Below are 243,793 nucleotides of genomic sequence, written 5' to 3'. Positions count from 1 at the left end.
ACAATAAGTAAAGTCCACCACAGGCATGGCCCTCCCCACCAATGAGCAAATCCATTGCCAGGGTACTTTTCCACCCAGGTCATGCTCTCCTCCCACAGCTGCCGCTAGGAGCCTCAGGACTCACACCACAAGGTTCAAGAACAGTTATTACCCCTCAACCACCAGGCTTTTGAAACAGAGGGGATAACTTCACTCAACCTTACTGAACGGTTCCCATAACTTCTGGGCTCATTTTCAAGGACCCTTCATCTCATGTTTTTAATATTTATTTGTTATTATTATTTCTTTTTTTTTGTATTTGCAACATTTGTTGTATTTTGCACAGAGGTTGTCAGCTGTAGCCTTTATTCTATTATGGTCATTGAATTTATTGAGTTTGCCTACAAGAATATGAATCTCAGGGTTGTATATTGGTGATATAGATGTACTATGAATATAAATTTACTTTGAACGAGCTCTTTTTAAGAATGTCCATGGAAATAAAATAAATACAGCTGCAAGGAAAATGCTAAAAATATTCAGCAGATCGGTCAGCGTCCGTGGAAATAGGCTTGCGTTTGCGTCGAGACATCCTATCGAAATAGCTGCGGTCGCGTTTCTTCGCCGTGCTAGAGTGTACGTCGTGCGCCCCGTAGTCGGCGGTCGGCTGGATGGCAGCGATGGTGGTGGGACTGTTCCGCTGCATTTTTGGACCGAGGCTGCGCCGAGTTCACCGTGGCGCTGACGGCTCGGTAAGTGAGGTCCGAATTGTTCGCAGATTAAGATGAGGGATGTATGCGGCCGAACGATTAAAATGGATTTAAAATGGACCTGTGATACGGTCTGGACAGGCTCAGTGCCTAGACCCGGCCCCGGTTCATTAACCAAGCCCTGCTATTGGCCATTGGGGCTGATGAACGGGGAGTCACTCTCGCCAATTGGCTGTACCTTCCGTCAATCAAGGATGGCGCTTGTTGCATGAAGTGACTGACGGGAGACTGCGTAAGGAGGTGCAAAATGAAAGCTATCAGGGGCAAGAGGGATATTTGCACTGTGCACCTTTGAGTGCAAACGAGTAAGATGGATGGGGCAGCAGAGGATGTCACAGAGCATTTGCAACGGAGAACAATTAGGAATTTGCATTGTGCATGCAGTAAGAGAGTGAATCGCCAACATTGCAGTGATAGGAGGGAAAATGAGGGATATTGTTAACGTATGCATCAGGAGAATGAGTAGGCCATTGTCCCTTAAACCTGTACTGCAACTTGACTAGATTGTGATTGTCTGCTCGCCTCCACGTTCCCATGGTACCTTTTCTATTTGCAGTTTGTCTTTTGCATTTCAGTTGTTGGTCAGTCTTTAGAAACATAAAAAACCTGCAGCACAACACAGGCCCTTCGGCCCACAAAGCTGTGCCGAGCATGTCCCTACTTTAGAACTTCCTAGGCTTTACCCATAGCCCTCTATTTTCCTAAGCTCCATGTAGCCATCTAGGATTTTCTTAAAAGACCCTATCATTTCCACCCCCACCCCTGCCACTGGCAGCCCATTCCACACACTCTCTGTGAAAAAAAACTTACCCCTGACATCTCCTCTGTACCTACTTCCAAGCACCTTAAAACTATGCCCCCTTGTGCTAGCCATTTCAGCCCTGGGAAAAAGCATTTGACTATCCACAGGATCAATGCCTCATTATCATGTACACCTCTATCAGGTCACTTCTCATCCTTCGTGGCTGCAAGGAGAAAAGGCCAAGTTCACTCAACTTATTCTCATAAGGCATGCTCCTCAATCCAGGCAACATCCTTGTAAATCTCCTCTGCACCCTTTCTATAGTTTCCACATCCTTCCTGTAGTGAGGTGACCAGAATTGAGCACAGTACTCCAAGTGGGGTCTGACCAGGGTCCTATATAGCTGCAACATTACCTCTCAGATCTTAAATTGATGAAGGCCAATACACTGTATGCTTTCTTAACCACAGAGTCGAACTGTGTAGCAACTTTGAGTGTCCTGTGGACTCGGACCCCGAGACCCCTCTGATCCTCCACACTGCCATTAATGCTATACTGTATTCTGTGTGTAGTTTTTCCAATGAATCTATGGTATTTATTTGTTCTGTGAATGCCTGCAAAAAATTAATCTCAAGGAAGTATATGATGACATGTATTACTTTGTTAATACATTCACTTTGAACCTTTTCACTCTTATTTGACAAGTATCTCAACTTTAAAAACCTACTGTAACCTGGCTTCCCTTGTCATTTGAGGAAGAGATTTCCAGTCACAGAGGCAGGGAGTCTGCAGAAGAATTTGAACAGACTGGGCAAAGGAATCAGAGTCAGGTTTATTATCACTGACATGTTGTTTTGTGGCAGCAGTTCAGTGCAATACATAAAATAGACCATAAACTTGAGTTAAAAAAATAAAATGAATAGTGCAAAAGTGGAATAGTGAGGTCGTGTCCGTGGGTTTTTGGATCATTCAGAAATCTGATGGTGGTGAGGAAGAAGCTGTTCCTGAAACATTAAGTAGGGGTCTTCAGGCTCCTGTACCTTTTCCTGATGGTGGTAATGAGAAGAAGGCATCTCCCAATTAATGATGGTCCTTAATGATGGATGCTGCCTCGAGGTAGCAAGATGTCCTTGGTGAGGTGAGTTGTACCTGTGATGGAACTGGCTGAGTATACTACGCACTGCAGTCTCTTCTGAATCTCAGCACTGGAGCCTCTATACCAGGCGGTGACATGATCAGTCAAGAGTGCATTTCACAATACATCTGTAGATTTTGGTGATATATTGAATGCCCTCAAACTCCTAATGAAGTCTAGTCACTTTTATTTGTGCTTGCATTAATATGTTGGGCCCATGATAGGTCCTCTAATCTGCTTGAGGCTACTCACTCTTCCACTGTTGAGTCTTCAGTAAGGACTGGTATGTGTTCTACTGACTTCCGCTTCCTCAGTCTTGCTTACATCGAGTGCAAGGTTGTTGCAACCTCTGATCTATCTTTGCTCCTATATGCCTCCTTGTCTGAGTTGTGTCATTGGGGAGTTTCTGGTTGGTGGTTGAGCTGTGTCTAGCCGCACTGTCATGCATTTAGAGAGTCGAGGAGCTTGATGAGCACACATCCTTGTGTTCATTGAGAGTGAGGCGAAGATGAGTATCTACACAGACTGTGGTCTCCTGTTGAGAAAGTCAAGGATCCAGTTGTAGAGGAAGGTTCACATACCCAGGCTTTGAAGCTCATCGATTAGGACTGAGGGTATGATGGTGTTGAACACTGAGCCGTAGTCAGTAAACAGCAGCCTGATGTAGGTGTTGCTGTTGTCCACGTGATCCAAGACCAAGGCAGATGGAATACAGCAAGGGGAAGTGTAGGGTCATGGGGTTCTTAGAAATGGGGAGGTGCAAAGGGCCTAGGGTCCTGTGTGGTTAATTTGCAGATTAATTTGGTAGTAAGGAATGCAAATACAATGTTAATATTTAATTTTGAGATGACAATAATAAAATAAAGAATACACTTCTGAGCAACACACACAGACTGCTGGAAACAGTACAGTCAATGTTTTAGGCCGAGACCCTTCATCAGGAGCCCTGCTGCAGGGTCTCGACCCGAAACGTCGACTGTTCACTCTTTTCCATAGATGCTACCTGGCTTGCTGAGTTCCTCCAGCATTTTGTGTGTATTGCTTGGATTTCCAGACATTCCTTTGTTTTTGAATGCACTTCTGAGGCTTTATAAGGTGTTTGGCAGAACGCATTTGGAATATTGGAACGTTTCTATAGGTAGGAGCATCTAGGATGCGAGGACACAGCCTCAGAAATAGAGGGATGTCTCTTTAGAACAGAGATGAGGAGGAATTTCTTCAGCCAGAGAGGTGAATTTGTAAAATTTATTGCCTCAGGGAGCTGTGGAGGCCATGATAAGATTAGTTTGATTGGTAAGAGGGTTAAGAATTACAGGGAGAAGGTAGGAGAATGGAGATGAAAAGAAATCAGGCATGATCGAAAGGCGTAACAGATTGGAGAGGCTGTAAGGCTTAATTTTGCTCCTAAATGCAAGAGATTCTGTTGATGCTGGAAATCCAGAGCAACACGTGCAAAATGCTAGAGGAACTCAGTAGGTCAGGTAGCATTTATGGAGAAGAATAAACAGTCAGTGTTTTGAGTTAAGCCCCTTCTGTTCCTCTATCTTATGGCCTCTTCTGAGGGTGGGAGTTTTACCTTGTCTTTGTCCTGAACGGGTGACATTTTTCTTTATAATCTCTCCTAGTTTTAGATTCAGTCATGAAGGAACGTCCTCTGTACATTCAAGCTGTCCGATACCACTTGAGATCTTGTATGTTTTGGTCAATGCAGCTAGAGGGTCAGATGGAAGGAATGTAGGGGAAGTGAGGGAAATTGCATTGTGGAGGAACAGGAGAACCTGTGGTGGTGCAGGAACATTCCTCAGGTGCAGGAATGCTGGCATTGGTCGTGTGGTCGAGCTTTAGACATGAAAGTATGAGTTACAAGCAGAAGTACACCGTGTTACCTCAAGTGTGCGCTGCCATTTTTTTAAAGCTTAGATTAGTTTAGGATTAGCTTTGTTTGTCACAGGGACATCGAAACATGCAGTGAAATGTGTCGTTTGTGTCAAACCAAATCTATGAAGGTTGTGCTGGGATGGCCTGCGAGTGTCACCATGCCCACAGCTCACTCGCCCTGATGGTACATCTTTGGAATGTGGTCGGAAACCGGAGCACCCGCTCAACACCCAAGCATCACGTGTTGAGCGTACAAACTCCTTGCAGACAGCAGCGGGCATCGAATGCTGTTTGGTTTTACAGTTGGCGTGGTAAAGCGTTGTGCCACTGTGCCACCCTTGATGAGTCTGTGGCTGATCTGCTTCTATCTCAGCTGAGATTCCCAGAGAGAAACAAGTCCTTCTGCCCACTGACTCACTTTGAGGCAATCATACAAGATAAAACATTCCAGCACAATACAGGCCCTTCGGCCCATGATGTTGTACTGACCTTTTAACCTACTCCAAGTCAATGTAATGCTTCCCTTCTGCATAGCTCTCCATTTTACTTTCATCCATGTGCCTTTCTAAGAATCTTTTAACTTACTGCCCATTACGCTGCTGGCGTTCAGGGCAGCAATGAAGGTCCTCCATCACAGGGCTTCTTTCATCATGTCAATAGCTTCCTCTTGATTTTCACCACTGTCAGTCATGCAGGTCCTGGGTGGAGACTCAGGAATACCGTCGCACTCGGATGTTGAAGGATTCTTCGTTGCTGTTTCCATAACAATTTTGTTTTATGGGTCAGGGTTGTGAACCTCCAAACCTGGAGGGCTGGTGGGCCACTCTTAGTCCGTGCTCTGCCCTCAGACCTGTTTTGGCAAGGGTGACCCTACCAAGAGCCAAAGCATAAAGTGCTGATCCCAGCCAACATATGTCTTATGATCTAAGAAGTGGTTGACGCAGGTAGAATTGTATCCTTTAATTGAACACTTGGATAGGTATATGGAAGGGTGGGGCTTGAAAGGATATAGACCAAACGCAGGAAATTGGGACTAGCTGGTTGTCCACTGTGGTTGTCTTGGACTGGATGGGCCGAATGGCCTGTATCTTGCTGTATTGCTCTATCACTCTAAAACCAGCTGTCAGGGTCGTTGAGGCATGCAAGCCTCCAAACCACGACAATTGTGTGGTCCTCTAGGAGAAAGAGTCTCTTAAAAGTTGTTGATATATCTGGCTCTACCAACAGCCCATGCAGCACGTTCCATGCACCCACCACTCTGCGTGGGGGGGGGGGTGGGGGGTGGTAAAAAAAAACTACCTTTGACATCCTCCTGTACTTTCCTCCAATCACCTTAAATGTATGCCCTCTTATATTAGCTGCTTCTGCTCTTGGAAAAGGGTGCTGGCTGTCCGCTCTATCTGGCTGTCCGCTCTATCTCTAATCATCCTGTACACCTCTATCAAATCATCTTTTATCCTCCTTCTCTCCAAAGGGAATGCTCTAACTCAATCAACCTATCCTCATAAGACATGGTCTCTAATTTGGGTAAATCTCCTCTACACCCTGTCTGAATCTTCCCCATTCTCCTTATAATGAGGTGACCAGATCTAAACACAATACAGTGGATTCATGTTGATCTGACCATTGGTTAACTGGGACATCTGCTCATTTGGGGCAACTCTTGGAGAACAAAAACTAATGGAGATAGTAGCTGGGATTTCCTTCGCTTATTTGGGTTGCAGTGGTTTACAATTGGGACAGGAAACTGTTGCCTGACAGTTTCTAACATCAGTTGTGTGCACTTGTGTGACCGTTAGACTCTATACTGTGCTTAGAGCAAACAAGTTTTAAATAGCGTCTGTTATGTGTGTTTCTGTTATATTATCCATTTGCGCTGATGGGTGCTGGTTCAAGAAGTAGTGCATTTTGATAATTTTGTTTCTCCTGGCTTTAAAAATTTTGAGACCCTTGCCAAGATGACACAAAAAGATTTTACACTAGTCAAAATAAAAACTACTGGACCAAATTAAAAGCTGTCTGCTGAACACCACTCATCATCAGCAAGATAAACTGAGAGGAGAATGGGTATTATGTGAGAGACAGCAGGGAACGGGGAATGTCCCAGAAATGAAAGTGTGAAGCAAAGGATCCAGATGCTGAGGCCTTCATTCACTGTCTTTCCATTGTAGCTGGATGGGGTGTGCGTGTTAGTGGACCAATGTTAAAGAAACTGGTCAGAGAGGCTAGCTACGAAGCTACGTCATGAAGATTTTAAAGCAATAGATGGTTGTTTGTCTGGATGTAAATGTAGGCACCACATTAAATTCTAGTCTGGTCTGATATCTGGTAGGGGAGAGGGTGCTGCATATGTTCAAAGTAAGCAGCAGAGAGTTGTAAAATTAGCTCCATCATGGGTACTAGCCTCCATAGTATCTAAGACATTTTCAAGGAGAGGTACCTCAAAAGGTCGGCATCATTATTAAGGACCCTGCCACCCAGGACATGCCCTTTTCTAACTGTCACCATCAGGTAGGAGGTACAGAAGCCTGAAGGCACACACTCAGCAATTCAGGAACAGCTTCTTCCCCTCTGCCATCGGATTCCTCAATGGACATTGAACCCATGAACACTACCCTATCACCTTTAATTTTTTTTTGCACTATGTATTTAATTTAGCTATTTAATATATAATATATATACTTTAATTCCATCCAGGTCTTGGCGCGAAATGACCTTTTCCATAGATGCTGCCTGGCCTGCTGAGCTCCTTCCCCATTTTTTGTGTGTTGCTTTAATTAAGTTCTTTTTCTGTATCATTAAGTATTGCAATGTACTGCTGCTGCAAAGATGACAAATTTCATGACGTGCCGGTGATATTAAACCTGATTAAGATTCTGATTCTGAATTCAAGAACGCACATGGCAAGAAAGAGCTGATTCTATAGGTGCAGAAACATGGAAATCTACAAAATTCCCCGACTTGCTTCAAAAATCCTGTGTAGGTGATAGCTACAATGCCGATGAAACAGGCCTTTTTTAAATCAGGTGACGCTGAATGGTTCCCTTTACTGCAAACAAGCAACACTATCAGGTTCAAAGAAAGCAGTGGATCATATTACTCTGTGTTGCGTTCTTAAAAATGTTCAAGTTTATTGTCATCTGACTATATATATACACAACCAAACGAAACAACGTTCCACTGGATCACAGTGCCCCCACAAAACATATATCACACACTGCACATAAAACAAAATATTACCAGAATCAGAATAAGGTTTAAAATCACTGGCATGTGTCGTGAAATCTGTTGTTTTGTGGCAGCAGTACATTGCAATATAATAACAAAGCTATCAATTACAATAAGATACACACACAAAATGCTGGTGGAACGCAGCAGGCCAGGCAGCATCTACAGGAAAAAGTACAGTCGACGTTTCGGGCCGAGACCCTGACTAAGTCCTGACGAACCGTCTCGGCCCGAAACGTCGACTGTACTTCTTCCTGTAGATGCTGCCTGGCCTGTTGCTTTCCACCAGCATTTTGTGTGTGTTGCTTGAATTTCCAGCATCTGCAGGTTTCCTCGTGTTTGCGAATTACAGTAAGATATTGTAATTTATTAAATAAAAAGTGCAAAAAGAGATTTTTTAAAAAGTGAGGTAGTGCACATGGATTCATTGTCCATTCAGAAATCTGATAGAGAGAAAGAAGCTGTTCCGGAAATGTTGTGTTCCTTCAGGCACCTTCTCTCCGATGGTAGCAATGAGAAGAGGGTGGGTAAAGCATAAATAAGTTAACATTATAATTCAAGGTGAATGTAGTGTGCACTGTCAGTGTATAGTGCCAGGAACTGATGAAAAGAAATTGTTGGTTATTGGGGAAAAGTGTTCATTCTGAAATTTTTAAGAAATAGCTGATGAGTTGGACATGGAGCTACAACGGAAATGAAGATAAGTTCTTCTGCTTGTTGACAATTGTGCAGCACACCCTAATTTAAAAAGTTTTGAGTTTCTGCCCAGTGATACAACAAACAACACATATAAAATGCTGGAAGAACTCAGCAGGCCAGGCAGCGTTTATGGAAAAGTACAGTCGATGCTTCGGGCCGAGACCCTTCGGCAGGACTGGAGGGGAAAGCTGAGGAGCAGATTTAAAAGGTGAGGGAGGGGAGAGAGAAACACCAGGTGATGGGTGAAACCGGAAGGGGAAGGGATGAAGTAAAGAAGTGGAAAATTGATGGGTGAAAGAGATACAGGGCTGGAGAAGGGGGAGTTTGATAAAAGAGGACAGAAGAAAGAAAAGGGGAAGAGCATCACCATCCTCTTTCACCTCATCTCCTTGCCAGCCATTTGCCTCCCTCTGGAGTTGTATAGGGAGCGATCCCTGCAGAAAGGAAAGCAGAAAGGGGCGGGGGAAGATGTACTTGGCGGTGGAATTCCTTTGGAGATGGCAGAAGTTTTGAAGAATTCTGCGCTGGATGTGGAGGCTGGTGGGGTGGTAGAGTAGCCCTATCCCTGGTAGGGTGGCAAGAGGATGGGGTGAGGGCAGACGTGTGTGAAATGGAAGAGATGCGGCTGAGGGCAGTGTTGATGGTGGAGGAAGGGAAACCCTTTTCTCTGAAGAAGGAGGACATCTCCTTTGTTCTGGAATGAAAAGCCTCATCCTGAGAGCAGATGCAGCGGAGATGGAGGAATTGAGAGACGGGGGTGGTGTTTTTACAAGTAACAGGGTGGGAAGAAGTATAGGCCAGGTAGCTGTGAGAGTCCGTGGGTTAATCATACACATCAGTAGATAAGCTGTCTTCAGAGATTGAGACAGTGAGATCGAGAAAGGGGAGGGGAGTGTAGGAAATGGACCAGGTAAATTTGAGGGCAGGGTGGAAGTTGGAGGCAAAGTGGATGAAGTTGACGAGCTCCACATGGGTGCAGAAGCAGCACCAATGCAGTCATCGATGTAGCACAGGAGAAGTTGGGGAGTGATATCAGTGTAGGCTTGGAATATAGACTGTTTTATGTAGCCGCCAAAAAGCTGGTACCCATGGCGACACCGTTTGTTTAAAGGAAGTGGGGAGGAGCCAAAGGAGAAATTATTAAGAGTGAGGACAAGGTCCACTTGATGGAGGAGAGTGGTGGTTGAGGGGAACTGGTTGGGTCTGGTGTCCAGAAAAAAACAGAGAATCTATGTGTGGAGACAGGACGTGGCTGAGGTCGTGGATTGATTCTGTGTTAATAAATGAGAGGATGTGAAAGGTCGTGATTACAGGACAGTGCACCTTTAGTCATGAGCATGGCAGTATTGTAAAGGTGGAGGTGTTAGATATCATGGAACTCATAAATGTCGACAAATCCCCGGGGCCGGGTGAGATCTATCCCACAATACTAAAGGAAGCAAAGGAGGAGATAACTGGGGCCCTGATTGGTCATAGAATATAGTACAGCGCAGGCTGTTCAGCCTACGATATTGTGTTGACCTTTTAACCTACATCACGAGCAATCTTTTGGTTAGCTGCATCACAGTGTAGTCATAGCCATACAGTGTGGAGGCAGGGCCTTCAGTCCATAAAGTCTAACCCATGAACGCTCATTTACACCAACATCAGAGACACAAAGTTATACTGCCCTTCAGCACAATTCGTTCATGCCGACCGTCTAACTAACGAGATAGGTATCTGGAGCAACTCACAATCTGCGGGAGGAATGCAGGGATTCAACCTGAAACACAGGAAGTGTCATTCCTCCCATCGAAGCTGTTTGACCTGCTGAGTTCCTCCTGCAGATTGTGTGTTGCCCTTCGAACTAGTCCCATTTGCTCATGTTTGACCCATATCCCTCTGAGCCTCAATGTTGTATTGTACCAACCTCAACAACTTCCTCAGGCAGCTCGTACCGTATACACACCACTTACTGCGTGAAGGAGTTCCCCCCTGGGGGTTGCTTCTAAATCTCTCCCCTCTCACCTTAAGCCTGTGTTCACTGGTTCTTGATTCTTTATCCCTGGGAAGGGACAGCAGGGTAGTGTTAGCATTGTGGCGTCACAGTCCGATTCCAGAATCCTCTGTAAGAAAGTTTTGACGTTCTTCCTGTGTGTGTGTGTGTGCGTGTGTGTGCGTGCGCGCGCACGCATTTCCTCTGGGTGCTCTGCTTTCCTCTCACAGTCCAAAGACATACCGGTTAGTGGGTTAATTGGCCATTGTAAATTGTCCTGTAATTAGGCCAGGGTTAAATCAGTGGGTTGTTGAGTAGTGTGGCTCGTCAGCCGTAAGGGCTTGTCCCACGCTGTGTCTCTAAAAAAACTGTATGTATATAAAAAAGACCAAATGTGTATTGACCCTAACTGGCTGTCATTGTGGTTAGCACAACGCCATTGATCCGGGTTCAGTTCCTGCCCCTGTCCTTAAGGAGTCTATATGTTCTTCCCGTTACCGCGTGGGCTTCTTCCGGGTGCTCTGTTTCCTCCCACGGTCCAAAGACGTACTGACTGGTGGGTTAACTGGGCATTGTAAATTGTCCTGTGATTATGCTAGGGTTTAATTAGGGTTTAACTGGAAGTACCTATTCTGCACTTTATCTCAATAGATAAATAATTAAACCATTTTATACACTTTCATACGGACACCCCTGAGTCTCTGATGCTCCAATGAATAAAGTCGCAGCCTGCTCAACCTGTCCCTGTAACTTAGTCCCTCTAGTCCAGCCATCATCTGTTAATCGTTTCTGCACGCTTTCCAGCTTAATGGCAGCTTCCCTGGAGGAGGGTGACCAAAACTGAACACAATACTAGGGTGACCTTAGACAACTGTCATTCAGTGAGCACTTAAAGGGAGATTAGGCAGACTCCCACATGTGGCCAGCACTGGAGGTCAGGATTGAATTTGGCTTAGTACTGAAGGCAGCAGTACTAACAGCTTTACTTTGCTTTATTGTCACCAAACAATTGATACTAGAGCGTACAATCATCACGGCGATATTTGATTCTGCGCTTCGTGCTCCCTGAAGTACAAATCCAAGTAAATATAATAAAAAAAGTAAATTATAAATCATAATTAGAAAATAGAAAAGGGAAGGTAAGGTAGTGCAAGTCAGGTCTGGATATTTGGAAGGTATGGCCCAGATCCGGGTCAGGATCTGTTCAGCAGTCTTATCACAGTTGGAAAGAAGCTGTTCCCAAATCTGGCCGTACGAATCTTCAAGCTCCTGAACCTTCTTCCGGAGGGAAGAGGGACAAAAAGTATGTTGGCTGGGTGGGTCATGTCCTTGATTATCCTGGCAGCACTGCTCCGACAGCGTGCGGTGTCAAGTGAGTCCAAGGATGGAAGCTTGGTTTGTGTGATGTGCTGGGCTATGTTCACTATAGAAAATAGAATAGTACAGCACTTTACAGGCCCTTCGGCCCACAATGTTGTGCTGACCCTCAAACCCTGCCTCACATATAACCCCCACCTTAAATTCCTCCATATACTTGTCTAGTCGTCTCTTAAACTTTACTAGTGTGTCCGCCTCCACCACTGACTCAGGCAGTGCATTCCACGCACCAACCACTCTGAGTAAAAAACTTTCCTCTAATATCCCCCTTGAACTTCCCTCCCCTTAACTTAAAGCCATGTCCTCTTGTACTGAGCAGTGGTGCCCTGGGGAAGAGGCGCTGGCTGTCCACTCTGTCTATTCCTCTTAATATCTTGTACACCTCTATCATGTCTCCTCTCATCCTCCTCCTCTCCAAAGAGTAAAGCCCTAGCTCCCTTAATCTCTGATCATAATCCATACTCTCTAAACCAGGCAGCATCCTGGTAAATCTCCTCTGTACCCTTTCCAATGCTTCCACATCCTTCCTATAGTGAGGTGACCAGAACTGGACACAGTACTCCAAGTGTGGCCTAACTAGAGTTTTACAGAGCTGCATCATTACATCGCATCTCTTAAACTCTATCCCTCGACTTATGAAAGCTAGCACCCCATAAGCTTTCTTAACTACCCAATCTACTTATGAGGCAACTTTCAGGGATCTGTGGACATGTACCCCCAGATCCCTCTGCTCCTCCACACTACCAAGTATCCTGCCATTTACTTTGTACTTTACCTTGGAGTTTGTCCTTCCAAAGTGTACCACCTCACACTTCTCTGGGTTGAACTCCATCTGCCACTGCTCAGCCCACTTCTGCATCCTATCAATGTCTCTCTGCAATCTTCGATTATCCTCTACACTATCTACAACACCACCAACCTTTGTGTCGTCTGCAAACTTGCCAACCCACCCTTCTACCCCCACATCCGGGTCGTTAATAAAAATCACGAAAAGTAGAGGTCCCAGAACAGATCCTTGTGGGACACCACTAGTCACAACCCTCCAATCTGAATGTACTCCCTCCACCACAACCCTCTGCCTTCTGCAGGCAAGCCAATTCTGAATCCACCTGGCCAAACTTTCCTGGATCCCATGCCTTCTGACTTTCTGAATAAGCCTACCATGTGGGACGCTGTCAAATGCCTTACTAAATCCATGTAGATCACATCCACTGCACTACCCTCATCTATATGCCTGGTTACCTCCTCAAAGAACTCTATCAGGCTTGTTAGGCACGATCTGCCCTTCACAAAGCCATGCTGACTGTCCATGATCAGACCATGATTCTCTAAATGCCCATAGATCCTATCTCTAAGAATCTTTTCCAACAGCTGTCTCACCACAGACGTAAGGCTCACTGGTCTATAATTACCTGGACTATCCCTACTACCTTTTTTAAACAAGGAGACAACATTCGCCTCCCTTCAATCCTCCGGTACCATTCCCGTGGATGAGGACATAAAGATCCTAGCCAGAGGTTCAGCAATCTCTTCCCTCGCCTCGTGGAGCAGCCTGGGGAATATTCCGTCAGGCCCCAGGGACTTATCCGTCCTAATGTATTTTAACAACTCCAACACCTCCTCTCCCTTAATATCAACATGCTCCAGAACATCAACCTCACTCATATTGTCCTCACCGTCATCAAGTTCCCTCTCATTGGTGAATACTGGAGAGAAGTATTCATTGAGGACCTCACTCACCTCCACAGCCTCCAGGCACATCTTCCCACTTTTATCTCTAATTGGTCCTACCTTTACTCCTATCATCTTTTTGTTCTTCACATAATTGAAGAATGCCTTAGGGTTTTCCTTTACCCTACTCGCCAAGGCCTTCTCATGACCCCTTCTTGCTCTTCTCAGCCCCTTCTTAAGCTCTTTTCTTGCTACCCTATATTCCTCAATAGACCCATCTGATCCATGCTTCCTAAACCTCATGTATGCTGCCTTCTTCCACCTGACTAGATTTTCCACCTCACTTGTCACCCATGGTTCCTTCACCCTACCATTCTTTATCTTCCTCACCGGGACAAATTTATCTCTAACATCCTGCAAGATATCCCTAAACATTGCACATTTCCATAGTACATTTCCCTGCAAGAACATCATCCCAATTCACACCCGCAAGTTCTAGCCTTATAGCCTCATAATTTGCCCTTCCCTAATTAAAAATTTTCCTGTCCTCCCTGATTCTATCCTTTTCCATGATAATGTTAAAGGCCAGGGAGCGGTGATCACTGTCCCTCAGATGCTCACCCATTGACAGATCTGTGACCTGACCCGGTTTGTTACCTAATACTAGATCTAGTATGGCATTCCCCCTAGTCGGCCTGTCAACATACTGTGACAGGAATCCATCCTGGACACACTTAACAAACTCTGCCCCATCTAAACCCTTGGAACTAATCAAGTGCCAATCAATATTAGGGAAGTTAAAGTCACCTATGATAACAACCCTGTTATTTTTGCACCTTTCCAAAATCTCCCTCCCAATCTGCTCCTCGGTATCTCTGCTGCTACCAGGGGGCCTATAGAATACCCCCAGTAGAGTAATTGCTCCCTTCCTGTTCCTGACTTCCACCCATACTGACTCAAAAGAGGATCCTGCTACATTACCCACCCTTTCTGCAGCCTGACCAGTAATGCCACCCCTCCTCCCCTTTCCCCCCCTCCTTATCCCTTTTAAAGCACTGAAATCCAGGAATATTGAGAATCCATTCCTGCCCTGGTGCAAGTCTCCGTAATGGCCACTACATCATAATTCCATGTATGTATCCAAGCTCTCAGTTCATCACCTTTGTTCCTGATGCTTCTTGCATTGAAGTACACACACTTTAGCCCTTCTACCTTACTACCTTTATTCTGCTGCTCTTTCCTCAAAGCCTCTGTATATGTTAGATCTGGCCTTACACCATGCACTTCTTTCACTGCTGCATCCCCCTTGCAAATTAGTTTAAACCCTCCCGAACCATGCTCGCAAAGAAGCTAGAAGCTAGAAACTATCTTCTGCTGCTTCTTCCGGTCTTGGACAGGACAACTTTCATACTAGGTTGTGATGCACCCTAGAAGAATGCTTTCTAGCTGAGCCACTACCTCTGCTTCCTTTCCTTTGCCCCCTCTAACCCCATTCCTTGAGCTTAGTTTCAAATCATTGCCTGGGGCATTTGTCATTTCTCATCATGTGCCCTCTGTGATCCGAGAAAGCTGGTACTGCAGTGATTCAGGGAAAACTTCCCACAACTGCATTTAACTAGATTAACGTTGTCTCAGAAATAATTTGCATGTCCTGTAAGTATAATGACAAATGCAGGCTGCCAGGGGAAGAGAATCATTCCTGTACCTCTGTCTCACACATGTACATGACCATCAACTCTCCTTTGACCACACTAAGAGTAAATTATAGCGGCCAGTTCACCCACCTGCACATCGAGAGCTGTGGGAGGAAGCCAGGATTCCCGGGGAACTGTACGGACTGCACCCAGGGTCAGGATCGTAGTCGTTTTTATATTATTAATTAATCTGTATTCATTATTAATCATACAAAACTTTTTACATTTATGGTCAATGCATTTAGAAGTGTTAACACTCATTTGAAAACCATAACAAAGGTTTCCACTTATGTTGTCCCCCTGGGGTGATGCACCATTTCAATGTTTGAGGGACATCCCCACCCATCTCAGCTCCTCCATGTCCAGTAGCTGAAATAACTTCGACTGGTATCCTGACGTTACCTCATGGCCTGGTATGGAAACACCAATACCCAAGAATGAAAAAGCCTACAAAACGTGGTGGATACAGTCCAGTCTATCAAAGGAAAAGCCCTCCCCACCATTGAGCACGCTGTTGCAGAAAAGCAACATCCATCATCAAGGACTCTCACTATCCAGGCCATGCTCTCTTCTCATTGCTGCCATCGGGAAAGAGGTACAGGAGCCTTAGGTCCGACTCCACCATGTTCAGGAACAGTTATTACCCTACAACTATGATCCAGCATGGATAACTTCTACAGCTCATCGGCCCAGTCATAGCTCTCAGAATCTTCTGTGGACCTGAGACTGTCTGTCCCATTGTGGCTCCATTAGGTTGAACTGTTTCACGTGGCCATGAACAGAGCACTTGCCATTACCAGGTGGTGATGTATCCAGACAGAATGCTCTCTATGGTGCATTGATAAATACTGGTAAGAGTTGATGCGGACCTGCCGAATTTTGTTATCCTCCTGATAAAGTAGAGTTGTTGGCCCTGGTACTTACGTGACAAGAGCAGGCTGTTTTTTGGAATCTGAAGTTTTCAACTGCCCTCACCTCAGCAATGTTGATGTAAACAGCAACATATAATGATAATAGCATAAGACATAGGAGCAAAATCAGGCCATTCAGCCCATCTAGTCTGCTCCACTGTTCGATCATGGCTGATTAACACTTAGTGGCTACTTTATTAGATACACATGTACACATTGTTAATGCAAATATCTAATCAGCCAATCTAATGGCAGTAACTCAGTGCATAAAAGCATGCAGACATGGTCAAGAGGTTTATTTGCTGTCCAGACCCAACATCAGAATGGTGAAGAAATGTGATCTAAGTGACTTTGACTGAAGTAATTGTGGGTGCCAGACAGGGTGGTATGAGTATCTCATATTGCTCAAACTGCTGATTTCCTGGGGATTTTCATGCACAACAGAGTTCACAGAGAATGGTGTGAAAAATATTAAAAACAAAATCCAGTGAGCAACAGTTCTGTGGGTGAAAACACCTTGTTAATAAGAGGTCAGAGGAGTATGGCCAGAGTGGTGCAAACTGATAGGACAACGACAGTAACTCAAATAACCATGCATTACAACAGTGGGGTGTGGAAGAGCTTCTCTCAATGTCGAGCTCATCAAACCTTGAAGTGGATGGGCTACAGTAGCAGAAGACCACAAGCATACAGTCCGTGACCACTGTTGAGGTACAGGATGTACCTAACAAAGTGACCACTGAGTGTATATTCCCTTTCTCCTGCCTTCTCTCTGTAACCTTTGACACCCTTATTAATCATGAACCTATCTACATCCGTTTTGAGTATACCCGATGACCTGGCCTCCACTTCTGTTTGTGGTAATGAATTCCACATACTCACCTCACTTTGATTAAAGAAATTCCTCTTCATCTCTGTTCTAAAGGGATGTCCTTGTATTTTGAGGCTGTACCCTCTGGTCCTAGACTTTACCACTATAGAAAACATCCACTCCATCTAGGCCTTTCTCTGCTATCCAAGCCTTTTAACCTTCTGCACTTTTGGCTTTAATTTTATTCCTGATAACAAACTCTTTCCCACCACTATCCCTCCAACACTCTCTGCCAGAGTAGGTCACTCAAAATAACTTCCATTTAATCCTTTGCAATCATCTGCCTTCAATCGGAAAATGGAAGTACTCTGATGACTCACACTCAGCACTTTGGTGCTGGACTAGATGGCTTTCTACACTGCTAGTTGTTCTTCACATTGGAACTGCAACATTCTGTCTTTAAAATTCAGAAAGAAAACTGAACTCACTGGAAATCTAAAGCACAAACAGAAAATACTCCGAAGGCCAGTCCTCATCCGTAGGGAGGGAAACAGAATTTAAGGCGTCAGGTTAGAGTAGCGGTTAGCATAATGCTATTACAGTGCTCGTGACCGAGCTCTCTGTATGTTCTTCCAGGGTTTCCTTCGGGTGCTGCTGTATCTTCCCACATTCTAAAGACATTAGTGAGTTGTGGGCGTGCTACGTAGGAGCCGGCGGTATAGTCACACTTGCACGTCCCAGCATGTCCTTGTCTTGTGTTCGTTGTTGACTGAATGTTTCAATGTACGTGTGTTCAAAAGGTGAACCACCCAGGACATGCCTTTTTCATATTGCTACCGTGAGGGAGAAGGTGCAGGAGCCTGAAGACACACATCCAACATTTTAGGAACAGCTTCTTCCCCTCCCCTCCAAGGGGACCACAACCTTGTCGTGGTTTGGAGGCTTGTGTGCCTCAATGTCCCAGAGAACATTGTTGGCGGGAGTCAGGGATTTATGCTTTGGCTCTTGGGAGGGTCATCCATCCCAAATAGGTCAAAGGGTAGAGGCCAGACTAAGTGGTCCATTGGTCCTCCATGTACAGTGGTTCAACTCCCTGACTGGTAAAGCAAAACTGTTACAGAAACAGCAATGAAGAAGCCTTCCACATCTGAGTGCAATGGTATACCTGAGTCTCCACCCGGGACTCGTGTGACTGACTGTGGCGAAAACCGAGAGGAAGCTACTGACACAATGAAGGAAGCCCTGAACACTGCCACAATCAGGACCAGAACTGGTTTCTGGAACGTTTGGGCCATGTTCAATACTGGCAAGCTAGCACAAATAATTGCAGAAATGTGTTGTTGTGACCTATCTATACTGGGCATCAGAGAATCAGTTGGACAGGGTCTAGCAGACTAAAGGCAGCAACTAGTGAAACAGTTTAATACTCAGGAAGTGAAGATGGTCAGCGTCACGATGGTGTTGCAAAATATGGGGATCAACCAACTGCATCATCTGGCTGAAGCTGTACCAGAGCTGTGTTCTGTCCACACTCTTGTACGGGTCAGAATGCTGGTGCAGGTCAGAGAGTGACCTTAACAAGCTGTCGTCATTCCACACCATGAGCCTCTGGAAGATCCTCCGAATCTTCTGGCCAAGAAAGATACTCAATCACGCCTACTACTTCAGTGTCATCAAGAGGACATGGCCACAATCATCATGAGGAAACTGTGGAGATGGATTGAGCATGTGATGGGAAGAGAGTCCAACTCCATCATAAGGACACTGGACCCCTGAAGGGGAAAGGGGGGAGAAAATGCGGGAAACAAAAAGCTACTTGGCGCTGGATCTCGAGGCAACGTTTAGGACCCTGAACCATACCTGGGGCACAGTAGAGAAGATGACCAAGGGCAGAGATGGAGGACCTTTATTGCTGACCTCAAAGCCAGCAGCATAATGTGGACAATAAACTCATCCACGCTACTTCCCATCATTTGCTCTTTTTGCACTACTTAGTTTTTCTTTATACATTTCTTATTGTAATTTATAATTTTTTCTTATATATTGCAATGTACTGCTGCTGTAAAACAATAAATTTCATGATATTAAACCTGATTCTGATTCTGACAAATAAAGCCAATTATTAATCTTTCAAAATTTACTTTTGATATTTAAAAAAAACATTTGCCAGTGTGCGGATAGCATGTTGTTGGTGCTGTACTGAAAAGCAAACTGTGAAGATGTGAGACATGAACTGGCTGTGATAGATTGGGAAATTACTTCTAAATCTCTGCCAGTAAACTGGCAAGGCAAAGTTTTAAAGATACATAATGTTCTAATAATATATAATCCCCTAAAGCAAAAAAAAAGACAGCAGAAAAAAAATAACCACATTGGTCCCAGTGTGGTTATCGAAATAAGTTAAAGATAGTTTTAGATCAAAGGGGAAAAAAGTTGTAAAGTTGCTTTAAAAAAAAGCAAGTCTGATGATTGGGGAAATTTCAAAATTTGGCAAAGGAAAACTCAGTCATTGATAAGGAAAGGGAAACTTGAACACGAGGGTAGAATATAAGAAATTTTAAAATAGATTGCAAACGCCTCTGTTAGCAAATAGCAGAGACACAGAGACTGCAGGTGCTGGAAATCTGGAGCAACACACAAAAAGCTGGAGGAACTGTGTGTGTGTGTCAGGCAGCGTCTATGGAGGAAGTGGAGACATTTCCCTCCATAGATGCTGCCTGTCCCAATCATCAGTTTGCTAAGATTGAGAAGGAATCTGAGGGGTAACTATGTCATGCAGAGGGTAGTAAGTATATAGATCAGCTGCTTGAATGTTTGATGGCTTTAGACTTGTACTCGCTGGAGTTTAGGAGAATGCAAGTGGATATCATTGAACCATACCAAAGACTGAGTGGACTAGATAGAGTGGATGTGGAGAAGGTGTTTCCAATAGTGGGAGAGTCTAGGACGAGAAGGCACAGCCTCAGAATAGAAGAAATTCTTATTAGAACAAATGTGAGGAGGAATTTCTTCTATTCTGTGATTCTGTGAAATTTATTACCACCAGCAGCTATGGAGTCCAAGTTATTGGGTATATTTAAAGTGGAGGTTGATATGCTGTTGAATAGTAAGGGTGTCAAAGGTTACCGGGAGAAGAAAGGACAATGGGGTTGAGAGCGAAAATAGATCAGCCATGATGGTGGAAGCTTAATGGTCCAAAAGACCTAGTTCTCCTCCTATGTCTTATGATCTAAGAAGTGGTTGAGGCAGGTACAATTGTATCCTTTAATAAACACTTGGATTGGTATGTGAAAGGGTGGGCCTTGGAGGGATATGGACCAAATGCAGGAAATTGGGACTGACTGGTTGGGCACTGTGGTTGTCGTGGACTGGATGGGCTGAATGGCCTGTATCCTGCTGTATTGCTCTATCACTCTAAAACCAGTTGTCTTTACTTCAGTATGACTGAGTTTCTCAGACAAATGGAGGGTGAAATAGTTCAATCTAAAACCAGTGTATTTATGACTAAACAAGGGAGACTAACCGGGAAGAGGGAGGAGTCGGATAGGGTAGACTGGGAACACAGGCTATATGGTGGGACAGTTGAGGAACAGTGGAAGGGATTTTTCATGGTGCTCAAGAAAAGCAAGGGCAGTAAGGGTGGGGACAGATAGCCGTGGATAACTAAGGAAATAATGGAAGGCGTCAAAACTAAAAGCTTGTGCGTACAAAGTCGCCATGAGTGGTGGGAAACTGGAAGATTGGGAAAAGTTTAAAAAGCAACAAAGAACCACCAAGGGACCAATAAAGAAAGGGAAGGCAGATTATGAAAACAAACTAGCATAAAATATAAGAATGGATTGTAAAAGGTGTTATAATTATATAAAGCGGAAAAGGGTGGCCAAAACGAACATAGGTCCCTTGAAGGATGAGAAGGTGGATTTGATAATGGGTAATGAAATGGTAGAGGCTTTGAATGACTATTCTGTGTTGGTTTTCACGTTGGAGGACATGTCTAGCATGCTGAAGAGAGATGATACGGATGTGATGGGATGTGAGGACCTCGATACAGTAACTATCACTAAAGCGGTAGTGCTGAGCAAACTTGTGGGCCTAAAGGTAGACAAGTCCCCTGGTCCTGATGGAATGCATCCCAGGGTACTGAAAGAAATGGCAGAGGCTATAGTAGAGGTTTTGGTGATAATTTACCAAAATTCTCTGGACTCTGGGCAGGTCCCAGCAGAGAAGAGGTGAATGTCGTGCCACTGTTCAAAAAAGGAAATAGGCAAAAGGCAGGTAATTATAGGCCAGTTAGTTTAACATCTGTAGTTGGGAACTGCTTGAAGCTATCATTAAAGAAGAAATAGTGAGGCATCTGGAAAGAAATGGATCCATCAGACAGACACAGCATGGATTCAGTAAAGAATGGTCCTGTTTAACAAACTTACTGGAGTTCTTTGAGGATATAATAAGTGCAGTGGATAGAGGGGAATAGATGGGCGTTATTTACTTGGATTTCCAGAAGCTGTTTGATAAGGTGCCACATAAAAGACTTATTCATAAGATAAGGATACATAGAGTTGGGGGTGATGTATTAGCATTGATAGAATATTGGTTATCCAGTAGAAAGCAGAGAGTTGAGATATATGGGTGATACTCTGGTTGGCAGTCAGTGGTGAGCGGTGTGCCACAGGGTCGGTGCTGGGCCCAGAACTGTTCACGATGTACATTAACGGTCTGGAAGAAGGGACAGAGTGTAGTCTAAGTGCCCAATGAAGCAGTAGAGGCTACCACAGTAAATATATTTAAGATAAGGTTGGATAGATTTTTGCATAGTAGGGGAATTGAGGATTATGGGGAAAAGGCAGGTGGGTGGAGATGAGTCTATGGTCAGATCAGCCGTGATCCTATTGAATGGCGGAGCAGGCTCGACAGGCCAAATGGCCTACACTTGCTCTTACTTCCTATGTTCTTAGTAGCAAGGAACAGACTGGAATTCATTACTGAATAAGTGGTAACAGGGCGCATTCCCCGCAGAAAGAGGCCATTCATCCCATCCTGTCTCTACTGACTATTAAGTACCCATCTATACCGATCCCGTTCTCCGGAGTTTGGTCTATATAGCCTTCCATGCCTTGGTGATTCAATGCTTTCCAGATTAAAATCACCCACTAGGTGGGTGAAATAAACCTTCCTTAGATCCCCAATGAACCTCTTAGCCCCTATCATAAACCTCTGCACTTTGATCTTAGACACAAGCTGAAAATGAATCTCATGGTCGTGTATGGTGACATATACAGTACATACTTCAATAATAAATTCGAAGTTTGATCAAACGTATTTTCGAACCTGCTTGGAACTTTATAATAAAATCGGTCAGAGTCAATATGAAAATTAATCTGTTGGAATTTTAAATGTTGATTCCTTGCAGACTGAGGTAGGAAAAAAATAATTAGGAAATTGCAATGAAATTGAACAAATATTTTATGTCTGTCTTTGTGGAAGACCACAGCAATCGTCATAGATACAGCAGGGAAACAGATCCTTCAGCCCACTGAGTCCGTGCTGATCTTAAACCATTAATCCCACATTTAATTCCCTCAACATTCCCATCTCCTCCCACCAGATCCTACAACTCACCAACACGGAGGGAAGCATACAGTGGCCAATTGATCTCCCAATGTGGGTGGAAACTGGAGCGTCCAGGGGAAATCCACATGGTCACTGGAAGAAAGTGAAATCAATGCCGTGGCGACCTTTTAACCGACTCCAAGATCCATCTACCCCTTCCCCCCACCCTCCTTGATAGCCCTCCATTTCCTATCATCCATGTGCTTACCTAAGAGTTTTTTTAATGTCTTTAATGTATCTGCCTATCACCATCCCATGCAGTGTGTTCCACCCAGCCTCCACTGTCTGTGTAAAAAAAAAAGAAAAAAAAAAGTAGCTATGACATCCCCTTTATGTTCATCTAGTCACCTTATAATTAGCCATTTTGCCCCTAGGGAAGAAGTACCTGGCTATCCGGTCGAGCTATGCCTTTTATCATCTTGTGCACCTCTACCAAGTCACCTTTCATCCTTCTGATGAAAAGCCCTAGTTTGTTCAACCTGCCTTCATAAGGCAGCAACCTGGTATATCTCCTCTGCACCTTCTCTAAATTTTCCACGTCCTTCTCATAACGAGGCAACTGGAACTGAACACAATATTCCAGGTGCGACCTAACCAGGGTTTTATACAGATGCAAACAACACTTTGAAGTTCTTCATTTCACTCCCCTGTCTACTGAAGGTTGATACATGGTACACCTTCTTAACAACCCTATCAATTTGTGAGGGTCAGGTTTGAAGCAGGGTCTCTGGTACTGTGCACATATAAATTAGAACAGCACAAGAACAGGCCCTTCAACCCACAATGTTGTGCTGAACCAGTTAAATTAGTAAACAAATGTCCAACTAAGTTGATCTCTTCTGGCTTCAGAATGTCCATACCCTTCCATTTTCCTTACATTCACGTGCCTATCTAAATGTCTCATAAAACTCCCTGATGTATTTGCCCCTACCACCACCCCAGGCAGCCCGCTCCAGGCACCCGCCACTCTCTATACAAAAAAAGCTTACCCCTCACCTTAAATGCATTCAGTGTTTCAATCTTAGGAAAAGGTACTGCCTGTCTACTCTATCTGTGCCTCTCATAATCTTATAAATCTCTATCGGATCTCTGTTCAGCCTCTGCCACTCCAGAGAAAACAACCCAAGTTTGTCCACCCTCTCACTATAGCACGTTCTCTAATCCAGGCAACATCCTGGTAAGCCGCTTTTGCACTCTCTCCAAACCCCGACACGCATCCCATAGTGGGGTGACCATAACTGTATGCAGTACTCTAAATGTGGCCTAGCTAGTTTTATAAAGAGGCAACATAACTTCCTGACTTTTGAATTCAGTGCTTCAACTAATAAAGGCAAGCATGCCATATGCTTTCTGAATCACCCTGTCAATCTGTATAGCCACTTTCAGGGAGCTATGAGCTCGGACATGAACTTTGTTAAAAGTCTTTCCCTTAACAGTGTATTGTCTCTTTACATTTGGCCTACTAAGGTGCAACATTTCACATTTAGCAGGGTTAAATTCCATCTGCCATTTCTCCTCCCATATCTGTGACTGATCTATATTCCACTATATTCTTTGCCAGTCTTGTACACTATCCATAACACCACCATTCTTCGTATCATTTGCAAACTTACTAACGCACCCATTTACATTTTCGTCCAGGACATTTATATACATCACAAACAGCAGGGGTTCCATTACAATTCCCTACATTTACACTTCTGAGTATTTTCTGTTTGTGTTTTAGATTTCCAGTGAGTTCAGTTTTCTTTCTGAATTTTAAAGACAGACTGTTGCAGTTCCAATGTGAAGAACAACTAGCAGTGTAGAAAGCCATCTAGTCCAGCACCAAAGTGCTGAGTGTGAGTCATCAGAGTACTTCCATTTTCCGATTGAAGGCAGATGATTGCAAAGAATTAAGTGAAAGTTATGTGAATGACCTACTCTGGCAGAGAGTGTTGCAGGGATAGTGGTGGGAAAGAGTTTGTTATCAGGAATAAAATTAAAGCCAAAAGTGCAGAAGGTTGAAAGGCCTAGATGGAGTGGATGTTCTCTATAGTGGTAAAGTCTAGGACCAGAGGGCACAGCCTCAAAATACAAGGACATCCCTTTAGAACAGAGATGAAGAGGAATTTTTTTAACCAGAGTTAGGTGAATATGTGGAATTCATTACCACAGACGGAAGTGGAGGCCGGGTCATTGGGTATATTTAAAACAGAGGTTGATAGGTTTTTGATTACTGAAGGTGTCAAAGGTTACAGAGAAAGGGGTCAAAAGGGAATATACTCTCAGTGGTCACCTTGTTAGGTATGTCCTGTACCTCAACAGTGGTCACGGACTGTATGTTTGTGGTCTTCTGCTACTGTAGCCCATCCACTTCAAGGTTTGATGAGCTGGACATTGAGAGAAGCTCTTCCGCACACCACTGTTGTAATGCATGGTTATTTGAGTTACTGTCGCCGTCCTATCAGAATCAGGTTTATTATCGCTGGCATGTGACATGAAAATTGTTAACTTAGCAGCAGCAGTTCAATGCAATACGTAATATAGAAAACAAAACACACATAAAATATAATAATAATAAATCAATTACAGTATATGTATATTGAATAGATTAAAAATCATGCTTGAAACAGAAATACTATATATTTAAAAAAGTGAGTTAGTATCCAAGGGTTCAATGTCCATTTAGGAATTGGATGGCAGAGGGGAAGAAGCTGTTCCTGAATCGTTGAGTGTGTGCCTTTAGGCTTCTGTACCTGCTGCTTGATCGTAACAGTGAGGAAAGGGCATGCCCTGGGTGCTGGAGGTCCTTGATAATGGATGCTGCCTTTGTAAGTTAGTACCCAAGATGGAGCTGACTAAATTTACAGCCCTCTGCAGTTTATTTTGGTCCTGTGTAGCAGTCCCCTCCCCTGTACCAGTCTGTCGGAATGCTCTCCACGGTACATCTATAGAAGTTTTTGAGTGTATTTGTTGACATACCAAATCTCTTCAAAATCCTAATGAAGTATAGCTGCTGGTTTATAACTGCATTGATATGTTTGGGACCAGGTTAGATCCTCAGAGATCTAGAAACCAGGATCTTGAAACTGCTCACTCTCTCCACTTCTGATTCCTCGATGAGGATTGGTATGTGTTCCTTCGTCTTACCCTTCTTGAAGTCCACAATCAGCTCGTTTGTCTTACTGACGTTGAGTGCCAGGTTGTTGCTGCGACAGCACTCCACTAGCTGGCATATTTCACTCCTGTACGCCCTCTCGTCACCACCTAAAATTCTACCAACAATGGTTGTATTATCAGCAAATTTATAGGTGGTATTTGAACTCTGGACCACTCTGGCCATTCTCCTCTGACCTCTTATTAACAAGGTGTTTTCACCCACAGAACTGCTGCTCACTGGATTTTGTTTTTAATATTTTTCGCACCATTCTCTGTGAACTCTGGAGACTGTTTTTAATGAAAATCCCAGGAGACCAGCAGATTCTGAGAAACTCATACCACCCCATCTGGCACCAACAGTCATTTCACAGTCAAAGTCACTTAGATCGAATTTCTTCACATTTATGATGTGAATTTCTTCACATTTATACATTTCACCATTATGACGTTTGGTCTGGACAAGTAAACCTCTTGACATGTCTGCATGCTTTTATGCATTAAATTACTGCCACATGATTGGCTGATTAGTTATTTGCATTAACAGGGTGTACATGTTTGTCTAATAAAGTGGCCACTGCGTGTTAATCAGCCACGATCGAACAGTGGAGCAGACTAGATGGGCTGAATGGCCTGATTTGCTCCTATATCTTCTTGTTGAGGGCAGTTCAACAAAAAGTTAATCATTGACTTCAGAATAAGGGGGCCATGTATATGCTGCTGTTTACATCAACATTGCTGAGGTGAGGACAGTTGAGCAATATTCCAAGCAATAGCTTGTTCTTGTCAAGCTACGTAAGTACCGGGGCCAACACCTCTACTTTATCAGGAGGATAACAAAATTCGGCAGGTCCGCATCAACTCTTACCAGTATTTATCAATGCACCATAGAGAGCATTCTGTCTGGATACATCACCACCTGGTAATGGCAAGTGCTCTGTCCATGGCCACGTGAAACAGTTCAACCTAATGGAGCCACAATGGGACAGACAGTCTCAGGGCAACAGAAGATTCTGAGATCTATTACTGGACAGATGAGCTGTAGAGTCCTGGAAAGTGAGTCCAAAAGTTGTGGAATCAGTTCATCTGTTGAGGTGTGTGAAATTATCCACGCTGGTTCAGGACTTCATGGTTGTAGGATAATAATTGTTCCTGAACATGGAGGTGTGGGACCTAAAGCTCCTTTACCTCTTTCCCAATGGCAGCAATGAGAAGAGAGCATGGTCTGGATAGAGGGAGTCCTTGATGATGGATGTTGCTTTCCTGTGACAGCGTGCTCAATGGTGGGGAGGGCTTTTCCTTTGATAGACTGGACTGTAGCCACCACGTTTTGTAGGCCTTTTCATTCTTGGGCATTGGTGTTTCCATACCAGGCCACCAGTTGAAGCTCTTTCAGCTACAGGACATGGAGGAGCTGAGTTGGATGGGGAAGTTCCTCAAACATTGAAATGATGCATCACCCCAGGGGAACAACATTTGCTATGGTTTTAAAATAAGTGTTAACACTTCTGAATGCATTGACCATAAATGTAAAATCTATGATTTTTTTTCCTTTGTGTCTTCTATTAATAATGAATGAAGATTAGTTAATAAAATAAAAAATGACCACAATCCTGGACCCTGGGTGCAGTCCGTAAGGTTCCCCAGGAATTCCTCCCACATCTCTCGACGTGCAGGTGGGTGAACTGGCAGCTATAATTTACTCTTAGTGTGGTCAAAGGAGAGTTGATGGTCGTGTATATGTGTGAGGCAGAGAACGCGAGTTTCAGGGGTACAGGAATGATTCTCTTCCCCTGGCAGCCTGCATTTGTCATTATACTTACAGGACATGCAAATTATTTCTGAGATGATGTTAATCCAGTTAAATGCAGTTGTGGGAAGTTTTCCCTGAATCACTGCAGTACCAGCTTTCTCGGATCACAGAGGGCACATGATGAGAAATGACAAATGCCCCAGGCAATGATTTGAAACTAAGCTCAAGGAATGGGGTTAGAGGGGGCAAAGGAAAGGAGGCAGAGGTACTGGCTCAACTGTTAGTACTGCTGCCTTCTAGCTCCAATAACCCAGATTCAATCCTGATCTCCAGTGCTGGCCATGTGTGGGAGTCTGCCTAATCTCCCTTTAACTGCTCACTGAATGACAGTTGTCTAAGGTCACCCCAGAATTGTGTTCAGTTTTGGTCACCCTCCTCCAGGGAAGCTGCCATTAAGCTGGAAAGAGCGCAGAAAAGATTTACAGATGATGGCTGGACTAGAGGGACTGAGTTACAGAGAGAGGTTGAGCAGGCTGCCACTTTATTCAGTGGAGCATCAGAGACTCGGGTGTCCGTATGAAAGTGTATAAAATGGTTTATTTATTTATCTATTGAGATAAAGTGCTGAGTAGGTACTTCCAGGTAAACCCTAATTAAACTCTAGCATAATCACCGGACCATTTACAATGACGAACATTCCCATCTACTCCCACCAGTTCCTACCACTCACTATGAACTTGGACTTCAAGGTCCCTCTGGTCATTTTTTTTAAAAGTCTTCCCCTTAACATTGTATTGTCTCTTTGCTAAGGTGCAATACTTCACATTTAGCAGGGTTAAATTCTATCTGCCATTTCTCCTCCCATATTTGCAACTGACCTATATCCCACTATGTTCTTTGCCAGAGTTCTACACTATCCGTAACACCACCAATCTTCATAGCATCTGAAAACTTTCTAACCTACCCACTTATATTTTCATCCAGGACATTTGTGCACATCACAAACAGCAGAGATTCCATTACAATTCCCTACGGAGCATGATTAAGCACAGACCTCCACCTAGAATTAGTCCCTTTAAAGATTCAAAATACATTTCTAATCACAGTATGTATGCAGTATATAACCCTGATATTCATTGTCGACAACATTTACAGCTCCACCTTCATCAAACACTCTCGTCGCCTCATCAAAAAACTCAATCAAGTTAGTAAGACATGACTTGTCCCTCACAAAGCTATGCTGCTCTCCCTAATTAGGCCATGGTTTTCCAAATGCTCATAAATCCTAATGGAACAACATCTGGGATGTCACCTGTGGCTGGAGAGGACACGAAGATATTGATCAAGACCCCAGCAATCTCTTGCCTGCCTCATTAACGGGTATATCCCATCAGGCCTTGAGGTCTTCCCCCCCCCCCCCCCCCAGTGCTCTTTAAGAGACCCAAAGCTACCTCCTTCCTTGCATTGAAATGCCTTGCCATATGCATACGCTTGGCACTGATCTCCTTATCCTCCACATTCTTCGTGGTAAATGCTGATGTAAAGTACTTATTAAGAACCTCACCCACATCCTCTGCATCCAAGCAAGTGTTTCTCCCAGCCCCTTTATCTTTGAGTGGTCCTGTGCTCTCTCTAGTTATCCTCATGCACTTGATGTATCTTGGGATTCTCTTTAATCTTATTTGCTAAGGACTTTTCGTGGACCCTCCTGATGTTCTTTAGTTCTTTTCTGGCTTCTTTATAATCATCAAAAGCTCTATTTGACTCTAGTTTCCTAAGCTTTACATATTATTCCTTTTTCTTCTTGACTAAATTCATCACCTCTCTTAACATCCAAGCTTCTCTTACCTTGCCATCCTGTGCTTCCTTCTTACTGGAGCATAACGGTCTTGTGCTCTGTGCAGTTGGCCTTTACATATACTCCATATGTCAGATGTGGACTTGCCCAGAAATAGCTGTTCCCAATTAGCTATCCCTAGTTTGTCCATAATGCTCTTGTAATTTGCCCTGCTCCAATTTAATACTCTCTTGAAAGGTTCATATTTTTGTTATAGCTTAAGGTGTTGTTGTGGTCTCTGTTTCCTAACTGCTCCCCCAAAGGTTGCTCACCTGACCAGGCTTATTACCCAACACCAGGTCCAGTACAGCTCTCCTGTGAAGGACTATCTACATTTTGTTTTAAGAAACCCTCCTGGATGCATCTAACCAACTGCTCCATGTAAACCTTTGTACTCAGAAGGTTCCAGTTTATATTAGGGAAGTTGAAGTGCCCCATGACAATAACCCTATTATTCTTACATCATATATCATCTGTTTCTCAACATCCCCAAAGGAGGTCTGTGGTACAGTCCCATCAGAGTAATTGCACCTTTCCTATTTTTGAGTTCTACCCAAATAGACTCAGTGGAGAGGTTTCCATTATGTTTTTTCTGGGTGCAGCAGTGATATTGTCCGTGATTAGTAGTGCAACGCCCGCTCCCTCTTTTACCTCCCTCTATTTATCTTTTCTAAAACATCAAACCCTGGGACATTAAGCACCCATTCCTGTCTGTCTCTTAACCTAAGTCTCAGCCAGGATATTGTTCCCGGTCAGGATATTGATTCCCCTCTAGTTCAGGTGCAACTTGTCCCTTTTGTACAGGTCACCCATGCCCCGGAAGAGGTTTCAATCGTGCAATAAACTAACCCTGTTCCCTGCACCAGTTCCTCCGCCACTCATTCATCTGTACTATCATCCTATTCCTGTCCCGACTTGCACGTGACGCTGGAAGTGATCAAGTGATTGCTATCTTGGAGGACCTGTTCTTCAGAGTCTTTCCTAGCTCTCTATGCTTATTTGACAGGACCTGTTTCCTCTTTTTACTTACATCATTGGTGGCAATGTGCACCACGACGTCTGGCTGCTCACCACCCCCTTGAGAATATTCCACAGCCTCTCTGAGACATGTGAGAGGCAACGTACATTCCTGGCGTCTCTTTTGTGACCACAGTATCTTTTATCCATTCCCCTAACTATCGAGTTTCCTGTCACTATTGCTCTGCCTGACTTTCCCCTTCCCTACGGAGCCTCGGAGCTGGTCACAGTGCCACTGGCCTGGCTGCAGCTGCTGTGCCCCCTCCCTCAAGGAGAAACTGAAAGGTCTGAAGGTAGATAAGCCACCTGGACCGGATGGTGTCCACGCCAGATTTCTGAATGAGGTGGTTGACGAGATCGTGGCAGTATTAGTAATCTTTCAAGAATTACTAGATTCAGAATTGGTTCTGGAAGACTGGAAGATTGCAAATGTCACTCCACTTTTCAAGAAGAGATAGAAGCAGAAGAAAGGAAACCTTAGGCCAGTTTGTCTGACCTCAGAGGTTGGGAAGGTGTTGGAATCGGTTAATAAGGATGAGGTCTCAGGGTACTTGGAGGCACATAATAAAATAGACTGTAGTCAGCATAGTTTCCTCAAGGGAAAATCTTGTCAGACAAATCTGTTGGAATTCTTTGAAGAAATAACAAGCAGTATAGACAAAGGAGAATCAGTTAATGGTGTGTACTTGACAGGGTGCCACACATGAGGCTGCTTAACAAGCTCTGAGCCCGTGGTACTACAGGAGAGATTCTAAAATGTGTTCCACAGGGCCTGTGTTGGGGCGGATTCTTTTTATGTTCTATGTCAATGAGTTGATGTCTTTGTTCCAAACTTTGCAGGCGATAGGAAGATAGGCGGAGGGACAGGTAGTTTTTAGAAATTAGAGAGGCTACAGAAGGACTTAGATGAGGAGAATGGGCAAAGAAATGGCAGAGGGAATATGAATTGACTTTATTATGTCTCTGTCTAAATGTAAAATATACAATTTATAGTAATTTGTAATAAGTGGTATGTACAATAGGATAGTCAGTATCACATAGAAATACAGTTGTGTCAGCATGAGTTAATCAGTCTGATGGAAGCTGTCCCAGAACCTGTTGGTCCTGGCTTTTATGCTGCGCTACCATCGTTTCCCAGGTGGTAGCAGCTGGAACAGTTTGTGGTTGGGGTGACTCGGGTCCTCAGTGATTCTTCAGGCCCTTTTTACACACTTGTTGTAAATGTCTTGAATAGTGGAATGTTCACATTTACAGATGCGCTGGGCTGTCGGCACCACTCTCTGCAGGGTCTTGCAATTGAAGGAAGTACAGTTCCCATACCAGGCAGTGATGCAGCCAGTCAGGATGCTCTCAATTGTATCCCTTTAGAAAGTTCTTAAGATTTGGGGGCCCATACCAAACTTTTTCAACCGGCTGAGGTGAAAGAGACGCTGTTGTGCTTTTCTCACCACATAGCCAGTATGTACAGATCACGTGAGATCCTCTGTGATGTTTATGCTGAGGAACTTAAATGCTGGGAAGTGTATGGTCGTGCACTTTGGTAGAAGAAATGAAAGGGCTGACTATTTTCTAAATGGAGAGAAAAAACAAAAAACTGAGGCACAATAGGACTTGGGAGTCCTTGTGCACGATTCCTTAAAGGTTAATAAGCAGGTTGAGTATGTGGTGAGGAAGGCAAATACAATGTTAACATTCATTTCAAGAGGACTGGAATATAAACGCTCTGGTGAGGCCTCACTTGGAGTATTGTGAGCAGATTTGGGCCCTTAGAAAGGATGTGCTGAAACTGGAGAGGGTTCAAAGGAGGTTCACGAAAATGAATTCGGGATTGAATGACTTGTCAAATGAAGAGCATTTCATGGCTCTGGGCCTGCATTCACTGGAATTCAGAAAAATGAGGGGTAACCTCATTGAATCCTATCGAATTGTGAAAGGTCTTGATAGAGTGGTTGTGGAGAGGATGTTTCCTGTGGTGGGAGAGTCTAAGACCAGAGCACACAGCCTCAGAATAGAGGGTTGTCTTGTTAGAATGGAGATCAGGAGGAATTTCTTTCGCCAGAAAGCGATGAATGTGTGGAATTTTGTGTCACAGGCAGCTGTTGAGGCTAAGTCTTTATGTATATTGAAGGCAGAGGTTGATAGATTCTTGATTGGTCAGGAGATGAAGGGATACAGGGAGAAGGCAGGAGATTGGGGCTGAGAGGAAAATTGGGTCAGCAATGATGAAATTGTGGAATGGATGTGATGGGCCAAATGGCCTAATTCTGCTCCTATATCTTATGGTCTTAAGAGGTATCAGAAGGGTATTTAATTTGCTGAGGGGAATTGCCCATGGGGAACCCTGTATTGACTCCTTGGTATCTCCAGCTTCATTTCCAATTCTTTGACCTTGTCAGTCAGGAGCTGAAGTTGAGAACCCTTCATGCAGACTGGGAGGCTGAAATTCCACATCTTGCAGGAGAAACTGCTGTACCTATCATCCTGCCTACATTGAATTAAGGATTTACAGACAAAAAAAAGAGGCTTGCCTCTTCTTACCTGTGGATTCTACCTGAAGGTTTCACCCTTGAGTTTCACATTCACTTCGGTCACGACATGGCACCCTTAAGACTCTACTTGTTCAAGCGTCGCACTCTAACACTGGCCCACTCCAACATTCTCTGGTCTACTTAAACCTGACTTCTTTTTATTGGCCCTCGCAATAACCCAAGCAATCTTGTGTCTGCAGACCAGTGCCAACAGGCCCTTCTGATTTTGTAAAACTGGCATGTAATGTCCTCAAGGAAGTACCTCCAACTCTCTGTGATCTTCTGCGATGGCAGTGACCGAGAAGTGGTGGCTTTAGCATCTGTGCCATTCTGCACAAAAGCCTCCCAAAGCTTCCTGGAGAAATCTTTTAGATCTAGAGGGCCAGTGTGAATGATAATCTGAAGGGAATAAAATTGGGAGGGGAAATGTTCTGGGTTGTAAAGATGACAAATAACCAGGACCCGGTGATCTGCATCCTTGGATTTTAGTCTTCTGTGAGGATCGTCATCTTGTTGTGGTGGAGAGGCCTGTGAGTTCCTGAGAGTGGTGCCGCCTGACGTTTAATCAAGTGGGAAACTCCAGACAGAGCGATCCAACCAAGACCTCAGCTGTGGAACTGGCAGAAGATGATGTCACATCGCCAAGGCAGTGAAAGCGGAGGAAAGCTGTAGGTAGTAAAGAGTCCCCAATTGTCTTGCATTCCATGCTATTGGAACCTGACCCCGATCTCAAGGATGGTGTGGTGGCTGCCCGTGCGTCAGCCTCCTGACGCTAAATGAAGTCATGCATAGGTGTTTTCCATTAAGAGAATCCACTTTAATGTCCCAGTTATGTAGAGGCCAAGGGTGGCCTCTACAGTCACCCAAGGATCCGCTAACAGACACCCCCTTAGGAGCATGACCCATTTGACTTGAGTGATCACACTGCTATAGCAGATTTAGTGGATCTGCTGGACTCACTCGTTGTTATCTTCCAAAATTCCATATATCCCAGAACAGCTGCCACAAAATGTAACTAATGTAACCCCATCATTTAAAAAGGAGAAGGAAAGAGAAAATGGGGAAATGGATATAAGTTAGATTGACATCAGTAGCAGGGAAAATTCTGATGAGGAAGTGGGAATGGGGAACTTGGAAAATGAGACCAGGAATGAATGTGGATCTGTGAACAGGAAATCAAGTTTTAGAGATCTCTTGGAATTTTTTGAGGTTGTAACCACTAGGTTACTTGGAAGAATGTACAGGAGTCTTAGAGCTCGCACTACCGGGTTCAGGAACAGTAATTACTCTCTCAATCATCAGGCTGTTGAACCAGAGGCTATAACTTCACATGCCCCATCACTGAACTGTTCCTACAATCTATGGACTCTCTTTCAAGGATTCTTGATCTCATGTTGTCGATATTTATTGCTTATTTCTTTATTATTATTATTATTATTATTACTTTTTCTGTCTTTCTTTTTGTATTTGTGCAGTTTGTTGCCTTTTGCACACGGATTGTCCACCCTGTTAGGTGCGGACTTTCATTGATTCTAATATGTTTATTGGATTTATTGAGTATGCCTGCAAGAAAATGAATCTCGGGGTTGTACATGGTGACATATATGTACTTTGATAACTGGGGTGGCATGGTAGTGAAGTGGTTAGCACAATGCTTTACTGTACCGGCACCCGGGGTTTGTAAGGCGTTTGTATGTCCTCCCCAGGATCCTCTGGGTGCTCTGCTTTCCTCTGGTTAGCAGGTTAATTGGTCATTGTGAATTGTTCTGTGATTAGGCTAGGCATCCTGCGGGAATTGAACCCCCATCTTCCAGTTGCTGGCGGTGTAATGTGACACTAACTGTGCTGCCATCTGGGCTGGATGGGATTGCTCTGCTAAGAGGCAGCATCAAACTTATGAGCAGAACGACCTCTTTTCCATCGAAATATCTAACCAAGAACTCAGCGCACATGCTATTAAGTCAGAGGCTGTTGCATCTAGCTTTTGTCTACACTTGGATGCAGTTTTAGATTTTCTTTATTGAGTGTCAATGTTTTTACATATTTCAGTGATTGCGATGCCTAAATGTCCCTTTGAGTCAGGAGACCTGGTCTGGGAAAAGTCTAGGAACCGAGTCATAGAGTTCAAGGGTTACATCTGACCTGCCTAGTTCCTAGCAGAATACATTGCATAAGCTAATTCTAAGAGCCACCTGCTCTGTTTCACGTTGTGTGATGTCAGCTATAATGACTAAGCCATATTCAGTGGAAATTACACAATCTTCTAACTTTGATTCCGCATTTCTGTATGAACCCTGGTGTTCAATGGAATCAAGCTACAGCAGGGATGTGTCTCAGTAATCAGATGTCATTTCACTGTTATCGCCCAGTGGTTCAAAAGTTCAAAGTAAATTTATTGTCAAAGTACATATATGTCACCATGTACAACCCTGAGATTCATTTTTGTGTGGCTATCACAGTAAGTATATAAAAAAACATAATTGAACTAATGAAAAACTGCACACGGCAACGATGGGCAAGCAACCAATGTGCAAAAGCCAATAAATCGAAATCCAAAGTGCATTTCTTATCAAAGTATTGAGAAAACCAAAGAAAATGAAAATAATAAATACATAAATAAGAAACAAATACTGGGAACATGAGAACTTGAGTTGTTGAGTCCTTAAAAGTGTGGGTTTGGCAGTGGGGGTGGGGAGTTGGCAACCAACTTCATTTTAAGAGTTCTTGGAAGCCAGCTGGCTTGACGTGTAAAAGACGTTGGGAACTGATTCCGTAGCTGATTTCAAGGGAAGCTTCAGCAGGCACTTGGGAATGAAGTTGTGGCTGGAAGCAAATGTTTGTTGTCCAGGAGCTGGCTCAGGCAGATAATGCTGAGTGTCATGGCAAAGCAATGCCTGAACAAACTGCTATTTATCAACACTTTGCCAGGCACGTCCAGTTCAGCCTGTGCATTTGAGTAGGTTTATTATTGTCACATGAGATAAAGTGAAAAACTTGTCTTGCATACTGTTCATACAGACCAAATTATTACACGGGTGCATTGAGGTAAAACAGTAACAATGCAGAAAATATTAAAGATAGTGTTGGTATTTGAAGGTAACATGAGTGAATCTGCAGATGCTGGAAATAAATAAAAACACAAAATGCTGGCAGAACTCAGCAGGCCAGACAGCATCTATGGGAGGAGGTAGTGACGACGTTTCGGGCCGAAACCCTTCATCAGGTGTGAAGTAACATGGGATGGTCAAGGGGGGATAAGAAGTGGAGGGAGGGATGAAGTAGAGAGCTGGGAAGTGATAGGCTGAAGGGAAGGTGGAGAATTATGGGAAATAGAGAAAGAAAGGTAGGGCTGGGGGGAGATTATAGTGAGGGGGGAAAAAGAGAGAGAAGGAGAACCAGACTAAAATTATAGCTAGGGATGGGGTAAGGGGGGGGCAGGGGTATCAACGGAGGTCTGTGAGTTGAATGTTCATGCCGGCAGGTAGGAGGCTACCTAGGCGGGAGATAAGGTGTTGCTCCATCGACCTGCGTGTTGCCTCATCTTGACGGTAGAGGAGGCCATGGACAGACATGTCGGAGTGAGAGTGGTCTGTGGAATTGAAGTGTGTGGCCACAGGGAGATCCCGCCACTGCTGGAGGACTGAGCGCCGGTGTTCGGCGAAAGTCTCCCAGTCTGCGACGGGTCTCCCCAATGTATAAATGGCCACATCGGGAGCACCGGATACAGTATATCACCCCAGTTGGCTTGCAGGTGAAGTGGTGCCTCATCTGAAAGGACTGTCTGGGGCCTGGGATGGTGGTGAGGGAAGAAGTGTGGGGGCAGGTGTAGCACTTCTTCCGTTTGCAGGGATAAGTGCGTGGAGGGAGGTCGGTGGGGAGGGATGGGGGGAAATGAATGGACAAGGGAGTCGCGTAAGGAGCGATCCCTGCGGAAAGCCGAGAGTGGGGGGTGGAGGGGAAGATGTGTCTGGTGGTGGGATCCCGTAGGAGGAGTTACGGAGTATTATATGTTGGATCTGTAGGCTGGTAGGGTGATAGGTGAGGACCAGGGGGACTCTATCCCTGGTGGGCTGGCGGTGGGGATGGGGTGAGGGCAGAGGTGCGTGAAATACGGGAGATGCGATGGAGGGCCCTGACCCCCCCCCCCCCCACCCCATCCCTATCTATAATTTTAGTCTGGTTCTCTTTCTCTCTCTTTTTCCCCCCTCACTATAATCTCTGCCCAGCCCTACTTTTCTTTCTCTCTTATTTCCCATAATTCTCCACCTTCCCCCAGCCCATTTCCCTCCAGCCTATCACTTCCCAGCTCTCTACTTCATCCCTCCCCCCACTTCTTATCCCCTCTCCACCATCCCATGTTACTTCACTCCTGATGAAGGGTTTCGGCCCGAAACGTCGTCACTACCTCCTCCCATAGATGCTGTCTGGCCTGCTGAGTTCTGCCAGCATTTTGTGTTTTTATTTTGTTGGTATTTGCTTATGTTTATGAAAAGCTTGTCTTGCAGACTCTTCATACTGATCAAATCATTATACGGTGGGTGCATTGAGGTAGAGCAAGGTCATGCAGAAGTAAGTGTAAAAGCTACCAAAGAGTGTAATAGCATGCAAGATTAGAATGAGATAGACCGTGAGGGTAGGAGTCCATCTTTTTGTACAAGAGGTCTGTTCAGAAGTCTGGTAACAGTGGGATTGAAGCTGTCCTTCAGCCTGGTGGTATGAATTTCAGGCTTTTGTATTTTCTGTCTGATGAGAGAGGGGAGAAGAGAGAATGTCTGGGGTGGGTTGTATCTTTGATTATGCTGGTTGCTGTACTGCATTAACGAGAGGTATAGACAGAGTCCATAGAGGAAGGGGCTGGTTGCCGTGATATGCTGATTTCTGAGATGTTTAATGCCTTGCCTCTCAATCTGAGACTGATGAGACCAGTGGAGTTCTGGTCCACTGTCAACAGAATCAAACATTGTTGGGTTTTGGTCAGATCAGTCTGGGTCAGGTTGTTAGTGCTCCACTGTAGGTTGTGGCAGTAGTGCAGATATAAAGGGAAGTTGCCTCTGTTCTCAACTTGTAGATACACTGCAAATCCTTCATAGCAGACCTGAGACCAGTGGACATATTGGGCTGAGATCAGGTTTTGTGTCGATCCAGATGAGGGGTCTTGACCCAAATATCAACGGTCCATTTCTCCCCATAGATGCTGCCTGACCTGCCGAGCTCCTCCAGCATCTTCATGTGTTGCGTCATACTTCCAGTGCCCTGTGTCACACGGGGTTAGATTGTTTCAGTCTATATTTTCACAATTTAAATTTGCATCTTATTGTTAATGATTTAATCTGAAGCTCAGGTAAATGAGGGAAGATTTGATAGTGGTATATAAATTTATGCAAGGTATAGATACATAGATAGGATTCTCCCCTCCAGTTGGGTGATACCAGAACTAGAGGTCATACGTTAAAGGGTGAAGGGTGAAATATTTAAGGGGACCTGAGGGGGATCATCTTCACTCAGAAGGAGGTGAGAGCATGAAACAAGCTGTTAGTGGAAGTGATGGATGCTGGTTCGACTGTACCATTTAAGAGAAATTTGGACTTACCTGGATGGGATGGGTATGGAGGGCTGTGATCCAAGTGCAGGTCAGTGGACTAGGTGGAATGGTAGTTCAGCATGGACTAGATGGATGAAAGGGCCTGTTTTCGTGCTGTAGTGCTCGGAGACTTTATGACCCTAGCGCGTGACACAATGTCAGAGTAGAGTTGCTGCCTCCACCAGCCCGGGTTTCATTCTGTCCTCTGCGGCTCTCTCTGTGGAGGTTGCACGTTCCTCTTGTGACCCAATGTGGGCTTTTGGGCTGAAATGTGGCCTGAAACCCAGTGGGCTCTGCTCGACCTGCTGAGTTATTCCAGCAGATTGTGTGTTGCTCATTTTCAGCGCCAACAGTCTCTCCTGTCCCCTGTGACCATGTGGACTTCCCCCAGCTTTCTCCCTTGTCCCAAGAGGTGTAGATTGGTAGGTTAATTGGCTGCTCTAGAATTTAGTTCCTTTAATACCTTTAATTCTGTAGGAGTTTGTGTAATAGAGAGCATATTGAATGGCTTCATCACAGCCTGGTATGGAAACACCAATGCTCATGAATGAAAAATCCTACAACAAGTAGTTTATAGAGCCCAGTCCATCACAGGTAAAGCCCTCTCTACCACTGAGCACATCTACACGAAGTATTGCTGCAGGAAAACGGCATCCACCGCTCAGGACATACTCTCTTTTTGCTGTTGCCATCTGGAAGAAGATACAGGAGCCTCAGGACCCCCACCGCCAGGTTCAGGAAAAATTATTACCCCTCAATCATCAGTCTCTTGAACCAAAGGAGATAACTTCACTCATCTTCATCTGCCCCATCACTGAACTGTTCCCATAACCTATGGACTCGTTTTCAAGGACTTTTCATGTTCTTGATATTTATTGCTTATTTATTATTATTATTATTATTATTATTTATTATTTTCTTTCTTTTTGTATTTGCACAGTCTATTTTCTTTTGCACACTGGTTGAATGCCCAAGTTGGTGCAGTCTTTCATTGATTCTATTATGGATTTATTGAGAATGCCTACAAGGAACGGAATCAGGGTTGTATATGGTGACATATATTTTGTTGTTCCTTTTCGTGCATGCAAGGAGCTGGTCAGATTCGAACCTGGAACCACTCGCCTCAAAGTCCAGTGCTGATGCCACTACACCACCGGCCGGTGACATTATATATACTCTGATAATAAACGTACTTTGAACTTTGTAGATTGCCTCTAGTATGTAGGTGAGTGGCAGAATCTAGAGAGAATAGATGGAAATGTGAGAGAGAATATAAAATGGGTTTAACACACAATCAGCACAAATAAGTGCTTGACGGTTGGCGTGGATTGGTGAGTGGAAGGGCCTGTTTCTGTGACGCACCATTTTGAAAAGATTTTGGAAACTAGCTTCACAAAATCACCTCATGCCCAGAGCTTGCAATTACAGTGTACTGTTGACTTGGCAACCTTGAATGGGTAACTTAATATTTCAGTTTGCATTTGAGTGAGTAGTATTGATATACTGTACAAAAACACAACAAATTCTGTAGATGCTGGAAGTCCAGAGCAACACACACACAAAATGCTGGAGGAACTCAGCAAGTCAGTGTTGATAAAATGTTGATATTATTGTTTTCCTAACAAGTTGTGGACACAATGGAGGCTTTTAATAATGCACCTTGGATTTGTTTTGTACTGCACCATTATGTTGAGGTTGAGAGTGGCCAAGAAAACTCTGCAACACCTCTACACCCTCACAAAGTTAAAGAAATTCAACAGGCCACCATCGACTCTTAACCAATTTTTATCGATGCATCATAGAAAGCATTCTGTCTAAGTGCATAGCGACTTGATATGGCAACCACTCTGCCCGTGACGACAAGAAACCGCAGTGAGTTGTGGACACAGCTCAGCACCTCACAGAAACCAGCCTTACCTCTGTGGACTCTGTCTACACTTCTGGCTGCATCAGTGAAGCACAGCCACCCCGATCATTTTCTCTTCGCTCCTCTCCCTTCAGGAAGAAGATAGAAAAGCCTGAAAGCACATAGCATGAGGCTCAAGGACAGCTTCCAACCCACTGTTATCAGACTCTTGGACAGATGGGCTCTTGGCCTTACAATCTACAGTTGAAGTCAGAGTTTACATACATCTTAGCCAAATACATTTAAACTCAGTTTTTCCACAATTCCTGACATTTAATCCTGTCTTAGGTCAGTTAGGATCACTACTTTATTTTAAGAATGTGAAATGTCAGACAGAATAATAGAGAAAATGATTCATTTCAGCTTTTATTTCTTTCATCACATTTCCAGTGGGTCAGAAGCTTACATACACTTTGTTAGTATTTGGTAGCTTTGCCTTTAAATTGTTTAACTTGGGTCAAACGTTTTGGGTAGCCTTCCACAAGCTTCTCACAATAAGTTACTGGAATTTTGTTCCATTCCTCCAGACGGAACTGATGTAACTGAGTCAGGTTTGTAGGCCTCCTTGCTCGCACACGCTTTTTCGGTTCTGCCCACAAATCTTCTATCGGATTGAGGTCAGGGCTTTGTGATGGCCACTCCAATACCTTGACTTTATTGTCCTTAAGCAATTTTGCCACAACTTTGGAGGTATGCTTAGGGTCATTGTCTATTTGGAAGACCCATTTGCAACCGAGCTTTAACTACCTGGCTGATGTCTTGAGATGTTGCTTCAATATAACGACATAATTTTCCTTCCTCATGATGTCATCTGTTTTGTGAAGTGCACCAGTCCCTCCTGCAGCAAAGCACCCCTACAACATGATGCTGCCACCCCCATGCTTCATGGTTGGGATGGTGTTCTTCAGCTTGCAAGCCTCACCCTTTTTCCTCCAAACATAGCGATGGTCATTATGGCCAAACAGTTCAATTCTGTTTCATCAGACCAGAGGACATTTCTCCAAAAGGTAAGATCTTTGTCCCCATGTGCACTTGCAAACTGTATTCTGGCTTTTTTATGCTGGTTTTGGAGCAGTGGCTTCTTCCTTGCTGAGCAGCCTTTCAGGTTATGTCAATATAGGACTTGTTTTACTGTGGGTATAGATACTTGTCTACCTGTTTCCTCCAGCATCTTCACAAGGTCCTTTGCTGTTGTTCTGGGATTGATTTGCACTTTTTGAGCCAAAGTACGTTCATCCTAGGAGACAGAATGCGTCTCCTTCCTGAGCGGTATGATGGCTACGTGGTCCTATGGTGTTTATACTTGCGGACTATTGTTTGTACAGCTGAGCATGGTACCTTCAGGCGTTTGGAAATTGCTCCCAAGGATGAACCAGACTTGTGGAGGTCCACAATTTTTTTTCTGAGGTCTTGGCTGATTTCTTTTGATTTTGTTTGTAAACTTCTGACTCACTGGAATTGTGATATAGTCAATTAAAAGTGAAATAATCTGTCTGTAAACAATTGTTGGAAACATTACTCGTGTCATGCACAAAGTAGATGTCCTCAAAGTCTTGCTGAAACTAGTTTGCTAATATGAAATCAGTGGAGTGAGTTTTAATGACTTCAACCTAAGTGTATGTAAACTTCTGACTTCAACTGTACCTCGCTATGATCTTGCATTTTATTGCACTGCACCTTTTTGGTAGCTTTTACACTTTATTCTGCATCGTTATTGTTTTACCTTGTTCCACTGTGTAATGAACTGTATGCAAGACAAGCTTTTCACTGTATCTCTGTACATGTGATAACAATGAACCAATACCAATGCTGTGCTGCACTTTCTCTGTCAATGCAAAACTATAATTTTTATTTTGATTAAAAACATGAGATTCTGCAGATGCTGAAAATCCAGAGCAACAAATGCAAAACGCTGGAAGAACCCACCTAGCATCTATAGAGAGGAATAAGCAGTTGACTTTGCAGGCTGAGAGCCTTCATTGGGACCTAATGGAGGTTTTCAGCCTGAAATGTCGACTGTTTATTCCCTACCTGCTGAGTTCCTCCAGCATTTTATGTGTGTTATTTTGCATTCTGATTCCTTTATTACTCCCTAAATGTACTTATAATCATTCTGAATAGCACACAATAAAATCTTCACTGCATCTTGTTGCTTGTGGTTTAACAAAACAATACAGATATCAGATTTATACAGCATGGAAGAAATAGGTGCTTTGGCCTGATTTGTCTATACCAGCCAACATGTTTTTCCACAGCAATCCCATTTCTCTGTGTTGACTGGTGCAATGTAGGCAGTTCCCCACTGGCTAACAGAAAGGGGCTGGATTTGGGTTTTTGTAGCTTCTTGATGATGTGGCTGATTGTGATGTGAAATTTATTCTCCATTAGGAGGGATTCTACTATCAACCGAAGATCCTGGAGAGGCATTCTGACAGCATCCTGGGATGGGTAAGCATGCAGTTTATACTTAAACTTGGCCCTTCTTGTAAACGTGGTACACTTGCGCTGATTTCCTTCAGAGTCGTACAGTGCTCCAGCAGAGAAACAGGCCCTTTAGCCCATCCAGTCTGTGCCGAACTTTTCAACCTACTCCCATCGATCAGCACCTGGACCATTGCCCTCTGTACCCATCCCGTCTATGCCTCTATCCAAACTTCTCTTAACCATTGCAATCAAACCCACATTCACCACTTCCACTGACAGCTCATTTCACACTTTCACCACCCTCTGAGGGAAGAAATTTCCCCTCAGCTTCCTCAGTTCACCTTTCACCCTTAACCGAGCACCTCTATGTCTAGACTCAGTGGAAAAAGCCTGCTTGCATTTACCCTGTCTGTTGAACCTTTCCCTATAATTCAGTACCTCATGTTCTGGCAATATCCTTGCGAATTTTTTCTGTACTCTTTCAATTTTATTAATATCTTTCCTGTAGGTAGGTGACCAGAACTGCACACAATACTCCAAATTGGTGTGGTCTTTCATTTGTTCTATTATGGTTATTATTCCATTGTGCAGGGTGGAAGGGTAGAGGTATGTCTCTAGCAATGGAAGTGCAAGACATTTGTTCTGTCTGCCAGCCTCCAGTTCACCCTTAGACAAGGTGTAGCACCTGCTTAGACCCTGATCAGGGTCACATGAGCCACAGGAGCAGTTGGTGCAGCTCATAAGTCCCGGGTATGTGGCCACTCTCGGCAGGCAGACAATCTCTGAAGAGTAGTGTTAATGGCTAATGTCACCCATCTTGTAAAGCCACGGCCCAGAAGAAGGCAATGACAAACCACTTCTGTGGAACAATTTGCCAAGAACAATCATGGTCATGGAAACATCATAATCACCCGAGTCGAACGACACAGCTCATAAGTCTCGGATGTATATGATGTCATATATGTACTTTGATAATAAATTTATATTTAACTTCAAAATTTTGCTTTACCAACATCTAAAACAACCACAACATAACATCCCAACCTTTAGTCGGTCAGTATGTTTATTGACTGGAAGCTCTAACGATATTTGAATTTGAACAAACATTTGAAACCCCCTTGATGTTTGGATGTGTTTATAAGTCCCCAGGCAGGGATATTCCTGGACCAACCAGTTTCATCTGATTTTGCAGGTTTACACAACTTAAATTCTGAGCAAAACCCATGTGACTGCTCTGACAGGGCAGAAGTCACCCTTGATCTATTTCGGATGATGTGAGCGTGCTCTGTGGGACCCTTATTCGGATTGCTCACTGTTATTTAAATAATGAAACCCCTTGCTATGTGAAGCTCATGGATTAATTAGTAACAGTAAATACAACAATGAATGCAAAACAAGAGCATGGTGCAAACATTGCAGTGTAGTCTGAAGTAGTGTGAAAAAGAACACTGAGGTAAAAATACTGGAGTAATCAAGAGAGGTAGAATTAAGAACAACGTAAGAAACAGGAGCAGACATCGGCTGTCTGGCCCGCCAAGCCTGCTCCAAAGTTCAGTAAGCTCTGGACTCGGCTCTACCTGTCTGCCTTTTCCCTGTATCCCTTAGTTCCCCTGCTACGCAAACATCTGTTTAACTGTGTCTTAAGTATATTTAGTTAGGCAGCCTTCGCTGCTTCTCTGGGCAGAGAAACCCACAGATTCACTACTCACTCTGTTCTCCGTTTCTCATCTCTGTCCTAAATCTATTCCTCTGGACCGTGTGGCTATGTCCCCTGCTTTCAGCAGGAAAAACACATTTCTAGCCTCTTTCTCACATATCCTTTTCACTGTTGTATATGTTTTGATCAGATTCCCCCGTCCATTCTCCTGAATTCCAGTGAATATTGTCCCAGGCAGTACTGTGACTTGATCCCTTGGAGTGGAGGAGACAGGAAGGTGACCTTGTAGAGCTGCATTAAATCACGAGGGATGAATGCGGACATTCTTTTTCCCAGAGTAGAGTAATCAAGAACCAGAGGGCACAGGTTTAAGGAGAGAGCGGAGAGATTGAATAGGAACCTGAGGGGCAACCTTCTTTTTACACAAAGGATGCCATGTAGTGGAACGAGCTGCTGGAGGAAGTGGTTGAGGCAACTTTTATAAGATTCGGGTGAATGCTGGGATATGATCAGGACATGGGCTAAACAGTGGTAAATGGGACAAGCTAATGAGAATGGACTGAAGGGTCTATTTCTGTGCTGCATTATAGAGCATGTCTCCTGAGGAAAGGTTGAGTGAGATAGGGCTTTTCTCTTTGCAGTGAAGGAGGATGACAGGTGACTTGCTAGAGGTGTTAGTTCACTGGTGGCTGATTAGGCCAATTTTGGATGACTGACTCCTTCAAAAATCAGAATCAGGTTTAATATCATTGGCATATGTCGTGAAATTTGTTTTGCGGAGCAGTTCAAAATAATAAAAATGATAAATTACAATAAGAAATATATGTGCATATACAATGGATTCTGTTTAAGTGGGGTAAAATTGTACAAAATTAAGGGAGGGAAGTTTAGGGGAGATATCAGGGGTAAGTTTTTTACACAGAGTGTTGTGAGTGCCTGGAATGACTTGCCAGGGATGGTGGTGGAGGCTAAAACATTAGGGGTATTTAAGAGCCTCTTGGACAGGCACATGGATGAAAGAAAAATGGAGGGTTATGGGGTAGTGTGGGTTTAGTACTTTTTTTTTAAGGATTATATGGGTCAGCACAACATGGAGGGTTGAAGGGCCTGTAGTGTTCTATGGTTCTATTCTATGGGTCATCGGTTAATCAGTCCAGCTGTTTATTTGGACATCTCTTAAATAACAAAAACTAAATTGAGAAAGTAGCTGGCTCTCTCTTTGTTTATTTGGGACACCATGCCACTAAATTGCGACAGGAGACTGTTGCTGAACAGTTTCTAACAAGTGTCTGTCAATGTGTGGTCATTAGAACACTGTGCATAGAGTGAACAGTTTTTAAATAGCGGCAATTGCATGTGTTTGTGTTCAAAAAGCAGTGATTTTTCTCACTGAGAGTTGGCGAGAAATAAGCAGGAAGACAATTCAGAACTCTGAATTTGCTCACTCTGTTTTCAAGCATTCAGGGTTAGAGAAGCCAGAAACAGCCGGGAGTGAAAATGAAATGATTTCACTACTTCAACCAGTTAGGAGTTACAAAGGTGTTGACAGTCGTCTTGAACGTTACAATAAAAATGAAGATTTGGAAGATGCAATCTTCGAAAACTTTGTATGAATGCAATCCGTTATCTACACTAGGCGTCTGTACTGATTTCGTTCACTTACAGTCAATCAAAAGAACATGGCAGATGAACTCCTATGTCGATAATATTGGGAACTAACACAGTTTTATAGACTTATTGGTAGTGTTCTAATTCGTTCTGATTTATCAGTTAAATTGATAAATTGTTACTCAGTTAAATGGTAGTTTGTCTTTTTTTTATATCTTTCAACTGTTTTCATAAAACTTTGGCTAATTGGGGCAGCTGCTTAATTAGGCCAAAATGTACTAGTCCTGATGTGTCCCAATTAACTGGATTCCACAGCACATATATAAAAAAATAAATTAAATAAGTAGTGCAAGAAGAAAGGAAAAAATAGTGAGGTAGTGTTCATGGGTTCATTGTCCGTTCAGAAGTCTGATGGCAAAGGGGAAAAGCTGTTCCTAAATGTCGAGTGTCTGTCTTCTGGCTCCAGTACCACCTCCTGTGAAGAGGGCCAGTCCTGGGTGATGGGGGTCCTTAAAGATGGATGATGCTTTTTTGAGGCATTGCCTTTTGAAGGAGTCCTGATGCTGGAGAGGCAAGTCTCCATGATGGAGTTTTTAACTTTTACAGCTCTTTTTGATCCTGTGCAGTGACCCCTCCATACCAGACAATGATGCAAACAGTTAGAATGCTCCCCACAGTACATCTGTAGAAATTTGCGGGTGTCTTTGGTGACATATCAATTCTTTTCAAACTCATAATGAAGTATAGCCACTGTTGTGCCTTCTTTGTAATTGCATCAGTATGTTGGGCCAAGGATAGACCCTCTGAGATGTTGACACCCAGGAACTTGAAACTGCTCACTCTTTCTACTGCTGATCCCTTGATGAGGACTGGTGTGTGTTCCCTCGACTTCCCCTTCCTGAAGTCTGTACCCCTCCTTGTCACTATCTGAAATCCTGCCAACAACAGTTGTGTAGTTGGTAAATTTTTCAATGATGTTTGAGTTGTACTAGCCACACAGTTGTGGCTGTAGAGAGAGAACAGTGGGTTAAGCACGCATCTTTGAATTGGGCGAGTGTTGATTGTCAGTGAGAAGGAGATGTTATTTGCGATCCATGCATACTGTGGTCTCCCAATGAGGAAGTCCGGATCTAGTTGCAGACGGAGGTACAGAGGCCAAGGTTTTCGAGCTTATTGATTAGAACTGAGGGTATGATTGTGTTGAATGCTGAACTGGAGTCAGTAAGCAGCAGCCTGACGTGGGTATTACTAATGTTGACAAGGCTGAGTGGAGAGGCAGTGAGATTGCATCTGCTGTGGACCTATTGTGGTGATAGGCAGATTGCAGCAGCTTCAGGTCCTTGCCTGGGCAGGAGATTGTTGATGTGACATGTGGGCTGAGCCTGGGGATTTTGAGGCTATATACTTCTTCTGTTGGGTGCTCCTCACGGCTTTTGATATCATCCCACGCATTCCTTCTCTGTTTCAAGCACTTATGGGTTGGGATTCCCAGGAGCTGGTGGGGATATTCCATTTCTTTGAGGAAGCTTTGAGCCTTTTCCTTTGATGCACTGCTAATCTTCACCTACTCTGATTTTAATTAAATGAATTTTAGTTCCCCTTTAATTGCCTTTAATTCCAAATTACTCAATTTAAATCTCTCCTGTGAGGGTGGGGCTTGCGTTTGGGTAATGCTTGGGTATTTCCATTATCAGAATCCAGCCCAGTAACTCCAGTACTTTATTATTTCCCCCCCCCCCCCCCCCACCGTAACATGTCATTTTGTATTCTCAGAGCTGGAATTTGGGGAACAATCCTGCTTTGCAAGAAAGTTCAAGATGAGTGAAAGACAGTGGATCTTTGCAGCTCATTATCAGCTGAGAAGGGACTCTCAGTCGGGTAGTGAGGGTAATTCACAGAGAACATACATAAAAATTTCCAAATATATTCCATTGGGATCAATTAACATTTTATTTAGTTGAGATGCCCAGCAAAATGGGCCTGATATTTATAATTTTTTAGTTACATTTGGGGCTGTCGGGTCACCCATTGTCCTCTCCCACTCGGGGATCGGGTGTGGAAGTGGGTCACACCCTGTCATCTCCCCCTCGGGGATCGGGTGTAGAAGTGGGTCACCCATTGTCATCTCCCCCTCGGGGATCGGGTGTGGAAGTGGGTCACACCCTGTCCTCTCCTCTCCCCCTCGGGGATCGGGTGTGGAAGTGGGTAACACCCTGTCCTCTCCCCCTCGGGGATCGGGTGTGGAAGTGGACACACTTCCTCTCCACCTGGTGGGACAGCCTGTAGATGCTTTGCTGGATTCTCATGAACTCTGTGGGTGACATGGTACTGTAGCGGTTAGCGCATCGCCTTGTAGCATGTGACCACCGATTGGGGTTCAAATCCTACCGCGGTAAGGAGTTTCCATGTTCTACTTGTTACTGGGTGGGTTTCCTCTGGGCACTCTGGTTTCCTCCCAAATTCTAAAGATATTTGTGTTAGTGTAATAAGTTGTCGGCGTGTTATGTTGTGCTGGAAGTGTGGTAACACTTGTGGGCTGACCTCAGCACAGTTCTCAGACTGTGTTGCTCATTGACATGAACTGACGCACGTCTCTGTTCCAATGTGCTAAAGACCAGTAAAGCTAACTTTATTGCAGTCTTGCCACTGTGGCCTCTGTCTCGCACTATGCCTCTTAGCCTTTGCACTCCATTGCTCTTCTCCATTTTCTTTTGTTGAGCCTTTCCTGTTAGACATCTCACCTGGGCAGTTCTGTTGCGACGGTTGTAGAAGCCCAGTTTAGGCCACGTGGCTTCCATTCTGCCCCTGTGCTGCAGGAGCTCCACAACTAGCAAAGGTGGTAAAACGTTCTGAGCTCATTGTTCTGTTTTCTGGCAGGCGTACGTCCTCTGGTCGGTCTCCTACTACACGTCTCCTTTGTTGCTGCTGTACTTCTACAGGAAAGGTAAGTGCTCTGACTGAAAGGCATGTCCTTGACTTGTTTTCCAGCTCGGTGTGGGCGTGGGAATGTCCCAGTAGACGTCTGGGGGAAATAATGCCCTCATACTCTATAAATAAGTGTTAGGTAAAGCTGTTCTTGAATCATGAACTGCAGTCAGTCAGTATTAGAATGCAGAACAGAGAAGATTACAGCACAGAACAGGCCCTTCGACCCACAGTGCTGTGCTGGCCTTTTCCCCTATTCCAGGATCAATCTAACCCTTCCCTTTTACGTGGTCCTCCATTTTCTGTCATCCATGTGCCTATGTAAGAGTTTCTTAAACGCCCCTAATGCATCTGTCTCTACCATTACCCCTGGTCCCATGCCTCAGCCACTCTGGCAGTATACTCTGTATATGTCTCTTATCATGTTGTACACCTCTATCAAGTCACTTCTCATCCGCCATCCACTCCAGAGTGAAAAACACTAGCTTGTTCAACCCATCTTCATAAGACATACTCTCTAGTCCAGGCAGCACCTTGGTAAATCTGCTCTGCACCCTCTCCGGTGTCCAGCTGGGTAATCCCACCAGTCACCTCCCTCTTCTGGGGGGACACAAGAGGCAGCTGCTGCTGGAATCTGGAGCAGAAAACAATCTGGAAGTCAGCGGGTTGAGCAGCATCTGTGGGAGGAAAGGTGTTGTAGCTGGGTTTCACCCTGAAGTGACAATGGTTACTCCTGTGGGTGGTACGTGGTGTGCTGAGTGCCCCCAGCAGATTGTTTGTTGCTCTAATCTGGTCCCTTTAACCCTACAACTTGCTCTCTCGGGACACACAGGAGACCAAAGGTGCTGCTAACTGAAGCAACACACAAGACTGGAGGAACTCAGCGGCTCAGGCTGCGTCTGTGGAGGGAAATGGACACTCGACGTTTTGGGCTGAGACCCTTCCTCTGGACAGAGTGAGAGAAAGAGAGAGAGGGAGAGTGAGAGAGAGAGAAAGAGAGGGAGAGGGCTGTGGGGGGAGACCGATGAAGCAAGGGTTGGGAAATGATAGGTGGAGGTGACCAAGGGCTCTTGAAACCTATCACCTACCATCTGGTGGTATTGCTACTTTGAACCTGAATCAGGCTTATTGCCACTGAGTGCAGGTCATGAAGTTTGTTGTTTTGTGGCAGCTCTACTGTGCAATGTATTTTTAAAAAATGACCATAAGTTACAACAAGAAGTATAAAAAAAAGTAGCAGAGAAAGAGAGCACAAAAGTGAGGTGGGGTTCATGGGTTTGTTTTCCATTTGGAAACCTGAAGGCACAGGGAAAAATGCTGGTCATAATGCATTGAGTGTGTGTCTTCAGGCTTCTGTACTTCCTGTACACCTTCTGCCCATATCCCTCTAGATAAGGGGTTCCCAAACTTTTTTATGCCATGGACCCCTACCATTAACCGAGGGGTCTGTGAACCCCAGCCTGAAACCGTTCCTCTCTAATACACATCTTTATTGTAGCTGCCTCAACCACTTTCTCTGGCAACTCTTTGCATATTCACACCACCCTCTCTGTTTAAAAGGTTCCTAGTTAACTTCCCCCTCTCACCTTAAACCTATCGGTAACGGGAAATGCCTGGCAACTGCACAGTTGTGCCTGTCAGTTCATCAACATTTTCTTAGGAGCTTGCAACTGTGCCAAATCAAATGTACCACATGCACACCAAATTTGCACACACCGACATGATAAACAGTCGCAGCCCAAAAGCTCAACTGTTTATTCCCCTCCATAGATGCTGCCTGACCTTTGTGTGCATTACTGAGGATTTCCAACATCTTCAGATTCTCTTATGTGCACTGTTTTACTCACTTTCACAGCCTGGTCTGAGTTTTTTTTTATTTGGCCTCTATCTCAGCTACTCCATTTTGTCTGTGTGTGTATATCTCTGAGTGTCTGTGGGTTTAAGGTTGTAAACACAGTTTAAACCGGTTTGTTGTCCTCTGCGCACAAGGTGCATTCCATCCCCTGCAGAGTTGCAATTCTGTTGAAAACAGAAAAACAAAGTGTGTATTGAAAACAAGTTAATTGGTACTTGCTAACCCAGCGGTCAGAGACGGCGTACCCAACGTTTCTGGATGACTGCCGCTGTATAAAATTGTGATATTGCCCCATGATCACTGCATGTGAGGAAACCACAGTACAGTGAGCTGAATGTACTCGGACCACATGGTCGTCACAAACCCAGTAAAGTATTCCCGAGTCCCTCCTAACTTGATCATCTCATTTAACACGCTGGAGGAACTCAGCGAGCCAGGCAGTGTCTATGGAGGGAAATGGACAGTCGACCCTTCACGTCAATTAAAGTTCAAGTTCCAACTCGAGTTTATTGTCATTTAACTCTATACATGCATATACTGTATGTAACTATATAATGTATATAGAAACTAGACAATGTTACAATAACTTATGAAGGTATGAATAAAATCTCCAGGTGAAGCACACTTAAGTAACAAACTAAAATGCATTTATATATTGTAAAATATGGAACAGATGAACCAGTGATTAACAGAGTAAAGGATGGGGGGAGGAGATAGTCCGTGTGAAAGTTGGAGGGAAGGGCTGGCAGGTGATGGGGGGGGGAATAGCACCATAAGCTGCGAGGTGATAGGTGGATTCAGTGGGGGGGGGTGAGTTGATGGACAGATGGGGGGGAATAGCACTATAAGCTGGGAGGTGATAGGTGGATTCAGTGAGGGGGGAGTTGAGTTGATAGACAGATGGAGGAGGGGAATAGCACCATAAGCTGGGAGGTGATAGGTGGATTCAGTGAGGGGGGGGGGGTTGAGTTGATAGACAGATGGAGGAGGGGAATAGCACCATAAGCTGTGAGGTGATAGGTGGATTCAGTGAGGGGGGAGTTGAGTTGATAGACAGATGGAGGAGGGGAATAGCACCATAAGCTGGGAGGTGATAGGTGGATTCAGTGAGGGGGGGGGTTGAGTTGATAGACAGATGGAGGAGGGGAATAGCACCATAAGCTGTGAGGTGATAGGTGGATTCAGTGAGGGGGGGGTTGAGTTGATAGATGGAGGAGGGGAATAGCACCATAAGCTGGGAGGTGATAGGTGGATTCAGTGAGGGGGGGGTTGAGTTGATAGATGGAGGAGGGGAATAGACCATAAGCTGTGAGGTGATAGGTGGATTCAGTGAGGGGGGGGGGTTGAGTTGATAGACAGATGGAGGAGGGGAATAGCACCATAAGCTGCGAGGTGATAGGTGGATTCAGTGAGGGGGGGGGGTTGAGTTGATAGACAGATGGAGGAGGGGAATAGCACCATAAGCTGGGAGGTGATGAGAAAAGGCAAAGGATGATGGAATCTGCCTGGAGACAAAGGTGGAGCATGGTTATTATTACATGTTTTCTTTGGAGCAAAAGAGGATGAAGAGTGACCTGACGGAGGTGTATAACATGGTAAGAGGCACAAATGGAGTCGGCATATAGCACCTTGTTTCCAGGGTAGAAATGGCTAATACGAGGGCCTAGTTTTAAAGTGATTTTATAGGGGAGGGGTATCAGAGGCAGGTCTTCACACACAGAGTGGTGGATGCGTGGAACACACTGCCAAAGGTGGGTGGAGACAGATACCTTAGGGACATTTAAGAAACTCTTAGATAGGCACAGGGACGAAGGAGAAATGGAGGGCTGTGTGGGAGGGAAGGGTTAAATTGATCTTGGAGTAGGTTAGAATGTTAGCACAACATTGTGGGCTGAAGGGCCTCTACTGTGCTGTGGTGTTCTATCTTCCATGCAATAAGGTGCAATGAAACATTTTGTTTTTCATACAAACTGTGCAGATAATTATTACAAAGCTGTAATGCCAGTTAGTACTCTGCAAAAGTCTTAGTCACATAGATATAGAGCTAGGGTGCCTGAGACCTTTGCACAGTACTGTAGTAGTTTTCTGTATTCACTGTACTACTGCTGCTGCAAAAAAAGAAACTTCATGACTTACATGAGTGACGAAGACCCTGATTCTGATATTGATCTGTTTTGTGTGCTGAGGGTGGGAAGGGGGAGGGAGAGGGGAAGGGAGCGGGAAGCACCAGAGAGACATTCAGTAACAATCAATACACCAATTGTTTGGAATCAAATGGCCTTGCCTGATGTCTCAGGGCTGGGTGTGTTTGCACCTGTGCCACCCCCTCTGCCCCTGGTACTCCTTCTTTGCCCCCTGTCCCACACCCCTCAAATGGTGCTCCACCCACACCATTCTCAACATCTTTTGCTCCCTCCAGATTTACAAACTTGCTCTCCACTCCACATTGACCAATACAGTACTGTGCAAAAGTCTTGGGCACCCTCACTATATTTACGTGCCTAAGAGTTTTGCACAGTCACGTACAGGCGAAAACGTAATGGGGAATAAATCATTACCATTTTGGAGGGAGCACCAGGTAGGGAGACCTTAAGGTGCAAGGTGGACTGTGATGTGGGGAGTGGAACCAGTGGGAGAAGGGTGTGGATGATGACCCGATGGAGAAAGTGGAAGAGGGGAAAAAATGGAGTGATGGGGCCAAATAAATCAAGAGAAGTGGAAAAAAAGAGTCCAAGGGGTGTGGTTACTGGAGGTTGGAGAATTCAGTGTTCATATTGCCAAGTTGTAGACTACCCAGGTGAAATGCGAAGCATTATTCCTCTAGTTTGCACTTAGCCTCAATAATTTCCCTGTTGCTGATGTCTTCATTGCTTTCTGGTTCTTGGATATAACTGCACCCGGCTGTTAACTTTATCTTCAGTCCATCTCACTCATGGTCAAGTTTATTGTCATTCAGCCGTATACAGCTAAAAGAAACAAAGTTTTTCTGGGGCCAAGGTGAAAAACACAGTATGTATATCATATACGACACGTAAAATAATATTCACAATAATGTTAACAAGTAACTTTGAAAAGCATTCTGTTGATGCACAAGTTGACATAAGGGGTTAAATATACATCAGTGTAATGCTACCTGTGCTGTCATACATAATGCGTGCTGGGTGCTAGCAGGGTGCTCAGAAGTCTCACAGCCTGGGGGAAGTAGCTGTTACCCAGCCTCACAGTCCTTGTTCTTCCACTGTGGTACCTTCTGCCTGATTGACAGTATTACTGCCCGTTGATGAAGGTCCTGCGTCTCCATACCATTACACACAGATATAGAACAATTCTTCATTGCTGTTTCCGTAACAGTTTTTTTTTGACCAGTCAGGGCTGCTAGCTCTGAGCTCAACCCTGAACATAGAAGACCGGTGGACCATTCTTAGTCTGGCATCTACCCTTCGACCTGTTTGGCAAGGGTGACCCTACCAAGAGCCAAAGCATAAAGCCCTGACTCCAGCCAACATAGCTCTCCGGGTCTTTGAGGTATGCAAGCCGCCTAACCCTATGGCAAGGTGGTGGTCCTCTTGCAGGCTTTCCTGTCGGTAGATTGTGCAATGGATGAGAGGGGTCCTTTGTAATGCTGAGGACTTTGTGAATGTCGCGCTCAACAAATCCATAGCTTGTTCCTCGAGCGAATGGCAGGAGTGAGGAGTTTGTTCCTCTCACTGTGGAAACGTAACTGCGAGGTCACTGAGCTACCTCACATTCCCTGCACTCTGTCCTTGCCACACGGAGTGTCCAGGGGTTCCTTTGTAATAGGCATTTTCAGCTCCTTCAGCAACGCTCTGTTATAGGCCGTGTTTGAAAACAACCCCTCCCATGTATTGGCTGATCATCGCACTGGATATGGAGCGCAAATCCTAACGGCTCACTTGTCTGAGCTATTCCCATTGTGTAAGTACTGTTTGGCTCATAATCAGAATCAGGTTTATTATCACTGACATACAGAATGTTGTGAAATGTATTGTTTTGCAACAGCAGTGCAATGCAATGCATAAAAATCTATAAATTACAATCATTTATCTGTATTAAATGTGTAGTGCAAAAGAGAGCAAAGATAGTGAAGTAGTATTTATGAGTTTGTTCGTTATCTGTTCAAAAATCTGTTGGTGGAGGGAAAGAAGCCATCCCTGAATCGTTGAATGTGACTTCAGACTCCTGTACCTCCTCCCTGATGGTAGCAATGAGAAGAGGGCATGTCCTGTTTTGTGAGGGTCCTTAGTGATTGATGCCACCGTTTTAGAGGCATCTAAGGTGTTTTTGATACTGGGAAGGCTCATGTCCATGACTGCGTTGGGAGAGTTTTCAACCATCCGCAGCTTTTTCCGATACTCTGCAATGCACCCTCCATTCCAGATGGTGATGCAGCCAGTTAGAATGCTCTCTACTCTCCTCAACACCCCCTAATAAAATCAGTTGTCACCCTCCCATTCCCTTCTAAAGATACTTGTTGATGATGTTGCCCTCTTGAAGCAGCACCTCGTGTAGGTGATACGGAAGGGACGTGCGTGATGTATTGGGCTGAGTCTGTGTGGAGGATTTTGGCCAACTGGGTTGGGTAAATACCTTTGCGAGACGATAGAATTGTGTGTCTGTATTGCTTAATGCCTTGATCAGCAGAAAATCCTGGTGTTGCCCTTCAGCCTCCTGCTGTAGACATAAGACTACGCGATGTTGCCCTCTGGCCTACAACTGAACAACACAAGGCTACGTGACTTAAGTGTTTTTCCCTCTAGCTGGCTTAGAACAATAGCAGATATGGAAATGTTGAACAAACCATACCCATTAGAATCAACCATAAAGAGGCTGCGTGTACTGATTGTAAGCGAAGTCGTTGCTCTCCGTGTCACGTAAATAAAGAGTCTCCTAATGAATACCTGGGTCTGAGTTATGTGGAAAAGAAAATTCCCGAACAGTCTGCTACTGACTGCAGCTTCTTACATTCCTGTGCTTTGGAGTTGCTGTACCAGACCATGATGTAAGCATTTTTAACAGAACATTAGTAGAAGTTTGTTTGTGTTACAGCCACTTGAATGTGTTTTTAATATTCTTTTTCAGGTTATATTGTTATGTCTAAGATCATTCCAGCTACTCCATATGCAAGTGCTTTCCTGCTCTTTCTCACGGGCGTGGCCTGTCTCCGAGGTAGGGGATTTGGGATGAGTTTCTTGCCTGTAAATCTCCTCCATCTTTTTCAGGTGCCCCAGCATTCACACTCTGCCTTTCAGTGTTACACATACGCACGCACACACACACACATATCTCCTGAGGACATTGCACTGCCATTTGTTCTCAGGAAGAGACCATTATGTCCATCGATCCTGTGCCAGCTCTTCCTCCTGATCGAGGAGAAGTGGGAAGGGAGAGGGGAATGCCATATGAATGCAAGAAACAGAAGCAGTTGTCCCGTCAATACTTCTCCATCATTGAATGTGACCCAGGACAATCCAGTCTTGCCCTGAGCACAACTCTCCAGTTCCCACTCTGTCTTCCTTGACCCCATTGCAATTCAAATTTCTGTTGGAAAATGTCTCGGGCTGAAATGCCACTAAAGCATCTCTGGGCCCACTGAGACCTATTCTCATCCACATTTTTAACTCCTTGTTCTGTGGCGTTTCCCCTGCCTGACAACCCTTCAACACCTCCAACTGGTCTCGTGTATCCTGAATATCCAGTCCCGGTGGCTGTGTCTTCAGCCGCACACGCCTAAGGTCTGTAAGGCCCTCCTTTAAACTTCTCCCTCTCTTCTTTAAGACCAAAGTGAAAGACATTTGTTCAGTAGGATCTTCTCTGGCGTCCATTCAACTCTGCTCTGAGATTTTATCTTTTGCTGTCCCGTTTCCTGTTGATCAGTGAATCTGGAGCGCTGGGGGACGTTTTTGTTTATTTTTTATTTAGAGGTGCAGCATGATACCAGGCTCTTCCTGCCAAGCAAGCTCTCACTGCTCAATTACACCCACATCACCAATTAACTTACTAGTTCGTACATCTTTGGAATGTGGGGGGAAACCACAGCAGCACGCAGTCACGGGGAGAACGTGCAAACTTCTTACAGACAGCGGTGGGAATTGAACCCGGGCTGCTGGCCTATATAGCATTACATTAACGTGCTGTCCGGTTGTTTTGCTGTGTTAGAGAGGCTTTATGCATGTGACTCACTGCACTGGCTGTTGTTTGCTGCTTGCTAGGTATGGGCAGATGGACCAATCCTGAGTACGTGCAGTTCATCACCATTCTGGCCGAAACTAAGAGAAACAACACAGAGGAGAACAAGGTAGGACTAAACGTCGATAATTCCCAACTGCTGCAACTCCACAGTACACTGCTTGAAACTGTCCTCACCTCTGCTGATTCTGTTTCTTTTTAGAACTCTGTTGTGAAATGATTACCATGACTTTGTACCAAGCCTGACTGGTCAATGGTTGCATGCAACCCTCTTCCCAGCTTCCTTCTTACAGATGGTATATCCTGCCATTCCATTTCTCTGAGGGTGTGTAAGGAATAGAAACACGGGTATCTCCTTGAGCGATGCTCCAACATTCAACAAGACAACTCAACAGCAAATTTTAAGGGGCATTTAGACAGACACATGACCAGACGAGGAGCAGGGTGGTTCAGACACGTGCAGGCAGATGTGCGGTTTACATTGGCGTCGTGGTCAGCACAGGCATGGTGGGCCAAGGTCCTGTTCCTCTGCTGCGCTGCGCTGTTTTACGGTTCTGTGTCCTGCTTCAGTGTTTCCACGTTCTCTGTCTCTTGCAGAGGAAGTTGGCCTCGTACAGCTTCGACTTCGATCACTGGCCGCTCGACTTCTCCTGGAGTGATGTAACGAGTCAGTAAGTGGACGGCCGAGTGTTTATACGTGGCATCCTTCGTGACCTCCAGTGCTTTCACGTGGCCTGCACCCAATGATGTCCTGCTTCAGATATTGGAGCGATGACGAGCAGGTAGCAGTTGAGAGAGACAGAGAAAGAGAGACGTCAGCCCAGTTTCTCTGCCTGCCATAGAATCATAGAGCATTACAGCGCAGAAACAGGCCTTTTGACTCGTCTGGTCTCTGTCTGACTGGTTTCAGCAACTTGTACCTGGGCCATTTCCCTCAAAAATGCTCATCCATATACCTATCCAAACTTCTCTTACTCCTAACACCTGCTGGCTGTTCATTCTACCCTCCGGCTGAGGAGCTCCTCCTCAGCACCTGAGAATGAGGGGAGGTTTGATAGAGGTACACAGTACATTGTGTACAGTAAATGCCATTCGGCTTTACAATTCAACCGCCAGGAGTAAGATATGTTAAAGTGCCGGGGTTAGGACTCAATGTATTTAAGTAAACTACTTAAGAACTTTTTAAAAGCTATTATTAATGCTTTTTGAGAGGGTGATTTTAGATGCATATCATATTTTTACTGAGTTAAGTATTGTATGTAATTAGTTTTGCTACAATAAGTGTATGGGACATTGGAAAAAATGTTGAATTTCCCCACGGGGATGAATAAAGTATCTATCTATCTATCTATCTACAGTTCGGGGTATTGATAGGGTGTGTGGCCAAGTGGATAAGGCGTCGGTCTAGTGATCTGAAGGTTGCTAGTTCGAGCCTTAGCTGAGGCAGCGTGTTGTGTCCTTGAGCAATCGTCACACATTGCTCTGTGATGATACTGGTGCCAAATTGTATGGGTCCTAATGCCCTTCCCTTGAACAACATCGGTGGCATGGAGAGGGGAGATTTGCAGCATGGGCAACTGCAGGACTTCCAAACAACCTTGCCCAGGCCTCAGTCATCATCGAAAATCGATGGACAGCCAAAGATAAGAATGATAGGATGAATGCAGGGTTTTTCGTTGGTTAAGACTACAACTAGAGATCATAGGAAAGGTGAAATATTTAAGGGGTGTCTGAGATGGATCTTCACTCAGAGGGTGGTGTGTGTGCGGATTGAACTGTAGTGGTTGTGGGTTCGATTGCAAAATGTAAGAGAAGTTTGGATAAGTACGTGGATGGGGGGTGTTTGGAAGACAGTGGTCCGGGTACAAGTAGAAGAAACTTGACAGAAGGTCAGGTCAGCATGGATTAGATGGGCCAAAGGGTCTGTTTCTGTGCTGAAATGGTCTATGACTTGAGACCTTGGTGGCCCTGCTGTCGCAGATTTAATGGACTGTTAGATAGTGTTCCTGTTAGTAACAAGACCCATGTTTAATTCATTATCTTTACATGTTACAGGGTTCTGCAGATCAAAAGACTGGTCATTACTGGCTGTCATTATTTCCACTCTCCCCTGCTCCATCTGCCTGTCACCTCTCCTCACCTGGATCCACCCATCACCTACCAAATCTTGTTACACCTCTTAACCCCGCACCTTTTTACACCGGCGATCTCCCCCATCTTTTTACATCGGCAATCTCCCCCCCCCCCCCACCCCATCCCCTTTTTTTTATACTGGTGATCTCTCCCTACCCCCCCCCCCCACCCATATTGGCAATTTCCCCATCTTTTTATAGTGGCAATCTGCCCTCCCCTTTTTATACCAGCAATCTCCCCTCTATCCTTCAGTGCAAATGAAGGGTCTCAAACTGAAATGTTGGCTGATCGTTTCCTTCCATAGATGCTGCCTGATTGACTGAGTACCTCTTGCTTCCTGTGTGTTGCTCCAGATTCCAGCATTTGCAGTATCCTGTGTCTCGATCATCTCTCTTAGGCAGGTTTATTGCGCAAAGTGGGCCTTGGGTGTAGGTCAGCCAGGATCTCAAGGGCCATTGGGTCTGATTGGCGTCTTCCTTTCTCTCTCGGTTCCTCTTTTCCCCTCACTGACAATGTCTCTTTGTTCCAGGAAGGGTGGGAACGTGAGGAAGGGCGGGGTTCCCCTCCTGAAGCCAGAACACAAGTACCGAGGGACGGTGGACAGCGTGATTGACAATGTCCTGGGCCTCCCCTGCCAGATTATCAGGTGAGCCTGTCCTTGACAATTGGAGCCCCTGTGTCCCCATACCTAACCACAGTACAACTTTGATGTTCAGCCAGATCGGGCAGCATCTGTGTATCACTGCACCCCCATGTTTCCTCGCGTCTCTCTATATCACTGTGGCTCCGCATTTCCCTTCTCCACGACACCCTGTGCCTCTGTTGGGAGAAAAAGGCAGTTACGACAGTCATGGGGGATTTTAATATGCAGGTTGACTGGGAAAATCATTTTGGTGCTGGGTCCCAAGAGAGGGAAATATATAAAATATCTATGAGATGGTTTTTTTAGAGAAGCTTGTAGTTGAGTCCAATAGGAGAAAGGCAGTTCTGGATTCAGTATTGTGTAATGAACCAGATTTAATTAGAGAGTTAAAGGTAAAGGAACCTTTAGGAGCCAGTGATCATAATAGGACAGAATTCACCCTGCAGTGTGAGAAGGGGAAGATAAAGTCAGATGTATCAATATTACAGTGGAGTAAAGCAAATTGCAGAGGCATGAGAGAGGAGCGAGCCAAAGTTGATTGGAAAGGGACACTAGCAGGGATGATGGCAGGACAACAATGTTTGGAGTTTCTGGGGTGCAGTTTTGAAGAACCACATTCTAAAGGAGGATGAGGAAACTGGGTGACAAGGGAAGTCAAAGACAGCATAAAAACAAAGGAGAGGATATAATATAGCTAACATACATTAGTGGTAAGTTAAAGGATTGGGAAGCTTTTAAAAACCAACAGTTGGTAAATAAAAAGCCATAAGGAGAAAAAAAATGAAATATGAAGGTAAGCTAGCCAATAATATCAAAGAGAATACCAGAAGTATTTTTTCTGATACCTAAATAATAATAGAGAGGCAAGAATGGATGTCGGAGCGCTGGAAAGTGATGCTGGAGAGATAGTAATAGGGACAAGGAAATGGCAGATGAACTTACCGTAGATTCCGGACTACAGAGCGCACCTGATTAAAAGCCGCTGGCTCTAATTTTAGAAATAAAATCAATTTTTTAATTGTAAAGGCCGCACCGGATTTTAGGCCACACCGCTACTTTTAAATATACATACGTATTGGTAACACAAATTACGTTGCATATACTTTTTTACTGAACAGCACGAACAACATTCCAATATCTCCTAGCGACTGGTAAAAATATATATACTGCGAGCCTTTAACTTAAAAGCAGAGTTTTCGCTCGGGTCTGACGCGCTTGCGTAACGCGATCAGGTCTAATCGGGTCTGACGCGCTTGCGTAACGCGATCGGGTCTAATCGGGTCTGACGCGCTTGCGTAACGCGATCGGGTCTAATCGGGTCTAACGCGCTCGGGTCTTGCTTTTCTTCGAGTATTTTCCATGTTGATGAGGGTGAGTACAAATGACTGATTTACAATAATTTAATTGTGAAAGTGCGCTTGATTTATCGTACAATTTCATTGGACCTCTGTGAACTACTCATCAATTTTATTGGTCTACTGTTACGAGGCAAAATGTTTACGAGGCGGCATGAAAAAAAACCATGTATTAGCCGCTCCGGATTAAAGGCCGCAGAGTTCAAAGCTGTTCAAAATGTGGGAAAAAAGTAGCGGCTTATAATCCGGAATCTACGGTAAGTATTTTGCATCATTTTCACTGTGGAAGATACTAGCAGTATGTCAGAAATTTGAGTGTGTCGGGGCAGAACAGAGTGTTGTTGCTATTACTAAGGATTAGGTGCTTGGGAAGCTGAAAGTTCTGAAGGTAGAAAAGTCACCTGGCCCAGATGGACTATAACTGAGGATTCAGAAAGAGGTAGCTGAAGAGATTGTAGAGGCATTAGTGATGATCTTTCAAGAATCACTAGATTTTGGGATGGTTCTGGAGGACTGAAAAATTGCAAATGTCACTCCACTCTTTAAAAAAGGAGGGAGGCCGAAGAAAGGACGTTATAGGCCAGTTAGCCTGACTTCAGTGGTTGGGAAGTTGTTGGAGTCCTTTACTAAGGATAGGTTTTCAGTGTACTTGGAGGAATGTGATAAAATAGGCCAAAGTCAGCATGGCTTCCTTTAGGGGAAATCATGCCTGAGAAATCTATTGGAATTCTTTGAGAAATTAAGCATGATAGACAAAGGAGAGTCAGTGGATGTTATTTACTTGGATTTTCAGAAGGGCTTTGACAAGAGTCAAAGGCTGCTTGACAAGAGTCTATGGTATTACAGGAAAAATAGAAGATTGGATGACTGGCATAGGAATAAAGGGGGCCTTTTCTGGTTGGCTGTCACTGACTAGTGGTTTTCAACGGTCGGTGTTGGGACTGGTTTTTTTCTTATTATATGTCAGTGATTTGGATGAGGGAATTTGTGGCTAAGTTTGCAGATGAGATCGTTGAGGATATAATGAGGGCAGTGGATAGAGGGGCGTTATTTACTTGGATTTCCAGAAGGTGTTCAACAAGATGTCAAATAATATACTTAACTAGAAGATAAGGAGGCTGAGAGTTGGGGGTGATGCATTAGCATGGATTGAGAATTGGTTAACTAATAGAAAGCAGAGAGTTTGAATACACGCATGTTACTCTGGTTGGCAGTCAGTGGTGAGCGGTGTGCCGCAGGGATCGGTGCTGGACCTGCAGCTGTTCACAATGTACATTAACGATCTGGAAGAGGGGACTGAGTATGGTATCTAAGTTTGCTGATGATACTAAATTGTGTGGAAAAGTAAATTGTGCAGAAGATAAGGAGAGTTTGCAGAGAGATATAGATAGGTTGAGTGGGCAAGGGTCTGGCAATGTTGGTAAATGCGAATTCATCCACTTTGGAAGGAAAAATGAAAGAGTAAATTATTATTTAAATGGTAAACAATTGCAGCATGGGCAGAGGAACCTGGGAGTGCTTGTGCATGAATCACAAAGGGTTGGTTGGCAGGTACAGCAGGCTATGAAGAAGGCAAATGGAATGTTGGCCTTCATTGCTAGAGGGATTGAATTTAAGAGCAGGGCGGTTATGCTGCAACTATACAGGGTACTGGTGAGGCCACGCCTGGAGTACTGTGTGTAGTTCTGGTCTCCTTACTTGAGGAAGGATACACTGGCTTTAGAGGCAGTGCAGAGGAGGTTCACCAGGTTGATTCCAGAGATGAGGGGGTTAGACTATGAGGAGAGATTGAGTTGCCTGGGACTATACTCACTGGAATTCAGAAGGATGAGAGGAGATCTTATGGAAGCATAAAATTATGAAAGGGATAGATAAGATAGATGTAGAAAGTTGTTTCCACTGGTAGGTGAGACTAGAACTAGGGGACATAGCCTCAAGATATGGGGGAGTAGATTTAGGATGAAGATAAGAAGGAGCCGCTTTTCCCAGCGAGTGGTGAATCTGTGGAGTTCTTTGCACAATGAAGCAGTGGAGGCTGCCTCAGTAAGTATATTTAAGACAAGGTTGGATAGAGTTTTCCATAATAGGGGAATAAAGGGTTATGGGGAAAAGTCCATGGTCAGATCAGCATGAGCTTATTGAATGGTGGAGCAGGCTCAATGGGCCAGATGGCCTCCTCCTGCTCTTATTTCCTATGTTCTTATGATACAAAGAGAGATGGAGGGATAGGTAGTGTTGAGGAAGCTTGGAGAATGCAAAAGGATTGAGCGAATGGGCAAAGAAGTGGCAGATGAATATAGTGTTGGGAAGTGTCTGGTCATTCTCTTCGGTTGAAGAGATAAAGGTGTGGACAATTTTCTAAATGAGGGGAAAATTCAGAAATCAGAGATGCAAAGGGATTTGGGAGTCCTTGTGGATTCCCTAAAGGTTAACTTGCAGGTTGAGTCTGTGGTAAGGAAGGCAAGCACAATGTTAGCATTCATTTTGACAGGATTAGAATATAAAAGGAAGGATGTGGTGCTGAGGCTTTGGTCAGACTGCACTTGAAGTATTGTGAGCAGTTTTGGGCAATTCTCTAAGTAAAAGCCCTTTTTATTGGGCATCTCTAGCGAAGTGGCTTGTTAACCCCTCGATAACAGCCACTGGACTCAGTGGTGAGAAAACCAAAGTTCAGAGGCTTCAAAAGTACATTTTAATGTCAGAGAAATGTACACAATATACATCCTGAAATGTTTTTTCTTTGCAACCATCCACGAAACAGAGGAGTGCCCCAAAAAATGAATGACAGCTAAATGTTAGAACACCAAAGTGCCCTATCCCAGCTCCCCTCCCTCTTGCGCCAAAGCGGCAGCAAGCAACAATCTCCCTTCTCCCCACCAGCAGAAATAAAGCATTGGCACTTGACCCCGGGCACTCAAGCGTGAGCAGAGTTACAGTAACGATACAGACTTGCAGTACCCCAAAGTCTACTCGTTCACCTGGTGTTCGACATACCACATGCTCTCCCCCTCTCTCCCTAATGAGGGAGGAGGTGACTCCATTTCACAGCGTGAAGGGAGGCATAACAAACAACTTGGTGGTTTATGATGTTAAAAGTTCATTACATTGCTTTTTTCAAGCTCTGTGCCCAAAGATCTCGAGTCTCTGGGCACATAGCCATAGATACTCTGACTCCCCTGACGACACACGGGTTTTCTGCCATGACACTGACCTTCGATCCGCCCGTCTCCAGAGCCCTGAGATCCTAGGCCTACAAAGCCAAGCTGAACTCTTAGGCCATGCCCTCGGTGTGCCGAGCAATGGCCGGTAATGAAACCCCAAGAGCGGGTCCTGAGACTCCAAGTCAGAGTCTGCAAAAGAACCCTGAAATGGGAAAATAAAGATATCAAAGATGGAAATAGAGCTGTTTCTGAAAAAGCAAGCAAAGGAGTTGCCGTTTAGCGCCATCATCACTTCGCTCCGCTGCCTTATCTCCACCTTTCTCAAACTCCATACGTCTAGGGTCGGAATGACTTGGGTCCCTCCAGACCAGGATGTTGGGATATGTTGACCACCCGAACCCTGATCTGTATGAATACTATTTAAGTACTGCCGCCATGCAATTAGCTGTCGGCAAGAAAGTAACATCGTACACTGCATACTGTTACAAAGAAAGTATATTTACAAATTTCAGCTTTATTGAACAGTTAGTAGGAAAAAGAAAAGGAAAAAGATAAAGGGGCCCGTTAGAGTTCACCCAGTCCAAATGCACACACAAGTTGGAGTTCACCTTGAAGTTGTCATCAGCTCATCTGCGTGAAAGCACACACCACCTTCCAAATGTCGCTCAAAATCCATCTCGAATAAATGGGCTGTCCACAGGAGTGTTGGTCCTTCATCTTTAAAGCCATTCATTTGCAAAAAGCACAGGGACGGCATCCTCAGCCATCTTCCCTACTGTTTTCTCAAAAAGACCTTGACACACACCAGTGTCCACCCAGTGTTCTCTAGAACTTGCTCCCAGTTCTACCACCCTAACTGGCTGACAGAACCTTCCTAAGTTGAACACCATAACCTCTTATCTTTAGCTGAAATACAAACATGCTAACAGCCGAACAGGCTCCTCTTACAGAGCTGCTGAAATGAAATACCTACAGCATAGCAGTGAAAATCCTAACCAGAGCATTACGCTCTCCCCTGCACCAAAAACAGTCATGTCCTCATGACTTTGAAATTTATCAGCCCATCATTAAAAACAGTTTTCATAGGAATTTCATGATATCAAGACCTCCAATCCATTTGTAATGACATATCTCACTAGGGGGATAGATGCTACTCTCTGTTACCTCAGTGTATCATAGGCCATCCTACCTGGGGGTTTCCTGACTCTTTGAGACTTCCTTATCTGATCTTTGGCTCCTGCAGCTCAACCAACCCTTTGTGACCCTTTACTGGAGGGGTGCCTCCCCCTGTCTGTCACTCCTGTCTTCCGGCAACTTAGGCTCCTCTGCTCCCAGCATCTTCTCAGTTAATCTCCTTTTCCATTCCTCGGACATTCCAGCCAATTTGGGGATTCCTGTCACTCTAGCTACACCTCCAGGACGTAACATGAGAGGTTTAGACTGGGTGTACCACACATTTCCTCGTTTCTGCTCATCATTCTGGTTAGGAGGAACTTGTATCTTCTCAAAAGCAGCTCTGAACACAGGGTGAATGGACAAGGTTTTCAAAAAGTTCTCTCCATTTCTCTCCTTGCATGCTCCCCCAAGCCTTCTCACAACAGCAGTATTTGTTCCCACAAGAATGGAAGCTTCACCAGCACTGGTGTGTCAGTAGTCTCAGTTACTCCAACATCTGCTTCTGAAAACTTCAAAGACCGGTAACCCCATCGTTTGGGTACTCATCAGTACCGAGCCCCCAAATCTCAAGGGCACTGAGTGGCATCAATGGTAAATGCATCAAATACCTGTTGTAAAAGGATCTATAAAGCAAAGTAACTTGAGAACTTGTGTCAAGTATGGCTCTAGCATAAGCACCTTCAATCTGTATGGATACATCAGAGCTTGTTCCCACTAAACATTCAGGAATAGTGTTTTGTATATAGTATTTCCATTGTTACACTGATAGGAATGTATCCTCTCTGAAACGTCAGCCCGTTCCTTTACTGGGTCCCTCTGTAGTTTTACTTCATTTGCTTTCTGTTTGGTTAACTGCTGATTTCCTTTCCAAAGATTTTCCTGCCTTTCACACTCCCACTTGAAGTGCCTATCTTTTCCACAATTATAACAGAAAATACTGGTCATTTCCCCGGTTAAAGGACCCCACTCAGCAGCAGCCCTCGGCTCGGTGCGTCCCACTAGCGGCTTCCTTTCGACCTTGTCGGCTCCCACCAAAAAGACCTTGACCCACAGCAGTGTCCATCACAAAAATCTCTCCGCACAGCTTTCTCTAGAACCTTCTCCCAATTCCACCACCCTGACTGGCTGACACAGTTGAATAACGTAGCCTCTTATCTTTAGCTCAAACACAAACTTGCTAAAAGCAGAACAGACTGTTCTTACAGAACTGCCAAAATAAAATAATACCTACAGCAATTCTAACCAGGGTGTTACATAAAAGATGTGCTGGCATTGGGGAGGGACAGAGGAGGTTCTGAAGAATGATGCTGGGAATAAAAGGGTGAGCATATGGGTTGTGCTTGATGACTCTGGGCCTATACTCGCTGCAGTTTAGTTGAATGAGGAGAGATCTCATTGAAACGTATCAAGTATTGATAGGCCTATAGTGCCTGTAAAATGTATTCACCTCTCTTGGAAGTTTTCATGCTTTATTTATGAATCACAGTGGATTTAATTTGGCTTTTTTGTCACTGATCCACTGAAAACACTTTTTCATGGCAAAGTGAAAAATTTCTACAAATTGTTCTAAATTTATTATAACTATCAAACACAAACCCTTCAAGTCAGTGTTTAGTAGATAGACCTTTGGCAGCAATTACAGTCTTGGGTCTGTGTGGATAGGTCTCTATCTGCTTTGCAGATCTGGATTCTGCAATTTTTCCCCATTCTTCTTTACAAAACTACTCATGCTCTGTCAGATTGCATGGGAATCATGAGTGAACAGCCCTTCTCAAGTCCAGCCACACATTTTCAATTGGATTGAGGTCTGCACACTTGGCCACTCCAGGACATGAACTTTGTTGTTCTTAAGCTGTGTAGCTTTGACTTTATGCTTTTGGGGTCATTGTCTTGCTGGAAAAGAAATCTTCTCCCAAGTCGCAGTTCCTCCAGGATTTCTCTGTATTTTGCTGCATTCATTTTACTCTCTACCTTCACAAGCCTTCCAGGGCCTGCTGCAGTGAAGTATTCCCACAGCATTTAGTCTGATGGCCAAAAGCTCAATTTTCATTTCATCAGACCATAGAGCCTTCTTCCAGCTGACTTCAGAGACTCCCACATGCCTTCTGGCAAACTCAAGGGGAGATTTCATGTGAGTTTTTTTTCCCCCCACAGTGTCTTTCTCTTTGCCACTCTCCCATAAAGCTGTGACTGGTGAAGCACCTGGGCAACAGTTGTATGTGTAGTTTCTCCCATCTCAGCCACTGAAGCTTGTAACTCCTCCAGAGGTGTCATTGGTTTCTTGGTGCCCTCCCTTACTCTGGCCCCTTCTTGCACGGTCACTCAGTTTTTGAGGACTGCCTGCTCTAAGCAGATTGACAGCTGTCCCATATTCTTTCCATTTCTTGATGATTGACTTAACTGTACTCCAAGGGATATTCAGTGACTTGGAAATGTTCTTGTGCTTTTCAATAACCTTTTCCTGGAATTGCTTGGAGTGTTCTTTTGTCTTCATGGTGCTGTTTTTACCAGGATTCTGACTCATCAGCAGTTGGACCTTCCAGATATAGGTGTATTTTTACTACAGTCAATTGAGATACCTTGGCTGCACCAGAGATGATTTGGTGTGTCATATTAAAGGGAGTGAATACTTATGTAAACAGTTATTTTGTGTTTTGTATTTGTAGTTAATTTAGATCACTTTGTAGAGATCTGTTTTCACTTTGACAACAAACTGTCTTTTTCTGTTGATCAGTGTCACAAAAGACAAATTAAATCTGCTATAACTGCCCTGCTGAAGGGCCTCGGCCTGAAATGTCAACTGTAATTTTTCCATAGATGCTGTCTGGCCTGCTGAGTTCCACCAGCATTTTGTGTGTGTTGCTTGGATTTTCAGCATCTGCAGATTTTCTCTTGTTCGTGATTAAATCCACTGTGATTCAATGTTGTTAAACAATAAAACATGAAAACTTTCAAGGGTGGTGAATACTTTTTATAGGCACCATACATAGAGTGGCTGTAGAGAGGATGTTTCCTCTAGTGGGGGAGTCTAGGACCAGAGGGCACAGCCTTGGAATAGGGGATGTCCATTTAGAAGAGAAATGAGGAGGAATTTCTTTAGCCACAGTGTGGTGAATCTGTGGAATTCGTTGTCACAGACAGCTGTGGAAGCCAAATCAATGGGTATATTTAAAGCAGAAGTTTCTTGATTAGACAGGGTGTCAAATGTTAACGGGGGAGAATGAGGTTGAGAGGGATAATAAATCAGCCATAATGGCTGAGTAGACTGGATAGGCCGAATGGCCTGTTGCTGCTCATATGTCTTATGGTCTAAGGTGTAACAGAGGAGACCACTGGTCCACAGAAAGAAGTAGAGTCGATGGTTAGAATGGTTCTCCCAGGGTAAAAATATCAAATATTAGAGGACAACTTCGGTTTACAGAACTTTTTTTTACATGTGCCTAAGACTTTTGCACAGTACTTTATATATTTCTGAGGGCACAGTTTTCCGCAGTTGACAACGTCTCTTATGGATCTGACACTGGCAGGCTGCCCCAAGCACATCCTTCGCTTGTTTGTTAACACAAATGCCGTATTGAATTGTGTGTTTCAACGTACATGTGATAAATAAATTCACCTGAATCTCAATCTCAATCCTGCTGTCTTAATCCTGAATTTCACCAAACCTTTAAAAGGAAGATAAACATAGGCACTGTTGGATTAGTGTCTAAATCAAGGGTTCCCAACCTTTTTATACCATTAAGCAAGGGGTCCGTGGACCCCTGGTCTAAATTGTCACTTTTTGCGTAGTTTAAATTTCTTTATGCTTGCTTATATCTATAATCAATCACCAGTTTGTAAATGTTCAGTGGATTTCTAGTAGTTTATTGTATAGTGGTTCTTTTTGTAGTTTCTTTGTCTGCAAGCCTGTGCCAGTGTAAGTCAGACTGTCCTTGTCTCATCAGCTGCTCTTGTCAACAGTTTTTTTTAACCTATCCTGTCTGAGCTGGCTTGTGGTATAAAGATAACGACCAGTCAAAGTCTTTGTTCTTCTGTGGTTCTCTTTGTTTTTTCTTTACTCTCTTCCTTGCAGTACAGTGAGTTAGTTACTGTTATTTCTTTGAAACCACCACCTTTTTCTTAACCCCTGCAGCTGGGCGGAGTCCTCTGTCCCGGGCCGGTGGAAGGCTGATGGGCCCCGTGGCTTCTGTTCTCGCCACAGGGCTTGAATGTCTTCAAGGCGAAGATCCTTCCTCTCCCCGGAATAAGTCCTTGGAGTTTCAATAGCTCTTGTTTTTTTATGGGTGGGGTTACTCATTTGCAGCTGGTTTTGGGACTGTCCATGGTGGAGTTATTCCTTTGTAATGAGTACTAATAATGCTGTGAGCTCAGTATTTACCCCTCATTCTTGACTTCCAAAGTACCGCCTGGACAATATCCTGTCCTGATGTAACAGCGGAGAAATTGGCCGTTAGAATTGTCTGAGTATGCACCACTATTCAGTGAGATGGCTGAGCTTGGATGTCCTTACGGCGTATGAGGCTTTTCTGCCCATCTAGGCTATGCCTTCCATCTCATCCTCTCTCCTTTATTTCCCCGTGAACCATTCTCTCTCATATACCCAGTAACACCCATTTGATTCTCCCCAGCACACGCTCACGAGGAGTATTTTACCACACTGTGTGCAATGTCTCTGCTTTCTTTTTTACAGTGGCTGCGATGAAGAGTAATCATAATCATGAAGCTTAGAAAACCAGAGGCTATGTGCTAGGGAAATTCTAGCCAGTCCCTAGAGTAGGTTACGTGGTCAGCTGAAGGGCCTAAATTTCCCTGGTCTAAACAAAGCTTCAATCAGCCAGGATCAGAAAGTCAAAAATAAAATGTTGGAAATTTCAATTTACAGCAGGAAATGCTGGAAGCACTGCAAGTCAGGCAAGATGAGAGAAGCAAACTTGATCTTTGTCTTCGATCTGAAATGTTAACCCTGTGTCTCTTCCCACAGAGGCTGCCTGACCCGTTCAGCACCTCCGACATTGTTTTTATTTCAGGCATCCAGACTGTTGCCCTGGTAACTGAGCAGCTGTTTGCTTTGCAGCTACTTGGTCGCTAAATCGTTTGGCCGTCGGATGCTGTACCCTGGTTCGGTGTCGCTGCTACAGAAAGCCATCATGCCCATGTTACTGCAGGGACAGGCTCGACTGATGGAAGAGGTAGGATTGATTCCTCCCAAGCTGTAGTTGAAACACAGGAATGGGATGGGTGCCGGTTAGATTCAGTATCAAAACCAAATTTATTGACACCGACATCAGTCATGAAACTTGTTGCTTTGTGGCAGCAGTGTCGTGCAGGTATAACAAATTGCGGTAAGATACAATAAAACTAAATGTTGCAAAGAGGGATAGTGAGGTAGTGCTCATGAGTTAAAGAGAGATTAGCTGGAATATCAAAACATACAGTGAAATGCATCATTTGTGTCAGATCTGCAAGGATTGTGCTGGGCAGACCACATGTCACACCCACAATTTAGTAACCCTAACGCCTTTTGGAACGTGGGAGGGAAGCGGAGCACCAGGAGGAAATCCACGTGGTTACTGGGAGAATGCACAATATCCTTACTGGCAGCAGTATGTGGGAGAAATCGGGCAGCAGCTGCCCTGTTTATGAGGGGGCGAGCGACCTGCTCGTGACATTTGTCTCCCCAGCTCGTGGCTGAGCTTGTCTTGTATTCATTTGCTTCTGCAGCACCAGGGTAAGCGAGCCAAGCTGATCTCCTGCGACGGGAACCAGATCGACACGGTGTTCTTGGACCGGAGGGCAGCAGGCACAGAGAATGGAAAGAAGCTGGTAAGGCAGATTCTGCCCCCCCCCCCCCCCCCGACACACAGAGCTGGTGTGAAGGGGGGGAGGTATGCAGCCAAATAAGCGAGGAAACCTTGCGTTCTTGGAAAGAGGGAGGAGTCCAGAGCAGCAGAGAAATTGGTGGGGTCGCAGGGAGAACATGGCAGCATCACACAGAGAGTGTGAGGTCAGATCGATCAGTAAGGGAGCAGCTCCAGCGCCATGCAGTTCCTTCGGATGACGCGGGTTTCTGGTGGCCACTAGGTACAATGTATACCTAGGACTTGGGAACAGGAGTGGAGTCTTCCATTCCATAGTGTCGATGTGATTGGTACCACAGCTCTGCCATCACGTCTGCCCGTGGTAACCTTTCACTGCATTGCTTGCTGGGCTTATTCTTTATCAGCTCTGAATTAGAATCCACAGACCCTCCTAACTTGTGACTGACTTCATCTTCCAAGATTAAATCCAGTGGAACCTCTTCTTTCACAGGGCTATTTACGAATTGTCACAAAACAAAATCTGCCTGTCAGTGTAAAATAATCCCCCATCTAAGCCCCTTGAACTAAGGAGCTGCTAGTTAACACAAGTTAAAATCCCCCACAACAATAACCGTTCAGTACTTACACCTGTCTGCCAAATTCAGAATCAGAATATGGTTTATTATCACACAAAATGCAGGCAGCATTCATAGAGAGGAAAAAACAGTCGAAAGGTCTGGGCCTGAAACATCGACTGCTTATTATTTTCCATAGACGCAGCCTGGCTTGCTGAGTTCTTCCAGCATTTTGTGTGTGTTTTTCTGGATTTCCAGCATCTGCAGAATCTCTTGACTTTATTATCATTTACGTAGGTCATGAAATTTATTGCTTTGTTCCAGTAGAATCATTATCAGAATCAGGTTTAATATCATCTTAAGACCATAAAATATAGCAGCAGATTTAGACCATTTGGCTCATCGTGACTGGTTAACCATTTAATCTTGGCTGATCCAGTTTTCCTCTCGCACCCAATCTCCTGCCTTCTCCCTGTATCCCTTCATGCCCTGACCACTCAAGAATCTATCAACCTCTTACTTAAATATACATAAGCAGTTGGTCTCCACGGTTGTCTGTGGCAAAGAATTCCACAGGTTCACCACCCTCTGGCTAAATAAATTCCTCCCCATTCCATTCTAAAAGGATGCCCCTCTATTCTGAGGCTGCGCCCTCTGGTCCGAGACTCTTCCCCATTGGAAACATTCTCTTCACATCTACTCTGACAAGGCCTTTCACCATTTGATAGGTTTCAGTGAGGTCACCCATCATTCTTCTGAATTCTAGTGAATATAAGCCTAGAGCCATGAAACTCTCTTCTTATGACAAGCCATTCAAACCTGGAATCATTTTTGTGAACCTCCTTCAAACCCTCTCCAGTTTCAGCTCATCCTTTCCAAGATAAAGCGCCCAAAACTGCTCACAATACTCCTGAGGCCTCATCTGTGCTTTATAAAGTCTCAGCATTATACCCTTACTTTTATATTCTAGTCCTCTTGAAATGAATGCTAACATTGCATTTGCCTTCCTCACCACAGACTCAACCTGCAAATTAACCTTTAGGGAATCATGCACGAGGAATGCCAGTTGTTTGCATATTTTCTCTCCATTTTGAAGATAGTCAGCCCTTTCATTTCTCCTACTAAAGAGCAAGAGCACGCACTTCCCGACACTGTGTATTAATCACCGGCATATGTCGTGAAATTTGTTGTAGTGAGGCAGCAGTACATTGCTACAGGTAATAATAAAAAAACTATAAATTACAGTAATATAAAGTTAAATAAGTAATGTAAAAAGAAAAAAAAGTAGTGATGTAGAGTTCAGGGGTTTAATGGCCGTTCAGAAATCTGATGACAGAGGGGAAGAAACTGTTCCAGAATCATTGACTGTGCGTTCAGGCTCTTGTACCTCCTCCCTATTTCTTGTACGGTACAAGACATAAAAAATTACTCTAAATTACAATATAAAAACAAGTAATGCATCTAAATTACAATATAACAATAAGTAATGCATCCTGTTCCTCTCTCTTCCATTCAGTGCTGGGGAGCCTGTGACTTAAACCAAGCAAAAACCCCATTTAAGAGGCACATGGATGGAAGAAAAATGGAGGGCTATGTAGGAGAAAAGGGTTAAATTGCTCCTTGAGTAGGTTAAAGGGTCAGCACATTGGGGCCAATGGGCCTGTACTGCATTGCTTGATGCTCTATGTTCTGTTGTGACAATATGGGGATCACTATAGTCTTTGAAGAGTAGGTCGATACAGTATAACTCCCCAGAGTGAGGTGAGGTACCCACAGATACCTATATCGGAATAGGCTTAGAATCTCCTTTTGAATTTAGAGCTTTGCAGATAGTGATCCCCATATTGTCACAACAGAACATAGAGCATCAAGCAATGCAGTACAGGCCCATTGGCCCCAAAGACAAGCTAACTTCCCTGTCTAATCTCTACGATGAGGTCCAGCTTCCAATATCCACTGCTTGAGAGGTGGGTATCCTACCAAAGGGAGGTGCTTTTAGCTAACAGAGTAGATTAAACACAGTTTATTTTATTTTTAGTGATTTATGTTTAAATTTAGAAAAACAGAGGATATCTGATTTATAAAAGATTTCTGAATTTCAAAAGGATTTTCGAATACAGGAAAAATTCTTATGAACTAAAAGAACATACTAATGTGTTGCAAATGAACAAATTGTCCATCGCAGAAACTGAAGGCTGAGGAGTGAATTTGCCGCCTTCTTTCTGTCATTCCTACCCTCCCTAATGTTTCCTAACACTTATACTGTTTTACCACTGGTTGAGGTTATTTACATGTGGCATTTTTCAGATACCTTTGCTGGGACAAAGTAATTCACATAGATTGTCTAAAAAGTTCTGGGGACAGTGATGCCAGACACCGAAAATTAATGCTGTGAGGGCTGACTTTCTGAATACACAAATATCCCAACTATTGATTGATCAGTTATACCTGTGACCATGTTTAATGTGACAAAATCAGTCTGGTCTGTAAGCTTCCTTGAACTCAGTCACAACGATGCAGATAACTTAGCCAGTGTTGTCTGTTTGATGCAGGCCAATGAACGTAACCCCATTGCCTTACATTAATTGAACATGGGGCTACAAAACCTCACTGTTTACTTGTTTGCAACAAGAAGCTGAGCAAGGAATATGGGCTAGAAATTTAACTACATCACAAACAGCTCTGGCCCTTTGGAAAGCTCATGCTGTTGTGCTAGAAAGCTGAGGTTAGTAATAAAACTCGCAAGCCCTGGAAAGTGGATGTCCATCACACTGTCCGAGACTTGTAGATAGGCACGTGAGCATAATAAAGCGATGGATATTATGTAGGCAGAAGCAATTAGGCATTTATAACCATATAACAATTACAGCACGGAAACAGGCCATCTCGGCCTTTCTAGTCCGTGCCTAATGCTTACTCTCACCTAATTTATTTACTAGTTTAATGAGTTTGGCACAATATAGTGGACTGAAGGTCTTTCCTTTGTGCTCTAATATTCTATGTTATATAAGTAAAAAGGGAAATGTGTAAGTATTTGAAAATTTGAAGTTACATTGGGAAAGCAGAAATGGGAGCCTCAGTATTCTTTCTGAGATCTGGCACTGGAGTAATAACCTCATTCGGACAAGGATTACTGGGTTTCTTTAACGGTCTCTGTTGAGGCTGCCCCTCGGTAACAAATGCGTTTCTTTCCAATGACAGGTAGTCTGCTGTGAGGGGAACGCTGGTTTCTATGAAGTCGGGTGTGTCAGCACTCCACTGGAAGGTAGGGCACGTTGCGCGATCAGTCCTGAGGAGAGCTGGCGGCACACATTGTACATTTCCTCGAATCTGTGGTTTTCTGTTTCACATGAAGTAGGTCGGACAGTAGCTTGTACATTATTGTGCTGAGTCTAGGCTTGAAAGCTTCATCCCCTGTCTCTGCACTGGTCCCCATCCCTTCTACACATAGTGAACCTAACCCTCTATCCGTGGTGTTTTAACTTACCAACCATGCCAACTGAAAACTAACTCCATCTACCCGCATGACTCCCTGTCTGTACACGTGCCTGTCTAAATGACTCTGAAACATACCTATTTTATCAGCTTGTTCCTGCTGGCGTGTTCTAGTCGCCTACCACTCTGCGTAAAAACTAACTTGCTTCACATTTGAACCTTTGAACTTTCTTCCCCTTGTTTTCAACCTATCCCCTAGCATTTGACATTTTCCCTTTGGCAGACAGATTGTCTCCCCTGTCTGTGCCTCACATAATTTGATATGCTTCTATCAAGTCTCTCCGCAGCCACTTAAACTCCAGGGAAACAAGACAAGTTTGTCCAAACTCCCCATAAAGCTCTTCCCCTCTTATTCTGAGCATCCAAGTGATCCTCTTCTGCACCCTCTCCAAAGCCTGGACAATTGCACAGCAACCTGAATCAGAATCAGGAGTAGGTTTAACATCACCAGCGTATGTTGTGAGATCTGTTGACTTTGTGGCAGCAGTACCTGCCATGCATAATAGTAGAGAGAAAACTGAATGTATAAAATGAAATAATTAAATAAGTAGTGCAGAAAAAAAAGTAGTGAGGTAGAGCTCATAGGTTCAATGTACATTCAGGAATAGGATGGAAGAGGGGAAGAAACTGTTCTTGAATCCTTGAGTGTGTGCTTTTAGGCTTCTGTACCTCCTCCTGATGGCTGCACTTCGCAGCCTTCACTCCAAATGTGACCTAACCAAGGTTTTATACAGCTGTAACTTTCATGTTCAGTGTTCTGACCAAGGAAGGCACGTCTTTACCACCCTGTCAATTTGTGCTGCCCCCTTCTGGGAGCTGTGGAGTTGCACCTTTAGACCAATGCTCCGAAGAGTCCTGCTATTTGGCCTTCCAAACATACAACAGCTCACATTTGTTCAGATTAAACTCCATCTGTTATCTCTCTGCTCACTTCTATATCCTGTTATACTGTATCCTGTGACAGCCTTCCGCACTACCCGCAACTTCAGCAGTATCTGTGTCATCTGCAAACTTACTGATGAGGTGAAATCTTGAATACAAGTTGCAAACAACGGAGGTGCTAGTGCTGCTCCTGGAGGAACCACTGGTCATAGATCTGACAAGGAAAGGAAACCCCTCTACTACTAACCCTTGTCTTGTGTGGCCAAGCCAATTTTGGGTCCAGTTACAGCTCCCAGCTAACTTAGTCTTCTCAACCAACCTACTCTGTAGGACATCGTGAATATTTTACCAAAATCTATATCGATGACATCCACTGACGTAACCACATCTTCATTATATCTTCAATAATCACGATGGAACCATTGAAATAGGACCTTGCCCTGCACAAAGCCAAGCTGGTATCCTTAGTAAGTCGATGCTTTTCCATACGCAAATAAATTGTATCTTGAAGTTCAAAGTTAAATTATTATCAAAGTACATATATTTCACCATGTACAACCCTGAGATTCGTTTTCTTGCAGGTATACTCATTAAATCCACAAAGCATAATAGAATCAATGAAGGACCACACCCAATGGGGTAGAGAACAAACTGTGCATATACAAAAGAAGAAAAAAATAATAATGATAAATAAATAAACAATAAATATTGAGAACATGAGATGAAGAGTCATTGAAAATGAGTCCATAGCTTTGGGACTCACCATTTGGTTCAATGGTGGGGCAAGTGAAGTTGAGTGAGGTTATCCCACCTGGTTCAAGAGCCTGATGGTTCAGGGGTAATAACTGCTCCTGAACCTGGTGGTTGTGGGTTGTACCTTTTTCCTGACAGTAGCAGTGAGAAGAAAACATGGCCTGGTTATTGGGGGTCCTTGATGATGGATGTTGCTTTCCTATAGATGTGTTTAGTGGTTGGGAGGGTTTTACCCACAATGGACTTGGTAAAGCCCTCCCCACCATTAGGCAAATCTACACGGAGCTCTTGCAGGGAAGCAAGATTCTATAAGAATCGTCTCCAGTAAGTTTTCTGGCACTGATGCAACAGGAGAAAATAGGACCTCAAATAGGCCTTTTGACCCCCTCAAGCCTACCCTATTTCTCAATATACCCCAGATCTCAACTCCTATGTGCCAGTTCCCACTAACCTGAATTCAGCTATCTTCTCTGTACCTCGTTATGATCTTTCACCATTTAGTCTCAGAATCAGGTTTAGTATCAGTGATGTTTCATGCCGAGACCCTTCAATATGGAGGTGGTGTTCATGAGTTCAGAAATTTGATGGCAGAAAGGAAGAGATGTTCCTAAAATGTTGAATGTGTGTTTCAGGCTCCTGTACCTCCTCTCTGATGGCAGTACTGTTTGCCTGCACTGCACTTTATTCTGTAGCTGTTACACTTTTTTCTGTATTGTTTTACCTTGTTCTACCTGAATGCATGTATAATAATCTATTGTCTGAATTTTTTATTTAATCTCGGTACACCTGACAGTAAGGAAACAATTCTAATTCCAGTGAAATACCCTTGGTGAGTTAACATCCACGATCCTCTGGAATAGAAAGTTCTGGAGTTCACTGCCCTATGCAGTCGATTTTGAATGACTACCCCTCTATCTCATAACTGTGTCCCCTTGTTCAAGATTCTCCCACGAGTGGAAACATCTTGATACTTGCTCTGTCCTTCTCCCTAAGGATCTCATATGTTTCCATAAGATCACTCATTTTCCTAAATTCCAAAGAATATAATTGTAATTTCACTCACTGTTTGTGATAGGACATGCCACTTATCCCAGAATGAGCTTATTAGAACATAAAGCAGAACAGTACAGGGCACTGTACAGGCCCTTTAGCCCATGATGTTGTGCTGACCTTTTAGTCTAATCTCAGATCAATCTAATCCTTCCTTCCTACAGAGCACCCTATTTTTCTATCGTCTCAAATCCAGTCTGTTCTTCCTCAATAAGGGACCTGCTAGTTATCGCCCTGCTACCTCGCTATCCCTAATTGCAGCCCACACTGCCCCCTAGTGCTGTATCATCAGAAAACATATGAAGGGTTTCGGCCCGAAACGTTGTTATTACCTCCTTCCATAGATGTTCCGGCCTGCTGAGTTCTGCCAGCATTTCGTGTTTTTTTTATACATTTCAAAGCACATTTATTATCAAAATAGACAGTTTACAACCTGAAGAACATAAGGAGTAGGAGTTGGCCATTTGGTCCGTCGAGCCTGCTCTGCCATTCAATAAGATCAGGATTGATCTGGGATGGACTCATCTCCATCTACCTGCCCTTTCCCCATAACCCTGTCCAACCTTGTCTTAAATATATTTACTGAGGTTGCCTCCAATGCTTCACTGGGCAGAGAATTCCATCAGGAATTCTACCGCCAGGACTTAAGAACTTTTTAAAAGCTATTATTAATGCTTTTTGAGATAGTGATTTAGATGCATATCATATTTTTTACTGAGTTAAGTATTGTATGTAATTAGTTTTGCTACAACAAGTGTATGGGACATTGGAAAAAAGTTGAATTTCCCCATGGGGATGAATAAAGTATCTATCTATCTATCTATCAGTTCACTACTCTAGGAAAAGCAGTTCTGAGATATATTACAAGCACAGGGTTTGTTTATCCACACTGTAAAGGAAAAATGACGGCGATCACGGAAAAGAGAGGCAGGGAGAGGGGCTGGTTGGGTAGCAGATTTAAAGAGCTGAATTAGTGATTGTGTCACTTGCATGCATCCTGTGCTCTGATTGATTGTGTGTGTGCGTGTGTGAGGGAGAGAGAGAGGGAAAGACTATCTGTTACTGACTTCCAGATGTTGTTGATCTTCACAGCTGGCTATTCGGTCCTCGGATGGAATCACCCCGGGTTTGCAGGCAGCACGGTGAGCGGGGGAACCGCAAGGAACTGTGATTAAAGAATTTAATAATGTCCCCCATTCCTTTCAAATCCTGACTCCTACACCTCCTCTTCTCCTACTCACCTCCCTCCCCAATCACCTTCTCTCTGTTCCCTTGCATTTTACTCTCCTCTACCTCACCCTCAACCTACTCCCTCCCCTCCCTCTCCCTTCCTCTGCCCTCCCTCTTCCCCTTTCTCTCTGCTCCCTCTATCTATCTGTCCTCTCCCTCCCTCTCACCTCCTTCCTGCCCTCTCCCTCTTGCTGTCTTTGCCCCTTCTCTTTCTTTAGCACCTGGCTGCCTCTTGCTTCCTGCTCCTTACACACTCTCCCTCTCATCTTTTTTTCTGTTTCCCTCCATTTACTTCCTCTCATTTGCTGCTGAAAACCCCTCCATCCTTGCCCCAGCACCCCCACCTCGTCTGCACCTCTCATTCTGTGACAACCAGTCACTGACAGTACCTCACTACCCTCAAACTTCATTCCATTTGGCAGTGTGCCAATTAATTTGTATTGGCTGTTTCACCCACACCCCCTGAAATTCTCTGCCGTTCCCACTCAGGAGGGGCAAATGCGAGTGGGGTTTTCTTCTGCTGTGTGATGGAGGTGCAGTTGTCATTAACTCCTGCCTTATTTGACACCCTAGGGCGTGCCTTTCCCCCAGAACGAGGCCAACGCCATGGATGTGGTGATACAATATGCAATCCATCGCCTCAACTTCCGCATCGAGGACATCATCCTGTACGCCTGGTCGATTGGTGGATTCACAGGTCCCAGCTGCTCCTCCTACTTCTCAGCTCCGCTGTGATCCCGTGACGGTTCTGCGGCACGGCGGGTAGAGCTGCTGGCTTCCAGCTCCGCCGGTCTGGGTTCAATCCTGACCTCGGGCGCTAAGCACTTTCTATATATGAGGAGTTTGCATGTTCTCCCTGTGACCGCATAGGCTCTTCCCACCCCACCCAGTGAATCTGAATCAGATTCAGGTTTAGTATCACTGGCGTATGTTGTGAAATTTGTTGTTTTGTGGCAGCCGTACATTGCTATTGATAATAGTAAAAAACTAAAAGTTACCAACAAGGATATATATACAGGGAAATTAAAGAAGTAGTGCAGAAGAAAGCAGAAAAAGTGAGCAACACACCAGATGCTGGAGGAACTCAGCAGGTCGGGCAGCAACTTTGGAAATGATAAAACAGTCAACATTTTGGGCCGAGACCATTCATCAGGACAAAAAACGTGAGATAGTGTAGATGAGTTCATTGTCCGTTCAGAGAACTAATGGTGGTGAGGAAGGAGCTGTTCCTGAAACACTGAGTGCATGTCTTCAGGCTCCTGTGCCTCCTCCATGCTGAGAGAAATGGGAAGAGTGGGAAGAATGGGAAAATGCTTTCTTTAATGATGGATGCAGACTTTCTGAGACATCACTCCATGAAGATGATGTTTCTGTTTCCTCCTGCATCCCAAAAACAAGGTCTTTTTACATACACTGGATCTGACTTCCTTTAAACACATCAGAAACTGCAGAAAAATAGTTCTACTGCTGTTAATCAGATAATGAGCTTCGGTGAATTGTCCCCAGTGTGATGGTGAGCTGCAGAATCTGGTGTGAAGGGAGGGAGGGAGAGTTGATGGCAATGAGGGGAGAATACACTGAGTTAGTATCGGAACAGTGTAAATGGTTGATTCATGGTTGTCAGGGACTTTTGCATTAAAGGGCGCAGGAATCTGATCTCTGTGAACTTAAAGGCGAAAAATGGGGGTCCCAGTGAGTTTAAGGGGAACCGGAATGGGGGTCCCAGTGAGTTTAATGGGAACCGGAATGGGTGTCCCAGTGAGTTTAAAGGGAACTGGAATGGGGGTCCCAGTGAGTTTAAAGGGAACCGGAATGGGGGTCCCAGTGAGTTTAAGGGGAACTGGAATGGGGGTCCCAGTGAGTTTAAAGGGAACCGGAATGGGTGTCCCAGTGAGTTTAAAGGGAACCGGAATGGGGGTCCCAGTGAGTTTAAGGGGAACTGGAATGGGGGTCCCAGTGAGTTTAAAGGGAACCGGAATGGGTGTCCCAGTGAGTTTAAAGGGAACCGGAATGGGGGTCCCAGTGAGTTTAAGGGGAACCGGAATGGGGGTCCCAGTGAGTTTAAAGGGAACCGGAATGGGGGTCCCAGTGAGTTTAAAGGGAACCGGAATGGGTGTCCCAGTGAGTTTAAAGGGAACCGGAATGGGGGTCCCAGTGAGTTTAAAAGGAACTGGAATGGGGGTCCCAGTGAGTTTAAAGGGAACCGGAATGGGTGTCCCAGTGAGTTTAAAGGGAACCGGAATGGGGGTCCCAGTGAGTTTAAGGGGAACCGGAATGGGGGTCCCAGTGAGTTTAAAGGGAACCGGAATGGGGGTCCCAGTGAGTTTAAAGGGAACCGGAATGGGGGTCCCAGTGAGTTTAAAGGGAAAAAATTATGGAGAAGGATAGAACTGGACCCAGGGTTGAGATTTTTGATCGGAGAAAGGCTAACTTTGAGGAGATGTGGAAGGATTTAGAAGGAGTGGATTGGGACAATTTGTTTTATGGGAAGGATGTAATAGAGAAATGGAGGTCATTTAAAGGTGAAATTTTGATGGTACAGAATCTTTATGTTCCTGTTAGGTTGAAAGGAAAGGTTAATAGTTTGAGAGAGCCATGGTTTTCAAGGGATATTGGAAACTTGGTTAGGAAAAAGAGAGATATCTACAATAAATATAGGCAGCGTGGAGAAAGTGAGGTGCTCGAGGAATATAAAGAATGTAAGAAGAATCTTAAGAAAGAAATTAGAAAAGCCAGAAGAAGATACGAGGTTGCTTTGGCAAGTAAGGTGAAAATAAATTCAAAGGGTTTCTACAGTTATATTAATAGCAAAAGGATAGTGAGGGATAAAATTGGTCCCTTAGAGAATCAGAGTGGACAGCTATGTGTGGAGCCGAAAGAGATGGGGGAGATTTTGAACAGTTTCTTTTCTTCGATATTCACTAAGGAGAAGGATATTGAATTGTGTAAGGTAAGGGAACCAAGTAGGGAAGTTATGGAAACTATGACGACTAAAGAAGAGGAAGTACTGGCACTTTTAAGGAATATAAAAGTGGATAAATCTCTGGGTCCTGACAGGATATTCCCTAAGATCTTGAGGGAAGTTAGTGTAGAAATAGCAAGGGCTCTGACAGAAATATTCCAAATGTCATTAGAAATGGGGATGGTGCCGGAGGATTGGCGTATTGCTCATGTGGGTCCATTGTTTAAAAAGGGTTCTAAGAGTAAACCTAGCAATTGTAGACCTGTCAGTTTGACGTTGGTGGTAGGTAAATTAATGGAAATTATCCTTAGAGATGGTATATATAATTATCTGGATAGACAGGGTCTGATTAGGAATAGTCGGCATGGATTTGTGCGTGGAAGGTCATGTTTGACAAATCTTATTGAATTTTTTGAAGAGGTTACTAGGAAAGTTGACGAGGGTAAAGCAGTGGATGTTGTCTATATGGACTTCAGTAAGGCCTTTGACAAGGTTCCACACGGAAGGTTAGTTAGGAAGGTTCAATTATTAGGTATTAATATTGAAGTAGTAAAATGGATTCAACAGTGGCTGGATGGGAGATGCCAGAGAGTAGTGGTGGATAAGTGTTTGTCAGGTTGGAGGCCGGTGACTAGTGGTGTGCCTCAGGGAACTGTACTGGGTCCAATGTTGTTTGTCATATACATTAATGATCTGGATGATGGGGTGGTAAATTGGATTAGTAAGTATGCAGATGATACTAAGGTAGGTGGCGTTGTGGATAATGAAGTAGGTTTTCAAAGCTTGCAGAGAGATTTAGGCCAGTTAGAAGAGTGGGCTGAACGATGGCAGATGGAGTTTAATGCTGCTAAGTGTGAGGTGCTACATTTTGGTAGGAATAATCCAAATAGGAAATACATGGTAAATGGTAGGGCATTGAAGAATGCAGTAGAACAGAGTGATCTAGGAATAATGGTGCATAGTTCCCGGAAAGTGGAATCTCATGTGGATAGGGTGGTGAAGAAAGCTTTTGGTATGCTGGCCTTTATAAATCAGAGCATTGAGTAAAGGAGTTGGGATGTAATGTTAAAATTGTACAAGGCATTGGTAAGGCCGAATTTGGAGTATTGTGTACAGTTCTGATCACCGAATTATAGGAAAGATGTCAACAAAATAGAGTACAGAGAAGGTTTACTGGAATGTTACCTGGGTTTCAGCACCTAAGTTACAAGGAAAGGTTGAACAAGTTAGGTCTTTATTCTTTGGAGCGTAGGTTGAGGGGGGACTTGATAGAGGTATTTAAATTTATGAGGGGGATAGATCGAGTTGACGTGGATAGACTTTTTCTATTGAGAGTAGGGGAGATTCAAACAAGAAAACATGAGTTGAGAGTTAGAGGGCAAAAGTTTAGGGGTAACACAAGGGGGAATTTCTTTACCCAGCGAGTGGTAGCTGTGTGGAACGAGCTTGCAGTAGAAGCGGTAGAGACGGGTTCGGTATTGTCATTTAAAGTAAAATTGGATAGGTATATGGACAGGAAAGGAATGGAGGGTTATGGGCTGAGTGCGGGTCACTGGGACTAGGTAAGAGTAAGCGTTCGGCACGGACTAGAAGGGCAGAGGGCCTGTTTCCGTGCTGTAATTGTTATATGGAACTGGAATGGGGGTCCCAGTGTGTTTAAAGGGAACTGAAACGGGGGTCCCAGTGAGTTTAAAGTGAACCAGAATGGGGGTCCTAGTGAGTTTAAAGGGAACCGGAATTGGGGTCCCAGTGAATTTAAAGGGAACCGGAATGGGGGTCCCAGTGAATTTAAAGGGAACCGGAATGGGGGTCCCAGTGAGTTTAAAGGGAACTGAAAAGGGGGTCCCAGTGAATTTAAAGGGAACTGAAAAGGGGGTCCCAGTGAGGGAACTGAAACGGGGGTCCCAGTGAGTTTAAAGTGAAACAGAATGGGGGTCCCAGTGAATTTAAAGGGAACTGAAAAGGGGGTCCCAGTGAGTTTAAAGTGAAACAGAATGGGGGGTTCCAGTGAGTTTAAAGGGAACCGGAATGGGGGTCCCAGTGAGTTTAAAGGGAACCGGAATGGGGGTCCCAGTGAGTTTAAAGGGAACTGGAATGGGGGTCCCAGTGAGTTTAAAGGGAACTGGAATGGGGGTCCCAGTGAGTTTAAAGGGAACCGGAATGGGGGTCCCAGTGAGTTTAATGGGAACTGGAATGGGGGTCCCAGTGAGTTTAAAGGGAACTGGAATGGGGGTCCCAGTGAGTTTAAAGTGAAACAGAATGGGGGGTTCCAGTGAGTTTAAAGGGAACCGGAATGGGGGTCCCAGTGAGTTTAAAGGGAACCGGAATGGGGGTCCCAGTGAGTTTAAAGGGAACTGGAATGGGGGTCCCAGTGAGTTTAAAGGGAACTGGAATGGGGGTCCCAGTGAGTTTAAAGGGAACCGGAATGGGGGTCCCAGTGAGTTTAATGGGAACTGGAATGGGGGTCCCAGTGAGTTTAAAGGGAACTGGAATGGGGGTCCCAGTGAGTTTAAAGGGAACCGGAATGGGGGTCCCAGTGAGTTTAATGGGAACCGGAATGGGTGTCCCAGTGAGTTTAAAGGGAACTGGAATGGGGGTCCCAGTGAGTTTAAAGGGAACCGGAATGGGGGTCCCAGTGAGTTTAAAGGGAACCGGAATGGGGGTCCCAGTGAGTTTAATGGGAACCGGAATGGGTGTCCCAGTGAGTTTAAAGGGAACTGGAATGGGGGTCCCAGTGAGTTTAATGGGAACTGGAATGGGGGCCCCAGTGAGTTTAAAGGGAACTGAAAAGGGGGTCCCAGTGAGGGAACTGAAACGGGGGTCCCAGTGAGTTTAAAGTGAAACAGAATGGGGGTCCCAGTGAATTTAAAGGGAACTGAAAAGGGGGTCCCAGTGAGTTTAAAGTGAAACAGAATGGGGGGTTCCAGTGAGTTTAAAGGGAACCGGAATGGGGGTCCCAGTGAGTTTAAAGGGAACCGGAATGGGGGTCCCAGTGAGTTTAATGGGAACTGGAATGGGGGTCCCAGTGAGTTTAAAGGGAACTAGAATGGGGGTCCCAGTGAGTTTAAAGGGAACTGGAATGGGGGTCCCAGTGAGTTTAAAGGGAACCGGAATGGGGGTCCCAGTGAGTTTAATGGGAACCGGAATGGGTGTCCCAGTGAGTTTAAAGGGAACTGGAATGGGGGTCCCAGTGAGTTTAAAGGGAACTGGAATGGGGGTCCCAGTGAGTTTAAAGGGAACCGGAATGGGGGTCCCAGTGAGTTTAAAGGGAACCGGAATGGGGGTCCCAGTGAGTTTAATGGGAACCGGAATGGGTGTCCCAGTGAGTTTAAAGGGAACCGGAATGGGGGTCCCAGTGAGTTTAAAGGGAACCGGAATGGGGGTCCCAGTGAGTTTAAAGGGAACCGGAATGGGGGTCCCAGTGAGTTTAAAGGGAACTGGAATGGGGGTCCCAGTGAGTTTAAAGGGAACTGGAATGGGGGTCCCAGTGAGTTTAATGGGAACTGGAATGGGAGCCCCAGTGAGTTTAAAGGGAACTGGAATGGGGTCCCGTTCCCGTTCAGTTTAAAGGGAGCTTGTGAATCTGGGCACAATATGTGGAAAGTGGGACTCCAGTTAGTTTAAGGTGAGCACAGAGAATCAAGCTCAAGTGAGTTTAACAGAAGCTTGGGAAGTGGAGTTTATTGTCAAGTGTGGTGAGCTGCAGTACATTGATAACTCTGCTTTACAGCAGCATTGGTGTAAACAACATCCAGAACAGCAATTATACATACTTTATACAAGAATGATGAATACAGGAATAATACCATAGAGTGGAAAACAAAGATTGTGCAAAAGCAGGACCCTCAGCTGGTCTGTAATGTAGACCAGACTTAGTGAGTTTAGTGAGAGTGAGGGAGATGGGACTCAGTGTCTAAAGGGAGCAGAGAACAGGGATCTGGTACATTAAAAGTGAGCATGGAAAAAGTGGTTACTTGGCCCCGTAGTGCAGCGGTCAGTGCAATCACTTGGCAACATCAGCGATCAGGGTTCGACTCCCACCACTGTCTGTAAGGAGTTTGTGTGTTCTCCCCGTGACCGTGTGGGTTTCCTCTGGGTGCTGTCGATTCCACTCACATTCCAAAGTTAGACGGATAGGGTTAGTAAGTTGTAGGTGTGCTATGTTGGTGACGCTTGCCGACTGCTCTCAACTGATTTGATGCAGAGCAACTCATTTCACTGTATGTTTTGATGTACATCGGACAGGTAAAGCTAATCTTTAATCTCTAGATGTTTAAAAGTAGCCCTGGAGAATTGGGAGTGGGTGTTGGAAGCAAAACCTGGTGGATTTGATAGTGAAGCATCGGGATTTCCGAACGAGGGGGTGGGGGGTTATCGGAAATTTACTCTACTGTGTAGGGTTGGAAGCAGTCAGGGCTGCGATGTGGGCTGGGGTTGCTGTTAAATCTGATGTTTTCTTTTCCAGCGACCTGGGCCACAATGAACTACCCAGAGATCCGTGCCCTCATCCTGGACGCATCCTTTGACGACCTTGTCCCCCTTGCCCTGAAGGTCATGCCAGAGAGCTGCCGTAAGTAACCTTTCAGCTCTCCTGCTCTCCTTTGGAAATGGAGAGAAATCACGCGGCAGCTATGGGGCGAAGCAGCAAGGTGTTGAAGAGGAAGGGGCAAGACAGGAAGAGGCCACTTGGCCAATAATAGATGTCAGCTCTGGGTTCATTGTCTTGTAAGGTGAACCTCTTCATTCAGACATGTTTTTAACAGGAGCCCTGCACAATTTAACAGTCTTAGAGCCCCATCACTTCAAAGTTTCAAAGTACATTTTCTACCAGTATACAACCTGAAATTCGTCCTCTTCACAGACATCCACGAATGAAGAAGCCCCATAGAATGATAGAAACATTGAGGCCCCAAAGCCCTCCTCTGAACCCGCTCCCTTCACACAAGCAGCAGCAAAAACATCGCCCCCCCATCTGAACTCCTACCCCCTCACCATGCAAGCAGAAGCACCAGAGTCCTTTGATCTAGAGTTATTCAAACTACAGTTCACCACCCAGCACCAACTCAGACAGACTCTCTCTTCCCCCACCCCTCCCCCCATCAAACTACAGTTTACCACCCAGCACTTCGGTATCTCAAACAGGCGTTCTCCCCCCCCCCCTCCCCAACCCCAACCCCACACTCACTCCACACCCACCCACCCACCCCTATCAAACTACAGTTCACCACCCAGCACTTCGGTACCTCAGACAAACTCTTTCTCCCCAACGATGAGAGTGGAGGCCAGCTTGTCACTGTTCTGAGTCCATCAGTTCTTGAGTATAATTAAATTTTCTTCCAGTTTCCCATTAATGCATCTACCAGTCTGGACCAATCTGTGCTGACCACCCCCTGAAGGAATTAGAATTGTAACTGGCTTATTGTTGCCACATATATGGAGGTACAGTGCACAGCTCGTCTTGCATGCTGTTCGTATGGACCAGGTCATTACACAGTACAAGGGAAAGCAATATCACAATACAGAATAAAGTGTAACAGCTACAGAGAAAGTGCAGTTCAGGTAGACAATAAGGTGCAAGATCACAGCGAGGTCGATTGTTAGGTCAAGAGTCCGTCTGTTGCATTGGGGAACAATTTAATAGTCTGATAATGGCGGCGTAGAACTGTCTTGGTGCCGCGTACTTTCAGGCTTTTCTGTTTTCTGCCTCGTGGAAGAGGGGAGAAGAGAGGGTGTCCAGGGTGGGTGGGTGGCTGCTTTCCTGAGGCGGCAAGGAGTATAGTCAGAATCTGTAGAGGGGAGGCTGCTTTCTGTGTTGTGCTGAGCTGTGTCCAAACTCACTGCTGTTCCTTGCGTCACTGGCAGAGTAGTTGCCATGCCAAGCTGTGATGAGTCCGGACAGGATGCTTTCTGTGGGAGAGCATGGCTTTTCTCCTCGCTCTGTCCAGGTCCTTTATTGTCGTAGACGGTACCTGTACCCTCGGCCCCTGCCCAGTCTGGACAGTCTCTCCCTGTGGAGCATGGGATGGTCAGTGGTTACGGGAACTCTGATCGGAGTGGTTCTGTCATGTTCACAGGGTCATTACTGAGCCATCAATCCAAGCCCTGGACTAACTGTCTGGAGGACTGGACCCAGGTACGGTGGAACGGCAGGCTGTCAGTCACAGGAAGCTCTGACAACCACTTGACCTAGGAGCAGAGGGCAACAGGCTCACTACTCGACCCAGGTGCGGAGGGCAACAGGTTTACTACTCGACCCAGGAGTGGAGGGCGACAGGCTCATGACTCAATCCAGGGGCAGAGGGCAACAGGCTCACGACTGGACCCAGGGGCAGAGGGCGGCAGGCTCATGACTGGACCCAGGGGCAGAGGGCAACAGGCTCACGACTGGACCCAGGAAGGAGGGCAACAGGCTCACGACTCGACCCAGGGGCAGAGGGCAGCAAGCTCACTGCTGGACCCAGGGGCAGAGGGCGGCAGGCTCACGACTGGACCCGGGGGCAGAGGGCGGCAGGCTCATGACTCAATCCAGGGGCAGAGGGCAACAGGCTCATGACTGGACCCAGGGGCAGAGGGCAACAGGCTCATGACTCGACCCAGGGGCAGAGGGCAGCAAGCTCACTGCTGGACCCGGGGGCAGAGGGCAGCAGGCTCATGACTGGACCCGGGGGCAGAGGGCAGCAAGCTCACTGCTGGACCCAGGGGCAGAGGGCAACAGGCTCATGACTCGACCCAGGGGCAGAGGGCAGCAAGCTCACTGCTGGACCCAGGGGCAGAGGGCGGCAGGCTCATGACTGGACCCGGAGGCAGAGGGCAGCAAGCTCACTGCTGGACCCAGGGGCAGAGGGCAACAGGCTCATGACTGGACCCGGGGACAGAGGGCAGCAAGCTCACTGCTGGACCCGGGGGCAGAGGGCAGCAGGCTCACGACTGGGCCCAGGAAGGAGGGTGGCAGGCTCATGACTTAACCCGGGAGCAGAGGGTGCTGGCTCACGACTTGACGGAGGAGCGGAGGAGAGCAGGGTCATGAAGAGACGGAAACAGTAGGTTAGACACAGGAATACCAACAGAGTCTCGGGGGGAACAACTGAACAGCAGGCGAGAGAATTCATTCTCTCTGACACAGTGAATCCACTGAGGCAGTGAACGAGAGTCCTCTTTAAATAATCATAGAATGCGGGAAACACACCAGTCACAATAAACTTGACAATAAAACCAAAAGCACCAGGGCTTAATGGCTGTAGTTAAGATAATGATTAGTAAATACAGGTGCTCAGTAACCCTAGAAGCTCAACGCTCTATGGCAAACCGGAGAGGCCACGGGGCTCGTGACGCTGACACTCTGCAACCTAAGTGTTTAGCCCATTTCCTCTTCTGTTATACGGTTTTTGAACAGTCCCTAGTACAATAAGATGGAGACCTGACCTAGCGATCTACCTCGTTATGATCTTGCACCTTATTGCCTATTTACACTGCACTTTACCTGTAAATTTTACACTTTATTCTGCATCCTGTTACTGTTTGCCCTCATATACCTTAAGGTAATGTTGTAATGGAGTGATCTGTGTTCCTCTTTCCTTTTCCCTGAGCTCCTGGTGGAGCTTAGGCCATCGATGACCTCCCATCTCCATTGTCCAAAGTCATTGGTATGGTTGGAGTTCATCAATATTTCTGTAATCCAGTTCATCCGCTGTACAGGGGATTGGCCAGCCTTGCCCATTTCCACCTCTCACAACGGACGTAGGGTTGGACTTGGAGAGGTGGACTGATCTGTATGTATCCTCAGATGGGTTTAAAGTTGGAAGGGAAAGATTTAAAAAAGACTCGATAAGCGACTTATTCACCTAGCGGGTAGTGTGTATGAACTGTCAGAAGAAATGACTGGGGCAGGCATAGTAAAAGCCTTTATTTGGATAGGTACGTGGCATGGAGAGGAAAGGTTTAGAGGAATAAAGGCCAAACACAGGCAAATGGGACCAGCTTGGTGGGGGGACTAGCTAGCTTGGTAAAGTAGCCAGTGACCTGGGTTCTTTTCCTGCTGCCGTCTGTAAGGTATTTGTATGTTCTCCCCATGTCCACGTGGGTCTCCTCTGGTTGTTCAATCCAGCAAGTCAAGTCAAGTCAAGTCACTTTTATTGTCATTTCGACCATAACTGCTGGTGCAGTGCATAGTAAAAATGAGACAATGTTTTTCAGGACCATGGTTTACATGACACAGTACTAAAAACTAGACCGAACTACGTAATAAAAAAACAACACAGAGAAAGCTGCACTAGACTACAGACCTACGCAGGACTGCATAAAGTGCACAAAAAAAGTGCAGCCATTAACGATAAATAATAAACAGGACAGTAGGGCAAGGTGTCAGTCCAGGCTTCGGGTATTGAGGAGTCTGATAGCTTGGGGGAAGAAACTGTTACGTAGTCTGGTCGTGAGAGCCCGAATGCTTCGGAGCCTTTTCCCAGACAGCAGGAGGGAGAAGAGTTTGTATGAGGGGTGCATGGGGTCCTTCATAATGCTGTTTGCTTTGCGGATGCAGCGTGTAGTGAAAATGTCTGTGATGGCTGGAAGAGAGACCCCGATGATCTTCTCAGCTGACCTCACTATCCGCTGCAGTGTCTTGCGATCCGGGATGGTGCAATTTCCGAACCAGGCAGTGATGCAGTTGCTCAGGATGCTGTCAATACAACCCCTGTAGAATGTGTTGAGGATGGGGGGGTGGGAGATGGACTTTCCTCAGCCTTCGCAAAAAGTAGAGATGCTGCTGGGCTTTCTTTGCTATGGAGCTATTGGTGAGGGACCAGGTGATATTCTCCGTCAGGTGAACCCCAAGAAATTTGGTGCTCTTTACGATCTCTACCGAGGAGCCGTCAATGTTCAGCAGGGAGTGGTCGCTCCGTGCCCTCCTGAAGTCAACAACCATCTCTTTTGTTTTGTTCACATTAAGAGACAGGTTGTTGGCTCTGCACCAGTCCGTTAGCCGCTGCACCTCCTCTCTGTAAGCTGACTCGTTCGTCATTCTTGCTGATGAGACCCACCGCGGTCGTGTCATCGGCGAACTTGATGATATGGTTCGAGCTGTGTGTTGCAGCACCGTCATGGGTCAGCAGAGTGAACAGCAGTGGACTGAGCACACAACCCTGGGGAGCCCCTGTGCTCAGTGTGATGGTGTTGGAGATGCTGTTCCCAATCTGGACTGACTGAGCAATGTGCAGGTTCAAGGTTAATTGGTCACATTGGCCAATAATATTAAAGAGGATACCAGAAGTGTAAAAGAGAGGTGAGAGCAGATATCGGACCGCTGGAAAATGATGCTAGAGAGGTAGTAATGGGGGGAACAAGGAAATGACGGACAAGCTAAATATGTATTTTGCATCAGTCTTCTCTGTGGAAGACACTGGCAATATGGGGAAGTTCCAGGTGTCAGGGGTCGTGAAGTGTGTGATTACCATTACTAGAGAGAAGGTTCTTGGGAAACTGAAAGGTCTGAAGGTAGATAGATTACTTGGACCAGATGGTGTACACCCAATGGTTCTGAAAAAGGTGGCTGAAGAGATTGTGGAGGAATTAGTAATGATCTTTCAAGAATCAGTAGATTCTGAAATGGTTCCATAAGACTGGAAAATTGGAAATGTCACTCCACTCTTAAGGAAGGGAGAAAGCAGATGAAAAGAAATTATACGTGAGTTATTCTGACCTCAGTGGTTGGGAAAATGTTGGAGTCGATTGTTAAGGATGTGGTTTCCGGGTACTTGGAGACAAATGATAAAATAGGTTGTAGTTAGCATGGTTTCTTCAAGGGGAAATCTTGTATGATAAATCTGTTGGAACTCTTTGAAGAAGTAACAAGCAGGATAGACAAAGGAGAATCAGTTGATGTTGTTGTCTTAGATTTTCCCAAGGCCTTTCACAAGGTACCACATATGAGGCTTAACAAGCTATGAGCCCATGGTATTACTGGATAGATTCTAGCATGGACAGAGGCAGACAGACAGACAGACATACTGTATTGATCCCGAGGGAAATTGGGTTTCGTTACAGTCACACCAACCAAGAATAGTGTAGAAATATAGCAATATAAAACCATAAATAATTAAATAATAATAGGTAAATTATGCCAAGTGGAAATAAGTCGAGGACCAGCCTATTGGCTCAGGGTGTCTGACACTCCGAGGGAGGAATTGTAAAGTTTGATGGCCACAGGCAGGAATGACTTCCTATGACTCTCAGTGTTGCATCTTGGTGGAATGAGTCTCTGGCTGAATGTACTCCTGTGCCTAACCAGTACATTATGGAGTGGATGGGAGACATTGTCCAAGATGGCATGCAACTTGGACAGCATACTCTTTTCAGACACCACCGTCAGAGAGTCCAGTTCCACCCCCACAACATCACTGGCCTTACAAATGAGCTTGTTGATTCTGTTGGTGTCTGCTACCGTCAGCCTGCTGCCCCAGCACACAACAATAAACATGATAGCACTGGCCACCACAGACTTGTATAACATCCTTAGCATCGTCCGGCAGATGTTAAAGGACCTCAGGAAATAAGAGACGGCTCTGACCCTTCTTGTATACAGTCTCAGTGTTCTTTGACCAGTCCAGTTTATTGTCAATTCGTATCCCCAGGTATTTGTAATCCTCCACCATGTCCACACTGACCCCTTGGATGGAAACAGGGGTCACCTGTTTCTGTAGTTGCTTGGCAGGAGGCAAAGAGTGGGAATAAAGGGAGCCTTTTCTGGTCGGCCACCGGTGGCTAGTGGTGTTCCACAGGAGTTTCTGTTGGGACTGATCCTTTTTACATAATATGTCAATGATTTGGATAATGGAATTGATGACTTTGTTGCAAAGTTTGCGGACGATATGAAGATAGGTGGAGGGGCAGGTAGTTTTGAGGAATTAGGCTACAGAAGGATTTAGATTAGGAGAATGGTCAAAGAAATGGCAAATGGAATACAGTGTTGGGAAGTGTATGGTTGTGCACTTTGGTAAAAGAAATAAAAGGATTGACTATTTTCTTAATGGAGAGAAAATACAAAAAAACTGAGGTGCAAAGGTTGGGTGTCCTTGTGCAGGATTCCCTAAAAACATTAATTTGCAGGTTGAGTATGTGGTGGTGAAGGTAAATACAATGTTGGCTTTCATTTCAAGGGGACTAGAATATAAAAATGAAGATGTAATGTTGAGACTTTATAAAGCACTGGTGAGGCCAAATTTGGAGTATTGTGAGCAGTTTTGGGCCCCTTATCTTAGAAAGGATGTGCTGAAACTGGAGAGGGTTCAAAGGAGGCTCACGAAAATGATTCCAGGATTAAATGGCTTGTCACATGAAAAGCGTTTGATGACTCTGGGCTTGTATTCACTAGAATTCAGAAGACTAATTGAAACTTGTCGAATGGTGAAAGGCCGTGATAGAGTGGATGTGGAGAAGATGTCTTCTTTGATAGGATAGTTTATTACCAGAGGACACAGCCTCAGAATAGAGGGTTATCCTTTTAGAATGGAGGTGAGGAGGAGTATCTTTAGCCAGGGAGTTGTGAATCTGTGGAATTTTTTGGCATAGGCAGTTGTGGAGGCCAAGTCTTTATGTATATTTAAGGCAGAGTTTGATAGATTCTTGATTGGTCAGTGCATGAAGGGATATGGGGAGAAGGCAGCAGATTGGGGCCGAGAAGAAAATTGGGTCAGCCATGATCAACTGACAGAACAGATACAGTGGGCCAAATGGCCTAATTCTGGTCCAAAAGCTTATAGTCTAATGATAGTGGTTTTTAACAGGCTGTTAGATAGTCATAGGAGTACACAGAGAATGGAGGGATATAAATCACACACAGGCAGAAGAGATTTTGGTTTAGTTTGTCACCATGTTTAGCACAGGCATCTTGAGTAGTGGTGATCTGTGTTGTATATTTTTTATACAAGAGTGGTGGATATCGGTTAATGTAGCTCGGGACAAACAGGCTGGCATGGAGGTGGTGGGCCAAAGGGCCTGTTTCTATGCTGTGTTGCCCTTGTCTCTCAGGCTGACTCTCTCTTCTTGCTTGCAGGAGGTCTCGTGACTCGAACAGTTCGCGATTACTTGAACCTCAACAATGCAGATCAACTGTGCAAGTGAGTTGGCCCCTGTGTAGGAATGGGCTCCCCCTCCCTGTCTCACTCCCCAAATCCATGCCTGCAAGAGGTGAAGTGCTTTCATAGCATTAGCCAGCGCTCCTCTCTGTGGGGTGTGTTTGGAGGAGATATCATGGCTGTGACCCTTGTGAGCCTGCGTTCAGCGTTTACAGTGACTTCAGTCACCTTTGGTGTTCTGCCTCCACCCTGTTGGGTCTGATCCCTGGAATTCCCTCTGTGAATTGTACAGGTCCCCACCTGTGGAATTCTAGCCATAGGCTTGCTGGTCCTGAACACTGGGGTTCCCTCCATGGATTTCCAGACTCCATATCTTGGAATCCCTTCTGTGAAGGAAGATGCTTAATGAGTTGTGGGTGAAAGTTATCAGGTGTGGACGCCATGCTCTCTTCTCGCTGCTGCCGTCGGGCAGGAAGTACAGAAGCCTCGGGTCCCACACCACCACGTTCAGGAACAGGTATTATCCAACAACCATCAGGTCCTGAACTGCCGTGGCTAACTTCACTCATCTCAACACTGAACTGATCACGCAATACAACCTTATGGACTCACTTTCAAGGGCTCTACACCTCATGTTCTCAGTATTATTTATTTATTTGTTTAGTTTTTTTATACATTAGCAGATTGCCTTCTTTTACCCTTTGGTTGCTCATCAGTCTTTGTGTGTAGACATTCATTGATTCTCTTGTAGTTCGTTGTTGTACTGTGAACGCCTGCAAGAAAATGAATCTTATAATCAGGAGAATATCTGCAGATACTGGCAGCCCGAAGCAACACAAAAAACACTGGGGGACCTCCGCAGATTAGGCAGTGTCTGTGGAAAAGAGTAAACAGTCGACGTTTCGGGCCGAGACCCTTCTTCAGAACTGCAGAGGGAGAGGAGAAAGCCGAGTAAGAAGTTGGGGGGAGGAGGAGAGGGAGTACAAGGTGGTAAGTGATAGGTGGGAGGAGGGAAGGAAGGAGCTGGGAAGCTGAGAGGTGAAAGACTTAAAGGACTGGAGAAGGGGCAATCCGATTGGAGAGGGTGGAAGACCATGGGAGAAAGGGAAGGAGGAGGGCCGTGGTAAAGAATACTTTGATAATAACTTTACTTGAACTTTGGAATATGGGGTTATGGTTGAAGTTAGCCCAGCCACGACCTACTTGTGACCTTTCTGCTTCTAATTCATGTAAAACTCTCCCATGTCTCACCAAAGTTTCCCCCTCATTAATTTAACTTCTGAAACGAGGAATCCCAGGGTAGAAGCTTGGGCCGTTTTCCCAGTGGAGCATCGGAGGCAGGCAAAGACGTGCTAGAAATTAATAAAGTTCTGGTAGGTCAGAGTTTTTCTCCCAGGGTAGAAATCTCAAGTACTAGAGGGCATGTCTTTAAGGTGAGAAGGGGAAAGTTACAAGATGAGCAGAGCAAGTTTTTTTTTTACCTGGAATGAGCTGCCATCGATGTGACAGTGATGTTTTAAGAGGCTTTTAGGCTGGTGCATGAACATACAGGGTGTTCAAAGTTCATTTCTTATCAGAGTATGTCAATGTTACCCAAGATTCATTTCCTTGCCGGCATTTACAGGATATAAAGAAATAGAACAGAATTTACAAGAAACGACACACAGACAGACAAAGGTTGACAAACACCAATGTGCAGAAGAAACCAAACTGTGAAAATACAAAAAAAAAGTTGATATGTGTTGTAATGAGTCTTTGAAAGTGAGTCCATTGGTTGTGAAATCAGTTCAGTGTGGAAGTGAGTGAAGTTATCCACAACAGTTCAGGAGCCTGATGGTGGTCAGGTAATAGCTGTTCCTGAACCTGGCGGTGCGGGACCTAGGGCTGCCTGATGTTAGTAGCAAGAAGAGGAAGATGGGGGTCTTGATGATGGATGCTGCTTTCTTGTGGCAGCGCTCCATGTGAAAGTGCTCAGTGGGGGGGGCAGAGTTTCCCTGTGATGGACGGGGCCGTTTGAAATGCCTTTTGTAGGCTTTTCTGCTCCTGCGCACTGATGATTCCACACCAGGCCGTGATGCCACCAGCTAGGATTCTCTCCACTGTGCTTCTGTAGGCGTTTGTCACGGTTTTTGGTGACAGAACTTTGGGAGTGGAGGAATCTGAATCACCTACAGGCAGATGGGGCTAGATTAATTCGGGAAGGTGTTCGAAGCAGATGTTGTGGGCTGATAGGTCTGTCCCTGGTTGATTATCAATCATTTCCCGTGCAGACTCGGAACTTCCCCCTCATCCCATGTGCTTTGTTCCTCGTTGCAGATACCAGGGTCCCGTGGTGCTGATCCGACGTACCAAGGATGAAATCATCACCACGTGAGTAGACCACGGGTTCAGGATTGCAAACAAAGTTCCTCAACTTCACAGAAGTCTAGAGATTTCAAGGATCACTGGATTCTGGAATGGTTCCGGAAGACTGAAAAATTACGAATGTCACTCCACTCCAAGAAGGGAGAGAGAGGCAGAATAAAGGAAACTATAGGCCCGTTAGTCTGACTTCAGTGGTTGGGAAGATGTTGGAGTGGATTATTAAGGATGAAGTCTCAGGATACTTGGAGGCACATGATAAAGTAGACTGTTGTCTGTATGGTTTCCTTATGCGAAAATCTTGCCTGACAAGTCATTTGGAATTCTGTAAAGAAATAACAAGCAGGATAGACAAAGGAGAATCAGTTGATGTTGTGTACTTGGATTTTCAGAAGGCCTTTGACAAGGTACCACACATGAGGTGCTTAACAAGCTATGAGCCCATATATTACAGGAGAGATTCTGTCATGGATAAAGCAGTAGCTGATTGGCAGGAGGCAAAGAGTGGGAATAAAGGGTGCCTTTTCCAATTGGCTGCCGGTGACTAGTAGTGTTCTACAGGGGTCGCTATTGGGACCGATTCTTTTTACATTATAAGTCAATGATTTGGATGATGGAATTGATGGCTTGTTGCAGAGTTTACAGATGATATGAAGATAGGTGTAGAGGCAGGCAGTTTTGAGGAGTTTTGAGGATTTAGACAGATTAGGAGAACAGGCAAAGAAATTGGCAGTTGGAATAGAGAGTTGGGAAGTGTATGGTCACGTACTTTGGTAGAAGAAATGAAACAGTTGACTATTTTCTAAATGGGGAAGAAATACAAAGCACTGAGACGCATAAGGACCTGGGAGTCCTTGTGCAGGATTCCCTAAAAGTTAATTTGTAGGCTGTGTCTGTGGTGAGGAAGGCAAATGCAGTTAGCATTCGTTTCGAGAGGAATGAAAGAGCAGCACGGTTACGAGGTCATATGACGTCATTCTTACCTTCGGTCATTAGGCTCTATATTGAGTGAATCTGTATATGAATGTTATTAACCCATGTTTATCAGAGCTCTGGTTAAGCTCTGTTTAGCAGCTTTTTTTTACCATACCCTGCTTTCGGGGACACCCTGTGCAATACTGTACAGTACTAGACAGTGTGAATGTGCACACATTAATGTATAGTTTACGGTGATTCCTGCACTACTGTCACCTGTAATGCTACAGTGACACTGTAATTACCTTTGGGATCAATGAAGTATTGATCTATCTATCCATCCTCTCAATTTGTCTGAATCTTGTGCAAACTCCAAGCTTCCTCAGCATTACCTGCCCCTCCACCTAAAAGCCATTAATTCTGTCATCCAGATCATTGGTGCGCGAATGGGGAGGTGGAGTGTGGATGGAGCCCTAGGGAAAGCCGCCTTGTGTTTTCGAGTTGTGCCTCTAACCGTTGTACTCTCTCCCCTGCTCCAACAGGATTCCAGATGATGTCATGTCCAACCGAGGCAACAATCTCCTGTTGAGGCTCCTCCAGTTTAGGTAATAGCCTGAATTCTGTCTTGCCTTACTCAATCGGTTCAGGAAAGCAGGAGCAGGCCACTCGACCCCTCCGGCCTGTCCCACCTCTCTGTACAATCCTGACAGATCTACACCAGGCCTCGTCTCCTCTTCCTGAGGAAGTGTTAGGGCTATCATTGAACATGGGTCTTCATGCTCCTGTACCTTCTCCCTGATGTTAGTCACGAGTAGGCATGTCCTGGGTGGTGAAGATCTTTAATGATGGATGCCTCCTTCTTGAGTCACTGCCTTCTCGATGATGGGGAGGTTGTGCCTCTGCAGGTTTCCCGATCCTGTGCGTTGGCCCGTCCATACCAGATGGTGATGTAATCAGTCAGAACGCTCCGTAGTACATCTGTAGAAAGTTGATAGAGCCTTTGATGATAAATCAAATCTACGTCTCGACCTGCTGTGTGTTCCTGACTTTGTAGCTTCTGGTACCACGTTAGAGTCGTACATAAAGGAAACAGGCCTTTGGTCCAACTGGATATGCTGACCGTTTGTCTATGTTTGGCCTATATCCCTCTAAGCTGGGGGTTCCCAACTTTTTTTATACTCTGTACCCCTACCATTAACTGAGGGGTCTGTTTATTCCAGACTGGGAATCCCTGCTCTAAGCCTTTCTTATCCATAGACTTATAGAACCTTTATTACATCAACTACAAATGCAGCAGGTGCAGTTAGTAAGTAGGCAGACATAACAATTGTCGGTGTTGTTGCAGTGTGGATGTTGTCAGAGTCATAGAGTAAACCAATATGGAAATAGGCCTTTTGGCCCAGCTCCTCCATGCTAGCTGTGATGCCCACCAAGCTGGTCTCATTTGTCCATGTATGGCCCACATCCCTCTAAATCAGAGCTTCCCAACGTGGGGTTCACAGATCATTCAGTCAATGGTAAGGCTCCCTGGCATAAAAAAGGTTGGAAACCCCTGCTCTATCCATGGACATGTCCAAATACATTTTAAGTGTTATTACTGTAACTGCTGGAACCACTTTCTCTGGCAGCTCATTCCATGTATCCACCACCCTCCACATGTAGAAGTTGTCCCCTCGGGTCCCTTTCGCATCTTTCACCTCTCACCTTCAACCTATGCCCTCGAGTTTTTAGTTTCCCTACCATGATTAAAAAAAGACTGTGTGTTCAGCCTATTTATGTCCTTCATGAATTTACACATCTCCATAAGGTCATCTCCCAGTCTCCTACATTTCAAAGAAGAAAATCATAGTCTGTCCTACTTCTCCCTATAGCACAGGCCCTGAAGCCTCCCTTCAGGCTGTCTCCCTTTGGCACAGCCTCAATTCAACCTTCTCTAAATCTAAATCTAATTAGAGAGAGGCAGAAAGAAAATGAATATGTTAAATCTGTGCAGTGATGGTCAGATCTACTGGTAAACTCGAGACCGAAGTTTAACGGCATCTTTCCTGGAGCGGGGTGACCAAAATTGAACACAAGAGACTCTGCAGATGTTGGAAGTCCAGAGCCACACGCACAAAATGCTGGAGGAACTCAGCAGGTCGGGCAGCATCCATGGAAATGAATAAACAGTTGACGTTTCAGGTCAAGACCCTTCATCAGGACTGGAAGGGAAGGGGGAAGAAGCCAGAATTAGAAGATGTGGGGAGGGGAAGGAGGTCAAGCTGGAAGGTGATAGGTGAAGCCAGGTGTGTGGGGGAGGGGAGATGAAGTAGGAAGCTGGGAAGTGATAGATAGAAAAGGCAAAGGGCTGAAGACAAAGAGAAGAGAGTGGATCATAGGAGAAAGGGAAGGAGGAGTGAACCAGGTGGAGGTGATAGGTGAGAAGAGAAGAGGTGAAAGGGGAGCCAGAATGGGAATGGAACAAGAGGGAAGGGGGAGGGGAGAAATTACAGAAATCAGTGTTCGCCCCATTAGACTGGAGGCTACTGAGATGGAATATGAGGTGTTGCTCCTCCAGCCTACAATAGGCTTCATTGTGGCAGGCCAAAACTGAACAGGATATTCTCAGTGCAATCTTAAACTAGCATTGTATACAACTGTTTCTCCTATAAGCAAAACAGTACACAGTACTCCAGGTGAGGTTCTCGGAGAAGCAGGTGTTAAACCTGATGGTGAAAATAATTAGCATCTTTGCTGTTTTCATTTTGCCAAGTCTACATCGGTAGTTGCAGTTGCAGATGGCCGCCACTAGATGGGGCTTCTGGCTCTGTGGACAACACTACAGTATTTGCTTTCACACAAAATGCTGGTGGAACGCAGCAGGCCAGGCAGGAACTATAGGACGAAGTACAGTTGACTGTACTTCTTCCTGTAGATGCTGCCTGGCCTGCTGCGTTCCACCAGCATTTTCTGTGTGTTGCTTGAATTTCCAGCATCTGTACATTTCCTCGTGTTTTGAAGATTTGCTTTCTCCTGGTCCTCATGAGGAGGTTCTGCAACCGCGTCTGTAAACCTGAATTTAGAACACTCTTGGTAATGAGGGGCACAGCAGGGAGGAAAATCTCTCTTCCTTACCTATTCTGGCCTGAATATGCTTTCAAAGAGGAGTTTATTGTCATCTGCAGATGCACGTATACACAGATACAATGAAAAACTTGCTTGCAGAAGCATCACAGGTACATAGCATCAGATTAGCAGTATTCCACAAGGAAAACACAACAATATTTTATACAAATCTATTTATTTATTTAGTGGTACAGCGCAGAACTGAGCCACACTAACCAGCAACTCACCAATTTAACCCTAGCCTAATCAAAGGATAATTTATAATTACCAATTAACTTACTAACTAGTACATCTTTGGACTGTGGAATACCCAGAGGAAATCCATGCACACATGGGAAGAAAGTGCAAACTTTCTCCCAGAGGTTGCCAGAACTGAGCTCTGACCTCTGACACCCAAGCTGTAATAGTGTTGTGCTAACCGCTACACTATTGTGGCGCAAGAAAGAACGCAATCAAACCAACAGAAGAAGAAAACTAAGTCCAAAGTACCACATGGTCATAGTGTTGCAATACCGAGGTGCTGGGTATGGATGTGCAGCTTTGTTCAAGAACCGAATGGTCATTGATGGGAAAGGGATTAATTTCCCTGGGCTTGTAATTGGAAAGGGTTGGGACCTTGCGTGGAGTTAGTAGGGTCTCCCAGGGTCAGTAAAGGAGGTAGAGATCACCTTGGATCAATAATGACGATCGTGAGTTCTCATGGGTTAATAAAATTGAGTTTATTCTCATGCGTACATGTGGAATGGTGCAGTGGAAATTATTTGCGGCAGAATCTCAGGCACAAAGCATTAGAGACATCTCGTTTACAAGAAAATGAGAGGCATATAAAATACCAAGACCAAGGAGATGGTGGTGGACTTTAGGAGATCTAGGCCTCATATGGAGCCAGTGATCATTAATGGAGAATGTGTGGAGCAGGTTAAGACCTACAAGTATCTGGGAGTACAGTTGGACGAGAAGCTAGACTGGACTGCCAACACAGATGCCTTGTGCAGGAAGGCACAGAGTCGACTGTACTTCCTTAGAAGGTTGGCGTCATTCAATGTCTGCAGTGAGATGCTGATGATGTTCTATAGGTCAGTTGTTGAGAGCGCCCTCTTCTTTGTGGTGGCGTGTTGGGGAGGAAGCATTAAGAAGAAGGACGCCTCACGTCTTAATAAGCTGATAAGGAAGGCGGGCTCTGTCGTGGGCAAAGTACTGGAGAGTTTAACATCGGTAGCTGAGCGAAGGGCGCTGAGTAGGCTACGGTCAATTATGGAAAACCCTGAACATCCTCTACATAGCACCATCCAGAGACAGAGAAGCAGTTTCAGCGACAGGTTACTGTCGATGCAATGCTCCTCAGACAGGATGAAGAGGTCAATACTCCCCAATGCCATTAGGCTTTACAATTCAACTGCCAGGACTTAAGAACTTTTTTTTTAAAGCTATTATTAATGCTTTTTGAGTTAGTGATTTAGATGCATATCATATTATTACTGAGTTAAGTATTGTATGTAATGAGTTTTTGCTACAACAAGTGTATGGGACATTGGAAAAAATGTTGAATTTCCCCATGGGGATGAATAAAGTATCTATCTATCTATCTATCTATCTATCTACAACACAAACACAGTTAGAACAAATACAAAGTGGTGAATCTGTGGAATTCTTTGCCACAGGCAGCTGTGGAGGCCAAGTCTTTATATTTAAGGCAGAGGTTGATAGATTCTTGATTGGTCAGGGCATGTGGGGTATGGGGAGAAGGCAAAGGAGACTGGGGCTGAGAGGGAAAATGGATCAGCCACGATGAAATGGTGAGGCAGACTCGATCGGCCAAATGTCCTAATTCTGCTCCTATAACTTATGGTCTTATGTTAAAGCAAAGTCATTCTTTGTGCAAGACCCTGGTGAGGTTGCATTTGGACTGTTGTGTTCAGGTTTGGTCACTGTTGTAGGATCGACGCCTCTAAGCTGGAAAGAGTGCAGAAAGAATTTGAGGATGTTGCTGGGACTCGGGGCCCGAGTTACAGGGGAAAATCGGACAGGCTCAGATTTACTCCTCGGAGCATAGAAGACTGAGGGTAATTTTATAGAAGTGTATAAAATCATGAGGGCCATAGATAGCGAGAATGCACACAATCTTTCTCCCTAGGGTTGTGAAATCAAGAATCAAGGCATAGGTTTAAGGTGAACAGGGGAGATCAAATAAGAACCCAAGAGGCAACTTTTGGCACTTATAGGATGGTGAGTATATAGAGTAAGACATAGGAGCAGAATTAGACCATTCAGCCCATTGAGTCTGCTCCACCATTCCACCAAGGCTGATTTATTTTCCCTCTCAACCCCATTCTCCTGCCTTCTCCCCGTAACCTTTGACACGCTTACTGATCAAGAACATATCAATCTCAGTCTAAGTATACCTAATAGCTTGGGCTCCACAGCTGCCTGTGGAAATGAATCCCACTGCTTCATCACCCTCTGGCTGAAGAAATTCCTCCCCGTCTCTGTTCTAAGGGGATGTCCTTGTATTCTGAGCCTGTGCCCTCTTACCCTAGACTCTCCCATGGTTGGAACCATCCTCTGCATGCCCACTCTCTCCTGGCCTTTCAATATTCTGTAGGTCTCCCCGAGTTGTTCTAAACTCTAGCGAGTACAATATTCAATATATTTGAATAATTTCACATATAATTTATATAATTCCATGTTACATGTTTTAATAACTTTAATACAAGCTGATAGGAAAGGTGGTCAAAGCAGGTACAACATCAACATTTAAAAGAGACTTGGACAAGTACGTGGATTGGAAAGGCTTAGAGCCGGGGTTCCCAACTTTTTTTATGCCATGGACCGATACCATTATGCAAGGGGTCTGTGGACCCCAGGTTGGGAGCCATTGGCTCAGAGGGATATGGATCAAATACAGGGAGATAGGACCAGTTTAGAAGGGCATTTTGGTCAGTGTGGAAGTATTGGGCCAAAGGGTTGACTCTATGGCCTCCAGAATGGTGTGGCTGGAGGAGTAACTCTGTCCCCAAAAGAATCGTGCAAACACCTTCAGGGCAGCAGCTCACCACCACCCTCTTCCGGGCATTTAGGGTTGGGCAATAAACGTTAGCCTTAACCTTGGTGCTCATGTTCAATAAAGTTACGTGGAAAAAGAAATTATCTTGATTTATTCACATTAAATGGGAGTGGGTTCAAGTTGTTACTGCCCTGGAGTTTGTTGGAGAGATTCCCAGTCAATGGATAGATTATGGCAGTGATTGCCTTGCTATAGAGACTGATACAAAGTGGGTGAGTAACCAAGTTGTCAGGTGATCTACGGTCCCATGATGATTCAAGGAGCAAAAGTACGACTGGTGGTTCAGTGGGTAACAGTCTTTTCAACAGACCCTTTGGCCCATTGTGTCTGTTCTGACCATGTTGCTAATCCAGTCTAATCCTCTGCATATGGACTGTATTCCTCCTGTCTGTCCAGGTCAGAATCATATTAATATCACTGGCGTATGTTGTTTATTGACAGTGAAATGTATTGTTTTGCTGCAACAACAGTGCAATACGTAATTTTAAAATCTATACATTACAATAAGAAATATATTAAAAAGTGAGCAAAAAAAAATAGTGAGGTAGTGTGCATGGGTTCATGGTCCATTCAGAAATTTGATGGCCCAGGTGAAGAAGTTGTTCCTGAGATGCTGAGTGTGAGTCTTCAGTGTTCTGTAACTCCTTCATGATGGTAGCAATGAGAAGAGGGCATGGCCTCAGTGATGAGGGTCCTTACTGACGGATGCCATCTTTTCTGAGGCATCGCCTTTTGAAGATGTTCTGGATACCGGGGAGTCTAGTGCCCATGATGGAGCTGGTTGTGTTTACAACTCTCTGCATCTGTTTCCTGTCCTGTGCCGTGACCCCTCTACGGTGATGCTCTCCATGCCACATCAGTAGAAGTGTGCAAGAGTCTTTGGTGTCATACCAATTCCCCTCAAACTGTCGCGCCTTCATACTTGCATCAGTATGTTGGGCCCAGGATAGATCCTCAGAGATGTTGACTACCTGGTGCCTGTGTAAATGCCCAGTAAGTGGGGCTGTTGTATCTTCCACCAGCAGTAGGATTTTACAATGCTTCTCCTGGCAACACGTTACAAGCACCCAATACACGATGCACTTTAAAAAGATTCTTGCCTCATACACTTTTAAACTTACCCTCTCCCTTCATCTGCGGTTCAGTATTTTACATTTCTACCCTGTGGAAAATACTCCTTGAAGCTCCAGCCCCGTCCATGTCTCTCATAATAATATTACAAGCCTCCAAAAGGGCGCTTCTCAGCCACCGACTGAAGAGAACAACACATGTTTGTCCAACCTCTCCCGATCGCTACTAATCGATAATCCAGGCAGCATCCGAGTGAAAGTTAATATCCCTCCAAAGCCTCCACGACCGTCCTGCAATGTGGTGACTGGTGGAACCTGAGAGATGAATTTCAGTAACTGTCACCGTTTTTTCTCTCTGACTGTCAGGTACCCGAAGGTGATGGGAGAGGAGGGAGTTCAGGTGGTGCGAGAGTGGCTGAGCACTACAAATGCCCTCCAAGAGAGTAAGTGGAGCTCACACATCTGTCTGCATGTTGTAGAGAAGGGTTGTGGGGGTGAGGGAAGAGTTTTATCGTTGAGGGGGTGAGGGAAGGGCGTTGTCGGTATGGGGTGAGGGAAGGGCGTTGTCGGTGTGGGGGTGAGGGAAGGGTTTTATCGTTGAGGGGGTGAGGGAAGGGTTTTATCGGTGTGGGGGTGAGGGAAGGTTTTTATCGTTGAGGGGGTGAGGGAAGGGTTCTATCGGTGTGGGGTGAGGAAGGGTTCTATCGGTGTGGGGTGAGGAAGGGTTCTATTGGTGTGGGGTGAGGGAAGGTTTTCATCGGTGTGGGGGTGAGGGAAGGGTTTTATCGGTGTGGGGTGAGGAAGGGTTCTATCGGTGTGGGGTGAGGGAAGGGTTTTATCGGGGTGAGGGAAGGTTTTTATCGGTGTAGGGGTGAGGGAAGGGTTTTATCAGTGTGGGGGTGAGGGAAGGTTTTTATCATTGAGGGGGTGAGGGAAGGGTTTTATCGGTGTGGGGTGAGGGAAGGTTTTTATCGTTGTGGGGGTGAGGGAAGGGTTTTATCGGTGTGAGGGTGAGGGAAGGTTTTATCGTTGAGGGGGTGAGGGAAGGGTTTTATCGGTGTGGGGGTGAGGGAAGGGTTTTATCGGTGTGGGGTGAGGGAAGGGTTTTATCGGTGTGGGGTGAGGGAAGGGTTCTATCGGTGTGGGGTGAGGGAAGGTTTTTATCGGTGTGGGGTGAGGGAAGGGTTCTATCGGTGTAGGGTGAGGGAAGGTTTTTATCGTTGAGGGGGTGAGGGAAGGGTTCTATCGGTGTGGGGTGAGGGAAGGTTTTTATCGTTGAGGGGGTGAGGGAAGGGTTTTATCGATGTGAGGGTGAGGGAAGGTTTTTATCGATGTGAGGGTGAGGGAAGGTTTTTATCGTTGAGGGGGTGAGGGAAGGGTTTTATCGATGTGAGGGTGAGGGAAGGTTTTTTTCGTTGAGGGGGTGAGGGAAGGGTTTTATCGGTGTGGGGGTGAGGGAAGGGTTTTATCGGTGTAGGTGTGAGGGAAGGTTTTTATTGTTGAGGGGATGAGGGAAGGGTTTTATCGGGGTGAGGGAAGGATTTTATCGATGTGAGGGTGAGGGTAGGTTTTTATCGTTGAGGGGGTGAGGGAAGGGTTTTATCGGGGTGAGGGAAGGTTTTTATCGTTGAGGGGGTGAGGGAAGGGTTTTATCGATGTGAGGGTGAGGGAAGGTTTTTATCGTTGAGGGGGTGAGGGAAGGGTTTTATCGATGTGAGGGAAGGTTTTTATCGTTGAGGGGGTGAGGGAAGGGTTTTATCGATGTGAGGGTGAGGGAAGGTTTTTATCGTTGAGGGGGTGAGGGAAGGGTTTTATTGTTGTGAGGGTGAGGGAAGGTTTTTATCGTTGAGGGGGTGAGGGAAGGGTTTTATCGATGTGAGGGTGAGGGAAGGTTTTTATCGTTGAGGGGGTGAGGGAAGGGTTTTATCGGTGTGAGGGTGAGGGAAGGTTTTTATTGTTGAGGGGCTGAGGGAAGGGTTTTATCAATGTGAGGGTGAGGGAAGGGTTTTATCGATGTGAGGGTGAGGGAAGGTTTTTATCGTTGAGGGGGTGAGGGAAGGGTTTTATCGATGTGAGGGTGAGGGAAGGGTTTTATCGGTGTAGGGTGAGGGAAGGTTTTTATCGTTGAGGGGTTGAGGGAAGGGTTTTATCAGTGAGGGATTGAGGGAAGGGTTTTATTGATGTGGGGTGAGGGAAGGGTTTTATCGTTGAGGGGGTGAGGGAAGGGTTTAATCGGTGTGAGGGTGAGGGAAGGTTTTTTTCGTTGAGGGGGTGAGGGAAGGGTTTTATCGGTGTGGGGGTGAGGGAAGGGTTTTATCGGTGTGGGGTGAGGGAAGGTTTTTATCGGTGTGGTGTGAGGGAAGGTTTTTATTGTTGAGGGGGTGAGGGAAGGGTTTTATCGGGGTGAGGGAAGGATTTTATCGATGTGAGGGTTAGGGTAGGTTTTTATCGTTGAGGGGGTGAGGGAAGGGTTTTATCGGGGTGAGGGAAGGTTTTTATCGTTGAGGGGGTGAGGGAAGGGTTTTATCGATGTGAGGGTTAGGGTAGGTTTTTATCGTTGAGGGGGTGAGGGAAGGGTTTTATCGGGGTGAGGGAAGGTTTTTATCGTTGAGGGGGTGAGGGAAGGGTTTTATCGATGTGAGGGTGAGGGAAGGTTTTTATCGTTGAGGGGGTGAGGGAAGGGTTTTATCGGTGTGAGGGTGAGGGAAGGTTTTTATCGTTGAGGGGGTGAGGGAAGGGTTTTATCGGTGTGAGGGTGAGGGAAGGTTTTTATCGTTGAGGGGTGAGGGAAGGGTTTTATCGATGTGAGGGTGAGGGAAGGTTTTTATCGTTGAGGGGGTGAGGGAAGGGTTTTATCGATGTGAGGGTGAGGGAAGGTTTTTATCGTTGAGGGGGTGAGGGAAGGGTTTTATCGATGTGAGGGTGAGGGAAGGTTTTTATCGTTGAGGGGGTGAGGGAAGGGTTTTATCTGTGTGAGGGTGAGGGAAGGTTTTTATCGTTGAGGGGGTGAGGGAAGGGTTTTATCGATGTGAGGGTGAGGGAAGGGTTTTATCGATGTGAGGGTGAGGGAAGGTTTTTATCGTTGAGGGGGTGAGGGAAGGGTTCTATCGGTGTAGGGTGAGGGATGGTTTTTATCGTTGAGGGGTTGAGGGAAGGGTTTTATCGATGTGGGGTGAGGGAAGGGTTTTATCGGTTTGGGGTGAGGGAAGGGTTTTATCGTTGAAGAGGTGAGGGAAGGGTTTTATCAGTGAGGGGTTGAGGGAAAGGTTTTATCGATGTGGGGTGAGGGAAGGGTTTTATCGGTGTGGGGGTGAGGGAAGGGTTTTATCGTTGAGGGGTGAGGGAAGGGTTTTATCAGTGAGGGGTTGAGGGAAAGGTTTTATCGATGTGGGGTGAGGGAAGGGTTTTATCGATGTGGGGGTGAGGGAAGGGTTTTATCGTTGAGGGGTGAGGGAAGGGTTTTATCGATGTGAGGGTGAGGGAAGGTTTTTATCGTTGAGGGGGTGAGGGAAGAGTTTTATCTGCATGGATGGAGGGCCATGTGCAAAGGAATGTTTAGATTGACCTTAGAGTGGGTTAAACGGGCGGCACAACATTGTAGGCGGAAGGGACAGTACTGTGCTGTAATGTTCCCTGTTTTAGAAGAAACACAACTGCAAAAGAAAGTAAATTCACCCTCCATACAGCTATGTCTTAAGTGATCTTGTGTTGCTGTTGTACAAGTTGGTAGTGAGGCTGCACTTGGAGTAATGTAATCACAAGCAAGAGAAACTCTGCAGATGCTGGAAATCCTGGCAACACACACAAACTGCTGGAGGAACTCAGCAGGCCAGGCAGCGTCTGTGGGAAAGAGTACAGATGATGTTTCGGGCCGAGGCCCTTCAGCAGAATGGAGAGAAAAATCAGAGGAGTAGATTTAAAAGGTGCAGGGAAGCACCAGGTGATGGATGAAACCGGGAGGGGGAGGTGTGAAGTAAAGAGCTGGGATGTTGATTGGTGGAAGTATGAGAGAGCACTTAAAGATGAGATGTTAGAGTGGGAGAGAGATACACCAGGTGATAGGTGAAACTGGGTGGGGGGGGGGGGGGGCTGTGAAGTAAAGAGCTGGCAACTCAATTGGTGAAAGAGAGCTCTCTATTCCCATCCCCTTTCCCCGCTCTCACCCTATCCCCTTGCCTGCCCGTCAGCTCTCTCTGGTGCTCCTTTCCCCTTTCTTTCTTCCATGGAATTCTATCCTCACCTACCAAACTCCCCGTTCTCCAGCCCTTTCACCAATCAACTTTGCAGCTCTTTACTTCACTCCTCCCCCTCCCGGTTTTACCTTTCACCTCGTGTTTCTCCTTCCCTTCCCTTCCCCAACCCCCACCTTCTAACTCTGACACCTCATCCCTTTTCTCTCCAGTCCTGACAAAGGGTCTTGGCCCAAGTCATCAACTGTACTCTTTTCCATAGATGCTGCCTGGCTTGCTGAGTTCCTCCAATGCTTCGTGTGTGTTACTCGGACAACTGTGTTCAGTTTCTGGCACTCTGTTGCAGGAAAGATGCCATTTAGCTGGGACGGGTGCAGAAGAGATTTATGAGGATGTTGCCAGGACTCGAGGGCCCAAGTTATAGGAAGAGTTTGGAGAGGCTAGGACAGTGCAGTATTTGATATTGAGTGATGAATTTACCACATGCTTATTTATGGCTGCAGAAATTACTCCTCTCCTTAGTTCTAAAGGGACATCCCTTTATTCTGAGGCTGTGCCCTCAGATCCTAGACTCCCTGACTAATGGAAACATAGACCACCCAATAGTCAGCGAGAATTGGAGGAGCAAATCTGCAGAGAGATAACAGACAACTGCCGGAGACAGAAAGTTGTGATTGTAGGGGATTTTAATTTTCCACACATTGATTGGGACTCCCATACTGTTAAAGGTCTAGATGGGTTGGAGTTTGTGAAATGTGTTCAGGAAAGTTTCCTAAATCAATATATAGATGTACCAACTAGGGAGGATGCAATATTAGATCTCCTATTAGGAAGTGAGTTAGGGCAGGTGATGGAAGTGTGTGTAGGGGAACACTTTGGTTCCAGTGATCATAACGTCATTAGTTTCAACTTGATCATGGATAAAGATAGATTGGGTCCTCGGTTTGAAGTTCTAAACTGGAAAAAGGCCAAATTTGAAGAAATGAGAAAGGATCTAAAAAGCGTAGATTGGGACAGGTTGTTCTCTGGCAAGGATGTGATTGGTAAGTGGGAGGCCTTCAAGGGAGAAATTTCGAGAGTGCAAAGTTTGTATGTTCCTGTCAGGGTTAAAGGCAAAATGAATAAGAATAAGGAACCTTGGTTCTTGAGGAATATTGGAACTCTGATGAAGAAGAAGAGAGAGATTTATAACAGGTATAGGCAACAGGGAGGAAATAAGATGCTTGAGGAGTATAAAATGAGTAAGAAAATACTTAAGAAAGAAATCAGGAAGGCTAAAAGAAGACATGAGGTTGTTTTGGCAGTCAGGGTGAAGGATAATCCTAAGAGCTTCTACAGGTATGTTAAGAGCAAAAGGATAGTAAGGGATAAAATTGGTCCTCTTGAAGATCAGAGTGGTTGGCTATGTATGGAACCAAAAGAAATGGGAGAGATATTAAATGGGTTTTTTTGCATCCGTATTTACTAAGGAAACTGGAATGGAGTCTATGGAAACAAGGCAAACAAGTAGGGAGGTCATGGAACTTATACAGATTAAAGAGGAGGAGGTGCTTGCTGTCTTGAGGCAAATCAGAGTACATAAATCCCCAGGACTTGACAGGGTATTCCCTCGGACCTTGAAGGAGACAGTGTTGAAATTGTAGGGGCCCTGGCAGAAATATTTAAAATGTCGATATCCACAGGTCAGGTGCCAGAGGATTGGAGGATTGCTCATGTAGTTCCGTGGTTTTAAAAAGGCTCAAAAAGTAAGCCGGGAAATTATAGGCCAGTAAGTTTGATATCAGTGGTAGGTAAATTATTGGAAAGAATACTAAGAGATAGGATCTACAAGTATTTGGATAGACAGGGACTTATTAGAAAAAGTCAGCATGGCTTTGTGCGTGGTAGGTCATGTTTAACCAATCTATTAGAGTTTTTCGAGGAAGTTACCAGGAAAGTGGATGAAGGGAAGGCAGTGGATGTTGTATACATGGACTTCAGTAAGGCCTTTGACAAGGTCCCACATGGGAGATAAGTTAGGAAGATTCAGTCGCTAGGTATACATGGAGAGGTAGTAAATTGGATTAGATATTGACTCAATGGAAAAAGCCAGAGAGTGGTAGTGGAGGATTGCTACTCTGAGTGGAGGCCTGTGACTAGTTGTGTGCCACAGGGATCAGTGCTGGGTCCATTGTTATTTGTCATCTATGTCAATGATCTGGATGATAATGTGGCAAATTGGATCAGAAAATTTGCTGATGATACAAAGATTGGAGGTGTAGTGGACAGTGAGGAAGGTTTTCAAAGCTTGCAGAGGGATTTGGACCAGTTGGAGGAATGGGCAGAAATATGGCAGATGGAGTTTAATGCGGACAAGTGTGAGGTATTGCACTTCAGAAGGTCAAACCAAGGTAGAACATACAAGGTAAATGGTAGGACACTGAGGAGTGCAGTAGAACAGAGGGATGTGGGAGTACAGATACATAATTCCCTAAAAGTGGTGTCACAAGTAGATAGGGTTGTAAAGAGAGCTTTTGGTACATTGGCCTTTATAAATCAAAGTATTGAGTATAAGAGTTGGAATGTAATGGTGAGGTTGTATAAGACATTGGTGAGACCGAATTTCGAGTATTGTGTACAGTTTTGGTCACCTAATTACAGGAATGATATTAATAAGGTTGAAAGAGTGCAGAGAAGGTTTACAAGGATGTTGCTGGGACTTGAAAAACTGAGTTACAGAGAAAGGTTGAATAAGTTAGGACTTTCTTCCCTGGAGCATAGGAGAATGAAGGGTGATTTGATAGGGGTGTATAAAATTATGATGGGTATAGATAGTGAATGCAAGCAGGCTTTTTCCACTGAGGCTAGGGGAGAAAAAAACCAGAGGTCATGGGTTAAGGGTGAAGGGGGAAAAGTTTAAAGGGAACATTAGGGGGGGGGGCTTCTTCACACAGAGAGTGGTGGGAGTGTGGAATGAGCTGCCAGATGAAGTGGTGAATGCGGGCTCACTTTTGACATTTAAGAAAAACTTGGACAGGTATATGGATGAGAGGGGTTTGGAGGGATATGGCCCAGGTGCAGGTCAGTGGGACTAGGCAGAAAAATGGTTCAGCACAGCAAAGAAGGGCCAAAAGGCCTGTTTCTGTGCTGTAATGTTCTATGGTTCAATCCTCCCCACCTTTTCTCTATCCCGGTCTTTAAGTAACCGGTAGGTTTCAATGAAAATTCCTCCTCATCCTTCAGAACTTCATCAAGTGCAGGCCTACAGACTTCACACACTCCTCACATGTTAAACCTTTCATTCATATTCAGATTAATTCAGGTGTATTTGTCACACATACACTGAAACATAGAGTGAAATGCATCGTCTATGTTAACAACCAGTGGAATGGGGGCAGCTCACAGGTCAACAGGAGTCGCTACACATTCTGCCGCCAATGTAGCATGCCTGTAATGTTCCACGGAGCAACACAACACCAATAACAAGACAGCAACAGCAAAACAACCCTGTTACCCATCCCTCCTCCCACCCACACACACACACAGTCAGGGCACCTCCGGGCCTCATTCCTTGGTCCCGGATTCTCAGACTCACGGACATTGGACTTCACCCCAGGACGCGCCATTCGCGGGTTTGGCCTTTGGGCCGCGATCTCTGGACTCGCGAGGACCTTTGGCATGGGCGTGGGATCCTGGGTACCTCCTGTGGGCTCCTCTCCAGGGGCCAGCATATACTTCCTTAGATACAGGGCCGGAAATTGCTCACGTTTTACACAATGCACATGTGTACAATGGCCTCATTCAGCAGTTTCGGACTGCAAACGCTCCCGGTACGTGGGGTGAGGGGAAGCGTACCTGCGGGAGAAACGCAGGATCTCGTATGCTGTGGAGGGTCAGTTATTGTCGCCACGTATGTGCTGGCTCTTAACGCTGAATTGTATGTGTTGGCAGCTGCGATCTACAGTCGGTATGAGTTAGACGACGACTGGTGCACGTCGGTTTTACAGTCCTACAGATCAGAGCATGGCGATGTATTCCCCTGGACTGTCGGTGAGCACCTATCGATTAGTTTTGATTTGACCTAACAATCTACCTCATTATGATCTTGTACTTTATTGATTTTTGACCATAAGACATCAAAGTAAAATTAGGATATTTGGCCTGTCGAGTTTGCCCCACTATTTGAATCCAGCTGATTTATATTCCCTCTCGGCCCTATTCTCTTGTATTCTCCCCGTAACTTTTGTTGCCCTTACCAATCACAAACCTATCAACTCTTGCTTTAAATATACCCAAAGAGTTGGCCTCCACAGTGTCTGTGGCAATGAATTGCACAGATATTCCTCCTCATCTGTTCTGAAGGGACATCGTTCTGTTCTGAGGCTGTGCCCTCTGATCTTAGACTCCCCTGCTATAGGAAATATCCTCTCTACACCCACTTTTTCTTGGCCTTTCAATATTCGCGAGGTTTCAATGTGATCTCCCTCCCCCCCGGTTCTTCTAAAAACGAGTATGGGTCCAGAGCATCAGACTCTCCCCATAAGTTAACCCTTTCATTTCTGGGATCATTCTCTTAAAGCTCTGGGAGAATGCCAGCACATCCTATCTCAGACAGGGGTCCCAAAACAATTGAGCTGCACTGCACTTCCTGTGTAGCTGTTACACTTTATTCTGCACTGTTACTCTTTCACCTTGAACTGCCTCACTGCACTGTGTCATTTTCTGATCTGTACGCAGGATAAGCTTCTCACTGTCTATTAGTAAATCAGACAATAATATACCACTGCCAGAGAAATGGAATCAGGCCCTTCACCCCATCCTGTCCATGCCAACTCCATTTGCCTGCCTTTGACCCTTCTCCAACCTTTCCTATCCAATATACCACACAGAGAATGCTAGGGGAAGCCTGTAAGTCAGGCAGCATCTATGGAAAGGAATAGGGAGAGCCGACGTTTCGGGCAGAGGCTCTTCATCAGCATTGGATCTCTGTCCCACCTTTCCAATCTGATTACCTGTCCAAATGATTATTTTAAGCATTGTAGTTAATTCTGCCTCTACCACCTCCTCTGGCAACTCGTTCTGTGTACTCAACTCCCAAAACTTTCCTCTAGAGCAACCTGGAAATCTTCCCCCCCCACTTTAAACCTGGGCCCTCTCATCCTCAGAGCCCCTGATTTAAGACGGATGTTTGACCTCGTAATCAGTCTTGTCCTGGCTCTTGCACTGGCCTTCGTCAGTAGCTGTAGCACTTTAATCTGTGTTCCGTTATTGCTTTTCCCTTGTACTGCCTCAATGGATTGATGTGATGTCTGGATGGCATTCAAAACTAAAGTGTGGGAAACGGGGGTCCCGGCGAGTTTAAAGGGAGAGTGGGAGACGGGGTCCCGGTGAGTTTAAAGGGAGAGTGGGAGACGGGGCCCCGGTGAGTTTAAAGGGAGAGTGGGAGACGGGGTCCCGGCGAGTTTAAATGGAGAGTGGGAGACGGGGCCCTGGCAAGTTTAAAGGGAGAGTGGGAGACGGGGCCCCGGCGAGTTTAAAGGGAGAGTGGGAGACGGGGCCCCGGCGAGTTTAAAGGGAGAGTGGGAGACGGGGTCCCGGTGAGTTTAAAGGGAGAGTGGGAGATGGGGCCCCGGCGAGTTTAAAGGGAGAGTGGGAGACGGGGTCCCGGCGAGTTTAAAGGCAGAGTGGGAGACGGGGTCCCGGCCAGTTTAAAGGGAGAGTGGGAGACGGGTTCCCGGTGAGTTTAAAGGGAGAGTGGGAGATGGGGCCCCGGCGAGTTTAAAGGGGGAGTGGGAGACGGGGCCCCGGTGAGTTTAAAGGAAGAGTGGGAGACGGGGCCCCGGTGAGTTTAAAGGAAGAGTGGGAGACGGGGTCCCGGTCAGTTTAAAGGGAGAGTGGGAGACGGGGTCCCGGCGAGTTTAAAGGGAGAGTGGGAAACGGGGTCCCGGTGAGTTTAAAGGGAGAGTGGGAAACAGAGTCCTGGCCAGTTTAAAGGGAGAGTGGGAGACGGGGCCCCAGTGAGTTTAAAGGGAGAGTGGGAGACGGGGTCCCGGCGAGTTTAAAGGGAGAGTGGGAGACGGGGTCCCGGCGAATTTAAAGGGAGAGTGGGAGACGGGGGTCCCGGCGAATTTAAAGGGAGAGTGGGAGACGGGGCCCCGTTGAGTTTAAAGGGAGAGTGGGAGACGGGGTCCCGGTCAGTTTAAAGGGAGAGTGGGAGACGGGGTCCTGGCCAGTTTAAAGGGGGAGTGGGAGACGGGGTCCCGGCCAGTTTAAAGGGAGAGTGGGAGACGGGGTCCCGGCCAGTTTAAAGGGAGAGTGGGAGACTGGTTCCCGGCGAGTTTAAAGGGAGAGTGGGAGACGGGGTCCCGGCGAGTTTAAAGGGAGAGTGGGAGACGGGGTCCTGGCCAGTTTAAAGGGAGAGTGGGAGACGGGGTCCCGGCGAGTTTAAAGGTAGAGTGGGAGACGGGGTCCCGGCGAGTTTAAAGGTAGAGTGGGAGACGGGGCCCTGGCCAGTTTAAAGGGAGAGTGGGAGACGGGGTCCTGGTGAGTTTAAAGGGAGAGTGGGAGACGGGGTCCCGGTGAGTTTAAAGGGAGAGTGGGAGACAGGGTCCCGGTGAGTTTAAAGGGAGAGTGGGAGACGGGGTCCCGGTGAGTTTAAAGGGAGAGTGGGAGACGGGGTCCCGGTGAGTTTAAAGGGAGAGTGGGAGACGGGGTCCCGGCGAGTTCAAAGGGAGAGTGGGAGACGGGGTCCCGGCGAGTTCAAAGGGAGAGTGGGAGACGGGGTCCCGGTGAGTTTAAAGGGAGAGTGGGAGACGGGGTCCCGGTGAGTTTAAAGGGAGAGTGGGAGACGGGGTCCCGGCGAGTTTAAAGGGAGAGTGGGAGACGGGGTCCTGGTGGGTTTCAAAGGAATGTGAGAAATGAGGAAATGAGTTGAAATAGTCTTTAGGAACTGGGGTCCCGATTGGAAGTAGCATTTCCATAGACCGTAAGACCATATGTTCCTCAGCTGTTACCTTCCAGAGTGGCTGGGAAAGAGGAAGTTATCGACCCAAAGTCAGTGCGTGTGAGCTGGAGGATGGTTCAGGATCTAATCGGACCTGGCTGTCAGTATGGGTGCTCACAATGTGTGGGAGAGTCTCAGTGGGAGTACATAGTTATCTGATGAAGCTGCTATGGGACTTGTCTGTTTTGGTCTCCTGTCCGCTGATGCCCTTTTTGTGTGTTTAGGGGACGACATGACTTCAGAAGGAAGAAGGCAGCTGGCGATATTTCTGGCAAGTCACTCCCTCCTGATCTGTTGCTCGTTATATGCTCTGTGTCGGCTGTGGGGAGGGGAGATAAGGGGGCGGCTGGTGAAGGTGACAACAAATGGAGGCCCATTCTGTAAGTCAGGAAGTTCATCACACACACGCGTGCACAAACAGTCTTGCTCACAGGTCAATGTGTTCATATACATTTTCACCCATGTTCACACTTGCTCTCTCGAGCACACTCGTGCTCTGTGCATACAGGAATGAGAGTGCAGAGACACATACACACTCACACTCACTCAGTGCACACTGTTATGTCTGTATGCATCCCCATAAACTCCTGTGGTCACATATATTTATTCTTGTACTCTCTTTGTCCATTTTCTCTTGCTTGCACGTTTGCTCACACACTCTCACACTCACTCTTGTGTGCACTCACACATGCACCAACATACAAACGCTCTCAGTCTGACGCTCACACACGTGCAAGAGTTGCTTAAGCTCTGCCATCTGTTATACATTTTTAATAATGTGATATAAATTCTGGATTGCCCTTTAAACCCCGTATTAGTTCCCTCACCGAACCCCTGGCATTGGAAACGTTCCATTTCCTTGATCCCTTTGGCAGCTCTAATGTGACCACAAGGCACAGCCATGGAGAGAGATGGGACAATCGAGGGTTCTCTGGAAATTGAGAAGGGGCTTGGTTGCTCAATAAAAGAAGAAAGCTTTGATTTGTGGATGGGGCCAAAACCAGAGTCTCTAAGCATCAGGCAGTCAGGGACAAATCCAGTCGGGAATTCTGGGGAAACTGCTATGACTCCAAGAACGGGCCTCACTGATGCAGAGTGTGTTGAAGGGAGGCGGAATGGAAACAGGAGGAGGAAGGGATGTGTGGGATGAAGGGAAGGGGTAAAGTGGAGGAGGATGAAGGGGAAGAGTAGAGGCAGGGAGAGGTGAAGGGGGAAAGGAGAGGTTAGAGAGGTTGGACGAAAAGAGAGGTTAGAGAAACTGGAAAGATAGAGGAGGGGGAAGGGGTAGTGGAGGGGAGAGGGAAAGAGGAGGAGGGGGAGTTGTGTCGATGAAGAGGGAGATATTTTAGGGAGTGACGTACTGTAGTTCTTAGATTGGTGTACAATCTTCTCCCAACTCCTAAGTCTCTGCTACCTCCTGCCCCACCCTTTTTGAAGTCAGGTAATTTGGGAGGTGCGGTGGGAATCTCCCTGGACTGCTGCACTGTGTCTAGTGGGCAGAGATGTGGGGTGGTAAGGAGGTGAGGGAGTGTGGATGAGGTAGCAGTGGAGCAGGCTGCTTTGCCTGGGATGGCAGTGAACTTCTCAAGGTGCTGCTGGAGCTGTGCTCATCCAGTGCATGTTATTCCTTCACCCTCCTGGCCTTTGCCTTGAGGATGCTGGGAATGGGCTTTGGGGTGGTGGGAGGTGAGTCACTCTCTCCTGGGCCCCCCCTTCCCACCCTCTCTCATGTTTGAGGCTGTGGTCCATAGGGAGTCTGGGATGGTCAATGTCAGCAGGAGGTTTCGACTCCATAAGACATTGGAGAAGAATTCAGCCCATTGACTCTGCTCCACCATTCAATTTTTCTTGGTTTCAACCGTATTCTCCCATCTTCTTTCCGTAACCCTTAACCCCACTTACCAATCATGAAACCATCAATTGTGCCTTAACCACACCCAATGACTTGGCCTCCACAGCCCTGAGTGTTAACAAATTCGACAGATTCACCACCTTCTGGCTGAAGAAGTTCTTCCTCACCAGTCTTGAAGGGATATCCCTGTGCCCTCTGACCCTAGGCTCGCCCTCTAATGGAAGCGATGTCTCCACTGTCTCTATCGGTATTGGGTGGATTTCAGTCAGATCTCCCCAACCTTCTTTCTGAACTCCACGAAGCAGTCAAACGCTCCTCATACATTGACCCATGGAGTCATCCAGATGGAAACAGGCTATTTGGCCCAATTTGTCCAAGCTGACCGTTGCCTAATGAGATAGTCCCGTCAGGCAGTTTTAGGCTCCCCTATCCATACTCATCTCAATGATTTTTAAGCATTTATTAATGTGCTTGCCTCATCTGCTATTCCTGACTGCTCACTCCAAATACACATTGTGTGAAGAAGCTGCCTTTTAAATGTCTCACCTCCGATCTTTAGCGCCTCAGGGACGAAGACTGTGTCTGTGTTCTTCCACGCTATGACCCTCATGATCTAGTCTACAGGGCACCCCTCAATCTCCTTTGATTCGGGGAATAAAGTCCTAGTCTATGCAGGCTCTTCCTGTTGCTCAAAGTTCAGTGTAAATTTATTATCAAAGTACATACTTGTCACCATGTTTATTTACTTTTTGTGCAGAATAGGCCCTTCTGGCCCTTCAAGAGGCACCACCCAGATATAACCCCTTCTCCCCCCACCCCCCAGCCTGATCATGGGACACTGTGGGAGGAAACCCGTGCGGTCACAGGGAGAATGTACAAACTCCATAAAGGCAGCGGCGGCAGTTGAACCCGGGTCGCTGGTACTGTAAAGCGTTGTGCTGACCAATACGGCGCCCTGTTTTCTTGCGGGCATACCCTGTAAATCCAAGGAACGTAGTAGAATCAGTGAACGACCGCAGCCAACAACCAACGTGCAAAAGACAACAAACTCTGCAAACACAAAAGAAAAATAATTAATAAATAAATAAGCAAGCAAGCAAGCAATAAATATTGAGAACGTGAGATGAAGAGTCCTTGAAAGTGAGTCCTCAGGTTGTGGGAACAGTTCAGTGATGGGGCAAGTGAAGTTATTTCCACTGGTGGTTGAGGGCCTCAAGTCCAGGCAGCACCCCAGTAAATCGTTAGGTTAAATCATTTAATATGCTGAGCCTTTCATCCCAGGAATCGTTCTTGTGACTGTAGCCGCTGGTGCTGAGATCTGCTTGTCTCCTTCCCTCTGCAGGCACACAAGTACATGAGGAATTTTGACGCCACGCACTGCACCCCATTACCAGCCTCTGAGTTCACGTTGCCCTGGTCTTTGTAGCAGGTGGTCGGCAATGGGCAACAGGCAGGTCTGAGGAGATCCCGAGGGAGCCAAGGAGACTTGTGGGATCCCCCTTTACCTGCTCACTCCCCCCACCCCAGGATGAAGAGAGATTGGGTGTTCCGTTGTCACAGAGCTGTCAACCGCTGGCGAGGGTGCAGTCTGTCCGTCTCCTCCGTATTCCTTCTTGTTCCTGTTGCGGATGGGAGGAGACCTCCTGGTTCTCACTCGAACGGCTTAGACTCGGCTGTGCATTGCTCAAGTCACTTGGAATGTGATCTGTGGAGTTCTCTCCCCCCCCCCCCCACCCCACCATTTCCACCCCCTTCCACTGCCTTTGGTGTCCTGTACCCTGTCTCTCTCTTCCCCTCCCCTCCTCCTGGTTTCCTTGTGCCTCTACCCCAGCAGTAACTGCAGAGAATGGGGTGGGGCTATTTGATGAGGTGTCATCCACTGCCAATTTCTTCCAAGCCCCTCCCTTTCCTCCTTTCCCCCCGCCCTTCACACTCACACTTGTGTGCACACACACTCACTCACACTCTTCTGCCTGGAAAGAAGAGAAGCAAGGCCAACAGGTTCTATCTTTACTGATACTCCCTGATCAGCTGTGCCTATTCCAGCAATCTATTTCAGATTTCCACCATCTGTAGTGTTTTTGGAGTTTTCATTTGGAACGGGGGCTCCCCCTTTTTGTTGCCTGCCCAGTAACCCTTCTTCCCACCCTCAATGCCAAAAAGCAAGACCTGCCCTTCTGTGGCCCCACGCTTCCAGCTGCCTTTTAGAGATAGACTCTTTGCCCATGGCCCAGTTGCTGCTGATGTGGTCTCTGTGTGTTAGGAAAGTCCTGAACTAATTAAAAGTCCATCTTTCCTCTTCACACCCCTGCACCCGTCCCAGTTCGGAAGAAACCGGGAAGAGATAGGTTGGGAAGGGGTGTTGGTAGGCTGATCACCCCCATCCCGGTCCGATTCCCCAACGATCAGAGTCTCACTATGCACTTTGTACTGACTGCTCCATCATTAGGGCTGCGGGAAGCAGTTTCCCACACCTCCGCGCTAGAGCTCTCCCACTGTTTCTTTGTTGGGAGTCAAACACAGTTCTTTCAGGAGCTCCCAAATTGGTGCAGAGTTGCCCAGAAACATGGCCTTGGTTTGTCAGTCTCAGCTGGGCAGCGTTCATGGGGATAGAAGGTGTTTTCAGCCCTGGGCAGAAGTGAAACTTGTTATTCCTGGTGAGGAGAAGGATTCTTCACATATCCACTACATGCTCCGATGGACCAGAATCTCATTCCTCCTCGTATACCTCTGTGGATCCTTGGTGCAGTGATGTCAGTCCCCTCTCTTGTCCCACCTCCCGGGTATCATGATGGGATGGGGGGGTGGTCTCCTTGCCCATCACCTCCCTCGTTCTACTCCTCCACACCAATCCAACTGGGCAAGGTGGCATGATGCTCCTCGAATGTCTCTCTCCCCTGCCCCAATTGCCAGTTGGGAATGAGGTTTGTTTGGGATCCAAAGCCAATCGTCCACCAAATTTTCCACCTTTCCCCAATGTTTTTTCTCTACCCCTCTCCCCCTCCCCCTCTCCCCCCCCACCTCCCTCCCTACCCAGACGTTGCTTGGAGATTCCAAGGCAAATCCTGGAGGAATGGGGATTCGCCCACTAGTGGATGTTTACAATCACTGCACTTATAGCTCTGTGGGACGGGGGTTGGGGTGGGGGTGTTTTCCTCTCTCTGGTCGAGAAACCTCCCCTTCCTGACATCGTGGACACCTTGCATTCTCTTGTCCCACAAGGAAAGAGGGGTGACACTGACCTCCTCCCTGTCCCCACCCTGCACATCCAAGCATCTACTTCCCTCTGGACGACTAGAGGCTATCTCACCTCCTCGGGATGGGACCAATAGAGAGGGCTTTTGAACTGCCTCCCCACCAGTTCAAGAGCCCTCTTGGGATCTTCCCTTGTAGTTGTCAAATGACCAGCCACTGTCGTGATGCGAAGCTTCTCAGTGACTTGCTGGTGGTGGAACTGTTCAGAGACAGTGGGCCAGCTTGTCCACCTCTCTGGTGATGAGCATGTTTGCACGTAAGTGTTGACTGGACAAGGTTGGGGCAGGGAGATAGTGGTGTCCAGTCCACCCCACTGGTGCAGAGCCTCACAGGGTTGGGTTCGGGACTTAATGACTCCTGTGTGCAGGCCCTGCTCGGTTCAGGACAGCGTTCTGATGCTGAAAACAGCCGGGACTGGAGAGCGACTGCCAGCCCGGCTCAGATGCCCCCATCTGCCCACTTTGAATGGAGGAGGGGGTGAGGGGAGAGATGAGGCACATTCCCACCATCCAGAAGCTGCCCGTAGCCCTGCAGCGGGCGGCAAATCCGTCCCGGATGCTCGCACGGGGTATCCGTAAATCGGGTGTTAACCCGGGGGGTGCCTGTATTGGAAATATAATTAGACTCTCCTCCTGCTCCTGCTCAAAGCTGCTCTGTCAGATAATGGCTGAGGTAACCTTTGATTGCACTTTTCCGCCTTGTTCCTGTAACCCTTGAATTCAGGTAGAAGGAGGCTTGTTTCTGGGAGAGGAGCGCAGGGGCTGAGAGTAATTTTCCAGTCAGCTTCCCGATGCCCTCTGCCATTTGGTCATATATGTGCCCTTGAGAATCTGGGCGTACGTCCCTTCCTCGACGAGCTGCAGTCCTTCAGGTGGGGGTCCACTCGCAGAGCTGCCGGTCGAGACTCGGGAGCGGTGAAATGTCCCCAGGCCCATGAGGGAGATGTGATTTACATAGTGAGCAGCAGGTGGGTAGGAGTGCTGCCTCTCGGTAACGGACACAGTGGTTCGATTCTGATCGCCTCCTCTGTCTGGGTGTGGAGTTCGCGTGCTCTCCTTTCTGACCGCGTAGATGATGTGTTAATTGCAATTCAGCATCTATGGAAGGGAATAGGGAGTCGACTTTAGACCCTTCATCAGGACTAGAAGGTGTGTGGAGGGGAATGAGTACAAGCTGGCACGTGCTAGGTGAGGCCAAGTGGATGGAGGAGGGGTATAGTGTGATAAGCTGGGAGGCGACAGATAGAAGGAGTAAAGGAATGCCGAGAGGTGATAGGTGAGAACAGTGAACCATGTCAGAAAGGGAAGGAGGAGGTGGAGTTTCCAGCATTTCGTGTGTTTTTCCTCGGATTTCCATCATTTGCAGAATCTTGTGTTCACATGTTATTTAGAAGATGAATTAACCCCCGTGGGTAGATGAGGGGTAGATTCTTGACTGTTAGTGGTTTAATTGAGTACTAGAGCAACTTAGTCCTGATGAAAGGTCTTGGCCCAAAACCTTAACTCTGTTCCCCACCTTTTCCATTGGTGCTGCCTGACCAGCTGAGCAGCTCCAGCGTTTTGCGTGTGCTGCACTGGAGCACTTTGACAGTAATGTGGGAAGAAACACCGGGGATCAGGATCTGGAAGCCCTGTTATCCCACAGGGCTTCCTCGGGCTGCAGTTTGGGAACACACTTCTGAATCAGCGATCCAACTCCAGTTAGGGTGCGCATGTCCTCCCCGGGTTATGGCAGGTCCCCGTGATCCGGACAGCTCACCGTCAGCGCAGCCACAAGCCGGCTGAAGATGTCAGCCTCCCAAAACCGCTACACCTGCATTCCAGAACACACACACGTCATTATTTCAGGTGCACAGCCTGGATGGAAACCATCTTCCCTCAAGTACAGTTTTCGTTTTGACTGTGACCCTGTGGCTTTGCTGTAATATCTACCGCTTTCTGTGGGGCAGAAGTCCGTCTTTTGAAGGGTTTGTTTGAGACTTTCGATCAATAGGTACATTTAAAGCCAGAGAAATGTATACAATATACGTTCTGAAATACTTTTTCTTCGCAAACATTTGCAAAGAATTTAATGATATTCTTGACCCTCTTCTCACCAAATGTACTTTTTTTTAAAAAGAATGGTCCCGGTGATTTTGTTATCAATACTGTAAATTATGCTATTTAATTTTTTGAAGCTGCTCACTGGGTGACTGGGTCTCTGCATGTTGGGGTGAGGGGGAGTTTACCTTCTGGGATTGTTTTATATCAAGTTCACAGTCTGTTCCGTCTCCTGGCAACGCTGAGGAAAAATATCGTGCAAGATCATTTCCTGCTCCCGTCCAACCGAGTGTATGTTAAAGTGTGCCACCGGACTTATCGTGTTGTTCTAGTGTTTGAGCTGGGGAAGGGAAGAAAATAAAAAGTAATCATAATTAAAGATATTTACTTGTTCCTTCCATGTAGGGCAAAGATCACAGTGATTAAAACTGGTGGTTTAGTGTGCGTGTTTGAATGATGTTCATTGTCACTATTATTCGTCACTATTATTTTACTTCTCTCTTCCCACCCAAATTCACCTCTTTGAACTGTAGTCTTGCAGCCAGGAAGGAATAAAGGTGCATTTTGTCCATGCTTTGAATGAACACAGGATATTCCAAGTAGTTTCCCAGCCAGCTGAGTACTTCCAGAAGGTTCAGCCAATGTTCGGAGAAGTGTTGTGGCCACGGTGTGATGTAATAATGATAAGATAATGCTCTGTACAGACAGCTGGATGATAAATATGGAAGAAGAACCCTACATAAAGATTCCATTATCTATGAATGTTTGCAGTGCACTGTTGACACCTTGGGATATGTGTCTTTCATTTGTGAATGGATTCTTTCCAATAACAGCTTTAGAAATATACTTGGTGTCTGCTTTATTAGGCATAAAAGTGGTCTTCCGCTGCTGTGCGCCATCCACTTCAAGGTTCAATGTGTTGTGCATTCAGAGATGCTCTTCTGCACACCGCTGTTGCAACATGTGGTTACTTGAGTTACTGTTGCCTTCCTCTCGGGTAGAACCAGTCTGATCATTCTCTGCTGAACTCTCGTTAACAAGACATTTTCGCCCACAAAACTGCCTCTCGCCGGATTTTTTGTTTCTTGTTTTGTTTTCACAGCATGTAAGCTCTGTTGTGCGTGAAGGAGATCAGTTTCTGACTCAGTCCACCCCATCTGACACCAACAAATATTCCACGGTCAAAGTCACTTAGACCGCATTTCTGCTCCATTCTGATGTATGGACTGATTAACAATCATACCTCCTGCCCGTGCCTGCTTGGTTTTATGTATTGAGTTGCTGTTATGTGATTGATGGTTAGATTTTTGAATTAATGACCAGGCGTACAATAAATTGGCCACTGAATCCCAAAACATACGCATTGCATCTTGTCTAGCCTTTTTAATTTATGACTTTGCACTTAAATAATTTCCGAGGAATACAAGCCGAGGTGGTCAAAGAATGGATGGGAATGCAACCCAAAGTTTGGTTGTTTATTAGTAAAAGACCCTTCTGGCCCGAGGAGTCTGCACTGCCCCGTGTGACCAACTAACCTATCAACCACCGTAGTTAGGGCACTACTGAAGCATAGTGGTTAGCATGAGGCATACAGAGTTCAATTCTGTAAGGAGTGTGTACATTTTCCCCATGACTGTGAGCTTCCTCCAAGTGTTCTGGATTCCTCCCACAGTCCAAAGACATACTGGTTAGCAGGTTAAATGATCATACAACATAGAAGTCTACAGCACATTACAGGCCCTTCGGCCCACAATGTTCGGACCATGTAACCTACATGGGGAGGGGGCAGGTCAGTTCTTCTGGCATGAGTGGGTGGAGGGAGGTTTAATGCTTTTGCTGCTGCTTGTGTTAAGGTGGGGGGGGGTATCGGCTTTGATGTTTCTATCATTCATTCTTTGGCGCTTGTTTTGTGGCTGTGAAGAGTATGAATTTCAGGTTGTCTACTATGTACATTCTCTGATATTAAATGAACCCTAAGCTAGTCCCATTTGCCTGTATTTGGCCCACATCCCTCTAAAGCATTCCTATGCATGTGGCCTGAAGAAATTTGTGGAATACAACCTGTTCCACCAGCTCACCAAGCACTCCCATTCCCCCTTTAATTCTCCTGGTGATCTAATCTCCGCAAGTTCCTACTAAACTCTCACCAGGAAAGTGACCGAGTTCATGAGCTGTTGGGTAATAATGCAGCTCTATAAAACTCTGGTCAGAACACACTTGGAATATTGTGCTCTGTTCTGGGCTCCTCATAGGAAGGATGTGGAGGTTTTCAAGAGGATGCAGAGGAGATATACCAAGATGAGCCTGGATGAGAGAGCATGTCTAATGAGGAAAGTTTGAGCAAGCTAGGACTCTTAAGAAGGAGAATGAGAGGTGACTTGATAGAGGTGTATAAGATAATAAAAGGCGTAGCTAGAGTGGAGGGTCAGTGCCTTTTCTCCAGCGCAGAAATGACACACAGTGCATAGTTTTACAGTCAAGTGTAGAAGGGATGGCAGAGGTGGGTTTTGCACACAGCAAGTGCCTGGAATGTATTGCCGGGGTGGTGGCAAAGGCACATACATTAAGGACATTTATGATACACCTAGGTAGGCAGTTGTCCAAAAGAAAAGTTGGGTCTACGTAGGAGCGAAGCACTAGATTGATCTTGGAGAAAATTAATCTGTCAGCACAACATCGTGGGCTGAAGGGCCTGTATTGTGCTGTGGCTTCCCTGTTCTATGATCTGACAAACGGGGTACTTTGTGGCAGCCAGTTTACCTGTAATGCATGTTATGTGGGAGGAAACCAGTGCACCCAAGGGGAAACTCACACAGTCAAAGGGCAGTGTACAAGCTCGACACTGACAGATAGCGCTGGAGGTTGGCGTTGGACCCAGATCTGTGTGGCTGATGTTCCACCAGCTGTGCTACTCGGCCCCTCTCCCCTGTACTGACCTTTTACCTCAACAATACAATTTTAAAGATTGGTTTTATTTGTCACATGTACTCTGAAACATGCAACGAAATGCATCCAAAATGTTGAAGGCACTTAGCAGGTCAGCCAGCACCTATGGGAAAAAAAGTACAGTTGACATTTCAGCCCGAGTTCCTCCAGCATTTTGTGTTTTGCTCGGATTTCCAGCACCTGCAGATCTTTTGTTTGTAACAAAATGCATCATTTGCATCAATGATCGACACAGTCGGAGGAAGTGCTGGATAATGTTGGCATGCTTCTGGCACCAACATAGCATCTCCACAAATTACTAATCTAACTCACCTGTGTGTGTTTGGCATGTGGAAGGAACAATGTACCGGGAGGAAACCCACACAGTCGTGGAGAAAATGTAGAAACTCTTTACAGTGGGATTGTTGGCAATGTAAAACGTTATGCTAAATGAAACCTTAGAGCCTGTTACACTACGCTGTGTCACCTACCTGCAATCTCCTCATACTGCTTGTTTTTCTTGATATTGAGAAAGGTGTCAACTGTTGCAAATGACTGAGCCTCCAGTGCAGAGAATTCCGATGATTCCCCACTTTCTGAGTGAAGAAATTGCTCCTCATCTTCGTTGCAAACAGCCTCCACTTCTTCTCAGACTGAACCTGAATCAGAGTCAGGTTTATTATCACTGACAGCTGTCGTGAAATTTGCTGTTTTAGGGCAGCAGTGCAAGATATAAAATTGACTATAAATTACAATAAAAATGCATAATCTTAAATGAATTGTGTAAAAAGAGGGCAAATCAGTGCGGTGGGATTTATGGGTTTATGCACCATTCAGAAATCTGATGGTGGAGGGGAAGAAGCTGTTCCTAAAACATTGAGTATGTGTCTTCAGACTACGCTCCTTTCACTCCTCATGCTGGTGGAAACATGCAGCCTGGTGGCCAATCAAGTAGACAAGGTGTTAAAGAAGACATAGAGCAAGCTTGCCTTCATTGCTCAGGGCATTGAGTATATAGCTGTTTAAAACTTTGCTGAGACCACACTTGGAGTGTCGTGCCGTTCTGCTCACCACAGTACAAGAAGGATGTGGAGGCTTTGGAGATGGTGCAGACTTTGTTCACTGAGATGCTGCCTGGATTTAAGGGTGTATGGTATAAATAGACATTGGACAAGCTTGAGCTGTTTTTTTCTGGAGCTGAGGAAAGACCTGATGGAAGTTTAGAAGATTATGAGAGGCATAGTTAGTGTAGACAGATTGAGATTCAGATTTATTTGTTTATTTAAATCTTACATCCATCCCACAATGTGTGTGAGTAAAAATCTTTGGTTATGACTCAGTTGCAATATGTACAGACATATGAATTTATAAGTCTAATGGCTTGTAGAAGGAAGCTGACCCTGGCTTTAGTGCTACAGTACCATTTGCCAGATGGAAGCAGTTTATGGTTGGGTGATTGGTGTCCCAGATGATCTTCCAGGCCTTCCTTCTGCACCTGCTGCTGTAAATGTTCCTCAATGGAGGGAAGGTCACATCCACAGATACGGTTGGCTGTCCGTACCACTCTCTGCAGGGTCCAGTGATCAAGGTTGATGCAGTTCCCGTCCCAGGTGGTGATACAACCAGTCAGGATGCTCTCAATGATCCCCCGTAGAAGGTCTTGAGGATCTGGGGCCTCATGCGGAACTTCTTCAGTCGCCTGAGGTGGAAGAGACGCTGTTGTGATTTTTTTTTGCCAAGCAGCCGGTGTGTACAGTCCAGATGAGATCTTCAGTGATGTGTATTCCGAGGAACTTGAAACTACTCAGCCTCTCAGCTGCAGTCCCATTGATGTTGATCAGGGTGAGCCTGTCTCCATTCCTCCTGTCATCCACAATCAGCTCTTTTGTTTTTTGGACACTGAGAGAGGTTGTTATCTTGGCACCCCTGTGTCAAGGTGTTAACTTCTCCTGTAGGCTGTCTCATCACCGCTAACACATATGCATTGAAAAGTGTCATTTGCGTTAACAAGCAATACTGGAGAATGTGCTGGGGGTAGCTTGCAAGTGTTGCCACACATTCTGGCACCATCACAGCATACCCACCATGTTCAGCAGAAAAACACAGGACACAACAAGCAACAATAGCAAAACAAGCCCCTTTCATCGCACCCATCCAGTCACACATACAGACACTCCTCCAACCCCAGGACAATTCTCTGGGCTTCCATCCTCCAATGGACTCACAGACATTGGGCCTCCAACTTCCCCAGCAGACTCAGAGACTCATAGATGCACGGGTCCAGCCGTCAGGCTCGGTCCCCCAGACTTCTGATTGACTTTCTGGCTTTGATCATCAGTATTGACCCCAAGGACTCGCCGATGACGGGATCCCAAACCCCATGCAGAATTTTTTCCCCCAGGGTAGAAATGTCAAGTGCTAAAAGATATGCATTTGGGGTGGATGGGAATTGAGATATGTGGAGCAGGTTTTTATCACGAAGGGTGGTGGGGTCCGGAACATAGTGGAAATGGAAGCAGATGTTTAAGAGACCATTAAACAGACACATGAATGTGCAGGTAATGGCGGGACATGGAGTGCGTGCAGGTAGAAGAGGTTTACTTTAATTTGGCATCATGCTCTGTGTGAACATGGTGGACTGAAGTGGACTGTTCTTGTGCTGTTCTGTGCTCTGTGTTCTGTGCCAATCCCTTTTAAAATGTTCAAAGAATGCTTGTAACATTCCACGTTGCAACCTAAGCTTCAGGAATGTGAAAGGCTCCTCCCAGAGTGAAAACAAGTTTATCAACTTAAAATACAAAAGTGAGATGAAATGTGAGGCTGGAAGTACTCTTAGCAAAAGAAAAACAGATGAGAATGAACAAACTCTGTAAATGAATTGTTGGCATATAACATCTTTATCAAGCAACAAGAAAGGAACATTATACATCACAAGAAATGTCTAATTTTTGGGCTCCTTTTGATTGGCCTCCATTTTGCTTCAGGCTTTCTGTGAAGTACCTGTGGACATTTTCTTCAATTGGAGTAATTCTGGGTCATGAGTGGACACATGCAGAAATATGAGGCCCTGCGAGCTGGCATAATCTTAGTGGACCGAATGGCTTCCATCACCATCAATCCAAACTGATCCTACGATCTATAGCACCACACACAAAATGATGGAGGAGCCCAACAGGCCAGGCAGCATTGATGGAAATGAGTTAACAGTTGGAACACTAGTCACAGACCTCCAGGCAGAGTATGTTCCACTTACAACCACCCTTGGCCCTTTGTGAGCAAGCCAATTCCGAATCCACACACAGCCAAGTTTCCCTGGATCCCATACCTCCTGACATTTTGCAGGAGCCTACCATGGGGAATCTTGTCATAAGCCTTACAAATCCACGTACACCACAGCCACCCCTCTATGTTTGTTTTCTCACTTCCTTGAGAAAGTCAATCAGACTCATGAGGCATAACCTGACCCTCTCAAAACCATGTTGTCTATCCTTAATGGGACTGCATTTCTCCAAATGCTCATAAACCCTGTCTCTAAGAGTCCTCTTCAGTAGTTTGCTATGGTAGCATAGCGTTCGTCACAGCACGTTACAGTACCTGCAACCCGGGTTCGATTCCGGCTGCTACCTGTAAGGAGTTTGTACGTTTTCCCCATGACTGTGTGGTTTCCTCCTACAGTACAAAGATGTACTAGTTGGCAGGTTAATTGGTAATTATAGATTGTTCTGTGATTGGGTAAGGGTTGTATCAGGGTTTGGCTGGGTGGCGTGACCCAAAGTGCTGGAAGGGCCTCTTCCACTCTGTATCTCAATGCATCAATAAATAAGCCCCAGTGATCTATAAGCCCCTGGATTAATCCTAATAACTTTCCTGAACAAATCTTCTGGTACTACTCCTGTGCCCAAGGAAGACACAAAGATATGAATGTGCCCCAATCTCTTCCCTCAGTTTCTGTGGGAACCTGTGCTATATCCCATCTGGCCCTATGACTTGTCTATCGTAATATTTTTCAAAAGCTACAGCACATCACTTTATTCATCTCAACATGTTCTCGGATGATCTCACTTTCATCAAGGTCCCATTCACTAGTGAATGCCGAAGCAAAGTATTCCTTATGGCCTCCCCTCCTTCTTCCAACTTCAGACATGTTTCCTCTTTTATCCCTGATTGTTCTTACCCTGCCTCTAGTCATTCTCATGTTCTTCGTGTATGTTTTGAATGCCTTGAGGAATTCCTAAATCCTACTCCCTAAGGCCTTCTCAAGTCTCCTTCCACTTCCAGTTCTCCCAAGTCCTTTCTTAAACTCCCTCTTGGCTACCTTATAACTCACAAGAGCCCTATTTGATCTTTGCTTTCTAACCCTTATGTTTCCTTCTTCCTCTTGACTAAATGTTCCACTTCTTGCCTTGTTGTCTATCTTTGATAATACACTCGGAGGCCAGTGTACACCTGCTTGTTAATGCAAATCTTTAATTAGCCAATCATGCATCAGCAGCAAAATGTATGAAAGCATGTAGACATAGTCAAGAGATTCAGTTGTTGTTCAGACCAATTATCAGAATGGGGAAGCAATATGATATAAGTGACTTTGACCATGGAATGGATGGTGCCAGACAGGGTGGTTTGAGTATCTCAGATTTGATCTCCAAATCAGTTTATGTTTTTAATGCTGCATCAGATCCAGAGTAACAATTGTTTCATTCTCCTTTACACTTTACACTTGTCCTTTACACTTCCGAAGAATGACAACAAAACAATCTGGAATCTTCAAATGTAGCAGCATATTGTACATTTGTTAAAAAAAAAAATCCTGAAGAAGATTGCAAGGGAAAAATAATCATTAATCAATTTATGATGAGTTGGCATATAAGGACATAAAATCAATCAAACGACTAATGTCATCACAATGAATGATGTGTGATTACGCTCTGATAGTTATGTATCTATTTCATGAAATATAATGAAATTTTCTATTGTAATATGCATTGTGTTCGAACCACACATTCCTGCTTGACAAATTGGAGAGAGGATATTGGAGGACAGTAATAATTGCATTGAGTCATTGAATTGATGCAATAACCTTTGCAAATAGTACAGTTATGTTATTTGTTTATATTTTATGTAATATTGAATAGTTATAAGAAAAAGTAATTAATAAGAAATGATTAATTTGGAGCTTTCCTAGAGAATTTGGCTTTGAGAAAGCAGCTTTATTTGCCTTCTCTCATCTTGGATATAAAAATTGAAATGTCTTGTTGCAGTGGTCAAATGGCACTTAGAATTTCCTTGTACAGTTTTGGTCATTCAAGATTGTTTAATGCCTTTGCAGTATACAAGTGCAAAGGAAAACAAAATAATTGTTAAACCAGTTCTCCAACAGCACAAAAAACCTGCAATAAGCATAAAGTACAGAATAATAAAGAGCAATAAATATAAATACATAAGATAGCTTATATACATTGATTTTATCTCCATAAAGTGTCTTTAGGTACAGGAGTTCTGTACATGAGGTGACTCTGACAGAAAATGATAAAGGAGTGGTAGTAGGGGTGTGGAGGTGTTGATCAGTCTTACTGCTTACTAAAGTAACTGTTTTTGAGTCTGGTGGTCCTAGCATGGATGCTGTGTTACCTCCTCCCTCGAGGGAGTGAGACAAACAGTCCATGACCAGAATGGGTGAGATCATTTATGATACTGCAACAAAATAAATCTGTGTTGTATATGGTGGAATATATGTAATTTGATAATAGTTACTTTGAACTTTTTTCCGGCACCTTTCTACATATTTAGTGGTGCTAGAAAGTTTGTGAACCCTATAGGATTTTCTCTATTTCTGCATAAGTATGACCTAAAATGTGATCAGATCTTCACACAAGTCTTTATTGAGAAAAATGATCCAATATTATATGTATTTGTTGGAAAAAAAGTATGTGAAGCACTGGGGTAATGCCTTCTAAAAAAGCTATTTGCAGTCAGGTATTCCAATCAATGAGACAAGATTGGAAGTGTGAGTTGTAGAGTTGCCCTGTCCTATTAAAAAAGACACGCAAAGCCAGGTACAGACAGAGCCTACTCTTCTCAAGAAAGATCTGTTTATGTGCACCATTCCTTGATCAAAACAACTTCCAGAGGACCTTGGAAGAAGAATTGCAGAGATGCATGAATCTGAAAAAGGCTAAATAAAGCATTTCTAAAGACCTGAGTGTTCATCGGGAATTTTCTACAGTTGGAGGAAACTCAGTACAATTGCTACTCTAGCAGTGGGCATCCTGCAAAGAGGAGAATGTGCAATTCTGAAGGAGGTGAAAAAGATCCCAAGGGTAACGGCAAAAAGCCTGCAGAAATCTCTAGAACTTGCTAAAGTCTCTGTTCATGTGTCCACTATAAGAAAAACACTGAACAAGAATGGTATTCATGGAAGGACACCACAGAGATAACCACTGGTCTCCAAAAAAACCATTGCTCCATGTCTCAAGCTTGCAAAATGTTCTACAATGCTTCTGGGACGATGTTCTGTGGACAGATGAGGCAGAAGTTGAACTTTTTGGCAGAAATGCACATTGCTATGTTTGGAGGGAAAAGGATACTGCACACCAACACCAAAACATCATCCTAAATGTGAAGCATGGTGGAAGGAGCATTGTAGTTTGGGATTGCTTTGCTGCCTCAGGGCCTCGACAGCTTGTACTAGTTGAGGGAACAATGAATTCAAAATTGTATCAAGACATTTTACAGGAGAACTTCAGGGTAGCAGTCCATCACCTGAAGCTTTAATAGAAGTTGGATAATGCAGCAAGACAATGATCTGAAACACAACAGCAAATCACAGGATGGTTTAAAAAGAAGAAAATTTCTGTTTCGGAATGGCTGAGTTGAAGTCCTGACCTTAATCCTATAGAAATGTTGTGGAAGGATCTGAAGCAAGCAGTTCATGCAAGGAAGTTGAAGCAGTTTTATAAGGAGGAATGACCTAAAATTCCTCCAAGCCAATGTGCAGGACTGATCAACAGTTACCGGAAGCATTTGGTTGAAGTTATTACTGTACGGGGGTGAAGGGGGGGGGGGGTCACACCAGTTACTTAAAACAACAGTTTGCACACTTTTTTCAACAAATACATGTAATATTGGATCATTTTTCGTGATAAATAAATGAGCAAGTATAATGCTTTTTTGTGTTATTTATTTAATTTGTTTTTCTTTTTCTAATTTTAGGACTTATGTGAAGATCTGATCACATTTTAGGTAATATTTATCCAGTAAAAGAGAAAATTCTACAGGGCATGCAAACTTCCTGGCACCACTTGATGGTGGGTTGGCGAGTGCAACACAGTGCAGTTTCTGTACTATGCAGCTTGCTAGGATGCTCTCTGCTGTTCATCTGCAGAAGGTTGTGAGTATTGATGTGCATAGCCGCTCTCTTCAGCGGCCTCAAGAAGTGGAGGCATTGGTGAGCTTTGAAGAATTTTGGTGAGTACAAGAGGATCTGGCAACATTAGAAAGAGTGTCGAAGAGTTTCACCAGGACATTGCATAAAATGGAGGACTGTAGTTATAAGAAGAGCCTGGATAGCCTGGGATGTAGGAGCCGGGGTGGGGGGGAGCTGTTGGTGGCCTTACAGTGATTGATAAAATTATAAGAGGCACAGGTAGGTTAGATCATCAGAGTCTTTTCCCTAGGGAGGGGGAGCACACAGGTTTATGGTGATGGGGAAAAATTTTAAGGGGGTCTGAGGGACAAAGATGATGGTGGATATATTGAATGAGGATATATTGCCAGAGGAGGTGGTAAAACCAGATACATTTACAGAGTTTAAAAGGCAGGTATATGGATAGGAATGGTTTAGTGGGTTATGGGGAAACATAGGCAAATGAAGGGACTTCTTTACTACCCCTCAACATTAGGCTTTTGAGCTGGGGGGATAATGAGATTGTATAGGCTGGGTATATTCACACTGGAAAGTAAAGTTGTCTTTAGAGAGGTTTTTAAAGCCATGAGGTGAACATCCAGAGTCTCTTGTTAGAATGGTGAGATGGGCTGAAGGGACTGCTTCTGTTCTATGACTTTCAGACTCTGAGTTCCTTAGTATGATCCTTCGACAAGGCTGGTTTGGAAAGCGCGTAGTAATGAGACAAAGAACCCTGAGGTAACTCACTGATCATTTGGAAGTCTCACACTCCCATTCTGGCGTAGCAATGGTGAATATCAGAAGACATCCGTTTTAGGTGAATAGAGGAAAGCTTAGGGGAGAGTATGTCAGAGATAAGTTTCTTACTCAGAGAGTGGAATGTACCTGGAAAACTCAGCCAGCCGTGGTGGTGGAGGTTCAAAGTTCAAAATACGTATACGTCACCATATATAGACTTGAGATTCATTTTCTTGTGGCATACAGACAGGCAGACATACTTTATTGATCCCGAGGGAAGCTGGGTTTTGTTACAGCCGCACCAACCAAGAATAGTGAAGAAATATGCCAATATAAAACCATAAATAATTAAATAAAAATAAGTTAATCATGCCAAGTGGAAATAAGTCCAGGACCAGCCTATTGGCTCAGGGTGTCTGACACTCCGAGGGAGGAGTTGTAAAGTTTGATGGCCACAGGCAGGAATGACTTCCTATGTCGCTCAGTGTTACATCTCGGTGGAATGAGTCTCTGGCTGAATGTACTCCTGTGCCTAACCAGTACATTATGGATTGGATGGGAGTCATTGTCCAAGATGGCATGCAACTTGGACAGCATCCTCTTTTCAGACACCACCACTACATGCCTGTCTTTTCAGACAGGCATACTCAATAAATCAAATAACCACAACAGAATCAATGAAAGACCACAGCAACCAGGTTCACAACCAGTGTGCAAAAGATAACTAACAAATACAAAAAGAAAGAAAATAAAAATAATAAATAACTAAGCAATAAAAATCAAGAACATGAGACAAAGAGTCCTTAAAAGTTTGTCGTCTACAGGTCATGGGAACAGCCCAATGACGGGCCAAGTGAAGTTGAGTGACGTTATCCCCCCTAGCTCAAAAGCTGAGGGGTAATAACTGTTCTGAAGTGGGTGGTGTGAGTTCTGAGCCTCCTGTACCTTCTTCCTGATGGCAGCAGTGAGAAGAGAGCATGGCCTGGGTGGTGGAGTTCCCTGATGATGGATGCTGCTTTTCTGCGAAAATACCCTGTGTAGATGTGTTCAATGGTGGGGAGGGCTTTACCCATGACGGACTGGGCTGAATCCTCTACATTTTTTTTGTAGGGATTTCCATTTAAGGACATCGGTGTTTCCATACTAGATAGTGATACAACCAGTTAATATACTCTCCACCACATCTATAGAAGTTTGTCAAAGGTTTAGATGTCCTGCTGAACCTTTACAAACTTCTGAGAAGTGCTGCCATTCTTTTTTGATAATTACACTTACGTGCAGGACCCAGGGCAGGTCCTCTGAGATGATAACCCCAAGGAATTTAATACAATAGGGAATAGGGACATCTGAGAGATTCTTAGATAGGCAAATATATAAAAGAAAAATGAAGGGTTATAGGCTCTGTGGGAGGAAAACTTTAGATTGATTGTGGAGTAGGTTTACATAGCGTAGTTTATATAGGTTTATGCACAACATCATGGGCCAAAGGGCCTGCACCGTTCTATGTTCTACTTGACATAGAACACTACAGTCCCATACAGGCCCTTTGGCCCATGATGTTGTGCTGACTCTAAGATCAATCTAACCCTTCCCTCCCTCATTGCCCTCCATTTCTCCACCATCCATGTGCCTATCCAAGAATGTTTTTTAAATGCTCCAATTCTTCTGCTTCTTACATCACCCCAGGCACCCACCTCTATGTAGAAAAACTCACATCTGGTATTGCCCCCCTTCAATCACCTTAAAATGTTGCCTCCTGGTGTTAGCCATTTCTGCCTTGGGACAAAGGTCTTTGGCTCTCCACTCAATCCATGCCTCTTGTCATCTTGCTTCAAGTTCAAAGTAAATTTATTATCTAGGTACATATATGTCACCACATACAATCCTGGGATTCGTTTTCGTGTGGGCATTTACTGTGAATACACAGAAACACAATAAAGTCAATGAAAGATCACACATGATAGATGAAGACACTTTATTGATCCCAAAGGAAATTACAGTGTCACAGCAAGTGCACAGATAAACAAATATTAGAAGTAAAAAAGAATAAAAACTTAAGTTACCTTAAAAATAAAATGTACCAGATTTCCAAGTTAAAGATTACAAGATTACAAGATTACAGTCCACACTGAAGGTGGTAGTGTAAGAATTACTGTAATATTATACAGTAATCGGTGCATATTCACAGACAAGAAGTGATGGTGGTATTGAAAAGGGTGCAAAGTGATGGTGGTATAGCAGGGTGTGGCAAACAGAGCTTAAAAACATTCTAACAGGACGGGTCATCACTTCCCCAGCTATAGGTTGACTCATTATAGAGCATAATGGCTTAGGGTAAGAATGACCTCATATAACGCTCTTTGGAGTAGTGCAGTTGTCTTGGTCTATGACTGAAAGTGCTCCTCTGTTCAGCCAAGGTGGTATGCAGAGTGTGAGAAACATTGTCCAGAATTGCCAGGAGGGTCCTTTGCTCTACCACAGCCTTCAGTGTGTCCAGTCTGACTCCTATAACAGAGCCAGCCTTTCTAATCAGTTTATTGAGCCTGTTGGCTTCACCTGTGTTGATGCCATTGCCCCAGCACACCACTGTATAGCAGATTGTACTGGTAACAACAGACTGGTAGAACGTATGAAGAAGAAGACTACATACACCAAAGGACCTCAGTCTCCTCAGGAAGGAGAGGCGACTCTGGCCCTTCTTGTTCACAGCCTCTGTGTTGGTGCTCCACTCAAGTCTGTCATCCATTGTATCCTCGATAATGCACCTGGAAGTGCCAACCTGCATTGAACAGAGCTTTTCCCCCAGAATTGAGGGCTCTATGGTATTAAATGCACTTGAGAAATCAAAAAATATGATCTTCACGGTGCTTCCCTGCTTGTCCAAATGGGATGAGGCTCTGTTCAGCAGGTAGATGACAGCATCGTCAACTCCAATATACTCCTGGTAGGCGAACTGCGGAGGATCGAGAGCTGATCAGGCCAGGATTCTGAGGTGAGATAGGACCAACTTCTCATGATTTGTGAGGTCAAAGCAACTGGACGGTAGTCATTCAAGACTTTTGATTGGCCCTTCTTGGGTACTGGGACCACACATGATGTTCTTCACACAGTTGGGGCCCTTTCCAGGCTGGACTCAGGTTGAAAATGTGCTGGAGAACTCCACACAGCCGCTCAGCCCACCCCTTCAGGACCTTGGGGGTTCACACCATCTGGTCCCGATGCTTTGCCATGTCTGAGTTTCCCCAGAGCCCTTCTCACCTGCTCATTAGTGAAGCTGAGACCATGATAACTGGAGAGTTGGTGGAAGATGGAGACTTGGGGAAATGAAGGTTGGGACAACATCATTTGGTATGTGGAGGTGTGGATGGTAGCAGGTGTAGACAGTGGTAGCCTGAGTTGTTCATCCACGTATTGAATTGGAGGGGGGAGGAGGGAAGAGGGGAGGCATTGGTGCTGAGGGAGCATTGGATGTCTCCGCCCATGGGCTGCTGTGCTGAAGGGGTGTGAACAGGAGGGCAATTGTCAAACCCATTGAAGAATTGGTTTAACTCATTAGCCCATTCTTGGCTGCATTCCAAGGCTCTACAGCTAGGTTGATTGAAGCCAGTGTTATTCTTCATTCCTCTCCACACTTCCCATGTGCTACACTGCCCAAGCTTGTCCTCCAGCTCTCTTCTGTATTCCTTTAAAGTCACCTTGATCTGAGTTAGAGGCATTGGCAGCAGCAGAGGCAGATGAAGCACAACCAAATGCGGTGAGTTCTTTCTCCTTGCATGGGGCTTTTTATTATTGTTTAAACCATAAAGGAGAGATAGGGTCTAGTAGAGTGGCCATCTTTGGAGTGGGGGGATAAGTCAGAGTGGGAATTTAGAGGCTTTGACTCAAGAGGCTAAGGCCAAAGAAACAGGTAAGAATGGAAGGTCTTTCCTTTCGTTATTGCTGATTTGGTCTTGGTTGCCCATTGTACACTGCAGGGTGGATGGTAGATATGGCTGTGTAGTGCTTTTCCTGTAGGATGTGGAAATTCATGGAACATGATGACCTGCAGGAAATGCAGCCAACTCCAGCTCCTGAAAGACGGCATTAAAGAACTGGAGCTGGGTAAACTAAGTGTCATCTGGGAGGGAGGCAAATTGGTCGATAAGACTTTTGAGCAGGTGGTTACACCCAGAGTGCAGAATTCAGGGAGTAGATGGGCCAACACTGAAAAAATAGAGAGTAAGAAATCAGTGCAGGGTCCCCCTGTGGCCATTCCCCTCAGCAACAGGTATACCCCTTTGGATACTGATGAAGGGGATGACCTATCTGGGCAAGGCGGCAGCAGCCAGACCAATAGCAGTGGTCGGCTCTGAGCCTCAAAAGGATAGGGTGAGGTCAGGTGGAACTATAGTCGTAGGGGCTCGATAGTTAGGGGGACAGATAGGTGACTCTGTGGCAGCAAAAGAGACAGCAGGATAGTGTGTTGCTCCCTGGGTGCTTGGGGCCAGGATGTGTCTGAGCAGTTGCAGAATATTCTTGAAGGGGAAGGGGAAGGTGAGCAGCCAAAGGTTGTGGTACATGTTGGTACCAATGATGTAGGCAGGAGAGGGGTTGAGGTCCTGCGCAGTAAGTTTAGGGAGTTCGGAAGGAGGCTGAAGAGCAGGACCTCCAAGGTGGCAGTCTCTGGATTACTCCTGGTGCCACGAGCTAGTGAAGGTCAGAACAGGAAGATAGTGAGATGAATGAGTGGCTGAGGAGATGGTGCAGGGGGCAGGGTTTCAAGTTCTAGGATCATTGGAACCTTTTCTGGGGAAGGGGTGACCTGTACAAGTGGGATGGGTTGCACCTGAGCTGGAGGTGAACCGATACCTGGAAGGGAGGATTGCTAATGCTATTGGGGAGCTTTTAAACTAGATTTGTAGAAGGAAAGGAACCGACACAAAGAGGCTGAGAATGGGGCAGTTGGCACAAAGTAGAGGGTTTGTGAGGAAGGATAGGCAGACAATAGAGCATCGATGCACAGACAGATTGTTTGAGAGGTGTCTATTTTAATGCAAGGAGTATCATAAACATGGTGGATGAACAAAGAGCATCGATCAATATGTGGAAAAATTATGTTGTGGCCATTACAGAGACTTGGATGCCTCAGGGGCAGGAATGGCTGCTGAGTGTGCCATGTGTTAGTTGTTTCAAAAAACACAGGGAGGGAGGCAAAAGAGGTGGAGTGTGGTATTGCTAATCAGGGATATTATCACAGCTGTAGAAAAGGAGGAAGTCATGAAGGGATTGTCTACTAAATCTGTGTGGGTGGAAGTCAGAAACAGGATGGGGGATAGTAACTCCACTGGGTGTTTTTTTATAGAACCCCTCCTCCCCAATAGTAACAGAGACATCGAGGAGCAGATGGGGAGGCTGAATCTGGAATGGTGCAATAATAATAGGGTTGTTGTGCTGGGTGATTTTAACTTTCCTAACATTGACTGGTATCTCCTTAGAGCAAAGGGTTTGGATGGGGTGGAGTTTGTTAGGTGTGTTCAGGAAGATTTCCTGACACAATATGTAGATAAGCCTACAAGAGGAGAGGCTGTACTTGATCTGGTATTGGGAAATGAACCTGGTCAAGTGTTAGATCTCTCAGTGGGAGAGCATTTGGGAGGTAGTGATCACAATTCTATCTCCTTTACCATAGTTCTGGAGAGAGACAGGAGTAGACAATTTTGGAGAATATTTAATGGGTTAGGGGAAAATTTGATGCTATTAGGCAGAAATTTAGGACCATAAATTGGGAGCAGATGTTTTCAGGGAAATGCACAGTAGAAATGTGGCAAATGTTCAGGGAATATTTGCATAGCATTTTGCATAGGTATGTCCCATGAGGCAGGTAAAAGACGGTAGGATAAAAAGGATGGTGCACAAGTGATGTACAAAATCTAGTTAAGAAGAAAAGAAAAGCTTACGAAAGGTTCAAGAAACTAGGTACTATCAGAGCTCTAGAAAATTACAAGCTTGCTAAGAGCTTAGGAATGAAATTAAGAGAGCTAGAAGGGGACAAGAGAAGGCTTTGCCATTCTACAAGTATGTGAAGAGCAAGAGGATGGGTCGTGTGAGAATAGGACCAATCAGGTGCGATCGTGGAAACATACATGGAGTTGGAGGAGGTAGCGGAGGTACTTAATGAATACTTTGCTTCACTATTCACCAGGGGAAAGGACCTTGGCCATTGTAGGGATGACTTACAGTGGACTGAAATGCAGGAGCATGTGGACAATAAGAAAGGGAATGTGCTGTAGATTTTGAAAAATAGTAAGTTAGATAAGTCACTGTGTCCAGACGAGATGTACCTCAGTCAACTGTGGGAGGTGAGGGAGGAGATTTCTGAGCCTCTGGTGATAATCTTTGCACCATCAATAGGGACAGGAGAAGTACCAGAGGATTGGAGGGTTGCAAATGCTGTTCAAGAAAGTAGAGATAACCCAGGAAATTATAGACCAGTGAGTCTTACTTCAGTGGTGGGCAAGTTGTAGAAGATCCTGAAAATCTTCTACATCTTATGAGCATTTGGAGAGTCATAATCTGATTAGGGCTTTGTCAAGGGAAGGTCGTGCCTTATGAGCCTGATTGAATTTTTTGAGGATGTAACAAAACACACTGATGAAGGTAGAGCAGTGGATGTAGTGTATATGGATTTCAGTAAGGTATTTGATAACGTTTCCCATGCAAGGCTCATTCAGAAAGTAAGGAGGCATGGGATCCAAGGAAATTTTGCTTTGTGCATCCAGAATTGGCTTGCCCACGGAAGGGAAAGTGTGATTGTAGATGGTTTGTACTTTGCATGGAGGTTGATGACCAGTGGTGTTCCATAGCAATCTGTTCTGGGACCCCACCTTGTTGTGATTTTTCTAAATGATCTGGATGAGGAGGTGTAAGGGTGGGTTAGTAAGTCTGTTGATGATGCAAAAGTAGGGGTGATGTGGATAGTTTGGAGCATTGTCAGAGGTTACAGTGGGACATTGATTGGATTCAGAACTGGGCTGAGAAGTAGCAGATGGAGTTCAAACCAGATAAGTGTGAAGTGGTTCATTTTGGTAGGTCCAATTTGAAGACAGAATATAATATTAATGGTAAGACTCTTGACAATGTGGAAGATCAGAGAGATCTTGGGGTCTGTGTCCATTGGACACTTGAAGCTGCTGCACAGGTTGTCAGTGTTGTTAAGAAGGTGTATAGAGTGTTGGCCTTCATCAACCATGGGACTGAGTTCAAGAGCCATGACATAATGTTACAGCTGTACAAGACCTTAGTTAGACCCTACTTGGAGTACTGTGTTCAGTTCTGGTCACCTCACTACAGGAGGGATGTGGATACTATAGAGAGAGTGCAGAGGCGATTTACAAGGATGTTGCCTGGATTGGAGAATATACCTTATGAGAATAGGTTGAGTGTCCTTGGCCTTTTCTCCATGGAGTGACAGAGGTTGAGAGGTGTATAAGATGATGAGAGGCATTGTTCACGTGGATAACCAGAGGCTTTTCCCCCAGGGCTGAAATGGCTAACATGAGCAGGCATAGTTTTAAGGTGCTTAGAAGTAGGTACAGAGTGGATGCCAGTTGTAAATTTTTCATAGAGAGTGGTGGGTGCATGGAATCCACTGCTGGAGTCAGTGGTGAAGTGGATACAATACGGTCCTTTAAGAGCCTCTTAGATAGGTACACAGAGCTTCGAAAAATTGAGGGCTATGTGGTAGGGAAATTCTAGGCAGTTTCTAGAGTAGGTTACATATTGTGGGCCAAAAGACCTGTAATGTGTTGTAGATTTCTATGCTCTAGCTTCTCTTTTAGCTCTCTCTGCACATGTTTCAATTCCTCCCAGACTCTTGATTTTGTGGTTGAGAAGAGCCTTCAAACTACTGGTGACTCATGGTTTGTTGTCAGGGGAACAAGCAAACAGTCCTTGATGGTATTACAGTGTTCGCACAGAAGTTGATGTAGCCAGTGATGCAGTCGGTAAGTCCATTAACGTCCTCCCCATATGGTTCACGAAGCACATTCCAGTCAGTAACCTCACAGCAGCCCTTCAAGGCCTGGATGGCCCCCGGAGACCATTGATGCACGAACAACCAACGTGCAACAAACATTAAAATGTGAAAATACAAAAAAAAGCAATAAATATCAAAAACATGAGATGCAGAAATGAGATCTTGTACACCTCTATCAAGTCACCCCTCATCCTCCTTCCCTCCAAAGGAAAAACACTACCTTGTTCAACCCATAAGACATGTTCTCTAAAACAGACAGCAGTTTGGTAAATCTCCTCTGTAACTTTTCTAAAGCTTCTCCGTCCTATTCATAATGAGGTGACCAGAACTGAACATAACATTCCAAGTGTGGTTTAACGGGGATTTATAGAGCTGAAACACTACGTTCTCACTCTGCACCTATCGCCTTCCTGCTTCTCACATAGACCCCCCTCACTTCCTACCTCTCACCTGTCACCCTCCAGCTCCTCGCTCCCCATCCTTTTATTCTGGCTTCTGCCCTCTTCCTTTCCAATCGTTATGACGACGCGAAACCTCGACTGTCCATTTCCCTCCGTAGGTGTTACCCGATCCGCCGAATGCCTTCAACACCTCCCTACTCGTGCAATGGGCTGCAAACGTGTCACAATGCCAGGACACACCGACACCAGTGGCGTTGCTACGACAGGGCAAAGTCACTAGCTCCTGACGGAATGTCACAAGATACCACCCCGCTGACTGAGGGCATTGGAATGCGCCATACCACCGGCAGGATTTCACAGAGGTATGCACACGTTATTAGTCCTCCGTGCACGTGGATAGGCGGACACCAGCTGAAATCAATTCGTTTTCAAAATTCAACGATAAACAGGTTCCCACCGTCCCAAAAGCTACATCTGGAATGGGGACCGGAAGCACCCGGATGAAGGGGGCAAAGTCAACATCTCTGGCCGGTTAATTAATTCGCCAGGCCAGTCACAACTTGGGACTTATCGCACAAAGGCGCTGGATCAGGCAGCATCCGTGTGGAGGGCGGAGACCCTTCATGTCAGGTCCGTCTCCGCAGTCTCTTATTCACGAGTTTCCCGGTCAGGGGCGGTTAATAAATTGTCCACCGACCGAGTTTGATGTACGAGTCCTGGATGGATTTGTTTAATGTAATTGTCTGGACTAACCTGAGGAGAAAATCATAAACACTAGAGATTCTGCAGGCGCTAGAAATCCAGAAAAAAAAACATACACACAATGCTGGAGGAACTCAGCAGATTAGGCAGCATCTCTGGAGAGGAATAAACATTTCTAACTGGACGTTGAGCCCATGAGCACGGCCTCACTTTTTCATTACTTCTGTTTCTGCACTGCTGTTTTAAATTAACTATTTAACACTTATACGCATTGTGATTCGTTTATGTTCTCCCATTTTTATCATGTGCTGCTGCTGCTAAGTTAACAAATTTCACGACATATGCCGGTGATATTAAATCACAAACGTGAAAATCTGCAGATGCCGGTGATAATAAACCTGATTCTGACTACTGATGAAAGGTCTCGGGCCGAAACGTCGGTTGTTTATTCCCCTTCTGTAGTTGCTGCCTGACCTGTTTTGTGCCTATTGCGCCGTGGAAAAAAATATCTACCAGAAACGTTAATAATGTTGTATTTTTCCACCTCTGATCGTGTCTCGGATTATTCTGCACAAACTCACAAGAAATAGCGCATTGGGGTTAAATTACTAAAGGTGGGCGGTTGACCGCTGATCAGATTCTTGACTCACAAACCAGCTTCTGCGATTGAATCCCTGTATTGACTGACGTTCCCCTTGAGCCAGTCAGAAGCCAGGGCTTCGGCGGCGACGGCACTGCGTCGGTGTCTCCACAGCCAATAGCGAGAGCGGGAGGGCGGGGTTGGCGTGAAATCCAGCCCCAGTTGGTGAAACGTGGGACATCACGCTGTTACACTGGCGGTCGTGATACGGGGGAAGAGTCCGGCAAACTGTGTGGTGACTCACCGCCGAGCCGGGAAGAAGTGAAAGGAGAGAAAAAATAACTGCCACTGATGCTCATGTCAATTCCAATCTTAAGAGGAATCGACATGACTCGCGTCCAAGGGCATTTTCTACATATAAATAGCCAGGGCTCTTGTATATAAAGATTTCATCTCGGGTAAGAAGAGAAAGAGCTAAACCGGTTTTAGCTGGTGTATGTGTGTTCCTTGGTAGCCTAAAAACTGTTCTCAAAACCCATCCACGAGAGTTCGTCGATCGGATTTTTTTTTTGTCTTTAGGGGTTTAGAGATTATTTCCCCGCTACATTTTCAGCTGGTCTGAAATTGGGGAGTCTTAAGGGTGTAACACAGAGACCGGTTGCTCTGCGTGAGATTTGGGCCGTTCACTTTCCATGGCGTTTCTCATGAAGAAAAAGAAGTTTAAGTTCCTGGTGACCCTGACCCTGGAAGAGCTCTCGGCCGTGCCGTTCGTTAATGGGATACTTTTCTGTAAGATTCGCCTCCTCCACGGTGGAACCTTCAGCGACCTATCCTCCAGGTAAGAGAGAGATTAAAAAAACTGCCCTTGTTATTTCTGCTCCTCAACTGGTGGAAAATGTCGATCCCTAACCGAAGATGTTGGAATAAGCGATCGTAGCGCCTGTCACGACTCTACAGTCGGTGTAGCAGAGGAAGGGGCAGATAACCTCCGCACGGTAAACTGGGGCGGCCCAGTGGCGCTGCGGGTTGAACTGCTGCCTCAGAGGCTCTGCGAGTCGGGTTCGAGTCTGATCTCAGTGCTTCTCTGTGTAGATGCAGAGTCATACGGCACAAAGACAGGCCATTCAGCCCGTTTTTGCTCCCCCCCCCCCCCCCGACGTAACTTGGGTTACTTGCAGGTGATTAGTGGGAAACGGGCTGGAGGAATTCAGCATCTCTGGAAATGAATAAGCTATCGACGTTTCGTGTCGAGACCCGAAAGCAAGGGGGAAGATGCTAGAATTAATGCAAGCAGGTTTTTTTTCCTCATTTAGGGGAAAGTGCTCTGTTCGATTGCAACATTTAAGAGCAGTTTGGATAAGTACATGGATGGGAGGACTATGGTCCAGGTGCGGGTCAACGGGCCTAGGCAGATAAATGGTTCAGTACAAGGCCTGTACCTGTGCTGTGATGCTTTGTGGCTTCACTGGGATTGTTATGTGAGCTGCCATTGATGGTTGATGGGCGGAACGTTGTAAGTAATACTCCTGGCAATGTGTTAATGACAAGACCGCCTGTCTGTTTTAGCGCATTGCAATACATGGGGATTGGGATCAAATTCCCGTCTTTGTTTGGGACACGTTTCCAAGGCAAGAGAAGCTGTATGGGATGGTACAAGTAAAGGAGGCTGGTGACTGAGAGGTTAAGTAGCGCTCCACACTCCTCCTCCACCCACAACCTCTCTTAAAACTTGGCCTTGAGATTGTCAATGAAAAACACCCTTCTTGTAAACATTATAAAAAGATCAAGGATTAACTTTATTGTCAGATACATTTACATGTACGTGTTAGGAACTTGCTGTGGTGTGTTGGCATGACATTCAACAAAAACAATATTTAACAATAACAAATTATATAAAAACAGAGTTAAAGTACAGATATGGAATAAAGTGTGCAGAAATACTTAAATGCTAGTCTGTATTTTACAATGCAAAGAGCATTATAAAAAGTTCTGATGAAGGTTCCTAGCCTGAAACACTGGCTGTTCTTTCATCTCCATGGATGCTGTCTGACCGACGTGTTCCTCCTGCAGTGTGTGTTGTGGGACTGGGTTACATTTTTGTATCAATGTGGTCTGGTAGCAGAATCAGATTCAGGTTTAATCTCACTGGCACATGTGAAATTTGTTGTTTTGCGGCAGCAGTACATTGCATACATAATTTTTAAAAATTATAAATTACAATTATATATGTATAGTAGTGCAAACAGAGGACAAAAGAAGTTGGATCGTGTCTCTAAGTTGGAGGGGGATTGATGCGTGGTCATGTCCGTGCTGGCCTCCACCAGAGCAATTTTAATTACAGACCCTCCACCCTGTCCTGGTAAACTTTGCTCTTTCTTTATCTACTACCTTCTTGAAGCTGCAGTGGGATCCGTTTCCACCACATCTCCAGGTAGCGAGTTCCAGATTCCAGCCACACTGTGTGATAAAGGTGTGTTTAACTGAAATAATCCTTCCATCCCTACAGTTGTTTGTCAGGCCGCCGGAGCCCCTCTGCACTATCGAGACTGCCTCGTGGCGCAGCGGCTCTCCGGTCCAGAGGCTCGGTTCATCCCGACCTCTGGCACGGTCTGCGTGTGGCCATGTGGCTTCCCCCGGGGGTGCTTTGGCTTCCTCACCCATTCCGAAGATATGCCGTGAGTGTGTTAATGGACATGATGTGTGTTAAGTCTCCCTAGTGTGTAGATGAGCGGTAGAATCTCGAGGTTGGGGGAGTTTGCTGGGAAAACGAAAACTGGAATAGTGTTGAATTAGTGTAAAGGTGGGTAACGGAGGGTCAGGATGGATTCAATGGGCTAAAGGGCCTCTTCCTATTCTGTATCACTTTATCATCCTAAATGGCATTGAGTTCAGAAACCTGTTTAATCTTCTCCAGTCCTTTTTTGTGTTGATTAACAACTACTCGGGGTGGTGATAGAGGCAGATACTTTGGATCCTTTTGGATAGGAACGTTGATGAAAGAAAATGAAGAGTTATGTGGGAGGCAAGTGTTAAGATCGATCTTGGATTAGGTTGAAAATGTGGGCACTACACCGTGTACCAAGGGGTCTGTACTGTGCTGTTCTGTGCTCCTGGCTGCACTTGAATGGGCTCCAAAGTCTCCCAGTCCACCTTCCCTGCTTTCGATTTAAGAATACTCAGAAGGTCAGTTTGCAGCAATGGAGAGAAGACAATGAGTTAATGTTTCAGATAAGGAATGCTCTCTGACCTCGTTATTCCGAAAGATTGAATGGTACAGGCCCTTTGGCCCATCTTGTGCTGAAATTATTAATGATTTATCTAGCCACACCACCACAGCAATCCTTGATATTGCTGATTTAACCCTGACTTAGTCACCGGACAATTAATAATAACCAATTAGCCTACCCACTACACCTTTGGACTGTGGGAGGGAAGTGGAGTACTCTGGGGGGCTTGGAGGAGGGTGACCCATGCATTCCATGGGGCGGACAGACAGAGACACAGAATGGTGTAGGAATGAAACTCCGAACTCTGGCATGCCCGGAGCTGTAATAGTGTCATGTTAACTGCTACGCTACCGTAACGTGATGCCTCATTACTCTCATCCTGTCTGGCTACACAATGTCTGTGTCCCTCCATTCACCCACGTTCATCACAATATCCGTGTCCCTCCATTCACCCACGTTCATCACAATGTCCGTGTCCCTCCATTCACCCACGTTCATCACAATGTCCGTGTCCCCCCATTCACCCACGTTCATCACAATGTCCATGTCCCTCCATTCACCCACGTTCATCACAATGTCCATGTCCCTCCATTCACCCATGTTCATGCACCTGCCTAAGACGCTCTTAACTGCCTCCACCAGCCCAAGCCGTGGATTCCAGGCACCCACCATCCTTGTGTGTAACAAAAAGATATCTCCTTTGAACATTGCCTCCTGCCTAATTCCCAGCATATTTTTAAAGATGAGCTTTATTTGTCACATGTACATTGAAACACGGAGTGAAATGCGTTACTTTGCATCAAGTCAAATTGTGAGGATTGTGCTGCGCAGCCTGTGAGCTTCACTATACTTCCATCACCAGCGTAACGTGCCCACAACTCACTAACCCTGCCCCATCTGTACCTCTTTGGAATGTGAGGAAACCTACGCTGTCAAAGTCAATGTACAGACTGCAACGGGAATCGAACCCCAATCTTACAGATGGCACAATACAACAGTGCCACAATGGCTACACTTCCGTGCTGTCCCCTGGATTTTCCTCCCGTTATTTCAGCATCTTTTTGATTCTGCTTAAAACCTACTGTGGGAAGAAAAACATATTCATACACCAGTACTGTATGGAAGCAGGCCATTGTGCCCATCCTGTCTGTACTGACCATCAACCTGCTCACTAATCATATTTTCTTCTCCCACCAATTTTTGTCACTCATCCACGCACAGGCAGTCAAGTCCATTCCAACCCATGAGTCCATGGCAGCTGTCACCACCCATTTACAATAACTCTGCTCTAATCCCATTTTATCTCCTATTCGGTCTCTGATTCTATCACTCAAAAAACGAGGGGTCATTTACCTCAGTCATCCACAGATCTTTGGGATTTGGGAGCACCCGGGGATGGGGGCTGGGGAGCGGGTGTTGGAAGCTCCTGCAGTCACAGTGGAAACATGCAAACTCCACGCTCGGACGGTGCCTGAGTTCAGGATCAAACCTGGGACGCTGGAGCAGTGAGGCAGTGGAGTAACTATCTGCTCCATTGGCCCATTCTTCATATTGAACAAATTTCCAAGAGGAGATGGTGTGTGGCTTTTGGAGGGGAACCTGCAGGGAGTGGTGCTAGAGTCACCAGTGTGAAAACTGTCCCTTTGGCTCAACTAATCCACCAAACGTGGCATACAGAACGCTCAGTCCCATTCCTAGCTGGACTAGTCCCATAAAGTCCCAATGCAGCAAGGAAACAGGACCTTCAACCCAACCCATCTTCCCTGCTTGTCCCTGTTGTTGCATTCATCTCTTAAGCTCTCCAAGCCCCTCCCCTCCACTTAACTATCCAAGTGTTGTAATTGTACCCGCCTCGACCACTTCCTCTGGCAGCTCATTTCAGATACTCATTACCCTCTGTGTAAAGTTGCCTCTCAAGTCTCCTTTAAATCTCTTCTCTCTTGTTTCTGTGCCCAGAAGTTGTAAACAACCCAGCTCTGGGGAAAGGACCATCCACCTTATCCTCATGATTTTTTAAACCTCTGTGAGGTCACCCTGTCATTCTCCTTCACTCTAAGAATAAAAGATCAGAGTGGCCAACCTCTCCCTGTAAGTCAAGCACCATCCTGTTACATCTGTTCTGCACTCTTAAATGTTTAACCACTTCTTCATTAGCAGGGTGACAAAACTCTACATGATGCACCAAGTGTGGCTTGTATAGCTGCAACATAATGTGTTCAGTGCCCTAAATGCCTTTTTCAACATCCTGTCCACCTGTGGTACCTTTCTCAATGAACTTGTATTCCCAAGTCCCTCTGTTCCACTACACTGCCCTACTTTTCATAGTATATGTCCTACTCTGGTTTGACTTCCCTAACCGTATAACCTCACACTTGCCTGTATTGAAATCCATTTGCTATTCCCACTTCCTCAACTGATCAAGATATTCGTGTAATATTACAATGAACATTCTTCACTATTAGCAACACCTAATTGTGGTCATCCGTAAACTTCCTGATCAAGCCTTGTGCAATCTCATCCAAATAACAGAAAACAAAGGACCCTGAGGCACACCAGTAGACACCGGGCACCAGTCTGAGAAACAAACTTAAACCGTCACCCTGTGCTCCGGGGAATAAAGACACAGAGTGGCCAGCCTGTCCTTCCAGGCACACTTTCAGTCCAGGTTGCATGCTCGCCAGCTTGACAATGTCTTTCCGATAACAGGGTGACCGGTACAGTACGCAGTCTTCCAAGTGTAGCCTCAAGGGCGGTTGGGAATGAGAAATAAATCTTGGCCTTGGGCGTAGTGCCTTAAAAAGATTAGAATTATTAGTCACACGTACATCGAAATATACAATACGAAGGTGTCGTCTGTGTCAAGTCAAATCAGTGAGGATTGTGCTGGGCAGCCTGCAAGAGTCGCCAAGCTTCTGGTGCCAACGTAAAATGCCCAAAACTCACTAACCCCGAATGTGTGCTGTACTTCTTCAGATTGTGGGAGGAAACCAGAGCACTCCAGGGAAACCCACACAGTCGTGGGGAGAACGTACAAAAACTCCTTATGGACAGCATTGGGAATTGAGCCCTGATCTTAGTAAAGTGTTACGCTGACCGCTACATTACAGTGTTGCCCACAACCCCATAGATTGTATGGAATGAGACAGTGGCCAGACTTCGTTATTTGTTGTTGATGGCCCAAAGAGTTTGGATATATAAAGGAAATGTATGGATGCCCGAGCAACAGACACAAAATGCTGGCGAGTCAGGCAGCGCCTGTGGAGGAGGATAAGCAGTTGATGGTTTGGGCCATGGTCCTAGATTTCCAGCACCTGCAGAAGAAAGGTCTCAGCCCAAAATGTCAACAATTTACTCCCTTCCTGAGATGCTGCCTGAGTTCCTGCAGCACTTTGTGTGTGTGTTGCTCACGCTTACACAATCTCTTGTGTGTATAAAAATGTCTGACAATCCTGCTCTTCGAATGCCTACATTCAAATTTCTGTATACTGCTGAAGAAAACAACGTTACTCTGGACCAAGGTACACAACACATTACACACAATATAACTCACACACAACACATAAAGTAATATTACCACAAATAATAAAATATTTTCCAGAAGATTGACCTTTAGCATAAGGAGCATTTACAACACAAGTTTCAAAAGTAAACAGTATAAAACTACTGGTGCTTCATACAAGGCTGGTGGCAGGGGTTCTACAGTCTCACAGCCTGGGGTAGAAGCTATTTTCCATCCTAACAGATGCAGGAAATCAGAATCGGCATGTGTGGTGAATTTTGTTGCCTTGGCGGCAGCAGTGCATATCAATCCATAATAATAGAACAAACCAGAGCAGCACTCCTCGTAATCTGGAGCAGCACACACAAAAATTGCTGGAAGAACTGAGCAGGTCAGGCAGCATCTATGGAAGTGAATAAACAGCTGACATTCCGGGCAAAGACCCTCCTTGTCCTAAAGCTATGGTACCTCCTGCCTGATGGGAGGGGGTCAAAGAGATTGCAGGCTGGAAGGGAGGTATCCTTGGTGCCTCACAGAGGGGGTGTTGTGTAGAATTTTGATAGGGTTAAAAGGAAGCAGTTAAATTTATTGACCTTTTTATAGACGTAATAAAAATCTGCCATTCAAAGAGGCCCTTTCTGGAGTAGGTTCAAAGTCTTGCGTACCACACCCTGTGTTGTTATCTCTTGTGCGTGAGCTCAGATACAATAACCGGAGAGACTTTGCCCTCTCACCACTCTTGCCTCCCCTACACTGGTGTCAAGCCTTGCTGAAGGTACACAAGTCGGCAATGTTAGTTGCTCCCTCTGGAGACTGTCACTCTGTACGGACTTTAGCCAGTGTGTGGCCCATTAGGGTCAGAGGGCCGTCTCAAACTGGATTCTCGCCAACTCCCTGTGTATGTGTGTGCCATCGAGCCATTTGGCATGATAACAAGCCCTTTAGCTCAACTGAGTAACAGGAAAAGGTTGATGGGTTTGGACTTTACTCCCAGGAACATAGGAGATTTGATAGGCCTGATTGAGGGGAAAAGCAAGAAGTCTTTTTCTGCTGAGGTTGGGTGAGACTAGAGCTAGAGGTCATGGATTAAGGAAGGAATATGAAATATTTAAGGGAAACCTGCGAAAGGACAACTTCACTCAGAGGGAGGACTGAGCTGCCAGTGGAAGTGTTGGACGCAGGCTCTGTTGCAACATTTAAAAGATGTTTGGGTGGATACATGGGTAAGAGTGGATGTGGTCGATGGATCTGGGTTGGCACGGACCAGAAGGGGCAAAGAGCCTGACCCTCTGCTGTAGTACTCTATGACTAGAACTGGTCCATGCCAATCCAGCTGCCCATGGTTACTCATATCTCTCTAAACCTTGCCCATCCAGCTCTCCATCCAAATGCCTTTTAGAGGGAAATGGACAGTCAGCTGTATCCAGATGAAGGCCCGTGTGTGTGGAGGGATTAATTTTTATTATTCATTCCAATTGAGATGCCAACCTGAGCTAGTGTGGCCCGTGTCCCTAGGCCTTTTCCTGTCCGTGTACATTTCCAAGTGCCTTTCAATGTACCTGCCTCAATCATATCGGGTGGCAGCTCATCCTCTTTGCTGACCGCTCTCTGGGTTCCTATTACAGCTCTGCACTCTTCCCTCACACTTAGGGCCTCCAGTGTTTTATTCGCCAGTCTTGTGGAAAGACCGTGCACATTCACCGTCTATGCCCCTCAATGACGACCAGTTTGTGCTCTCTGGGGAAAATGACAAAATGTTTATTCAATGGGTTAAAGTTCCCTGCTGATTTAAAAACTTTGAAATGCAGATAAAGGAGTTATCTAATCCGACTGGGTACCAGATGGGGAGAGGACAGTGTGAGATCTGTTCCCTCACCCAGGTCTCAGAGGGGGAGAGGACCAATGTTCTCTCTAATTTATAATGACTGGTGTGCCCAAAAATCTTTTTGTGCTGTGCAAATTTTGGCCCAGTGCCAAGAATGTGTGCGCACTGAATAATTCTTTCAATAAAAAAATACAAATAAGCCAGTTCTAAAATCTTCAGGGAAATCGTCACAAGCTCCATGTTGTCAACACCATCTGCATCAGAAGCTGGAAAAGGGAATGTGATTGTGTGTGATCACAGAATATACTTAACATGCTAGGTGGAGGGTGACAACCTTTAGTGCGCAGTTTAAATCCCTTTGTGCGTCAGTAGCGAAAGATGTGTGCGTGCTCACCGTAGAGGGAGCATTGGAGAGGACCGGGTGGGACAGTGGCCCCAGATGGGGAGAGGACAGAGTGTAAACCTGCTTCATTCTGGCCAAGCTGCTATTAAGCAGAGACACTTCATTGCTTCAGTTACTGGGACCATCCTGCACGTGGTGAAGAAATAAATGTGGCAGTGAGGAGTCCAGGTAAAAAAGCACCTCGGCCCAGAACATCAACTGTCCATTTCCCTGCAAAGTTCAAATTTATCATCAATGTGTGTGTATGTCACCCTCTGCCAGCCAGCTAGAGATTCGACTTCTTTCGGGCATTTACAGGAAAATATGAAAAGCAGTAGAATTTATGAGCAACTGCATAAACGCAGTGTGCAAGAGAAGGCAGACTGCAAATACAAATCTAACAAACCCAAGAGATTCTGTAGATGCTGGGAAATCCAGAACAACACGCACACAGAATGCTGGAGAGACTCATCAGGTCAGGCAGCACTGATGGAAATGAATAAACGGGCATTGTTTTGGGCCAAGACCCTCCTTCAGGATTTGGAAAGGAAGGGGCGAGAGGCCAGAATAAGAAGGTGAATGGAGAAGGTCAGGCCAGCAGGTGATTGGTGAGACCAGGTAAGGCGGGTGGGTGAGGATGAGGTGAGCAGTTGGGAGGGGATAGGTGGAGGAGGAAAAGGGATGAAGGAGGAAGAATCTGATAGGACAGGAGAGTGGACAATGGTGAAAAGGGAACGAGGAGGGAAACCAGAGGCAGGTGATGAGAAGCGATGGAGTGAGAGGAGAGCTAAAATGGCAAATGGAAGGGGCAGGGGTAGAAAAAACAGAATACAGAGAGTATGAGTTGTAAAAAGGCCTTGAAAGTGAGCCTGTAGGTTGTGAAATCAGTCCGGAGTGGTGGCGATTGAAGTTATCCACACTGGTTCAGGAGCAGCCTGATGGTTGTAGGTAATAACTGGTCCTGAATCCAGTGATGGTAGATGCTGCCTGGCCTGCTGAGTTCCTTAAGTCATTTGTGGGTGTTGAGGCGGGGAGTGAGGCTAATTGGCTGGGTTGACAAACACTGAGCTCATAGGAGAGGGATTGGAGGGTTGGTTTGAGATCACGAGGCAGTGTGTTGCTGTTAATTCCAGGCGATTAAGCTGCTTTGCCTGGGTTTTAATCCTCTCTCTCCTTGGCTTGCATTCTGTCTCCTGGCTAGGCCCGGTTGCTATTGGTTACCAGTTCCAATTCCCACTCTGTCCTTTGACTCCCCTGACCCTGGTGGTTAATGCTGCTTATTCAAGACAGTGTAAACTGAAATAGAGTGGGACTATGGGAATTCCCCCCGGAGAAACAGCAAAATTATTGGGGAAGTACAAGGGGTTCTGCCATCCTGTAGGTGTCACCCCGGGGCAGGTGCAACCAGGCAACCCACTGGCTGCCCAGAATGAGGAATTAAAAGTGAGGTTGTGATATTTTTGCATCTCTGACTGTATTTCACAGTGAACAAAGTAGCTCTTGTTTAAGTGGAGGCATTGTTCTTGTTCCTTGTTGTAAGGGAGTGATCTCCCAGCTGAGCCGATTAATGGGTTGGTGTTACATAGAGGGACGGAAAAAACTGAATTGCTGGAGGAACTCAGCTGCTCGGGCAGCTTCTGTGGTGGGGGCACGGGGCGGGGGGAATGGACACGATGTTAATTTGGGTCAAGACCCTTCATTTGGACTGAAAGAGGGAGGTGGATAAAGTCAATATTAAGAGGTGGGGAGGGGAGGGATGGAGGAAGAGTTGGGAGGTGATGTGTGGATCTAAGTTGAGGAGTGGTGATAGGCAGATAAGGGAGGGGGAATAGCAGCGGAGGCTGGGATGTGGCTGGTAGAGGGCTGTGGATGAGGGAATCTCATTGAGGGTGGAACATGGAAAGGAGGAGGAAGGGGGTTGCAGGCAAGATGTGGTAGGAAGACTGCGGGAGAAGGCAGTGAGGAGGAGGGTGAGGGGGAAGGTGAGACGGTGGGGTGGAGATGACGGTAAAAGTGGAGGGAGGGAGGAGTGTAGTGAAAGTTGTGGAGGCATAGGGGAAAGTTGGAGGTAGGGGAAGGAGGGACGGTGGGGTCGGACTTCCCATTCTGTCCAATTGGGTAGGGAGGAACTCAATAGGAGGAACGTGTGGGTGGTGGGCAGACGGAGTGGGAGGGGAAGGAGGGTAAGAAATGAGATGAAGGTGGACTCGAGTGGGTGTAGGGTGATCTTGAGGAAAGAGAAAAGGAGGGGGGGGCAGGTTACCAGAAGTTGGCAATGTCAATGCTCGCCCTATTGGATTGTGGAATATGAGGCACTGTCTCTCTGGTTTTTGGTGGCTCTTGGCAGTGGGAGAGTCCGAGGACAGACAGGTCATGTGGGAATGGGGAGAGGAATTACAATGGCCGAGATGTGGAGCTGTGGCTTGTTCTGTGCTTGGTCTCACTGATGTAGACGAGGACACATCAGGAGCTCCGGATGTATCTGTTGCTGATCATCTCTTGTTTCTCCTTCTCCCTGCAACTTTCCCTCCTCCTCCCCTTTCCTCCTGTCCTGCCCTTTTCCCTCACCCTTCCCTCTCACCCATCCCTAGGGAAGAGGTGCACCAGAACTGTGTCCGGTGGGGGAAGGAATCCCGCTTCATGTGCAAGATGACCGCCAGCCCGGTGACAGGGGTGCTGGAGCCCAGTATCTGCCGCCTTTCTATCCGCAAGGTCAGTACCCCCCTCAACGCGAGGGACAGCAGTTGGTGCCGGGCACTCGGCCCCTCCGTGCTGCTGCTGATCGTCGAGAACAAGCTTCTACCTCACTGCCATTTTCACACTTTTGTCTTTGAAGATCTCCGGCCTTTCGGCCTACTGAATCCATGCTGTCCAGCGAGCAACCTTTTATACTAGTTCCACACCAGTCCAATCCTGTGATGTTGTCGGTGTGGAGTTTGCACTTTCTCCTTCTGACCCTGTGTGCTTCTGTTCCCTCTCATATTCCAGAGAGATGCGAGTTGGTGGGCTAATTTGCCACTGTAATTTGCCCTCTGGAATGGTGGAGTGGAGATACATCTTTACCAAAGGACGTGTAGGGCGCTCCTTCCCTCTGCTAGCCTGCAGGTCACCCTTGTAGTACCTGCTTAGCCTCCCCCTCCCCCAGATCAGGGTCATCTGAAGCCAATGGAGCAGGTGGTGCCTGTCACAAATCCTGGTTCTGCGACCACTGACTCCAGGCAGACAATCGCTGGAGTATTGATAATGACTGGGGTCACCCGTCATTACACTGCCCAGAAGAAGGCAATGGCAAACCACTTCTGTAGAACAATTTGCCAAGAACAGTCATGGTCGTGAGCCCACAATCACCCACGTCAAGCGACACGGCACACAATGATGATGAAGTTGCCCTCGGTGGGTGAGAGGTAGAATCTGTGGGGAGTAGATGGAAGTCTGGTGAAGATAGGTTACAATTTCGTTGAGGGAATTGGATTACTCTATAAGCTTTCATCTACTTAATGGGCCAGAAGTAGCACCCTTCTGTTGTAATGGATATTCCCTGTCTCGTGTCTGGGGGGTGTTTTTGCCAAGCTCAGCTTTCTAACACAGCAGCTGACTCTTCCAGATGTCAAAGAGTTGTGTTTAAGTAAGTTAAACTTCCAACCGATATTCCTTGCTCAGCCCCTTGTATACAAGTGAACAGTATTCTTCGTTGGCCCATTATTTAATTAAGAAAGAACACTGAGGTCCACAGAATATTCACCTAATGTAAAATATCATGTGCATTATTAGGAATGGTCTAGAAGCATCAAGAAGAATGACAGAAAGATGGGGTGAATATAAATCAATTCCTCTGCCTTCTATGTCTGTGACAAGCGACTTGTTTGTCTGCAACTCATTAGTATATCGTTTTAGCTTATAGGAATTGTACCTGTGGTTTGGAAATCCTTTGTGTTTTAAGTATCGTGTGTAATTTGGGAATCAAAATCTGGTTTAATGTCACTGGCATGTGTTGTGAAATTTGTTAACTTAGAGGCAGCAGTTCAATGCAATACAGGATAAAATAAATCAATTACAGTAAGTGTGTGTATATATAGGAAGGGTCCTGCTGAAGGGTCTCGGCCCAAAAAGTCGACTGGACTCTTTTCTATAGCTGCTGCCCGGCCTGCCGAGTTCCTCCAGCATTTTGTGTGTGTTGCTGGGATTTTCAGCATCTGTAGATTTTCTCTTGTTTGTGCCTGGGTTGGTTTGCCTAAAGTCTCGCATGACTGCTTCGTTTACCAGTAGTTGACGCTTGGGGCCACTGGTTCCTTTACCAATTCCCCCTTGAGCAGGGCTCAGGAATTTACACACATGTTCCTTCGGCTTGGTGGCTGTGATGCCGGACAGGAGCTTCCACGCTGCTGCCAGACAGGGTATAGGCTGATAGTTTAATGTTGTTTCTCCTTTGCGAGGATCCTTCACTAAGAGTACTGTCCTTCCTTGAGTTAGCCAGTCAAGGTGAGAGCCTGCTTCAAGCAACTGGCTCATTTGAGCTACCAGCCGTGTATGTAATGCATATTATGTATGTGTATGTTAGTTTGTTCAGCCAATATGATCATGTCAGGCCCTGGTGATGTCCAGTTCTGCATATTTGCTACCCGTTGTGCCTTCTACAGTCAGAGTTCTGAATGGTTCATGAAACCATCAACACTATTTTGCTATTCCTATTTTTCACTGTTGATTCATATCTTGCGCTGTACAGCAATGAATTTCACAACATGTATTCTGACAGGATGAGCTGGCATTGGGGAGGGTCCGGAAGAGGTTGATGAGAACGATCTATGAATGAAAGGGTTAACGTATAAGGATTGTTTGTGCTCGCTGGAAGTTAGAATGAGTGGGAGGATCTCACTGAAGCCCGTCGAATATGGAGAGGCCTGGATAGAGTGGATGTGGAAGGGATGTTTCAGTACGGGGGGAGTCGAGGACCAGAGGGCGCAGCCTCAGAATAGAACAGGGTTTCCCAACCTGGCGTTTCCCCTTGCTTATTGGTCCATGGCATAAAAAAGGTTGGGAAACCCTCAAATAGAAGGGTGCCCCTTTGGTACAGATCTGAGGAGGAATTTCTTTAGCCAAATCATGCTGAATCTGTGGAATTCATTCTTGTGGAGGCCAAGTCATTGGGTACATTTATAGTGGTAGTTGATTGGTTCTTGATTAGTCAGGATGTCAAAGGTCCCGGGGAGAAGGCAGGAGAATGGCGTTGAGAGGGGAAATAGAACAGCCATGATCAAAGGGCAGAGTAGACTCGATGGGCCGAATGGTGCTGTACTGCTCCTGTGTCGTGTGGTCTTGAATAGATCTGGTTTTGATTCCATCTGTTGTCTGATTCAGAGCCGCTGGTGCTGTTGAGCCAGTGTCTTACTAACTGATGTGTCGAGCCTGTGCTGTCCCTGATCCAGGAGTTTAAGGAACATGGGTATTCCTGGTTCTTTGGGGCACTGTGTTGTGCCGACCTTTTAACCTTATCTAAGATCCCTCCTACATAGCCCTACAAATTCCTTTCATCCTCAATCCTGAATAAGAGACTCCTAAATACCTCTAATGTATCTGCCCCTATCACCACTCCTGGCAGGGTGTAGCACCTAGTCGCCACTCTCTGTGTAAAATAAAACCAACCAAACAGCCTGCCTCTGACATACACAGTGTGCTCTCCTTCAGACACCTTAAGATTATTTCCCACCCCCTGCTCCGTATTAGCCATTTCTGCCCTGGGGAAAGAAGTTTGCTGTGAGATGGTGTGGAGCAGATCTGACTCAGGGACAGCTTCTGTTCCATGGTTATCGGACTCCTGAACGGACCTCTCATCGAACAAAGATGGACTCCCGATCTCCCAGTCCACCTCGTCGTGGCCTTGCCCTTTATTTGTCTGCTTGCGCTGCACTTTCTCCATAACTGCAACACTTTGTTCTGTTTCTACGATGGCCTTGCTCGGAACGAACTGTACGGATGGTGCACAAGCAAGGCTTTCAGTGTATCTCAGTACGTGTGACAGTGTTAAACCAGTTACACTCTATGTCTAACAGTGGTTCCTCTGTCTCCACAGGAGCTTAAAGGAGGAAAAGCCTTCATTAAGGTAAGAGCCTGCTGGCGGTGGAGGGAAGCTTCTGCTTTTAAAAGAGAATGGCTTCATTTGCTCCGTTAATATCGAAACATGCAGTGAACCATGTCGTTGGCGTCGAATCCAGTCGGCTGGGGGGTGGGGCAGCCCGTGAGTGTTGCCAGCGTAGTTTGCCACAACTCACTAACCCTCACCTGTAGGCCGTTGGAACGTGGGAGGAAACCAGAGCACCCGGGGAGATCCTACAGACTCCGGAATTGACAGGAACGGAACCCCAGTCTCACTGTTTGCTGCTGTAAAATGTGTGCTAACCGCTACGCTAGCGTGCCGTCTGTTTGAGCCTTCTGGCTTGTTGGGACCTAGGTGGACCGTGTCAGAGAGAGGGGCTGTGTTGTTCTCAGGCTCCCAGGCCCCGTGACTCCAAATGATGTCCGAGTCCCTGGTAGATCAGGGAGAAGATCCCAACATGAGCAGAGCCTGGGATACTCTCGGGGGCCACTTCCAGATTGATTCGGATTCAGATCATTTTCTTGTCACGTACACCCGGGTGCAATGGATTTCCTTGTTCACGTGAAGCTCACGGAGGAGACGTGGTAACAATAATTGCAGCAAAAAGCGCAGAACTGCAGAACGGTGCAAAGGAGACACGAGACTGCCGATGCTGGGATCTGTGTCAACAGGCCATCTGCTGGGGGAGCTCGGAGCACCTGTGGGAGGGAAAGGAATTATTAACCTTTCAGGCAGGGTTTCGACCTGAAGCATCGGCAATTCCTTTCCTCCTGCAGACACTGCTCGATCCTCCGAGTTCCTCCCACAGGATGCCAGAATGGTGTGGAGGTTGGACTGCGGTCTGAAGTAGTGCAGAGTGCTGAAGTTCATGAAGAGTCTCGGTCCGAAAGGTCGACTCTTTATTCTGCTCCGTATATGCTGTCCAAGTTGCTGCATTCCTCCAGCACTTTGTATGGTTTGCTTATGATTTTCAGCGTCTTCAAAACCTCCCGTGTTTTGTGATCTCCCTTGTTAATCGTACTTTTCCACCTATCACCTCCCAGCTTCCTCCTTCACCCTCCTCCCCCTCCTATCACCTCCCTCACCTTCCTCACCCCACCTACCTACCAGCTTCCCCTTCACCCTCCTCCTCCTCCCACCTTCCTCCCTCCATACAGGTGATTGTGCACGTCACAATGAACCTGACTTTGACCGAGCTCCATTGCAACTTTTTTTGTGCTTTTTGCTGTATTTGTTGTGTTTCTAAACACGGTGTACACTGTTGATCCTGTGAGTTTCAAGTGAGCAGGGAATTACGTTGGTATTTGGTGTAGATGGAAATAACGTCAAGTCCATGAGGCAGAGGAGGAGAATCAAGCCACTCGATTCCTCCCCACCCCAGTCTCCTGCCTTCTCCCCACTAACCTTTGACAGCCTCACCAATCAAAAACCTCTCAGCCTCCACGTTAAATATACCCTAACCTTGCCCTCTACAACCGTCCGTGGCAATTCACTGACCCTCTGGTTAAAGAGATTCCTCCTCATCTCTGTTCTAAAGGGACATCCTTGAGTGTGCCCATCTGGTCCTAGACTTCCTCACTATTGGAAACATCATCTCCACATCCACTTTATCCAGGCCTTCCAATATTCAATAGGTTTCAATGAGATACCCCACCATTCTGGAAAAACTCCAGCGAGTACAGGCCCTGAGCCATCAAATACTCCTCGTACATTAAACCTTTCATCTCCTGTATCGTTCCTGTGAACCTCCTCCAGAGCCCCTCCAATGCCAGCACGTCCTTTCTTAGGTATGGGCTAAAGCTTCTCACAGTGTTCCAAATGCGTTCTGGCTGATGTTCCATAAAGCCCCTACTAATGAACGAGTTAACCGAGGGCCCCGCAGTGGGCCCTTGCCCTTTCTGTGCTGTTGTATTCTGGAGTGCAGTTTCAAACCTGTAAATCGGGGAGAGTGCAGCCCACTGGGCTCTGGGGGTGGGACTGGGTGAGGAGGGAGGGCCCTCGTTGTTCAGGGAATGGGTCATCTCAGGGCCATGTGTCGGCCCAGATTTCGGCTGGTCGTGCCCCTATTCCTAACCTCCCTCTTGTTCCTCTCCCCCTCCCCTCCTGTAGCTGGGCTTCGTAGACCTGAACCTGGCCGAGTTTGCCGGTGCCGGCTCCACTGCTCGCTGCTGCCTCCTGGAGGGCTACGACACCAAGAACACGCGGCAGGACAACTCCATCCTCAAGGTAAATGGGATAATCACCGGGATGGGGCACGTCTGGAAGAGGGAACCCCTTTCCCCGAGGATGAGTGTGGTTGGGATTAATGTTGAGAGCTTGTGGTGGAGTCGAGAGAGAATGCAGGAGGATCTCGAGTGGATTGTATTTGTCAGGCAGGGCTCCCTTTATTCAGAGCACAGAGATCTAAAGCAACACACACACAAAGGTCTGGAGGAGCTCAACAGGTCAGGCAGCATCTGCGGATTCAGATTTATCACGTGTGCATTGAAACATACAGCGAAATGCGTCATTTGTGTTAACGACAAACACAGCCCAGCGATGTGCTGGGGGCAGCCTGCGAGTGTCATCACACATTCAGCACCAGTGTCGCGTGCCCGCAGTGTTCAGCGGAACAACACCGGGGGAAAGAACAAAACGAAATAAGACAACGGAAGAACGATGCACGCACACACGCATACAAGCGTGCGCGCGCGTACACACACACACACACACACACTCCTCTCCATAGATGCTGCCTGACCTGCTGAGTTCTTCTCAGATTTTGTTTGCGTTGTTCCATTTGTTTGGCCTCCGCAGAATTTTCTGCATATTAAGGTGGAATTTAAAAAAAAAATACCTGTAAGTTGGAATTTTCACCTTGAGGCAGAGACTGTCGGAACCTGACGTTCCCAGGTCACAGGTAGCAGGGGCCCTGGAGGGCGAGTGAAATCCAAAGTCGAAGTGGAGTTTATTGTCATCTGCACAGGTACAAATATGTACAGGTGCAATGACAAACTTACCTTCAGCAGCATCACAGGCTCTCAGCATCGGAGACACGATCGCATTAAAAATCAATGTAAATTATATAAGAACAAACACAAATAGAACAACAAAAAGACAGTTTGTTGCAGTGCAAGGTGGTCGTGGTGTTGCTACACTGAGACAGTGATTAGGGTAGTGCAGGTTGGTTCAGGACATTTACAGAGACAGGTGCGGAAAAAGGCCTGAAGGATCACTGGGGACCTGAGTCAGCCCAACCACAAACTGTTCCAGCAGCTACCATCCGGGAAATGGTACCGCAGCATAAAAGCCAGGACCAACAGGCTCTGGGACAGTTTCTTCCACCAGGCCATCAGACTGATTAACTCATGCTGATCTGAGTGTACTCTGTATTACATTGACTGTTGTATTTATTATAAATTACTATGATTGCACATTTAGGCAGAGACATAAAGATTTTTATTGCTCATGTATGTGAAGGATGTAAGAAATAAAGTCAGTTCAATTCAGGAACCACTTGTTTGAAGGGTAGTGTCTGTTCTTGAATTGGGTGGAATGGGATTCGGCATTCTTTACCTCCTGCCCGCTGGCAGCTGCAAGAAGATGGTGGGGGTCTTTGATGTCATGGTTGCCTTCTTTAGACAGCACCTCCTGTAGAAGGTGGGGAGAGATGTACCTGTGATGTACTGGGCAGAGTCCACTGCTCAATGAAGCTTCTTGGGTTCCTGTACGTATAAATCGCCGCAGCAAACTATATGTAACTAGGCAGGATACACTATCATTATAAATTTCCTTGTATAAAAATGAGTTATATATTGTGTATCCCACCTTTGTCTCCTGTGAGATGCTGCAATTGCCTCAGAAAGAGGAAAACAATGTTAAAAAAAACAGATTTGGATGAGATCAAAACTCTACGTTGTCCCAACAAAAACTGTCGGTGTTAAGTGAGGTTACGTTAATTGACCCTTGTTGCTGTAACCCTTTGGTTTCAACTTGTGGTGCTTTGGAGCCATCATTGATGTTATCCAGGCTGTAAGATGGGAAAGGAGGTGATTCACTGTCCAAGGGTGAGAGGCTGCCACATGAGGAATACATAAACACCTATACTGTATTTGTGAAATTTTCTTTCGTCTTGGTTACATGTGAAATTTCTGATGAAAGGTTCTTGTTTCTGTTCCCCCCTCCCCACCATCGTCTTTCCCTGTCTGTATCTTTGGCATTTTTTTGTTGAACTACAATAGTGTTCCACTTGCTGATCTCCTCTTGGCCTTGTTTCTTAGCTCATTTTGCCTGCTCTTCTCTGCCTCTCGCAGGTCTCCATCAGTATGCAGTTGTTGTTGGGGGATCCATGCTTTAAAACGTGAGTACTGACCCTGTTCTGACGTTTGTGTGGTGGTCTCTCTCTCTCTCTTATTCGTTTGCCGCAGACTTCAGCTCTTGGTTTTGTTGCATTTCTGTGAATAGTGGAGGAAGCCTTTCAGTCCATTGAGTCTGTCCTGACACTCAGAACAATCCCATCTCTCCCCCCCCCCCCCAGTGGGGTTTAAGGAAACGGCTCACCCCTACTCTCTCAAAGGATGGGGGCAAAATCCTGACCTGACAGCTTGCAAAAACAAATAAAGCTGAGCCCACATTTGCCACTTCCCACCCTGCCCAGTTTTCCAGGGCAACTAGTAGAGGCCATTCAGCCCACTGACCCTCTCCCAGCATGGAATAACTTCCTGTCCTGACAAGGCTTCCTGACTTTTACCACCACTCAACGATGCCTGTGTGGAGTTTGCACGTTCTCTGCAGATGCTCCGGATTCCTCCCACGTCCCAACTATGTACAGGCTGGTAAGTTACTTGACGACTGTGATTTAACCCACACTGTAGGTTAACAGGAAAAAGAGAACCGATAGGGAGTCGGAGACGAAGAGATCACTGGACCCGGGAGCAACACACAAATTGTTGGCAAAACTGGGTCACAAGCACGAGCTATGCTGCAAATCCAGAGTAAAACACACAAAATGCCGAAGGAATCAGGCAGCATTTATGGAGAGGAATAAAGAGTTGACTTTTGGAGTCTGGACCTGTAATGTTTCTGCCCGAAACAATGACTCTGCATTCCTCTCCATTGATGACTCCAAAGCCCCCAGCCTCTGGCCACAGTTCTTGCTCTGCTGAGTGAGCTGTGTCTGTCAATGGTGAGGTGGCCCACGTCAATCCAGGGTGACAGGGTGAGCGACAGCGCCACCCACTGTCAGTGTCTGGAATGACACCCAGACCTCGGTCAGCTGTAAGGTTGTTCACACCCGAGTTTATTGTCAAATGCACAAGTGCGTGTCTGCACAGGTGCAAAGCATCAGATACACAGTATGCACAAAAAAAAAGTAACATATAAAGTGTAAATGAAACATGGAACAGAATAAAAATCTTCATTTATAAGTCTGTAAGCCATAGGAGCAGAATTAAGCCATTCGGAGATTATAGTGCAAAGTGGTCATAGTGTTTCTGTATTGAGGGAGTGATTAGGCTTGTGTAGGTTAGTTCAAGAGCTGGACAGTTGGAGCTGTGCTTGATCCCGGTGGTGGGGGGCTCCGGGCCTCTGTATGATGGTAGCTGCGAGAAGGTGCCATGGCTGGGATGCTGGGGGATCTTTGATGGATGTTGTCCTCGTGGGGCATCGTCTCCTGCAGATACTGTCAGTGGTGAGGAGGGATGTGCCAGAGGTGTACTGGGCTGATCTCTGCAGCTTCTTGCATTCCTGTGTGTCGTATATCAGGCAGTGATAAAAGGAGCCAGGGTACTTTTGACAGAGTGTCCTGTGACAAGCCGAACCTCCTACGATGCTGACATGCCTTCCTTGTGAGGGCATCTAGGTGCTGGGCCCCGAGTAGGTCGTCTGCTGTATTAACACACAGGAATTTAAACCTGCTGACTCTCTCTACAGCCATTGCCCCAGTGGAGACCGGTTCACATTCAGCCTTCATCCCCGTCCTGAAGTCGATGCTCAGTTCTTTTGCTTTACTGACGTTGAGCGAGTGTTTGTTGTCGTGGCATCACTCGCCAAGGTGACCTGTCGCAATCCTGTACGCTGACTCACTGCCTCAGAGTCCGAACCACTGTCTGTGAAACGTGCTGTTTTGCAGCAGCAGTACAGACAAAAATAAATCATAAATTACAAACTTCAAATAAAAATGTATGATGTGTTCGTGCACATTCAGAAATCTGACGGCAGAGGGGAAGAAGCTGTTTCTGGATTGCTGAGGCTTCAGGCTCCTGTACTACTCCCTGATGGTAGTAATGAGAGCAGGGCACGTGGTGAGGGTCCTTAGACAGGAATGCTGCTGTCTTGAGGCACTATCTCTTGAAGATGTCCTCAGTAACACGGAGGCTTGTGCCAGTGATGGAGCTGGCTGGGTTTACAACCCTCTGCAGACTTTTGTGATCCTGTGATTTGGAGCCTCCGCACAGACTGTGATGCAATCGGTCACAATGGTACATCTGTAGAAACTCTTAAATTTTTTTATTGAGATACAGTGGCCCTTCGTGCCATGCTGCCCAGCAACCTCCAATTTAACCCTAGCCTAACCAGAGGATAATCTCCAATGACCAGTTAACCTACCAACCGGTACATCTTTGAAATATGGCAGGAAACTGGAGCACCTAGAGGAAACCCATGAGGTCACGACGAGGACGTACAAACGCCTTCCAGGCAGCGGCAGGAATTGATATCGGGTCACTGGTACTGTAAAGCGTTGTGCTACCACGTCCCTGGTGACATAACGAATCTCTTCAAGTCCCTAATGAAGTGTAGCACCTTCTTTGTGATTGATAGTCCAACAACAGGGGCGTTGGTGAACTTGTGATTCACGTGATGCGCGTCAGCTCTTCGAGTGCCGGCAGTTTATTTTCCTGCTCATGGTAGATGAGGACTATTTGGGCCCATATCGGAGAAAGGATGTGCTGGCATTGGAGAGGGTTCAGTGGAAGTGGACAAGAATGGTTCTGGTGATGAAAGTGTTAATATATGAGCCGTGTTTGGCTGTAGGCCTGCACTCACTGGAGTTCAGAAGTATGGGGGCCGATCTCATAGAAAGCTATTGAATATTGAAAGGCTGAGATAGAATTGATGTGGAGACGATCTCTCCTCTTGTGGGAGAGTCTGCGACCAAAAGACACAGAATACAAGGACTCCTTTTAGAATGGAGATGAGGAGGAATTTCTTTGGCTGTATTTAAAGTAGATGTTGACCAGTTCTTAATTAGTAAGGGTGTCAAAGGGGGGGAAAAAGTTAGAAAAACTTTGGTTGCTTGTGGGTTTCCAGCATCTGCAGAATCTGGTGCACACAGTGAAATGCATTGTTTGGATCAAATCAAATCAGCGAGGGCTGTGCTGGGCAGCCTGCAAGTGCAGCCACGCCTCTGGCACCAACAGGGCTTGTCCACAACTCGCTGAGCCGAACGTCTTTGGAATCTGGGAGGAAACCGGAGCACTCGGGGCGGGGGGGGGGAGGGAGCTGTTCAGTCACGGGGTGAATATACTAACCCCTTACAGACAGTGGAGGGAATCGACCCCGATCGGTAATCACTGACACTGTAAAGTGATGAAAATTGGGTTGAGGAGGAAAATAAATCAGCCATGATTGAATGGCAGAGCAGACTTGATGGGCCGAACGGCCTGAATCTGCTCCTATGGTCTTATTATCTGCACTGCTGCTCAGAATGTGTTACTGTTGTCTCCAGACCACCGTCCAGTGCCAACCTGAGCACGGCCGTGGGGAGCGAGGGCGGTCTGGAAGCCGATTGCAAAGGCGATGCCGGGAAGGAGAGGGAGACTCTCCGAAGACCCAACACTCTGAGGCTGCCCAAGTGTCGCTCACTCATCATGGGGTCAGGTAAGGGAAGCCGGCAATGAGTGAATTCAGCTGACCCACTGACCCACCCAGCCCCAGAAAATCAGGAGCGGTGGGCAGAAGGTGAATGATCAGTCTCTCCAGGGTAGGGGCATGGGTATGGAGTGGGAAGAGAAAGATTTAAAGGGAACCTGAGAGGCAACCTTAGGGATATCGGGCAAACACAAGCAAATGGGACGAGTTCACATTGGCTTCTTGATCAGGATGGAACGAAGGGTCCATTTTTATGTTCTGTAACGCTATGAAACCTCCGGGACCAGGTGGGCAGTGGGTTGCACACTGTCCTCATCCCCACTGGGAATGGGTCTCTGTTTCTGTCTCCCTGAATTGCTCGAATCTTTCACCTCCACCGTTTATAGAATCAGCCCAACATCTCCATGCTAACCTTGCATATCCATCTACACTAATCTTGTTCACCTTAAAGTCACAGACTCGTATAACACAGAAACAGGCCCTTTGGCCCATCATGTCCATACTGACCACAGAGCCCAACATCCCTTTTATCTGTGTTGGCCCAAATCTGTCTAAACCCTCTATTCCATGTACTAATGTTATTGTACCTTGCTCAGACACGTCCTCTGTGGCAACTGTAGCACACGAGTAGCCTGTGTGTGAAATTTCCCCTCAACTCCGATTGTTAACTTTTCACCTGCCCTTATGTTTTTTTGTTCCCCTTCCCTGGGCTGTGTGCATTGACCCTTAAATCTGTGAGGGTCTCTGCCTCCACTGCCCCCTCAGGCAGTGCCCTCCAGATTCCCACCCTGCTCTAGTGGGGGGAAACATCCCCCTTTCAGATCGTCTTCCCCAGACACTGCCACCTTGTGGAGAGAGCTGTGACTTTCACCTTTTGTATGGTGGTGTAGCACCCTCTCCCTCTCACAAGAGGACAAGGAGTCAGAACAATCCCATTAGTCCCATCCCCCGACTTGTATCCCCATTTTCCTGTTAAATATCTCCCTCGTGTGACCCTCAAGCTGATCCTCCTGCCGCCCACTAACCTCTCTATCTGAAGGATGGTTTCCAGTGGCCAGCAGTCCACTCGGTCTTGATCTGGGACGTGGTGGGGGTGTTTTTTTTTACAAAAAAGGACCCGATGGCCCCGGGGCTTGTTGTGGTGCTGTAACTTCCACACAGACAGCGCCGGAGGTGGGGATCGAACCGGGAACTGTGGGGCGGCTACAGCACCTCTCCCCTTCCCTTCGTGACCCCTCTCAACCTCGCTGCTTATCCCGGCACTGCCCACCACCCCTCCCGCTCTCATTGTACCTTCTGTTCCCCGCTCCTCCTCGCCGGGCACCTGTGAAGATCTGGACAGTGCAGGTACACCTCCAGAGGAGAGTGTCTACAGCCGGCGGGCAAGGAGCTCCACCTCCAGCTTCGGCAGCCTCTACTCCAAAGTGTCCGGTGAGTGAATCCCAGAAAACGTTCCAGGGGAAGGTTGAATGTTAAAACTTTACTCCCTGGACCCTCGGGCAATGAGGGGAGGTTTACAAAATTGAGAGGTATAGGTGCAAGGTTTTTTCCACAGAGAACTAGAGGTTATAGGTTGAGGGTGAAAAGTGAAATATTTAAGGGGACATGAGGATGGGGGTTTCTTCAGTGGGCGGGCGGTGGGAGCGTGGAACGGGCTGCCAGCAGAAGTGGTGGATGCGGTTTCGAGGGACAATTTGTGCAAAGTTTGGATAAGTCAATGGATTGGAGAGGTATGGAGGATCGATGGGACTAGGCAGAGTCTGGGATGGGTTAGATGGGCTGAAGGGTCTGTTTCTGCGCTGCTGGGACGGGACGGATTGGGATAGGTCTCTGGCCGGATGCGGAAGCGGATGGTGACCCAGCCTTTGGGATTCTGGGTGGGATTGGCAGAGGAGGTGCTGGGTCAGTGGTGGTGACCAGGACTGGGGACCTTCATTAGGGAATGTGTGTGGATACATCCACACAGGAATTCAGGGAGACATAGGCCCTTCGGCCCACAATGCCAAATTAAGCTACAGTAGACACAGGAGATTCTGCAGAGACTAGAAATCCAGTGTAACACACACAAAATGCTGGAGGAACTCTGCAGGTCAGGCAGCATCTACAGAGAGGAACAAACAGTGGACGTTTTGAGGCCGGAGTCTTCATCAGGCCTGGCAAGGAAGGGAGTAAATACCAGAAAAGATGATGGCGGGGAGAGGAGGAGGAGTACAATCTGGAAGGTGATGGGTGAGAGAGAAGAAGGGGGTGGGTAGGAGATGAAGTGAGACGTGTGTCTGTGATGGCGAGCACATGATTGAGGAGTTGGAGAGCAGCTGAAATTTTTAAAAATATAAATAATTAAAATTTAAGAATCTCTAAAGTGTTCAATATTATATAAATCTAGGAAAGTTCATAAAATTCTATATTTGAACAGAATTCCAATTCAGTTTAAAATCTTAAAATCACTTAAAATGTGAAATGATTAATCTGTTTATTGTTAACGATTCTGTTTAAGTTTGTCATTCAATGTATACCACCAAACGAAATAGTGTTCCTCAGGACCAAGAAACCATACACAGTACATATAACAGTAGTAACAGAACATACAATAATAAAATATATCCTGTGCAAATCTGTTAGAATTTATCAAATCTGTGGAACTTTGCATACTGTGCTGATGTTCTGTTCCACCTGCTCATTCACCTCAGGTTATAGTTCCGAGCACTCACGTTGCCTGTCAGAGCCAACCCGAAGGAGGAAGTTCTCATCCAGTAGCAGTGGCCTGTCGTCAGGGCCCAGTAGCGCAGCCGAAATGGAGGCCACCACCAGGGAGGTGGTCTTCGAGAAGCCGCCTCGCCCAGTTCGACCCCCTGAACGGTTGTCGAGGTAAGAAAAGTGGTGGTAGAGTTGGCAGTGGAAAAAGTACTTAAAATTACACCGCACACACAAAATGCTGGTGGAACACAGCAGGCCAGGCAGCATCTACAGGAAGAAGTACAATCGACGTTTCGGGCCGAGACCCTTCGTCAGGATTGCTGCGTTCCAACAGCATTTTGTGTGTGTTACTTGAATTTCCAGCATCTGCAGATTTTCTCGTGTTTGCGTTTTTAAAATCACAGCGAGATTGTTTAAGTTTAAACTTAATTGTTATTCAACCATCCTCATTTATATAACTAAATGAAAGAACGTTCCTTTGGAGCCCAGGTACAAATCACAGTACGTACAGTCACACCTATGCTTACGACAGTAAATACAGTCACAAAAAATAAAGCCGTGGTCGGCTAATTGGACCATTGGTTAATCAGGGCAGATGCTTATTTCAGATAACTTCAGTGAACAAAATAATTAAGAAAGCAGCCAGGATTTTCTTCGTTTATTCGGAACTTTATGCTGCTTAATTGGGACAGGAGATTGTTGCCACACAGTTTCTATCTAGCGTCAATCGCGTGCACTTGTGTGGCCGTTGGACACCACACCACGCTTCAGTGAACGGTTTTTAAATAGAGTTACTTGTTTGTGTTTGTTTCTTTTTGTCACTGATAGTGAGAAGAGAGCAGGAAGACAATTCAGAACGGTTTAGCTCACTGAGGTTTCAAACGTTCAGAAGCAACCTGGACTTACATTAAAACTATTTCAGTAGGTTAGGAACTATGAAGAATTAAGGTATTGACAATTATCTTGAAAGTTACCTCTAGTCCCCACTGGGACATTCGCCTCTTACCTGTGAATCCAAGTAGCCATTTACATGTGACAGTAGCCACACCCTTCAATGGGTGAGAGGCGGCGGTCTCCTAGCCTGGCGAGCCTGTCCTTGCATGCAAAGTGGTCTGGGCGGATGAGACCTACGGTGAGACCCAACAGCCAGGAAGGTGTTCTGCAACCCTACATGGAGAACGAAGGGCACGGCGAGGCACAGAAGTAGTCATGGTCATACACTGCAATCAGGGAAGACCCCGGTCGTGATATCTACTCAACCCTCTGGACCTGGATTTCTGGGGTGGAGAGAGTGGGACTGCCCCACTAGAATGCTTTTCCACTTCTTACAAACTCTCCCACACAGGTTTCCTGTTGTCCGATTTGACAGACAACCATCAGAAGCATTGGGAGTGTTCTAAATTGTTAAATATTTCACTTAAGAGCATAATTTATTACTCAGTTAAATGTTAGTTCGTCTTTCTTTATATCCTTTTAAACTATTTCCATGAAACTTCAGCTAATTGGGACAGCCGCTTAATTGGGCCAAAATGTACTGGTCCCGATGTGTCCCAGTTAATTGGAGTCCACTGTATCCCTGGTGACATGGCCTGAAATACATGGCATGTGCTGGAGCCGTGTTTCTGCAAAAGGACAAATCCTCTTCTCACGCTGGCTCAGCCGCAGACAGCCCAGCTTCTCTTCCTGGAGAAGCAGCAGCACTGACGGGGGCTGGCCCAGTCGAGCAGGGATTACAGTGCACCCGCTGTGACTCTGATCTCTTCCGCACTTTCTCTGGCACTTCATCCCCTCGGTATGAGCACCCGGTCCGTGCAGCTCCCCCGCTTCATTCTCGACAGTGAACCAGTAAATACTGGATCAGCTCCATTTTGTCTCCCATCACAACCGGTCGACAGCAGATGCCATTTCATTGGCTCTTCACTCGACCCTGGAATATCTGGACAGGGAAGTTGTGTGTATCAGGACACTCTTGATTGTAGTGGGGCATTCAATACTATCACCCTCTCAAAACTAATCAATAATAAGACCTAGACCTCTATACCTCCTCTGTGCAACTGGTACTTATTTTCCTCACTTACAGACCTCTGTCAGTTTGGATTGGCAACACCATCGCCTCCACAATCTCCATCAGCACAGGGTCACCACAAGTTGTGTGCTCAGCCCACTGCTCTTACTCGCTTCGTACTCACATCTGAGCGGCTAAACACAGCTCCAGTGCCACATTTAACTTGTCTGATGACAACACTGTGAATGGCAGAATTTAAGGTGGTGACAAATCGGTACATAGGAGGGAGACTGAAAATCACAACAAGCTCCCACTCAGTGTCAGCAGGACCAAGGAGCTGATTATTGACTTCAGGAGGAGGAAACCAGAGGTCCACGAGCCAGTCCTCTTCAGGGGAGCAGAAGAGGGGAGGGCCAGCAACTTTAAATTCCTAGGTGTTATCATTTCAGAGGATGCGTCCTGGATCCAGCACATATGCGCCATCACGAAGAAAGCACTTTCTTAGAAGTTTGCAAGTACTTGGCATGCCATTTAAAACTTCAACAAACTTCCATTGAATTATACTGACTGGCTGCATTATGGCCTGGGATGCAAACAACTGGGCGAGTGGGCCAACCAGTGGCAGATGGAGTTTAATTCCAATGAATGTGAATCGTTGCATTTTGGTAACACAAGTCAGGACTAGTGGTGACCAGTGATGTTCCGCGGGCGATGGATTCACTGCTCTTTATATGTCGTGGTTTGGACGTTGGAATTGATGGCTTTGTGGCCAATGTGCTAACATAGTTGGAGGGGCAGGGAGTGTTGTGGAAGCAGGGAGACTGCAGAAGGACTTGGGCACATTAAGAGAGTGGGCAAAGAAGTGGCAGGTGGAATATCGTATAGGGACGTACAGTGTATGGTCGTGCACTTTGGTAGAAGGAATAAAGGTGTAGACTATTTTCTAAATGGGGGAAATTCTAAACAATCAGAGGGGCATAGGGACTTGGGAGTCCTTGTGAAGGATTCAGGATTCACTTAAAGGTGAACTTGCAGGTTAAATTTGAGGTAAGGAAGGCAAATGTAATGTTAACATTTGTTTCAAGAGGACTAAAATATAAAAGCCAGGATGTAATGCTGAGCCTAGACAAGTCATTGGTTAGACTGCACTCGGAGTATTATGAGCAGTTTTGGACCCCTTATCTTAAGAAAGGGTGTGCTCGCTTTGGAGAGGGTCCAGAAGAGGTTCATGAGAAAGATTTTGGGAATGAAAGTGTTAACATGAGGAATGTTTGATAGTTCTGGGCCTATGCTCACTAGAGTTTAATAGAACGATGGGAAATTTGATTGAAACTATGAAATATTGAAGGCGTAGATAGAGTGGAGATGGAGAAGATATTTTCAGTAGTGGGGAAATTTGGACCAGAGGACATAGTCTCAGAGTAGAAGGACATCCCTTTTGAATTGGGACGAGGAGGAATTTCTTTAGCCCACGGATAGTGAGTGAATCTGTGGCTGAGGAGGCCAAGTCGTTGGGTGTATTTAGAGCGGAGGTTGGTAGGTTTTGAGATTACTCAGGATGAGGGCAGTAGTACAGAGCTGGTGCATCACTATGTTACAACAGAAATAAATAAAAACACAATGCCAAAGAGAAATTGTGAGGTGGTGTTCATGGACTGATCAGAAATCTGATGACAGAGGGGAAGAAGCTATTCCTAAACATTTGAGTGTGGGTCTTCAGGCTCCTGTACCTTCTCCGTGGTGGTGGTATGAGAAGACGGTGTATCCCTGGTGATGGACGCCGCCATCTTTAAGATGTCCTGTATGTTTGTGGCTGTGACGCAGCTGGCAGAGTCTACAGTCCTTTTCATGATTGTGTGCGTTGGGGGTCTCCATTACCAGGCGGTGATATAACCAGTTAGAATGCTCCCCACAGTACATCAGCTGGAGTCCTTGGTGACATACCAAATCTCCTCAATCTCCTGATGAGCTCTAGCCGCCGTCTTGCCTTCTTTGTGATTGCATCAATATGTTGGGCCCAGGATAGATCTTCAGAGGAGTTGATGCCCAGGAACATGAAGCTGCTCACCCTTTCCCCTGCTGAGCCTGCAACGAGGACTGTACGTGTTCTCTTGACTTCCCTTTCCACAATCAATTCCCTGGTCTTGCTGACGTTGACTGCAAGGTTTTTTTTGTGTCACCACTCAACCAGCTGATCAATTTTGCTCCAGTATGCCTCCTCCTTGCCATCTGAGACGTCGTAACTTGAGGGAACTTCAGTTTAGTGCCTGCACGTAATTTGTGTCTCCCTGCCCCACAGGCGGAAGAACCAGGCCCTCGAGAGTTACCCGTCGTGGATCAGTGATACAAGGGTCAACGCGGACGACATCGTGGAGAAAATCGTGCAAACTCAGGACTTCACAGACACCAGCAACTCAGAGGGTAGGTAGCAGGAATCAACTTCCAATGGGTTGGGGGGCCCATTTTAATCAGCTGGTATGGTCATGTTGCTGGGACTTGAGGACCTGAGTTATAGGGAAAGTTCGAATAGGGAAAGGATTTTGATCTCTGTAGAGGACGAGACATCCTTTAGGACAGAGCTGAGGAGGAATTCCTTTAGGCAGAAGGGGATGTATCTGTGGAACTCATTGCCACAGACGGCTGAGGAGGCCATCATTGGGTATATTTCAAGTGTAGGTGGCTCGGTTCTTGATTAGTAAGGGTGTCAAAAGTTATGGAGAGAAGGAAGGAGAATGGGGTTGAGGGAACAGCAGTACAGTGCAGGTGTAACACTGAATTTCTTCCAGCGGGGCCATGAATGCTAGTGTTCCTGGGCAAGAGGCTATGTTTCTTTGGGGCAAGGGGATCATTGGAGCTGTATTCTCTGGGGTGACAGGGGTGGTGCTGTTGGGGAGGGGTTGGAGGATGTGAACCTAGAGTGGAATGTCCAGTTTGTAACAGGGAAGGGGAAATGTATCTCATTAATGTGCCAAGATACAGTCAAAGTTGAGTTTATCATCACATACACATCTGCACAGGTGCAATGAAAAACCAACTTGCAGGAGCATCACAGGAAGTACAGAACGTTCACAAGAAAAACACAATTTAAACGTTCAGGAGTCTTATAACAGTGGGGTAGGGGCTGTTATTGACCAGGCTGGAATGTGTTGTTAAATGTTTGTATCATCTGCCTGATGGGAGGTGGGAGAAGAGGGAACACATTGAGGGGGTTTGCATTTGTGAGCCAGCGAGAAGGCGAGGCCATTTTGTGCGATGGACTGGGCTGCGTTCACAACTCCACAGTTTCTCTTCATCTGGGTCAGAGCAGATTCTGTGTCAAAGGTGTGTTGTGTGTCTGGGGTGGTGGGGGAGAGAACAGTGTTGTGGGGTTGGTGATGGGGTGGGGCTGTAGTTTGCGATGTGCTGAGCTGGTGTGTCCTCACCCCCTCGCTGACCGCAGTCGGTGTTTTGCAGAGAGCGGACTACAGCTGTTTGTGGGCCGGGATGGATCTACCATATTTGGTGGCGTGCAGCTGAGTAACAGGTGAGATCTCTGCCCCATGCTTCCCTCCGCCACGCTCCCCGTCGCCCCGTCCACGTTTCCATCCAGTCCGTGGGACCCACATAATGTTACCTGTGACGGGGAGGGGAAAATCAGAGGACGAGAGGGGTCCCACCACCAGAACTTGCCAATTCTGTCTGCCCCATTCCATCACGCCCCACTTCCCGCCCTTCACCCCCTTTCCCATATCATCCAACTCCACCCATCCTGTCACCTTCTGTCCCCCTTGGTGTCCTGTCTGACCATACCCCCCAGCCCATTCCTCACCTGTCCCTCCTGTCTGCACCAAATGTGAAGCCAAATTAAACTAATACTTTTTCGCCTGCACGTCACTTTGAAGATGAAGTTTTCTTTATTTGTCATATGTACATCAGAACAATACAGTGAAATGCTCCCATAGTTCCTGCCTCTTTGGCCGTCCCTGTACGCCCTGACCTAACTCCCTCTAACTACAAAAAATGCGATGATTTTGAACAGAGTTGGGAAATGTCTGTCCCTGCTCTCATTCATCCCGTCTCACTGCTGCTCTCATTTCCCCCTCCCAGGCACTCTGTGAGTGACTACATGCCAGTCATAATCGGCAGTCGCTGAACTGGAGGACCGTCGTGGGATCGTGCTGTGCGCTTTTTCCCAGTTTCCGGGCAAGCATCGTGTGGGGGGTGGAAGCCGACCAGAAGGAGGGCAGGCTGGGGTTGTGGGTACAGCCGGTTCCTTGCCTCAACCAAGTGGGCCAACGGGAAGTTGGGTCTCCTGCTCCCCACCTGTACCTGCAGACCCCACCCAGCCATGATAGGCAGCTTTCTTCCGGCTCCTGCGCTCCCTGGGCTGGCCTAGGGGGTCAGGGGCCGTGGGTCAAGGGGGGAATCATGATTGACGCTAGGTACAGCAGATGCTGGAAATCTGCAGACCAAACATACACACACACTCACACACTGTGACACACTCACACTCTCTCTCACACACACACACAAAATCAGACTGTATCTGGAGGGGAGTAAGCAGTTGATGTTTCAAGCCGAGACCCTTGATGAGGATTGGAAAGAAAAGGGGCAAAAGCCAGAATAAAAAGCTGGTGGGTCTTTCTCATTAATTGCCCATCATCATCTCCCTCTGCTTCCTCTCTGATCAGATTCCTTCTTTAGCCCTTTACCTCTTCTACCTAGCAGCTCCCAGCTTCTTCACATCTCCCCTCCCCCCCCACTTATTTGAGCTTCTCACCCCCTCTTTTCCAGTCCAAATGATGGGTCTCGCCTCAAAATATTGACTGTTTATTCCCCTCCATCTATTTTGCCTGACTTACCGAGTTTGATATTTTTGTGTGTGTTGCTGAATGTCTGTGGGATTCTGGACAAGAGGCCAGATTTTTGGCCTATTAACCGGAGACACGGGTTCGGATCCCACCATGCCATTCGAGCTAACTCAGTTCAGGATCATTTATGTAAAATGTGTAATTCTCAAAACACTAATTTCTGTAACCATTACCGCAACTGGATTGCTGGTTTTAATAATTGTACTGGGTTCACTCACGAGGCCTGGCTAGGACCTCAGCCACAGTGGTTGAGAGCAAATTACCTCCTCCCTTGGTCTAGGGGTAAATGGGGATCAGAAATAAATGTGATAATAATGACCACTTCCCCTTCACCGAGGGACTTAAATATAAATAAGAATGATGTAGTTGGAGTGGGGGGGGTGGTGGTGGTGGTGAGTTGTCCCTTCAGCCCATCGCCCAAACTAGCTCTTTGGCAGAGCCATTGAAATAGTTCCCTTCCACTCCTTGGAGCTTTTTGTCCAATTCTTTAAGTCAGTGGACTGGAGACAAAAGGAAAACTGTATTCCAGCAGAAAGGACCTTACTCCCTCACCCCCCCCCCCTCCCCACCAGTCTCTGATCCAGCATTACGATTCAGCCAGGCATACTAACGTGGTCAGAGTGACGGTCCTTGTGGCTAACTTTAATTATGTTTGCAAGACTCTGCCAATGGTGTAACTTGTGGGGCTCCGCTTGGGTTAGCCTGGTGAACAAGCCAGTTTGCACCCTGCTTGCTCTGGAAGCCCGAGCAGAAAACGCAGGGCTTCCGATGGGAGTACAGGAAACTGCACGTGCTGGAACTCCACTGTGCTTGTTGCCATGGTGCTGAGCACTGTGGCCTGGAGCTCGGCGAGCATATCTGGGAGGAAAAAGGCTGACCATGCACAGAGCCCGGAGTGAAGTGCCTGTGAATTAATTGACAACTGTGTACATTGTGAGAAGGGTGGGGGGGGGGGGAGGTGGATGGAAAATGTGTATTTAACACAAGGATGCAGATCTTAATATATTTTGATATGCAATTCATTACGTGTGTGTGATTTGTGAACTCATTTTGCAGTGATGGAGGGGTGGGGATGGTGGCAAGCTGTTCGTTGGCCGAGGTGCCAAGGAAATGCAGAGGGTGTTTGGAAATTGACGCTTGCTGATAGAACCACAGCAAGTTCTATCAGTCTTTGTACCCCATGACTGGATCACCCCTGGAGTTGACCTCCAGTGCCCAAACTCTTTTCTCCACCCCCCACCACCTTGAGTCAGGGTCACATGGCACAGACAGACCGTTCAGCCCCACACATCCATGCACACCAGCTGGTACCGATCAGTACTCAATGGCCATACCTTGTCAGTAAGGAGCACCCAAGCAACACAAGGGAAACGGGTAAGCCTAGATACAAGATCTCACCCAGTTGAGGCCACCCAGCCACTGGAGCTAGGTGTCCATTGTACAGTATCGTTTGGGTTCTTCCCATCAAATAGGTGGATGTGCTGGGGGCAGCCTGCAACTGTTTCCCCACACATTCTAGCACCAATGCCCACAATGTTCAGCAGATGGCCCAGAGGAGGACAAATACCACCTTCGGTGAGATCTTGGCTGTTCCTGCACCTTGCCCGTGCTCCAGGCAGATCCCTGAAGGTCGGTTGTGTCGTTGGCCCATTTGGATCCAATGCATAGGCTGATAGGAGGGGACCAACGCAGCCTCATTCTGAACCGATGGGAGGCCACTCAGTCCTGATCATTGGCTGATCTGGCCCCGATCGACCAAAAATTCACCCCCCACCTCTCTATCACCACTGATTCCAGATCTACAACATAGAAGGTGGACATTCTGCTCAGTTGGCCTCTAAACACAAATAAAAGTCTGTGCTGGCCCCAAGCAGATCACCACCTCTCATTTATCTAGTGACACAGCACAGTAATGGGCCCTTCTGGTCCGATGAACCCAAGTGCGCAACAATCCTTGCAGTAAACTAGTCGGAGCCATAGAGTCAGGGTGAAACACCACAGAAACAGGCCTCCTGGCCCATCGAGCATCTGCCAACTTAATTGTTTGCCTCATCCCATCTACCTGCACCCAGACGCGCTCTCAACTCCACCCACCCAAACTTTCAATTGCACTCGCACCAACCCATGAAGAAGTTTCCCTGTGGATTCCTCTAAAATATTTCACCTTTCACTTTCCAGTGTCTCCCAACTGGAGACAAAATTAACCCCATCTACTGCCCTCAGTTTTGCACAAGATCTCCCCTCATCCTCTTGTACACCAGGTCCTCAAGTTCTGGAAATGTCCTTGTAAATTTTATCTGCGTTTATTCCATCTTGCATCTATCCTGTAGGTAGGTGACCAGAACTGTGACCACTACTCCAAATTTAGCCTCACCAATGTCTTGTACAACTTCAACATAACATTCAACTTTATGAAGGTCAAAGCCTCAAAAGCCTTCTTTATGACCCTATTACCCATGACATCACTTCATAGGAATTATGGATCTGTATTCTCGGGTCCCTTTCTAGACTTCACAGTGCCCTACCACTCACTGAGCAAAATCCTCTCAAAGTGCAACACCTTTGCATTTAAATCCATCTGCCATTTTCCAGCTGGTCAAGATCACACTAAGCTTTGATGGCCCTTCCTCACTTTCCACTACATCTCCATAACGGTGCTGTCACAAACTTACTGATCTAGTTTACCACGTTATCATCAAAATCATTACTACAGAGGCAGCAACAATAGACTCTGCAGCACACCACTAGTCAGGAGCCTCCAGTCAGATAGACAGCCAATTTTCACATTTTGGCTTCTCCTGCTAAATCAAAGTTGAATCTAATTGCCTACTTCATTTAAATTGCCAAGCAACTTAATTTGTTAGACCAGTGTTGCTAAAGTCCATGAAGACACCATCCACTGTCATCCCTTTATCAATCCTCTCAGTAAACTCAAGATTGGTTTGACGTGACCTACCACAGACAAAGTCAAGTTGGTTATATCTAATCAGACGCCGTCTATCCAAATACTTGTATATCCCACCTCATTGTAGGAAGAATGTGGAAGTATTAGAGAGGGTGCAGAGGAGATTTACCAGGATGCTGTCTGGATCAGAGAAGATGTCTTATGAAGACAAGTTGAGTGAGCTTGGGCTTTTCTCGCTGGAGAAAAAAAAAAGAGGTAATTTGATAGAGGTGTACAAGGCATAGATCATGATTAGCCAGAGACTTCTTCCTAAGCAGAAATTGTTAATACTAGCAGCATAATTGTAGAGTGATTGGAGGAAAGAGGATATCAGGTTTTTAAGGTGGTGGTGGATGTGTGGAATGCCCTACTAGGGGCGATGGTAGAGGCAGATACATTATGGACATTTAATAAATTTTAAGATAGGCACATGGATGATAGAAAATGGAGGGATATGTAGTTTGGAAAGGTTAGATTGATCTCATTGTGTTGGCGTCACCTTGAAGAGTCTGTAGTGTATCGTACTGTAGTGTTCTCTGTTCTATCCCATCACTGAAAGACAAACACACACACACACAAAGTGCTGGAGGAACTTGGCAGGTCAGGCAGCATCCATGGAAATGAACAAACAGTTGATGTTTCAGGTAGAGACCCTTCTTCAGGACTGGAAAGGAAGGGGGAAGCCATGGTAGAAGAGGCTATACATACTGTACCCCTTTTATTGCTGTTCATTTTCAGGACTGAAACAGAACTTTCCCATCAAATATTTGTCCTGAAGTTTCAAGGGAAATCATTCAAAACAAAATTTAAGTAAGAGCAAGATAGAGCTCAGAGAACAGATGGACGATTTCAGGTCTGCAAAGTATGACAAACTGAACCATAAGTGATTTTCTCCAAATATATTTTATTATATATTATACACATCTTAGGAAGGTTTATTCAAGCAACACAGGATTCAATGTTGGTCCGTGGTTGGACTCAGACACCAGAACACCAGTCTCTCTGGTGTCAGGTTCATATACAAGGGTGTCATTAAGATCATCTTCACCCAGCCTGGCGTGATGCTCCTTGGTAGCAGAGACCTGAGGAGAGAGTCATTTCACATGATGAGCACCAAGAAGGAATTGCATCCCTACAGATTGTGTGTTCAGCTTGGGGTTGGGGTGAGGGGGGCAGGGTTTGAAATAAAGACCTATGTGCCCGTTGTGCTAAAGAACTACCACATCGTCCTCAGCTACCACTGGGTTCTCATTACCTCTGTTTCTCCTCAGAGACCTGCTGAGTATCCCCTTGCAATTTCTTGTACCCAAGCACAACAAGTATTGTGATTGAATCCCCAAGGCAAAAGCCAAAACTATCCTACAACGTACAAGGGAGCCATTTGTCCCATCAAGTCTACAGTGGCTCAGAGCAACCCCATTCCCCCTATTTATTTCTTGGCAACATATGCCCATCATCTCTTTTCCTCATTTCCTTTGCCCACCCATTTAGAACATGGAACTTTGGCTCATAATGTTGTGCCAACCCTTTAACCTACTCCAAAATCAATCTAATCCTTCCCTCCTATATGGCTTTCCAGTTTTTCTTTCATCCATGTGCCTATCTAAGAGTCTCCTAACTTCCCCCAGTGCATCGGCTTCTACCACTACCCCGTCAGCACATTCGATAGACACAACTAAAATACTTGTCTCGGACATGGAGAGCATTCCAATTGGTTACATCGCCATCTGGTGTGGAGGGACCACTGCACAAGATCAGAAAAAGCTGCAGACAGTTGTAAAACTCAGCCAGCATGGAGGTAGGCACTAGTCTCCCCATCATTGAGGACATTGTCAAAAGTAGATGCCTCAAGGAGGAAGTGTCCATTACTGAGGACCCACCACCAGGGTGAGCCCTGTACTCATTGATATCAGAGAGGAGGTACAGGAGCCCAAAGAACCACACTCAACATTTTAGGAACTGCTTCTTCCCCTCCACCATCAGATCTTTAAATGACCAGGGAACACAACATCACCAGTTTTGCACTTATTTAGCTTTTTAATATCATATATTTTTACAATTTGTAGGGTTTTTTTAAAAAACGTATTGCACTGTAGTGGTCTGCAAAACAACATATTTCATGACGGAGTGATAATAAACATGAATCAGAATCAGATTCATTATCACCGGCATGTGACGTGAAATTTGTTAACTTAGCAGCAGCAGATCAATGCAGTACATAACAGAAAAAAAGTGAAATAAAAATAATAAATAAGTAAATCAATTACAGTATACCTATTGAATAGATTCAAGAAATGTGCAAAAAACAGAAATACTGTATATTAAAAAAGTGAAGTAGTGTCCAAGGGTTCAATGTCCATTTAGGAATCAGATGGCAGAGGGAAAGAAGCTGTTCCTGAATTGCACAGTGTGTGTCTTCAGGCTTCTGTACCTCCTACCTGATGGTAACAGTGAGAAAAGGGCATGCCCTGGGTGCTGGAGGTCTTTAATAATGGATGCTGCTTTGCCAAGACACCGCTCCCTGAAGATGTCCTGGGTACTTTGTAGGCTAGTGCCCAAGATGGAGCTGACTAGATCTACAACCTTGTGCAGCTTTTTTTCGGTCCTGTGCCGTAGCCCCTCCATACCAGACAATGATGCTTTCTACAGTACATCAATAGAGGTTTTTGAGTGTATTTGTTGACATGGCAAATTTCTTCAAATTCCTAATAAGGTATAGCCACTGTCTAGCCTTCTTTATAGCTACATCGATGTGTTGGGACCAGGTTAGATTCTCAGAGATCTTGAGACCGAGGAACTTGAAGCTGCTCACTCTCTCCACTTCTGATCCCTCTATACGAGGATTGGTATGTGTTCCTTTATCTTGCCCTCCCTGAAGTCCACAATCAGCTCAGGAGTAAGAGGTTAATAGGTGGGGACCTGATGAGGATCAGAATGATCTCTGATCACTGACAAAGCCAACCCAGGTGGCAATATCCATATTTCTAAAACACTGCCACCAAAATTCAGCCTTCCCTGGAGGTGGTGTTTGCCAGGTAACTACCTGGCTTTGTGAAAATTTCACCCATGGCCAGAAAATTATCACAGAGCTTCATGTCAATGTTACCCCAATGGCTGTGTGATAAACACAAACACAGAAAACCTACAGCACAATACTGACCCTTCGGCCCACAAACCTGTGCCGAACATGTCCCTTCCTTCGAAATTACCTAGGGTTACCCATAGCCCTCTATTTTTCTGAGCTCCATGTACCTATCCAGGAGTCTCTTAAAAGACCCTATCATATCCACCTCCACCACCGTCACCAGCAGCCCATTCCACGTACTCACCACTGAGTTTTTAAAAAAAAAGTTTACCCCTGACATCTCCTCTGTATCTTCTTCCAAGCACCTTAAACTGTGCCCACTCGTGCTAGCCATTTGAGCCCTGGGAAGCAAGCCTCTGAATATCCACACAATCAATGCCTCTCATCATCTTATACACCTCTAATCCTCCGTCACCCCAAGGAGAAAAGGCAGAGTTCACTCAATCTATTGTCATAAGGCATGCTCCCCAATCCAGGCAACATCCTTGTAGATCTCCTCTGCATCCTTTCTATGGTTTCCACATCCTTCCTGTAGTGAGGCGACCAGAACTGAGCACAGTACTCCAAGTGGGGTCTGAGCAGGGTCCAATATAGCTGCAACATTACCTCTCAGCTCCTAAATTCAATTCCATGATTGATGAAGGCCAATACACCGTAAGCCTTCTTAACCACAGAGTCAACCTGCGCAGCCGTTTTGAGCATCCTATGGACTTGGACCCCAAGATCCCTCTGATCCTCCACACTGCCAAGAGTCTTGCCATTAATACTATATTCTGCAACCATGTTTGACCTACCAAAATGAACCACCTCACACTTACCTGGGTTGAAGTTCATCTGCCACATCTCAGCCCAGTTTTGCATCCTATCAATGTCCTGCTGTAACCTCTGACAGCCCTCCACACTATCCACAACACCCCCAACAGTTTATGTCAACTTTAAAAAAAAAATAATTAATTTTAAATTATTAAAAACCTGTTCAGCTAAATGGTGCCAGTGATCCTTAGTAATGTCCTGCCGGCTTTGACCTAATCTTACTGTGTTATTATGTGATATACAGTGCTGTGCTTCAAACTTTGGTCCCAAACAGTAGTTCTTTTGTTTAGTTGTATACATCTGTATGACTGAACGACAATAAAATTGAACTTGAAATGGAAACACACTGAATTGCCTTTTGCATTGCCTCTGCTCAAAGAGCCCGCGGGGTCCCCACAGCTGGGCTCAAACCCCAGTGAACTTTGAGGTGGGGACAGTCAGATGGGACGGAACAGCTGAGCAGTGAAGATACAGATGGTGTTCCATACCTCCTCATCGTCGTCTTCGGCTGAATGGAGCTCGTCCCACTCTCCAAAATGAACCCAGATGTCCTAGAGAACACAGAAACTGTTTTAGCCAGTCTGTGGGGTTTAGGGCCCGAGTAACTCAAATAACACAAAACTCTCCCAGCATGTTGAACACCATTCCATCCTCTCCACTCAGGTCAATCCTCTCCCATAACAAAAGTTCTCCGATCCAGACAGAAATCCTGATTAGCCTTAAATATTTAACAATGAATTTCAGATTGAAAGTTTAAAGATTAGCTTTTTGTTTGAAGTTTTATTAAAGTACATTTATGCCACCATATACAACCCAGAGATACATTTTCCTGTAGGCTTACTTAGCAAATCTATAAAATAGTAACTATAACAGGATCAGTGAAAGATCAACCAGAGGGCAGAAGACAACAAACTGTGCAAATGCAAATATAAATCATAATAAATAATGAGAGCATGAAATAACAAGATAGAGTCCTTGAAGTGAGATTGTTGATTGTGGGCACATCTCAATAGATGAGTGTAGTTATCCATTTTTGTTCAGAGCCTGATGGTTGAGGGGTAGTAGTTGCACCTGTAGCTGGTAGTGCAAGTCCTGTGGCACCTGTACCTTCTACCTGATGGCGGCAGCAAGTAAAGAGCCTGGCCTGGGTGGTGGGAACCTCAGATGCTAGATGTTGTTTCCCTATGACAGGATTTTATTTAGTTGTGCTCGGTAGTTGGGACGGCTTTACTGGCAATGTACTGGGCAGAATCCTCCACCTTTCACAGGACTTACATTCAAACAGTCACATGTACATTGAATTAGTGAAAATATTCAGCCAAATGTGACATTTGTGTCATCAGCTAACACAGTCCAAGCACATTCTGGAGCAGCCCACAAGTGTCTGGTGCCAACACAGCATGCCCACAATTTACTACCGACAGCAACTCTTTGCTTTTGCTGCCATTGAGATATGGCACAACTCAATCAGATTTTCAGTCTCCTTCCTATATGCAGATTCGTCATCACCTTTGATGTGGCCAACAACAGTGGTGTCATCTGAGTGTAACTGTACATCTTTGAAAGATGGGAGGAAACTGAAGGAAACCTACAAGGGAATGTACCTACTGCTTACAGGCAGTGGTGAGAATTGAACCTTAATTACGATTGAGAACGTCATTTCTCCCTCGATGGAAGATGGTGACAATGAACAATGTGACCAATGGCAATATCTTTGAGATGGTTCACAAAACTATTTCTATCACTTCTTTTTCTTTCAAATGTGCTTCTGCTACTGCCGGAGCTTGTGATCTACATTTTGAAGGTAAGTTTTCTGGCTGATTGAGTGATCTCACACTTTGCTGTCTCCGAGAGGGTTCAAGAGAAGTGGGTGCCCTGCATGCCAAGAGCGAGATCATGACTGACTCCATTTCTCGCCAAGTGATGCTTCAAGGAATATTGAAAATAAAAGTCGAGAGCTAAAGGTGAGTGCTCAGCGCTGTCTACCTGCGTGAGAGCAGTTCCTCTCTTCCCCTCACCCACTGCTCGCATATGAATGGCCACTCCCTCTCTCTCGATGCTGCCAGAAGATGGTGCTGGAGTACTAGGTCTTGGACAAGGTTTAGTCGACACAGTTTGTGGATTGGACTCTGTAGTTCATGATGTGTCTCTGATTTCTGGTCTCTCCTTTCTAAGGTTGCCATTTTGTGCGATTTTGATCAGAGGCAAACTAGTTCTGCTGCCCGCAGATGACGAACAACTTAGCACTAAATTGATCTGAACTGAATATACCTGGACTCCTTTGATGACCTTGTAGTTTGATATTTTATATTCTGTGCTTTTCACTCATTTCTCTGCTTTTTCTGTGACTTGTTCTCCTGTACGTTGGGGGAGTGTTTGATGTTTTTTCTTCGAATGGATTCCCTGGTTTTCTTTGTTTTGAGGCTTCACCGGGTGTTCCTCGCTGCTGTTGGATCCAGATCCTGGGACATCCGCAATGTGACGGGCGCATCGTCACCAGGAGGACTGCAGCAGTTTAAGTCTGCTCAGGTATTGAAGGGGAGCAGTAATCATTGGCGGTGCACAGACCCCAAAATTGAATACAAACAATAAAATCCTTCCCTTAAGCATCATCCTGAGGGACAGTTCTTCACTCCAAATACAGATGCACTGTGTCCATTGCAGCAATGAACTATGTCCAACAAATGTCACGTGAGGAACAGTGAAACATCGCACTCAATGGAAAATCTCCCGCAGTGCAGTGTTAGACTGACGAGACCCCACTGTGAGGTGCTCGAGGTTCAAAGGAGATTGTTCAAACAAATAAAAACTGATTGTCCGACTCTGGGTGGAAATGAAGGAAACGCACATGGAGAAAACGCACGTGTTACCTTCACAATTCCAAGGAAACACTTGGAATCTCGTGAACAGTTCTGGTCACCCAGCTGTAGGAAGGAAGTTATTAAACTAGAAAGAATGCAGGAATGGTTGATGAGAAGGTTTCCAGGAGTGGGAGACTCCAATTAGAAGGATGAGCTGGCATGTTTCCCCTGGAGTGCAGGAAGCTGAGGGACAGAGAGATAGGGTGGATGGGAAGCTGAGGGACAGAGAGATAGGGTGGATGGGAAGCTGGGGGACAGAGAGATAGGGTGGATGGGAAGCTGAGGGACAGAGAGATAGGGTGGATGGGAAGCTGAGGGACAGAGAGATAGGGTGGATGGGAAGCTGAGGGACAGAGAGATAGGGTGGATGGGAAGCTGAGGGACAGAGAGATAGGGTGGATGGTAAGCTGAGGGACAGAGAGATAGGGTGGATGGCAAGCATCCATTTCCACAGGTAGGTCGGTTATTAGAGGGCACAGACTTAAGGTGAGACAGAAAAGATTTTTAAAAAAAGGTCTCCTGAAGACCCTTTTCACAGAGGGGAAGAAACATTTTCCCTGCCCTCATACTGATCAAGATGCACTGCCCAACTTGGTCCCATTTACCAGCATAATCTTTCCACTCCATGCACCCCCTCCAGCTGACTGTTTATAAAAAAATGACAGCCAGAGGTATTGGTGTGCAATACTAAACCAGACATTTGCATGGACAGAAAGGGTTTAGAGGGATATGGGCCAAATAAGACTAAATTGACCCTCAGTAAGTTTTATAGATATACGATAGAAAGGACCCTCAACCATGGCTTGGGTTACTGCCCTGCCCAAGACCACAAGAAACTGCAGAGAGCCATGGACACAGCTCAGCACATCACAGAAACCAGCCTCCCCTCCATGATCTCTGCACTTCTCGCTGGCCTAGAATGTCAGAGATAAAATAATCAGAGACCCCACCCACTGCAGACATTCTCCCGTCCCCTCTCCCATTGGGCAGAGGATACAAAAACCTGGAAACATCTACGACCAAGCTAAGGACAGCTTCTATCCCATTGTATTAAGACTCTTGAATGGATGTCTTGTACAATGAAATGGACTCTTCATCTCACAGTCTAACCTGTTATGACCTTAAACCTTATTGTCTACCTGCACTTTCTCCATAACTGCAACACTTTATTCTGTATTATGTTAATGCTTCTCCCTTGTACCACCTCAGTGCACTGGTGTGATGAAATGATCTATATGCACATAGATCATATATCTATATATGTTCTATATGTATGCAGAACAAAGTTTCTCACTGTAGCTCTGTACATGATAACAAATAAACCAACTTAGAAGTTTACACTTCTGCCAGTTGGAGCAAAGGGCCTTTCCCTTGTGCTGTATTACTGACTTCAAGCTGTAATTAGGTCCTTGCACATTAGCATCCCAACAACTGGAATCAAAATTCCTGAAAGGAAATGTTAAGTGAGCTAGGGCTTTTCTTCTGGAGGGGAGGATGAGCAGTGACTTGATAGAGGTGTACAATATGAGAGGGAGTGGCCCAGGGCAGAATAATGCAAGAGGGCATAATATTAAGGTGGTTGAAGGTAAGTATAGGTGGGATTGTCAGAGGCAAGTTGTGTTTAGTACAGGGAATGGCGAGCATGTGGAACCCTGCCAGGGGTGGTGGTGAACACAGATACATTAGGAACATTTTAGAAAACCTTAGATCAGCATGTGAATGATAGAAAATAAGTAAAAGGCCATATAGGAGGGAAAGGTTAAATTGATCTTAGAGTAGATTAAAAGGGTGGCATAGCATTGTGGGCTGAATGGCCTGTACTTTTCCATGTTCCAGGTTCTGTGACTCAAGTCCTTATCATTCTTAAGAAAGCTGAGTTTGTGACCGATTGCAATTGAGATAGACTTGCTATGAGGACTACAGCTTTAGGCTCAGTGCACATCAAAGTAACAGCGAGAGAGAAACTTACCAGAGCACTGTAGCATGGGTAGATATTTCTAGTAGTTGACTGATGGTCTCCCTCAGACTGAGCACTAACATGAGTGCTGGTCTCCATGTTTTGCTGTAGAATAGGAATACAGATCCATGGCATCACAGGCAGATAGGGTCTGTAAAGAGTTTTCCCAGCACATTGGCATTCATAAATCAGAGCAGAGTCCAGCATTAGGGGTGTTGTGTTGAAGTTGTACAAGGCATTGGGGAGACCAAAACTGGGTGTGTGTGTCGTTTTAGTCACCTAGCTACATGAAAGTTATCAACAAGATTGAAAGAGTACAGAAAGAATTTACAAGGATGTTACCAGGACTTGAGGACCTGAGCGACAGGGAAAGGCTGAAGGGGCTTGGACTTTGCTCCCTGAGCCACAGGTGAACGAGGGGAGATTTAACAGAGGTGTACACAGTTAGGAGACAGGGTAAATGCAAGCAGGCTTTTTCCACTGAGGTTGGGTGAGACTAGAACTAGAGGTCACAGATTAAGGGTGAAAGGTGAAATGTTTAAAGGGTACTTCTCTCATTGTGTGAGACAAGCTGCCAGTGGAAGTGGAGGATACAGAGTCAATCACAACATTTAAGAGAAGCTTGGATAGCTACGTAGATGGGAGGGGCATGGAGGGCTATGGTCCAGCTACAGGCCAATTAGACTAGGTAGTAAGTTCAGCACAAACTAGATGGGCCAAAGGGGCTATCTCTGAGCAGTAGTGCTCTAAGCAGGACCAATGTAAACAGCAGCATTGATCTTTGACAACACAATCTTTAGCTCTGGTCTGAGGCTCACTGTGATGGAACTCATTTTTTTCCTTGCAGTCATTTAAAACAATTTGTTTGGTATAAAACCAGTGGGGCACAGATCACAAAATACATCACCTGTGTTCCAGTACAGAACAGACCACAGCAGATCACATGGCAGCACGAGGCCACAGAAGTAGGAATTACCAAGTGCAGAACAGTTGAAAGCACTTTAAAATGTGCTCAGAATGTAGCTCCCACTACATCAGTAAATAGCCCTGTAACAGCACAACACTAACCACTACCATACCAACCTTCACACTCCAATCTTCCTTACCTGCATCATCAATGGAGAACATAAGCAACAAGAACAGCCAAGCCAATGGGTTTGGTTGGTTTTAATACCAATCAGTTAATTTTCATTGGCTTCAACCCCAGCCAGACTTCCCCGCCCACCTGTGAGAGTCCAAAACTTCCTTAAAGTGGCAATTGTCTCATTTGACAAGGAGCTGAATTGTAACTTTCAGGCAGACGCACAAGCCAGTAAGGTGTGAGGTCTTCTGCTGGAACATGAAAGGCTGGTAGGGTTGACCAAGTGGCCCAAGGTTTAGTCCCTGTGACGATGAAGGCACTGACCTCACTGAAGACATGATGGACAAACAAGTGAACTGCTTGGGCTAATATGGATGTTGTGGGCTGAATGGCCTGTTTCCCTGACTGTGTGACTCAATGACTCTGAGTCAGGATGCTGTAAGACCATACGAATCATACACCAATCCAGCCATTCGGCCCATCGAGTCTGTTTCATCATCCAATCATGGCTGATTTATTTTCCCCCTGACCCCATTCTCCTGCCTCCTCCCGTAACCTTTGATGTCCTGACCTCTTGGAGTGCTGGTGGGTGATGATGTCCTTTGTGCCTTCTACTCTTATCCTAGCTGATGGTAGAGATCAAGGATGTAACTACATAGCCTAGACCTAGTTGTTAAATCTGTTTTAAACTTCAAATGATCCCCAGCCTTACAATAGACCATAGAATATTGAACAGTACTACACAAAAACCTTGGACCTTGGGCCCATGATGTTGTGCCAAATTAATTGATTTAGTACTCAAATCATTTCTACCTATAGCGTGTCTCTATCCCTCCATTCTCTTGACATTCATGTGCCCATCTAAGAACTTCTTAAACACTTCTATCATATTTTTCTCCACTGGTGTAGATATAATTCCACATTTGTTCCCCTTTAAGGGTTCTTAGTTTAGTCCAGTTGGCCAGATGTTGGGGCAGGTGATAGTTTGCAGTGGTGCAAGGACAGATTAGGATCAGAATCAGAATCCGGTTGATTATCACTGACATATCTTGTGAATATTTGTTTTGTTTTGTGGCAGCAGTTCGATACAGAAATAATTACTGTAAGTTACATAAAAATATATATTAAAAACAAATAAAAAGAGACCACAAAGTGAGGCAGTGTTCATGGACCATTCATAGATCCGACGATAGAGGGGTAGAAGCTGTTCGTAAAACGTTGAGCGTACCTCCTCCCTGACGGTCATCATGAGAAGAGGGCACGTCCTGCGTGATGGAGGTCCTTCAAGATGGAGTGGAGGATCAGAGTTTCCTAAAACTCTGTGGTTGCTTTGAGAGAAGGGAAACTTGAAGCTGGTATTATTTTGAGCGAAGATTCAGTAATAATAAAGAAACATGCGTCTTTTTGTTTTGTCCTGACCTTATTGTGACATTATCGCCAAAAATATTACACCATTATGGTGTGATATCTTCATTAGGTTGTTTCATAAAGAAACTGACACTCTATTCTAAGTTCTGTCATAGGAAGAGATTACTAGATGGGCAGAGGAAAAGATTCAAAGATGTGTCATGGAGGGATTTTGTGTAGAAACAGGCCCTTTGGCCCACTGAGTATGTGCTGACCACCAAGCACCCATCTATGTTAATCCATGTTAATCCCCATTCTCCACCCAGACTCTAAAATTCACTGACACACTGGGGTAAATTCAACTACCAATGGTAGTACATCCTTTCTTCAATAAGGGGCCCAACACTGCTCACAATACTCCAGCTGTGGTCTGATCGATGCCTATAAAGCCTCAGCATTACTTCCTTGTTTTCAAAGCATTTGCCTCCCCTACTACTGATTCCACCTGCAAGTTAACCTTTAGGGAACCCTACACAAGGACTCCCAAGTCCCCTTGCACCTCTGAGTTCTGACTTTGCTTGGAAGTTGATCTGGATCCTTCAGGGTCTTCCGGCTCCTGTCATTCAGATTAATCTCATGACCCAGACTGGGGAGAGTTGTGTGGGCAGTTGGCCAGGTAATTGCCACTAGAATTTCAGCCTGCACCATTTATTGGGGTGTGAAGTATTATTTGAGGAGGAGGAATCCATGAATGTGTAGCTGAACAGTTTTGACTGAGGTCCATGAGACCTGAATGAGCTGAATAAGAAGGGGCTGCTTGCCTTGGTTTCTCCAAGATTTTGTGTGTTGCTCCAGATTCCGCCATCTCTTGTGCAAGTCTACAAGACTTAGGATAAGAATTAAGAACAAAAACAGCCAGAGATATTGGTGTGCAATATTAAACCAGACATTTGCATGGACAGAAAGGGTTTAGAGGGATATGGGCCAAATAAGACTAAATTGACCCTCAATAAGTTTTATAGATATACTATAGAAAGGACCCTCAACCATGGCTTGGGTTAGTGGTTAGTGTTGTGCTGTTACAGGGCTATTTACTGATGTAGTGGGAGCTACATTCTGAGCACATTTTAAAGTGCTTTCAACTGTTCTGCACTTGGTAATTCCTACTTCTGTGGCCTCGTGCTGCCATGTGATCTGCTGTGGTCTGTTCTGTACTGGAACACAGGTGATGTATTTTGTGATCTGTGCCCCACTGGTTTTATACCAAACAAATTGTTTTAAATGACTGCAAGGAAAAAAATGAGTTCCATCACAGTGAGCCTCAGACCAGAGCTGTTTAGTGAGATCAGCCAGAGATTGTGCAGCTTACTGTTGTCAATGGACATAAGAATTAGTCCATTCAGCCCATCATTTCTGCTCTGCCGGTCTGTAACCCTTAACCCCCTTACCAATCAAAGACCTATCAATTTCCTCCTTAAGGACACCCAATGACTTGGCTTCCACAGTCGTCCGTGGCAACAGGAATGTAATTCACAGGAACGCAAGAAACTGCAGATAGTGGAATGTGCCCAATGCATGACGGGCTCTTCCCTCCTCGCCGCAGGAAGCCCTGCCTCAGAAACACAATATTTATCACCAAACAACCAAACACAAATGATCCCAAGAACAAAAGGCTTAGTTTAATGAGAAGGGGATTTCACTTCTGGGGCACTATAGAAAAGCGGCTTGTGTGATACCATCAAATACCCCCGTTTCAGTCAGCTGCAGCTGAGAACCACAACTACATCTATGGTCTGAACAGTTAGTAATGGCATTTTAATGCGAGTTAACAATCTATCGCTACTTAAAATTGGAGCTGGAACGGACTCCTCTGGTCTCTGGCGCCAATACAGGCCCCTGCGGGGCCCCAGGGCTGCTTATAGCCATGTCTGACACACAGCTCTGAAGCTACATAAACTGTGGTCTCCGAGTCAGCAAGTCCATTATCCAGGCTAGGATGGAAGTGCCAAGCTGCATTGAATGGAGCTTCTCCCCCAGCAATGAGGGCCGTATGGTATTGAAGGCACTTAAGAAATCAAAAAACATAATCCTCACAATGCTGTTCTGCTTATCCAAATGGGAGTAGGCGCTGTTCAGCAGCTAGATGACAGCATCGTCAATTCCAATATGCTCCTGGTAGGCAAACTGCAGGAGATCGAGGGATAATCTGACAGGGCTTGGAGGTGAGCCAGGACCAGCCTGTCTAGGGTCTTCATGAATTCAGGGCCACTGGACAGTAGTCATTCAAGATTTTCAGTTGGACCTTATTGGGTACTGTGACCACACAAGATGTTTTCCCCGCAATCGGGACCCTTTCCAGGCTGAGACTCAGACTGAAAAGGCGCTGGAGAACTCCACACAGCTGCTCAGCACACTCCTTCAGGACCTTGGTGTTCATATCATCCTGTGCCAGCGCTTTGCCGTGTCTGAGTCCCCCCCCCCCCCCCCGTGCTCAGTAGTGAAGGTGAGTCCATGTTGGAAAAATCATCAGCCGAGATTGAATGTCCTAATTCTGCTTCAATATTCTATAGTCTTATTCCCCAATTCTTGCTGAAGGAATTGCTCCTCGTGGCTTTCTAAACAGAAGCGCGTGCTCACAGACCCAAGATTGTCCCACTAATGGAATCATCCTCTCCATGTCCTTCAGTATCCACCCGTTTTCAGTGACATCCCCCCCCCCCACCCCCGATGAACGCAGGCAGCGTCTTTTGCAGATGCCACGACTGGTAGGGTGGTTATGCCCGTGATGTATTGGACAGAATCCATTATTCGCTGCAGCCGCTTGCTGTTACGTAAGGTGTATGGGTGTACTTAAGGCAGAGATGGATGTTTGTTAAGGGGGTTAAGGGTTTATTGGGTGGTTCTCCTCCCCTCATCCTTCATGTCGCAAATCGTCTATGAAATTCTCTGTGGCTGGGGCGGGATTTGAACCCGGCCCCTTTCTGTAATCACAGCCGCTGGAAACCTGGTCCAGACATCTCACAGTTACGCCACCGCAGGCGTTCTGTGACGCAATGACCCTGCCGTTCTGTGATTGGTCGGTGGCGGGTAAAATTGTAACCCCCGCGTCCGCTCTGAGGTTTGATAAGACACAGCTGCGAGCTGAGGACGGAAGCGATTGGTGAGCATCGGGCATCTCTGTCGAACACGTGGCTTGACATGGTGGCGAGGGCCGTACCCAGGGCGTCCACCGCTCCACGGCAGCAGCGCAGGAAGCGACGACGGAAGGCAGTGGGGCAGCCGTACCGGCGGAGGCGACGCAAGGCACAACAAATCAACCAGCTGATCAAGCGAGCGCTGTCGGCTCGCAAGCCGTGTGGCGGCATGTCGCTGTCATCGTTGCGGGCGGTGCTCCTTGCCAATGGCTACGACGTGGAGGAGAACCGCCCACGATTGCAGATGGCCATTGGGCAGGAACGGCGGCGGCAGAAACAACAACGGACCCGCCTTGGCCGGGGGACAGACGCGGCGGCGACTACTGGCTGCCTTCGCGGTGGCCGCAATCGGAAGGCCGAGAAGCAGAAACGCAGAAGCCCGGCCCCCACCCGCGAACGTTCACCGCCCAAGAAGAAACCCACCAACTGGATGAAAGGCCACTACAAGAGGCCGACGGCCGTCAGGAAGCGGGGCAAGGCCGTCGTTAGAGACACCAGGATCAGATCTAGGAAGTAACTTACATTCCTTCCTGAAGCAGGGTATTGAAGAACTGATAATTCAGAACAAAAAAAAAGGCTTTTTTAGAGCTACAATTAACACCGTAGAAATAAAAGACAAATCTCCATAAAAATGAAAAGTCGATTTATTTCTGCCCTTCTTATATGCATATGTGAAGAACAGTTTTCTCTAACACCCCCGCCCTGATTGTTTTTCGTATTACCACACTAAAGTTGCCTTGACTGTATCCTAAGATTGAGTCTGATGCGCGCCCCCTCCTTTCCCTAATTAAATTTACCTTTTCTCTGGGGAGAAATGTTTCTTATTAGATACACATCCAAACGTTATCCCTTTGATAGAACAGAGAGGCGGGGAATTGAACCTCCTTTTGTCGAGTGTCACCCTTGATACAAAGGAAAAAACGACCGGTGACTCACTCTCCGTGCCAGCCTGCATGACTTAGTAGAAGTTGCAGAGAAAGAGGCTGGCTGTTCGGTTCATCTTGGCTGATGCAAAATTCACACCATTATTTCCAGCAAAGACTTAATAGATCTGTAGATTGTGTTTACCTTCAGAAACGAAACGTCTCTTGGGAAAAATACAAGAATTTTGCAAATCTACAATATTAAAAATTTAACCTTAAGTCCTCACCATGGCCATTGATCACTGCTGGCAGTAATATCACGCTGAGTATTATTTCAGAAAGTTTTGCGCCACGTAACAACAGAATGGACGGTCCCTCATCTCCAATGGTAGAATATTGACGCCGCATTTGAGCTGTCCGTGCATTGTTCCAAAACAGTGACCAAATTGATAGCATTAAATTATTCTTTGGAGGCATGTAGGCCTCCAAACCACGACAAGGTTGATAGGCATACTGTGATGATAAGTTTTACTTTGATTTTCACTTTGGATTTGCACACTTTGCCGTTCTAATCATGTAAGCCATTGATTTTTTTTGTTGAAATGTAAAATTACTGTTTAATCCAGGTTGTACTATGCAAACTCCACACGGACAGCACTGGAGGTCGGGATCGAACCGGGGCAGGGTTTCCGGCCCTAAGGCAGCGGCTCCACTCGCAGCGTTGCTGTCTTTCCGTACTAGTGACTTCAGGTCCTCCAGTACTCATGAATTAATCGCTTCTCTGCTTTAGGGGCAATTACAAATGAACGATAAATGCTGGCATTTCTGGCGAAGTCCACGTCTACTCTCCAATAAAAACGGTGACATTTATATTGTAAAAAAGAGATAAGATGTAAGATTCTAAATAATTTTAAAGGTCATTCGGTAGAACATAGGTAGGAAGTCTGGACAACTAAAATAATTTCTTTGCATGGTCAAATTAAAATAAGGGAGACGTGGCCAGCGAACCACCTGCACAAAACAGATTCTTCTCCAGATACAACAGAAATCGCCACGCTCATTTTAACAGTGTCTGGATTTCCCATGTGCTTTCAGCTGGAACATCAAGACTTTGTGAAGTGTGGTTCTCTCTAAACCAATCGATGCGAAGGAAATGAGCAAATGAGAGGTCGCGGGGAGCCGTAAATGAGGTACATAACTGAGCATTGCAGCTCAGATACAGCTCATTTATGCCAATGATCACGAAATGCCGAAAAACTTCCGTTCGAAGATCAGAGTTGTGCCTCTGTAACAGAACACTATGGATCATCTCTTATACATGCATGGACGTACCTCCTTCATTTTTGCATTGAGGTTTTGTTTCTTCATTGAATTTTTTCTGCATCTCTCTTGCTCGTTTCACATGCCTCATATAATTTATGTTTAAGTTCGTTTAGTTGTCGTTCAACCATACATGAATGCAGTCAAACGAAACAGCGTTACTCCAGGGCCAAGGTGCAAAACACAGTCACACCCGGCACAAGGCAGATTTTCAACAGCGACCACATATAAGATATCAGTGTCACGCCCCGGTCAATATTCTTACCGCTATGCTGTAGATATTTCGTTTTAATGGTTCTGTACGGGCAGCCTGTACTGCTTTTAGCATGTTTGGGGTTTGAGCTAAAGATAAGGGCTATGTTGTTCAACTTAGGAATGTTGTATCAGCCAATCGGGATGGTGGAATTGGGAGAGGGTTATAGAGAAAGCGGGCCAGAGAAGTTTTTGTGACGGACACCGGTGAGGGTCGAGGTATTTTAGGCGGGAGCTGGGGGAAGATGGGTGAAAGGCTGTCTCTGTTGCACAAGGTGCTTTGCGCAGATGAATGGCTTCAAGGAGGAAAGAGCAATACTCCCGTGGGGGAGCCCGTTTGTTCGAAATGGATTTCCATCGATATTTGGAAAGTGGTGTGCGCCTTCACGCAGACAGAGGGTCCAGCGTATGAGTTAAAGACAACTTCAAGATGAGTTTCAACTTATGTACACATTTGACTGTTTAATTATGATGGGTCCTGTTGCTTTTCTTTCTTTTAATTTATAACTCTTTGTTAAATATACTTTCTTTATAATTATATGCAGTGTACGATCTATTATTTATTGCTGACCGGTGATTGCCTGGGGCAGTATAGCACACAACATTCACACAAACCGGAGTTTGGGTGGTCGAGACATCCCAACCTCACCGGCTCGGCGGGACTCAAGTCATATCTACGCTAGACGTATGGAGTCTATGATTTTCTCAGCGCGGTGGCTGTTTCATTAGTAAAATACAGACAACACAAAAATAGTCCAAGACCACGAATCCATATATGTTACACGCGTGTCTGCCGGGTAGCTGTAAACAGGCTTGGAGGCTTAGACCTCGCTATAACCAAAGTCGCGTAGTTTCCTCTCCGTCCGCCATTAAATCACTGAATTAGACTTGCGGCATTCAACAACCAACAGGATCTTGCGATCACAAGAGAGCGACTGAGTCTGCATACCTCAGACTGCATACCTCCTTCTAGCACTGGCTCCTCCGACGCCTCTCTGATAAAAGGGGCAGGTGCGAGCAGTGGATTGGTCAGAATTACAGGAAAGGGCGGGTCCTAGTGGAGTGTAGTAGCAGAGGATTGGATAGGCTCTGAGCAGGTTTGCTCTACGACGTCCACTATCTCCTATTATGTGCGAGGATTCCGCTGCTCGCCCACCCAGGTGGGGCGTCGTGGATCAGGAAGGTTCTGATGGCCGAGGTCGTTCCCGCCAAGGCTGACATTCCCGTCGTTCTTCCTCCCGACCCTTCTGCCGGTTCCGACCTCGCCGCCCCTTCGGCCACGATCGGTACTGCGGCTAAGAAGAAGGCGCTTCATCGGTCTCAAAAGGCCACAGCGGCCATGGTGGTTGAGCAGATCGCGGAGGTGGTAGCCGCCACTAAAGAGCGACAGGCTTCTAAGCTGGGCGGTGTGAAGAAAACCATCTCGGCCGCTGGCTACGATGCGGACAAGGCCGTCGCCCGCTCCAACCTGCCAGCCGACACCTTGCCTAACAAGGGTTCCACCGGGGAAGGCACTGTCGCCGGCAGCTCCGCTTCCGCTCTTCGCCCGGATCAGGAAGCGGAGGGCGAGCGGGGAGAGTCCGAGGACCAGAGGAAAGGAGGGACAAAGAAGAAAGCAGCGACCAGAAAACCGCCCCCGAAAAGATCGGCGGCAGCCAAGTCCGCTGCCCGGAATCGTGCCAAGAGTCCCAGCAAGCGCACGACGGCCAAGGCCAAAAAAGCGCCTAAGCGTCCCGCTGCTTCCCGGGCTGCTGGGCGTGGCCGCCGGGCTGTCAAACGGAAATAGAGGTTAAGCATCTGAAACCAAAGGCTCTTTTCAGAGCCGCGCAAACATCTTCAAAGGGGAGGGCTACACAGTAACATCCAGGACTGGTACTAAGTCCACAGCTGAAGTATACATACATCACATACTAACCCGAGATACACTTTCTTACAGCCATTCTCAGTACAACCAATAAATACAGTAAGTGGAAAAAACTGAAAATACAAAAGAAGCAAATAATACTGAGAACATGAGTTAGTTAGTCCATAGGTTGTGAAATCAGTTCAGAGTTGAAGTGAGTGAAGGTATTTCCCCTGGTCCAGCTTCTTGAAGCTGCTGGTGCGGGACCTAAGCTCCCCGTACCTCCTGCCCAATGGTAGGAGCGAGTGGAGGGCGTGGACTGGATGGTGGTGAAGGATTCTGATTTTTGTGGCATTCGCGGGCACGTCTATGAATCGTATCCAAGAATCATTAACGTCAGGTATCCAGTTTCCTGATTATTTGATGTATATATATCTATCACCTTCAGAATTAATTATTCGAGAAATACAGTTCTCCTGAGCAGAGATTGTTTAAAAAACCACCACCCTCCCTGTTAAGTCACTTCAGGTTATAAATTAGCAATAGCAATTTATTATTCTGAGTCTTTGATATTTACACCTAGACTTCTCATTGGAAGCATCCGAGAACACCCCTAATTTCTTTTTTTTCCAATTCTAAGCTACAGAAAATAGAGATTTGGTTTTCTCAGCCTCTCCTATAGTGAAACTAACTAACTGTCCCATCGGCATTAAACAGTCCACTGGAGGAACGGGAAGAGGATTGTTGACGTTTATGGCTAGGATTTCATTGAAACCCACGTATTAAGCCCTGATTCAAGGTTTTAAACTAGATGTTACTGAAGTTCTGCGATTTGTGGATTGGATTGGACACTCAGTTTGACATTTTTAAAAAATATTCTGTTTTTGCCCGTTCTTTCTGGTTGTTATTTGCCGCAATTTGTGCGAGGATGGGGAGGGGGGTGGGGTACAGTTGAAGTATTTCTGTGAATGACCTGCATGGTTCTTCTTTGTTTCGGGGCTATCTGGAGAAGAACAGACTCAGAGGTGTATACTGCATACTTACTTTGATAATAAATGAACCTTTAACTCCGTTCATGGAAACGTGGAGAATTCCTTCCCCAAACACCACCCCCTCGCCCCCTGGAGATTCTCTTCTACCAGATGATTTCCTCCAGCAGATTGTTTCTTGCTTCAGACTGTGTTGCACACCTCTTTTGGTGAAGTGCGCCTCTGTTTGAAAGTGACGCAAGCTAAGCTAACGACAATAACCTGGATATCTCTTCATTGTGATTTGCTCCTTCAGATAAATTCTCTGATAATTAACATGGGCCAATGTTGGCTTCAGCGACTTGTGCAAGAATAAATCATTGACCTTTTTAAATATCAGATTCAGAATCATTTATTTATCACGTGTATATTGAAACATACAGTGAAATGTGTTGTTTGTGTTAATGACCAACACAACATAAGGATGCAGGACACCTTCATTTCGGGAAATAAGATGGTTCTTAGGTCAGCAAGAGCTGTGCTTTCGTGCGCCATCAGGAAGACTAAATGTGATTATTAACAGAGAATATACAGCATTTCGGTGATGCCAGAGACACTCGGCGCATCTGGCAGGGCACTCAAACCATTATAGATTTCACTCTTCCCATCAATGACAATGATGCCCCTCTTCCTGATAGGCCGAGTGTCTTTTATACACAATTTGATGCATGGAACGATGTGTCCGTGAGGAAGCCCTCCCCCCACAAAGTGCAGGCACTCTGCCTGGCAGCTGATATGAGGGAGCCCCTAGCCAGGGTCAACCATTGTGGGGCCTGATAACACCTCTACTTGGGTGCTGAGGGGCTGTACAACCCAGTTAACAGAGCTTCTAACAGACATCTTCAACATCTCTTTGAAGACTCCACTATCCCTCAGTATTCAAGGCAGTCACCAGCATCCCAGTGCCTAAGGGGGTGCCGGTAGCCTGCTTCATCGACTACTGTCCAGTGGCTCTGGCCTCAACAATAATGGAGTGCTTTGAGCAGATGGTATGGATCACATTAGATTCCATCTTACTGCTACACAGGGCCCTTTCCAGTTCACTCATCGCTCAAAAGGGTCCACTGACGTTGCCATAGCATCCTGTCCCACCTGGAAAATGGCGCCTCATATGCCAGGACGCTGTTCATCAGCTTCAGTTTGGTGTTTAATATAATCATCCCTCAGACAATGGTGGGTAAACGCTCCTTGTTGGGTCTCAGCACTTCTCTCTGTAACTGAATCTTGGACTTCTTGACAAGAAGGCCACATGTTGGCAGATGCATCTCCAGCTCCCCCACAATGAGCACTGGTGCTCCCCCGGGGCTGTTCACCATGCTGATGCATAACTGCACTGCTAGATTCAGATCAAAACCAAATCACCATGCTTTTGGTACATTGGCCTTTATAAATCAAAGTATTGAGTATAAGAGTTGGAATATTATGGTGAGGCCGAATTTGGAGTACTGTGTGCAGTTTTGGTCACCTAATTACAGGAAGGATATCAATAAGGTTGAAAGAGTGCAGAGAGGGTTTACAAGGATGTTGCTGGGACTTGAGAAACTGATTTACAGAGAAAGGTTGAATAGGTTAGGACTTTATTCCCTGGAGTGTAAAAGAATGAGGGGAGACTTGATAGAGGTATATAAAATTAAGATGGGTATAGATAGAGTGAATGCAAGCAGGTTTTTTCCACTGAGGCCGGGGAGAAAAAAACCAGAGGACATGGGTTAAGGGTGAATGGGGAAAAGTTTAAAGGGAACATGGAGGGAGTTTCTTCACACAGAGAGTGTTGGGAGTGTGGAATGAGCTGCCAGAGGAAGTGGTGAATGCAGGCTCACTTTTGACATTTAAGAAAAACTTGGACAGGTACATGGATGAGAGGGGTTTGGAGGGATATGGCCCAGGTGCAGGTCAGTGGGACTAGGCAGAAAAATGGTTCGGCACAGGCCAAGAAGGGCCAAAAGGCCTGTTTCTGTGCTGTAATGCTCTATGGTTCTAAGTTCACTGATGACATTACAGTGGTTGGCCTCATCAACAATGATGCCGAGCTGGCATACAGAGATGAGGTGGGGCAGCTGGCAGAATGGTGCCAACACAACCTGAGTCTCAAGGTGGACAAGTTTAAAGAGATGAGTGTGGACTTTAGGAAGGTGCAGGCTGGCCAATCCGTGGAGAGAGATAGGAGCACCAAGTTTCTGGGAGTGCACATAATGGATGATCTCTGGTCTCTCAGCAGTGAGGAGAGTGAGGTGAGCTTTTACACTTTTACCTTAATGCTCAATGTATTTGGTTTGTGTAAACGGTACGTAAGATAAGCTATTCACTGTATCTTGGTACACTTGACAATAGTAAGCCAGTGTCTATGGCAATTCCACACAGACAACATGCAGGGTCATGATTCAAGTCAAGTCAAGTCAACTTTTATTGTCATTTCAACCATAACTGCTGGTACAGTGCATAGTAAAAATGAGACAACGTTTTTCAGGACCATGGTTTACATGACACAATACAAAAACTAGACTGAACTACGTAAAAAAAAAACCAGAGAAAGCTACACTAGACTACAGACCTACACAGGACTGCGTAAAGTGCACAAAAACAGTGCAGGCATTACAATAAATAATAAACAGGACAGTAGGTCAAGGTGTCAGTCCAGGCTCTGGGTGTTGAGGAGCCTGATAGCTTGGGGGAAAAAACTGTTACATAGTCTGGTCATGAGAGCCCGAATGCTTCAGAGCCTTTTTCCAGATGGCAGGAGGGAGAAGAGATTGTATGAGGGGTGCATGGGGTCCTTCATAATGCTGTTTCCTTTGCGGATGCAGCGTGTAGTGTAAATGTCTGTAATGGCAGGAAGAGAGACCTCGATGATCTTCTCAGCTGACCTCACTATCCGCTGCAGGGTCTTGCGATCCGAGATGGTGCAATTTCCGAACCAGGCAGTGATGCAGCTGCTCAGGATGCTCTCAGTACAACCCCCGTAGAATGTGGTGAGGATGGGTGGGTGGGAGATGGACTTTCCTCAGCCTTCGCAGAAAGTAGAGACACTGCTGGGCTTTCTTTGCTATGGAGCTGGTGTTGAGGGACCAGGTGAGATTCTCCACCAGGTGAACACCAAGAAATTTGGTGCTGTTTACGATCTCTACCGAGGAGCCGTCGATGTTCAGCAGGGAGTGGTTGCTCCGTGCCCTCCTGAAGTCACCAGTTTTGTTCACATTCAGAGACAGGTTGTTGGCTCTGCACCAGTCCATTAGCCACTGCACCTCCTCCCTGTAAGCTGGCTCATCGTTCTTGCTGATGAGACCCACCATGCCAACAAGGCTTGGACTCCAAGTGTGGCCTGAAAAGTGTAAGTAACATTTACATAGTCCAAGTGTGGAAAATTTACAAACTACAATGCAATTATTTACTTGGCTATTCTGAATGCACCTCCCAAATCTATGACTTCAACCAAGAATGACGTGACATAGGGATACCATCAAATACAGTTTTCCTTCCAAATGGTGTGCTGTATATAATGAAAATATTTTAAAAATTTGTTTTCTGATTCAGCAGCGAGAGATATCCGCAAAGGAGGTCCTGTACATGTGTTAAAGGTATTAATTTATTAGAGTTAAATAAATAAAACAGAGAAAATGAGTATTAAAGTAAAAGACAAAATAAGTCCAATCACTAACCCATTGGTGCCCAACAGCTTTTCCAGTCTCTTTCAAACTTAGAACTAGTCAGGATCCAGCCTAAGAGAAGGTTCCCCACAAATCAATACTTTTTTAATATCCTTCCAAGATCCTTTCTAAAAAGCTAGCCTAACTTTTACCTTGGCAGCTTCCTTACACCATCCCGAGTTGGCAATATATTGCTGGCTGCCAGTCATCCCTGTGGATAACTTTACTCACTGCAACACTGAAACGATCACTGAACACAATCTATGGATTCACTTTCCACAACGCTAAAATCTCATGTTCACCCTAAAATAAAGCTAATACTCAACCAATTGGTACAGTACACGAAATAAAATGATATAGTAACCAGAAATGTTTTAGAAGAATGTTTACAGTACGTATATTTTCATAGTATTTTCACTTGCTGTTCAAAACAGGAGTTAACGTTCTTTTAGAATGATTTGGTGGTTCTTAAAAGAACCTTTGGTTTCCTAAACAGTTGCCCGATTTAGTTTTTAACCTCCGAAACCATACAAGGTGCGTCCCTGGCGTTTCAGTGCGTATACCACATCCATGGCCGTGACAGTCTTTCGTTTGGCGTGCTCAGTATAAGTTACCGAATCCCTGATGACATTCTCCAAAAAAACTTTCAAAACACCACGCACTTCCTCATAGATTAAGCCCGAAATTCTTTTGACGCCACCTCGGCGAGCCAAACGTCGTATGGCAGGCTTGGTGATCCCCTGGATATTGTCACGAAGAACTTTGCGGTGGCGCTTGGCACCACCTTTACCGAGCCCCTTTCCACCCTTTCCTCGACCAGACATGATTCTAAACTGCGGTTTCACAAGTGACGGACAGAGACTCGTCGACGCACTTTTATACCGCCTGCGCGGACCTGGGTGAGAACAGGGAGTGGCAGCGTGGACCGTCTGTATCACGTGACACTCCACCGCCGCCCGCCCCTGCTCTCTCTTTCACGACATAACGTAAAATCTAATAAAGGTACTTCCACTCGTCGGAAATAAATAAATGCATGTTTCTGTATTTTCTTGCAAATTAACATTCTCAGTAAAACAGAATTTTTGTTAGACAATCAGAGAAAATGTTAAAACCTTGTAACTTAATTGGAGGAAAATGAGTAATGCTAGGGAACTAGACGCATTTCTCGGCGATAGTCTTAATGCCTAAATGTAAATGTTGTTTTTAGTTTCACTAGGGCCAAATTTATCGCAGGGGGAAAAAAAAGATCTTGACGATAAACCACTAATTTTGAACTGTTTATTTATTTATTTATTTTACTATTTGTTCCCTTTTATGTACTTGCACAGTTCGTCTTTTTTGCTTATTGATTTGTGTGTAGATTTTCACTGATCCCGTTGCCTTTCTTTTATCTGCTGTGAATGACTGCAAGAAAATGAATCTTATTGTATAATTGCTTTATTAGCAATTAGCAAGCATGCTAGCATAAGCTAAGCACAATTGAATGTTATTGAATGATGTTGAGTGATCTGCAAAAGATATGACATCCAGCAGCCCCAAGCTACAACTGTAAAGAGCAAAGCACGAATACGTGATTTATTCCCTTCACTTTTACCAAGCCACTATTCATCTGACTAGTTTCTATAATAAACACAGAATACAGAGCAGATAGAGAACAGCATGTTTACATTGTAAATACATGCTGTTATTTATATATTGATGTACATTTTATCCATCTGCATACTTTAACCTCAAAGTCTATTTTATACAGTATAATCCTTTATTCTTTATAATTGCTGAATGTTGTTTTCTGCTGCATGTTACTCTCCGATCAACTCACCACTGCAAACTCCTAAATGTGTATGGGGAATAAAGTTGATCCTTGATATTAAATCCAAGAACAGATTAAAAGAAGCTTCCTGCTGAGAGAGAAATTAGACTAACATGCGATATTGAAGGTCAGAGTGACAAGGTGTAACTTGCTGTCATAGGGAGTGGCTGAGGAGAATAGAAGGAATAGATGGACAAGGGAACTGGATAAATACATGAAGGAGGAAGGAAAAGAGGGACATGCAGTTGGGCAGAGGAGGAAAGGTAGGAAGAGGTTTCTGCAGAGTGAGATTAACAGTATTAAAAATGGAGAGCATGATTAGGGTAAGAGCAAGAGGTTTAGAGGAGAACAGAAGTAAGATTATTTTCCATTCAAGGTTGGTTGGACTTTAGAACACACTGCCCGAGGAGGCAGTGGATTTAATCACCAAGGTGTAGAAGGCTACAGGCCAAGCGCTGCTAAATGGGGTTCGTTTAAAGATCAGCTTAGTGTGTCCCATCTATAGTGAAACATTCAAACATGCAGTGAACTGCATCATTTGTGTCAATGACCAACAGTCTGAAATGTGCTGGGAACAGCCTGTAAGAGCCATCATGCTTCCAGTGCCAACATAGCACGCCTAACCTTACTAATCCTACCCTGCACGTCTTTGGACTGTGGGAGGAAACCAGAGCACCCGGAGGAAACCCACGCGGTCACAGGGAGAATGTACTATCTCTGGTGCGGTGAAAATTGAGCCCTGTTCTCTGGCACTGTGATAGCTTTATGCTACTCGATGATCTGCATCGACATTGTGGGCTGAAGGGCCTGTAGGTCCCTGGCTCCATTATTGAGCCTATCTTTCATGTTGAGATGAAAATTCCGACAAATCACACACGTGATGGACAAGTTCCTCAAGCTACTGAGGGTGGCGTTCGGAGAAAGCTCCTGTATGTTTCTGGTCGCTACAACACAAGGAACGTGGTGGAGACAGTGAGCCCGAGACAATGCGAGTTAAATTAGAATCAAAGAAGACAAGTTGATGTAATCGGACCTACATGAAAGGGGTGGTACAATGGTATTACCTTTTAGAACTGGAATATTTGCAGTTTTATGTGGAATGGACGGGATAAATTCGATAGATATTTCAAAGAGCCAGCAAAGGAGAAACTGGTAGAATAGCCTTCATTGCTGTCAGTAACAAAGGAGCATTGAGAATCCCATCAGTGTTTACACAGGGAAAATATTTGGCGCCTAAATAATGTTGATTAAGTCTTTATTGTTGTTCCAGTATCTTAAAAGCAAATACTACAAAGATATCAGTACCGCGGCCCGTACCGATGCACTTCTCACCTACAGCATCACCAGTCTTCGTATCCGAGTGAAAACTTGTACTGGAATATCAAAATGGTTTGTCAGGGAAAGACTAACATTATGCAGACACTGTGGCACAATAGAAGTGACACAGCAATCAATAACCAGAGCGAGTCTGTTTGGTGAAATGGAACTTCAATCGTTAGGGTTCACAGATATTAGACCTTACAGGCAGCCACAAAACAAGGAAACCCAATAGAACCTATTAAAAAACCCAGTGTGCTGAAAAACATCGTGCAAATAGGAGCAAACAAGTAACATTCAGAACTGACGTTTAGGAACGTGAGTCCGCAGTCACGAAGCTAGTTATCATTGCGGCCGATCCAGGAGCCCGCTAGTTGCAGTCCGTAGTCTTGCTTGTGCGCAGAATCAAGCTGAACATTGGCCCGTACCTCGCCTCCGGCCCTGACAACCTAACCTTTCCAATCTGACCCGGCATTTAAATCAGCAAACCTTTGGTCATTCCTCGCTCTCAGACGCAGACCAAGCCCCTCCGTCTCGCTTTGGTTCTGCCGCATCGAATCAGCTCCAAGTCCGCACCGGTAACGGGCAAACATTAGCTCATTCCGCAGTCTTGGGCCCTGCCCCGCCACCTCGTTTCGGCCCGTACCCACCACGCTGAAACTGTCCTATACCTTCAAGACTTCAGTTCAAACCGCAAAAAATGACAGGTCACACACTCAGCTGAAAAGCTCAACTCCGAAAGGAAAGTTACATGTTATTGATTACGATGATCGTATCCGAGAAAAAGTATGATTAATACAGAGCTAAGGTTGTTTTGTTCACTACCAGCAAGTTGTCGCTGTGCTTCACCAGCGTTATATAAACCGGGACGGTTGAAACGATTGTATTTAAGTATCTCATTTTTATTTTTGTTACACAGGTGAGTGAATATCCTTTACTAAACATCTTTGTCCAAATGCAAAATCTAACAACGTCGCCATCATTGGGTGAAAGGCTACGTTCTCATTTGTTCACCCGCCTTTACATCACTTCTGCTTTCTGGGTACTCAAAATTCTGTGGGATGCAAATACAAGTTTTGATTGGTGGATCTTGAAATAATCTCATTGGTTAAAATGAAACGCATTGATTGGTCACCTTTGAATCCATGGAGAGGAACTGTATGCAAACTACGTTTCTTAGTACACAATCGCTACTTGGTAACCAGAATAATATTTGAATTTTCAAATGTACCATACAATATTTAATTGGTGGCAGTTTTTTAAAAAACCACACCGTTAGAGTTCAATGCTATCAAAATGTGTCCCCCCCCCCATGAAAGCATTTGTCATCAACAAACTTTTTTTGCTGTAACTTCTAAGGTACCTGTTAACCAGTATTCAATATGGGATTTTCCTTGCTTTTTTGAGTTCATTTAGGAGATACATCCCGCTAATTATTTGTTAAATAACTTACAAGGTGAAAAGCCCCTTCCAAATTCATGTTATTTTAAGACTTGTGAATGAAATTAATTTTATAATTAGCATGAAGGCAAGTTTAACTGCAATATTTGTTGGGTGGATCGATGAACTTAGGGCAGGAAACTGCTCTTCTGCATGCACAGGGTTCGTCATAGAGTTATTTTTTTCGAAACTGATTGGAACAACCCTCCTCGCTTTCCTAAGGTTTCCCTTTTTGTATTATCCACTAATGGATGTTTATTCTAATGCCGCACAGATCAACTCAAACGGAAGTTTCCGCGAAAATTCAAGTCAGGATTTAAACCCTCTCCTCCACCCCCCCTCCCCCCGACAGACACACTTAGGTGATTGAAGTAACGCAGTTTTTAGTTGCAACAAATCTATTGCATTAATTTAATAAATTAAAGATAGTCAAGCACAAATCCAAAATGAACTACGCGCAGAATATTCGCACACATTTCCAGCCTTCGCCTCTCATGAATCCGTGTAACTGAGGCTCTTTATAAATAAGACTGGTGAGTTTGTTATATACCAGTCTGAATGTTTGCTTAATCGTCTAGATCATATATGTCAAACTCAAGGCCCGCGGTGGAATTATCTTTGGCCCGCGAGATAATATCTAATTACTATTAAAGCTGGCCCCAGTAATCGAAGCGCCTATGGCGTATGATATGGCTAATGCTGAGTTTATTCAGGTACCAGGTTTTCAGGGTTTTTAGTGTTTATTCGGCAGTCTTCTTCATAAGAAACGGAATTTGTAAAGTGAAACACTTTGTAGTTATAGCAGAGACTGGGACACATGAGAGCAGGCTGAAAAAACGGAGGCAACGAAAGCTGCGTTCGCACGCGTCCGACTGATCCGGCCCGCATGAAGCTGCATTTTGCTCAATCCAGCCCATGACCTAAAATGAGTTTGACACCCCTGGTCTAGATGTATATTTTGCTGGGTTGACACATTTTCTTGTGCAGCAGCACAGCCTGAAGGCTGGGCAGTTCCCCACGCTGGGCGATGGCGACACCACACAACAGTTTGTTGAGCTCTTTGTTGATGCGGACAGCGAGCTTTAGGTGGCGGGAAATGATCCTCATCTTTTTGTCGTCCCGGGCCGCGTGACCCACCGTTAGGTACTCGAGAAATACCGCCAGATAAACCGGAGCTCCCGCCCCACCCGTTCAGCATAATTCCCTCTGCGAAAAAGGCGAGGGATACGACCTACACTGCAATCCAGCACGACATGATCGAGTCTTGTCTTTAGTACCACTAATCCCAACAATTTCACCCTGTTCCAGCATCCTATTTCTTAACAAGCAACACGAAGCATAGCCTGTCCCGATATACCTATTAATCCAACTGAAATATTTCAATTTTCATTGGTCATTCCTTCATTTGCTCTGATTGGCCTGAATGATAGGCGGGAATAAAATTCTCTATTCAGCCAATGGTATGAAAAAACGGAGTATCCGTTTTAGCGAATTGGAATCGCTGCCTTCTCCTTTGAGAACACCCCGCGTTTCACAGTTTCGACGTTTTGATGTACATGTGGCAAAAATAAAGCTAACTTCTTTAATCTTTCTCACTTCTTGTTATTGTGGCTCTTTGGTTTCAACGGAAGTGTTGAAATATTTAACTGATTTTTTTAAAAGATGAAGTGACAATGGCTGTATTGCAGTATCCTGATCTTGGTCTCTTTCAAAATGTTTTGCAGCCTCTGACTTGCCCTCTGCATAAGCGTTATACAAGTGGAATGGATGGATGATCGGTGAAATAAGACTGCTCTTGGATTATAACTGTACCGTAGAATAGCTTTTACAATCACAATCCATGCTGTGGCCCTGAGTTTAAGCCCAGTTCTTATGGAAACTGTTTGCCAACAAACCGATGCTTGGTATTGTATTTATTTTATTTCTTACATCCAAGGGAGTAAAAATCTTTATGTTGCTTCTCCAATAAAGAGGGGAAATTTGGGAGGATATTGCCCAAGCACTAATATTGTACACATAATTGTTTTATATGCATATCTGTACAGTCAGACATGCAATCAGGTCAATGTGTATTTATAAATCTGATGGCCTGGGGAAAGAAGCTGACTGCTGGTCCTGACCTTAATGCTGCTCTAGCATTTGCCATAAGGACCAGCTGAAACAGTTTGTGGTTGGGTTAGCTGGAGTCCCTGGTGATCCTCTGGGCCCCCTTTACACACCTGCAGCTGTAAGCATCCTGAATAGAGGAAAGTTCGCATCCACAGGTGTGCTGGGCTGTCCGCACCACTCTCTGCAGTACCCTGTGACTGAGGGCAGTACAGTTCCAGGACCAGGCGATGACACAGCCAGTCAGGATAAGGAAGCAGATAAAACATTGAAAACTCAAATGGAAGTTTATTCAGGATTTTTTAAAAAAGGTGCAAAATGTAGTGGGGAGGAGACTTTGAAATAACTACTCAAAGGAACAATACTCGTAAGGATGATTTGGAAGAGGGGACTGTGTGTAGCATAGCAAAATTTGCTGATGTCATTAAACTGAGTGGAAAAGCAAATCGTACAGAGGATGTGGAGAGTCTGCATAGGGATATAGATAAGTTAAGTGAGTGGGCCAAGGTCTGGCAGATGGAATACAACATTGGTAAATGTGAGATCATCCACTTTGGAAGAAATAATAGAAGAGCAGATTATTATTTAAATGGTGAAGGATTGCAGCATGCTGTTGTGCAGAGGGACTTGGGAGTGCTTGTTCATGAATCGCAAAAAGTTGGCTTGCAGGTACAACAGGTTATTAAGAAGGCAAATGGAACGTTGGCCTTCATTGCTGGAGGGATTGAATTCAAGAGCAGGGAAGTCATGCTGCAACTATACAGGGTACTGCTGAGGCTGCACCTGGAGTACTGTGTGCAGTTCTGGTCTCCATACTTGAGGAAGGATATACTGGCTTTGGAAGCAGAGCAGAGGAGGTTCACCAGGTTGATTCCAGAGATGAAGGGGTTAACCTATGAGGAGAGATTGAGTCGCCTGGGACTATACTCTCTGGAGTTCAGAAGAATGAAAGGGGATCTTATAGAAAAATACAAAATTTTGAAAGGGATAGATAAGATAGAAGTAGGAAATTTGTTTCCATTTGTAGGTGAGACTAGAACTGGGGGACATTGCCTCAAGATTCAGGGGAGAAGATTTAGGATGGAGATGAGTAGAAACTGTTTTTCCCAGAGAGTAGTGAATCTGTGGAATTCTCTGCCCAGGGAAGCAGTTGAGGCTTCTTCACTAAACACATTTAAGATGCAGTTAGATAGATTTTTACATCGTAGGGGAATTAAGGGTTATGGAGAAAAGACAGGTAGATGGAGCTGAGTTTACAGACAGATCAGCCATGATCTTATTGAATGGCGGGGCAGACTCGATGGGCGGGAGGGCCTACACCTGCTCCTATTTCTTATGTTCTTATGTAGGACAGGAAGAGACTTAGAGAAAAATGCAGCGAAGAAACTGACCCTCATGGCAGTCATCAACCACACAACTACACTAACCTTCCCTTAATCTATTCTATTCTCCCTACATTCCTATCAACTCCTCAGATTCTACAACTCACCCACAAACTAGGGGCTTTAGCAGCCGCCATTTAATATACTCATCTGCATGTCTTAGGGATGTTGAGGTCACCTGATCGACCAGTGGAAGCCCACACGGCTACAGACAGAACGTACAAACCCTGTACAAATTGCACCAGAGGTCAGGATCAAACCCAGGGCTTTGGTGCTTTGAGTCAGCAGTGTTCAGTGTCAAACCAGAATCTCTCAGCAGGTTGATTCCTGGGATGGCAGGACTTTCATATGAAGAAAGACTGGATCGACTAGGCTTATACTCACTGGAATTTAGAAGATTGAGGGGGGATCTTATTGAAACATATAAAATTCTAAAGGGATTGTACAGGCTAGATGCAGGAAGATTGTTTCCGATGTTGGGGGAGTCCAGAACGAGGGGTCACAGTTTAAGGATAAAGGGGAAGCCTTTTAGGACCGAGATGAGGAAAAACTTCTTCACACAGAGAGTGGTGAATCTGTGGAATTCTCTGCTACAGGAAACAGTTGAGGCCAGTTCATTGGCTATATTTAAGAGGAAGTTAGATATGGCCCTTGTGGCTAAAGAGATCAGTGGGTATGGAGGAAAAGCAGGTACAGGGTTCTGAGTTGGATGATCAGCCATGATCATATTGAATGGCGGTGCTGGCTCAAAGGGCCGAATGGCCTACTCCTGCACCTATTTTCTATGTTGCACTAATGTCTGGTTTATTTTACTTACACAGGGCAGTGGGTATTAGGAATGAACTACCAGAGGAAGTTGTAAAAACAGGTAAAATTTCAATGCTTAAAAGACATCTAGACAGGTACATGGATAGGAGAGGTTTAGAGCAGAATGGGCCAAACACACGACGGGACTAGCTCAGCACGGGCTGATTCCCCCACTGTGTAGCGCTATGACTCGACATAAATCCACTTATAATGAAGAGAGTTCTACAAAGATTAGACAGATCCGTTGCTTGGGTGGCAGGTTTGCTTTAACAGAGATTGAGCAGACTGATTCTTTATTCTCGGGAGCTTAGTGGTCTCATTGAAAAAGATGTAGAGCTTGAGAAGGTAGAGACCGTGAGAGTGTTTCACCTGGTTGAGGTCTTCATCCAATAAAAGGGTCGAGTGGCACAGGAGTGTAGCGCTTACAGTGCCAGCTCGTTCCCACTGCTGTCTGTAACGTATTTGTACATTCTCCCCGTGAGAACATGGTGCCCTGCTTCCACACACATTTTAAAGACGTACGCACCAGGGCTGCTATGTTCTGGTCATGCTGTACTGGTGCCAGACACATGGCCCATTTAAGTTGGAGCTCATCTTGCGGTTGTCTAACACACGCGCTGGACCCTCAGTCTGCGTGAAAGCACACACCGCCTTTCAAAGAGTCGCTCGAAATCCATCTCGAAGAAACAGGGCTCCCACGGTCTTTGCCCCTTGAAGCCATCCATCTGCACAAAGCACCTTGTGCAACAGGGACGACACCCTCAGTGACCTTCCCTTCTGCCTTCTCCCAGATTCCACCAAGAAACCTCAGCCCAGCGTTCTCCAGAACTTTCTCTCAATTCCACCATTCTGATTGGCTGACAGCACAATCCTACGTTAGACAACAAGCCTCTTATCTCAGCTGAAACCTAAATAGGCCAAAGGCAGAACAGACTGTCTTACAGAGCTGCTAAAATGAAATACCTACATCTTAGCAGTAAAAATCTTAACCAGGATGTTACATGTGTATTACTGTGCTTTACACCCTAGTTTGGAGAAGTGTCTCATATATATACTGTTAATTAAATGACAATAAATTGACAAGTAGTTTCAGGTTTCAGAGTTTGGAAATGTCACATGTTAAAGGCAAGTCAGGGGAACAAAGCAAATGCTTATCAACCATGGAACAAGTTAACAATATCTATCATGAAGTGGTGATATAATTCTCAGATAAAAGTGATCCAAGAATGAAGGTGAATTTATGAAGGGTACAAACTACCCAAGCTGACCATGTAGGAGTTATATGTGAATACTCTAAGTGAAGTTCCTGACAAGATGTTCTAGAATTCTCTTCCCAAATTCTGTTAAAGCTGAAGTTCATCTGGATAGTGTGGTGCAAATATTTTACCTCATAGGGGCAGGTGTATATATCCTGCCTTTCATTTGCAGTGGTTTAGAATATTCAGTATGATCATGGGTGATCTGTCTCCTCTCTGGCTCGCTTATTGTCTTATGAGTGATGAACAGATCTGATGGACAATGGGTGCAGTTACCTATTCCCCCTTCCTGAGAATCACGAACCATTACTGTTGCTATGCTGCTCATGAGAGAGAGAGATGGAAAACATGCAAGAACATCTGCTACAGATAAGAGGGGGAGAGAGACTGTTGATTTACTGTATTATGACTTCTGCAAGGGTTATTTATCTTCTACTATTCTGTTCATTAACATTTCTCAGTGGATAGCCGGAGTGGGCTGGTTTGATGGACTCAGTCATTCAAAATTGATTGATAGCTGAGACCCCGTGAGTAGGGATAAAAGACAGGTCTGGAGAGACACCCTTCAGACACACCAGTGGACCCTGCCTGAGGGTTGTGAGCCCACAAGGAAGGTGGGGGCATTGGAGACCGAACCAGATCGGCCAGTTAAACTCAGTGTTACAGCAGGGCCGGTGGGGACTTGTGTGTGTGTGTCCACTCATGCCAGAGTGACGAGTCCACCTGAATGACAGAGGGGTCATAACTGAATGGCCACAACCACACGATGGATTAAGAAAGAAGTAAAAGGTTTGCCTGCCGCAAGTTGCTGTTACGTCTCTCTCCAACGATTACAACTCAACAAGCATAACTACTTCAGCGCTCATGAACTGAACTTTATATTCTATGACAATTATTTACCCCTAGACATCGATAGAGCTTGTTTATTATTGCTATTATTCCTACACTTTTAGGTTTATTACTGCTACCTTGTGTTATATGTATATTTGCGTTATTGATATGGTTTTGCTTTCTTTATTAATAAACACCTTTAAATATAGTACCACCAGACCCCAACGGACACCTCTCTCTGCTGGTCCGACACCCAGTTATGGGGTACGTAACAATCGGCTCTCCCTACTAAAGCCCCTAAGTCCAATCCACAATCAGTCCTCTGGGGTAAACAATTCATTCACCAAATTGACATGTTCTTCCAATCCTAAACTGTTTAAAAACCTTTAGTACCTATCACGTCACACCTCCAAAATTATCATATTTTAAATATGGAACCAAAACGAAACAGTTGTGATCAAGCACTTTAAAAATTGATTAGCTGGGCTCTTAAAAGAGCCGTTTTTTTTAAATCTTGCTTTCCTTGTATTCAAGTATAAACTTTGCTAGCGTGGCCCGTTTTCTTGGGCAGCAGCACAGCCTGGATGTTGGGCAGGACGCCACCCTGAGCGATAGTAACGCCTCCCAGCAGTTTGTTGAGCTCCTCGTCGTTGCGAACAGCAAGTTGCAGGTGGCGGGGAATGATCCTGGTCTTCTTATTGTCCCGAGCAGCGTTGCCTGCCAATTCCAGAATTTCAGCCGTCAAGTATTCTAGCACTGCCGCCAGGTAGACAGGAGCACCAGCGCCCACCCGCTCAGCATAGTGACCTTTCCGTAACAGCCGATGGATACGCCCCACAGGAAACTGTAAACCAGCCCGAGAAGAGCGAGTCTTTGCTTTAGCGCGACCCTTCCCTCCAGTTTTGCCACGACCCGACATGATCAGTCAGCTACTTGGCGCTCAAAACGAGAATGATGAAGAAGCCCCGCGGTGTCTCCTTTTATAGCACTTTGGGCTCAAAATACGATTTCTGATTGGATAGTCAAGTATTTAGAATTGGACCAATGAGAAGACAAATCAGAAACAGGCGAAAATCTGCAGATGCTGTAAATCCGAATAACACACACACAAACACAATGCTGGAGGAACTCAGCAGGCCAGACAGCATTTATAGAAGATTAAAAAATACTTTCAGGATTAGGTACCTTTTTTTCCATAGATGCTGTCCGGTCTGCTAAATTCTCCAGCATTTTGTGTAAGAAGACAATTCAGCTCCGTTTTCTAGATCACTTGTTTCTAAGTAGATTAACCCAGCAAGGTTTATCCACAAAAACATAATTTTTATTCATTTTATTTTATATCCTTTAACGTTATAAATATTCCAGAGATTGGAATAAATTATTTGTGTATTGAGTATACATTATATTTGCTATTGACGTCAGGTCTAAAAGGTTAACATGATATATATTGAATAATTAATTTCATTTCAGTAAAAGTTATCAAAAGTCATGAATTGTTGCAAAATTTCCCATCAAGCTTATTTTCGATACAGATCCCGTTTTATACTATTAGTCCGGACAGGAAACGCATAAAAAGGATGATGAATTTGCCTGTCAGCATGCGTGTGATACAACAATAAGTGTTGAGATATTGTTCCTTTGGTTGACTCTTTCATTGGTTGACTGCATCTAAATTTATATGAATAATTGGAAGAATCGGAAAAGACGGAAAAGCTTGGTTGTGTCGTAATGTATAGCCGTTCGATAGAAACGTGTGCATGGCTCTGAAAAGAGCCTTTTATGTTCAGATAGTTGGCTTCCTTCTATCTCCGTTTGACTGCCTGGTCCCGCCGCCTGGCTGCCCGGGAAACAGCAGGCCGCTTGGGCCCTTTTTTGGCCATGGCCGTCGTGCACTTGCGAGGGCTTTTGGCCGCCTGCTTCCGGGCAGTGGGCTTGGCTGTTGCGGCTCTTTTCCGGGCGGTGGGATCGGCTGCTACGGCTCTCTTCCGGGCGGTGGGCTTGGCTGTTGCGGCTCTTTTCCGGGCGGTGGGATCGGCTGCTACGGCTCTCTTCCGGGCGGTGGGCTTGGCTGTCGCAGCTCTCTTCCGGGCGGTGGGCTTGGCTGTCGCGGCTTTTTTCCGGGCGGTGGGCTTGGCTGCTACGGCTCTTTTCCGGGCGGTGGGCTTGGCTGCTACGGCTCTCTTCCGAACCGCTTTTCTCCTGACCTCCTCTTTGCTCTGCTTCTCGACCGCCGCCTCCTGATTCGAACGGAGAGCAGAAGCGGAGCTGCCAGCGGCAGCACCTTCCACAGCGGAACCTTTGTTGGGTAAGGTGTCGGCCGGCTGCCTGGGGCGGGAGCTGGCCTCGTAGGCGGCGGCCGAGGTGGTTTTCACGGCGCCGAGCTTGGTCGCCTGGCGCTCCTTGGTGGCGGCCACTGCTTCCAGGATGTGCTCGGCCATTGCGCCTTTCTGCGACCTATAACCTGCCTTCTTCTTGGCAGCCGACAACAGGCCAGTGGCGGCAGGAAAGGGACAGTTGGGAGCCGCACCACCGTCTTTAGTAGAAACGGTGTCAGCCATTCCACGCAATCGCCTCAAGACGCGGCGGATCGGCGGCGGCTCCCGTTTAAAGGCGGGAAGCGGACGAGGTAGAACTAACCAACCTTCTCTTTCTTATGAAGCAACACACACAAAATGCTGGTGGAACACAGCAGGCCAGGCAGCATCTAGAGGGAGAAGCGCTGTCGACGTTTCAGCCCGAGACCCTTCGTCAGGACTAACTGAAAGGAAAGATAGTAAGAGATATGAAAGTGGGAGGCGGAGGGGGAAATGTGAAATGATAGGAGAAGACCGGAGGGGGTGGGATGTAGCTAAGAGCTGGAAAGGTGATTGGCGAAAGTGATACAGAGCTGGAGAAGGGAAAGGATCATGGGATGGGAGGCCTCAGGAGAAAGAAAGGGAGATGGAGAACGGTGATAGTGAGAGGGGCAGAGAGAAATCAATGTCATCAGGTTGGAGACTACCCAGACGGAATATAAGGCATTGTTCCTCCAACCTGAGTGTGGTTTCATTTTGACAGTAGAGGAGGCCATGGATAGACATATCAGAATGGGAATGGGACGTGGAATTAAAATGTTTGGCCACTGGGAGATCCTGCTTTCTCTGGTGGACCGAGCGTAGGTGTTCAGCGAAACGGTCTCCCAGTCTGCGTCGGGTCTCACCAATATATAAAAGGCCGTACCGCCTTTCCAGCTCTTAGTTTCACTCCACCCCCTCCGGTCTTCTCCTATCATTTTGCATTTCCCCCTCCCCTTCCTACTTTCAAATCTCTTACTATTTTATCTTTCAGTTAGTCCTGACGAAGGGTCTCGGCCCGAAACGTCGACAGCGCTTCTCCCTATAGCTGCTGCCTGGCCTGCTGCATTCCACTTGCATTTTGTGTGTGTTTTGCTTGAATTTCCAGCATCTGCGGATTTCCTCGTGTTCTCTTTCTTATGAAGTTGGGTTAACCCTGGCACGTTGCTTACCCCGCATGTTTTCAAGTTGTATATATTTTCTTTGGCTGGATGCTCAAAGACCTCTGGGTTTAACCACAACTTCTCCCCCACTGCAATCAGCTTCCGGAACCCAACCTTGGGCTGTATTACTTTTTTTGTTTTCTCTTTCAATTTCCTCTTTTTTCCCCATTCAATTATGTTAATTTAAGTTTCTGTTAATGCATCTTGTCACGCTTATAATATGCTGTGCACCAAGTTGTTTTCCATTGAATTTATTTCCTGCATAAACATACCTCTGCAACAAACCTGACTTTGAACTTGCTGATTTAACCTTGTGGATTCTGGGGAACAGCGAATCATCTCTATGGTCTCCCGCTTTGGAAGACATCTGCTGAAGGATGAAGAAATATGCCCAGAAAGAGTTTTTTCACTCTTGGCAGCTTCCCTTACTTTCTTTGAAAGATCTGTGATTCATCCCTTAGATAATTTCAGGGTAGCTGTGTGGCCATTTCATAGTTCAAGGCCTGATCTGCCATAGAACATAGAAATCTACAGCACATTACAGGCCTTTCGGCCCACAATGTTGTGTCGACCATGTAACCTTCTGTATAGACTGCCTAGAATTTTACTAACAAATAGCCCTCTATTTTTCTAAGCTCCGTGTCTCTTAAAACACCCTATCGTATACGCCTCTAGCAGTGCATTCCATGCACTCTCTGTGTGAAAAACTTCCATCTGACATCCCCCTTGTACCTACTTCCAAGCATCTTAAAACTATGCTCCCCTCGCGTTAGCTCTATTTCAACCCTGGGAAAAAGTCTTGCTATCCATACGATCAATGCCTCTCATCATCTTATGCACCTCTGTCAGGTCACCTCTCATCCTCTGTCGCTCCAAGGAGAAAAGGCCGAGTTCACTCAACATATTCTCATACAGCAACATCCTTGTATATCTCCTCTGCACTCTCTCTATAGCATTTACATCCTTCCTGTAGTGAGGTGACCAGAAATGAGCACAGTACTTGGATCTAACCAAGGTCTTGTATAGCTGTAACATTACCTCACGGCTCTTGAACTCAATCCCATGGTTGATGAAGGGCAACACACCATATGCCTTCTGAACAACACTGTCAACATGCACAGCAGTTTTGAGTGTCCTATGGACATGGACCCCAAAATCTCGCTGATCCTCCACACTTACCATTAATATTATATTCTGTCTTCAAGCTTTTGGCCTAATGAAATGAACCATTTCACACTTACTTGAGATGAACTCATCTGCCACTTCTCACCCCAGTTCTTCATGCTATCAATGTCCTGCTGTAACCTCTGACAGCCCTCCAGACTTTCCACAACACCTCCAACTTTTGTGTCATCAGAAATGATCTGTCTTAAAAGCATATTCCTGATCAATCTAACCCTTCATTCCTAGATTGCCTTGCATTTGTCTTTTATCTGAGCACCTATCTGAGAGTCCATTAAATGTCCCTAATGTATCTTCCTTTACCACCATACCTGACAGCACATTCCAAGCATCCATCACTCTCTGTGATTTAAAAAGAACACCTACATCTTACATCCTTCCTATACTTTTGTCCAATCACCATAAAAGTATTACCCCTTGTATTAGCCATTTCTATTCTGGGAGAAAATAGTCTCTGGCTGTCCACTCAATCTAAGCCTCTTATCATCTTGTACACCTCTATCAAGTCACCTCTTAGTCTCCTTCACTGCAAAGAGAAAAAGCTCTAACTTGCAAAACCTATCCTCATAAGACATGCTCTCTAATCCAGGCACCATCCTGGGGAATCTCCTCTGAACCCTCTCTGAAGTTTCTACAACCTTACTATAATAAAGCAGCTAGGACTGTACACAATATTCCCAGTGTGGTCTAACCAGAGTTTTATGGAGTTGTAACATTACCTCGCAACTCTTGAACTCAATCCTCGTCTAATTGATGACGTGATTAAACACGTTGATGAAGGTAGAGCAGTAGATGTAGTGTATATGGATTTCAGCAAGGCATTTGATAAGGTACCCCATGCAAGGATTATTGAGAAAGTAAGGAGGCATGGGATCCAAGGAGACATTGCTTTGTGGATTCAGAACTAGCTTGCCCACAGAAAGCAAAGGTGGTTGTAGACGGGTCATGTTCTGCATTGAGGTCAGTGACCAGTGGAGTGCCTCAAGGATCTGTTCTGGGACCCTTACTCTTTGTGATTTTTATAAATGACCTGGATGAGGAAATGGAGGGAGGGGTTAGTAAACTTGCTGATGACACAAAGGTTGGAGGTGTTGTGGATAGTGTGGAGGGCTGTCAGAGGTCACAGTGGGACATTGATAGGATGCAAAACTGGGCTGAGAAGTGGCAGATGGAGTTCAACTCAGATAAGTGTGAGGTGGTTCATTTTGGTAGGTCAAATATGATGGCAGAATATAGTATTAATGGTAAGACTCTTGGCAGTGTGGAGGATCAGAGGGATCTTGGGGTCCGAGTCTATGGGAACCTCAAAGCTGCTGTGCAGATTGACTCTCTGGTTAAGAAGGCATATGGTGCATTGACCTTCATCAACTGTGGGATTGAATTTAAGAGCCGAGAGGTAATGATGCAGCTATATAGGACCCTGGTCAGACCCCACTTGCAGTATTGTGCTCGGTTCTGATTGCCTCATTAGAGATAGCATGTGGAAGCCATGGAAAGGGTGCAGAAGAGATTTCCAAGGATGTTGCCTGGATTGGAAAGCATACCTTGTGAGAATAGGTTGAGTGAACTCAGCCTTTTCTCCTTGGAGCGACAGAGGATGAGAGGTGACCTGACAGAAGTGAAAAAAATGATGAGAGGCATTGATCGTGTGGATAGTCAGAGGCTTTTCCCCAATGCTGAAATGGCTAATGTGAGAGGGCACAGTTTTAAGGTGCTTGGAAGTAGGTACAGAGGAGATGTTAGGGGTAAGTTTTTTTATGCAGAGAGTGGTGAGTGCGTGGAATGGGCTGCCAGCAACGGTGGTGGAGGCGGATATGATAGGGTCTTTTAAGGGACTCCTGGGCAGGTACATGGAGGTTAGAAAAATAGAGGGCTATGGGTAACCATAGGTAATTTCTAAGGTAAGGACATGTTCAACACAGCTTTGTGGGCCGAAGGTATTGTGCTGTAGGTTTTCTGTGTTTCTAATGAAGCCCAACACACCATACACCCTCTTAACCGCCCTGTCAAACTTGAGCAATGTATGGATGTAACTCCCTCCACACTGCTGAGCATCCTGCCAACAACCCTGTGCTCTACTCTCAAGTTCCACCTTCCACTTCAAGCTTTTCTGGGTTGAGCACAACCATCTGCCACTTCTTAGCTCAGTGCCACATCCCATCAATTTCCTATTGTAACCTCTGCTATCCACAACCCCGCCTACCTTTTCATTCCTTTAGATTAGGTACATTCTCATTTTTCTAAATGCTAATGAATACACCCTCGATCAATATAATCTCACCTCAAACAGTGTAGAGATAATCTTGGAAATCCACGGAATTGGTGGATTTCCAACCATTGAAACAGAGCTAAGGATTTTATGTGTGAATTGGTGATTTCAGTCTTGAAAATACTGAGCCATTGATTCATTCATTTTGATTCAATCTAGAGATATAGAATATAAGAGCCAGGGTGTGATGTTGAGGCTCCATAAGGCACTCGTGAGACCACACTTGGAGTATTGTGTGCAGTTTTGGGCTCCTTATTTTAGAAAAGATATACTGACATTGGAGAGGGTTCAGAGAAGATTCAGAAGAATGATTCCAGGAATGAAAGGGTTACTGTGTGAGGAACGTCTGGCAGCTCTTGGGCTGTATTTCCTGGAGTTCCGGAGAATGAGGGGGGGGGGGGGGGGAAGAGATCGCAGAAACATTCCAAACGTTAAAAGGCCTGAACAGGTTAGATATGGCAATGATATTTCCCATGGTAGGGGAGCCTAAGACAAGAGGGCACGACTTCAGGATTGAAGGGCGTCCATTTAGAACAGCGATGCTAAGTAATTACTTTACTCAGAGGGTGGTAATTCTGTGCAATTTGTTGCCACAAGCCGCTGTGGAGGTCAAGTCATTGGGTGCATTTAAGGCAGCGATTGATAGGTTCTTGATTAGCCAGGGAATCAAAGGGAGGAGGCAGGAGAGTGGGGATGACTGGAAGAATTGGATCAGCCCATGATTGAATGGTGGAGCACACTCGATGGGCCAAATGGCCTACTTTTGCTCCTATATCTTATGGTCTTATGGTTAAAACAGTATCACCCGAACATCAACTACCTCACAGTGCTTTGTTTGAGACCCATATATAGAACTAATGTGGTTTGGAAACCTTTTTGGTCATCATATTATGTTAAAATTTTGTCCATTGTTAGAACCAAGAACTGAACACTCCAACACTTTCTACTTCATGTTATATGTATCAGTACTATTGAAAGCCGGCAGTTGGGTAAAAGAATGAGATTCTTTCCGTTCTTGAGCACCTTTAAAGGTGTTGCTATCCATATTCTTCAATAGTAGTTTGTTGTAGACCAAACGCTCAAGTAAAGAGGCGCTGTGTAGTGTAGCAGTTAGAGCAATGCTATTACAGCATGAGGCACTCTAGAGTTCAGAGTTGAGTCCCGGCGAGTCTGTGTGTTCTCCCTGTGGGATGCGGGTTCTCTCCAGGAGCTCTGGTTTTCTCCCACAGTCCAGACGTAGGGAGCAGGGTAATTGTTCATTGTGAATTGTTCTGTGATTAGGTTCGGGTTGATCGGGGTTGCTGGGGGTGCTATGGCTGAAAGTCCAGCTCCACGCTATGTGGCGGGCTAAATAAATAAAGGCCACCTCTATCTACCGGCGTGCAGTCGAGAGCATCTGAATACACACCATCACTGCAATCTGGCAGGCGGGAAATCTCAACAACGGGTAGTCAGAACTGTCCAATGCATCAGCTGCACTAGCCTGCTGCACACCCCGCCACCGCAGTAGGGCTATATACACAAGGAGGCCAGCAATATCATGAGAGATCCCACCCAGCCTGCTCATGGACTGTTTGTCCCACTCCCATCAGGGAGGAGGCTGCACAGCACCCATGCCAGGACCACCAGACTCAAAAACTTACTTTTCTCAGAGCAGTAAGGCTGATGAACAGCTCCACCCAACAACCCATCACTCCACACCCCCAACCACCACTACTTTATCATTTTCTTATGTGTAGACACATCTGTGCCTTGTGTCACTTTATGGACATACAATCCATCTACGTATATAAGCTACCTTATGTATTTATATTTATTGTGTTTTTATTATTGTATTTTGTGTGCTAATGTGTTTCCTTTCATAACAAATTGGATCTGGACTGGCAATTATTTCATTCTGCTTTGCATTTGTGTACTGGAAATTACATTAAAGAATCTTGAATCTTCATAGAGTCTTTGCATTTTCAAAACTGCTTTATGCATTCTGAAATCAAAAATACTATCAAATTTCCCCAACAGAATACAAGTGTATTACACTAGCATTAACGATTTCAGTGACTCTTACTATCTTGTTTCTACATTCAGCTCCAGGTAGCTTGGAGGCCCAGAGTGACCTGCCTTGAAGGTGAAGACCTGTCTGTGTGTGTGAGAGGGAAGGAAAAGGCTTGTTTTGCTGTTGTTGCTGCTTGTGTTGCTCTGCTGATTAGCTGATTCTCGAGCTGGAGAACTCGAAATAAAATGTAACATTTCCGACTGACGGTAACATCAAATTAACGACTGTTGTCTCCCCTGTTGCTGTGGAAGGAGAGATATCTATCTCTCTTGTTAGTGAGAGATAGAGAGAGGGAGAGAGCCTATGGGGTGTTGAAAATGTTGGAGTGAACAGCCAGCTTCTGATGGTTGTAGACCATGGTCTCTCTTTGGGGGCTTTGCTGTTGCTGGCATGGTGGGTGGTGGGTGTGCCGATGCTTTTCGCCAAGGGGAAGGGGGAGAGGGTTGATGCTGCTTGTGCATGGGAGAGGGGCAAGAGGCTTTGGGGTTTTTTGCTGTTATCCATTCTTTGGGTTTATTTTCTCTTGCGAGGATGTCTGTGGAGGGTAAGAATTTCAGGTTGTGTACCGTATACTTTCTCTGATATTAAATGGAAGCAGTGAACTGTTGACCATGACGGACAGGCTATGTTGGTGCTGGAATGTGTGGCAATACATGTGGTGGCCTGCAGCACATTAGCAGGTTGTGTTGGTTGTTAACGCAAACGACTCTTTTCACTGTATGCTTTGATGTCAATCTGATAAATAAATGAATCTGAATCTGTAATGTCATTGAATATTTCTGCTTCCAAAATGTATTAAAAGTGGCCTCATTGCAAATACTATCCATTTATTTAATATGCTTTTATAAATATACATTTTGGAACAGTTAATTCAAAGGGAGTTTTCACATGTTCCTAGAAGTTTTACGGTACAGAAAGACATCTGTTAATCCACCACAAACTGTGCAGCTTGTAAGAATAATCCAATTTATCTTTCCTGGTGCTACAAAAAGTAGTGGATGTGGTCCAGTCTATCATGGGTAAATCCCTTCACACCACTGAGCACATCTACATAGAACGTGCTGCCAGGATGGTGGTAGTTACATCGGGGACATCTAAAGGATTCTCAGCTATACCTCAGTTCATGTGACTTCTGGTTTAATATGATGCTGGTGATGCACAGCGATGAGTTCCGGGTAGGAAACAAAACTAAATTACTGTACTAATCACACTTTTTCTCCGAACCAATCACTGCTGTCAGTAGCCTGTGACCTCCCTTTTGGAGCTGAGCTGTTGAACTGCCGGTACAAGCTGGCGTTTGAGTGGAGTGAAATGAAATCTCTAAGGTGCAGGCTGGATGCGGCGTGGCGGGTACAGGCCGAATAAGAGTGGTGAATGAACCAATGTTTGGTCACTGCAGGAGCGGATGTGAGGGTAAGATGAGGCAGGGCACAGGCCCAAGAGTGGGCCATGAACCATTGTTTGGACGATTGAAGTGCTGAGCCACAGTGAAGGGTCAAATCAAGGCAGCGGGGCCCAGGCCCGAGAATGTATTGAACCAGCAGGGTCCAGGTCTGACAGTGAGGAATAACTCACTGTTTGGCCGATGTACCTGCTGGGCCTGATTGTAAAGATCAGGCTGCTCCATGAACTTTACTTCTCTTTGCATTGATGACCGGCTTCGCGATTCTGGACTCACTTTCGTGAACTACATTTCTGAATATAATTTGCTTATTTCCATGGTTTCATTTCTATCTGCACACTGGGTGTTTGACGATCTTTGTTTTAATGGGTTCTACTGGGTTTCTTTGCTGTGAGGCTGCCTGTAAGGAGATGAATCTCATAATATCGTAATAATAAATGTACTTTGAAATTTGAACAATATAAATCAATTCTAATTCCAAATGATTCCAGTGAATCTTTGCAGAGGAGATTTGCAAGGATATTGCCTGGATTGGAAAGCGTGCCTTGTGAGAATAGGTTGAGTGAACTTGGCCTTCACTCCTTGGAATGACCGAGGATGAGAGGTGACCTGATAGTGGTGTATAAGATGATGAGAGGCATTGATCGTGTGGATAGTCAGAGGCTTTTTCCCAGGGCTGAAATGGCTAGCACAAGGGGTTATAGTGTTAAGGTGCTTGGAAGTAGGTACGATGGTGTCAGAGGTGTTTTTCATACAGTGTGGCATTGGTCCTTCCAGCCTTTCTGCCATTCTGCCCCCAGAAACCCTGATTAACCCTAACCTAATCACAGGACAATTCACAATGAACAATTAACCTACTTCTGACGTCCGGCTTTTTTCCCAGGGTTGAAATGAGGCCAACACGAGGGGGCATAGTTTTAAGATGCTTGGAAGTAGGTACAAGGGGACTGTCAGAGGCAAGTTTTTCCACACAGAGAGGGGTGTGTGTGTGTGGAATTCACCGCCAGTGACGGTGATAGAAGGGGATACAATAGGATTTTTTAAGAGACTCTTAGATAGGTACATGGAGCTTAGAAAAGTAGAGGGCTATGCGTTAGGGAAGTTCTAGGCAGTTTCTAGAGAAGGTTACGTGGTCAACACAACATTGTGGGCCTGTAATGTGCTGCAGATTTCTATGTTCTATCTGATTGGCAGAATTGGTCCACACGGTGACTCAGTAATCTGCAGATGGTTGATATTGCCGTCCTGATTTAGTAACTTTGCTTTCAGGTACAAAGCCCTGTACAAAGTGCAGCATGAACCACCACTTTCAGAAATGTGTGCACTTTTAACGCTGATGTTTCTTAGGAATGTAAACACTTTAGGAACAACTTCTTCTCCTCCACCACCAGATATCTGAATAGTCCATGAACCAAGTAACACTACTTCATTATCTTTACAACAAATTTCACAACACACGTCAGTGACAATAAAACTGCTTTTGATTGTGTCCTGATATCTGTAATTGCCTCTTTATCCTCATTACTGGCTATCGCAATGTGCACTAGCAATGTCAGAACCCAAGCGCAGGGAAAATGGCGACTAGGGTTTTCTTTATAAAAATTCCAACAGAACATTGGTGGTTTTGTCCGAGCTACATCACAAGACTAGGACCCTCACAATTAGCACTAATCAGGCGTCTGCTTAAATAATACAACCAACATGGAAACCCCAAACATATCAAAGTAAATTCAAAGCAAGCTCAAACAGAAATCACCAGCAGACCAAATTACAACGGGTGATTCACTCGACAGGAAAAACAACACAAGAAACTCTAATTGACTATCGACTCTTGTTAAACAACGATTAACCAACATTCTGTGGCTCCCCGCTCAAGTCCAAAGAACTCATTACAGCTGGGTACTGTTTTGAAAATCTGTGTGTTAAAATTCACTTGCCACATGCCCACCAGTCCGCCTGGATCTATCGTAATTTATTCTCTCTTCTCCTCACAGTCATCCACACTATTCAAAATTGTCATCCGCATGCACAAGTCAACGTCATTAATGTACACCAGGAGAAGCAGGGACACTCTTACCCATTCCTGAGGAACTCTAACACTATCTCCATTCCAGTGTGGGCAGCATCTTGTCCCTGAGCCAGTTACCCAATTCGTACTGCCACCAGAATTTTTTAAAAATTCAGTCCTCTTCAATTTTCCTGAAATGTTTTCTGAATGACCTATGGCAGTCCATCATAAAATATTGACAATTTCCCTTATTGAAAGGAACTCAGTTTCATTAGTTGAAAACGATATTTCCCCAATAACTATAGTTTGCTTTCATGAATTTACTCTTCTCCAAGTCACAATTAGTGAAACGTGAAATGCTTAAGGGGAACCTTCACTCAGAAGGTGGTTTGAGTGTGGAAGGAGCTACCAGCAGAAGGGGTGGATTAAGTTTCTACATTTAAGAGAAATTTGAATAGGTACATGGATGGGAAGGGTACAGAGTGCTGTGGTCCAGGTGCAAGTTGATGGGACAAGGAAGTTAATGGTTTGGCATTGACTAAATGGGCCAAAGGTCCTGTTTCTGTGGTGTAGTATTCTATGACCCTTATTTTGTTCTGAATTTTTGTTTCTAGCTGTTGTGATTTGGGCACCACAGTAGCACAGAGGTTAGCACAATGCTGTTACAGATTGGAATCAGAGTTCAGAGTTCAATTCCAATGTCCTCAGTAAGAAAGTTTTCCCCATGTGTGCGTGATTTTCCTCCAGGAGCTCTGGTTTCCTCCCACAGTCCAAAGACGTACTGGTTGGTAGGTTAATTGATCATTGTAAATTGTCTTGTGATTAGACTACGGTTAAATTGGTGGTTAGCTGAGTGGCACAACTTAGTGGGCTGGGAAGGCCTATTCCATGTATCTCCACATAAATTAATAAATAAAATATATAATTGCAAGTTTTATCCTGAGAAAACTGACCAAAGTCTTTACTTAATACCGTTGCCATGAACTGTGCCTGTCGACCAGAGTTCTGATAGTCAGTTATCCATTCTGTGAAATGAACTTTAAAGTTACTGGAAAGATGAGCTCTTGATGTTTTGTGATACTCTAAGCATATCTTCCGGCATCTTACATCTATCTATGTATTCATTCTAATAATTATATTTTAGAGTTGTGTGAGAAGAGATATAGTCAAGATATTGTGTAGGCAGAGGAGATTAGTTTAATTAGCCATTTGATCACTAGTTTAATTGATTTGCCACAACATTATGGGGCTAAGGGCCTGATCCTGTACTGTACTGTTCTCTGTTCTGTGTCCTAACAGAAATTGCAGAAGATAATTTGTTTTTAATTGTTTTCGAGAAACATGCATTCTCTTATGGGACAAGTGTATCAAAAAGAACTGTCGTTTTAAGATATAAATTGTTTGGCCTTTAATAACACTTGCATTTTCCATTCTTGATCGCATTCACAAAAGCTTTGAATGACAAAGTAACTACCTTTCAGATTTTGCACGTTAAAGGTATAAACCAGACCAGTTTCTCTTAACATTTTGCATAGTTCAACATTCCAAGAAATTAACAGAGCGCCTTAACGCATGTGGCAATTGTTGGTAAAACAGTATAGAAGAACGCTAACATGGCCAGGTAATATATGTTTATACTCGTGTTGTTGCTGAAATATCTGAAGAAATATTGCACAACACCTCGTTTACTGCACATTTTGCCATTTAGGAACAACCTAACCTCCTCCCCAACCCCTCAGTTTAATCTCGTTGCTGCTAAAGTCAAATAAGCGATTCCACAATTAAAGCGGAACATTTTGTTGACTTTAAATAAGAATAAAATCAGACGGGGATGATTAACTGCGCATCACTTCTCAGAGTTCCCTCTGTAAGAATACGTTAAAATTCTCCTCCACAGTACACGGGCGAATGGACGACACTAGATTAAATACTTCGAAGCTGTAATGCTGGATGTGCGGAAACCGGGAAAACAGACAGAAACCCGTTCAAATCAGCTGGCTTTTATAATAAGGATAACTGAAGTAATCCATGTTATCGCGGTTTCTCGATTATAGTAATACAGATTAAACTAAAATAATAACAAAAAACTTATCTGGCCAAATGAAATAATCACGGCCGTTGAACATGCTTGACAAACCCTGACTACACGATTTTCGCTGCAGACGAAGGGAAAATGCATTTGTGAGTTCCATGTGTAGACAAACGTTTCCACTACAGTACTGAAAATAAGCAAGACAGAAATCTGTTTTAAAATAACTTACAATGATCTACTTATTAGATTAGTGTAGATGTTATAATGATAATGGTAAAAGATTCAAATCATTCAGCTAAGCCATGCTCCATCGTATTTAGAAAGACTGTTCTAAACGACATAATGATTTAGAATATTTTTATTACTTTTTTCCGAAAAGCAGGAACCAGTAATTTTTAAAAATATCGCTTTAAAAAATACTGCGGACATTTATCGCGCTAAGAGATCTCATTGGCTTAATCTCATCGAATTTAAGCATTCCAATTGGTGTACAACCTGTGCTACCGTAGTCACATTCTCGAAAGAATTCAAGCGCAATACAAACTGTAAACTGAGTTTTCTTTTCTGGAAATTTTACCTTCAGCTGACCGGCGTCGGAGGAATCCCTTCATCCCCGAGAAGCCGGTAAAGTTCTGGCCATTTTCAACAGGAGTAGGAGAGGAATGCAGGTTTTTCATCGTCCGCCTGAAATGCGCTTCGATCGGGGGACAGTCGGTGCAGAAAATGATCGGCATCAGAGAAACTGCAGCTGGCGGATCAGGAATGGATGGTTTTGGGGAGCAGGGACGTGCGGATTTGACCGGAATTGGTGAAGTTAGCATTATAGAAAAGCACAAGATTATCAAGTTTGGGAGGGAGGACCCGGGTTCGCTCTTCCCCGTCCGCCTCCGCCTTATAAATAAGACTGTCGCCGCCCGGAGAGAAGGCAGAACCGTTTCTGGTGCGCTCCGGCATGTCCGAGAACCAGAAGGCGGCAGATGGCAGCGATTCCGGTGAAAAGGGAGGCGGTGGAGGCGCCGGCGGCACCACTCCGCCTCAAGGTCGGACGGCGCCGGACAAAAATGGGGCGGTGAAGAAAAAGAAAAAGCAACAACAACCGTCGCAGCAACAGGTTCAGCCAAAGGCGCCTCAGCAGTCCAAGAAGCCGCAGAATGGCCCCACCATCACTGACCACGTCCTCTCTTTGGCGGCAGCCACTAAGGAGAGGCGTGGCATCTCGCTGGCAGCCCTGAAGAAAGCGCTGACGGCCAAGGGTTACGATGTGAACCGTAACAACGCTCGCGTCAACCTGACGGTACGCCAGCTAGTGCAGAAGGGCTCGCTGGTGAAGACGAGCGGCCACGGCGCCGCCGGCTCCTTCAAGCTGAACCGGTTGGCGGCTCCCAAGCAGGGAAAGAAAGAGGCAAACCGCAAGAAGGTGGCTTGGCGCACTCCTACCCCTTCCAAGAAGACGCGGAACAGGAAGAGGAGTCCAAGGCGCCAGACTAAGCCACGGAAGACCACCGCACGCCCCCTCAAGCGCCGGCCCAAAACGGGTGCCCGGCCCCGCGCCAGAGGCAAGGCTCGTTCCCGCCTCAAGCGTAAAGAAGGCAGGGCTCGGACGGCACGGGTCTATCGCCGGTACAAATCGGCTAAAGGCAAGAGAGAGAATCGCGGGCGGACCCAGCGGCCGGTGGGGCGCCAACGTCAACTCGGACCCCGGCGCTACTAGAGGTAGCCGCAAACAGTGTCGCCTCGAAGGGCAAGAAATGGCTCTTTACATTAAACGGCTCTTTTCAGAGCCACCAAACATGAGCAAAAACAGCAAAACCGCGCCACGATAGGGAGAGAAAATGGAAATGTCTCCTCCATCCTGTTCGGCTTCAAATCCCCAGTAAACTTCCCAGTGCATATACATGTTTCTCAATTATGAAGCTCCAACATTTAGATTAGATACGTTAGAAAATTCGTCTAATTTACTAATTCATTTCCAATATCGTTATAAAGATTAATTTTGCCTCGTGTTTTATCTGCGGAATTTTCGCTTTAGGGAGAGATCCAACTATCCTAAACACGAGATCTGATGAATCACTGCTATGTCTTATGGTGTTGAATTGGATCCGGGATCTGCCATAAAATGGCGGAGCCGAATCGATGGCCCAATCCTGCTCCTATGTCTAATTAGCCCTCCCCCCACCTGGACTATAGACTTTATAATGCTTTTCACATTGTATTTTTGTATTTGTGCATATTTTATTCCATGTCATCATTTTAACACTCACAAAATGCTGGAGGAACTCAGCAGGTCAGGCAGCATCTTTTGAAGGGGATAAACGGCCCAGAACATCGACTCTCCATCGATGCTGTCAGATTTGCGGACTTCCTCCAGCATTTTGTGTGTTCTGTTTCTTCAGTGAACTAGGTTGAGACCAAACTAATTCTTTTCCTTAATAACCATGGTAACCAAAGCACACAGTCTCAGATTTAAGTTTAACATTGTGGAAGTTTATTTTTTATATATTGCCCTCTGGATCTCCAATGAAAGAAACAGCATTTTTCTTTGTTTTAAATGAGGTGTTAGTTTTTCAAACATAAACATTTTGTGCATAGTCTGGAGCATGCCAGCTTGATCAAAGTTCTAAGTAAATTTATTATCCAAGTATGTCTATGTAACCATACCTTGAGATTCATTTTCTTGAAGACATTTATGGTAAATGAGAAATACTATAGACATTTATGAAACTCTATACATAAAGACTGACAACCACTGTGACAGCACCGAGAACATGATTAGTAAAGGGTTCTTGAATGCGAATCTGTAGGTTTTGGAATCAGTTCAGAGGTGCGGTGAGTGATGTTCTCCACCTGGTTCAGGAGCCTGATGGTTGTAGAGTAGTAACTGTTGCTGGACCTGGTGGTGTGGGCCCTAGGACTTCTGTACCTCCTGCCCAGTGGCAGCAGCGAGAAGAGAGCATGAACTGGGTGGTGGTGGTGGGTTCTTTGTTGAAGGATGCTACTTTCTTGTGGCGGCGCTCTGTGTAAATGTACTCAATGTTGAGAAGGTCTGTGCCTGTGATGGACTCGGCTGTATTCACTACCTTCTGTAGCCTTTTCCATTCCTGGGCATTGACGCAACCAGTTAGTTAACATCTTTGACAGAAGTCTGTCGAAGTTTCCGGATAAGTGCCACATTGTATTTTTGTATTCGTGCATATTTTATTCCATGTCATCATTTTAACACTCACAAAATGCTGGAGGAACTCAGCAGGTCGGGCAGCATCTTTTGAAGGGGATAAACGGCCCAGAACATCGACTCTCCATCGATGCCTCAATAGAGGCACTGATGTGCCGAATTTACAATGACGCTTATGCGATGGTCGCAGAACAGAAGCTCCAAATCAGCCAAAGAACTGAAAGGGATCAAACGATGGTTTCTAAACATGTTTTTAAGAGGTTCAGTGTATCATTGGCAAGATAATATCATGCCTATAGCAAGATATGTAAGTGATGAATTTGATAGTTGCTGCCACAAAGACCCCCACTAGGTTATGGCATATACTGGGAGGACGAGCAACAGAAGCACAACAGGTGTCATCAAAGCATCTCAAATAGATGTGCCATCAGCCTTTCTAATGGTCAAAGGTTCAGGGTGTCCAGCCTTGTATTTATTTTATAAACATTTTCATAGACAAAACAAAGGAATATTCTCAGAAACTAGTTATACAGATCTAGATCAATTTCCTTAAAATTGCACATTAATATTTGGTCACCCTGGGTTTGGGGGATGGAATTCCGTAGGAATTTTATGTGTAAATCGTATCCTAACATTGTTGAACAAATTTTATTGCAATTGGGAACACAGAAGTTTGTATGAATTTTGTTGGTGTGCCCGAGATCACACCTTGTGATTATTGACTTTTGTTAAAACTGTGAATTGATATTGGAGTCAAACATAATTTGATATTGGTTATTAGAAATAAATTGAGACTTGGAGATGAGATCTTACTATTTCCTTTTGAACCTCCACTAATAAAATTAATGTGGATGGTTCCTTTTATATTCAAAACTCGTGGAATTTAAATATAGATTCCAAGTACAGAATGTAAATGGAGCATCACCAGTGAACGTCAAGGCATGGCTACACCTTTCATTTGAATGCTTGAAATAATAGGACAAAATTTATTTTCTATAGGTTATTTTGATACCACAAACTGAGATAAGGGTTTTCGAACTGAAAGGTTTACGCGCTGTCTGACTAGTGTTTCCAGTAATGTTTAAGGATTGTAGACTGTTATTTTTTTCGTTTTCATTATATCCAATGCACCTCTAATTCGACACCTACGTGTATAGTGCTATCAGTTATGATCTCATTTCAACTTTGATTAGATGGCTCTCAGAAGAGCCGTTTGGTGGTTTAATAGTTTTCGGGGAGAATCTACTTGGAGCTCGAGTATTTGGTGACCGTTTTTGTTCCTTCCGAGACGGCGTGTTTGGCCAGTTCCCCGGGCAGCAGGAAGCGGACGGCGCTCTGGATCTCCCGGGAGGAGATGGTCTGGCGGCGGGTGTAATGCACCAGGCGGGAAGCCTCGGACGCGATGCGCTCGAAGATGTCGGCGACGAATGAGTTGAGGATACTTATCGCCTTGGACGAAATGCTTGTGTCCGGGTGGACCTGCTTCAGCACTTTATAGATGTAGATGCTGTAGCTCTCCTTCCTGCTCTTCTTGTGTTTCCTGGTTTTCCTGTTCACCTTCTTGGCGTTTTTCTTGGAGCCCTTCTTTGATATGGTGCTCGTGGAACTCTCAGCCGTGCCATTTGTGGAAACAGCATCAGCGGTCAGCATTGCAAATACTAATTCCTCCTCAGGCTCGCCTGACTCAAAAACTCGAAAACCCGAAAGGAATTAACCTCTTCGATCTGGCCAAAGTATCTACGGTTATTCCAGTATTAAATATTCGTCATCTGTCTGATATACACCGTGTTATGCAAATGAAGGGTGTTATGTTCACAATTCCAATTGGCTAATCCGTGCTCGGATGCTCAAATAGCAGCGGGACTTGTGTTTCTATTTGTAACCGTAAAGAGAACAGGGAGAACTTTAAAATGTCGAAGAACGCCGTTATTTAATAACCAAATTAATTTTAAACCTCGCCTCTAGAAACAATCATGCTCAAATAAATTAATTTGTGTTGCAAAACATAAAGAAATTTGACTCATCTCAAAGGCTAAGAAGAAAATCGAAACCTAAGGTCTTGTGCAACAACAGCAAAATGCGTTTAATGTAGGAATATTCGAGGTGTGCATATGATACAGCATCGCAGCACATGTGAAAGTTTTCCATATTTATTGGCGATTTGTTTCAACCAGTCTCCACATTTACAGTGACATTTTGAGCCTATGGCGACTCCTAAGGTGTTAGTGCAGGACCCAATCTAATCTCGTTTATTACCTGTCAGTTTGTACTCCTCCTCCCCTACCCCCTTCTTATTTTTGTGGCTTCTGTCCCCTTCCTTTCCAGTCCTGATAAGGAATCATCTTGAAGACTGACTGTTTATTCTTCTCCATAGATGCTGTCGGATCTGATGAGTTCCTCCAGCATTTTGAGTACCTTAGTGGAGCATCTGCAGAAACTATTATTTCAGTATGTCTATGTTAGAGGCATTCTAACTATTCTGAATATTCTAAGGGTTCTGAATATTTTTACTGAATTGTTCAGAGGTAACAGTGATGCTGCTGAAAGTAAGTTTTTCACTGCACCTGTGCATATGAAAATAGACCTGAGTTTGACCTTAACTCGGCCGAGGCTCTTGGAGAGTCCAAAGCATCACATCATCTGGTACACATTTCTGCTAGACACACCCTGAAAAATTAGCTTTCCTTTTCCATTCACTCTGCCCAAGCTTGTCATTATTTCCTCTATGCCTCTTATCAGTTCCTTAGTAACAGCATTTCTCTACCATTGATCACAGGGTAACTGGTCCATGTTTCCTCAGGTTATCATGGCCAGGGGTGGTAGTGGGGATAAGCTCCCACTACCTATAAACTGCTCCAAATGGCTTGTGACTCTAACAGCCTCTGACAACCAAGTCCAACTCTTGACCTTCAAGTGTGGCTTAGCTACTAGGCCCGGTGGAATTGTTTCTACTGACGAGAGAAGGGGCAAAGGCGGACCACTGGTGCCTCAAAACCAATCACTTCAAGCAGGTGGGACTCATCAGCCTTGGACGGCAGCCCACCTGGGAGAAGGAAAACTGTTATTTTAAACCCCCACTGCCTTGTGGCCAAACCCACCCATGGGAGAGGCTTCGGGAGTAAATCCCGAGGAAGGAATCCACAACTGGGTCCCTGAGGCAGTTTGATGTTGTTTACAACTTCACTCTGGCAACCTCTGTGACGACACTGGTGCGAAGCTGTATCGGTGCTTGCCCTTTCCTTGGGCTACATCAGTGATGTGGAGAGGGGGATCCCACTGCATGGGCACAGCCAGTTCTTCAAATCTTCCCACCCCGGCTTGCACCCTGGAGAGGGCACAGTCCACCAGAGGCACAAACCCATGATCCTCTGTGATCGGCGGCTGCCTGCTAATAGAACTCACTTTCTTTTCTCCTTTTTCTTAAACAGAGTTATACAATGCAGAAACGGATCCCTCTCCTGAGCCTCTTCACACAGTTCAAAGTACATTTATTATCAGAGAATGTATACCCTATACAACCTTGAAATTCATCTCCTTACAGGCAGCCACAAAGAAACCCAACAGAACCCACTTTTAACAAGACTGCCAATTACCCAACATGCGGGGCGGGGGGGGGGGGGGGGACACAAAGCATGGGAAACAATAAAAGTAAGCAAATAACACTCAGGACTGAAGTTTTACGGAAGTGAGTCCACGCTCATGAAGCCGTGCGTCACTGCAGCTGAAGCAGGCCACAGCCTTGGGTCAGCGTACAGCCAAGTAAACGTCGCCGGGCACAGAGCAGAACCAGCCCATCCCTCGCCTCCAGTTCCAACACCCTAACCTGTTTCTATCAGGTCCAGTCAGCCAAACCTCGGTTCGTTCCTCACTCTTGGACCCTTCTGCTTCAGTATGCTCTCAGGCTGGTGCCCCACTGTCTCAACTTGGCTCAGCACTTAAATCAATCAAATCTCGGTTCTTTCCCTGTGCTCAGGACAGGGCTCTGCCTCACTTCTGGTCTCCTCACCTTGGTTTTGCCACACTGGATTGCCCCCAAACATTGGCTCTTTCCTCTCTTTCCGGCCCCACTGCCGTCCTGCACCTTCGAGACTTCAGTTCCCACTGCAAAAATGCTAGGCTTACATTCAGCTCACACACTCCACTCAACTTTGAAAAAGAAGTTATTGGCTATTGTTTGCAATGAACGTTTACCAGGAAAAGCGTTGTTAAGAAAGTACTGACTTGTTGTCTTTGTTTTGTTTGACACCGATAAGTAGTCTCTGATGTTCACCATCTTAAACTGGAATAACATAGTAGAACGCGAAGGGCTTTCTGGTGCCTGCGATCAGGTTCAACTCCTGCTACTGTCTATAAGGAGCCTGTTCACACCTGGAATCCTCTGGGTGCTCCGGTTTCCACCCACATTCCAAAAATACATGCTGGTTAGGGTTAATAAGCTCTGGGCATGCTATGTTGGTGCCGGTTCAGGAGTCTGATGGCTGTAGCATGATAATTGTTCCTGAACCTGGTGGTGTGGGACCGAAGGCTTCTGTACCTGCTATCTGATGGCCGTTGCAAGATGTTAGGGTCTTTGACGATGGATGCTTCTTTCTTGTGGCAGCTCTCCATATAACCATGTGTTCAATTCTTTATTGATTTAATGGTAGTATGTCTGTGGCTCAGGTACCAATCAATAGATTATTGCCTTTGTTTCAGACGTGCACCCTAGATGCATGTTCCTTCAGCAGAGCTGCCTTTTCTTTGTCTAATAGGTTCACACGTGGCCAGTGACAACTAGGTCCTTCTCCTCCCATTCCAGTCCTGAGGAACTCTCTTAATCCTAAACTGGTAGCCCAGTGTTTGGGAGTTGTTTGCAGTTATAGAGAGTGGTATCTGTCCAGTGTTTGAGTGTTGTATATGCAGTTATAGAGAGTGGTATCTGTCCAGTGTTTGAGTGTTGTATATGCAGTTATAGAGAGTGGTATCTGTCCAGTGTTTGAGTGTTGTATATGCAGTTATAGAGAGTGGTATCTGTCCAGTGTTTGAGTGTTGTATATGCAGTTATAGAGAGTGGTATCTGTCCAGTGTTTGAGTGTTGTATATGCAGTTATAGACAGTGGTATCTGTCCAGCCACTCTACGTATCCCCTATTATCATTCAGTTTTTTTACTCAGTCTCTCCACTTGAGTGCCCATCTATGCTCTGGCACTGCGACCAGCTTGATCCTTCAATCTCCAGCCTTTGCTGACATCCATAACGTACTTGTTGAACAAAATGTCTGGTATTGACAAGGAAGAGGCGATCTTACAGAGGTACATAAAGTCATGGGGCAGTGATGATAAATCTGATTCAGATTCAGACCAATGCTGTAGCATAATAATTATAATACTGAATTATCAAATCAGTTAATGACTGAGAGGCAAAGCTGGGTGGTTACAGTTTTTATCACAGGGTAGACAGTCAAAAACTAGAGTGCATAGATTGAGGTGAGAGGAGAAACATTTAAAAAGATCCTGAGGGGAACCTTTTTCATTCAGGGCTGGTAGGTACAAGAAATGAACAACGCTGGGAATCTGTAGATGCAGGTATAATGTTTAAAATACACTTGGACATGGACAGGAAAGAATTAGAAAGATTTGGCCCAAATGCAGGTAATTAGGATTAGCATAGCTAGTCATCTTGGTCAGTGTGGGTGACTTGGGCCGAGAGGCCAGTCCCTGTGCTCTATAACTCCTTGGCTCTCTACGGCTCTATAAACTAATGAAGAGTGCTTGAGAAGGCTTCAATATTTAGAAAGATGTCCTAAAGTTGTTTAATGCCAGTTGTTTGAGAAGAGGGTCAAAATAGCCCCTTTAGAATGTAAGAAATTTGAAGCAGAATGGATTATTTATCATTTTCCTCCATCATTTAAATTTCATCAAATATATCAATAAGGGTGTATTAAATGCTGGAGGAACTCAGCAGGCCAGGCCCCTGCTCTTCCTCCTGAACTGCACAGGTGCATGGCCACACAGTAACTGAGATGCTCCCTCTCACAAGCCTTTGTTGCTATGCAGCAGGAAATTTCTCTTATATACAACAAAAGCATTGCCTCAAAAAGTATCACAGCAATATTGTGATTTCAAATTTGTCATTCCTGAAAAAGTTAAGACTGGTCAGATAAGACAACTATGTTGAACTACATGCTTAGAAATAAAGAATTTGAAGAACTGTCAATTCTTGTTGACAAGGTTGGAACATTTCAAATTTCTAGTGCTGACAGTGTAGTAGATTCAGTCTTAAGAATTCAATCAAATGTAAATATAAAAACGGACTGGAAGTGGGACATTTAAATGATCCAATGAGGATTAAGACTTATCTTTCATTGGGATGTGAAATTCATCTGGACAGTGTTTATAGACAATGGATTTGTAATAAAGAGACAAGAAAAGTTTAGGGAAACGTGAAAGATTTTCTTTGTCGTACCGTGTTTCATCATACCCTTCAATTAATAAATAAAAACAGAAGTATTTGACTTTTTAATTTTCGTTCTAAATATTTATAGTATGGATTTTATTTATAAAAGATCTGAAGTGATTCTTCACAAGGTTTCCTCAAATTTTTTTACAGCCGCGTAAAAATTTCTTGCTAGCTGGTAAAAAAAAGGGAACTTTGCGAGGCAGCATCTATGGAGGGGAATAAACAGTCGACGTTTCGGGCTGGGACCCTTCATCAGGACTGGAAAGAAAGAGACAGCAGCCAGAATAAAAAGTTGAAGGGAGGGGTTACCCTCCACTTTTTTTAACCTATCAACTCCTGAAACCATATTACGCGCGATGTTGCCAGTTCCATCTTGACTCCGCCCACTGCGTCGGTTCCCCACCAGGTCCGCCTGCCGGCTACGAAAGTCATTTGCAGCCAGCGATTATCCGTTCATTTCTCTTGTAGCTGGGTAGTTGGAGGCTTCAGATTTGATTATGACTGGCAGAGGTAAAGGGGGAAAAGGTCTGGGCAAAGGAGGTGCAAAGCGGCACCGTAAAGTCCTGCGAGATAATATTCAAGGGATCACGAAGCCGGCTATCCGCCGCCTGGCTCGGAGAGGTGGCGTTAAACGTATCTCTGGCCTCATTTACGAGGAAATGCGAGGTGTACTGAAAGTTTTCTTGGAGAACGTCATCAAGGATTCAGTCACCTACACAGAACATGCCAAGCGCAGGACTGTCACGGCCCTGGATGTGGTCTACGCGCTGAAACGTCAGGGGCGAACTCTTTATGGTTTCGGCGGCTGATTCTTAAAGCAGGTATTCTGACAGTTAAAAGGCTCTTCTAAGAGCCATACACCTAATTAACAAAAGGGCAAAGTATGGAAGCAAAACAACAAAGCAAGGTTTAAGATCAAAAATTGTTTGAAATTAAAAAAACACGAACAATTTCTGAAGAAATTGTTTAGATGTGAGTTTGAAGGTGTACTGGGCAGGGCAAGATCGGTTGCATGAAAGGCGAATGTTTGTCGGATCTTTACCACATAGCTGCGTCGTTAAAAAGACCGATAAACTTAAGAATATCAGATATAATCATTGAGGACCCTCATCCAGGACATGCTGCCGTAGAGGGGTTACAGGAGCCTGAAAACCCACACTCAACGATTCTGGAACAGCTTCTTCCCATTAACCATCGCATTTTTGAAAGAACCATGAACACTACCTCATTTTATGTTTTCTATTTGCACTATTTATTTTTTATATTTATTGTGATTTAAGGCCATTTTTATGGAGTGCGTTGTATTGCTGCCACAAAACAGATTTCACCACCTATGCCAATGATGATAAACTGATTCTGATTCTGACCAATACTGTAGCAGTAATTGTATTGTCGAATTATCAAGCCTGTTAAAGCCTGAGAGGCAAAGATCACGTCTGAAGCTCTGGAAATTTACAGTACATACATTTTATTAAATAATCTGGACGCTCTCTGCTTAAGACTGTAGCAGGGCCAGATTGTTGTAAAATCTCACCCAGCATTGTTTCGGGAGTGCCTCCAGACTCATAGCCATGCCCATAAATGTCACAAGGACAGAACCCACAGTGCTTTAGCGCAAGATCCATATTTTGGTTAAATTATAATCCGCATGCCTATCGATTTTTCATTGTCATGCATCGTTGAACAGGGTTTACGGTCCGCCAACTCCGTGCAGACAATCAAATATCCACTTATATATATTATATCCCCATTCCCATCAATACTTCCTACATGAAGAGAGAACACATTCAGTGGCCGCGATCTTTCAAGAATCGCTTAACTCTGGCATGGTTCCAGAGGACTGGAAAATTGCAAACGTGACTCCACTCCTTAAGAAGGGAGGGAGGGAAAAGAAAGGAAATTATAAGCCAATTAGCCTAACCTCGGTGGTAGGGAAAGAGTTGGAATCCATTATTAAGGATGAGGTTTCAAGGTACTTGGAGATTAATGATGGATGAATTAAGTCGAAGTCAGGATGGTTTCTGTGAAGGGAAGTCTCGCCTGACAAATGTGTTAGAGTTCCTCGAGGAAGTAACAAGCAGGGTGGACAAAGGAGAGGCAGTGGATGTCGTTTAGTTGGATTTTCAAAAGGCTTTTGATAAGGTGCCACACATGAGGCTGCTTAACAAGATAAAACCCTGTGGTGTTACAGGAAAGACACAGGCATGGATAGAGGAATGGTGGACAGGCAGGGGGCAGCGAGTGGGAATAAACACAGCCATTTCTGGTTGGCTGCCAGTGACTAGTCGTTTTCCTCGGTGGTCAGTATTGGGACTGCCTCTTTTCACATTGTTTGTCAATGATTTGGATAATGGAATTAATGGCTTTGTGACAAAGTCTGAGGATGATATGAAGATAGGTGGAGGGGTAGGTAGTGCTGGGGAAGCAAAACAATTGCAGCAGGACTGAGACAACTTTGAAGAATGGGCAAAAAAGTGGCAGATGGATTACAGAGTTGGGGAATGTACGATAATGCATTTGGGTAAAAGGGACAATAGTGGGGACTATTATCTAAATGGGGAGAAGATCCAAACATCAGAGGTGCAGAGTCCTTGTGCAAGACTCCCAGACGGTCGAGTCTGTGGTAAGGAAGTCACATGCAATGTTGGCATTTATTTCAAGTAAATAGAATATAAAAAACAAGGAGATAATGCTGAGCCTTTATAAGACACTAGTCAGGCTGCACTTGGAGTATTGTCAACAACTTTGGCTCCCATAGATCAGAAAGGATGTGTTGTCATTAGAGAGAGTCCAGAGGAGGTTCATGAGGATAATTCCAGGAACGAAGGGTCTAACATATGAGGAGCGTTTGGCAGCTCTGTACCTGTACTCACTGGAATTTAGCAGAGTGCCGGCGATCTCATTGAAACCTACCGAATATTGAAAGGACTCGATAGGGTGGGTGTGGAGGGGACGCTTTTTATGGTGGGGATCTCCAGAATTAGATGGCACAGCCTCAGTATTGTGGGACGACTTTTTAGAACCCAGTTAAGGAGCAATTTTTTTTTAGTTAGTGGCTAGTAAATCTGAGGAATGCTCCGTCACAGACTGTGGTGGAGGCCAAGTCTGTGGGTATATTTAAGGCAGAAGTTGATCGTTTCCTGATCCGTCAGGGCATCAAAGGATATGGTGAGAAGGCAGGTGTATGGGGTGGAGTGGGGTCCAGAATCGGCCGTGACAGAATGGCGGAGCAGGCGCTATGTGCTGGATGTCCCAATTCTGCTCCTATGTCTTATGGTCTTATTTTCGCACTCACCGACACACCAGGGACAATTTACCGCTACCAACCCACAGAAGGAAACCAAGGAGAACGTAGGCAGGATGAAACCAGGGTTTCTGGTGCTGCGAGACAGTAATTTTACTTGAACATAGTGACACTGACTGAGAACATGCCAGTAATCATATTTTTTTAAAAATAAAAACGTTTTGGAATGAAACATTAAGATTATCTAGATACAAAATTTAGAGGCGTATACTTGTTTAGGTGTGCTGGAACACAGGACATTTACTGTGACACTGTCTGACGCCTTCATTTGCAAATATTACTCGTCCTGTCACACTGCTGTCAGAACCAAGCTGATATTCTGTGTTTGAGCAATTCAGATCTCACCATCAAGCCGCCCACCAGGGTCTAGGGTGAATCTGCGACATTATCAGTGTCTGAAGTCGACAGAAATCAAGATACAAAATCCTACAATCGGCAGTCGAAGCTGCATCCAAGAAAAGAAAAACTTCATAACAGATTTAGGGCTACTTCGAGTCTGCGCCGATTTTCGGATCAATCCAATTCCTCACTAATTTAGCTGCGACGCATTTTGTTACTCATGCCTATCAAACCGGTTCTTCCACTATCGGCGCACACTGGAGTTAGTCAGCAACCGATTAACTTCCCAACCACTCAAGGTGTGGGAGGAAACCCACAGGGAAAACTGGCAAATTTCACAGTCAGCACCGGCGGTCGGGATCAAACTCAGCCTCAGAAAGTGTGAAGAAGCAGCACTAAATAGGCAAAGTTTCCTCTCATTTATTTAATTTGCTAAGAAATATACTGTCGAAACAAGAACTGCAATTTAGGATCTGAGGTTAGATGATTCGTTGCAGATACAGAATGTGATGAGCATTTCTGATTATAATGTGTCCGCTAATTAGGCGCACATTGTTACTGTCAGTTTTTGCCTGAAGGAGAAAAAACATCCCGTTCCGATGTAATGTATCGAAAACCAAGTGGGCTTATCGCGAGTTGGCCAATAGAAACTGACCAGTTCCTATCCCTAATTTGCATACAGCTCACGATGAAGTTTCACCGTCGGGTCGGGTACGCAGCTTTGCCATCCCAAACTAAAAAGTGGGTGAAAGAAAGTGGCCGCCTGGAAGCGAGCAAAAGGTGAGAGGAGCAAGAAAGCGATGAAGCTTACGAAACAAGTCCACCATGTTCAACAACCTCTTATTTATCCCCAAATATTATCAACTCTTGTCCGTTGTCCAACGACCCGCCTCAGACCACAAGAGCGGCAACAATCCTATTGGTTTATAGGAATTAATGCTTATGAATGTAAGGAATTAAAAGGGATTGCACGTCTTGTTCTTGTAAATCATATGTATAAAGTTTATTTTGTTTAAAAACAAAACTCGATAACTGGGTCCCCGAGGAGGAGACTGCAGCTGGAGCTACAGCCTGCTGGAGAAACTCAGCGGGTCGAGCAACGTCAGTGGGACGAAAGGAATGGACGTTGCGGGTCGATAACCAGCATCCTCCGGAGTTTAGCCAGCATCTTCCTGCGCATCGCTTCAGAGGTTTCCCGTGTGATCTGTTAGATAAAAAGTCATGCCATTTCACCTCGAGGGATTCAGAATGCCGTCTGCTTCCCCCAGCTTTGGGAACTGGCCGAACACGCCGCCTTGGAAGGGACGGAAACGATCAGCAAGAACAACATCTGCGAGTGAGATTAATGAACACCATTAAAAATACAAGCAGGGGCTCTGTTCAGAGCCACTCGCTCATACTCGAGAATATTTGTACCCCCACTAATCATGATAATGGGTGGCCGGGCTTCAAGTATTAAGTCACAGAACAGCCGGTTTGTTACCTCGGTGTTTCAACGTATTCGCAGTCCAAGCCAAATCGATTTTATTGTCATGTGCAAACGTGCACTGCAGTACAGCTGCATTAGAAACACAGAAAACCTACAGCACAATACAGGCCCTTCGGCCCACAAAGCTGTGCCGAACATGTCCCTACCTTAGAAATTACCTAGGGTTACCCATAGCCCTCTATTTTTCTGAGCTCCACGTACCTGTCCAGGAATCTCTTAAACAACCCTACCGGATCCAGCTCCGCCACCGTCACTGGCAGCCCATTCCACGCACTCACCACTCTCTGCGTAAAAAAAACTTACCTCTGACATCTCCTCTGTACCTACTTTCAATCACCTTAAAACTATGCACTCTTGTGTTAGCCATTTCAGCCCTGGGAAAAGCCTCTGACTATCCACATGATCAATACCTCTCATCACCTATACACCTCTATCAGGTCTCCTCTCATCCTCCTTCGCTCCAAGGAGAAAAGGCCCAGTTCAGTCAACCTATTCTCATAAGGCATGCTCCCCAATCCAGGCAACATCCTTGTAAATCTCCTCTGCACCCTTTCTATGGTTTCCACATCCTTCCTGCAGTGAGGCGACCAGAACGGAGCACAGTACTCCAAGTGGTGCAACATTACCTCTCAGCTCCTAAATCAAACCCTTGGATCATGAAGGCCAATGCACTGTATGCCATCTTAACCACAGAGCCAAACTGCGCAGCAGCTTTGAGTGTCCTGTGGACTCGGACCCCCTCTGATTCTCCACACACCCAAGAGTCTTACCATTAATACTATGTTCTGCCATCATATTTGACCTACCAAAATGAACCACTTCACACTTATCTGGGTTGAACTCTATCTGACACTTCTCAGCCCAGTTTTGCATCCTGTCAATGTCCCATTGTAACCTCTGACAGCCCTCCACACTATCTACAACACCTCCAACCTCTGTGTCATCAGCAAATTTACTAACCCATCCCTCCACTTCCTCATCCAGGTCATTTACAAAAATCATGAAGGGTTAGGGGTCCCAGAACAGATCCCTGAGGCACACCACTGGTCACCGACCTCCATGCAGAACATGACCTGTCTACAAACTCTCGTTGCCTTCTGTGGGCAAGCCAGTTCTGGATCCACAAAGCAATGTCCCCTTGGATCCCATGCCTCCTTACTTTCTCAATAAGCCCTGCAAGGCGTATCTTGTCAAATGCCTTGCTGAAATCCA

At 45.5% G+C, this 243,793-nt stretch overlaps 7 protein-coding genes across 8 annotated transcripts; 4 read left to right on the top strand and 3 right to left on the bottom strand.

The window, feature by feature from the left end:
• Nucleotides 1-613: 613 nt before the first annotated feature.
• abhd16a (abhydrolase domain containing 16A, phospholipase) lies at nucleotides 614-124,389 on the top strand. Its single transcript, XM_073031621.1, has 20 exons — nucleotides 614-731; nucleotides 42,629-42,688; nucleotides 48,807-48,873; nucleotides 55,810-55,896; nucleotides 56,940-57,025; nucleotides 57,514-57,587; nucleotides 59,579-59,695; nucleotides 70,459-70,573; nucleotides 71,106-71,207; nucleotides 74,959-75,022; nucleotides 79,030-79,079; nucleotides 79,741-79,864; nucleotides 86,595-86,699; nucleotides 94,176-94,239; nucleotides 96,514-96,567; nucleotides 98,016-98,078; nucleotides 105,079-105,155; nucleotides 112,833-112,931; nucleotides 116,109-116,155; nucleotides 119,079-124,389. The coding sequence occupies exons 1-20, from the start codon at nucleotides 651-653 to the stop codon at nucleotides 119,160-119,162; spliced, it is 1,620 nt and encodes a 539-aa protein (XP_072887722.1). The 5' UTR covers nucleotides 614-650; the 3' UTR covers nucleotides 119,163-124,389.
• Nucleotides 124,390-144,025: 19,636 nt separating this feature from the next.
• On the top strand, nucleotides 144,026-177,238 carry LOC140718044 (early estrogen-induced gene 1 protein-like). Of its 2 annotated transcripts, none has more exons than XM_073031619.1 (11): nucleotides 144,026-144,630; nucleotides 155,322-155,437; nucleotides 158,793-158,822; nucleotides 160,926-161,042; nucleotides 163,109-163,155; nucleotides 166,522-166,673; nucleotides 167,997-168,095; nucleotides 169,355-169,532; nucleotides 173,666-173,787; nucleotides 174,820-174,889; nucleotides 175,453-177,238. In XM_073031619.1, exons 1-11 carry the CDS (start codon nucleotides 144,567-144,569, stop codon nucleotides 175,496-175,498), a joined length of 1,041 nt encoding a protein of 346 aa, XP_072887720.1. In that variant the 5' UTR covers nucleotides 144,026-144,566; the 3' UTR covers nucleotides 175,499-177,238. The 2 variants fall into 2 exon arrangements, with proteins under 2 accessions (XP_072887720.1, XP_072887719.1); XM_073031618.1 differs by having other exon boundaries at nucleotides 155,317-155,437.
• Nucleotides 177,239-202,960: 25,722 nt separating this feature from the next.
• On the bottom strand, nucleotides 202,961-203,279 carry LOC140737905 (histone H4-like). The gene has a single exon (XM_073064690.1). The coding sequence runs from the start codon at nucleotides 203,270-203,272 to the stop codon at nucleotides 202,961-202,963; it is 312 nt and encodes a 103-aa protein (XP_072920791.1). The 5' UTR covers nucleotides 203,273-203,279.
• Nucleotides 203,280-213,926: 10,647 nt separating this feature from the next.
• Nucleotides 213,927-214,316, bottom strand: LOC140721340 (histone H2A-like). The gene has a single exon (XM_073036185.1). It carries the CDS (start codon nucleotides 214,314-214,316, stop codon nucleotides 213,927-213,929), a length of 390 nt encoding a protein of 129 aa, XP_072892286.1.
• A 14,459-nt stretch (nucleotides 214,317-228,775) lies between these two features.
• LOC140721329 (uncharacterized) lies at nucleotides 228,776-229,550 on the top strand. Its single transcript, XM_073036178.1, has one exon. The coding sequence runs from the start codon at nucleotides 228,792-228,794 to the stop codon at nucleotides 229,548-229,550; it is 759 nt and encodes a 252-aa protein (XP_072892279.1). The 5' UTR covers nucleotides 228,776-228,791.
• A 2,703-nt stretch (nucleotides 229,551-232,253) lies between these two features.
• On the bottom strand, nucleotides 232,254-232,661 carry LOC140721316 (histone H2B-like). Its single transcript, XM_073036171.1, has one exon. The coding sequence runs from the start codon at nucleotides 232,659-232,661 to the stop codon at nucleotides 232,254-232,256; it is 408 nt and encodes a 135-aa protein (XP_072892272.1).
• Nucleotides 232,662-237,933: 5,272 nt separating this feature from the next.
• Nucleotides 237,934-238,662, top strand: LOC140737896 (histone H4-like). The gene has a single exon (XM_073064677.1). The coding sequence runs from the start codon at nucleotides 237,947-237,949 to the stop codon at nucleotides 238,256-238,258; it is 312 nt and encodes a 103-aa protein (XP_072920778.1). The 5' UTR covers nucleotides 237,934-237,946; the 3' UTR covers nucleotides 238,259-238,662.
• Nucleotides 238,663-243,793: the final 5,131 nt, after the last annotated feature.

The sequence above is a fragment of the Hemitrygon akajei genome, chromosome 2 (genome assembly GCF_048418815.1).
Source record: "Hemitrygon akajei chromosome 2, sHemAka1.3, whole genome shotgun sequence".
Classification (NCBI taxonomy): Eukaryota; Metazoa; Chordata; class Chondrichthyes; order Myliobatiformes; family Dasyatidae; genus Hemitrygon; species Hemitrygon akajei.
The sequence above is the reverse complement of the archived record's forward strand: the minus strand, read 5'-3'. Positions and strand labels throughout refer to the sequence as shown.

Coding starts and splice junctions, on each gene's coding strand:
- LOC140721329 (XM_073036178.1), top strand. CDS start 228,792: ATGTCCGAGAACCAGAAGGCGGCAGATGGCAGCGATTCCGGTGAAAAG.
- abhd16a (XM_073031621.1), top strand. CDS start 651: ATGGCAGCGATGGTGGTGGGACTGTTCCGCTGCATTTTTGGACCGAGG. Junction 98,079..105,078: donor TTGAGGCTCCTCCAGTTTAG/GTAATAGCCTGA, acceptor TCTGACTGTCAG/GTACCCGAAGGTGATGGGAG. Junction 116,156..119,078: donor GGCAGCTGGCGATATTTCTG/GCAAGTCACTCC, acceptor TTCCCTCTGCAG/GCACACAAGTACATGAGGAA.
- LOC140737896 (XM_073064677.1), top strand. CDS start 237,947: ATGACTGGCAGAGGTAAAGGGGGAAAAGGTCTGGGCAAAGGAGGTGCA.
- LOC140721316 (XM_073036171.1), bottom strand. CDS start 232,661: ATGCTGACCGCTGATGCTGTTTCCACAAATGGCACGGCTGAGAGTTCC.
- LOC140737905 (XM_073064690.1), bottom strand. CDS start 203,272: ATGTCTGGTCGAGGAAAGGGTGGAAAGGGGCTCGGTAAAGGTGGTGCC.
- LOC140721340 (XM_073036185.1), bottom strand. CDS start 214,316: ATGTCGGGTCGTGGCAAAACTGGAGGGAAGGGTCGCGCTAAAGCAAAG.
- LOC140718044 (XM_073031618.1), top strand. CDS start 144,485: ATGGCGTTTCTCATGAAGAAAAAGAAGTTTAAGTTCCTGGTGACCCTG. Junction 166,674..167,996: donor CTCACTCATCATGGGGTCAG/GTAAGGGAAGCC, acceptor GCACCTGTGAAG/ATCTGGACAGTGCAGGTACA. Junction 174,890..175,452: donor GGCGTGCAGCTGAGTAACAG/GTGAGATCTCTG, acceptor TCCCCCTCCCAG/GCACTCTGTGAGTGACTACA.